Source organism: Cervus canadensis, chromosome 10, assembly GCF_019320065.1.
Source record: "Cervus canadensis isolate Bull #8, Minnesota chromosome 10, ASM1932006v1, whole genome shotgun sequence".
In the NCBI taxonomy this organism is placed as follows: Eukaryota; Metazoa; Chordata; class Mammalia; order Artiodactyla; family Cervidae; genus Cervus; species Cervus canadensis.
Window position 1 is genome coordinate 37,586,773 of NC_057395.1, and position 225,252 is coordinate 37,812,024.

At 44.2% G+C, this 225,252-nt stretch overlaps 2 protein-coding genes and 2 long non-coding RNA genes across 9 annotated transcripts; 1 reads left to right on the forward strand and 3 right to left on the reverse strand.

Annotated features, from left to right (window-relative positions):
• Positions 1-12,808: 12,808 nt before the first annotated feature.
• Positions 12,809-25,161, reverse strand: LOC122448842. The gene is made up of 7 exons (XR_006271784.1): positions 24,387-25,161; positions 24,110-24,261; positions 18,385-21,644; positions 15,360-15,485; positions 14,480-14,572; positions 13,287-13,403; positions 12,809-12,859 (listed from the first exon to the last, which is right to left on the reverse strand). It is a non-coding gene; the product is annotated as an uncharacterized LOC122448842 (long non-coding RNA).
• A 10,929-nt stretch (positions 25,162-36,090) lies between these two features.
• On the reverse strand, positions 36,091-146,124 carry LOC122448581. 6 transcript variants are annotated; one of them, XR_006271677.1, is made up of 7 exons: positions 145,315-146,124; positions 125,484-125,574; positions 81,103-81,142; positions 78,388-78,569; positions 75,488-75,638; positions 42,124-42,231; positions 38,693-40,375 (listed from the first exon to the last, which is right to left on the reverse strand). It is a non-coding gene; the product is annotated as an uncharacterized LOC122448581 (long non-coding RNA). The 6 variants fall into 6 exon arrangements; XR_006271675.1 differs by having other exon boundaries at positions 145,268-146,124; XR_006271674.1 differs by lacking the exons at positions 81,103-81,142; positions 125,484-125,574; positions 145,315-146,124 and adding exons at positions 36,091-36,240; positions 79,700-79,998 and having other exon boundaries at positions 40,221-40,375.
• Positions 146,125-173,492: 27,368 nt separating this feature from the next.
• On the reverse strand, positions 173,493-180,070 carry BAMBI (BMP and activin membrane bound inhibitor). Its single transcript, XM_043479655.1, has 3 exons — positions 179,941-180,070; positions 176,237-176,524; positions 173,493-175,458 (listed from the first exon to the last, which is right to left on the reverse strand). Exons 1-3 carry the CDS (start codon positions 180,014-180,016, stop codon positions 175,040-175,042), a joined length of 783 nt encoding a protein of 260 aa, XP_043335590.1. The 5' UTR covers positions 180,017-180,070; the 3' UTR covers positions 173,493-175,039.
• Positions 180,071-189,523: 9,453 nt separating this feature from the next.
• LOC122448889 (MLV-related proviral Env polyprotein-like) lies at positions 189,524-191,562 on the forward strand. Its single transcript, XM_043480554.1, is given in 1 exon segment — positions 189,524-191,562. A coding segment is annotated over 1 exon segment (1,821 nt). The 3' UTR covers positions 191,345-191,562.
• The last annotated feature ends 33,690 nt before the right edge of the window (positions 191,563-225,252 follow it).

The window sequence follows — 225,252 nt, forward strand, 5'->3', positions numbered from 1 at the left end:
AAGATAACCTGTAATCTCCATCCACTCTTGATATTTATCAGTCACCTCTTTGTACAGCAGTGTACCATGCTGAAGGGATAGAGTCAGAAAGTTTTCTCAAGGAGTCTGTGTTTTTTAATGGAAAACAAGACAGACATAATAGGTATATAGTGACACATAGATGAATGACATTCACTGCATACACAGAAAACCCACCAGTTCCTAGAGCCCCAGATTATAACAACTCTCAAGGAACTTATAATATTGCTCAAAAAATAAAACAGATATATGAGATAACTATCTTTGCAATTACTATCAGTATATCAGAATCTCAGCATCTTAGAGGCAGGCGAAAAATTAGAAAAGATCGATAAACTAACTACTTAATAGATGAAGAAACAAAGATATGGAGGAAAAAAAAGTAGAAAACTGATAGTCTACACTGAAGTGGATAACAATACAATATCTTACATACATTGTGTGTGTCCTCAGTCGTGTCTGACTCTTTGCAACTCCATGGAGTGTAGCCTGCCAGGCTCCTCTGTGGATGGAATTCTCCAGGCAAGAACACTGGAGTGGGTTGCCATTTCCTCCTTTAGGCCATCTTCCCAACCCAGAGATCAAACCCATGTCTCTTGTGTAAGTGGTAAAGAACCTGCGTGACCTGGGAAGTTATCGTCCAGATACTCATGACAGTTCTGTGAGGTTCACATATTCCTCACCTTTGGTTACCCATTCCAGTAACCTTGCCTGGAGAGTTCCATGGACAGAGGAGCCTGGCCGGCTACAGTCCATGGAGTCACAAAGAGTCAGACACAACTGATTGACTAACATTTTCACTCTTCACTTCAGTGCAGATTCCAGCTTCCTTGGGAAGACTTCCTAGATTTACCTTCCCTAGGCTCAAACATGAAAGTCACTCATGTCATTACTGGGCACTTGGACCAGGCTCTTAATTAATCTGTCCTGCATGGTTTGGGGGGAGTTCAGCAACGGGCAAGGGAACCTGGGTCTGCTCCCTGACCCCACATCTTGGCTCTGTGACCTCACTTCAACCCTCATTCTATCTCTTTCATAGTAAAAGGTGGGGAATACATGAACCTCATGGAACTGCCATGAGTAACCAGATGATAGCTTCCCAGGTGGCGCAGGTTCTTTACCACTGACACAAGAGACATGGATTTGATCCCTGGGTTGGAAAGATTCCTGGATTAAGATGTAAGAAAAATACAAACCAGAAAATGTATTAAGAATCAAGTTAGTAGTAGCCGAGATGGCCTCTACCTTCATGCTTGTCTGACTCCCCAGTAAAAGCATGAACTTCTCAAGGGCCCAGCCCGGTTTTATCTCCTCGGCACCTTCAGAGCCTAGCACAGTATCTGGATCACAGTACACTCAAGAAATGTGTGCTGAACCCAAAAATGCAGAGAAATCTGGCTATGATACAGAGAACCTGATGTGAATTAGCTGAGAAAGAGAAGGGCAGATTTTATCTAAATGAAAAGTTAGGAAACTGGAAATGTGAAAATTTGACAGATTTATCCAATTACAGTGTCCTTTCGCCTGCTGCCTTTTATCCCACATGGGCAGCCAACCTCTGACCTTGGCTAGAGGAGTGTCCTCTGTCTTCTGTGACCTCTGGTGAGCAAAGGGCACATCATCAGCTTCCTCCTTCCAACATCCAAGAAACCAGAGTACAGGAGGACCCAGGACTTCAAGCTCCACCAGAAAAAATACCACTGATCCACTAATGACCAACAAACTTGTCAACAGCAAATTTTTGGCTGGTGAAATTCTTGCGGGAGGGGTGCAGAAAGCAGAAAGATGCTTATAATCAATTTTAATTTGGGCAAATGCTGGATGCCGTCACATTAACAAGTGTGGGACAGAAAGTTAGTTAAGGAACATTTTTAAGAACATTGAGACACAATCTGTTGCAAGCAGGAGACGTCTAGATCTCAGCACTAGGAATTAAGAACACAAAAGGCTCTTTCACAAGAGCCCTCACTCAAGTAAAAGGAGACATGAAAGAAAGCTGTCCCTCCAACACGGCTGAAATGGTGGGCATTTGCGCTACAGTCAGATCCCACCCAGTGGGTTCTTTTTCTGAAGTTGGGAGAGGAGAAAAGGTCTGGACAAGAGAAGACAGTGACAAATCCAGGGATGGAGCTGTCTTTTTGTGATCTCCAAAGCTAGATCCAAGAAGTCTCAGAAAAGCAGGTTTGGGCTCAATAGAAGGAATTATTTACCCTAAGTAATAAGTGTCAGTTGTTCAGTCATGTCTGACTCTTTGCAACCCCGTGGACTATAGCCCTCCAGGCTCCTCTGTCCATGGGATTCTCCAGACAAGGATACTGGAGTGGCTAGCCATTCTCTTCTCTAGGGGATCTTCCAGACACAGGGATTGAACCTGGATCTCCTGCATTGCAGGCAGATTCTTTACTGTCTAAGCCACCAGGGAAACCCTATTTATACTAAAGACAGAGATAAAATGGGCTTCCTGAGAGGAGACTGAGATTTCCTGGTTGAAGAGATTTGAAAAACTATTAACAGCATCTTGAGCTTCTTTATTTTCCGGTCTCAACTCTTGTTATTTCCACTGTTGACTCCCACAGGCAAAGTTCCTCCAGGCCATTTGCCTTCCCTACTTCATTCGTTCTTCAGTCCAAATGCCTCTTCCTTCATATCATCTTCCTTCATCTCTTCAGCAGAGAGAAGAGTGCTCCCCACTCTGCTCAGTCTATAAATGTATCCCCTTTATACCATCCTATCACTTCCCTTGTGGCTCAGCTGGTGAAGAATTTGCCTGCAATGCGGGAGACGTGGGTTCAATCCCTGGGTTGGGAAGATCCCCTGGAGAAGGGAAAGGCTACCCACTCTAGTATTCTGGCCTGGAGAATTCCATGGACTGTATAGTCCCTGGGGTCACAAAAAAACACAGCTGAGCGACTTTCACTCACTCACAATCACTTGCCATGTCCCCAACTGCTCATTCTTCTTTTCATATAATACCCATAGATGTGCAAATACTACTCTGTGCAAATATACTTCCCAGAACTTTCACTTTGACAACTAAGTAATATATTCTAATATATGTGACTGGTCAATCCCTCTTGCTGAGATAGTTAGGAAAGGAGACACTGGGTGTGGGGAATGATGAAGAGACCAAGTAGATGAAATCTAAGAAGGAATCAGAAAGCAGACAGGAGTGGACTCCAACTCACCCGGGGGGATTGAAGGAAGTAAAAATGCGCCTAGTAGGACTATCTGTATCTGGAACAGAATTATGGTGGTTATTGATGAGTGGGTTAATCTTTTTTCTATTCAAACATCTACCACTTTGTTTTCTTCATAAGTGGTAAACAAGAAATCTAAAGTATTAACCACAGAAACTATTAAACATTTTATGGAAGGAAAGTCAGGAAGACCTGCCCATCTAACAAGCAAAATCTGCTGTAAAAAAACTGAACATTTTCTAGTAGGTGAGTGAATAAAAATGGAAAATATCAATGGAACAGTGCAAGTTCTAATTTATTTAGTTTTAAATTTTGCAGTTTTTCTTTATGTCTTAAATTTTAAATGTTTAGTAGTGTAATATTTTTAAAATTCAGGAAAAAAACATGAACTTATCCACTGGTTCTAAGAAACATTCTCCTTAACTGAATTTTGGCTTCAGTTACCTTTTTCTTTTTTAAGAAATAAAACATCTAGTGATAGCTGAAACACCCACTTCACTTCTCAACCTCCATCACCAGAGATGAAAAATAACTTGACTGTGTCTTATATTTTACATAGACGCAAAATTTTAAGCAATGTTTGTGTGCACTCAGTAGCTCAGTCACATACAACTCTTTGTGACTCCACAGATTGCAGTCTGTCAAGCTCTTCTGTCCATGGAATTTTCCAGGCAAGAATACTAGAGTGGGTTGCCATTTCCTTCTCCAGGAGATCTTCCTGACCCAGGGATCAAACCTGAGTCTCCTGAATCTCCTGCACTGGCAGACGAATTCTTTGCCACTGAGCCACTTGAGAAGTCCAACAGTAATGTCTGCATATCTTTAGATGTTCAAATGTGGTAAATTACATTAAAAGACTTCCTAATGCAAGTCATCCTGCAACAGAGATAAACAATCATTGGGCAAAAAAGTCTTTGAAAAGTACTTCAATGGATTTAGTTTGCTAATATTTTATTTTCGATCACTGCCTTCATATTCATAGTTGTCAGTGCCTTACAGTTTTGCTTTGTCTTACCTTACTCATTCAATTTTGTTATCAAGATTGTACATATGAAATGATGTGGAGAGTTGTCCTTTTTTTATTCTCTGAAAAAGCTTATTCAAGGACGTGCCTTTCTGTTCTTTGAAGATTTTGTAATCTTGGCTGAGTCTGGTTTGTTTTCTGGGGAGAGGACAGAGCTGGGGGGAAGCTGTAGATTATTAATTTGATTCACTTCTTTTGTGGTTTATAGGTAGGTTCCATTTTTTTGTGTCATCAGTTTTTGTAATTGACATTTTTCTAGGAAACTATCCAATTTCTTGAAGTTTCCAACATGTTCTCAAGAAGATATTCATAGTATTCTCTGATAAGCTTGGAAATCTCCTTCTATAGTTAAGTCCTGTTTCTCTTGCATGCCTTTCCTCCTCCTGTTTTTGGTCATTCTCACCAGAGACTGCTTTATCACTCTTTTCAAAGCACTAGCTTTGAGTTTGGTGGATTTTCTGTATTACTGCTTGTTTCTAGCCCATTAATTGCTACCCTTATCTTTATGATTTCCTTCCTTCTGCTTTCTTTCTGCTGGCTCTGCAGTTCTGTTTTTACTGTATTGCAGACAGTACTAGCTCATGAGTTTATAGTTTTTCTCATTTTCTAATGTATGCAATTAAGATGATAAATATTCATTTAAAGTAACATTCAACTGACACTCCACAGGGGTTTTTCCTGTTTAATGATTTCAAAATATATATTATTCTTTCTTTTTCTCTTATAGCTTTTAATTTTTAATGTGGAGAATTTCAAATATATACAGAAGTAAATTTTGAATCCTTCCGAAATGTTCCTAGCTCAACATGCAATGGCCTTTCTAATACAGGCTTTGGGGTTATAATGTATACAAGTATATTAATCACCCAGTGGGGTCCTACTCTTTGTGACCCCATGGGCTGCAGCCCCTACCAGGCTCCTCTATCCATGGGATTTCCCAGGCAAGAATACTGGAATGGGTAGTCATTTCCTTCTCCAGGGGATCTTCCTGACCCACAGATGGAATGGGGGTCTCCTGCATTGCAGACAGATTCTTTACCATCTGAGCCACCAGGGAAGCCCTGGGGTAATAATGTTCCCTGGTTATTCTTATAATAGAAATCCAAGTACATGTCTAATTTCTTTTCCATGAAGACAAAAGCTATACCTTTCTTAGCCTCCTGTCATGAATAGTAAGTGTTAGTTGCTCAGTCGTGTATGACTATTTGCGACCCCATGGACTGTAGCCCACCAGGCTCCTCCTTCCAAGGAATTCTCCAGGCAAGAATACTGGACTGGATAGCCAGTCCCTTCTCCAAGGGATCTTCCTGACCCAGAGATCGAACCCAGGTATCCTGAGTTGCAGGCAGATTCTTTACCGTCTGAGCCACCAGGGAAGCCGGTCATGCACAGTAAGTGCTCAACAAAATCTGGCGGAATTAATTCCTTTAATTCCATAGGTCCATTTTCAAAGCAATTTATTTTGTCAAACCCAGCCTGAGCGTCACAGATGGTTAAAAATACTTTGAAAATATATAATTAGCATTTTTATGAGCACAGTTCCCATATTTGAACTTCCACAAAAGTTCAAGAGAGTTGAACAAACACCATTTCAGGAGCTATAAATAAAGCGCCGCCCACGGAAAGCCGGCCCTGCTTTTTCCTCTGCTGCCGCCCCATGCCTGTCTTCCCGCACCGTTTCCAAAGGCTTCAGTGTGTGAGCTCCCGGGGAAGAAGTGAATCCAAGCCGCATCGGCCGCACTGCTGAGCCCAAGAAAAGCACCACTGAGCCTCCGCAGGAAAGAGAAGTGGTTGCCACACGGAGGAAAAGATTCCAGAGCTTTCAGCCTCCACCACCACTGGCTCAACTGTTTCTAAGAATAGCGTGAACTGTGGAAAAAAAAAAAAAAGAAAGAAAAACTACTGGCACCAGACACTGGTCTTTCATTGTCTCCAGGCTTTAAAATAGAAACAAGCTGAAACGGAACTGCCCCTGGAAACCGTCTCCAGGCCTCGCTCGGTGAGGACCAGGATGCTGGCTCCCGGGGATGCTAGCTGCCAGGCAACCTCTGCCTGGGACTGTCACCAGCCATACGCTTCCAGGACCGGATGGGTACCCCCACTGCCTGGACCCCAGACCGGGGCCGGTCTCCCAGCGCCCAGGCCTGTCCTCGGGGGTTCTCAGAGGTTCCCCCTGAGCCTCACCTAGGGAGGGCCACGGGTATATGAGGGGGCTCCCCCATCCAAAAGTTCAAGCTGTCTGTGGAATGATTTTCTTTCCATTTCATTTTCAGAACCCTAAATGCAGTGTATTGATTCATAAAAGAGATATTACAAATAGTTTCCCCTCCTCAAAACACAGCAGAGCGCTTGGCCTAGAGGAGCATGTCTAGGTGGACCCCCATTCAGAGGTTGGCTGGCCTCACACAGGTGTAGGTGGTTGGTTCCAGGACCCCCGCAGACACCGAAATCCAGGGATACTCAAGTTCCTTATATATAATGAAATAATATTTGACATAAGCACCCTGTATACTTTAAGTAGTCTCTACATTACTTATAATACCTAAAAACAGCGTAAAAACTGTATCAGTTCAGTCACTCAGTGGTGTCCAACTATTTGTGACCCCATGAACCGCAGCACGCCAGGCCTCCCTGTCCATCACCAACTCCCGGAGTTTACTCAAACCCATGTCCATCGAGTCAGTGATGCCATCCAGCCATCTCATCCTCTGTCGTCCCCTTCTCCTCCTGCCCCCAATCCATCCCAGCATCAGGGTCTTTTCCAGTGAATCAACTGTTCCCATGAGGTGGCCAAAGCACTGGAGTTTCAGCTTCAGCATCAGTCCTTCCAATGAACACCCAGGACTGATCTCCTTTAGGATGAACTGTTTGGATCTCCTTGCAGTTCAAGGGACTCTCAAGAGTCTTCTCCAACACCATAGTTCAGAAGCATGTATAAATAGTTACAAATGCAATGGCTCAGTGGGTAAAGAATCTCCCTGCAATGCAGGAGACATGGGTTCAGTCCCTGGATCGGGAAGAACCTCTGGAGAAGGAAATGGCAATCCACTCCAGTATTCTGGAAACTCCAACAGACAGAGGAGCCTGGCAGGCTACAGTCCATGGGTTTGCAAAGAGTTAGATACGACTGAGCACATAAACTTATTACTTACAATGTAAATGCTATGTAACTAATTGCTGGCCTGTGCCTAATTCAATTTTTGCTTTCTGGAACTTTCTAGAATTTATTTTTCAGAATATTTTTGATCTCAGGCAGATTGAATCCATGAATATGGATACAAAGGGCTGACTATACAGGGCTGAAGAGCATTACTCTTTACATGCAGCAGGCACTCACTTGTGGGGTTTTCCATAAGGAGGATGTGACATTAGCTTGAATATTAGATTTGTTACCAGAAACAAACTCCTATACTTTGGGGATGGCTCCTAAAAAAATCAGTGCTCTAGGCAAATAGTCCAAAATATTCAATTCTAATCTCTACACATCTACCTAGCTCTTCTATTACATTGATCATTTAGTGAAAATAAAGGATTTTTTGCCCTTTCAAAATTTCTAGTATTTATACAATTACACTTAGTTGGAAACATAAACCAACACTCAAGCTTCTTTTTTCCCACTTCCTAGATAAACACACTAGTGATGAAGTTAGTTGGAGTTGGGGCTCCCAGAACCCAGTGTCAATTTCTGATGGATTACTTCAGCTCCACTCCTTCCAAAGTGGTTAATTGTTGACCCAGTAAGAAAAAGAAGGAAAGAAAATGGGCCTCTTTCTTTCATGGGCTTAATACTCTATAATGTCTTAAAGTCAATGCCTGCTTCACAGGTGAGTGATTGAGGGGGAAGGTGCACAATCAAGTTAATGGAACTTCACTGTCAAGTCAAGAACTTGCTTGTCAAGTCCAACATGGCCCCAAAGTATAGCAGCATCTCCCTTCCATCCAGACTCTGGGTTAAGACCTCTGTTGAGTCAGGTCAACTGAAGGGAAAGAATTCTGCTTTGGAAACAACAGCAAAAAGGAAAGCTAGCACCAGGGGCAGACAGACATGAATGAGCCCACCCACACAGAACATTCAAACTGTGGTTCTCCCAGGGGCCCTGCCTTTGCTTACAATCATCAGCACAGGTAGAAATTGATCATCCCCTCTCCCTATCCCCTCATCACAGTTCTCACTCTGAGTCATCTGCCCAAATTAGGTTACTAAAACCAGAGCAGAGATTGATTGTCCCTGTTGCTGCATGTTAGGCTGTTCTCAACTCAGAGCACACTTAGTTGCAGTCTCAGGGACTCTACAAATGTTTGTTGACTTGAATGACATTCTTGTCTTTGGCTGGTGTCCACTACTCACCTGTTTCCTGATAGCCAATTGATCTCTAATATCAACAACCACCCATCACTCAAACTTCTCTTGCCCATGTTTGTCAATAAGGTTTATGTCTCAGGATCCCAGCTCAATTCTCCTTCCAGACCTTGAACTTGCCTGTTCTCCACTCCAACACCCCAGAGAGACCTGAGCTTTGACTCTAGGCTCAGCTGTCATCACCATCTGATACCTCCTGATGTAGTCTCAGTCACAAATACTCAGCTGTGACATTTACAAGTGGGCTCAAGGAGGGAAGGATGATGAAGCAAGAGGTAGGAACTAACATTTGTTTTCCCCAAGGTTGTGCCTGGCTCTGTGTGTAGCCCTGACACATGGGAGATCTTTCTGCTCTGTTTCTAAAGAACACCAGAGAGATAGGAAGTGACACTTCCGCTGCCTGATAACCAAGAGAACTTAGCCATTCCCTAAAAGGACTGATTTTCAACCTAAGAATGGATGAATATCCATAATGAAATGTTTACCCATCCACAACAAAATGAGAAAAACAAGAGCTATGAAATGTATTTTCCATAGGATGAAATATTCTATGTAAAGGATTATCCTTTGTTCCTGAGACCATAGTGGAATCATATCTTATGACATATAGTTAATTCACAATATTGTGCTAATTTCTGCTATACAGCAAAATGATTCATTTATACATATATATATACTTTCTTTTGAAGATTATTTTTATTTTTAAATACTAACAACAAACAGTTGAAAAATAAACGTTTAAAATATCATTTACATCCTCAAAAAATTAAACACAGAAGTACCATACGATCCAGAAATTCCACCTCTGGTATATAAACAAAAGCATTGGAAACAGGAATTCAAACATATATTTGTACATCAATCTTCAAAGCAGCATTAGTCATAATAGACCAAAGCTGAAAAGAATCTGAATGTCCATCGACAGAGGATTGGATAAATAATATGTGATACTATATACCACAAAATATGATTCAGCCTGGAAAGGGAATGACATTATGACACATGCCAGAATATGGATGGACATTAAAGACACCATGCTATAAGACTCAAAAGGGCAAATACTGTATGATTCCACATATAAGAGTTCCTTGGAAGAGTCAAATTCACCCAGACAGGAGGCAGAGACGCATCTGCCAGGAGCTGGGGGAGGCGATGGAGTGCTATTATTTGGTGGGTACAGAGCTTCCAAGTAGGATGGTGAAAAGTTCTGAAGTTGAATAGCAGTGATGGTTGCACAATGGTGTGGATGGACTTAATGCCACTGAACTGGACATTCAGAAATGGTTAAAATGGTGCATTTCCTATTATGTATATTGGATCACAATAAAAAAAAAAAATATATATATATATATATCATTTACAGAATCATCAACTGAGCTTCCCTGGCGGCTCAGTTGGTAAAGAGTCTGCCCACAATGCAGGAGACCTGGTTTCAACCCCTGGATTGGGAAGATCCCCTGGAGAAGGAAATGGCAACCCACTCCAGTATTCTTGCCTGGAGAATTCCATGGACAGAGGAGCCTGGTGGGCTGTCCAATCCATGGGGTTGCAGAGAGTCAGACATGACTGAGTGACTAACACACACACACGCACATGCACACACACACAAAATCATCAAATACCTAGGAACAAAATTAATGAAAGATGGGGACTTCCCCAGGGGTCCAGTGGTTAAGAATTCACCTTGCAATGCAGGGCACACAAGTTCAATCCCAAGGGGCAACTAAGCCCTCATACAGCAGCTACTGAGCCCCTGTGCCGCAACTAAAGATGCAATGAAAGATTCCGTACCACACAGAGACAACCCTGAGTACCACAACTAAGACCCAAGGTAGCTAAAGAAATATCTTTTTAAAAATTAATGAAAGATGTGCAAACCCTCCACCATGAATACTACAAGCATTCCTGAGTGAATTGTACAAAGACATGAAGAAATGGAAAGAAGTACCATGTTTATGAATAGAAAAACAATGTTATTAAAATGTCAAATCTGCCCATGTTGAGCTATTGATTCAATGCTAATCTTTGTCAAAACCCCTTGGTTTTTGTCTTTGATTTTCACATTTGCTTGGAGCTATTTTTTGTAACAACCTGATTATAAAATTTATACAAAATGCAAAAGATCCAAACAGCCAAAACAATCTTGAAGAAGGAAGGAAGAAGAGGAGGAAAAGGAGTAAGAAGATGAATTTAAAAAGAGAAGGATTTACACTGCCACATTTCAAAACATACTGCAAAGCTATAGTAATTAAGTGTGTGATTGGCATAAGAATAGACAAGTAGGTCAATGGAACAGAGTAGAAAGTCCAAAACCCACTCAATATAATCCCTTGATTTTTAACAAAGATACCAATAAAATTCAGCAAGAGAAAAAAAAAAAAACCCTTTTCAATTATAGTATGAGAATAATTGGATATCTTTATTACCCTACATTGACACACACCCTACTCTCAAAATTAGTTCTCAATAGACATGGACCTAATACTTAAATGTGAAAGCTAAAACTATAAAACGTTTTGGAGGAAATCACAGAATGATGTGTCTGGGAACTGTGGCAAAGATTTCTTAACTAAGATGCAAAAAGCACTGATTATAGAGTGAAAAAAACATGATAAAATAGACTACATCAAAATGTAAAACTTTTGCTCATCAAAATCATCAAGAGAGTGAAAAGGCAATCCACAGACTTGGAGGAAACATTCACAGTATACATATTTAACAAAGGATTTGTATGAACAATACATAAAGAATTCCTACAAATCAACAATGAAAAGATAGTCATAGGGAATTCCCTAGTGGTCCACTTATTAGGACTCTGCACTTCCACTGTAGAGGCTTCCATCCCTGGTCAGGGAACTAAAATTGCACACGCCTCATGGCGCAGCCAAAAATAAAAAAAAAAAATTTTTTAAAGATAGTCATTAAAAATGTAAGGATGGTTAATAAGTACATGAAAAATATTCAACATCACTCATCATCAGGGAAAGAAAGCTAAATCACAGTGAGATATCAGAAAATTCCCACCAGAATAACAAAATTTTAAAAGACTGGTGACACCAAGTGTTGGAGAGGGCATAGAGAAGCTGGAACTTTTATACACTGTTAGTGAGAGTGTAAAATGGTATAATGAGTTTTGAAAATTATTTTGCAACTGCTAATAAAGTTGATGACAGAGGATGAGATGGCTGGATGGCATCACTGACTCGATGGGCATGAGTTTGAGTAAACTCTGGGAGTTTGTGATGGACAGGGAGGCCTGGCATGCTGCGATTCATGGGGTCGCAAAGAGTCAGACACGACTGAGTGACTGAACTGAACTGAATAAAGTTGAACTTACACTCGTTACAATTTAACAATTCCATTCCTATGTGGCAAAGAGAAATTAGTCTATATGTCCACACACAAAAAAAATACAGAAATGTTTGCAGCAGCTTTATTCATAAACAAAAAAAATGGTAAGCTCACAAATGATCAACAGCAGAACAAATAATTATGATACAAGGGAACACACAGGAAGAAACCATTAGAACACAAGGAAGAATCTCAAATGCTTTCTAGTAAGTGACAGAAGTCAGTGTCAGAGGTTACATATGTGTGATTTGCAGGACATTTGGGGAAAAACAGCTCTCTAGGGACAGAGGACAGATTGCTGGTCTCCAGGGATTAGGAAGGGGGCGTTTGAGTTTGACGGGAGGTATGGGAGCTGCATTCTGACACTGGTGGTGGTCATGGGAACCCATGTATATGTTAAAACCCACAGGGAAAAAAATGATTTCATTTTTGTATGTACGTAGATTTAAAACCATTTACATCTAGAAAAAGAAGTCAGACACTTCTGCAAGAAAGCATACTGTACAATTCCTTTTATCGAAAGATGAAAAACAGACTACACATCACTGGTATAAAAACTCAAAATGGTGGTTAAACAAAATGAGAAAGGGAACTTTTCAGAGAGACAGAAGAGGTTCTCAGTCTTGATCTGTGTGGTGGTCACATGGCTGTCTACGTATATATGACGTCATTGAGTTCCATACTTAGACTTGTCCACTTTACCTCAGTAAGTGAAAGTGTGTTAATCACTCAGTTGTGTTCGACTCTGTGACTCCATGGACTGTAGCCTGCCAGGCTCCTCTGTCCTTGGGATTCTCCAGGCAAAAATTCTAGAGGTGTTGCCATGCCCTTCTCCAGGGGATCTTCCCAACCCAGGGGTCAAACTCAGGTCTTTCACATTGAGGGCAGATTCTTTAGCTCAGTAAAGAACTGTAAAAAAGAAAATGTTTCTCAGGGTGGGCACATATTATGAAGAGAAGCCTTAAACATTCCTCCTTGTTTTCCCACAAGTGAACTTTAATCAATACATTTAAATCCCCAAATTTCTGAGCTTTAAGCTTTCTCCTTGGCAGGAAATTAGGTACCTAAAGGAGCTTCTTAATTCTGTCAAATATTAAGTACAGAAGCCAAAACTGGCTACAGATTTCTAACCTCTGATTACTAAAAACAGCCTTAGGGGCCCGGGAACCTGGGCTTCCCTGCACTTTTATGAGGCTTTCCTTCATCTTAGCTGAAATAACTCAAAATCAGTATGTGACTCATTCAAAGTGTTACTAATCCAAGAGGCAGACGTTTGCTTTCTGGGTTAAAGGCTCAAGAAAAATCCTATAATAGTTAAGGTTAAAAAAAAACAAACCTTAAATCTCCCATGAAAGGTGTACAAATTCCTCTTTCAGTTTTACAAAGCAAAAAATGTCTTAAACCTTGATTTTAAAAGAATTCAAAGCAACACTTCACTGTTGGTGTGCAAAACCTAGAAAACAATATGGTAGGAAAGCATTAGCCATCAAATTAGCTATTAAATAGACGACTTCCTTTCACCCTCTCAATTCACAGCCCCCATGGGAGAGTTTATTAACTTCAGGGACTGAGTTCACATTAATTAAGCTTAACTACCCTTGACCACTTAAACAGCTAATCTGGGGGTAGGGGGAACAGGGAGCAGGGGAAAGCAGCTGCTTTTGGAGGTATAGAAATATGTATCTATCTGAGATCCATCTATTTATAGATATATATGTATGGATACAAGTGTATACATAGATATGTAATTATCAACAATTTTTTAATTTCTGTTGCTTCAACCAGACTGGATTACAAGCATGTATCATTTGTGGATAAACTCCTAACGATAAAGCATTATCACTCACAGGCACAGTCTTTCTCATATGGAAGAAAATTGAAAGAAAACTGCTGCATCAGCCCTGTGAGTTTAAAACTCCCCTGAGCAGTGGAATCCCCAGCCTTCAAATGCTAAGTAGGGTCAAGTGGAGTGTCCAGTGCCGACCATGAGTGAGATGGCTGGACACAAAGAAACATCAGTGTCCATCACTGTCTCGTGCCCACCTGGACCTCCCACTTTATTATTTTCCCCGCAGCCACCTCAAGCCCAACACTCCTACTGCATCACTGTGGTAACCTTCCCCCGACTCAATGAGATGACTGCCTCCCCTCTGGGCTTTCTTTCTTCCACTGTTTAACCAACAACAGGGCAGCTGGGAGTAAGCCTGGGATGAGCAATGCTACGCGCCCCCTCCAACTCCCACCCCAACCCTCCCCTACGCTGGCCCTCAGGAGCTTCACTCATCTTGCCCCCCACCCAACTCTCTCTCCCCAGGGAGCCCATGATGGGAATGCTACGGCCATAAGGGAGCTCTGCACAGCAACCACTCACTCTAAGGAGGCAGCACCGGGCCAGATCCTCCAGGAAAGGATGTCCTAGCAGTCTGAGTCACAGTAAGGACAGGGCTCCTTCTTTTAATAACCTCAGAGCGCTCCATCTGCCTTCACCTCCCACAGCCCTGTGGTCCCCAAGATGCAAAGGGAAGTCACCTTCAGAACACGTTTCCTTGGTTGGATGTGAGGCTTTTCCACTCTTCATTCACAACAGCTGGCCTTTCAGATCCTTAAACAAGGGATTGAGAGCTGGTGTTTTAAGCCCAAGAGAAAGAACTGACATCAGTATCTGTGACCTGAAACAGCCACAGCCAAGCTGGGCAGGCTGTGGTCCTGGGGGAGGCCAAGGTCGAGCCCCCCAGGCCCCCCAACTAGGAGGAGAGGGGACTGAGAGGTTTCACAGCATCCCATCCCCACTATGCTACCTATAGTCAGTGGTCGAGGGACATTCCTCTCTGTGGTCCCTAACTGGACACAGACGCTGCCACGGACACTGCGGGGATAGTCATCGTCACAGGCAGGGGAACACTGGGGTCTGAGTCTGCACCCGTTTCACTTCCATCTTCCTCAGAACACAGAGCATTAAAGAAACAGAGGGGCTTTCACACTATTTATCCATACTGATCGTATTTTCCTTTTCCTGTAAGTCAGCTGATGCAGAGAATCACTGATCCTTCTCTCCTTCCCGCTAAGGGATGAACCAGTGCTGGACAGAGAAAAATTGTGGGCACAGTGTCATCATGTCTCCCCAGTCATGTAGAAGCACACAGACAGATTTTCCTGGAGTTGGTGATGGGGGTGCTGAGTCCAGAGGGTAAAGGGGATACCCGGCCCCAGAGTCTGTCCAGTCTCAGCAAGGATGATTGCTTACATGACAGCAACAGACACACAAGTGCCAATCCTCCAGGGCAGGCCATCTCTCCCCCATGTCTGCTCAGCCATGGGACAGGCCTTATTGAGCAGCGTTGGTTTGAATCATAACTTGTCACCCTCCCCAGCCTCAGGACCTTTGTCCTGGCCTCCCTCTAAGGCTCACCAGTCACCTCCGCAGGGAGTAGGAAAAAAGACATCTGGGAGCTTGGTCTGGAGAAGCAGACACCACACTCAGAAACAGTTTCTTCAAAATGTCCAGGGGCACATCTGTTCTCAATTAGAAACATATCTGGAAGACAGAGATTTCAATTTCCAACAGATAGAGTGGTACAAAAAGAACTTTTAGCACTGATACATAATAAGGGATATAAGGTATTGTTAGAACAAATGACTGTTAAGAATATATATAAAATGTACTAGGTATGAAGTGAAGTGAAAATAGGTCAGTCGTGTCCAACTCTTTGCGACCCCGTGGACTATACAGTTCATGGAATTCTCCAGGCAAGAATACTGGAGTGGGTAGCCTTTCCCTTCTCCAGCGGATCTTCCCAACCCAGGAATCGGGGTCTCCTGCATTGCAGGTGGATTCTTTACCAGATGAGCTATATGGGAAGCCCTATTTATCCTATATAACCTCAAAAAAATACAAGTTTCCGTTACATATTCATTTTCTTAAAAGAGCTTTAAAACCATCACAATAAAATGATAGGAAATCAAAATTTCTGCTGACCCTTAGGAGCAGTGCAGCAAAATCATGCAGGGGCATTTGTAATACCATCTAACAAAAAATGAGGGAGAAGCAATGAGACCACAATTTGGAATGATCCTGGTCTTTCTACAGGTTTTCTCTCAAATTCTTTCAAATTCTCTTCAAGCTTGTACCTCTGGACTGTCTTCTGCTAAATAGTAAATAAGCATTGTTTTGTAACATTTATGAGATATTCACAAGAAATGGGGACTTTGGGATCCATTTTTCCTGTCCATTGAATGTGGGTTTGTTTCCATGACAATAGCAGCTGCTCAGTCACATCTTCGCCCCTCCTCCTCCCCAGCTGCTAGGACCCACAAGAAGCCATCGTTCAATTTTTAAATAGAAGACCATTTAAAAAGAAATCTTTGGGGGGATGATTCTGCTGTCTAGATGTGTCTAGTATTTAAATAACTGGAGAATGAGATTTCCTCTACATTTTGTAGTTTAATGGCAGAGGGTGAGGGAAGTCATTCTGAAGCTTGGGAGTCATTCCTGGTATCTTGGCATCATAGATTTGGTAGAGTTGGCTTCCTGGGGGTGGTTCCAGCTCATGTGACCTCCCATCCCCCAGCGTCCTCAAGGACACACAGACTTAGACACATTCACCACGGGAGAACATTCTTGAGGCTGTGTGGCAGCTAAAGCTTCATTTATTAAAGGTTAATCCAGGGCTACAGCAAAAATACTCCGTAAGAGGGTTATTAAATTTTCTTATGAAATGTCGTCAGGGAGCTTTGTTGTCTGGATGTCAGGTTAAAGCCACGACTGGGAAAAATTCTTCGGAAGACAAAAAAGCACAGTGTTAAGACTGTCATCATACATCAGCCTACTCTGTCACTTGACCTTGAGAGTCCTTTCGCCTTCATGAAAAGTATCGAGTGTTGAGAATGCATTTTACAGCTCAGAGTCATCAGCCAAGTGTTTCAGAAATGCCCTTTACAGCAAAGCCATTGATGGGGTGCAGGGGTTTGACAGGAGGGTAATCACGGGCAGTCAAGAATCACACAGATCATCTGTCCAGACCATTTATTTTATGAATTAGGACTTTGACACCCAGGAGAGGGAGATGGATTCTCACAATAAGGCTGAGCCCAAATCAGAAACCACACTCTCAAAGGCTTTTCTGCTGCAGGAAACAAAGAGGCACCTGGGCAGCAAAGGGGGTGATGCAGCCTTGGGGCAGAGAGGACCTCCAGCACCCAACACAGGGGCTGAGGGTGAACACATTGGAGCAGAGCACTGGGAGTGCTTCTGGGGCTGAACACACCCAGCAGGTGACAGAGGCGGCCAGGAAAGGAGACCAGTGGCATCCACCAAGAGGGAGAGGCCCAGGAGAGGGGAGCAGGTGCCCAACTGGCTCTGAGCCTTAGGAACGAGCCCAGGGATGCCAAGATGCAAACCAGGTGGCTTAAAGAACCAACATTTATTTCTCACAGTTCTAGAAGTTGGCAAGTCCACAATCAAAGTGCCAGCAGATTCAAGGTTTGGTGAGGGCCCTTTTTCTCGCTCATAGATGGCTGTTTTCTCAATGTGTCCTCAAGTGGCAGAAAGAGGTGAGAAAGCTCTCTCAGACCTCTTTTATCAGGGCACTAATCCCATCATGGGAGCACCACCCTCACAGCCTATGTTGTCATTCAGTCCCTAAGTTGTGTCTGACTCTTTGTGACCCCTTGGACTGCAGCACACCAGACTCCTCTGTCCTTCATGTCCATCTCCTGGAGTTTGCTCACATTCTCCTGGAGTTTGCTCAAATTCTCATCCCTTGATGCTATCTGACCTTCTAATCTTCCCCAAAAGACCCCACCTCCCCATAACATCACCTTGGCGTTAGGATTTCAGCACATGAATTGTGAGGAATACAAATATTCAGGCCATAACAATTCCAAATGTTGATTAGACTAATTTTCACATAAAGTGAAAGTGAAAGTCATTCAGTCATGTTTTACTCTTTGCAACCCCATGGACTATACAGTCCATGGAATTCTCCAGGCCAGAATACTGGAGCCTTTCCCTTCTCCAGGAGATCTTCCCAACCCAGGGATTGAACTCAGGTCTCCCACATTGCAAGTGGATTCTTTACCATCTGAGCCACAAGGAATCCCAAGAATACTGGAGTGGGTAGCCTATCCCTTCTCCAGCAGATCTTCCTGACCCAGGAATCGAACCAGGGTCTCCTGCATTGCAGGTGGATTCTTTACCAACTGAGTTATCAGGGAGCCCACTAATTTTCACAAAAAGTCTCATTCAAATACACACTTCCGCCGGCATATAGATTTATCTTAACATGGTATTGTTAAGAGGTGGGTGTAGAGGTTACATAGCTTTCTGAAGGGCCATCTTTCAGTACTTCTTGGTATCAGTAGGATGTTTTCAGCTGCGAATCACAGGAAATCACAACTAAAGGTAGTTTTAGCAATAAGCAAATGTGTTATCTCACGTAGCAAGAAGTCCCAAGATAGGGCACGTCCTGGGGTGATGTGAGAGCTCCCGTCCAGGCCTATGTAGTTCTCTCCATCAGGTCCCCCTCTGTGTCTCGGCATTGACCTCAGCTGGAGACAAGACGACCAAGATGGTGCCAGGGCTCATAGTAATTCCCATAATCCTAAAGTCTTGTTAAATATACAGAGTTCACGCAAAGAAAAAGCATCTAGAAAAGATAAATTATCTATTTCTTAAATGGTTTTATGGGATTTGGACTTTTTCCCTGAAATCTCCCACCTCCTCTCCCTCCTCCAGGCAACAGCTCTTCTTACCTGTTCACTCGATGCCAGCCCCTGGATGCCAGGTGTTGTACTGTACTAATGTACTTTTCAAGGTACTGTACTGTAATATTAAAAATATTTTCTTTATTTTTTGTGTTTGTTTCTTATGTATGTATTATTTGTAGGAAAAGTATTATAAACCTATGACAGGACAGTACTATGTAGCTGACTGTGTTAGCTGGGCACCAAGGCTAACTTTGTATGTCTTATGAACAAATTGGATTTATGAACACGCTCTCTAAGCAGAACTCATTTGTATGCAGGGGACTTGCTATGTAAGTAGCTGCACTTCTTCCATAATCTTAATTTCAAGCATTTCACTTGCTAAACACCAATTCCTATGTTGCCAAATCACCTCCCCTTTTGCCTTCCTCCCAGAACCCTTCTGCCCATGGGGGCCACAAGCCCACGGACCTGCTCTCTCGTATCCTCACGTGCCTCCTACAGCTTAGACTCCAAACCCAATCATTGTACATATTCCCCTGCAAATGTGCTCAGCGTATCTCCCCCTTCATCACACCCAACTGGAATAAAAACCAAATAAAGACTCACTGCTTAAATTTAACTTTCAGCCTTGTCTACACCTCTGCCCACAGAAGTGGGACATATGGAGAAAAACCAGTCCACCGTGGTCACTGGTCTCACTTCATTTCAGGACCGCACACTTCAAATGAGCCCTTAAAGCTGCCCATCCATCCCACCTCCATTCCGGTCTCTCAGGGCAACTGTTTCCAAGGTTCCCTCTTTTCAGACCTCCAGTTGCTCCCACCCTCGGCTCACATCAACCAACGTCCTCTCTGCACAGCACGGCGGGGCCTCAGCATCAGCTCAGCTGCTCTGGCTCCTATGTGTGCTGCCTTCCTCCTTGTTTCCGCTGGTCTCTGAAGCCCCTCCTCTTGGACTCAACATCTCCTTCAACTGTTCTCAGGTTCTTCTTCATTCATTACCCGCCTTGCAACTGTATCATCCCCATAAGCATGCAAGTGTGCTGTGATTTTTTTTTTTGCCATCTTGAAAAAACAATGAAGTCCCTTAACTTCAAACTCTTCCTAAGAACATCCTCATTTCTGTTCTCCTTTAAAACAAAACTGCTCTGAAACATTGTCTATATTCTCCTTTCTCAAGCTCTAACCTACTCCATTTCGACTTGCATGCCTCCCGCTCCCCAGGAACTGCCCTCATTGGGATCGGCAGTGGCCTCCACACTGACCTTCTCAGAATGTGGGTTGTATCAGCAGCGTTTGGCACAGTTGTCCCACCTGCCTTCCCTGAGCACTTCCTGCATTTGGCTTCCAAGACATCATTCTTCTTCATTTCTCTTTCTGTCTACTCGTCTCCTTTGAGGGTTCCCTTCCTCCTCCTCACTTCTGAAACAGGAGTTCTCAATCCCCACCTATACATTAGAACCACCTGGGAAGTACCTCTAACATGCTAATGCCCAGGTTATGTACCAGGTAACTGAGTCGGGAGCCCCAGGGAGGAGGCCCAGTTACCACTGTGTGTTTGACAGTCTTGAGGGTGATTCTACAGTGGAGCTGGGGAGAGGAACACTGCTCTATATCGGCATGTGGCCCACTGAGGTTCTCAAACTCCTCTGTCTTCTCCATCTAGACTCACCACTACATGGCTGATCCCCTGCTAAAGGTTCCCAAGTTAGCACCTCCACCTTACCTGTATCCCAAGCTCCATGCTCCCATATACCCCACTGCCTATTAGACAAAACCTCCTTACATGAAAAAATAATTCCCTCAAAGCTTTTCCAAGTAAGAATTCCCATTATTCTAAATGCTTTTTAAATACATGAAGCTCACACTCAATTTTTTGCCAGCTTTACCTGTTTTCAGTATATGTTCAATAAATGATGAAGTGACTTTTCTCATAGAAGCAACATAGGAATTCCCTCAGCTTGAAACACAAGGCAAAAAGAACCAGATAAATTCCACAGACAGAACACGAAATGGTGCCTAGACTTCAGAGAGTAAAATGAATGATAGAATAAAATGAAGAATTATGTTGAATTCATTCACCAGGAAATGTCAAAAAATAATGATGTGTTGTTTTGTAACCTGGAACTGAGCTAAGAATACTTATAATGCTCTAGGTTTTCTTCAAGAGCAACCTAAATAAAGCACAAGCATTTTTTTCAGTCATCAAAACACAGTGAGCACTGACCCAGGGTTCAGAAGAACTGCTCCTGGTCCCAGCAATTCCCAGATTTAGGCAAGTTAAGAGCTTGAATTTCTTTCATCTCCTGTGAAAAAGGAGCTTTGGTAATAGTCCTCTGAAGATTATTAAAAATGATATTACATTTTTATTATCATACAATCTAGGGCTATATTTAAGAACTAGTTATTTAAAATAGTCCTATGTTAACAATTCATCACAGAAACCTATAAAAAGAAATCTTACATTTTAAAATGTCTGATACTTGAGGGTTCAATTTTCCCCGTAATAATCACAACCATTTTATAATAAACCCATGTCCAAAATCATAAGGCTACCAAGAAATTTCTTAAAGTTAGTCAAACTCATTCTAAAGTATCTTCCTTCTGCTAACATGTTATTAATACATTATCATTATTATTACTATTTATTAGCATTTTCATTCTATGGACTTTTTAAAGTCCAATTAGGTAAAATTTCCTGCCTTACACCCACCAAATCATTACAAAAACTGCCCACTTACCAATTTTTTTAGCTTTTCAACTAATCTTTAAGATACACTTTTAATTCAAGATGTATGAAGACTTCACGACACTCATTTGGGGACCACCTCTCAGTCACACATTACCTGACTCCAGTGAGATTCCATGGTATCAATAGTTCCCACTTTTAGATTATACATCATGTAATTAACTTTATGCTCTGTTTCTGGGCCACAGCATTTATTCTTAAAATGAATTGCTTGACATTGCTCTGTATTCATCAGTTGTTTCTATGGGAAACACAAATTTGACACTGACCATATTTAAGAACTATCTGAATTTTTCAGCCATTGTATATATTTTAACAAACTTAAAAGGTGAAAAAACGTTTATTCTGTTTACTCAGCTACTATCATTTCTGTTGCTCTTCCTTCTCTTCTGGCATTCCAGGATCTCCTCTTCTATCATTTAAGAAATATCTGAATTTTTTAATAGGGAAAATAAAATATGTCCCTAACAATTTCTTGGAAACTCAATGTCTGTATATTCATACCTCCAAATAATCCTAACATTTTAACCTTGCACATGAGCCAGAATAATGAACCTTTCCTTCAACTATGTCCCACATCTTCATCAACTCAAGGTCTGGTTTTACAACAGAGACACTGAATACTTCTGTCTGTATCATGGTCCACAGGAGTCCCCACATTTCAAACATGTCTGACTTAGGGAACTTTTATTCTGGCTGCAATTTATTCTGGTGTCAGATTGACTCCAGCTTCAATAGCTTTGTCGTTCTTGTCTCAGACATCAGACCCTTTCAGTTTCTGGAGTGTGAGCCCAGGTTCCAAAATGCCTGAACAGAGCAGATCCGTATCACCTCAGTGTCATAATCCAGATTACACATTAGAAGCTACTCCTTTCCCCTTTTCATCCATGAAGCAATGGCAGCCTAATATTTTCAAATATTTTTATTTTTATCATCTCTAAGTCAACTGGAGAACAGATCTCCCCAGAACTTCCAAGGTCCAGGGCAGCCAGGACTTCATTATTTTGTTTTACTGTGGAGATCATTGCTTGGTGTCATGTTTTCATAATTTATCAAGAAATTCATCAGCAGGGAAAGAGCTTCACCAGGAAAGATCTCAACGATCTTCTCAGAGTCTGCAAATCTCAATAAGCCTTCAAGGCAACATCATCTATATCATTTTGTCACAAGAAAAGGGTAAAGTGACTTCTAGGTGACAAAAGAGTCACATACAAACAGCAATTTCATTTCTCCGATTCTGGATTTCTACTTTAAAAATCAACAGTCAGCGTTCTAGAGACTAGCAAAGGGTTGAACTGCCGCGCAGCACCTCCTCCTTTGACAGGGGTGCCCCTTTTGCACAGTGACTAGGATGACTCTATTGGAGTGTGACGTTCATCCTACTGAGGATGCAGAGTTTGAGCTCAGGGTACAGCAAGTTTTCCCTAAAGAGGACAGATGCTCCAGGACCATGTCTTGGCTATTGTAAATACTGCTGCTATGAATACAGGGGTGCATATATCTTTTTGAATTATAGTTTTCTACAGATACAGGCTTAGGGGTTGGATCTCTGGCTCTATTTTTCAGTTTTTTAAGGCTCCTCCCTACTGTCCTCCATAGTGGCTGTACCAATGTACATTCTCACCAATCACAGGTTCCCTTTTCTCCACACTCTCTCTAACAATTTATTATTTGTAGACTTTTTAATGGTAGTCATTCTGAATGGTGTGAGATGAAACCTCATTGTGGTTTTGGTTTGCATTTCTCCAACAACTAACCATGTTGAGCATCTTTTCATGTGCCTATTAGCCATCTGTGTATCTTCTTTGGGAACGTGTCTATTTAGGTCTTCTGCCCAGTTTTTGATTGGGGTGTTCTCTGAGATAAATTGAAATTTGGGGGTTTGCTGTTAGGAACAGGGTACAAAATGCAGTGGACACACAGAGAAAATGTATCTATGTCTGCCAAATTCAGGAAGATTCCCTACACTGAGCCTCATTCTCCATCCCATTATTCTGGGGGCAGAGATTGCTTTCTTTAGCTTAGGCCCAGCATCTGTGGCTATCACACACCCTACTGGTTATCCAGATTTGACTTCTATTAAAAATTAGCTGCCTTGAGTACACAGAGTCTTATTGCAAAGAAATGTTTTATCCCCACTCCCTTTCTCTACGTCTTTTTTCCTGCCTCTGCCTTGTTGCCCATTATTGTGAGTGGAGCAGGGTCCACCTCATGCACAAAGGAAATTAAAGCTACATATCAAGTGTGTCTCATGCTTGTCTCATTGTTTTGATTCATTTGAACTTTAATTTCCAGTAGGTGACCAACCACCTTAATTTTCTCAGGACTGAAGGGTTTTCTAAGACTCTAGACTTTCAGTTGTAAAACTGAGACAGTCCCAGGCAAAGGAAGACCAGTGGTGTCCCTAAGTCAATTGGGCAAGTGTGGGTTCTGACCATCTTGAGGCTTATGCCAGCTTTCTGTAAGGAAGCTCCCCTGAATTCATGATTTTAAAAGCAGTCATCTCAAATCACTACTTTCTGAAGCCAAGCTCTTAGCAACAAGAGGGCAAAACTGGAATCTTGTCTACTTTTCCTTGACCCCCATGTACTATTTTTAATTACACCCAAAGTGAAGAAAAAAAAACCATCCAACTTAATCTTACATCTAACCAGACCTAATTAAACCCCTCAAAAGATAACAATTAAAACAAAAGAACAGACATACCTTGGGCTGGGGGTGAAGGCAAGGGGAGTAAATATTACCAGTTATCCCCAGGACAATCTCCACCAAAAAGGGGCTTTGGGATAAACACAGCAGGTGCCTTAAGACCAGACCAGAGATCACCTCCTTCATGTTTAGTCCCTTGGGATTATTTCCTGTTTAAAATTAAGTATGAAACCATTCCCATGAGTTTTATCGTTTTAGTGCCCTAAAAGTCAGCCATTAGAATGAACTGATTGCCTGGTAAGAGTGAAAAGTCCTTTCACAGGAAAAGAAGTACCTCAAATGCTCAAAATGGCCAAGCTCTGAGTATGGGATGCAACTCTTTTCAGCTACTGGTTACCCTTGTTGGAGCAGGATTGTATCATCCAATGATCCAGTCCCTGGAAAGAAGTCACAGGTCCCCAGATTTTTTTGAGGTTATTGAGGAGGTCCAAACATAAAGCCTCAGGAAATCTTCAGGTTAGTCCATTATGTCATTTCAGATTGTCTGACTCTGAAGCCCCTACAGGGAGAGTAGACACGTGAGCAAAAGGGAGGGGAGGAAGCTCCAAGACCAAGTCCTGAGTGGTTTATCTCATCACAGCATCAGTTCCCTTTCAGCTTCTCACAGCATCATGGTTACCAGAGCCTGCAAGTCAGGGTAACTGGAAACACTGGAGCTTGCCATGAAGAGCATGGAAAACTCTGAACTTCAGAAGGGCACTAAATTGGGACCATTTCAGCCTAGAGAAAAAGCAAGAGGAGGAGACCCAAACTTAGTGAATTGTTACAGAAGAGCCGACCAGGGTAGAAAAAGTAGCCGAGTTGGAAAGAGACCAAAGATTGAAAGCCCCCAAACACACACACAACGGTGCCTGCATTCTGAATGCTCCATTCAGAAACATCTACATACATATTACAGAAAAATACACTTGTATTGTTGAATAAGGGTAAAAGAAGGTCACAGCTTGGTGGTCTTGCTTTTTTTATATTTTCCAAACCTTCTGCTACCCCCCAAAAATGATAGCCACTCTCAAGCACGCAGTACAAACAAATGCTCCCCCCAGGCTATCCGCCACGATGGGAGGGGCATTTGAAAAGAGAGGCCCCTGCCTGGTGCAGGGGCTAATTAGGACACATGGTCCTCAACGCTTCTGTGGTGTGGGTTGGCCTGTGGATGAATTTTCCATTTGATTTTTCTTTTTTTTCTCTTCACATTTTCCACCCTGCACTAAAATTACTCTCCAGAAAAGCATTTATCTTTCCTACTGCTGCTTCACAGCCTGTCCCCATTAGAGGATTTTCAGGAAGGACTAGCTGGTACCTGTAAAAAATATCCATTGGCTTTTACAAGTGGAACATGACAAGAAAATCCTATTTTCTTTTCTTCTCCTATTCCTTGCCGGCTACCTCCTCAACTCATAAACTGAGGAAGAGGATTTCATCTTTCTTCTCATTTTTTTTCTTCTACCTTTTTTTTTCTTGTTTGGGGAAAATTTATTTCAAGAAGTTTTACTTCCAGTACCTGTAGCCAACTTCCAGAAACAAATGAGAAAACTCATAGCAAGACACCCATCCTGTGTTGTTACATTACCCGTTTACCTGTGTGTGTGTCAAGGAACTATTTCCCACCAAGTTTTTTTTTAATTTTTACTATAAAAAAAAAAAAAACACACAAATTCATGATGGAATATTTGGAAATATCAAAACAGAAAAAAAAATGCTTTTACTAAACCAAAAGCTAGAGATTACCAATATTAATATTTCAGCATATTTTTCCACTGTCTTACATTCTGAAGCTATTGTTTTTACAAACTGCTTTAGATTTCTGTAGAGGTCCACCAACTCACTTCAAATACTTCCTTGCTGAGGAACCTTTCCTGAGCTTCTCTGGCCCCAGAGTTGGCTTCCCCCAGGATCATACCTATCACATCAAATGGTAAATATTCTCTGTGTACATAGGCGTGTCACTCACCAGACTGAGAGCTCCTGTCTGGCAGGGACTTTCTCTGATTCATCTTAGTTCCTCCAGAATCTGGCACACAGCAATACATATTTAGCAATCAAGGCAAACATTTGTTCTCACGACCTTTGTGTCAGGTGTCAGTAACCAGAGACTGAGTATCCATCATGGAACCAACAGAGCAGTAAGGAGGGGAGCAGCCACAGGTTGTGTGAGGAACAAGGGCAGGGACCAGACATTAGAAGGAGGGCTGGAAGAAAGGCCAAAGCTGGACCAGGTAGGTCCATGTGAGCTGTGCAATGGGGACCATTGAGGGTTTTATGCAGGCGTCACACTTTTCCTGGATGCTATGTAAGCACAGGTTAGAGCTGCCTTCTGCAAGTGGAAGCAGGGGACCACTCCCAGAGCTGGACCATGGTGAGAGGAGAAAGGGTAGAGCTAAGTGGATTGGCTCAAGATAGGTTTTGGAGATGGTTAGAAAGGAAGGTCTGACAAACTGACTCTGAGGTTGAGTGCAAAGAAGAGACAAGTACGTCATTTAGGTTTCTGGATGGAGTAACTGGTGGATGAAGGTGTGATTTATTGAGATGGGTAAGACGGGAGCACCATAGACTGAAGAGGCGGAATGAAGAGTTCATTCTGGGACATAGTAAATTTGAGATGCTTGTGAAACAGTTACGTGGGAATGTGGAGCAGGCAGCGGAATACAAAAGTCTGGAGTTCAGAGAACTGGTCTGAGCTCAGAGCTATAAATCCAAGAATCACCCACAAATAAATGTTATTTAAAGCTCTGGGTCAAGTTGAGACCACCCACAGAAAGGGTAGCATGAAAACCAAGACACCAGAATCGGAACCGGCCAGAGATGGGTTGGTAGATGCGGAGGAGCCGGGAGGCAGCCCAGACAAAGCGGTGAGTGGTGCAGAGGGAGGGGCCTGACAGGGGCGGGCGGAAACTGAGCCCTGAGTGTGCAAAGCGGAAGGCAGGGCTACTGCAGCCGAACAGCAGAGGGTGAAGCCTGGCAGATGTAGAGAAGAGTCGAGACAGCATGTCCAGACAGTTCTGGACTTTAGGCATAGAAAACGGAGATGTGGAATGGCAGCTAGAGAACCCTGAAAGAACCAAGAAGAACATGGGGAATGTTTGCAGGCTGATGGGAGTGACCCAGTAGAAAAGGAGGGCTTGATGTGGTTGAAGATGAAGCGGGGTGATAAAGACAGGAATCCTTGAGTGGGGGAGGGGTGATGTCCGGAACAGGAGCAGAGGAGACCACCTTGGATGGGGAAGGGACACTTTGGAATGGCATCTGGAGGAAAGCAAGAAGGGCAAGATCATTGGACCACAGATCTGGCAGGAAAGTGCAAGAGTTCCTGGTCCTTGGAGAAGTATGAAGTGAGGTATCAACTAAGAGTGAGCCTGGCCCAGGAGCACAAAGAAGCAACCTAGCTCAGCCTTGGGGACCCAGGACATCTGAATACACCAGGGAAGGAAGAGTGAAGTCTGGCAAAGACTAGCAGAGCCGAGAAAGAGGCCTGTGAGAGATGAGCCAGGCATGGAATGGCTGGGGCTGGGAAGGTCCAAGCTGCCCTAGTGTGGAGGGGGCTGCGGGGTGAGAGAGTTAAGTTGGGGCTTTGCAGCACAGGGTAAGAAACTTGACTTTATCCAGAAGGTGATGCGGGGATTCTGAAGGATGTTAAGCAGAGAGGTGATATAATCAGAGTGGAGTCCTAGAGAACGTTCTGGGTGAGCATGGGCAGCAGCTTGCAGGGGATGAAAAATACTGGCGTGAAAGAGACAAAGCCCGAGGGTGACGTGATGATCAAGGCGGGAGGGGTTGCAGGCCTGGCATGAACAGTGGAGACGTTGGACAGAAGTGGATGGATGGATTGAAGAAATACTTCAAAGGAGGCACCAACAAACTTTGAATCAAAAACATACCTACTTAAAATTTCCTTATACAACCAGTATTTGATTTTTAAGACACCACATATTACCAAATATATCAAATGCTGTGTCTTCTCTGAAGCAGGCCTCTATAAATGGTCGGGCTAAGCTGTCTTGGTGCTCCCCACCCCCTTTTCCTCACACTGCTTGGTGTCTAGCTTTGGTTAAGTAATTACTTCCAGCCAAGTTAAACTCCGCAGCAGTAGGAACCTACCGGCTCCATCCCAGCCCTGCAGGAGACGCTGATGGGCAGAGTTCACAAACCATGGTGGCCATGCAACTGGGTCACACGCAATAGTAAAACCTCAGTGCCCTGGGTGTGTATGTTTGTGTGTGTGCAGAGTGCTACAGTGTCATCACTGGCTATCGTTCTTGTTCAGTCGCTCAGTCGTGTCAGACTCTCTGCGACACGATGGACTGCAGCATGCCAGTCTTCCCTGTCCTTCACCATCTCCCGGAATATGCTCCCACTCATGTCCATTGAACCGGTGATGCCATCCAACCATCTCATTGTCTGTCATCCCCTTCTCCTCCTGCCCTCAAATCTTTCCCAGCATCAGGGTCTTTTCCAATGCGTACTTGATCATGTTCTGCCCAGAGAGAGAGGCAGAATAGGACTGATTAGTTCATGATGTAAAGACACTGAAAGCTTAGAGACACTAAGGGAACTTCCTAACTTCCCAAAGCAGAGCCCAGAGTGTTTTCTGGGGGCCTCGATGCCGTCCATTACTTTGCCTCAGACGTTGCAAGGAGAGAGTCTTTTCATTTTAGAGCCATACCCTTTAACATCTTCCCGCACAGTGAAAATGTCTGACTCTGTGGATTCTCAGCACATGTGTTCTCGCTTAAGAGCCCTCCAACCGTACAGCTGGAAGGGCCTCCAGACCTCAGTGGCTCCTGGCCGGCACCCACACCATCAGAAAGCATTTATTCAGTATCTTCCTGTGCCTTTTACTATCTTCCAACGGAAAGAATTTATTTTCGAGGGATGAACTGATCATTTTCCCTGACTTAGCCACTAGGTTGGGTCCATCAGGGGATTATTCTATAATTTTCATAGAATAATTTTCAGCCATGGCCTCCAAATCCAGCGTCTCTCATGCACACAGCTCACCCACGAAGAAATGACAAGCGCTCCCTCCAATCTAACAGTAGATTAATGGAATCATGAAAACACCAGGCCTCACAGACCTTCTCTCTCATCTCCAGTCCCTCTTGCTTTCATTGGAAAGCAAGCCTTGGGGCATCTCCCTGTTTCTCCTTCCCACTTTCCCTCTGAGAGTTGGTAGGGAAAGGCTAAAGGGAATCAGATTGGAGAAGGCAAAAAGTCAAAAAAGTGAGAAGCAATCAGGAGGGACCAGAAGACAGAGGCCTGGAATAAGGGGGTGCTCAGCCATGACAGCATTCACAACAAAGGACAGATGACTCCAAAGACAAGAGCTTTTGAACTTAAAATTGCCTTGAGATGGACTGGAGTAGATTGGTTTTTAAAATTTATGATTGTTTTCTGAAACAATGGCTTTAACAAGACAAAAGTGATGGCAGTGGAGTTTCAAGGATGATGGGAGTATCCATTCTGGAGAATCTTAAGGGGTAAAACCAGGTAGAATGATAGGGATAAAGGTGGGGGTGGGGGGTTCCCAGCCCAACGTCATGGATCAGAGTGCATGGAGCCAGCCAGCCTGGAGGGTAGGGCGTGAAAGACCACAACAGAGGGACCGAGAGCAGAGGAGGCAGGGAGCAGAGTCCTGTTCATCCTCTTGTTTCCTTTCATTCTTCAAATCATTTTAAATGTATCTCTGTTCATTTTTGTATTTTTCCTCTCTTGCTCTGAAATAGGTCACAACATACAAATTAGGCGGATTCTCCCACACCCACTCCATTTTTTTGTTATTGTAGCATGTTCATCTGCTTCGGGCTTCCCAGATGGCACTAGTGGTAGAGAACCCACCTGCCAGTGCAGGAGACATAAAGAGATACCAGTTCAGTTCCTGGGTCAGGAAGATTCCTTGGAGGAGGGCAGGGCAACCCACTCCAGTATTCTTGCCTGGAGAATCCCATGGACAGAAGATCCTGGCGGGCTGCAGTCCATGGGTTGCAAAGAGTTGGACATAACTGAGGGATTGAACATGCCTGCAGGCAGTAGATATTTCTAGAAGAAAAAAAAAAAAATATATATATATATATATATAGGTTTGATGATTTTAACTTTTCTGACCTGAAAACTAAGAAGGTTACAGCAAATGTTCAAAATATTTTTTAGAAATTTACTGGTCCATGAAGTCTAAACATTTGGAACAGCTTCTATATACTTGTAAAAATAAAAGACTATTTAGTCCCATTAGGATTTGGAGATTGAGGGTTAAAAGAGGCCTGGAGCCTAAAGGCTGCAAAATACAGATCCACTTAATACTCTGGACAGACCTCTATGGAATGTTCCCCGGCACTTTGTCTGCTAGAGTTTTAAGTGGCTCACAAAGTGGTGATTCCTGGGAAGGTTGAAACATTTCCTCTCTTGCTCTGAAATAGGTCACAACATACAAATCCAATTTAATCCTCACCCAATGCAACGATCACTATAATAGCTGAAAGGCAAAGTGAACAGTTTAGCCCAGAGCTAAAAGCTCTCTGATAGTGACCTCTTTATTGAAAGAAGAACAAACCCAGAAAGGAAACAGTGTGCGATGTAGTCATCCAGAAACTGCCTTAGAAAGAGTATCACTGAGCCACCTTATGAATGACTGATCCGTCCATCCAGTTGCACTTCATAGAACTTTGAAAACTTTTGCCTTCTCTTCCTGAGATGCAGATTTTATGACTATGAGCAAAAATTCTGAGTATGTTACTGTGAAACTTAAAGCTGACTTTTCAGACAATTCTGGTGTGAAGAATGAGAGAAGGTCACAAAGAATGAAAGCCAAATAACTTAGAAACACTTACTGAAATTTGACGATGTGTTTGGGCTGCCATAACAAAAATATCATAGACCGAGGGGCTTGTAAACAACATAAATTTATTTTTCACAGTTCTGAAGTCTGGGAAGTCCAAGATCAAGGTGCCGGCAGATTCAGAGTCTAGTGAGAACCATCTTCCTGGTTCATAGATGATGGATCTTCTTGCTGTGTTGTCATGTGGTGCAAATGAGGAGGGAGTTCTCTGGGGCCTCTTTCATGAGGACACTAATCCCATTCCTGAAGGCTTGCCCTCATGATCTAATTACCTCCCCAAGGTCCCACCTCCACATACCATCACTTTGGGGATTAGAGTTTAACACTATTTTTTTTTTTTTTTTTGGTGGGGGTGCAAATATTCAGTCCATGGCAGACAATACCAGGAACTAGGAACAAAAAGACAGAAAAGGATCCTAGAGGTGTGGGTTAGTGGGAAGATAAGTAAGCGGACACATACAACAGCTTGGTATAGATGATGTTTCCTTATATAAATTCTCATAGCTGTGTTCTAACTACAGGATGAACAGCAGCTAACACTTCAGCACAGGAGGAGTATTAGCTAGACTTTGACTCAGCACTCTGACTACTTACAGTATAGTTATTTGTTAACTTAAATAAATCCCTTAGTTCTGACAGCACACAAACGTCTACTGATTACAAAGAAGCCAAATTATTTCCCTCAGTCTACAAATGAATGGTGGTGATTTTCAAGCATATTCTTCATCACTCATCACAGGTGGGAAGGTAAGGGCGATGGAGTGGTTTGACTGTTGTGAAATAGTAGAAACTGACCAACTTTCCAGTTGCTTCTCTCAAGTACAAACATAATGCTCCTACCAAGTACAGGTCTCATGACACCTGTACAAACAAGCTCAAGGTAAGGAAGCATTCTGATAATGACCAAAGAAGGAGAAATCATTTGGAGACAGTTAGAATAGACCTTTAGGAGGGAATGAGTCTTAAGAAGGAAGCTGAAGATTGAAAAGCATGTTGGTAAATTAAGGAGGGCTGGCAAACAGGCTGGTCACCCTTAGCATTAGAGAAGATAGGGCAAGGATGTTGAAGTTGTTGGCTTGGCTGGAATGTAAGGTCTGAGGAAACATGTTAATAAAGGAAAAAGGAGGGGGACTTCCCTGACAGTCCAGTGGTTAAGACTTCTCCTTCCAGTGCAGGGGTTGCAGGTTCAATCCCTAGTTGGTAAGCTAAGATCCCACATGCCTCAAGGCCAAAAAACCAAAACATGAAACAGAATATTGTAACAAGTTCAATAAAGACTTTTAAAATAGTCCACGATTAAAAAAAAAAAAAAGAAAAAAGGAGAAGAGTGACAGACAAAGATGCAATAAATTTCAAAGTCCATGAACTGTGGTCTGAATGTCTGTGTCCCCCACAAAAAAATTCACATGTTGAAATCCTAGTGCCCAGTGTGATGGTTTTCAAAGGTGAGGCCTTAGGGAGATGACTGGGTTCTGAGGGTGGAGCCCTCATAAATGGGATTAGTGTCCTGATTAAAGAGGCCCCAGAGAGCTCCCTTACCCCTTCCACTATCTGAGGACACAACGGAGTCTGCTACCCTGAAGAGGGTCCTCACTCCACCCTGCTGGCACCCTAAGCTCAGACCTCCAGACACCACACTATGAGAAATAAATTTCTATTATTTATGAGCCACTCAGTCTGTGGCATTTTGTAATAGCAGTCTGAACAGATTAATACACCGTAGCTTAAAGACTTTGAAAAAGAAAATGGGTAACAGGAAGTCAACAAAAGGATCTGAGATAAAATATTACATTCTTTGTATAAAAGTAACTTGGGAAAACGATTTCATCTAGTCAGTAAGTGTCTGAGTGAAGAAAGAGAAAGAAGGGCTGCCCTCTCCCACCATTGTCTGGAGCATCATGAGGAGCCACGTGACATCTTCTGGGAGCTATTGTCAAGGACCTTGCATATAGAAAAGTGTGGCAGCCACTTTCCATGCCATTGTCTGAACCCACTGAATGTTTAAGACCGCAGTGTCACAAATAGTACTAGGCAGTCAGGAAAGCAAGAGAGGGTTGAAATGGAAAGCAAAGAGTTTATCCACTACCATCTTTAATTTGGGGTGACGATCAGTCCTCCGAGAGGAAGTAACTCAGCCACAGAAGGTGCTTCATCTAAAGGTGAGACCAGTTTGGTTTTGTTGCCTCTAAATTTAGCTGATTCAAAAATATATAAAGCAAATTCCATAACAAGCAGGGAAAGTGTGTGTGCAGTGCACGGAACACTGATCTAACTCTGTGTAGAGGAAGTGGGGCAGTGCTTACATTTCAAACAAAAATTTTACATCTATAATTAACTTAGATTTATCTTCAATTTAGTTTTCCTGTTCAACTTCCAGAATATTTTAACTGTAAAAGCCCCTGAATGAAAAAAAAAAAAAAACACAACTTGGTAATAAGAAAATCTGGTACTACTTTGTGAATCAGCTTTTTTAATGGGCATAAATATTTCCATGTGTACGCATGCTTCTGTCACCACTGACTGCATCGCACTGCCTTCATCTGGCTAAACAGACTACAACTGGCTGAGTAGAGCTTTGTATTGATGGGTCCCCAGGAAAACAGACAGTGAGGTTGAGTGAGAAGCGCAAGAGGTTGGAGGTGGGGGTGATGTTTGTGAAGAACATCCAAGGAGGAATGAAGACGATCCATGGTTCAGACCATGGTTCATATGTGGCACGTGTAAAAGGTGAGAGAGTAAGAAACAAGGTGGAGAAGGGATGGACTCAGATCTCAGCAGGGAGGGTGGGGGCTGGCTGATAAATTTTTGGCCAACCAGCTGGAACACCCTGGAGAAATGACCTACTAGACGGAGGATGCTCCATCATTGGCTGGATGCTGCCCAGGAAGTGTGGTCTTGGCTCAAAAGCTGAGGCAGAAAAAAAAAAAAAGAAAAAAAAAGCTGAGGCAGATCCTAAAGACACTGTGCTGGAGGCTGTCAGCTGACCTCATCCCTGCAGTGTGTTCTTTCTTGAATGGGTGTCTGAGTAGCACACCCCAATGACTGCCAAAGTGCATCTCTGCATTGCATGGATTTGCTTTTCCAAACATCTGTTAAGAGTGTCTCCTCCACAAGTCCAGTGGGGCTCTTTGTGAGCGGAAACATAGAAGTGGGAGCTTGTGGGTCCAACTGCAGCCCCAGTCACTGCTGTTGGCCTCAGGATGGTCACTGCTGTTCTTCCCTGCCTTTCATCATCCACCCTGAATCCCTTCACTCTCAGCTCTTACCTCCACTGATCCCGGTGGCTTTCCTCAGGCATACTCTCATTTCCTGAGGGATCTTTGGTGAACCCAGGATTCTCAGGCTGGCATCACTGCTCTTGTCCATTCACAGTCATGAGTGGTCTAAGAAGCACCAAGAGGCACCCAAGTCATTCTCCTGAGTTCCACACCTATTTCTTTCTACCACCGGTAGGGATCTGCCTTTTGATCAGACTCAGTTATCTCTGCCAAGATGGCGACTCCTTTTATCATCCAGGGAGCAACCGGAGCTCACAGTTTGTGAGAACACTATTGTGTCCCTAGTAAGAGACCTCTACCTCTGAAAGGCCCAGATTTCTGGGGATAAAAAGCACAAAGGAGCCCAGTGGGTCACTGTGAAAGACAACAAGGGGGGCCACTCCATCTACCCATCCCTCAGTTCCAGATCCCATGTATCCTTCCTGCTGGGGACACAATGCCAGAGAGAAGTCTCTGGTCCAGTAGGTCTTGGCATTCTCAGCGAGGAAGGCACCCCTCTTCCCAGGGCATGGTCTCCAGGCTCCAACTCCAGGCAGCAGCTCTGGACAGAGTGATGTGTACTGAGACCAGTGAATGGTGTGTCATAGGCCACTCCTGACCTCCTTTGCCGTGAAGGTGTTCCCTGATGGATGTGGAGTTGTGTGTGTGGGATTCCGTGCCTGCAGGTCAGCCATCTCATAACAGTGCTGCCTGAACCTTTATGAACAGGAAAAGCACCTCACACGTGAATACGTGACTGTTTTTGTAATAACAAATCATTGGCTCTTCTAAGAAGGAAGGAAGTTAAGATAGTCAACTTGTCACTAAGTGGTTGGCAAGTCTTCTTCAGGAATTGTGTCATACTGCAGGCTCAACAATGGTCTCTGCTGCTAGCAGAGACAGGAGTCACTAAGTCAGGTGTGGTGAGTGGAAGGCCATGGAGGTAGGCCTATGTACCTCTCTGTCTCGGTCACCATACCCACCCCATCCACGTGCCAATTGTGCCATTCTAGGCTGGCTAGTCACAAAGACAGGCTAATGTCAACTGGCGACATCATTTTGTCAGCTTAGTTGTTCCATGTCCCTTCCAGGGTGAATGCTTTCTGGTGGCCTTTAATATGTGGTACACAGCTCTTCAGACTTTATGCCCCTCTCCAATGCCCATCTACATGCTTTACCCCCAAGGCTTCCTTGTCTGACTCTCCAGTCTTTGTCTTTCTAGTCCTTTACTCATGAAACAGAATATAGTCTCACCTTAGGACACTTCCGCACAAAGTGGATAAATAAATACAGTGCTCAAAGCTCTGCCCATGAGCAGAATAAAGATTGTCTCTTGCCACTGTCTGTTTTCAGCTTGAACCCAACTGCCGAGCCAACCCATCCAGAAACCAAGCTTGCACTTCTTCCTTCAGTTGGTTATATAGGCCGTGTATTCATCAGAGTTCTCCAAAGACACAGAACCACCAGGATTCTGATGGTTGAGAGATGATAGACAGATGAGTGGTTGGATGGATGGATAGATACATAGATAAATGATAGATAGATAGATAGAGACAGATAAACAAACAGACACATACAGAGAGAAAGAGCATGAGTCTGACCACTGGAAGGTTAAAAACATCGCTGCAGTTGCAGGTCGCTAAATCTTGAAGGGTTTATCTCTTAGCCTCTGGAGCACATGTTTCTCACCAATCCTGGCATTCTAGTCCCCTCTTGTTCTCCTGCCAGTCAGCTTGATGTGTATATATATATATATACAATTTTATTTATTTATTTATTTATGGCTGTGCTCCAGAGGCTAAGAGATAGTTTCAGCAGCTCTGCCATGTCAAGGCCATGCCTGGTTGTGTGGTACCCACTCTGGGGAGATCACAGTAAGTGGATACTGGCCTGGAATGTGAGCACCTGACAGGAGATGGTTGGGCTCTGGATTGGTTGGTTTGTATTTGAGAATCGTTCTCACAAACACGTTGTGTATTGTCTTAGGAACCAGCAAACCCTTGGGAAGGGCCATCCCTCCAGGCTCCAAGATGTCAAAGCATCTGAATACAGAAAACAAAATCCATGATTAATATAATCCTGTGTGTGTGTGCTAAGTTGCTTCAATCATGTCAGACTTGTTCTTTATCACTAGCAACCCCTGGGAAGCCCTCAATATAATCCTAGGATACAATATTGTTTTCTTTTTACTATTTTGGCCCCAAAGAGTAATCTTGGCAACTTCCACTTGGCCTTCTCTACTATAACTAAAGATTAACCCAATGGCTGGGTTATTCCAGTGACCAAGTGTGTCGAGAATAATTGTACATTCAGAACCTGGAGAAATGATCACCAGGGACAGGAGGGGCATGAGCAACTATAAGCTGGACTTTGACCAGAACTCCATTTATTACCTGTGTCCCCTACACCATCCTTCTAACTGTGGGGTCATAATAAAGCTTCAAGCCTCCAACGTACCAATGCCTGTTCAGAATCTATATCCAATAATCATTCAGATGTTTGAGGGTTTCCTCCCCAGAGTAGAGTCATTTGAATAAACAGTCTTTGGAGAAGGGCTAAGGGGTTACTCAACTGCAGATCTGCTGTGGTTTCTGAGTCCTTCCTCCTGGGAACCTGGCCTCCTTTCTGATCAATGGGTCCCACATTTAAACTGCCTGGAGTGCCAAAATTAGACAAGGGATCGCAAATGTGTGACAGGGTCACCACCCTGGGCGTCCATTCTTGCTTTCTTTTGATTATACACATTAAGAAGTGTTCTCACCAGATTCCCATCATCACTGCTGCCCACGGATTCAGTTCAGTGACTGCCCTTCCCATCCCTCATGGTCAGCAGAGGGGAGTCACTATTGAATTTCCCGATGCCTGGTCTGCCCCACAATGTAATCTTGGGTGGGTCTTCCACTCAGGTGTATCCCCTCCAGAATATCCACTCCCCTGAGCCTTTCCCCCCCTCCCTGCACTCTCTGCCACTACATTTTAGACTTTTCAATTCTGCTCAGCATGGGCCTCTCTCCGGTCTTTTAAGAACCAGCCAACAGCAAGTTTCCACCATTGTCTGAGGTCTTTGCCAACATCCTGTGAAAGTGCTCCCAAACTCATAAATTTTCCTTAACTCAATCTAGTGTTCCAGTCCCCTTGATCAACACACTCAAAATCCAGTCCCAGTCCCTGCCAGTGTATGCTGGCTAATTTTTGCAGTTCAAAGGGACAGTGGTATCATCTCTTTCTAAATTATTGGGCTCACCAGACCGTTCCTGGCTTGGTTACAGTGTGACTTAGCTCCTGGCAACCAGAAAAGGATGTGGAGGTTCTACAGAGGCTTTCTTACCTTGTGAGGACAGGAGTCTAGACCATAATAAGCAAAGGTGAGCCACCTCCATAAGCCTTGAGAGTTCAGAGGGCCCTGGGGAGCCATAATATTTGGAGGTGTCTACCCAGGTATCCCATATTTTCCCAACCAGGGCCCTGACTTTGGCAGAATTTTTCAATTATCTTTAAAGCTGGGCAAGTCCTTTAATACTGAATTTGGTCTTCTACTTTTTCTACCCTGACTGCAGTAACAGGCCTCTGCAAGAGGCCCTCTGGCCTTTATATCTAGTTTTCAACTGTTCCCCTAATTGCCCCCAGCTTCCCCTCAGCCCACCATTGGGCATCAATGCCACTCAGTAACAACCAGCTGACTCCATGGTCCTTATGTGCCCTGCATCTCCTCACTTTCCCAAACACCTGAATCCTCTCTCCAGACAGGGATACTCCCTCTGCTGGAACCTTCTCCCAATTCACCATCAGTGAGAGTTCTAGCAGTTGGGTTACCACCTTATGCCAGGTATCATCCATGCCCTGAGTAAAACTGGGATGGGGATCCACTTCCAAAGGCCATCTTACTACCTCCTCCCTGGACCTCACTGAGTACCACCTGGATCCTTCAGGAAGCAGACACCATGAAGTTTAGAGTGCAGGAAGTTTATTGGGGGGGGTGGCCGGGGGGCAGAGACGCAAGGCAGGGGAACACTTGTTAAAGACTGCTGCTGTTGTTCAGTCGCTAAGTCATGTCCGACTCTTTGCAACCCCATGGACTGCAGCATGCCAGGCTTCCCTGTCCTTCACTGCCTCCCAGAATTTGCTCAAACTCACGTCCATTGAGTCAGTGATGCCATCCAGCCATCTCATCCTCTGTCACCTCCTTCTCCTCCTGCCCTCAATCTTTCCTAGCATCAGGGTCTTTTCCAATGAGCTGGCTCTTCACATCAGGTGGCCAAATTATTGGAGCTACAGCATCAGTCCTTCCAATGAATATTCAGGGTTGATTTCCTTTAGGATTGATTGGTTTGTTCTCCTTGCTTCCAGAGGATTCTGAAGAGTCTCCTCCAGCACCACAACTCGAAAGCACCAATTCTTTGGCACTCAAGCCTTCTTCATGGTCCAAGTCTCACATCCATACATGACTACTGGAAAAACTATAGCTTTGACTATATGGAGATTTGATATCTTGACCTTTGTTAGCAAAATGATGTCTGCCTTTTAATATGCTGTCTAGGTTTGTTATAGCTTTTCTTCCAAGGAGTAAGCGTCTTTTAATTTTGTGGTTGCAGTCACCATCTTTAGTGATTTTGTGAAAGACAGTGTCTGAACAGATGTAGGCAGCAAAAACCTTCAGATCATGATGTAAACCTGATGTCTGTGACAGCAGAGGGGACCAGGATGGGGCAGGAGGCACCCAGCCCACAATGCAGAGCTGATAAAGTCTCAGTCAAACACGGCCCGTTAGAGGCCCTGATGTGGTACCCAGGGCTGCACCCTAGAATCCCTATAAGCTCAGCCATCACCTGCCTGCTGCCCAGGAAATGCGTGGCCACAGCCGGAAAGCTGAAGATGCTGAAGGCTCTAAGAGCTCTTTTCAATTTACGTCCACAAGGCTCTCAGATCTTTGCAGGTGGAGCTCGCTCGGCACGTTTCCCCCTCCAGAGTTGGAATCCGGGTCACCTAGTCACCAAGTCCACAGACCTGCATCCAGCCCCTTCACTTGCCAGTCATGCTCTGGGTGTTTGCAGCGCCTCCATGAACAAAAGAGGCCAAGATCCCTGCAGTGGCCCCTTGCGGAGTCTATTCTCAGACAGGGGTGGGGAAGGATTCAAAATAAACCCATAAAATACAAAGCACTTAGACTGTAAGAGACCCCGGGAGGAAGAAAAGAAAGTCACTGGAGAAGGAGGTCAGGAGGGGGAGCAGGGCCAATGGGCAGAGGTCAGGTCATCAAATGAAAGTGGGCAGTCAGAATGGACCTCATCAAGAAGGTGACATGTGAGCAAAGACTTCAAGAATTGAGGGAGTATGTCAAATACATATGGGAGGAAGGTGAGAGAACTCCGGGCAGAAGAAGCAGCTGAAAGACCCATAGGCAGGAGTGGGCCTGGTATATTAGAGTCAGCACAGAGTTGGGGGTCGGGGGGCTCCAGGAGGGGTTGGCAGAGGAGGGGAATCACAGCTTCCAGTATCAGCAAAAGAAAGCACTGTAGGGCTGTCAATAAAGGGGCAACCTGACAGTACTTGAACTTGCAAGTCCCCAGGTGGCCATGCGGAGGACACAGTGAGGATGCTGAGGATGGTGACCAGTGAGAAGACTGCCCTGGTCCAGGCAGGAGGCACCGGGGCTCCTGGCAGGGTGACAACTGGGGGAGGGGAGAAGTGGTCATGGTCGGGTGTAGTTTTCAACCACGTGAGCCAAGCTGATTTCCTGACTGCCTGATCGAGATGGACTAGGAATGGAGAAACAGGGTGCCTCCAGAGTTTGTTAAGCTGTGGAAGGGTGAACCTCCAGCCACAGAACTCTGAACTAAGCGCCCCTCTCCTCACACATTTGTGACCCCCCAGGAGATGACACCTTTATTTCATCAATGAGACATGTCTTGTGGATCTTTTCTTCAGCACCTTAAAAATATATATCAAATGACGACTGTTTTCATTTACTAGAGCCGCCCTCGTGAAGTACCGCAGACAAAGGGCTTAGACAACAGGGACTTACTTTCGCACAGATGTGCAGGCTGAAAGTCTGTGATCAAGGTGTTGGTGGGCTTGATTTCTTCTGAGGCCTCTCTTCTTAGCTAGTAGACGCCATCTTCTTGCTGTGTCCTCACACAGTCTTCCCTCTGCCTGTATCTGTGTCCTCACCTCCTTCTCCTGAAAGGACACCAGCCCTATTGGATGAAGCCCACCCTAATGACTTCATTTCAACTTGACTGCCCTCCTTAAAGACCCATCTCCAACCCAGTCACATTTGAGTTCACTGGGGGTTAGGACTTTTTCAGAAATGAAATTGATGGGGCACAAAATCAGCCCACAGTCACAACTAAATGGGGTTAATCAAGAAATTTTAGAGACACAAAGAAAAGTCCAGTGAAGGAAACTAAGATGGAAAATTAAGAAATAAGAGTAGAATTGAGAGGTCAATGTCACAAAAGCCAAGAAGGAAGAAGTGGTGCCCCGTGGCCAGTGCTGCAGAGAATTCAGGCGAAAGGAAGTGTCAGATGCTTCTCCAGGTGAAGATGCTACTCCCGTTATGAGGTCAGTACCCTTCATATCCCTGAACTGTACAAATGAGAAGAAATACCCTTTCCTGTGAAATACTAGCCAGGATCTTTGTGGGTAATCTGAAATCATAACTGGGGAAAGAGAATACTTCAATGTCAGGGAGGTTTGAAAATGTCAGAAATTGTCCTAAATAGAGACAGACTAAATCCCCTCCAGAATATCTTTCAATCTATTTTTTGAATCTAACAAATTTCACTCAATTATTCTGAGGTTATGGGTTTACTCAAGTAGTAAAATACACCAGATCAGATTCCCAGACCAGGAGCGCTGAGTCTTGGATCTGAAAAGATTTCTGGAGAGATAGTCTACTCCTCATAACATTAACTACAGTAAGACATAGCTCGCTGTACAAAAGGAAGATGCTGTAAGAAGCCAAGAATTATAACTGTTTCATGTCCCCTTGGTATTCCTCAAAAAGCTTGTAAAGTTGCAAGTTTATAAAAAAAATAAATAAATAAATCACATTCGCTCAAGGGGAAATGCAAAAATAAAACCATTTTTCTTTACCCTGATGGGAAATGTATTTTAAATGTTCTAATGCTGACTTTGCAAGTCAGTATATAAGCATTATTGGAAAGTCCCATATTGCTTGAGTTTTATAGCTCCTGGCTCTTTCAGGAGCTCTCTCCATTTAGATCAGAGGACAGTTTTATCTAATCCTTTGAACTAACACAGATTTTGATAACATTGATTGAAAGTCTGGATTGCAAAAGCATTGCTATTGATCCTTATCTGATAACAACGTTTTCCTCAATAATTCATCGATCCCTGACAAAATGATTAAAAGCCAACATTTATTGAGACCTCACGACATTGCAGACACCAGGCTAAGTGCTTTGCATCCCTGCCCTTTCTTTCTGTCTCCCAGGATACCGTACCCTCCACCCCATAGTCCAGTAACCACAAGATTTTCCCATCTAGTCCCAACTCCTGAAACCCTTCCACTGCATCTCCTGGAATTCGTGGACCATTCACAGCAAAATTCCCTATATCCCAAATCAAATCCCCAGATACTCCTTGCTCCTTTTTGTTCTGACAAAAACTGGTGCTTCCCTGAGAATGCTGTGCCGTTTCCCCCTTCACATGATGGCCGTTTGTCATTCAAAGTCATCACACACTAGATCTGGAGGTGGTGGAGACACCCTGCTCCTCCCCCTTTCAGATCCTTCTCCTTCCCTTTTGCCTTAAATTATGTCATTGTACGTCACCCCTGCCACTCATGGTTCCCCACCTTTCTCAGCAACAGCAGCTCCTGGCTCTTTAGCACCCTCTCTAACACATCTCCTGTCTCTCCCTAGCATTTTCATACAAGGGTAATAATCTCTCCAAGGCCCCACCTTCTCACCCCATTCAGTCATGCTCACTCAGTTACTTCAACCTCTTTCCTCGCGTGAAGAGCCACCCAATTTCTTGGTAAAAAGAGATTCCCACCGCTGGGAATGGATCTGAAAAAAAATGAAAACATTAATTCGAAAAGATTCATGCACCCCAAATAGTTCATAGCAGCACTATTTTCAATAGCCAAGACATGGAAGCAACCTAAATGTCCATCCATAAATGGATACAGAAGACGTGGCTTATATATACAATGGACTATTACTCAGCCTTAGAAAAGAACAAAATTTTGCTATCTGCAGCAATGTGGATAGACTTAGAAGGCATTATGCTAAGTGAAATAAGTCAGACGAGACAAACACTATATGATATTACATATGTGTGTGTGTGTGTGTTAGTCGTTCAGTCATATTCAACTCTTTGTGAGTCCATGGACTATAGTCCACCAGACTCCTCTATCCGTGGGATTCTCCAGGCAAGAATACTGGAGTGGGTTGCTATGACCTTCTCCAGAGGATCTTCCCGACCCAGGGATCGAACCTAGGTCTCTCACATTGCAGGCAGATTCTTCATCATTTGAGCTACCCGGGAAGCCAAATATCACTTATCCATGGAACCTAAAAAGTACAACAGACTAATGAATACAACAAAAAAGAAGCAGATTCACAGATACGGAGAACAAACTAGTGGTTACCAGGGGGAGGGGAGGAGGGGCAATATGGGGGTAGGGGGTTAAGAGGTACAAACTATTATGTATTAAATAAACTATGAGGATATATTAAAAATACAAGGAATGTGGCAAGGAGTTCATAATAATTAAAAATGGAGTATCACCTTTAAAAATTGTGAATCACTATATTACACAACTCTACTTCAATTTAAAAAATTTAATTAAAATATAAAAACTGAAGCCAACCATTAACAACAATCTGTTTTTATGATTTCTAGATGAGTTGTGGTAGTTGGCCTGTCTTTTAATGTGAATCAGATTTTTCCCTAAATTGGGAGGTTGGGGTTAGCAGATGCCAACTATTATATGTGGGATGGATAAACAACAAGGTCCTACTGTGTAGCAGAGGGAACTATATAGAATATGAAAAAGAGTATATATGTATAACTGAGTTACTTTGTTGTATAGCAGAAATTAAGACAACATTTTACTGATATACTTCATAAAATTTTAAAAAGAGAAGAAAAAAATCTCTCCCTAAAACATGAACAACCTATTCTGGAAATATAGGAGACATCCATTCTGGAAATACATTTTCAAGCCTTAAGTGTTTTGTTTTGTTTTTAACTTAGGAAAACAATACTAATGTGATTTTTTAAAGTTTTGTCTAATATTTTCCCAATAATGATAAACACTCTGTAAGTTGGCCTAATAATTTGATTCATATGCATATAGAAAATTTTGCACATACAATTCATTTTAAATCAAATATTTCTACTTCCTGATGCCAGACGTAATACCTAATGGGCTAATGAAGCAAGTGCTTATTTTAGAATATTTCAGTGTTAGCAAACACAAAGCACGGTCACTTTTTCATCCACTGGTGCCTCTTCACAGCAAATGACACCACCATGCACTTAAGCTGGGATAGGGAAGGACCCCTCCCCCAACAGGTTACAGAATAAGAGGTAAATGGAAGTAGTACAAAAGTTTAATAATTCCCCTTAAGCTTTTCAGAAATCCCCTCCATTAATATCAGTGTCTAGTTTTCTTTGAGGCTTTCATCTGAAGGAATGTATTATCAGCAATTGTGAGCAAAAATGTTTCAGTTTATACACAGCCATCTCCAGACTGTGCATATATCTGCTTTGACTCACCTCAGAAATTCAAGCAAAACAAAGTTATGATCAGTATATAACAAGCAGGTCACAGGGTTAATGTCTGATTCTAACACTGACATCTTATTTTAACTGCTCAAATAGCGTGCAAAGGCGGCAGAAGGTACCACCCAGAAACAACAAAAGATTAAACACCCACCTACCTACCCACAATAGATGTGGAGCTTCCAAGAGATGAAAAATATTTAATATTAAAGCAAAAAATACAAAGTAAACCAGTAAATGACCTCAATTTTAACCCAATGAACTATCCAAGGCCCCGTGTAAGGTGCCAGAGACATTCAACCCAATTTTTGAAAGAAAGAGTTTAAGTATCACTTTAAAACTCGTTTTATGGAACAAAAATCATCTCTTGACAGACCTGTATTAAAATCTTTTTTGTTAATGTATTAAGAATCTGTCAGGTCTTCCCTTGTGGTCCAGTGGTTAAGAATTTACCTTGCAATGCAAAGGACACAGGTTCCATCCGTGGTCCAGGAGGATCCTACATCCCACAGGGCAACTAGGCCTGTGTGTCACAACTACTGACCCGCGCATTGCAACTACTGAAGCCCGAGTGCCCATGCCCCGCAACACGAGAAGCCAACACAGTGAGAAGCCCGTGCACCACAACTAGAGAGAGCCTGCACACAGCAACAAAGACTCAGGGCAGATAAAAAATTTTTAGCTAATAAATACATTTTTTTTAAAAAAAAGGAATCTATCAGAAGATGGTAGCTATCAAATCCACTCACCTTTCAGAATAAATCTCACATGAATTCATCATGCATGTTATGGCAGAATTTTTTTTTTAAATATTGATATTTGAGGGGAGGGAACATTGGTCAGGACCTATAGTCTGTCCTACCTCTCCCATCTCAAGGCGGGGCTCCCTGGGGGGCAAGGTGCCCTCCCCGGAGCCCACAGCTCAGAGAAAGGGCTCGGAGAGTCTTGCATGGACTCTGAATTAAGCAGGCAAGTAAAGGTCGAAACTTCAACTCTTACCAAGGATAATTGGGAGTGCCTTCTCTACTTCTCTAAGCTTTTCTTTTTTTTTTTAAACTAATTTATTTTTTACTGAAGGATAATTGCTTTACAGAATTTTGCTGTTTTCTGTCAAACCTTTCAAGTCAAAACTCCCCCATCACTCCCCCGTCAGAGGACCGGGAAAGTCATTTTACACAGCAGGGCTGTGGTTACCGCATTCCACAGACACCAAGGGTGGTACAAATCCATCTCAGCCCAGAATCATTTGAGAAACTTTGATTCTAGGATGAAAGAGAACGGTTCCCCACCTCTTCATTTGGGAAGAGAAACAGAGAAGAACTTGCACCAAGAAAGAGGCTCACAGGGACATAGCCCAGCAGACTGCACTGGAGCAGCCCCAGACTGAGTGCACGTGGCTCCCAAGGCCCCAGGTGCCAGCACTGAGCCATCAGGGACTCCACATTTCCCCAAGAAGCTCTGCTCTCAGATAAGGGCGGCTCTTATCAGGACGCGCGTGTGTGCCCAGTGCTGTTTACTTTGGCAGCGGCTCCCTTTCTCCTCTCTAATTAACTGAGGCTGATGAGCCCTCAGCAGCCTGGAGATCAGAGGAGACTGCGTGATCTCGGGCCCTTTCCCTCCTCGGCTCCCCCGGCTTGGCCTTCCTAGGCAATTTTTTCATCAATGTGGAGAGTAAATTTCACCCACATCCTGGCCCAGCATCAAATTCCAAATCAGTGTTTTACTCTCAGAGCCCCTCTGTCAGCAAAAGTATCTTCACTTCTCATCAGACACAAGCAATGGTTTCCCTGTGGCCTCCACACGGATGAGAGACCCTTGCCCCAGCTCTCCTGCTGCCTCTAGAAGAGCCTCCACCGCATATTCCAACCCGGCCTCCAGAACATACGGCTAAACACTCCATAATGCATGTGTGTGTGCACCGTCACTCAGTCATGTCTGACTCTTTGCGACACCATGGACTGTAGCCCACCAGGCTTCTCGGTCCATGAGATTTACCAGCAAAAATAGTAGCATGGGTTGCCATTCCTTTCTCCAGGGATTCTTCCCGACCCAGGGATAGAACCCAAATTTTCTGCATCTCCTGCATTGCAGGTGGATTCTGCTGAACCATGAGGGAATCCCTCCATAATAATCAACCTCAACTCCATCAGAGGAAATGGTCTCAGTGAGTCCCTGGTACCACTGTCAGAGAGAAGGCAATCAACAAGCCCACCGCTGATCACCTATCTTCTACACTGACATGAGCTAAGTGGCAGAGGACAGAGGCCACCACCCATGCACATGATTCACTCAGTACTTAGGTAGTCAGTTATTCTGGTACCTCAAAATTACTTTTCACCCTGATATTTTTTTAATTTTTATTTCTATTGTGTGAGTGTGTACCTACCAACCAGGTCTTGCTTCAGATCTTCTAATTCAAAACACAACCTTCATATTATTAATTTTTTCACTTTAGTACTAGGCTCAACTAAAGGGCACACTGCCAGAAACTCAAACGCTGTACCACATTTCATTTAAAAGGGTAGATTTCCCCAAAACTTCCTTAAGACTAGTTCATAGGTTAAAAACAGTTCTGATCTAAAATAACCAGAGATTGGGGTTATCCATGACATGTTTCCATAGATTCCTTATAAATAGCTATCAGATAACAGGCATCATCCCAGCTGGGAATTTCCCAGCTTCTTCCTGACAATGAGAATCATTTCTATTACTGTAAAATAATCTGATGAAACCAACATGCATTGGCAGCTGCCCACATTCATAGTATTTCCTATCTGGTTCGGTAAAGTATATTCAAACACATGGTCTCCCTCAGATAGAATCCATCATTTCCTCCTTATGCTCTTCACCTGGGACTTAAATCCTTTCTTTCAAGTGTCTGCCTCTTCTGAGAAACTTAGACTCAAGAGTGCTTCATTCCTACAGCGCACCTAAGTTTCAACAAAACTCTTTATCAAAATGGAATAAATCTTCTCCTTTGATCCTTGCAACAGCCCTGGCTGGTGGGCAGAGGAGGAGCCTGGAGCTGGGAGGAGTTGTAACTGCTAAGACTGGGACACAAGGTAAGTGACAGAAGACAGAGGCCACCACCCATGCACCTGATTTACTTAGGACTTCACTAATCAGTGGTTCTGAGACCTCAAAATTAATTTGCACCCTGATTTTTTTAATATTTATATTTAGTACATTAATTTACTCATAAAAATTATAAAAATGTACACTTTTTTCCTTTTTAACTAAATGCAATAAAACATAAAACCTCCCCAAATAGAGTACTTTACACACACAAAGTCAAACTAGCAGAATATTAAATATTTACAAAACTATATGTTTTAAAAATATAAAGTTACATCCAGTTTTGTAGAACTGACATAAAAGAATGGCTCAAAAATGGGAGAATTTTTCATCATCCCTAAAAAGAAGAATCTTCACACCCTGATATGTTTTATGTCTCCAAGTATGTTGTCATTTCTCTGGGGGCAGAACAAGTTACATTAATAGCACACATTGTCCACTTGAGTTGATCTTAACACAGTTTGGAATCCTTACTCATTACAAGGAGTATGAAAAATCATACTTAATAACATTAACATAAATCATAATTTGTAATTTTGTCCAGGGCCACTAAGAGAAATGACCATTGGGATCCACGGGGAGAGAAACCTGGACCTCGCATTCCTTCTGGCCACCAACTCCCTGGCTTTTCTCCCTCATTCTGTCTTTCTAAGATTATTGGCTTCCAAGCTTGAGACCAACAGAAGCCTAAATCAGGCTGATAGTTCAATATTCCAATTTCCTCTCTGGAAATCCTCGGTGGTGGTGGTTTAGTTGCTAAGTTGTGTTTGACTCTTGCAACCCCATGCACTATAGCCCACCAGGCTCCTCTGTCCATGAGGTTTTCCAGACAAGAATACTAGAGTGGGTTGTCATTTCCTTCCTCAGGGGATCTTTCTGACCCAGGGATCAATTTCATCCTAAAACCCAAGACTAGACTCAATCTCCCCATGGTTCCCAGTCCTAGGAGAAGAGTTCCAAGCTGAGATGGATCCATCCCAGCATGAGATTCATGTCACAATGGCAACCAGGCACCTGTTATTTCACTACTGAACTTCAAACTTCTAAGGGGAGATTATGTAAAATTCAATCTGTAATTCCAATTGTAAGAATGAAACTTTACTTCTATGATTGATGTCTTCCAAGGTCAATAGCTGAACTTCTAGGCATCATTCATTATCATCCTTGTAGTGTTTTTATTTTGATCCACCAGCTATGTGCTTTGCTTCTATCAAATTCCTGTCATAGTCCACTTGATTGACAGATTGTCCTTCACTTACATGGTTTAAGTTGAGTTCAGTTCAGTTGCTCAGTCGTATCCGACTCTTTGCGACCCCATGAATTGCAGCACGCCAGGCCTCCCTATCCATCACCAACTCCCGGAGTTTACTCAAACTCATGTCCATCAAGTTGGTGATGCCATCCAGCCATCCTCTGTCATCCCCTTCTCCTCCTGCCCCCAATCCCTGCCAGCATCAGGGTCTTTTCCAATGAGTCAACTGTTCGAATGAGGTGGCCAAAGCACTGGAGTTTCAGCTTCAGCATCAGTCCTTCCAATGAACACCCAGGACTGATCTCCTTTAGGATGGACTGGTTGGATCTCCTTGCAGTCCAAGGGACTCTCAAGAGTCTTCTCCAACACCATAGTTACATGGTTTAGCCGGTAGCAAGTGTTTCTCATGTCTTTCCCATAGGCCCCTTCTGTCTTTTCCCTCTAAGTGGTAAATAACTTGAAGGCGAGAGGGCTGCACCCTTTTCTTGTGACTCCTTTACAACATCCAACTTGGAACTTTGTATGAAATGGGTGTTCAAGAAAGGCTGCTTAACTAGATTATTTTCTAGAATATGGCAGAACTTATACAGAGATTTTTAAAAAGTGCCTTACACGTTCCATAGAATGGAAGAGAGATATTCCCTCTTGAGACACTGAGCTCTGGATGAGTAAGTGCTAAGTCGCTTCAGCCATGTCCAACTCTTTGTGACACTATGGACTTGTAGCTCACCAGGCTCCTCTGTTCACAGGATTCTCCAGGTGAGAATGCTGGAGTGGGTTGCCATGCCTTTCTCCAGGGGGTCTTCCTGACAAATTCCATCACTCTTCTAAGTCTTCATTTCTTTAAAAGTGTGGAGATAAAGTATACACAGAACAGCTTTCTTGTCAATAGCCACCAGACTGGACCCTTAAAATGTACCCAGGACAGTCAACAAAACAAATCAAGACACCAGCCATTACATTCTAAATTACACCAGGATTTAGGCATGCTAAGTCGCTTCAGTCTTGTCCAACTCTTTGCAACCCTGTGGACCATAGCCTACCAGGCTTCCCTGTTCATGGGATTCTCCAGGCAAGAGTACTGGAGTGGGTAGTCACTCCTTTCTCCAGGGCACCTTCCCTACCAAGAGATCGAACCTAGGTCTCCCACATTGTGGGCAGATTCTTTACTTCCCTGGGGAAGCCCAAGATTTAGGATGGGCAGGTAAAAACGCATCACTGGACTTTATAATTAAAAACAAATCACACTCAAATGTGTTTGAGAACTAATCTGATGGCCCCTGAAACTTAAGTTCTTGTTTGCACAGTGCAATCCTTTCCAGGTACATGTCCTCTTTAATGAAACTGACACTGGAGCCTGCATCTGTCCAGTGTCACATGTCCAAACATTCCGTCCCAGAAGGGCCCGCCATCAAGAAAGCAATGAAACCAGAAGTCTGCACTTGAAACATTAATATATGTCCGAGATTAAAAATATGTCGTCTATTTTGCCAACTCTGTTGCCATACTGAAACGGCTTGTGTAGTTTTTTCCCTGTGTGATCACCATCATCCTGTCATGTCACATCTCAAAACTGGAAATGTCAGAAACTTATCATCAAAATTTTCAATCTAATTTTCTATCATTCACTCAGTTTTCTGTGTGGGCTACAGGCAGCAGCACATGGCTTTGCAGAATTATTCACTAGATTAAATATACTATATGGTAAATAAACACTCAACACCTTTAGCAGTAGGAACAAGAAACTCATTTTAACCTCATTTTAGCCAATAGCTTCCTAACTGTCCTTTATTTGTCTTCAAGCGGTACACAAGGACCAGGCAGACTTGCATAACTTACAGCAGGGCAGCAGTAGAGCCCAGAACCTGAGTTTGGCGCCCTTCCCAGTGGGCATCTACACCACATGAGGATATTAAGTCAGGCAAAAAGACCTTGGCACTAGCTTGGTCCTGTGCTTGATGACTGCAGAAGTCCAGTTTTCCTTCCCATTCATCAGCCATCTTTTAATTTGATTCTAGCCCATCTATTAGCAAACAATCAATTTGGGAAAGTTTCACGCTTGTGGTTGTGAAAACTCTGGAGTGTTAAGGAGTTGCTGGTGTTTTGATAATTGTTTGTACGGCATGTTTGGGCATACCGCATAATTTCCTTCATAAACATCCCAATGTGAACTTAATTAAGTTCTGGTGAGAAGCAACAACACTCTCAAGAAATAGATTATTAAGAAAACTGCAACCAAGTTGGTTCTTGGCTCTGGCAAAACTGAAATTTAGATGACTATAAATATACTCAATTGCGCATACTGCCAAATACTATATTTCAGTGTTTGTTCATAAAATGTAATTTGAAATGCATGTAGGATGATACAGCCTTTTTTTTTGTAAAAGGAAGTTATTATCTGTGATAAAAGCAGTTGTTGACATTAGAAATGCAGACGCAGAGATCCAGACGGGAAATTTAATAAAAAGAAAACAACTGTAGCAGGGAAAAGGGGGGTTAACAATACAGCAAAGCAAAGCCAGATGTGACTGCAAATATCCACCCACAGGCAAAACCCAGACTCATACCTTTCAGATGTGCCATCAGCAGCCATGAGAAGCAAAAGATAGCCCTGGATTTAGAAAAGAAAAATGGACCATTCAATGCATCACCGCTCACTGTGCGGGACTCCTGTGAGTAGACAGATGCATTTGTTCATTCCTCAGCACCGCTTCCTTTGGTGTCTAATGTTAATTGTCTGTGGAGTTCCATCTTGCCAGAGCCCCTCATCCAGCATCCTCCACTGGCCCCACCCAGTAGTCTCATGAACTGGCTTTAATTATATTCCCCAAAGAGTTGCAAAGATCTGAGACCATGCCGTAGGAACTGTATTTCAACATGTTTTACTAGGCTCAGATAATCTGTTAAATGTTAGCTTATTTAAATAAAACCCACTGGAAAGTTCTCCTCTCTCCACATCCCTGCAGCTTTCATCCTGGAAATCATTATCATGAATCGCCAGCATCCTGGGAGACTCCAAGTGTGTCTTCCCATGCTCACCAAAGCGAGTTATCACAGTGGACGCAGTCCCTGATGTGGGTTCCATTTGGGGGCTAATATTTTTTGTATTTCCTATAAGACAAATGTGTTTTTCAGCTAGTGTTTCACCCAGGATGTCTATGGTGCTGCTTTTTCCTTAATGTCCAAAATAATTCCATGCTTCTGAAAATAACTGAAAATTCATAGATCTTCCAAAAGGTGTTTGGGAGGCACCAATTAGATTTATCATTGACTCCAAGCATTGCTTGAGTTTGGCTTTTAGGTTAGGGATTCGTTCTAAGACCCAGAAAGTGTATACTAAAAGCATCAAAGGAAAGTCAACTTTTCTGAGATATTATAGTACAAGGGCAACCCTTTCAAGATGGAAGTTTTAGATAGTATTCCAACATTGAGCATAAGTTCTCAACCACCCAACAAGAACACCCTTTCCAGTTTGGGAATTCCTACTACTCAAGACAGCCCATAATCTTGAATATTGCAGAGCCCCTGTCTTTTCCTTTTCTCTTCCCAAGTAGATTGCTGGAAGACTCCAATTAATGGAACTAATGAGCATGAAACCTGTGGGTGGTGTGGAAACACTTGGTCCTGCCTCAAACCCACAAAAATTCCAGGAAGAAGGCAGCACCCAAGGGTGTGCACAGGACATCTTCAAAAAGGACAGATCTTGAGATCCACGATGATTTGCTAAATTTCCTGAATCTATGTGTCCAACAGCCCAGAAAAGTGTCTAATAACACATTCTCAGTAAGAATCGAACATTTCACAAGTCTTGCCATGAACGTATTTGAAAACAATAACCACATTCATAGAAATCAGATCTGGAAAGACCTATCCAGGATGTTGTAAGAATATCCAGGTTAGGGAGTTTAAGAGAGTTTAGCAGACCTTTAAACAAAGCCTTCTAAGCAATGTTTGACAGCACGCGATTGCTAATTGAGGGACTTGCCTGCCGGTCCAGTGGTTAAGACTCTGCACTTCCAATCCAAGGGTGGGGGATGTGGGTATCGAGACCAGCAGCACTGGGGGGAGTCAGTCCTGGTGGAAATTTTCAGTCCTAAGGGCCATTTTCACCCTCTGGGTAGAAATCCAGAGCTGGATCTTTGGGTTTGTAGCTGGCTCCCAATCCTCTCTCTGCTGACATAGCTTGGTAGTCCCACAAGAGCAAGCATATGTGGGGTCAGCTAGTTAAATTTTGGCCAAATAGTAACCTTAAAGTGGGTGCTTTTCGAAGCTGGGTCTGAACACATAATCATTTCAAGTTTTCTAACCTGTAGGGTATTGTCAAAAAGGTATTTAAGATTTTTAAAAAGCAGATCTGAATATGAACCTCAATTTCAAAAACATTCAATAACCCCATTTGTGATCATGTTGTGCTGGTTATGATACAAAACAAGATGGTTATGTAGATATACTAGTCTTTCATTTTTTTTCCCACGTACTGATCTTTTTTTACAGGCTTATTGAACACTGTATATGTATAAACTGTTATTAGGAGATAAAAAAATACCAGTGCTGGACTACTACTACACGGGAGTAGTCTTTCATTTTAATCCTAAATATTTGTAAATTTTCTTATTGCAACAAGAGTGCATGAACATGATATAAAATTTTAGGAAATACCTGTATGCAAAAAGGAAAACACTATTGTCACCCCTAACCTTAGCACAGAGAGGTAACCAGTATTAGGATCCTGGTTCAGGTCACTCATTCCTTTATTTCTTTATTACTCATTTATTTATTTAGCACTAATTAAGGGCCAGGGACTACATATATCCTTTCTGTTCTTTATAAATATGCGTATCTTTAAAACATGAAATTATATTCCACATAGGACTTTAACCGTATTTGTATTAAATAATATATCAAGAACGTTTTATTTCATCTTCTATTTTACATAATATTAATAGTGATGTGCTTTTCCACTAAATGTATAGCTGGGCCATAGCTTATTTAAACAAACCATGATTGTCAAGCATATGCCTTTTATGTAATTATACAAAGTACTGCACTAAATGGAAATTTGTACACACATCTATGATGGTTTTGTGATCATAAGTTCTCATAGGTAGACCTACTACATCAAAGAACCCCCCTTTTCAGGACTTTTCAAACTTATGATAGAACTAGCCACCATTTACATTTTGCATTCCCACCAATAATATGTGATTCCTCATATACTTTCAATGATCCTTTTTCAAATGTTGTCAATTTTCTTGGTAAAAAGCAAGAAAAAATGTAACAGGTTTATAATACTTTTCAAGCAAATAATACATAGAAACAAACACAAAATATAAAGAAAATATTTTCACTCTGCCAGTACAGTACCTTGAAAAGTACAGTAGTACAGTACAATAGCTGGCATCCAGAGGCTGGCATCAAGTGAACAGGCAAGAAGAGTTACTGACTGGAGGAGGCAGATGGTAGAGCTGAAGTATCGTCAGCAATAGGAGATGGAGGGCAAGATGCCATTTCACTCACACCTGATACTGATGGAATGCACTTTCACATCTTTGAAAGTTTGTAACTTGGAGGTTCAAATATAGGGGATTTACTCTATGTACATGTTAAAGAACTATACTTTAAAAAATAATGAATCAGGGAATTTGCTGTGGTTCAATGGCTAAGAATCTGCCTGCCAATGCAGAGGATATGGGTCCAGTCCCTGGTCCAGGAAGATGCCACATGCCATGGACAACTAAGCCCACCTGCCTCAACTACTGAGCCCGCACACCCTAAAACACATGCTCTGAAACAAGAGAAGCCGTCACAAAGAGAAGCCTGTGCACCCAAACTAAAGAGCAGCCCCTGCTCACAGCAAATAAAGTGCAACCATAAATAAGTAAATTTTTAAATTAAAATAAATAAATGAATGAATCAAATGCCCATGTACCCATTACCCAGCTTAAGAAACAAATATACCTGATTACCCAGAGGCCCTGGGAATGCCTCACCTTCCCCTTCTGAGTTTTGTATAAATCACCCCTTGATTTTCCTTCCAAATTTTCCAGATGTGAGGGCATCCCTAAACAGCACACTGTTGAGTTTTGCCTGGTTTTCATTTGTGTATAAGTTCTTCCATTCTTTACTATTTTGTTTGTTTTGTCCTATTTTGGCTTTTGCATACACTGTGTCTGACCTGATCTGTGTTTAGTATTCATCATTTCCACATATCTAAAGTCTTCCATTACTCAACATACCCCGTATGCTCATCCCCCATGCAGTCATTGGATGTGGAGGTTTAGGGCGTTTTATTTCAGAGCTGTCATAAGCAATGTTGCCATGAATCATCCTATATGTGTCTCCCATTCAAAAAGTGCAAGTGTAAAAAAAAAAAAAAAGTGCAAGTGTTCCTTGAGGCGATGACTTAGATCTAGCCACACGAAATGGTCACTTTTGAAAATCAAAAGTAGGCAAGTGATTGGCTTGCAGGATATTTATGTGTTTGACCTAATTCCTAATAAATTGTTTTCTAAAATAGTTTCACTGGCTTGCACAGGCACAGCAGTGTTTGAAAGTTCCTTTGGATCCACCCTCCCACCAACGTTCCCTGTCCTTTGTGTTAGTTGCTCACTTGTGTCCGACCGGATTGACTGTAACCTGCGCCAGGCTCCTCTGTCCGTGGGATTCTCCAGGCAAGAATACTGGAGTAGATTGCCATTTCCTCCTCCAGGGGATCTTCCCAACCCAGGGACTGAACCCAGGTCTCCTGCATTGCAGGCAGATTCTTTACCATCTGAGCCACCAGGGAAGCCCTTTGCTGTCCTGAGACATTTTAATTTGGACCATTCTGGAGGGTGTCTGGTAGCATCTCATTGCCAACTGTCCCAGTAACTAACGAGGCTGAACACTTTCCATATGTTCATTAGTTACTCAGACCTCTTCTGTGTCTCACCCATTCATATTTTCTGCCTCTTTTATCATTAGTTTGCTTATCAGTTCCTTATTAATTTGTAAACAATTGTGCATACCTTCAGAATACTAATCCTTGTCAGCTATGTGTTGAAATATCCCAGATTATGACTTGCTTTCTCACTCACTCATTGATGTCTTCTGAAGGACAGAGGATCTTCATGTTATTGTGGTTGAATTTATTCATTTTTCTTTTATGGTTTATGCCCTTTGTACTTGTTCAGGAATCCTGCTCTAGTCCCAGAGTCATAAAGATATTCTTCAATATTCTCTTCTAAGTCTGTTAAAATTTTACCTTTTACATCTTAGATTTTAATCCACTTTGCCCTCTGGCTTCAGAATTGCCATTTGAATGTAGACTATAAGACAGTTTTTATGGTTTTCCCCCAAGCATAACCAAGCCCAGCATACTTGCTGAATCATCTCCACACTGACCTACAATTGTGAGCTTAGCCATTTATGAGATTTCTGCTTGATTTGCCTCTTTCTAGGCTATTTTATTCCTTTGATCTCACTGTGCTGATAGTGTCTTGATTGCTAAAACCTTATAAGACTTGATATGTTATAGAGTTACATATCCTGGTTCCTCTTAAGACTGTCTTGCTTATTCTCATCAATTACTCTTCCATTAAAATTTAGAATCTGTGAATCAAGTCCTGCAAAAATATCCTGTTGGAATTTTTATTAAAATTGTTTTCAATCTCTCATCATGTGAGGAAGAACTGACATTTTTTATAAGTCTGTCATGAATATGGCTCTTTCTCCATTTTAGCTTCCCTTATTACAGTTGAATAAGTCATATGTGTCTACATAAAGGAACCTCACAACCCTTGTTAGATGTTTGCTAGGCATCCTCTCTTTGCCCTCACCACTGTTCCCACCATGCCCTCTAGATATGGAGACAAACTCTGTAGACTGTATCAGGGACTCCCTGTGTCCTGGCTCCCAGGAAAGTCAGAAATAGGAAGCTACGGTGAGGAGACCAGAGGACAGGAAGAAAGTAAAATGGGGTGTTGTACCCCACTCCCTGCCCTTCTTGCAGCCAATCAGCAGGGCTGTGCTCTTCTCCTGAAACAAACATTCCCCTCCCACTTTCAGAAGTTGCCTACAGCTGTCCACTCCCTCTCCAGGTTCACTCCTCTCTCCTCCTCTCCCTCCTCTCACTCCTCCCCTCTGACCCCACACTCCTCCCCTCCTCTCCCTCCTCTCACTCCTCCCCTCTGACCCCACACTCCTCCCCTCCTCTCCCTCCTCTCACTCCTCCCCTCTGACCCCACAAACATGAGGGTCCTCAGTGTTACTTACCACAGGGGTTGACCATCTTTACTGGCTCCCCTTCACCCTGCCTATATCTGTCTAGTCATCAAAGGCTACCTGATGGATGCTACCTGATTCCTGTAGAGACCCCAGCTGGATACAGCTCTGTGGGTGATATTTCCCATAATTTGTAGATTTGCTTTTCCTATATGGCAAATCATAGCCCACCAGACCCCTCTGTCCATGGGATTATCCAGGCAAGAATATTGGAGTGGATTGCCATTTCCTTCTCCAGGGAATCTTCCCAACCCAAGGATAGAACCCAGGTCTCCTGCACTGCAGGCAGATTATCATCTCAGCCACCAGGGAAGCTGATGTATATGGAAAATTATATCATCTACAAACAGTGATAGTTTATTTTTTTTCTTTCTGACCCTTGCACTTTGCTGGTTTGACTGTGCTGGCTTGCACTCCAGAGCAACATTGATTAGCAGAGGTAACAGCAGTCACAGTCCTTGTTTCATCCTTGATGTCAAAGGCATGGCTTTTCATGATTTTCCATTAAAAAGATATTTAGTGTAAATAAAGGAAGTTCCATGTCCTGGTGGCTCAGTTGGTAAAGAGTCTGCCTGCAAGGTGGGAGACCCAGGTTCAATCCCTGGGTCAGGAAGATCCCCTGGAGAAGAAAATGGCAACCCAGTCCAGTATTCATGCCTGGCGAATCCCATGGACAGAGGAGCCTGGCAGTCTACAGTCCATGGGGTCATAGAGTCAAATACAACTTAGCAACTAAACCACCACCACCACACCATTCTAAACTTAGCTTGCTAAGGTTTTATGATGAATGCTTGATGAATTTCATCAAATGTTTATCTGAATCTATTATGATCACAAGTTTCCTCCTTTAAACTATAAATATGATGATTTACATGACACATTTTATAATATTAAATCAATCATTCCAGAAATAAATACTACTTGATTATTGCTAGCTCTTGTCTGTGAATAGTTTATTTAGGATTCTTGCATCTAGGTTCACGGCCAGATTGGTCTGTGATTTCCCTTCCCACTAAATATCCTCGTCAACTTTTGGAATCAAGGTTGTATTAGTCTTATGGGTGAGAAGTGTTTTCTCTTTTTCTATTCTTTGCAAAGAGTTTGTCTAAGCCTGAAACTATCTGTTCCTTGAATATATAGTAGAAACAACCCATAAAAACATCTGGAACTGGTGTTTATTTTGGGAAGGATTTTTAACTACTGACTCTAATTATTTCAAAATGACAGGAGCCTTCAGGTATTTATTACTTCTTAAGTCAACTTTAATAATTTGTACTTTTCTAGGAATTTTTCAGCTCCATAGGCATTTATAAGTATTTGACATCAGCTTGATCATAATATTCCTTTAAAATCTAATCTCTGCTACTTCAGTACTTACGAGCTTTATTCATCCTGAAACTGGGACTTCTCTTTTTTCTTGCTCTGTCAGAAGTTTGTCATTCTAAGCAAATTTGGCCTTGATAATTTTGTGGTTTTATTTCTCATTTCATTTATTTCTCCATTATGTATTATGGACATAATCAATTACTTTTCTTTTTTCTATCTTCTAAAGATGGACACATAGCTAATTTCTTGTCAGCCTTTCTTCTTTTCTAACAAGCAATTAAAGCCACAAATGTCACTCAGATACGCTTTAGCCATGCTTGCTGGGTTTCTATAGCTAGTATTCCTGATCCATTATCATTTAACTTAAACTACTTTCAGTTTTCATAATGAATTCTTCTTTGAGTTGTAGGCCCTTTTTTGTTGTTAATTTCCAAGAATATGAGATTATTTTTTTAAAGTTTATCTTTTGGTTGTTAATTTCTAGGGTTTTTTGGGTTTTTTTTTTGTATTGTGGCTAGGGACTCTTGAAATTTGTCAGCTTGGTTTATGACTATGAAGTAATAAACTTTTTAATTAGTCCATATGTGCTTAAAAGGATTGTGTAATTTCCAGTAGCCAGGTACAGAGGACACATACACGTATATACACACGTGTATGTTTATGTCTCAGTAAGTAAACATAATTGTGCTGTTCAAATCATCTACGTTCTTGATGATACTTTTACTGAATCTATCAATTCAGTAAATTGAGAGGCATATTTTAAACTATTATCAAACTTCTCCTGAAAGCAATTTTTGCTTTTTGTATTATTGTGGTGGTGGTGGTGTTGTTGTTGTTTAGTTGCTCAGTCGTGTCCCACTCTTCTGTGATCCCATGGACTAGCCTGCCGGACTCCTCTGTCCATGGGATTTCCCAGGCATGAATACTAGAGTGGGTTGCCATTTCCTTCTCCAGGGAATCTTCCCAACCCAGAGCTCGAACTCACATCTCCTACACTGGCAGGTGGATTCTTTACCACTGAGACACCAGGGAAGCCTTAGGTCTCTACAAATTTAAAATCAGAACTTCCTGTTTGATTGAAACTTCTACCAATACACTGAAACACTTATAAATTATTTTTGCACTTAAGGATAGTTTGTACTGATCTGGCCCCATCCACGTGATCACTAAGGACTCCAAGTTAAGGACCAAGTTAAGTAATAAAATTAACTCAAAGCCACCTATCAGGCAGACAGCATCTAAAGCTTGATCACAATCTCCACCAACTTTGAAGGGTGAAATGCCACTTTTTTTTTTTTCAGCTTCCCCCTTATCTCCATGCTCTGTAATTTGCTTTTATTTTTTATTCGCTCTCCATTACTTAAGTGCCTCTTAGGTTAAGTTGTTGGGCACAGGCTAATCACTGGCCAGCTTGAGACCCAAAATAAACTTCTTGGAGCCACACGTAGTTCTCTGATCTTGGTTAAAACACTATTGAAAGGGCTTCTTCACTCAACATATTTTCAGGCTAATCAAAGACACAGAAATGTAAAAAAATTCTCCAAGATGTCAACAAGACAGCTGATGTAGGGTTCTTGCCATTCTGTAACCTTGAAAATCACATCCCCCTGATGTTGGGGGAAAACTTATTCCAGGGGACAAATGAACCCACTGCAGTCTCTTCCTAAAGGTATGAATTGTAATGCTGTTGGGCCTCTGGGAAGAAACCAAAAGACAGAAAGATAACTGATCTCTGTGCAGAAACTCAATTTCCTGCCACAAGTGTTAAAGAGAAACTGGCCTTTTGTGGTTGGGGTTGAGGATGACCATTAGCTTGTGTCAGCCCCTCATCAGAGGGAGGAGGGAAAAGAGGAAGATAAGAAGAAGGACATTTGCTAAAGCAAAGAAATTTAAGTCAAATTCATTTCAACTCCTTTTAAAACTTTTATTCAAGGATGCCTAGTTTTCTCCACGGTCCATCTCTCACCCACATAGATGTATGTTAGCTCCTTCTCACCTGAAGCTTTTAGGATGTGCTTTTTCTCCTGCAAAGAGGCCTCCTGCCCCGCCCTTTAAATTAACATCCCACTCCCCACTCAGGGTCACATCAACTTCTTTTATTGTCTTCATCGCACATCTAAAACCATCCTGTTCATTCATTTTGTGACTATTTTATTTGTCTCACTGATAAGGAGACACTCCATGTGATTGGGGACCTCTCTTTATCACAGAGCTTACCCTTCATAGTAGCTAAGTAAATTATTGTTTAAACAGCCTGTGAATGGGTGGAAGAATCCAGCCAGCCAGCCAAGCTGACTGCCCAAATGGACAGACACCCAGTTATAATAGCTTTTAGTGAGGAAAGAAAACTATGTAGTCCTACTGTGGCTTTATATTTTTCTTTTTCACCCTGGAACAAAACCATGAGGTTATAACCTAGAAAAGCAGAACCAAGAGAATGTATCCCATTCGTCTATTCCATTGAAGAAGCATCTTGTCCTGCCTTTGAAAAAAATGGTGATTTTAAGGAGACACATTAGCACTCTTGCTTAAGGAAAGCGTTTGGATGAGATGATATTTGGATGGAGCTGTCAGGGACTCATCAGGGAAGAAAAAAGTTATATATGCTGCCTGTGGTTGAAAATCAAAACAAAAGGAATCAAATGTTTTATTACTTACAATACATGTTTGAGAGGACACAGCAGAAGATAGAAATTGAAATGACATGAAAATTTTTCATCTCTCTTTCATCAGATTAGTTTGCTGTCTGCAAATTTCAGAGATAAAATAATCTGGGTATTCAGATTTTGCGATTTATAGGGAAGAGGGATGGAAGGAGAATCGAAGACTAAAGGAGGAAAGGAAAAAATAGAAGGAACTAGAGACAGAGAGGGAAAGAAGGAGAGAGAGAGAGGAGATTAGGAAATACAGACAGATTGGGATGGAGAGATTGTTAAGAAACGTGCTTCTGGCCAGCATGAGGAGGAAAGGGGAGGAAACCGCATATCTTCAAGGTCTGTTTGTCTCTTTTAAAGTCCTGGGAAGAATAGATAAGGAGGTAAGAGGGGAACCGGAAGAGGAGAGACCAGAGGAAAGTCATACCACATTTTAAATACATTGAGTGGAGGGAGGATCCAGTTCTCTGCTGAGAGTTTTTCCCTTGATTGAGACCAGCTCCCTCTTAAAGGGGCACAGCGCCGCCCACGTCCCCTCCTCTCCCTGCGACAACTCTCCACGTCATTCGCAGGCTCTGTGAGCCTGAATGCAGACAGGCACTCGCTGGTGCTCACACACTCCAGCCCTGAGACCTCTGTCTGGTGGGCCTTCTACCTCTACAGTATCAGGAAGCAGATGGAAATAACCCTTGCTTCAAGCAGAGAAAAGCAAAAGCTGCCATTTCGCCGGAAGCTGGAGACACATTTCCAGACCCAGCAGTCATCACAGGCATCCGGCAGCACTTAATTTACCCTAAACATGCATGCATCTCGGGCCACTCTCCCCGAGGCAGACTTCTCTCAGGCTTATCTCTGAAGGCACAGCCTCTCCACCCCACCAGGCTCAGGAGAGAAGAGCCAAGCCTGACTCCTCCAGAGCCTGATGAAACAGGGTCCTGTCCATAAAAGGACTCCGTAAACCGAGACTGGAATTGAAGCTGGGGCCAAGCAGGTCTCACAAGTCATGATGGGCAAAACTGGTGCTCGCTCTATCTGCCCCCAGCCCTCACTCAAAGCCTAGCTGTCTTTCCTTCACCCGGGTGGCAGAATGTTCACTAGTGTTTCTTCACATTCAAATGACTCCCTATTTTGCAATGCGCCCAAGTATTCCTCTCTGATCTCTCTCTCCCAAATCCATAACTTGCAGTGTCTCCAAACTATCACTAAGCTTATAAAACATTTTTTAAAAAGTCACCTCCTGAATTAGACTCTTTGATGTTGCAAGGGTAAGACACACTGATTGTCTTTAGTGATAGGACTTGACTTTAAGAATGGAGGCACTGGGAACTCAGCCAACTTGTAAGCACTCTCAGCAGCTATAGAAGCGTGGGAATTACAGTGCCTCCAAGTCTGAGATGCTCCTCAGGCTTTAAGGACAGCTGAGGCAGGGCTCACTCAGTGCTGCTCAGAATGCCCTGAGCTCTGGACCTATGTCACTGATTTTCCCCACCCAAGAGAAGTCCGTTGAGGCCAGTTTGTCTCCATTCAGTAAGGAGCCATCTTGTTGGGCAGAATTCCTTACTTGACAGGTCTCCCTCATGTCGATCCTTTGGTTCAGTCCCTGAATCCTGGATAATCACTTGGTACCTGGAAAGCGGGTGTGACATTGTATTTACCTTTCTATTCATCCATCCCTCCATCCATTCATCTACCCACTCGTCTATCCCCTCAAGCATCCATCATCCACCCATCTTATTCATTCATCTATCCTTCCTTCCTTCCATCCCCCAACCTGCCCATGCATCATCTATCCATCCATCCATCCACCCACCCATCCATCCATCATCCATCCATCATCTATCCATCCATCCATCTTTCCTTCCCTTCATCCACCCACTCACCCGTCCATCATTTATCCTTCCACTTATCCAGCTCCCCATCCTTTCATCATCCATCTATCCAACCTTCCTTCCTCCCCTCCAGCCACCTATGCATCTCCTGCCTCTGCTTTCTTCTGTAGTGACGTCATTCTCAGGCAGATTCTACCCACATGGCCAGAAAACTGGCCCCAAGCAGCTCTGAAAGTTTCTTCCCCTGCAGAGACCATTCATTCTCAGCATCCATGTGAGTCTCTAAAAAAGACTACTGTCTGGCCTGACTGGTCACATGTCACCCTGTGGTAGGAGTGGTGTTGCAAGCACTAAATTGACTGAACCACCAAAACGGGGCTTCCCAGGTATTGCTGTGATAAAGAATCTGCCTGCCAATGCAGGAGACTTGGGGGAGGCAGGTTCGATCCCTGGGTGGGGAAGATCCTCTGGAGTAGGAAATGGAAACCCACTCAGTATTCTTGCCTGGAAAACTCCATGGACAAAGGAGCCTGGTGGCTACGTCCATGAGGTTGCAGGGTCAAACACAATTGAGCACACATGCACCAAAACAGTTCAGAGTCAAGAGTAAGTCTGAAAAGGGAGGGACAATCAGACAAAAGAGCAAGAGATAATCCGCTGACAGATCTTCAGTCTAATATAATGAAAATGGTTTCCTCTGTGATATGCAATTGGCATCATAATATATCTGTACACAAATGGCCTCAAACTATGACAGCTATTTCAGTGCGTTTAAAGGAAGTTTCCCATTACACAGAGAGAGAGAGAGAGACTCCAGAAAAAGTATTAACTTAAAATTTTATTTGAAGGGATGTTGGAAAAACATTTTCCCAGGGATGTAAATCAAGTGTGACTTTATTGGATCTCAGAGCAGATCATTCTGATTTTTAATGACTGCATATAAATTGTAAGAGAAACACTCCTCAGGCTGGCAGAAGGGATGGGCATTGGTTTCCGTGCTGTCCTGCCCAAGGGCTAATTTTCAGACACTATATTCTTTTACTGCTTAGAACAGAAAAGTAAGGTTTGCATAGCATGAATGAAACCCAAATGAATTTCCCAAAGAGGGGGGAAAATAAAAGAGCCTCTGGATTTTGATATACAGTGTGGAGAGTACAGGTCAGGGGGGAAAAAAAGAGGGTCATTCAAACAGAGATACCCAAGAGGCCTACAAATGTGTCTTGTTTTTTCAGCATTACACATTGTAAGGAGGGGGAGCTTTGTCGGATATTGATTTATGCACCAGACCACCAAGTGTAACTTTTTGTGACATTTTTTTTGCTTGTTTATGGAGAATTAAATCCAACTAACCCGCTTTCAATCACATAAGAACTAACTGTCCTGGTGTGAGTTGCCCAAACTCTTTTCCCCATTGACCACTTTGTACAATGACATCAACCCGAAAAGAGCACAGTAGAGGAAAGAATGTGAGACTTTAAAATAACAGCTTGGATAGTGAGGAAGTAACTCCACCAGCTAAGTGGAGTTATGGGCAGACGGTCTGAAACTGCTCGAGCCCTTGATCTTCCATTACTTCAGAGACTGTGCACAGCATCTCCTGGGAAGAGCCTCCCTGCTTAGAAAGGAGAATGGCCCTGGGGTAGTGAGGGAGGGGGACCAGAGGTTGTGACATTGAAAGGAAATAAATTCTTCCAGAAAAGAGGGTAAAAATGACTCCATTTACTCTGAGAACTAAGAACTCCTGAGGCCCTTTCTGTTGCTGAAGTAAGTTTGGGTAAAATGTCTCCTTTCTGAAAAGCACACCAGCTAAAATATTTTTAAATTTTTAAAACAATGTTTAATAACTAAGAATGAATATATTCCTTTAAATGTTCGTACAGTACAGAATTACAGGCATACCTCCCTTTATTGCACTTTGACGGCATTTTGCAAATGTTATGTCTTTTACTAACTGAATGTTGATGGCAAGCAAGTCTAAAAGCGCCATTTTTCCAGGAGCCTTTGCTCAGTTCATGACTCTGTGTCACATTTTTGGAATTCTTGCAATCCTTTGAACTTTTTCATTGTTATTACACTTAGTATGGTGACTGACTCACTGAGGTTCAGGTGATGGTTAGCACTTTCCCCAGTACCAGGGTCTTTTCTAATGAGTCAGCTCTTCTCATCAGGTAGCCAAAGTATTGGAGTTTCAGCTTCAACATCAGTCCTTCCAATGAATATTCAGGGCTATTCTCCTTTAGGATGGACTGGTTGGATCTCCTTGCTGTCCAAGGGACTCTCAAGAGTCTTCTCCAACACCACAGTTCAAAAGCATCAATTATTTGGTGTTCAGCTTTCTTTATAGTCCAACTCTCATAACCACACATGACTACTGGAAAAACCATAGCTTTGACTAAATCGACCTTTATTGGCAAAGTAATGTTTCTCCTTTTTAATATGCTGTCTAAGTTGGTCATAGCTTTTCTTTCATAACTTTTTCCTTCCAAGGTCATAGCTTTTCTTCCAAGCATCTTTTAATTTCATGGCTGCAGTCACCATCTACAGTGATTTTGGAGCCCAAGAAAATAAAGTCTGTCACTGTTTCCATTGTTTCCCATCTATTTGCCATGAAGTGATGGGACTGGATGTCATGATCTTCGTTTTTTAAATGTTGGATTTTAAGCCAGCTTTTTCATTTTCCTTTTTCACTTTCATCAAGAGGCTCTTTACTTTCTCTTCGCTTTCTGCCATAAGGTTGGTGTCATCTGCATATCTGGGGTTATTGATATTTCTCCCGGCAATCTTGATTCCAGCTTGTGCTTCATCCAGTCCGGCATTTCACATGATGTACTCTGTGAAATGTACTCTAATAAGTTAAATGAGCAGGGGGACAATATACAGCCTTGACGTACTCCTTTCCCAATTTGGAACCAGTCCATTGTTCCATGTCTGGTTCTAACTGATGCTTCTTAATCTGCATACAGATTTCTCAGGAGGCAGGTCAGGTGTCTGGTATTCCTATCTCTTGAAGAATTTTCCACAGTTTTTTGTGATCCACACAGTCAAAGGCTTTGGTATAGTCAATAAAGCAGAAGTATATGTTTTTCTGGAACTCTCTTGCTTTTTCGATGATCCAACGGATGTTGGCAATTTGATCTCTGGTTCCTCTTCCTTTTCTCAATCCAGCTTGAACATCTGGAAGTTCATGGTTCACGTCCTGTTGAAGCCTGGCTTGGAGAATTTTGAGTATTACTTTGCTAGTGTGTGAGATGAGTACAATTGTGCAGTAGTTGGAACATTCTTTGGCATTGTCTTTCTTTGGGATTGGAATGAACTGACCTTTTCCAGTCCTGTGGCCACTGCTGAGTTTTCCAAATTACCTGATGCTGGGAAAGGTTGAAGGCAGGAGGAGAAGGGGACGACAGAGGATGAGATGGTTGGATGGCATCACCGACTCAATGGACATGAGTTTGAGCCAGCTCCGGGAGTTGGTGATGGACAGGGAAGCCTGGCATGCTGCAGTCCATGGGGTCACAAAGAGTCAGACACAACTGAGTGATTCAACTGAACTGAACTAGCATTTTTCAGCAATAAATTATTTTTAATTAAGGTACGTGGGCTTCTCTGGTGGTTCAGTGGTGAAGAATCTGTCTGCCTGGGTCGGGAAGATCCCCTGGAGAAGAAAATGGCAACCCACTCCAGTATTCTTGCCTGGGAAATTCCATGGACAGGAGATCCTGGTGGGCTACAGTCCATGGGGTCACAAAAGAGTCAGACACAACTTAGCAACTAAACAACAACAATTAAAATATATACCTTGATTTTATACACATAATGTATTACACACTTAACAAACTACAGTATAGACTAAACAAATTTCCTACACAGTGGGAAACCAAAAAGTTTTGTGACTCACTTTATTGTGATATCGGTTCTATTGGAACTGAATCCACAGCATCTCCAGGGTCTATTTGAACACAGGAGTGAATTCCATGTATTGTTCCATCTATATTTTTTCACATAGACATTTATCTTATAACTCTTCCCACGTGAGCCCTGTAAGTCTACCCTATTCTCTTTTACTTCATCATTTTATTCTGTAATATTGGATGAATCACAGTTTATTTCCCTGATTATAGATGTTTAAATGGTTTCTAATTTTTTGCCATTATAAGCAGTGCTACACTGAAAATTCTAACCGATGCTTCTCTGTACACATGTAGAAAGAACCACTTGGACAGAAACAGGGAAATAGAAGTGATAGTTCAAAGAATATGGACACTTTTACTTTTGATATATACTTTCAAATTGACCTCCAAAAGACTATACCATTTTATACTCCCTCAACATTGAAAGCAATAGAGTTTTTAAAAATTTTCAGTCTCATAGGTAAAGCATGATCTACCATCATTACTTTGATCTTTGTTCATTATTTACTCATTAAGCATCTTTCCATATGTAAATTGGTCATTTTTATTTAGATCAGTGACTAGACTGTTTATAATTTTGCCTATCTTTCCACTTTTTTCTTATTTATTTGTATGAACTCTTTATATATTATGAATTCTAATCTTTATTATGTAGCTTGAAAATATTTTATTCTAGACTGTTGCTCATGTTTTTATACTTCTCTGGTGGCTCAGAGCTTAAAGCATCTGCCTCCAATGTGGGAGACCCGGTTTCGATCCCTGGGTTGGGAAGATCCCCTGGAGAAGGAAATGGTAACCCACTCCAGTATTCTTGCCTTGAGAATCCCATGGACAGAGGAGCCTGGTAGGCTACAGTCCACGGGGGTCGCAAAGAGCCGGACACAACTGAGAGACTTCACTTTCACTTTCTTTCATATTAAAGCTTAAGATATTTAATGTGGCCTTAAAAAAACTGTATCCTATGTGGTTTCTGGGTTTTACATCTTGCTTAAAAAAGACATTACTTATCTAAGAATTACAAAATTTCTATTTTAGTTTTAGTACTTTTATAGTTTTTCTCTAAATTTAGCTCTTTAATTTATACAAATTACATTTTTGTATTTATGGTGAGATTGAAATTTTCTTTTCTTCTTATCCTGTTTTATTTTTATTTTTTTTTTTCTTCTTACACTGTTTTTTAAATAGGTCCTTGCTTAGTCATAATTCGAAGTGTTACTTTTGGTGTTACTTTTTTAAAGTGTTACTTTTAAGTCTTAAAGACTTAAGACTTTTGTCTTAATACTAAATTCCAATGCAAACATACATAGATGTATTTACAGATTCTGTTCCATTGATCTATTTCTTTATTCTTATGTTAAGAACACACTGTTTTAACTATTACCATTTTAAAGTATGTTTTGATATAAAGTAGGATAAATCTCCTATCAGTGTTCACCCTTTTTCAATAACCTTTCATTAATCTGTGCATTTTCTCATCTATATAAAGTTGCCGAGCAGCTTGTCAAGTTTCATAAAATAACCCTTTGCAATTTTTCTTATTCAAGTTTCCTTTGGTCCTTCAATAAAATGTTACAGTTTTCTTCACATTAGGTTTATTTCTAGATTTTTTTTTTACTGTTTTAATTAAAATATTTTCATGGCATCCTCTGATTGTTTATTGATAGCACATTGGATTACTAATTTCTCATCCATTCATCCAGCAAGTATTTGTTAAATGCTCACTAAGGGGGGCACCCTGCAATCCTAACTCTACTGTAGGTATACAAATTGTTGATTTTTGTATTGTTAAAAGATAAACTGCCCTGGAGAAGAAACCGGCAACCCGTTTCAGTATTCTTGCCTGGGAAATCCCATGGGCAGAGGGGCTTGGAGGGCTACAGCCCATGGGGTCTCAAAGAGTCGGGCACAACTGAGTGACTAACGCGCACGAGATATGTAATAGTATTTAAACACCAGTTTTCGAACTAATGTTGTGAAATACATACAGCTTTAAAAAATGAAACAGAATTAAGTGAGATATAGTAGAATAGGAAATATCAGACTGCACCTACTATAGAAAAGGTGAAAGTGAAGTTGTGTCCGACTCTTTGTGACCCCATGGACTGCAACCCGCTAGGCTCTGCCATCCATGGGATTCTCCAGGCAAGAATACTGGAGTGGGTTGCCATTTCCACTGTTTTCTAAGACCTTGTATTTATATATAGTGAGATATAAGTATGCATATCTCCATGTCAGTACATGTGTGTTTACTATATGTGTGCATGTGTGTTAATTGCAGCAAAATGTTTGAAAGCCATAGCATTGCGAATTATACACTATGAAATAAACTAGAAAAGACAATAAATAAATAAACTGGAGCATATCAAAACTCTTTAGAGATTATTCAAGCAAAAATCAATTATAATAGGGTGGCCAAACCAGCAGGGGTTTGGAGCACTCCACTAACCGCGAGCCAGAAGACTTATACAAAGATGGTGCGGCAAAGGTAACAAGAGTATGTGATTGGCCAGAGCAGTGCGCTTGCCTCATTCAGAAAATCCTATTGGCTGCTGGCGTTGGTGGTCCGTAGCCAACAGTTTCTCCGCCTCAGGCATCCCTGGCTTAAGGCATCGGTTTACCTCCTGAGTCTCCTGGCCTCCCTGTTGAATTAACTTATCAGCATTGTTCACCTCTGTAGGAAAAGCTCCAGAATGAAATATCAATGGATAAATTTTAATAACCAAAGCAAGTGGATACATAGGCCAGAAAGTTTAAAGGAAAAGCAAAATGGTTAGAAAGCCTCCTTGACAGCATTTTCAACCCCAGTTTTAGAGTCTTCTATACAAAGTTACACAGGAAAAGCTTCTTCATTCCTGGGGATAGGAAAGGCCCTGCTGGCCCATTTCCTCATAAGAAACCAGAATTACGCCCCGCATCTTCCTCCCACTGGCTTTTTTTCTGCATTTCTTGCCAGAAAGTTCAGAGTTAATTTACTCAGTCAGCCACAGCGACTTCCTTGCTCTGATTCTTTTCTCCCCACGTACCTGACGCAGAGTTTGCTCTTTATGTTTCTAATTTGTATTTGCTATAAATGACTTGATCTCTTGAGAAACCAGGCACAGATAGAAGAGGAGGAAGTGTTTCTAAAGCATCTAGGACACCAGCTGGTGGAAAACAGACTTGAAAAGGACTTTTCCTTTGAACTCCTGAGACTCCCAAGGGCAAGGTCACTCAGCTCAGTTCCGCCCCTTCCACCCGCCCCCATCCGGGGTTCGGGGAGACGGAGCAGCCTCTGTGCAGACGACCAGCCTCTCTGTTGTGAGCTGTTCCTCGTCCCCTTCTCTGCCAGCAGCTAGATTGTTATCAAGCCACAAAGGGCAGACGGGGTCCTGAAATCTTTCATCACAAAGACAGCATCTCCTGGAGCTTCTTTTTTTTATTTTTCTGAATGTTTGTAAGGAGAAAAGGGAGGAACCCTGTCTCAAAGACTCAAAACAGTTTTAAAGTTGCGTGCTCCGGGCAAACGGCTACTCTTGTTCTGTTTATATGTTTTGGCCCCACAATTTTGAGTGACTCAGACGTCGAGCGACGTCTCAGTTGCGGAGGAGGGTCCCCCCGGGCGGGGTTGTTGCTCTGATTTAGGGGCTCTTCAAGTTGTGAGGCTCCAATGATACAAAATGCCAAAAGCAGCTGGGAACCCACTTGAACTTAAACTACAGTTTTGCATTTTTTCCATTTCTCTGCCTTCCCTACCCAGTCGCCAGCCCCACCATCCACACCCAATACCCTCCCAAGTAGGCTTTTCTATTGCAAATGATCAGACACAGGATTTGAATAAGAAGCCCAGCTATTTGCTCTGCTCCCAGACCTGCAGACAGCAGCATCCTACTTAGAGACACTCTGCACACTTATTACCACCAACGGTGAAATAAATAAGCTTACCTGATGTGTGTAACTTGAGTAAAAGAAAATTGCAAAATAATAGATAAAAATAAAGAGGTTCATTGTTGTGCATTTGTGAAGGACGTCGCTAGATGAATAACTGGTTTTTAGATTTTTATATCATTGGGCTTGAACAAGAGAACAATAACAAAGGATTTACCCGCCTCCCAGAAAAAGTGATCAGGCCAGCCTCTGCAAGAGATTTTTGACCCTTGAGTAATTCAGAACCTGCAGTCTACTAGATCTAAATTCCATAGGAAAGAGACAGAAGTGGTTCTTTCACTACAAAAATTTCTAAAAGAATTAACTCTCAAATTTTCAACTCAAGTAGGTAAAGGAGAATGTTTCCATGGGGTTTATTGAATGCTGTGCATTATTACTTAAAACCTCCTGTGTTTGGTTCTGATTGCTGCATGGGTATGCTTTTCTCTCTCTCTCTTTTTTTTTTTTTTTACAGCTGATGACAGGACCAAAGTGGCTTGAGAAGGGAGAATGACCTCCTAGTCATGTTCGTCCTCTCACCATAATAAAGTCCTTTTTCCCTTTAGCATCTTCATTCTTCAAGAGCATTTCACTTGACTACAAAAGTAATGTACACACACCATTTTGGAAAACATTGAAAGTTACAAGGAAAAGAAATTTAAATCATTTCTCATTTTCAGCAGCCATCAGTAACCACTACTGGGCTTCTCTAGTGGCTCAGTGGTAAAGAATCTGCCTGCGAGTGCAGAGGACATGAGTTCGATCCCTGGTCCAGGAAAATCACACACACTGCAGAGCGACTAAGTCCATGTGCCACAACTGCTGAGCCTGCACTCCATAGAGTCTGCAAGCTGCAACGACAGAGCCCACACGCTGCAACTACTGAAGCCCACATGCCCTAGAGCCTGTGTTCCATAACAAGAGGCGCCACCGAGATGAGAAGCCCTCGCACCACAACTAGAGAAAAGCCGATGCAGCAAGGAAGACCCAGCACAACCAAAAATACATTAATTAATTAAAATAAATAAAATGCTACTAAAAAAATAACCACTGGTAAGATTTCAGTGTTGAGTCTTCTATCCCATACTTCTCAACATATATATTTATTCTTGTTCTTCACAACAACGAGAACATGCCACTTTTACTTCTCCATAAACCATTAAAAACCTTCACCATCATAGATGCAATTAGATCCCATCCCTTGATGCCCCATAATTTTTCAGCCCATCCCCCTTTACAGAGCATTTGAATTTTGCTTGGTGGTTCTTTTAAGCATGGAATGCATGGTGAAAGATGTGAACAAAATATGTAAAGTATATCTTAACTCATCTCCAAGCTTAACACAACCAGCTCTGTGACCAAGAATCCTCCTGGAACACAGATCTGATGGAGAAAAATGACAGGAATATACTTAATACACTTTGGGGGGAGTTGACTAAATTAGGAGCAGTGCAGTTATTAAAATGTCAATAGCTGATTGGCTACAAAGATCGGGAAACAATCCACCTAAAGAGGGAAAAATTCTCTCCTGAGCCCTCAACTTACATATTCACTATGAAAGTACTCTTGTCTCTTCTTTCTAAAAAAAAAAAAAAGTGCAAGGCAAGATCATCCTTTTTAAATACAAAGACCTTCAATATTGGAATGTTCCCTTCCAATATCAGCTCCCCCAGAACACCCCCGCCTGGGTCATGTCTGAGCCAGGGTTCCCCTCCTCACTGGGTCTCCTCTGGTTTGTGACAATTCCAGTATCTGCTGTGATTTTTAAACAACCCTTTATCCCTGCTCGCTGTCTCCTTCCCACAAGGGCCCCTGTCTGATTCAGTTTGGTAGCTCCACGCAGTGGGCACCCAATAAATATTTGTGGAGTGATTCTTTCAAGGCACCTCGGTGAGGGTCCCCCCCCGACAATGTGCTTTTTCTGCGTTTAGGTCTCTCACAGGCTGGAGGCCACAGTTTAACAAAGCCGGGGCGAGGTCAGGGGGGCCGGGGAAGGCAGCTTTCAAGTTGAGTAATGAAAGGCGATGTTAATTACTGACATGGGCCATTTAGAAGGAAGAAAAATGCTATCTCTTATTAATTTTGCTGAAATGGACACACTCTTGTCAGTGGCTAATGGTTAACAAAGCCGTTCTTTTCTGAACACAGAGAAGGAAAATCTCAGCAGAGGACCTGGGGGCCACAGGGCAGAAACCCCGACTTCCTGCCCCCACATCCCCGTCGGCCTGAGATAACGTGTCCTGCTTTTGTTTGGGCTTTTTGTTTCTGTACAAAGTTAGACAGAAAGCCGTCCACGAGAGGTTAAAAGGTTCACTCGTACCAAGATGGTTAGGACGGGCTCCTGCTAAGGACACAGGCATCAAATTTACATTTTAGTGTGGGGAGAGGGGAGGTAGAAAGAGAAAAGGAATCAACTTGTGGACTGGCAGGCCTTGTCCTCTGAGTGGGGAAATGCTTATTTAATCAAGAGGAAAGGGTTTGAGGACCCAGCACTTTCCCCAGGATTACAGTCTCCTGGATAATCTCGGGTGGACGTGCCTAACTGCTCCTATGGTGCCCCTTGCTTTCCATCTGAACGCCCGCTTTGGCAGTTGTGAACTTCAAGTGGACCTATTTAAGCTGATCAGAGGAAACAGGCTGACAGTGAGCTGATTAGGAACCTCTTACAGACCCTCCTATAAAGAGGGAAGGAGGCGTTCTTAGCTTTTTTCCATCAGCTTTGCAGAGGGCCAGGAGGCGGCCATAAAAGAGAGGGTGGGATGGGGGCGGGGAAAGGAAAGGGTCCATTTTCCTCCACGAAGAAAAACAACCTCCCTGCCAGACCTTTGCCAACCTTCCTGTTCTTGTCAAGCTCAGCTCTGAGGGAATGTTTGAAGATAACAAGAAAGGAAATCATGAAACGATACGGCGAGGCCGAGCTAGACTTGAAGAGACAAGTGCAAGCTGTTTCCTTGACCCGGGCTTATCTCCAGGCGGCCAAAAAGGAACCATCTATCAGACCCAGAAATAGGCTAGGAACCTCGGAGTAAAATGCTGCTCTTAACAAGAAAATGATGATATCTGAGTTTGCTTAGAAAGCAACGTTTCAGCCATCATTGGGCGGCCTTTTCCATGCTCTGCACAGACGTGTTTTTTTATCTCCAGGGGTAGAAAAGGTGCGGTGAACCCTTTCAAAAAGCTGAATGTTTGTTAGGAGTGTGGAGTTCCATTTGAGAAATGTTATAAACACATTAACGATCAGAGGGAACATTTCAAAACCTCTCTGGGAAAATAGGAGTTGCTGACAACAACTCCAAGCAAGAAAAGATTCCACTGCAAATTCTAAAGAAATGAGTAAGTTGCCTCTTTGCCATCCACACAGCCCTTATCAGCAGCAAAAAGTCCAGGTTAAGGATTTGCTTTCCAAGCTGATAGACCCCAGGTTGACCTAAAATCGAGCAGACAGTTGGGGGCTGGGGGAGACCGGGGCGCGTGGGAAGAAGCCAGCAAAGCCGACCCCCTTTGAAATGCTCACAGAGTCTGTGTTACCGCCTGGAAGAGCAGAATAACCGTTTAGGTTCCAGACCTTAAACTGAAAATGAAGTTTACAAATTAGCTCTAAATAAATATTATCCTTCCCGTGAAGAGCTGCAGTCCCAAGGGAAGCTGAATTCGTAAAAGACACAATTCAGCTCCTACACACACAGAACCAAACTAAGCTGACCTAAAACTGGCCTATTTCTCTCTCTTTCAAAATAGCATGGTGATGTCATGCTTTTCATCTCCCCCACCCCCTTGCCAAAGCAACCACTTCTCCTTCCTGAAAATAGCTTGATACAGTTCTAAGGGAGAAAGAAAGGGGGGAGTCAAAATATAAAGAAAAACAAATTTAAGTTTAAACCAGCAAGTAATAAAAGTCAATCTTTTCTTTCCTGTTTACTCACTTCCCTGACTGTGTGTGTGTGTGTTACTCCCAAGATCCTTCTGAAAATTGTTAAGAAGGGAAAATTGTCTCCAAAATAATTTATGTAGTCTTATTTCTGAAACTTTCTCATTTTTGTGAATTTCCCCTTTGTTCTTCACTAGTGAATACCCTAGAGTTGGGATGAACCAGATTCTTGTCTTAGAGCCCTGGGGGTGGGGGGGGGATATAAATGTATTTGAAGGAAAGAGGAACAGATTCGGAACTTGTAATAAATATTCTTGGGCCTGGGTCAATGATCGTCGGTGCTATTTGAGCCTCAAGACACCTGCTTTAAACTACAGATGTATAGGACTCACTGGGGACTTGTTAAATCGCCTGAGAAAGGGCCCAGGTGTCTGCAACCTTCCAAAGGAGCCCAGGCGACTCAGAGACACAGTCAGCTCTGAGGACGGCTTATGAGACTGAATGAAGAGACCACGTACCACAGAGCAGTCTCATGTCCCTCCCTCCCACACCTGGGAGCTGAGTCCTGCCTCAGTTCTTACAGCAGAGACCAGATCTTCCCACATATTCACCTCTTCAGATCCCTCTTCCCTTAAAATGACTTCGCATCCTCGCCTACTTCCTTTGTTTCCCATAAATTGCTATAAATTAGCTTTGATCTCAGAGGAGAGTTCCCCATAAAAAAGAGGCACAGTAATCGAGATGGAGAAAACTCCAGTAAGATGCGTTAGAAGGACCCCTGACAGAGATGGAGAATTTAGGTCAATGAGTCTTGACTGGGGACAAGCAGTGGAAAAGGAGGGGGGACACAGTGTGAAATGACACTCGAAACCCAGCTTACCCTTCAGTTACAAGACTGTCACATACCTGAGAGTTAAGCCAGAGAAAAACCCAAGTCAAAAGAAGAGTGATTTCCAATAATAAAAAGGATCTCTCTTTTGGCCAGACTGCTTAACTTTGTCAAGTATTGATAGCTCTCCTTCTCTGTTTTTACAACAAATTCCATAAATAGCTAAACAGTCACACAGATCTGTTAAGCAAGCAAATGTTAAGATTACTTTCATTTCCAGGCTTGATTAAGAGAAACATAGGAAAGTTTTCATGGGATTATAAAATTGATTTCTAAATACAAGTATGTTTTTCATTTACTTTTTAAATTTTCACTCTCTCAAGTCAAATATCTGTCTGACATTTTAAAAGCTTTAAGTCTTCGGGCTACAATGAACCATGAGAGTGGGGCATGTTTTCTGATTTCTGCCTTTGGTCCAACCTCAGGTTGCAGCATTCTCACGAGCCTGAAAGGCACCCGCCATGGAGGAAATTTCCCTGCCTCCATGGGCATACCGTGTCTATCTACCCTCAACCATGGACATGCAGATGGATACTTCATCATAAACTTAGATTCTTGTGAAGTTACCTTCTACTTTTTCTCCTTCAAATGAAGTGTCTCTGCTTCTTCTAAGCCAGCCCCTTCACCTGGGTCTCCAGCTTCATATCACCCTCTTGGGTTCCTCTGACACCGTCCAAGTTCTATCTGGCTCCTCCAGGAGGGCTGTGAACTGCCCAGGCTAGAAAGAAAAAGGGCAGACAGTGTCATGCAGACTAAGGATGACTTGAAAAGTCAGAGGAAGGTGCATTCCCTTGCCACAAACCCACCAGGGAGCCCTCAGTGAAGGAGGCAAGTCCTGATCTGGGGCTCAAAAGGCAGATTAGGATGGGGGAAGAGAAGACATCGGTTTTGTATAAGAAGTCTTCCAGGTCTGCCACACAAAAGCCTAACCCAGAGCAAATGTGGGATGGCGGTGGGTGGTGGGGTGGTGGGGTGTCACAGCAAGGAACAGAACAATTAAAAGACTCTCTCACTGGAAAGATGGATCTATAGGAGACTCCTAGAGATAAAGCTGGAAGGAAAGGATGGCTGAAAACCCAGCGAAGCTGAATGCTAAGCTGAGGGCTTTCGACACCTTCAGAACAGCAATGGAGAGGCCACTCTTGGATTTTACAGAAGAGAGTGACATTGAAGACATCTGAGCTGGCAGCGGTGTCTCTAAAGATGTCGATGATGAGCTGGGGTGAGTGCCACAGCAATCTGGGGGTGAGGCGAAGGGCCCTCCACTGAGGCTTATTGATAAGCATGTTGCCCAAGACAGAGTCCAATGTCTCGTTAAAGCCAAGTTGGATGAGGTCTGTTCATGGCCTGGAACCCAGCAGGCCAGTCTAGGTCTCCAGGAAGACAGGTAACCCACCTGGCCGGGTCTTGTTTATACAGCCAAGTAAGTCCTATCTTCTCTCTCAGAACTTGAAAGCATGTGGATCCTCCTCCCAACAAAACCACCTAAAACTATGAGAATCATGCAATGTTAGAGCTCAGCCTTGGGAACTGGGTGACTCCTGTGACATCCCAGCATGTCGCTTCGTCCCTGGATCTGTATGAATCAAAAGGAAGGAGGCAGGAGGTAGATGGACCCCCCAGGGGTAAGCAATTTGAGTTCATTCCCTGTAGACTGAAACTCTAAAATATCAGTAACAGGACAATCAAGAGAGGAGACTGGGCTCTGCTCAGATAAGAGACCACATACTTCTGATTCTCAAAGTCAAGGAAACCTTCCCAACAAGAAAACTCCTTGGAGGTCAAAGAGGGAGGGGGCACCTACCCCAAAGTAAGTGATGTCATCCTACCCATAGCCCTCTTCACTGGGAACCATCTTGGCTGAGAGATGCACGTACACATGGAAGGACCCTGAGATATACCAAACACGGACTCAGAACCAGGCAGGTCAAAATGATTGGCTGAAGGAAACCAGGAAGAAATGTCCCTTATAAGTGATTTAAACTAGAGCGCAACTCTCTAAGTCCAGCCGTGTGTCTAGCCGCAGATGCTTTATCCTCCTAACAAACACTTTGTTTCACTACTTCCCATCTTTGTGGGGATTCTTTTCTGCAATGCTGACGGGTCAGGGCCTTATCACTCATCACCAGTTGAGTGGCTAGGATTCGGCTCCCTTACTGCTGCAACCCCACCTCGATCTCTGGCCGGAACCGAAACCCTGCTTCACACCACTGCAGGCTGAGACCTCCCAAGATCAGCACCTCCCCACCAAACACACCAGCTAGTTCAACTCTTTTACTTTACAGATGGACAAACCAGATGCAGAGACATTACCTGACATGTCCACCACCATACAGATGTTACAGAGCCAGGTTAAAGATGCTGGCAGATGACATATGCAAGGAGATTTCATTTTTATATACACAAAATGGAGAGACTGTACACATATAATCTCCCTGTCTACTTGTTCTGTGCATGTATATCAATGCTAAGTTGCTTCAGTTGTGTCCAACTCTTTGCCACCCCATGGACCGTAGTCCGCCAGGCACCTCTGTCCATGGAATTCTCCAGGCAAGAATACTGGAATGGGTTGCCATTTCCTCCTCCAGGGGATCTTCCCAACCCAGGGACTGAACCTTCATCTCTTCTGTCTCCTGCATTGGCAGGTGGGTTCTTTACTGCTAGTGACACCTAGGAAGCCTGTGTACATAACATACATGTGTATATAGGCAAAAGACTCTGTGGTAGCTGAGATGATCAGGGTTCATAAATATATTTAGATACAACCTAATTAAGCATCCCTGGTGGCTCAGAGGGTAAAGCGTCTGCCTGCAATGCAGGAAACCCGGGTTTGATTCCTGGGTCGGGAAGATCCCCTGGAGAAGGAAATAGCAACCCACTCCAGTACCCTTGCCTGGAAAATCCCATGGACAGAGAAGCCTGGTAGGCTACAGTCCATGGGGTTGCAAAGAGTCAGACACTACTGAGCGACTTCACTTTCTTTCACTTTCAATTAGGCATCCAGACAATACAGATAAGGAAGCTTCCCTTTGATTCAGTGATTTACAGAAAAAATATGAATGATCTTATCTCAGGACTTCCCAAGGAGAGACAGCCTGGGAGCAGAAGTTGGGGGTGGGGGGCACTTGAAGCAGCCCCCTCATTTGTTAGCACTCTGTGCTGCTCCCCCCACCCCCACCCCCAGCACAACTCTCGACAAAGCATCCACTCTCAGGATTCACATTCACATCCTGGAGTGTTTACCCTTCAAACAGGCAGGAACTGGTTGCGTTCGGCAGCCCTGCTGAGTTAGGCCTGGTGGTCCATGTCCACCGCACAGCCTCCAAGCCTCTGCATTCACAGGAGGCCTGTCTGGCTTTATCTGTCTGCGAGGACTCGGGCCCTGCCAACTGAACTCCCTGCCCCCAGAATAATGAGAAGATTTGAAATGCCATTTAGTCATAACTCAATCAACCAATTTTCCTCACCAGTGGGCCTCAGTGAAATCGCCTTAATTTCTCCCCTGGGTGGGGGGTGTGTGGCCAACAGGGACGCCAGTGACATCTGAGTGGCAGGACGTGCTGGGCAGGGCCTGCAGCCGGCGGAGCTCAGCCAGGGGCCCTGGAGGCCGAGGGAAACAGCTTTGTTTTAGCTGCGAGTCAGACCAAACCTAGAGGTGAAAAGACAATCACATCACAGCCACAATGTTGAGACTCCTGAAATGGAAACCAGCTGTCTCTTGAAGGAAATTCCCGCTGCCCCTCGGTACCATGGGCGGCCAAGGATTAGCGCCAGGCAAGAGACAGAGAGAGACACATGGGGAGACGGGGAGACACAGGGTGGTTAACCAGGCTCCCTGGGAGGAGAGCAAAGGTGGACTGAGCAAGAGTAAAGAAAAGAAACAAAGAAAGAAGAAAGCAATTCTGGAGAAGAAACATTCAAATTTGCTTACAAGGGAACCTCTCTAGCTCTGTGAAAGAATGGTCTGGAACCTGGTGGTGGTGATCCCTGAATGATTCTGGGTCGGATCAGTGTAATTCCAGCCAGATTCTAAAGAAGTTTCGTCAGGTACAAAACAAAAGGAGGCGGGGAGGGCGGGGGGCGGGGGGCAGGGGTGTCTTTGGCAGTGTGAGGCCAGCTGGAGGCATGCTCAACTGAAAGTCATATGGTTTGGATGACTTTCAGCTGAAATGAAAATTTTAGGCTTTCAAGGTCTACTTAAGAGAATTTTTTTAACCATCCCAAAATATAGCTTAAAGAGTAGAAAAACAATTGCACCAGAGGGGGGGAAAAACAGAGGAGGGTTAAGAGAGAGATGGGGAAATAGAATACTATGGTAAGCTTGAGTGAGACTATAAAATTTTCCCCAGGGAAGCCCTGGGTTTCAATTTTAATATTTGATAAATCTTTCTATATCAGAAGAGCTCTGATAAATTAGAAATTGGGGATTAACATATACACACTACTGTACATAAAAAAAATTAACAACAAGGACCTACTGTATAACACAGGGAACTATATTCAAGATCTTGGAATAATCTACAATGGAAAAGAATCTGAAAAAGAAGATATATATGTGGGTATACAACTAATCACTTTGCTGTACACTTGAAACTAACATGACATTGTAAATTAACTACACTTCAATTATTTTTTAATTAAATTTAATTTTTTTTTAAATGAAAGTATACACACAGAGGAGAAAAAGAGCTCTGAGTGCAAAAAATTTACAGAAACAGAGCTCAAGAGTTGGAGAATGTCAGCTCCAGAGTGGTTCTAATCTTAGACAAGAGAGGTTACCTGGTGGACACACAGGATAAAGCCCCACGTTCACCTCCAATCCCAGGGGCAAACTGGGAGCCTGAGCTGGTAACACAGTCACCAAGCCGCATCCAGGCCCAGAAGGAGATGTGTGCACACACAGCCAAGGCTGCTGCCCATGATCTCCGAGGACAAGGGGGAACAGGAAGCCTTTGTCCTTTTGTGACAGAGGGTCACAGAAACGAGGAGCCAGGGGTGAAGAAGGAATGGAGGAAAATTATATGTTTGAAGGCAGAAGATGGAGAGACAGCAAAGATGAACAGTAAAAGACAGAGAGGGGGAAGAATACAGATCTCAAATTTCTAAATTACCCTTGGCTCAAAGGTCTGGTTTACCACTGAAACAGTATAATTATAAACTTGGCTTAAAACAGACCCAGGATCTAGTTACTAATTTCTTACTAGCAATAGCATCAAAACCCTTTCTGCTGGTAGCTGGTCTTTTGACAAAAACCGTGTGTCTCATACACGATGTGACCTATAGAGAGAACTGGTTTTAATCAGGCAGATCTATAAAATGGTATGCAATTGTGGTCTCCCTTCTCAGATGTCAACCCAAGCAGAGGAGAAAGTGAGGCTTGGAATTGTCAGAGTAAGTTGTGTGTGTGTGTTGGGGGCGGGGGGTAGACATTTTACATAAACGCTCCCTTGTCCTACAGTATATAGGCTAAGTGTGTCAGAAAACTCAGGGGGAACCCTCTGGTGGATTTGAGAAAAATGACCAGAAACATTCTTGTTGTGTTCATGTTTTTGGACTGGATTCTGCTTGGCCTTAGAAAGGAAATTCTGGCCTGGTTACAGCCTTAAATGGGTGCTCATTCCCTTGAACATTCATTGCAGCAATGCTTTTATTCTTACCCCCGTTTAGTTAATAAGAACACAGGCATCAAAGGCACCTAGACCTTGACTCCTGTTTACCTTGGCAACTACAGAGCCAGTGTTCAAAGGAAGACTTGTTTATTTCTAAGACACAGAATTCCCATTGGTAAAAAAGTCTGTCTAGAATTTATACATGGTAGGCACCTTTTTCCCTTTAACTATTACTTTTGTTTCCTTGGGAAAATGTCAAATTGCAAATGTGGATTGAAAAAAAAACATGGTAGGCCTTTCAGAATAGAGATCCCAAACTCTTTCCCAATATAAGTAATGAATCCGTCAATGATTCCTCACAATTAACAATCTCTGGTGGGAGGATTGTCACTGAACCCCAAGAACTGGGGGGTAGGTAGAGGGAGGTTGGGGGAAAGCCAGCAGAAAGGTGATCTGTGGACAGCACAGGGAGGCTGAGGCCTCTGGAGAGGAGGCCCTAGAAGAAAGAGACCTTCCTTCCATCTTTCTGAGACCTTAAGTGAGGCTGAGAAATTGTAAATAACCTTGTCTCACCTTTGTATTAGGGATATGATTGTCCTAGTATTCCAGATTCCTAGAACAGAGATCAGAAAATAGACAGAAAACCCTCAGTGAGTCAGTGAGCCATTCCCATGAAATAATATGTAATTAAATATTATCTATTCATTTTTTTCAACAGATACACGCCCACCGTATGAGGAACCATCCTAGATATCAATGAGAAAAAAATGATTTTTATGCCATACCAATCATACTATTAGGACACTAGTATAAACAAAGTGTATAAATAAGGTCATAATGGGGAGATCAGAATTCATAATTCTAGGAGTGATGGTTGAGCTAGGACTTCAAAGTGTTAGTCGTTCAACCATGTCCAACACCATAGACTGTACCCCACCTGGCTCCTCTGTCCATGGGATTCTCCAGGCAAGAATACTGGAGTGGGTTGCCATGCCCTCCTCCAGGGGATCTTCCCAATCCAGGGATGGAACCTGCATCTTCTGCATTGCAGGCAGATTCTTTACCATCTGAACCACAGGGAAGCCCTCAAGGATAACCATAGTTTTGCTGAACTAAAGAGCTGATTGTGGCAGAGTGCTGGCTGATCTGAAAATCCACCATCTGCTTCATCCTCAGACACAGCTGGACTACATTTCCCAGTCTCCCTTGCAAATGAAGTGTGGCCATGTAACTGAGTTCCCGCCAATAGGATGAGAGTGGGAGGGACCTGGGTCACTTTCAATCTTATTCATAAACATCTTCACTTCCTACCCAAGGTTCTCTTCCACCTTTCCTCAGGTAGGTTGGAGATGATCCCCAGCCCATCTTGGAAGTTGTCTATCAAGACAGAGCGAATTCAAATTATGAGCAAGTCCATGGTTAGTCTAGAATCTGAAGGACTGACAGGTGGAAGGCTGCTTCAGCAGCATGTCCAACCCCACAGTGGGTTACGTGAGCAGAAATAAATTTCTCATGTTTGAGTGGATGTGCCCTGTCTGTCTGTTGTGGAAGTCAGGCTTCCTTGCTGCTAAGATGCTGAAGACGCAGCAAGTGAGAAGTTGCACAGGTGCTAAGGGACCGGCTCGTCCAAGGATGCTCAGGCCAGGCAGTAAGGCAGCAACAGAGGAAGCAGAGCCCAGATCACACCCGCACTCAGGTTTGACTTTCCCCCAGGCTGGTGGTTCTCTACCAGGGGCAGTTTTGCACACCACCCCTGACTCCCAGGGAACATATGACAATGTCTGGAGACACTTTGGGTTGCTACACTAAGGTCGAAGGAGAAGGTGCCACTGACATATGTAGGTAGAGGTCAGGGATGCTGCCAACATCCTACAATGCACAGGACAGTGTCCTTCAATAAAGAATTATCTGGGTCAAAGGGACTGAGATGGAGAAACCCAGCTATGTCAACGGGGCGTCAGCAAAATTTCTTAAGAAGAGAGGACCATGATCATATTAGTGTTTCAGAGAGATTTCTGGTAACAACCTAGGGGAGTCATCAGACATAAGAAAAGTAATTCCATCCTTTGTTTCAGTTCAGTTCAGTTCAGCCACTCAGTCATGTCTGACTCTTTGCTTCCCCATGGACTGCAACATGCCAGGCTTCCCTGTCCCTTCCCACTCCTGGAGCTTGCTCAAATACACGTCCATCGAGTTGGTGATGCCATCCAACCATCTCATCCTCTGTCATCCCCTTCTCCTCCTTTGTTTATCACATACCTACCATACGTCAGACACCAGAGATACAAAGATCAGTAAGTAATAGTCCAGCTAGTCTCATAATAATGACTTTTATGAGACTTGGGGAAATTTGACCTCTAGCCTCAGGGCTCTGCCTCACATAGCAGCAGTATCTGTGGCCTTTTGTTATCAGTGAAGAGTCAACTAAAGTAAAACCAGAGAAGGTCCTGATCTAGATCTGTGGTTGAGGAGATGGAAAAGAGGAACGTATTAGAGAAATGTTTCAGAAATGAAATAAACCAGACTAGGTGTCAGAGTGGATGGAAAAGTTGACAGAAGTGGAAGCCAGTTCTGAGTAGATGGTGATGTTGACCAGAACATTAGAAGAACTGAATAGAGGCTGTGACGTGTACTCTTTCGGAGAGCTGTGAAAATCAGATTCCGCACAGAACGACTTACATAAGAAATAATAAGCATTTTAAAAGATGTTTAACTTCACTAATAAACACAGACAAGAAAGTGAAAGTTGCTCAGTTGTGTCTGACTCTTTGTGACCCCATGGACTCTACAGTCCATGAAATTCTCCAGGCCAGAATACTGGAGTGGGTAGCCTTTCCCTTCTCCAGGGGATCTTCCCAACCCAGGGATCGAACCTAGGTCTCCCGCATTGCAGGCAGATTCTTTACCAGCTGAGTCACAAGGGAAGTTCAATAAGCACAAAAATGGATAGTAAATCAAAATGCTCTTTTGAATCTTTCAGATTGGCAAAATATTTTAATCATTAATATCCCATGTTAGCCCTGATATGATGAAACAGGAATTCTCACACTCCTTTGGGAGACTGCATAAATCTATTAAACCTTACAAATGGAAAATTGACTGACACTTGAAAAAATATACATATTTCACTTCTAGGAATAAATTCTAATGAAATAATCAAATGAGTATAAAAAATGTATACATGCACCAAATTTTAACATAGTACTATTTATAGTGCACTGGAAACAAATGTCCATAAACAGGGGACTGGTTAAATAAATCCCAGTACTTTTTGAACTAATGAAAAACTACGCAGCTACTAAAAATAACATTCATTGACTGGAAAGATATTCACTGTTAATTATATTAACAAATTAGTAAAATTAATGTGACTAAAACTCAGCTTACTAAACAGCTTGTATAGTAGGTTCCCTTTTATGTTAAAAGTTAGATCATCTAATAATTTATATGGGTAGATTTTAAAAGGTAAAAATAGTTGCCTGTGGGCAATGAGGTTTTATGTGATTTTTCACTTTTTGATGAATACACACTTTTTGGTTATACATTTTATTGTCTGATCGTTTCATGAAAATTTTTCTTCAATGCAGCAGAAATAGCACAAGTCCTTTAAAAGGTAGGTTAAGAACCTTCAGCCTCTCTAAAGAAACAAAACCAAAAGACAATGGCCTATTTAATTGTTTGTGTTCAGACTGTTAGCCGTGAAGGCAAGTTCAAAGGACGGGTAACTGTATGCGCTGGTCCTGGGTTATGCCTGCCGTCCTGGCATAGCTATGAAATTGCTATATGATCATTCTAATCAAAGGAGAAATCTACAACTGTGTCACCACCTGATTTTTATCCTAAGAAACAGTTTTGCCAGTCTCCCAAAAGTTCTGTTTGCATCCCCAGACCTCTCAACCTTGCTACTCCAACCATTTCATATATTATTTACAGAGAAGGAGACCCAGCTAATATATCCTGCCCTTTGATTTCCTCTAGCCAGCCGCTGAAGGAATTTATCTTAGCCTTTACCAAAGACTAAATTGTATCATTAAGGCTTTCATCTAAATCCTGTTATTTTGACTTTTTGACTCACTTGGCACCCTCTGATATATAAAGTAGCAACAATTTCTACAATGAGCAACTCTATTTGTTCACCAGAAATTCTTTATATCCCTCAGACTTCTTCCCAGTTTCTTAATGGTTATATATTTGAAAATTTTAAAAATTGCCTGGCACGGTTTGAGTTTAACGGGAGCATTTAAACAGACCTTCCCTACAAAGCTTATCAGTTAGTTACTTAACCTCTATGAATAGGTTAAATATTTTCCACAGTATTTATATAAATATGATACCTGGTTTCAAGTTAAACCTAATAAAAAGGAAGTTATTCTTTACCTAAATTACTCCTGCTTCTTTTGGTTTCTATCTTCCCCTTCTTTATGACCACTTACTTGTCTAAGAAAGAAATTCACAAGGCAGATGTGGAAGTGTTGCCTTATAAATACAAGATGCCGCCAGTACACTGCTGTTGTCCTTGTTTTAGGGAAAGAAAAGGTGACTATTCCTTCAGGATGTATGCTTTGGCCGTGAAATTGAGGTCTCATATGAAGTCAAAGGACGATGTCAAGTTTAAAAACAACCTGGAAATAAAACAATCTATGTGCTGAATTCAGAGTGATGATGCGGAGGCTTGTGTGATACACAGAAAGCATCTCAGCGTGTTCTCAGCTCTCAACAAAGCCTGCCTTGTTCCCCTCATCTCCCAAAGGCTCCAAGCATACATACACTACAAACTCTTTGCCAACTGAGAATCGCGCCGCTAAGTGCTACATTCATTCCCACAGGCTATATTTATTCATTTTTCAACAAAAAGTGGCATATTGAATATGTATTCCTGGAAATTCCTGAAATCCATTCATTAGGTTTTCAGTCAGTTTCTCAGACACCTCCACATCCCAGGAGCCAACCCCAGCCAAGTCAAGCCCCAGATGCTCCATAATCAAATGCCTTTAGATCCAGCAGCCCGGCAAGAAAAAGGCGTTTAGGCCAAGATTGTGTGATGGTCCGTCATCACCTAGCCCTGCATGTCACCTTTTAGCTCACGATAAACCCAGTCCCCTAACTATGACACCACCCAAATTGTTGCTTCGTCCACGCGTCCTACGTCTTCTGCCTTCTATTTGTTTCCTAAACCCAGAATGGATGCCAATTAGACCAGGTTATGGCTGACTCACTCCTGTGATCTGGATCAGCCCTTGAAAGTAGGCAGGTGGGAGGGAGAAGTCTTAGGCCAGCAGGTCACCCATTGGTGACAGCTCACCCTTGACCATCTCCTCCAGCACACAGAACAGTGCATTATTTAGAGGATATTCAGCAAAGACCTTGACAGCTCAAAGGCCATTGCATACCCAGCACATTTTCCATATCTCAGTAAACAGGGAAAGAAACTCCCCTTGAAATGCATCTAAAATTGGGCAATTTCTCAGAATCATGGATGTAGTGAACAGGCTGGTGGCTGCCAGGGGTATTGAGGGAGGGTTGAAGTGGGAGGTTGGGATTAGCAGATGCCAACTATTGTATCTTGGATGGATAAACAACAAGGTCCTACTGTATAGCACAGGGAGCTATATTCAGGATCCTATGATAAACCATGATGGAAAAGAATATTTTTTTAAAAAAAGAATGAATATATATATATATGTGTGTGTGTGTAGAACTGAATCACTTTGGTGTACAGCAGTAATACAACATTGTATATCAATTATACTTCACTAAGTAAATAAATAAATCGGGCAGTTTCTAATAGAAGTAGAACAAAAAAACTAAACATTTCTTTTTTAAATCACATATCCTCATTGTAAAAAGTTCTATTCAGGGAAGACTACAGTTCCAGTGCTTTAACTTACCTATAAAACCATAAACACCACTAAATATAGAAAATAACATGTGACATTTCAAAGATCTCAGAGCTAATGTCTGGAAAAGCAATAGACACGTAGGGAATATTCCTTAAAAAAAAAAAAATTAGAGATAAATGAATTATCCAATGAACAAAAACAAGAGGGGGCAATCGAAATGTCATTATATGAATGGCCCACAGGGAAAGCACTGGGTTGGGAGTTAGGGGTCCTAGGTTTCAAGTCCTGCTCTGGGACCTGTATATGACCTTGAACAAGTAATTTAATTCCTATGGGTTTTATGTCCAATTAGACACTAGATTTGATTATTTCTAAAATCTCCCTTCTGCTTGAAGTTTACATTGTTCTATAAAAGACTGGATTTTACATTGAAACCCCTGTAACATCACAAAGAACTGCAAAGGATACCTTTCCCCTTCCTTCTAACCTGAAGCCCACAGGCTGTTTCTTAGATTAGCGAAGTGCCCAGGTGTTTGGCTGTTCTGGAAAATGCCTGAAACTTAGAGGCAGGGCTGCTCTAGAGCTGAGGAAACAAGGGTACAAATACTAACATGAAATGCTGCAACTCTCACTGAAAACTGCCATCTCCCAACAAAAGGAGAATTCACGCTTTCTCCTTAGCTTAGAGATCTTTCCCGGAAAAGAAAAATCGCCAGCAAAACAACAGCCGCTAATCAGTAGGCTCTAAACCAAATCTTTTTACAGCAGTGAGGGAGGTTCAGAGAAGCCTGGGCCTCACTCCGGTGGCCCCCAACCCCCCAGCATCCAGCACTTGCTCCAGGGGCTGTGAGGGACAGAGGCCAGCCCCCACAGCCTCCCCGCTCCCCAGTGTGGCTTCACATCATGGAGAAAGAGAAGGATTCTCCCTCTGCTCAAACCATAGCTCCTCTGACTCCAGCTCTTAAATCCAGTCTCATTCAGAAGCAACTAGAAAATGTAGTTGATACAGAGATTGATTCCAGACAAGAGACCCAGGTGAGGGTGGTGACCTTCTGTGAACCCAGAGCAAAGCAATGCCTTAAGCTATAACAGAAAGCGTGTCCTGGCTCAGTTGCTAAGTTGTGTCTGACTCTTTGCAACCCCATGAACCATAGCCCGCCAGGCTCCTCTGTCCATGGCATTTCCCAGGCAAGAACACTGGAGTGGGTTGCCGTTTCCTTCTCCACCAGAGGATCTTCCCAATCCTGGGATCGAACCTGAGTCTTCTCCATGGCAGGCGGATTCTTTACCACTGAGCCACCTGGGAAGCCCTCAACAGAAAGCGCTTGGGTTCAATAAAATGGCTATGCTTTGTAAGAACGGACATTATGGAACCATGGATTGGGCGAGTCTCAGAAGGTCTTGTGGATTTGGGTCGATCTGCCTCTGTCAGGAGGGATTTGAGAGCTTCTAATCACCAAATCCCAGCCCATGAATGGGGAAGCACCAACAGCTAGAAGACTTGCAGCCCCCAGCCCTACAGAGACAAGGAGGAGAAAGTCCACGCCTCTTTCTGCATCTCAGCTCAGTCAGGTGAGGTCCCTCCCACAGACAGGAGGGAGCCTGCATCTTTGGAGACCTGAGCATCCATTCTTCTCAAGGGCAGCCGACTTCTCGGGGGTGAGCCAGGAATAGGGTCTCACACTTCAGAGACAGAAGCTGCTGAGAACAGATATTCACTTTCCCTTCCACACCTGGTAGATGCAGAAACCAACCAACCTGCTCTTGAGCCAGAACCCTGGGCAAGGGGAGGAGGGATGCTGCCAGGTCATTGCACCAGGAACAGCTGAGACACAGGGGACAAACAGGCTGTTCTGATTATAAAATACTTACATGTCTTCCTGCTTCTTGGGTCTTTGAAGCATCTGTGAGTTCATTTCTAAGGATCGCTCTCTTGGTCTCTGTGATCTTTGTTCCCTGCTGTTTCCTACTCCCCCACCATCCACGACCACATCTTCCATGAAGTCCCCTATGGCTTCTGTCAATTAGAATCTTGCTCTGTGGCTGAAGCTCAGAGCCTGGTAGGGGGATGCCCGTGGGTATCTCATTGGTATTCTGCTGGGTAAAAGGCATACATCATTAGACTCAAGCTTTCCGAAGGGAGTCACTGAAAAATAAACTACCAGAGAAAGTGGCGTTTCCACGTGATGGGTAAACAACCAGATGTAGAAAGCAAAGAATCCATTCATAAATAAATAGTGGGAAAGGTCTGAGAGCCTAACCTCAGAACTCAGCTCTTTTCTCAGTTAACTGTAACACCAGCAAATACAACTAATATTTACTGAGCTCTTGCCACATGCTAGGCTCTATTCTAAGGTCCCCTTGCTTTAGTTCATTCAATTCTTTAATTCATTTAGCTCATAAGGGCAGTTACTGTGAATACCCCCATTGCACAGATGAGACAGTTGAAGCCCAGAGACCCTCACCTACCTCCCAAGATCCCACAGTTGGTAAATGATTGACTCAAAATCCAAACCCAGGCAACTTGACTCTAATTCCATTTACTTAGTCTTAAACTCCTACCCTACACAGCTCTAAAGCTGAAAGCTTGTAGACAGTCAGGGCCATGAGTTCAATGTTATCTGAAAATAAAGCATATTTTAATTTAAGCAGCTCCGATAATAGTTGACAATTGCATTGACATAAGGACAAATCCAGGTGGCACAGTAGTAAAGAATCCTCCTGTCAATGCAGGAGACGCAAGAGATGTGAGTTTGATCCTTGGGTCGGGAACATCCCCTGGGTTAGGAAATGGTAACCCACTCCAGTTTTCTTGCCTGAAAAATTCCATGCAACTGCGGGTTGCAGTCCCCGGGGTCGCAAAGAGTTGGACACAACTGAGCATGCACATTCTTCATTCTAAGGACAAATATATTACTATATATTTGTTATATATATATATAATATAATATACATATTACTATATATATATACTAAACATTTTCTTTGGCCTAAAAGTTCTTTTTTTTTTCCTTCTGACTTTAAAAGAAATGCAAACATTGTCACAGGCCCCTAAAAGTACAGTGGACTTCGGGCACTCTGCCTACCAGTGAAGAAGTCGGCCTTGGTGGCTGGTTGAAAATGGGGTCAATTTGTGGGGGGGAGGGGGTTACATCATTTCCTTACTTTAAGAGAAACTTAATTACAGAAACAGTGGAAATCCTGACCTTGTTTTATTATGCTTCACTTTATTGTACCTAGAATATACTGAATTTTCTACAAATTGAAGGATGGTGGCAATTCTGCCTCAAACAAGTCAGTTGGCACCATTTTTCCAACAGCATTTGCTCACTCATGTCTCTCTCACATTTTGATAATTCTTGCCACATTTCAAACTTTTTCATTATTGTTATATGTTATGGGGATTATGATCAGTGAGCTTATGTTATTACTGCAAAACAGATTATGACTGCCTGAAGGTTCAGGTGATGGTCAACATTTCTTAACAATAAAATAATTGTAATTAAGGCACACCCATTAGTTTTTTGGACATACTACTAATGCACACTTAACAGACTACAGTATAGTCCAAACCTAACTTTTATGTACACTGGGAAACCAAAAAATTCAAGTGACTCCTTTATTGCAGTATCCACTTTATTCTGGTGGCCCAGAACCAAAGTGGAAACACCTCCAAGATCTGGCTGGATACTCCTGGGGAGCGGTTGGTGGCAAAGAGAGAGAACAAACCCAAGCATTATAACTATTGATAATATTCACATGCCTTGACACATGCTTTGATGATGCCTTAAGAAAATGCCTCTGTATCTGTGATGACCCAAATGGTGACAAATGGCCTGATGAGTTCTGTGGAATTCTGATGCCATCATCCAGCCATGGGTAAAATTCACTCATCTCTCTTGATAGCTCAGTTGGTAAAGAATCCACCTGCAACGCAGGAGACCCTGGTTCAATTCCTGGGTTGGGAAGATCCACTGGAAAAGGGATAGGCTACCCATGCCAGGATTCTTGGGCTTCCCTTGTGGCTTAACTGGCAAAGAATCTGCCTGCAATACAGGAGACCTAGGTTCGATCCCTGGGTTGGGAAGATCCCCTGGAGAAGGGAAAGGCTACGACTGCAGTATTATGGCCCGGAGAATTCACAGAGTAGGATACAACTGAGTGACTTTCACTTTTCTTTCTCTGGTTCCTCAGTTGTCAAATGACATGATCAGTTCAGTCAGTTCAGTTCAGTCACTCAGTCGTGTCCAACTCTTTGAGACCCCATGGACTGCAGCATGTCAGGCCTCCCTGTCCATCACCAACTCCCGGAGTTTACTCAAACTCACGTCCATTGAGTAGGTGATGCCATCCAACCATCTCATCCTCTGTCGTCTCCTTCTCCTCCCACCTTCAATCTTTCCCAGCATCAGGGTCTTTTCAAATGAGTCCGTTCTTTGCATCAGGTGGCCAAAGTATTAGAGTGACATGTAAAAGTCTGTAATTCAGAAGACTGCCGTGGGGACCAAATGAAGTAACGCAAGTGGAGCCTCACATGTCCTCTGCACATTAACACGGGACAAACGTCAGCTGTAACGGTCAGGGCCGCCATGTTACTCTCACCACTTCTCCACAGCCCCTGTCACCACGGCCACCCACTGGAGGCCACAGAGGAACTATTCTGATTTGGAACTTACCTGGCTGGGTAAGAGGTCTGTGACCACACCTGTATACATCTCAGGTGAGAAGTTTAAGGCCAATTCTAAACATCTGACTCCTATATATCATAATTCATAAAACAACCAACAGATGATAGAAGTGATAAGAACACACAAAAACCATTTTAAAAAATAATAAAGGAAGAAAGGACTTCCCTGGTGGTCCAGTGGTAAGACTCCATGCTCTTAATGCAGGGGACCTGGGTTCAATCCCTGGTTAGGGAGCTAGATCCCACATGCCACAACTAAGACCCAGCACAGCCAAATAAGGAATAAAAAAATCAAATAAACACTTTTTAAAAAATAAAGAGAAGCCCATAGAATAGAGCCACGTATTAAAGCAGCCATGGCCTAAGGAGGAAACAACCTCTGGGGAAAACATATATGTGTATGTGAGGGTACTCACATGCTCAAAACTAAGTTACACAAACCAGGACTAGATACAACCCAATGAGACTGCAATCCCACTAAGTACAACTGAACAAGAGCCACTCACAGCTCCAGAGGCAACGACAATTTTTTATCAAGTAGAATCACAGGGGAAGAAAGGGAAAAGTAGAAAATTTAGTCTGTTGTCACAGATATTTGAAGTTTTAGAAAACACATCCTAACCCCAAGGAGTAACTCACTATTCAAGAGGTAATTCAAGAAACTGCCAGAGTGTTTGAGAAAGAAGTAAAGTAAAAGGGCAGGAATTCTACCCTGGGAACAGCCAGGAAATCTTGAAACAACGTATTCATGTCCTGAGGGGAGAAACTACCCCTTAATTTGAAAGAGGCGCTTGCAGAGAAAGGAGAGCTAACAGATAAGGGTGGGGGTGAGGCTGGGATGAAAGGGTCCGAGTCAGCGAGAGCACTGACACAATTGTCTGTTGGGAGGCAGGCCTGTTCCCACAAGAAGGGACGTTGTCATGGCACCAGCACAGGATAAGACACGACTCAGCGCTGCCCAGGTACCCCTGCTCCTGCCCTCTGTTACCCCTGAAACCGGAGCCGTGTTCTGTAGGAAACAACAGAAATGGGGTGAAAAGTGTGAAGCTTGAGCCGCCTGGCACTCTGGGCAATTGGAAGAGAGTGGAGCTGGCAGATGCGGTAAGATGATCTGGGGGAAATACTTGTTTTTTTATTTAATTTTTATTTTATATTAGAATATAATTGACTTACAATGTTGTGTCAGTTTCAGGTGTATAGCAAAGTAATCCAGTTATATAATACATGAATGTGTATATTAAATATGCATTCTTTTTCAGATTCTTTTCCCACAGAAGTTATTATAGAATATTAAGTAGAGTTCCCTATGCTAAACAATGGGTCCTTGTTGGTTATTTATTTTATGTATAGTATGTAGTGTGTGTATACTAATCCCAAACTCCTAATTTCTCCCTCCCCCCGACCTTTCCCATTTGGTAACCCTAAATTAGTTTTCTATGTGTGTGAGTCTGTTTTGTAAAATAAGTTCATTAGTAAAATAAGTTCATTTGTATCATTTTTTTTTTTAGATTCCACATATAAGTGATATCATATGATATTTGTCAATGCTTATTTTAAAAAGAAAAGGAGATTCTTTGATCCCAACGTATCCCAGTGTGAAGCCCAAGCCGGGGTGGGAGGGCTGGGAGTTGCCCCTGGAGGCCCCCACCAGCTGGAGGGAGAACCTGTCAGGCCCTTAGGAAAGGGATTTGCAGTGTTCCAAGGCCAGACGGAGGGGGCTGAAACCTAATGGCACCTTTCCCCACTGATAACTCGCACCCCAAGGGGACGAGACAATGTCCTGTGGGGCTGGTGGGAAGAAAAGACAGAAAGGAAGCACCAGCCCTTCATCCAGCCGAGCTGTTGAGACACACTTGACATCATGCCACCACCCTGGTCCTGCCCTCACGATTTCTCCCTGGACCGTGATGGTGATGGCCTTCTTCAACACATCCTCCGCACCACGACTTAAGCCTCCTCCCACTTGCAGTCTCTCTGCCACCCTACCTGCCACCAGGCACTCCTGCCAAGGCTCCCATCTGAACTCCCAGCTTTCCTGCTTCAGAATCTCCAATGACTCCCGTGGTCTACGCGGTCAGCAAGCTATGCGGACCCAACCCGGCCTGTAAGTTATGAATGGTTTCTAACTTTCATGTTTAAAGATCTGTAGAAGAAAAAAAATAATAACATGTGACAGAGATGTCTGTTGCCTGCCAAGCCTGAAATACTTACTCTCTGGCCCTTCTCAAGATTTGTCATCCCTTATAACTTTGGTGATGAACAAAAAAAGTCTGCATGTGCACGAGATCGTCCACGATCAGATGCTAACTCATTGGTCAAGCTTCACTCACAGGCTGAAAGCCCTCTGAGGCCAGCCATTGACTTGCTCAGGGACACACTCTCTAGAACCAGGTTGCTTCATCCAACCTCTTGCCTGCCCTGTGTAGCTACATCTCTGAGGGCCAGCTCCCCTGGACAGTAGACTGTGGCTACTGGCTTTGCAGCCCCAGGCCTGACATATTGTCCACACACCACAGGTATTTCCCTTGTACAGCAAGTCCCCTTGGGTTCAATCGCTGAGTTGGGAAGATCCCTGGAGGAGGGCATGGCAACCTACTCCAGTATTCTTGCCTGGAGAATCCCCATAGACAGAGGAGCCTGGTGGGCTGCAGTCCATGGGGTCGCAAAGAGTCAGACACAGCTGAATAAGCATAACACAGCAAGTCCCCTACATACATACAAGTTCCTTTCCAAGGGAGTGTTGTAAGTCCAGTTTGTTTGTAAGTCCAACAAAATTAGCCTAGGTACCCAACTAATACAATCAGCTATATAGTACTGTACTGTTATACTTTTCACACAAATAATATGCAAAAAAAAAAACAAACACAAAGAATAAAACAGTTTTAATCCTTGAAAAGTACAGTACAGCAGTTGGCATACGGGAACACATTCGCATCTTTGAAAGTTCACAGCTTGTAGAGGACTGTCTGCATTTGTTACCAAAGAGGAATTCATCTCATGTATGTCAATCTCTATTTTCTCATCTTTAAAAGAATTTTGAACTCAATGATTTTTAAGCCCTCGTGGCTCTGAAGTGACATGATCCTATAAGAAATAGATTTTAAGCTAAATGTGAACTAGAAAAAAATGTCTTGCCTGTGTCTCCTCAGAGAATTTCAGAAACTAGTGTTATGATTTACAATAGCCAACACATGGAAGCAACCTAAATATATATGAACAGCTGAATGGATAAAGATAATGGTACATATATACAAGGGAATACTACTCAGCCATAAAAAATGAAATAATGCCATTTGTAGCAACATGGATTGATCTAGAGATGAGTGAAGTAAGTGAAGTTAGACAAAGACAAATATAATATCAGTTATGCATGCATGCTAAGTCACTTCAGTCTTGTCCAACTCTTTGAGACACTAATGAGTATAGCCCACCAGGCTCCTCTGTCCATGGGATTCTTCAGGCAAGAATACTGGAGTGGGTTGCCATGCCCTCCTCCAGAGGATCTTCCTGACCCAGGGATCAAAACTTTTTATGTCTCCTGCACTGGCAGACAGGTTCTTTACAGGAGTGCCACCTGGGAAGCCCCATAATATCTGTTATATGTGGAATCTAAAAAAAACATCATACAAATGAACTTATTTGCGAAACAGAAAGAGACTCTCAGACTGTGTGCTTTCTCTCAATCCTGCCCACAGCCATCTGCAAGGCTCACGCTTACCACACTGGGGGGTGCCCATGGAGTGCCAACCATGGGGTAAGGGTGTGCAGGGTGAGATGAGTGCAGTGTTTGGGGTGCCCATGGGCCAGTTGGGAGGATCTGCAGTCAAGGTGTCCCTGATAGCTCCAGAGTGGGCTTCCTGATGGGAGTCAAAAGAGAAGTTCATGAGGTTCTCCTACCCCAAGCCAGCCTGCTGTCCTCCCAGCACCCCCCGCAGTGGTACACGCTCATCAGCATCGGCGATGGTGGGGGAGAGAAGTAGGCGGTGCCCCTTGGAGCTGGGGAAACCTGGTGCTCACTGACAAGGTCCTCTGGGCTCTGGGCTGTACCACCTCGTGGGGGAGGGGTCACAGGTGACATGGGGCTTCCTCCTGAGACAGGCTGTGACCTGGGACCCTTTGCTGCAGTGCTTGCACCTGGACAGAGGAGATATTTGTCTCCTCCAGCAACAAAATACAAAGAAACTTAAAAGGGACTAAAAATCACCGCGTGCATGTGCAATGAATGAAAAGACACACACAGACCAAAAAGAGCCCAACTGCCACTTCAGAGGAGGCAGGAGCCACAGCAGGGTGTCGGGAGCTGAAGCAGGGTACGGCACACATGCCCCTTGCACGCAACACCGCCAAAGGGGTGGGCAAAACACCTAAGCCACCTCTCCAGGCTGAGCCCTGAATCCACCCCGCCCTCACCTCGTATAAGGGACACACTTGCCCCACCTAAGGGACCAAGGAAGGGCACCTGTTACTGGTTCTTACCGCCCTCCACCCCGCCCACCTTAATTCCTTATCTGACCTTTCATCAATTTCTGTTGATGAAGGAGGCCAAGCATTTTGGTCAATAACACTCTTAGCCCCTTCAGTGCATCCGATCTCACGCGGGATCTTCTCCATTGCCCTCATCAGACCCCAACAAAGGCCCCCTCGTCTGTGGGTGATGGTCAACATCAGTATTCTTTGAAAGATGGGAGAAAACTCCTATTCCATCATTTTGATGGTGCCCTTGTCTGTAAGTGACATTTACATGTCATCTAGGACCTTCTTTCACCTGACACTTGCCTGACCCAATGCCCACAAAGGCTCAAGAGTACCAAGCCTAGGTTTTCTTCCATCCTGTTTTTACTTCCATCATAAAGACACATCTTTGGGGCTTATTGGCAACATGCCAAGGAAAGTCACTTCAATGTTTTAACCTGTCACCGTACCTCTACACAAGGATCCCTCCTTGAACTAGAGAACGTGGCCCAGGGGAACCAGGGCCACAGCAGCACCTGCCACTGGCAGCCTCTGCCTTCTAGAAACAGTCCTAGGCATGTCTTCCTGGGGGCAGCCGCTCCTGTCCAGGTTACAAAGCCCTGAAAGGTCAGCCAGCGTCCCTCAGTCATCACCCCCTGCCAGAGAGGGCACTGAGCTTGTGCTCTGTGCTGGCCTAGCACCCTCTCTACGTGGTATGCCCCAAGGGCTTCCCCAAAGCAAGAAAATAATTCCCCAAATTTAAAAGGGAGAAGGACCAGCTTTTTAAAAAAATCTTGACTCTTGCTGACCTAGATACTAGAGTGAGCTATGAAAGAAATAGAAATTTAAAGTTGTGATTTAAAAAAAAAAAAACATTTCTGGGAAATACAAAGATAATGTGGTACATATGAGGTGTCTAAGAAAAAAAAACTAATTCACATCTGTTTCATGATCAGGAAACTAAGCTTAGGGAGGAAGGTTAGGGACTTATTAAAGGGCATATGTTATCCAGGATGGAAATTGTATTTTTATATAATGTAAATATATACACATAATGATATATATTTATTCACATATAAATATAGTATATTTTATACATACAAACATAATTATATATTTATATATAAATATAGAACTGTGTTTACACATGCAAATATATACATATAATTACATATTTTATAGAGAGATAATAAATATGTATTTTATATATTACATATATAATTCCCAAGCTAGTGTTTACATAATGTGAAAGTCACTCAGTCATGTCCAACTCTTTGCGACTGCATGAACTGTATAGTCCATGGAATTCTCCAGGCCAGAATACCAGAAAGGGTAGCTTTTCCCTTCTCCAGGGGATCCCCCCAACCCAGGTCTCCCATATTGCAAGCGGATCCTTTACCATCTGAGCCGCAAGGGAAGCCCCTGTTTATACAATGCTAGGCTATCTTTAGGTTTTCCCAGGTGGCACTAGTGGTAAAGAACCTGCCTGCTTATGCAGGAAATGTAAGAGATGTGGGTGGAGTCCCTGGTGTGGGAAGATCCCCTGGAGAAGGAAATAGCAACCCACTCCAGTATTCTGGCCTGGAAAAGTACAATGGGCAGGGGAGCCTGGCAAGCTACAGTCCATTGGGGTTGCAAAGAGTCGGACAGAACTGAGCATAGTACACAGCAGGCTATCTTTATAGACAGAGTCATGGATTGGTTTTCCCTAGTTGGTCTGTTGATAAAACTTGATGAAGACACTGCACATTCTGTCTCTGAGAAGCTTAACTTGAATGAGACAGACAATTTAAACAAGGTCCAAGGTGGGTGATGGATGATCCTTGATAAACACGTGAATATATAGACATCTCTCATTATCCATTCCATGGGCAGATATGTCAGTCAGAAAAATTAAGAGCAACAAATGATGGAAAGGACAGGCCATATCTTTGGCTGAATGGCAGGAAAGTCATCCAACCCTAGCATCAGGGAGGGACCATTGGAATTCAGCTAGAAACTGGGGAGGTTCCCCGTGGCCAGTGCTCAGGATAGTTACCTCCAGCTGAGGACTCAACAGTGAAGTACTTCTGTGGTTTGTATTCCAAATCATCCCAGTCCTCCACATACAAAAATGTTTGGAAAAAAAAAAAAGTCAAAAATCAAAGTTAATTTACACAACACAGAGAAAACCCAAATGTACCGAAACTGTATAACATTTTCTTTTATGAAGAAAGACCGCTTCAAGAGACAGATTCTGCAGTAATCCGTTCTGACTGCTAAGACGATTAAACAGGCGGGAGTGCTGTGCAGAGGAAGGGCTGTGGACCGGATCCTCTCCCAGGGAGAGGGAGAAATCACAGAGATGTTCCATAAATCTCTTCTCGTAATTTGAAAACCAGAAGGAGATAACTGAGTGACAGCCCCAACCATGCCTGTCTAGGCGGTGACTAAGCCACGGCCACCGTCTCGCCAATCAGAGGGAGGGAGGCTCCCTTCTCTTTCCATGAGGTTATAGTCATTTATCCCCCGAATATTATCACCTGATCTGGTATCATCAGATGATTCTGCTCCTGGCTAAAACAAGGAGCGATGGGTCTTGCTCTGCCCCAGAAAGACACCCCCACTGCTTCCATGGTGAACTAAACCAAACAGGCTTGGACGCCACCCCAGACACCAACTTTCAGCCAGGGATGCTCCGCCAGCCCTTGCAACCAAGACCAGTTTTCTTCACTGTGTACTGATGTCTGCAAGCAGATCCAGGCACGAGGAGGCAGATGGTGCTTTCAGATGCTCTTCTCAGGGGTCCACCTGTCTGCCCTCAGAGAATGTCCTCTGTAACTGCAGCCCAAGTGATGGACAATAACCCTCTCCAAGACCCAAGCCCCAAAGCCAAGCTTCGCTGATTATTTGACTCTCTCGTCACTAATGTGTTCTGTCTCGGCCTTTCTGCCTCAACACGAAAAGATGAGGGCTGTCCCTGTCCTATTCCAGCTCATCCCCTCAGAGTCTTCCAGAGTCAGAAGGATTTTCCACTTTCAGAGAGCCAACTCAATCTGTTGACAGAGTTTTCAAAGATAGCAGAAATTTTTTCTTTTTTTGACCCAGAGCCACTATCAGTCACAATTGTTAAACTTGAGATTACTTTAGAGTTTTCACTGCCACCTAAAAAAAAAAAAAAAAAATCACAGTACAAGTACCCATGCTTGAAAAAATGGAATTTGCTCTTCCAAGAGTTACTTGCCTAGATAGTTTTCAACCATGACTGATTTTCTCAACTCCTCGCTAGATTTCAAGCATTCTGTGTTCATTTCCTCATCTTCATGCCTTTCCAGCACCATTTCTCCTGCTAAATGGGGGAGATTTTTTCATACAATCCCACCTGATCTTCAAGAGACCCCTGACTCTCTCAGCATGTTGTCGATACCCTGGTGTACACTTCACCTGCATCTCTCATCTTTCCTCAGATTCTACCTAGACTGTGCCTGGCTTTTCATGTGACATGAGGATCTATCTTATCTAAAATTAGGTTATAAATTCCTTGAGGACAAAAATGTTCGTTTGTCACCTCTTTCATATGCAAGTCCCTGCCTCCTACTGATGACCATGTACCCTCACATGTGAAAAATTATGTTTAATTTTTTTTGGACTGCACCACACAGTATGTGGGAACCCTCATACCCTGCATTGGAAGTGTGCAGTTCTAACCAGTGGGTCACCAGGGAAGTCCCTACATTTCTTTTTAAACTTGAAATTACTCCAAACAAGAAAACAACAAAAACAAGAGAGTGCTGGTGATCCTTGTCAGTTTATACTTCATTCCAAGGAAATTGATTTAAAGCCACTCTTTTATTTTTTTTCTGCTGGTCCAGCATTTAGGGAAATTTTTATGCAAAGCATGAGATCCAGAGACTGGGGAAAATGATTCACTTCCCAAGCAGCTGATATTCTAACCTCGTCTCTCTCATACCTGATCAGTGCTCAGAAAGGTGTGCTTTTATCATCAGAATAGTAAATGTTTCATTGACTCATCACTATGTACCCAGTACTAGGTACCATGCTAAAGAAATTTACGTGCATGAATTCACTGAATCCTCACCACAATCCAAGATAGGAAATGTGATCACCCTCATGTTACAAATGAACCAACCCTGAGATATGAAAATTGAATACCTTGTCCAAGCTCATGCAGACCTGCACTGGATACAGCAAAAATGCAAACCCTAGATTTGTCTACACCATTGCTACTCACCGCCGTCCCTTGACTGGCAGCCTATTGCACACGTTAGAATGCAAATTCTCACTCCCGCCCTAGACTCACTGAATCAGAAGCCTTAGAGTGGGGCCCCACAATATGGGCTTTAGTAAAGTCTCAGGTCATTCAGATAGGGAGTTAGCAAACTTTTTCCTATAGGTCTAGATGGTAAACATTTTGGAACTGCATGCCATAAGAGTCATAGAGGAGACATAAACAAAGGGATGTGACAGGGTTCCAGTAAAAGTTTATTCAGAAAATCAGATGGCCAGCCATGGGGCTGCAGTCTGACTACCCCAGTAATTCTCGTATAAGAGGTGTTCTGAGGATAGTTGAGCAAAACGTTACCTTATTAAAGTGAAGTCGCTCAGTCGTGTCCAACTCTTTGTGACCCCGCGGGCTGTAGCCCACCAGGCTCCTCCATCCAAGGGATTCTCCAGGCAGGAATACTGGAGTGGGTTGCCATTTCCTTCTCCAGGGGATCTTCCCGACCCAGGGATCAAACCCAGGCCTCCCACATTGCAGGCAGACGCTTTAACCTCTGAGCCACCAGGGAAGCCCAATTACCTTGTTAAAGATGGGTCATATTAGAATTGATCTACAATGTCATGTAAGTTTCAGGTGTACACCACAGTGATTCAGTAATACACGGACATGTACATCTACTATTTTTTGGATTCTCTTCTCTTACAGATTATTACAAAATTGAGTATAGTTCCCTACGCTATACAGTAGGCCCTTGTTCATTATCTTATATATACATATATAAGATATATATATATATATAAAAGTGAAAGTTGCTCAGTCGTGTCCTGACTTTTTGCAACCCCATGGACTATACAGACCATGGAATTCTCCAGGCCAGAATACTGAAGTGGGTAGTCTTTCCCTTCTCCAGGGGATCTTCCCAACCCAGGGATCGAACCCAGGTCTCCTGCACTGAAGGTGGATTCTTTACCAGCTGAGCCACAAGGGAAGCCCAGGAATACTAGAGTGGGTAAGCTTTTCCCTTCTCCAGTGGATCTTCCCGACCCAAGAATTGAACGGGGGTCTCCTGCATTGCAGAAGGATTCTTTACCAAATGAGCTATATATACATATACATATATATATATATACATATACAATATATATATATTAGTGTGTATGTGTTAATACTAACCTTCTAGCTTATCCCCTGCCCCCTTACCCTGTTGGTAACTGTAAGTTCATTCTCCTAAATCTGGGAGTATGTTTCTGTTTTATAAATAGGTTAATTTGTATCTTTTTTTTTTTTTAGATTCCACATATAAGTGACATTATATGATATTTGTCTTTGTCTGGCTATCTTTATCTCTAATCTCTAGGTCCATCCATGTTGTTGCAAATGGCATTTTTATGGCTGAATAATATTCCACTGTATATATGTACTGTGTCTTTTTTATCTATTAATCTGTCAGTGGATACTTAGGCTGTTTCCATGTCTTGGTTAACTGTCAATAGGGTGCATGTATCTTTTTGAACTACAGTTTTCTCTGGGTAATATGCCCAGGGTCCTTCAGCAACTCTATTTTTAGTTTTTTAAGGAACCCTACAGTGGCTGCACAGGGAAGGAAATGGCAACCTGCTCCAGTGTTCTTGCCTGGAGAATCCCAGGGACGGCGGAGCCTGGTGGGCTGCCGTCTATGAGGTCGAACAGAGTCGGACACGACTGAAGCGACTTAGCAGCAGCAGCACAGTGGCTGCACACATTTACATTCCTACCAACATTTTAAAAGTTTTAATGAACAAAGTTTAGAGTCATTCAGAAAAACATTTTATAAAATTATGTCAATCTTCTTTTCAATTAACTTTCCCAGTGAAAAAGTGTAAGAATGTTTTTGGCAAGTTGAATGTACTACAGATGACAGATTAAAGCTTTTTTGTTGTTGTTTAATAGACTTTAAGCTTCAAGTTCATTTAATAAAGTCTCTAGCCCTAAATGCATTTTCAATAGAAGTTTTAATAGAACTATTTTGTAAATTAAGGGAATACTTGTGTGTGATTTTAAAAAAATTCAAGCTATAAAGAAAGAAATTAAAGTTTAATTAACTCACCTTCCTTATGTCTATCCTCACATCCATTCACCAGAAGTGACAGTTGTGACACAGTGTCTATGAAGTACAATAAAACAAAGTCTCAGTGTGTGTGTGTGTGTGTGTGCATGCTCAGTCATGTCCAACTCTCTTCGACCCCATGGACTGTAGCCCTCCAGGCTCCTTTGTTCATAGGATTTTCCAGGCAAGAATACCAGATTGGGTTGCCATTTCCTTCTCCAGGGTATCTTCTCAACCCAGGAATCATCTGCCTGTATTTAAATATTATTCCAGGAATACTTAAATAATATGACTGAACCCACAGAAAAGGAAAAGTAACTGATTCTATGTCATAAACCATGGCCACTTTAAGGAGAATGTTCCAAACTCCCAGGTCATGCTCAGCTTCTGCTGTTTCTTCTACTTCATCTCACACTCACTTACTCCTTTTTTGTTTTTCCTCAAGCAAAACTTCTTCAGTATTTTTTTTTTCCATTTGGGTACCTGGTTATGAAACTTTCTGAGATTTTGCTTGCCTGAGAATGTCTTTATTTTGCCCTCATCTTTGGTTGATAGTCTAGCTAGGTATAGAATTCTATGTTCAAAATCAGGTGTTGGCAAACTATGGCCCACTGGTCAAACCCACCCTTTACTTGTGTTGGTAAATGAAGGTTTGCAGAAACACAGCCATGCTCATTTCTTTACAGACATTATGGCTGCTTTTGTGCTACACTGGCAGAGCTGAATAGTTACAAAAAAGACCACCCAACCCACAAATGTGAAATATTGACTGTCTTTCCCCTTAAAGGAAAAGTGTGTCTACCCTTATTTAAAATCATTATAACTCAGGATGTTGAGATTCTGCTTCATTGTTTCTTGCTGATGAGAACTCTGAGGGCTCTGAGTTATTGTCTTATGTTGTTGATGTCAGTATGATTATTAAGCAGCTTGCTTTTTTCTCTTTGGAGGCTCTTTAGGCTTTCTCTTTATCTTTGTATATACCTCAAGTATCACCAGGCTTTATTTTTAATTTATCCTTTTTAGTACTTAGTGGAAGTTTTCCAATTAAATATTCATGTCTTCCTTTACATAAGATGATTTTCCTCTACTTTTTTTTTTTTTAATCCCCTTCATTTTCTCTGTTAGCTTTTCTTTTCCTATGAGAAGGTTATTGAACATCTGGTCCTATGCTCATACTTGTTAATTCTTCATTTATCATTTTTGTCTTTTTGCTCTCCATGCTGAAAAATTTCTTTTATTTTTCTTCCAAGATATTTCTTTAGTCATGTCCAACATATTTTTCAATCCGGTTGTTGATTTATAATTTTAGCAACCTTATTTATTTTTTTTTTTTAATTTGCAACCTTTTATTTTAGACTAGAGCCAGTTAACAACGTTGTAACAGTTTTGGGTGCACAGCAAAGCTGCTCAGCCATACATCTACATGCATCTATTCTCCTCAAAGCTCCTCTCCTATCCAGGCTGCCACATAACATTGAGTAGAGTTCCCTGTGCTATACGGTAGGTTTTTGTTGGTTATCCACTTTAAATATAGTCATGTGTACATGTTGATCTAATATCTCTTATATCCCTTCCCTCCTGGTAACTACTAGTTCATTCTCTAAGTCTGTGAGTCTGTCTCTGTTTCGTAAACACACTTATTTTAATTATCAGAAGCCCTTCTGATTTTCTGATTTCTCTTGTGTCAACAATTCATTCTTATTTTAAGGATTAGGATCATCCTGAATTACTCTAAGAATGGTGAAAATAATTTTTAAAGTTCTTTTTAGCTTTCTGAGTTCTGTTTTCTTCTACTGGTTACTCTATATGTTCATATTAATCCTTCTCTTTCATGAACTCAGTATTGTCTAATATCCGGTGTTATACCTATGGCTGAAGGACAAAACTGACCAGCACAAAAATATTGTTCCTCAGAACTCTGTTAAATGAGGGAGTTCTGTGAAGACACTGGGTGAATAGAAGTATTGATGGGCAGGATTCCCTATTGTATGAAGCAAGCAATCAGAGACCTCCCCACCCAGAATTGCTCAGGGCATGAAAAACTTAAGCAGAGATGTCTGGGCAAAATGTCCTTATCCCAGTAATTGCTACTGAAACCCAGCTTTTTGCTTTTTGCTTTTTTCTCCAGCTTTTTTCTTTAGGCCAAGTACCCACACACCTCTACGGTTCAGTCTTTAGAGGTTATTTGATTTTATCCACGCAACACAATTTGTCCATGTTTGTTCTGAAACTGAGGAGTGGAAGAAGGAAGAGCAGGGAGGAAGTTCTAGTTGAAGAAGGGTATCCCAAAGATCTGAATTCAGACTGTTAAATAAACACTCTAACAAGCATCCTCCCCCACTCCCCATGCATTCTTGTCCTTCGTGTCTGATAGCTCCAAGCTTGGAGCTTCTCCAGCCCACTCTTATCTCTGGAATCCCCCTCTCGGTTTTTTTCTTTTGTTTGCTTTTCATATAAGTCCATCTGCTTTCTATCTACTAGCATTTATTCACACCCTGTGGTTCCTTTATTGATGTCCAGATTGTTGTGGTTTCACTAGATAGAATTATGGATGGACAAACAGACAATGGCCAGTTAACCATTTAGTCTGTCAATGGGACCTTGAGAAAGGGTGTAGTCTGATTCATATGCTCTTAAACAAGACATTCAGCAAAGTTTAAAGCATATAAAGTTGTTTAGGGGGGACCATCTTTACCTTTCCCTCCTTCCACCCTGTCCAAGCATATTTTCAGGAAATTATAGGATAAATACACATATGATGAATATATTATCTAAGAAATACTTCTTTCAAACATTAAACACATGCACACAGAAAGATAATGGGAAATTTTAGAAGCTAAATTTTTTTTTCTATTTTTTGAATTTTTAATTGGAGGATAATTGCTTTACAATGTTGTGTTGGTTTCTGCCATATAGCCACATGAATCAGCCATCAGTTCAGTTCAGTTCAGTCGCTCAGTCATGTCCAACTGTTTGCCACCCCATGAATCGCAGCATGCCAGGCCTCCCTGTCCATCACCAACTCCCAGAGTCTACTCAAATTCATGTCCATCGAGTCAGTGATGCCATCCAGCCATCTCATCCTCTGTCATCCCCTTCTCCTCCTGCCCCCAATCCCTCCCAGCATCAGGGTCTTTTCAAATGAGTCAACTCTTCACATGAGGTGGCCAAAGTGTCGGAGTTTCAGCTTCAGCATCAGTCCTTCCAATGAACACCCAGGACTGATCTCCTTTAGGATGGATTGGTTGGATCTCCTTGCAGTCCAAGGGACTCTCAAGAGTCTCCTCCAACACCACAGTTCAAAAGCATCAATTTTTCGGCGCTCAGCTTTCTTCTCAGTCCAACTCTCACATCCATACATGATCACTGGAAAAACCATAGCCTTGATCAGATGGACCTTTGTTGGCAAAGTAATGTCTCTGTTTTTTAACATGCTATCTAGGTTGGTCATAACTTTCCTTCCAAGGAGTAAGCGTCTTTTAATTTCATGGCTGCAATCACCATCTGCAGTGATTTTTGAGCCCCCCAAAATAAAGTCTGACACTGTTTCCACTGTCTCCCCATCTATTTCCCATGAAGTGATGGGATCAGATGCCACGATTTTAGTTTTCTGAATGTTGAGCTTTAAGCCAACTTTTTCACTCTCCTCTTTCACTTTCAGCAAGAGGCTCTTTAGTTCCTCTTCACTTTCTGCCATAAGGGTGGTGTCATCTGCATATCTGAGGTTATTGATATTTCTCCCAGCAATCTTGATTCCAGCTTGTGCTTCTTCCAGCCCAGCATTTCTCATGATGTACTCTGCATATAAGTTAAATAAGCAGGGTAACAATATACAGCCTTGACGTATTCCTTTTCCTATTTGGAACCAGTCTGTTGTTCCATGTCCAGTTCTAACTATTGCTTCCTGCCATAGGTATACGTATATCCCCTCCCTCTTATGTTGAAGCTGAAACTCCAATACTTTGGCTACCTGATGCGAAGAGCTGACTCATTTGAAAAGACCTTGATGCTGGGAAAGATTGAGGGCAGGAGGAGAAGGGGACAGCAGAGGATGAGATGGTTGGATGGCATCACCGACTCAATGGAGATGAATTTGGGTAGGCTCCGGGAGTTGGTGATGGACAGGGAGGCCTGGCATGCTACAGTTCATGGGGTCGCAAAGAGTCGGACATGACTGAGCAACTGAACTGAACTGAACCTCCCTCTTAAGTCTCCCTCCCACCCACCCCCAATCCAACCTCTCTATGTCATCACAGAGCACTGGGCTGGGCTCCCTGTGTTATACAGCAGTAGAAGCTAAAATTTAATACAAACAAAAGCCTTAAAAAAAATGAGTTATCATTTGAGAAGTTTAGGCATCAAGAAAGTACAAACATTCAAACATTTTATGGAAATTTTCCTTTTATGGTGACTTATTGACTTAGATCAATGAGGTTTCATTCTGAACATCCCTGAATCCTGATACGTCTATCAATCAGATGTACTAAGGACTTTTGGTGATATTTATGATCAGCTGAGGAAGCAAGGTGGTATTTTAAGAAAGTCCATAGACCAGACCAAACTAACCACATCAAGGTAATTCTACACATTTTTCAAAATGTCTGATACTACAGGAATGTTTAAAGTGCACAGAAAAGAAACAGTGATAAATCTACATATATTTCCAACAAACTTCAAAACCAAATATTTTGCATCATCATAAATAATACCTTATCCAGATGTGAAAAAGCCAGAACCAGAATACAGAGTTAGAATTGGAAAAGATAAAGATGGTTAACAGATGTAAACAAGCAATTCTAGGGTAACGGCAGAAAGAAAAATCAAGTTTGGATTTTGAGCTCTTTTGTTCTGAATAGAAAAGAAAACACATAAGTTAACAGTAGCAGTTGAATCTTGGTTGTTTCATCCATCATTCAAAATACCCTTGATTTTATTGTAACAGATGTATATTATAATGCATCCGTGTAAGTTACTCTAAATGGTAACTGTAGACTGATTAAGGTATAGTAACCTTTTTTTTTAAGTTGGCAGTTGACAACATTCTTTGGTCCCTTTGCTTCGCAAAGAAATAGAAAAGTAATTTTTTAGCTCTCAAACCCTCTTAAATGCTGAATCTTTTTGACATTGATGCTGTTCTCATCTCTTTTTTCTGCCTGTGGAGGCACACACACACACACCCCTTTTCGTATCAATGGCTGGGTGGACAAAGCCTATGGCCAGATTCAGTCACACTTGCAGTTATCAAGCATGACAGAGATGGAAGGAAAACATCTGGTTGAAGGCTTTTGCTTTCCTTTGTAGCGGAGAGTTTCCTTTGATCTCCAGCTCGAGTTCTCTATCGAGTCTAGCAGATCAATTAGTTAATAGACCTTTCCCACTAGTAGACCCACTAGCTGACTACCGAGGATGGAAGTAAGTTCTATTTACCAGTCCTTCGTTTCCCCTTTTACTTGAGGCAAAGCCTTTTTCCCCCTTGAAATGACATAATTATTAAACCACTTCAGTCACTGCCATGATTAATGAGTCCCTGCTTTCCTTGGTTCTGCTCTCATGCTGAAACCAGCACTAGGGCTTGATGGCTACAGTTTCATTCTGCAATACAATTAAGGATAGGAACAGCTTGAAACACTATTATCAAAACCAACCTCTTGTCCAGGTTTCCCCGGTTCCTTTGGGGAATTGGAATTATCATTTTAGTATCTATTTCTCCAAAAATTCAGGGAAGCCGTATTACATTTTCACCTGGATTTCATTCTAACAAGCTTGGTTCATTTTCCTTATATTACAAAGAGTGGTTCTAAGAATTTCAATATATATTATCTTTCCCTAAGAAATTATCTATCCTGTTTACAACATAACTATTTGTGCTATTCAGGAAAGAATAATTACCTTCAGGAAACCAAAATGAACTATTTTGAGGTCTCACATATAGAATTTCAATCAGCTACAATGATTTTAGGAGGGTCAAAACATTATATCTGAACTGTATTTTTCACCTGAACACAAAGCCATTATCATGTGTGTGTGTGTGTGTGTGTGTGTGTGTGTGTGTGTTCTGTCACTCAGTGGGGTCTGACTCTTTGCAACCCCATGGACTGCAATACATCAGGCTTCTGTGTCCTTCACTATCTCCCAGAGTTTGCTCAAATTCATGTCCAAGTGATGCTATCTAACCATCTCATCCTCTGCCACCTCCCTCACTAAAAACAATGAAAGTGAAAATGGCGCAGTTGTGTCCGACTCCTTTTGACCCCATGGGCTATAGAGTCCATGGAACTCTCCAGGCCAGAATACTGGAGTGGGTAGTCTTTCCCTTCTCTAGGAGATCTTCCCACCCAGGGATTGAGCCCAGGTCTCCCACATTGCAGGCAGATTCTTAACCAGCTAAGCCATCAGGGAAGCCCAAGAATACTGGAGTGCGTAGCCTATCCCTTCTCCAGCGGATCTTCCCGACCCAAGAGTCGAACCAGTACCTTTTCTTAAAAAACAAGATTAGACAATTGGCTGTTACTTTTCAGACACAATTATGCCAGTCTTGCCCTGTAGATAGTCAGAAACACGATGTCGCAGTGAGCTGGTGTTTGCTACTGCACTCTATGCATTTTACTGTAAGAGAACCTAGTCTGAGACTCTAGTCTGATCTCTATGCTGGGACCAAAATAAAGCCATGCGGTGCTCACAGTGGCCACAATAATATGAACCTAGGAATAAAACACAGCTCCCCAGCGCACAGTAACACGCAGGCAGTACAGAGCACTGCCCCCAGATGAAATTGCAAAGGGAATTTCAGGAGGCAGAATGTAATTATCCCCTTTGGAGTTTGGCATGGACGGGAGGATTGAACAGTGCTGTCCTTTGTCCCCAGAAGAAAGCGTGCCAACAGATATATGACAGACACAGCCAGAAACACGAGGAAGGAGACTAGAGTCTTGTTTGTTTTCAGTGCCCCATTTTTCACCTCCTTAGATAACCATTCCTATGTCCTCAGAAAATTGGAACAGTTCTCAACATGGTCCCTTTTATGTCACGTTACCACCACTTTGAATGCCCTTTCGAAGAGGCTTATTAAATGCTCAATAAAGTCCTGTGAGCCGCCGTCTCTGAGCACCCGTCTCCCAGCTCTGCCTCGCAGAGAGCTCTACGCCAGGCATTAATTTGAAGCCTTCCATGAGCCATCTTGGATGGTGACTACCAATGCCATGATTCTCAAAAATAGAAATAAAGCGACTGCAGACTCCAAAGGCTATCTGATAGCTCATTCCCATAATCTTTATAATAATTAATACTTGTACTTGAGGTTGTAGGAAATTAACTGCTGAGCATAGGTCCTGATGGGACTACCACTAGATAGCTTCAGAAATTATTAAATGTCAGTTGGTTACTTATTTATACCAAAGTGCTGCTCCAGGGCAGCAAGGCCAGGACAACACAGAAGCTGCCTTGGACTCTTACATGCTCTGCCCTCCCTCTGTGTTTATTAATGTTCTCATTCTTGTTCAAGACAGCCTTGACATGACTCCCGTCCCGCTCTCTCCTTCCGGTTGGCTCTTTCAAGGTCATCAACCTAAATGATTTCATGCCAGGATCTGACATTCACTCCTTCTGACGTCTTTTGACCTTGGTCCCACTAGTACCCGAGTGACAACATACCCAAAGTCCATGGCCCTGACCCCAGGCACAACTTGCAGATGAAAGCTAAGAAACAGAATTCTAGAAATCGCCAATTTGCTCCAAGCAATGCCTAAAACCTGACATTCAAATCCATTTGTTTCCAAAAAGAATAGTCTTCCAAAAAGAAAAGGTTTCTCAATCATTGTTTGTCCTGAACCACCTAAGACATTATAGCTGATCGGGTGAAAGAGACATCAAACATGGACTCAGGTCTCTATGGTAATATACCTTCCTTTAGAGTTTGTTCTAGATAACAAAGATCCTCCTGAGATGGAGGTCGTGAATTCCTCTTTCCCAAGACCCACACTTCATCAAGTGGCCCGGGTCAAATTTTATGACGTGCAAACTCGGTGGGGAATAAACATCATTAGGAGTCAGCACTTTTCTTACTCAAGCAATTTTGTCACCTCTGGTAAAAATGTTTCAAGTTACTTCCCTACAAGAAGAGTTCAAATTGTGACTCTGAGTTAGTCCTGAATAAGTAAGGTCTCACTTTCTGGTCTTGTAGGTCGGCATTTTGCTGCTCCATTTTGCTGAACCCTTTTTTTTTTTTTTTCCCAGCAAAAATCTTTGATTTTTAATTCCAAAAATAATACGCTCAAAACAGGCAACAGGTAGAATGTCTTCTATGCAATGGCCCCAAATCTGTGTGATTTCAAAACCGGACATCTTCCCTCTCCACCTCCCAATCAACTGCTGTAGGAAATGCTTCTGAATTTGGAAGGTGATGAGGAAGATTTTACTACTTCCTATAAACAAGAAAAGAGCGAGGTACCAGAAGTTTTAAATGACTCGCTGGACTCACAAAGTGAATAAGAAACAGCTGTGCCCCCATCCTCTGTGTCTGTAAGGTCATGATCAGATGGAGCTCTTTGGGGAGGCTGAGGATAAGCCAGACAGGTGCCCAGAACATTCCACCCTGATGGAACTAAGGAAGCCCCAGACCAGACACTTTATGTCCCTGAATTGTTTCCTGAAGTCCCATCTCCCCTGGTTCCATCGTCTCTGGGAGTTTGTCTCTAGTTGGTCTGCATTTCTGAACTTTCTCATTTCCTGTGTCTTGGGACCATTCTGTGTGATGCTCACCCAGCCTCTGTTGAGATACTCTCCAAGCGCTGGGTTTCATTACACATGCAGCAGCTGAGATGCCTGCTTAGCAAACTCCTCTGGCTTATGCCTCTGAAAAGCCCTCTGTGAAACCAGCTAGGCTCGAATGAGGCTCCTGCTTCCTGCTCTGGCCAAAACCAGGTTCCCTGTTTTCTACCTCCAGTTCATGATGGGTTAATCTTCTTTTTCAGACTTGCTCAGCTTGTCTGATGTTGAAGGAGGACCTGTGAGTTGATGACATGTAATCTAAGTAAACACACTCAACTCTAATTAGGGGAGACTCTGAATTTAAAACAAGCTTTAAAGAAAGACTAGATGGTCCTCCACATCCTTAGGTTTGGCTCAGAGGCTCCGTGACCCACAGTTCTAGAGTCCAGCCTCTGAGGGGCCCCAAATGGACCTCCCAGGGACCAGGGCTATCAGGACGTTACATTAACCCAGGATGAACATGCACCTCTACTCTGGCTGGACAGATGGGCTTCTTCCAGCAGTGTTTTCTGAAATCAGATAAGTATTCCCTGAAAAACAACATCCAAACAAGGTTCAAAGGTCAAATAGCTTTCCTTCAGGGCCTCTCTCCCAGTGGTCTCAATTTTAATGGAAACATACAACTTAATTTCTGTCTGATACTTTATTTTATACCCATCAACCATTAACAACTTTTCAGTCTGGGGTCATACACTGTGGGAATGCCTGGGGTACCCGGGAAACCCTGACTTCTAGACTCAACCATGATGCTGACTATACAAGCATCCTTGGGAAATGACACAACCAACTGGGACTTCAGTTTACCTGTAAAAGAAGCCCTTCATCAGGCTGATCTCCTCGGTCCCATAGAGAAATTGACCTGCTCTGAGCCAGCCTTAGCATCTGCTGCCCCAAGCCCTATGCAAAGCTTTGTGAAAGGAGCCACTGAAAAGGCAGGGGCACGCCCGGGAGTGAGTCCTTATGTAGCCTCTTCATTTCTCTCTCCATCAAGAGACGGTGACAATCCCTTTGGAACAACGCTACCAAGCCCAGAAATGAGGGAATTTGGAAGACTGCTCCGTAAACAAAAACATCCACATGTAAAAAGCCTGCCTTGGAAAAATTAAGGTAAACATCTTTTGGACTTGCTGCTGTTGACAACATGTTTTCAATTTGCATCGCAAATTCATCGGAAGCCTTTCTGCCAGGGAACCGGATGGCCCAGGGAACTGGTAATTGGTAATGAGTCGTGCAGCCTTTCAGGTCTCTGATACCATTCTGAATGGAGCCAAGCTAACAGTGAATTACCTGATGCTGCTGGAAACCTTTGCAACACGAGCCAGACCCCTGGATTCAATCCCCGGCTTACAACCTGAGTTCAGAGAATGGTCTGGTGGGGCACTTATAAGGAGAGTCAGGAGAGACCACGGCACAGGGACAAAAGTGGACAATGAGGGAATGAACTAGGTGTTTCTGCCTTCAATTCTGATGTTTTTCCCCCAAGATATTCCAGAGGAAATTTCCAAGGAATGTCAGACCTAGAGAAATGGAATGAACATTCACCTCCCATTCTTAAATGGTCAAAAATTCCAGTCTTGCAGTTTTCATTTCTTCCTAATCACTGTCCCAGTTCAGAGGGTCAAATTATTTATGTAGCAGTTTTTGAGGTGAAATAGATTCTACCCCTTCTTATTTGGTCTATGAGCTCAACTTTTCTTTAAAAAAACAAAAGAAATGTATCACTAGAGCTTTACAAACCAGCCAAAACCATGAATCTTCTTTTCCAAGACTTACCAAAACGAGTTTCCACCTTATGATCTGGGGTACAGAATTTTATTTTCAGTGTTTTGCAGTCATCCTAGAGGAACCATCTAGAAGAAAAACAGAACTCTTTTTTCTTTTTAAGGCCGTGCTATACAGCATGTGGGAACTTAGAATCCCTTCCCCCTGAATTGGGAGCGCAGAGTCTTAACCACTGGACCACTGGAAGTTTCTTTAAAAAAAAAAAAACAGAACTTTTGCATCACTAGCTTCCCCTGGCTATTCCAACTCCATGTTTATATCACTACTTTTCCTTTACACTCTTTGGTTTATAGTAGCAATAATTTCCCCTCCTATATAGCCCAACGAACAACCAATTAGCAAATGCCCAGAGCAGTAAGCATTCTTGGCTGTCCTGAATGGTCAGTCATTAATTTGATGAAGGAAGGACTAACAAACTCATAAAGAGGAACTTGAATTTTAGAAGTTAGTTCAATTTTACATTATTAAAAAGGAAAATGTAGTAAAAATAATAAGAGCTTTGCCAAAACTCTACAGCAAAGTCAATTAGCCTCACAAAGAGCCTGGGAGTCTACAATCTGAACTTGCATTTGGAACCACTTAGCCTATTAAAACAACTCCAAGCTTCATCTCTCGCAAATCATATTTCAATGCTCACGGCTGGATCCTAATGAGTAAAATTCTTTCTCCCTCCTTGATGCAACACAATTAAAAGTATTCCTTGTGTCTGCATATTCCAAATATACACATGTGACTTCATATGCACGTACTTCCATATCTATATATGCACATACCTATGATAAAAATTTCATATGCCAAGTATAGTCTTATACAACATATAGTAAAATACATTCTGCATTATATATTGCTATACTATATACTTTTAAGAGGCTTTTAAAAGAAAATTAATTTCAAACAGAAAAATAGCAACACTGACATTACAAGTCTACAGCAAAAATAAAATGCATTTTATTCAGAAGACAAATCACTTTTACAATTTTCATAGTTCAAGCATAAGAGATTGTTGTTCCTTTAATTAAGACAACTTGGTAATCAACTAAAGACATGTCATTTGATTTTCAGTATGCCGCTAACTATGGGCAATAAATATTTTGTTTTGCTCTGATTGATCAATGAGGACAAGTTAAAATACCAAGTAAGATTATTTTCATAGATAATTCTTGCAAAGTAGTGTTTTCCAACCAATTAGATTAACTAAGTGGTAAACATTTTAAATATATATATTCTATTTCATTAAAACCTAAATAAAATCTTCCATATTCCTAAAATGAAACTTAAGTTGCATCTTTTCAAACCCATACCTCCCAACTCTTAGCCACTATAAAAATTCCAAGCAATTTCTATAGGTTTTCCAAGGAAGACTAGACTCTAATTAACTACAGTCTTGTCCATATTTTGTTTTTCTCCTACATTGAAAGAATAGCAGGGGGTTAGCCCTGCAGAAAAGAAGATTATTAAAACTTTAATAACCTGAGCCTTTGAACCTTTCCAAATTCTTTACAATTTTCCCACATTTCCAGCCCAGATGTCTACGTAGAGTTATAGTGAGGCAACATGAGCTTCTTGTTTACAATTTCATTCACCTTATTTATCACCTCCTTAAAAAAAAAAGAAGAACACACAGTAATTTTACAGCTCTTCCAAGCAAAAGGATTTAGTTATTCTGAAAAACAAATTTGCAAGAATGATATTTTAAATCCATTTTTAAGTTAGATATTTCCAACAACACAACTATTTCTTCCCTGCTGCTAGAGGTAAATTGTTAGGCAGCCTAGCAACGGTGGCAGGCTGGATCACAACATTCTTTTCAATCAAGCTACAAAGCTTCGAGCTACTGAAAAGAGAGTTCAACTCTGAAACTTGAACTCTTGATATTGTTACAAAAGAAAGACTAAAAAGGAGGCATCCTTTAAGATAATTAATGGCTTGCTGTTTCACCAAAGATAGGGATATTTGCATACCACAAAAGCCCTCATAGAATTGCCTTTCATAGACTGCAATATGGCAGTTGTGTTATCCCTACTTAAGATACTTGTAGTCCCCAGTAGCCACTTATGACTTTCCTTTTAATAAGAGAACCCAGATTATTCTAATGAACCCATTGCCACCTAACTAAATGATTGCATTTCACAAGCATCTTTCCTTTGTAATCAAATGCTAGCATGTGAAATGTGAAGTAGATGTGTTGAAGGGTACTTCCAAGAAGTTTCCTAAAAGGGAGCCAGTGGACCATCTTCTTCCCTTCCTCTTTCTGCTGAATGGAATGTTAATGTGATGGCTGGAACTTGAGCAGCCACCTTGGACAATAAGTCCAAGGGGGAAAAAAACTACAAAAGACAACACTGAGACAGCCAAAGCTCAGGTCTCTGGTAATCATAGAGCTACATTTCCAGCTATGCAAGACCTACTTCCAGAGCTATTTTATATATGAAAGAGAGAAAAACATCTTTATCATTTAAGCCACTGTTATTTGGGGATGTTGGCTTTGTTTCCTGTGACAAAACCTAGCCCTAACTCACATATCACCTGATTGAAAGTTAAGCTCTACATGTAGCTGTAATACATTCTGCAAGTTGAGAAAAGGAAAAGCAGGCCCTGATATCTAGGAGCTGGCCTGGCACTGTCAGCCAGGACTTGATGTTGCTAGAAGATGCTCCAGGATTCACAATTAGGTCTATTTTTTAAATTATTTATTTATTCATTTTTCATTTATTTTTGGCTGTCCTTGGTCTTCACTGCTGCACATGGGCTTCATTGCTGCCCATGGGCTTTCTCTAGTTGTGGCAATTGAAGGCTGCTCTTCATTGCAGTGCATAGGGCTGCTCATTGCAGTGGCTTCTCTCACAGAACATGAGCTCTAGGCCCTTGAGCATCAGTAGTTGTGGTGCATGGGCTTAGCTGCCCTGCAGCATGTGAGATCTTCCCAGACCAGAGACTGAACCTGTGTCCCCAGCATTGGCAGGTGGATTCTTAACCTCTGGACCACTAGGGAAGCCCCACAGTTTGGTCGTGCTGAAATTAACATAAGCAATTTCACAAAAGTTCAACCTCAGCCTAGGCCATCTGTGACCATGAAGTAAGACGGAGTAAGACCACTCTACTTAATGTCAGAGTACAGACCTTAGGTGTCATATCTAAGAATCCATTACCAAATTAAAGTCAGAAAGACTTACCTCTATATTTTCTTCTGACAGTTATAGTTTTGACTCATATTTAGGTCCTGAACCCATTTTGAGTTAATTTTTATATATGATGTGAGCTAGGGCTCCAAATGGTGGCTCAGATGGTAAAGAGCCTGCCTGCAATGAAGGAGACCGGGATTCAATCCTCGGGTCAGGAAGATCCCCTGAAAAAGGGAATGGCAACCCACTTCAGTATTCTTGCCTGGAGAATTCCATGGACAGAGGAGCCTGGTGGACTACAGTCCATAAGGCCACAGAGAGTTGGACATGACTGAACAAATAACACTATAACTTTTTCACGAGCACTACTTATAGGAGATTAATCTTTCTCCATCGAATGCTCTTGGCACACTTGTTGGAAATCAATAAGCCACATACTTTAGGGTTTATGTCTAGACTCTTCAGTTCTATTCCATTGGTCTCAATGTCTATCTTTATGCCAGAACTACACTATTTTGATTACAGAAGTCCCTCCCTCTCTTGGACTTCCCAGGTGGCACTAGTGGTCAGAAACCCACCTGCCAATGCAGGTAGACATAAGAGATTCAGGTTCAATCCCTGGGTTGGGAAGATCCCCTGGAGATGGGAATCACAACCCTATCCAGTATTCTTGCCTGGAGAATCCCATGAAGAGAGGAGCCTGGTGGGCTATAGTCCATGGGATGGCAAAGAGTTGGACATGACTGAGTGACTAACATTACATTACTATTACTAAGAAATTAACAAAAATAACTAATAATAAAATAGAACAATTAAATAATATACTATAATGAAAATTATGTCAATGTGTTCTCTCTCAGTATCTTATTGTACACATTTAATGTTCTTTCCATCTTAACTAAACATCACATACTAAGGTTATAACTTTTGCAGCTTGAGATGTGATAGCAAAACTAGCCCAAATTTCTTTGTCCTTCTTCACTATTTCACAGATAGATTTGCTCTTACTGTAGATCTTAGCAACCTTAGCAGACAATTTTTTCTCCTTCCCTTACTATATCAAGAACTTTCAACTTTTCACCAAAAAGAAGCATTTTACGGCTTCCCTTTGGCACATCCAAATTGCGGCATCATTACTCTTGCACTATGGGTCATTATTAAGTAAAACTAGGATTACTTGATGGAGAAGGCAATGGCAACCCACTCCAGTACTTTTGCCTAGAAAATCCCATGGACGGAGGAGACTGGTAGACTGCCGTCTACGGGGTTGCACAGAGTCGGACACGACTGACGTGACTTAGCAACAGCAGGATTACTTAAACACAAGCTCTATGGCTGGGACAGTTGATTGATAACCAAGAAGATTACTAATGGGAGGATGAGCTGGACAAAGGAATGATTTGTGTCCTGGACAGGATTGAGCTGGACTTTGCAAGATTTCATCATGCTACTCAGAATAACGTGCAATTTAAAACTTATGAATTGCTTATTTCTGGAATTTTCCATTTAATGTTTTCAGACCTCCGTTGGCCATGGGTAACTAAAACCATGGAAGGCAAAACTGTGGATAAGGGGGGCTACTATGCTATAACTTTGCAGCAAGATTTGAAATAGGCAAGTGTGAGTCTTCAAATCTGTTCTTCTGTTTCAAGAGTCTTTGGGCTATTCAAGGTCTCTCACAATTCCATATGAATTTGAGAATTGGCTTTTCCATTTCTGGGGAAAAAAAGCCATTAGAATTTTTGTACGTATTACAATGGATAGCCAGATTTCTTTGAATGGTATTGCCCTCTTAAAATATTAAGTCTTCCAACCCATGAATCTAGGGTGACTTTCCATTTATTTAGGTCTTCTTAAACTTTTTTGAGGAACATGTTATACTTTTCCAGTGTACAAGTCACTCTCTTCCTTAGACTCTTAAGCATTTCTTTACCACTACGCCACCTGGAAAACCCTTATTCATTTGTATAGTATTGTAATGAATTTTTTTTTTTTTACTTCCCTTTTTGGATTGTTCATTGCTGAATTTAGAAACAACTCATTTTTGTGTATAAATCTTGGACTATGTGATTTTGTTGAACTTATTTGTAAGCTCCAGTAGGTTTTTGTTGTTGCATCTTTGGGATTTTCTGTACTTAAGATTTTTTATATTTGTCATTGGCAAATAAAGATAATTTTACTTCCTTTCTGATTTGGATGTCTCCCTTTTTCTTGCCAAACTTCTCTGGCTAGAACTTTGAGTGCAATGTTGAATTACAAAGATGAAAGCAGGCAACCTTCTCTTGTTTCTGATTTTAGAGGTAAAACTTTCAGGCTTTCACCATGAGTATGATGTTAACTGCTAGTTTTTTATAAACACTCTTTATCAAGTTGAGGAAGTCCCCTTCTATAGGAAGTTCCCTTTTGAGTGTTTTTATCATGCAAATGTGTTGTATTTTGACAAATGCTTTTTACATTGATTGGAATGATCATGTGAGGTCTTCCTTCAATCTATTCATGTGGTGTATTACATAGATTGATTTTTCTGTGTTGAATGGGACTTGAATTCCTAGAATAAATTCCATCTGGTCATGGTAAATAATTTTTTTTAATATGCTACTGAATTTGGTTTGCTAGTATTTTCTTGAGTGTTTTTTAATCTATATTCATAGAGGATGTTGGTCTATAGTATTCTTGTGATATCTTTGCTTGGATTTTATATCAGTTGGCTATAGAATGAGCTAGGAAGTATTTCCTCTTCTTCAATCATTTTTTTTTAAAGAGCTTAAAAAGATTGTTAATTATTCTTCAAATGTTTAGTATAATTCATCAGTGAAGGACTTTTTTTGTCGACAAGTTTATGGTTACTGATTCAGTCTCTGCTTGTTACTGCTCAGTTCAGATTTTCTCTTTCTTTATGAGTTTTGATAATTTTTATGTTTCGAGAAATTTGTCTATTTCATCTAGGTTATTTCACTTTTTGGCAAACAGTTATTCATAGTAATCTCTCTTCTTTTTTTTAATTTATATAAGGTAAATTATATGCTCCTCTTTTGCTTCTGATTTCAGTTATTTGCATCTTCTCTCTTTTACTTTAGACTAGCTAAAGCCTTGTCAATTTCATTGATCTTTTCAAAGAATCAACTTTTAGATCCATTGATTCTATCATTTTTCTGTTCTCTGTTTTGTTTATCTCTAATCTTTATTATTGTCACCCTGTTTATTTAACTTATATGCAGAGTACATCATGAGAAATGCTGGGCTGGAAGAAGCACAAGCTGGAATCAAGATTGCTGGGAGAAATATCAATAACCTCAGATATGCAGATGACAACACCCTTATGGCAGAAAGTGAAGAGGAACTAAAGAGCCTCTTGAGAAAAGTGAAAGAGGAGAGTGAAAAAGTTGGCTTAAAACTTAACATTCAGAAAACTAAGATCATGGCATCTGGTCCCATCACCTCATGGGAAATAGATGGGGAGACAGTGGAAACAGTGTCAGACTTTATTTTGGGGGGCTCAAAAATCACTGCAGATGGTGATTGCAGCCATGAAATTAAAAGACGCTTACTCCTTGGAAGGAAAGTTATGACCAACCTAGATAACATATTAAAAAGCAGAGACATTACTTTGCCAACAAAGGTCCATCTGATCAAGGCTATGGTTTTTCCAGTGATCATGTATGGATGTGAGAGTTGGACTGTGAAGAAAGCTGAGTTCCGAAAAATTGATGCTCTTGAACTGTGGTGTTGGAGAAGACTCTTGAGAGTCCCTTGGACTGCAAGGAGATCCAACCAATCCATCCTAAAGGAGATCAGTCTTGGGTGTTCATTGGAAGGACTGATGCTGAAGCTGAAACTCCAGTACTTTGGCCACCTCATGTGAAGAGTTGACTCATTTGAAAAGACCCTGATGCTGGGAGGGATTGGGGGCAGGAGGAGAAGGGGACGACAGAGGATGAGATAGTTGGATGGCATCACTGACTCAATGGACATGGGTTTGAGTAGACTCTGGGAGTTGGTGATGGACAGGGAGGCCTGGCGTGCTGTGATTCATGGGGTTGCAAAGAGTCAGACACGACTGAGTGACTGAACTGAATTGAACTGAGTCTTTATTATTTCATTCCTTTTGGTAGCTTTGGGTTAGTTTGTTTCTTTTCCAGTTTTGAGAACTATGGGAAGAAAATACTGTCTTTTTATTTACTATACATTTACTTACCAGAGAACTTATTTATCTACATGGGTTCAAGTTGGTGTTCAGCATCCTCTTATTTCAACCTGAAGGACTCCCTAAAGCATTTCTTGTATGACAGGGCTGGTAGCAGTAAAATCCTTCAGCTTTAATCTGGGAATGTATCAATTCCCCTTTCATTCTTTAAGGACAATGGTATAAAATTCTTTTTTAAAAAATATTTATTTTTTATTTTTATTTTTGGTTGGGCCAGTCTTTGTTGTTATATGGGGGTGCTTTTTCTAGTTGCAGAGAATAGGAGCTACTCTCTAATTGTGGTGTGCAGGCTTCTCATTGCACTGGCTTCTCTTGTTGTGGAACATGGGCTCTGTGGTGCTTGGGTTTCAGTAGTTGCAACTTAAGGGCTCCAGAGCACAGGCTCAGTACTTGTGGCACTCAGGCTTAGTTGCCTCGCAGCATGTGTGATCTTTTCAGACCAGGGATCAAGTCTGTGTCCCTTGCGTTGCAAAGCAGATTGTTAACTACTAGACCACCAGGGAAGCCCTGGTATAAAATTCTTGACTGACATTCTTTTTCTCTGAATATTTTCACTGTGTCATGTCACTATCTTCTGGTCTTATGGGCTCTGATGAGAAATTGGGTGTTAATCTTATAGAGAACCCCCTGCATGTTATGAGTTGCTTCTCTCTTATTGCTTGTAAGAGTCTCTCTTTACTTGGAATTGACAGTTTGATTACAACAATCTTGCTGTGGATCTCTTTCAGTTTATCCTATCTGGAGTTCACTAATCTTGGATGTGTAGTGTCATTTCTTTCTCCAAACTTGTGAAGTTTTTGGCCATTATGACTTCAAACATTCATCTTGCCCCTTTTTTTTTCTCCTTCTGGGAATACCATAATGTGCATGATAGTGTCCCAGAGGCTGTTGATCATTTTTCTTCATTTTTTTTCCCTTCTCTTCTGACTGTATAATTCCGATTGTCTTATCTTCAGGTTTTCTAATGATTTATTCTGGCAATTAAATCTCCTGTTAAACTCTTCTAGTGAATTTTCATTCCAGCTATTGTACTTTTCAGCTTCAGAATCTCTACTTAGTTCTGTTTTATAATTTTCATCTCTTTATTGATATTCTCTATTTGTTCATATATTCTCCTGTCTTCTTCAGATTTTTGGTCCTATTTAAGAGAGTTTAGTTAGAATCGTCTAGTAAGTCCAATATTTGGGCTTTCTCAATGAAGGCATCTGTCAATTTTTTTTTTCCTGTGAATGGGCCATACTTTCTTGTTTCTTTGTACAATTTGTAATTTTTTTTTGAAAACTGGACATTTTTAATAATATAATGTGATAACTCTGGAAATCTGATTCTCTCTCTCCCTGAGATTTGCTGTTATTAATTGCTGATAGCTGCAATTATCCATTTGTTTGGTGACTTTTCCAAACTAGTATTAAAAAGATTGTATTCCTTGTCATATGCTGTCACTGAAGTCTCTGTTTCATTATCCCAAAGATCAATCAGTAACATGACAGAGATTTCCTTAAATACTTGGAGCCAAAAAGAAAGAGTAGACTTCTCTAGTCTTTGCAGTGTGGCCTGAGTCATTCCTTCAACACTAAGTCAGGCGGTCTATATTTCTTCCTTAACCTTCACCTCTTGATTGCTTATACCCCACAGATCCACCACAGGTGCAAGAATAGGGTCCTCTCAGATCTTTTCTGAGCACTACCCATTCCTACGCACATACATTTCACCCCAGCTTCCCCAGTTGTATATGAGACTCTTTCCAAGACCTTACTCTCCCAAGAAATTTCCTTCCCAGTCTCCTCTTTTCTAGGCTTTTGTGTCTATCTGGTGCTTGCTGCATCCACCATCCCTTAATTCAGGTGACCATAGGTAGCATATGTCATTTAAACTTTTTTTTAACTAAACACTGCAAAATTCACTCATGCTGCTGCATGTAGCCAGAGTTGAATTTTTGAACAAATCCTGCTGCTGTCCAGAAAACCACTCCAGCCCAAGCTGGACAAAACAAAGGCCAGCCTCTGTGCCAGTCCATCAGAGAACTACCAGACAGGTTTTTCACACAACCATACTATTGTAAGAACAAAATCTGCATTAGGTCCCTGGCACCAGCAAGTCATACCGAGAACAATAGACACTGCCCACATGGCTGCCACCATGCTGGGAAATGGAGGATGTTAGGCAGATGAGCAAAAACAGGACAGCACTTTCTTACCAAAATCCAGCTGCTTTGTTCTTCATTAAACACTCCCTTGGTTGCTATAAATCTTTATTAGATCCTCAGCTCTGAAAAATGTTTTCATATGCATAAATATCATACTTTTTTTAAAATAATAGCTTGCTAAAGTAACAAACAAAACATTGACATCTCTCTTGGAGCCTCTTTATGCTAATACAGATCACTTGGCTTTCCTGAGCACATGTCTATAGAAATTTTTTAAGTGTGATTTCTTGAATCTCCACCACCCACATCATTCTATGCGATTATCTCAAACATATGACTTTCTTCTTCAGGCAAAATAAGGATCTTCCAAAGATATGGAGCATTCTGGACATTCCAGGCTTTCTAGTCATGGAAAAAATAAGATATTGTTATCAGACTTGGGGGTAAACAATCATAGTGAAAGATGACTCCTTAATCACTTTAGAGCACATGAGTTGCTATAAACAAGTGGATTCACCTATATCTATGCACAAACATGGCTGATTTTGGAACCAAGTTGTAGGTTCTTATACTACAAAATTCCAATCAACAAGCTTAACCCAAATAATGATGACAGTTCAGACAGTGGGGTTATATTTATCATTATAACTTCTAGCCAAGCATGCATCAACTGTGTATTCATTTGAACAAAAACCATATTGCACTTAGGAAGATGTCAGCCTTATGGGTGTAGGCATCATAGCCTAAAAGTTATCACAGGAACGGCTCAGGACCTGTTCTGCTGTAAAGTGTGATGACAGAACCATTGCAGGGATACAGAAAGTTATTTAGGGATAAAGCATCTGCTTCTGCCCATTGTCTCCAGAATGCTGAGCTACAGGAGGACACGGAGGAGGAAGCAGCAGGACCAGATGGCTTTCAAAGATGAGCCACCAGGCACAAGCTCATCCTGCCCTTGTCTGACTCTCTTTATGCCTTCAGATGTTTGCTCTCACCCATCTGAACTATATGACTCATCTGGAAGTAGAATGAGTGAAGAACATTGGGGAGGGTTTGTTTAACTCTTGCTTCTCGAGGTCTCAATTTCTAAAGTGATTCACCCAAGGGTTTTCTCACCTAGAGTCAGCTCTTCTCATGAGAATCTAAAAGAGACATAGAGAAATCTGCCAGTTCCAAATCAGGCCAATCCAAGCTTCACTTAGGCTTTTGTCACATTGTCATTCTCTGTCAAATTTCAAGGTGACTGAACACCTGCTTTTCCTTAGCTGAAGCCAGACCTCAGCCACACCCTGACTTCCTGATTAAGGATAATCCACGAAGACCCCCTTCCTGTTGGGCAAAGTCCACTGCAGTGAATGGCCTGTGATAGACAAAAGCTGTCTGTAGTAGATCGTAGATATTACCAATAGAATTGGAAAGAACCCACAGACCAATTTCCATCAATAACACAGTAGTGTCTCCAGGAAACAAGGTTTCCTGAAGTCATTACTTGTATCAAGCCCCTTGCAATAGTCAAGGTGCCCCTGGGAACCACCCGACATTCTCTTAGCCTCACCTGTTTCTTTTGCAACCACTGCTACTGGGACCAGTTCTGTGTAGAATCTGATCAGCAGGTGCAATCAGCCAGAATCCAGGCTAAGGATCCCACTGCCAGCCCCAGCATGGTGGGTGTCAAGTGAGAATCAGCTTGGCATTTGTACATGTATAAATTATATAATTAATGCCCTATGGGGCAAACCTTTGACCATGGAGGGGACAGAACTGATGGATGAATGTGTCCCCTCCTTTCTTCCTTTAGGCTGATGGTCCTAAGAGACACATCCCAGGCAGCCTGGTAACAGGGCTGTGCCCAGGTCAACAGCACGCCTTTGTAACTGACTCTCCTCCTTTGCATCACATCCCTAACCTTCACTTCTGTTCCTGGATCACACTCCCCCAGCAAAGCATGTGCCCCTGAGCCTTGACTATGCTGCCATATCTGCTTTTTTGGAAAACCTGGGCTAAGACTCTAGTCTATTAGCCATCTCCTTGTATCACTGCCTGAATTTTCATTTTGTCACATTCTGGAAGAGAGAGACCTGATCAAAGGTTCTATGTTCTCAAGATCCTGAAGAATAGCAACCCTCATCTTTTGGATAGAAAGAAAGAAGGAAGAATGCAAAGGAATAAGTGAGTGAGAGAGGGAAGAGAAGGAAAAAGAAAAGAGAGAAAGAGGGGCCGGGAGATGGGAGGAGAAGGTTGAAGGACGGAGGGAGGGAGGGAAGAAGAAGGAGGGCAGAGGAAGTAAGGACAGGAGACTCTAGATCTCTCCTTTTTACTCTGGAGACAGCAGCCTGGCTCCCCTGATGGGCGGGCTGCTTCTTTAGGCACGTCCTGCCCAGGCAGTGTAGTTTCACCTCATCTACATCTTTATACAGAGTGTTGGGCCCTGTTTTATCCTGTAAATTCACTTTCTCCCTTTTAGGACCTTGCAGGGTGCACGACACCCTCAAGTTCTTGCCAATAACAAGAATAGCCATGCACATTTAATAAATTCTGGCTTATTGCTAATGAGACGCTGAGTAAATGCCACATTGATTTCTCAATCTTTGCATATTTTAAATGATGGAAACAGAAACTCGACTAATTTTCTCAAATACCAATGTCATCACGTCATTTGCCTGCACAGCAGCGTGCACCTCCCCCACCATCATTTCAAATCCTAAGCCTCTCCATCTCTAAATTCATTAGCCTCTGAGATTCCCCTGGTGTTATACTCAGGGCTTCCCATTTCTCTTCTTTCCTGTCTTTCTCCAACTCTGCCCCTCCCCTGGATCCAAGCTACCTGGTCATCACAACACAAATAATGGTGCCAATTCTGACCTCAGATCTTCCTTCACTCACTGCACCTACAGTGGAGCCATCTGATCAGCCCTTACTCCACCTCCTGTCAACAGCTACACATGAACCTCATTACAGAGAAAGGAAGAAACTACCTAACTCTTATTTCACTCTACTGCTGAACAATTATAAAAAGAAAAGGGATATCCTTTGGGACTTCGAATTTTTCATGTAATACATACTTGGAATGTTATTTACCATCGTGGTAGACTACCGGCATAATCATTTGTATGGGATAGTCTGACACTTTGCGACTCCATGGACTGTAGCCTGCCAGGCTCCTCTGTCCTTGGGATTCTCCAGGCAAGAATACTGGACTGGGTTGCCATTCCCCTCTCCAGGAGATCCTCCTGGCCCTGGGATTGAACCCAGGTCTCTTGCATTGCAGGCAGATTCTTTAAAGAATGCAATGCAAGAGACCTGGGTTCAATCCCTGGGTTGGAAGGATCCCCTGGAGAAAGGAAAGGCTACCCACTCCAGTGATTCTGGCCTGGAGAATTCCATGGACTGTATATGGGGTTGCAAAGAGTCGGACACAACTGAGTGACTTTCACTTCACTTCACTTCTTTACCATCTAAGCCACCAGGGAATTTAACAATTGGGAAACCTGTTTTTGTTTTCTGTGTATCTTGTGTCCCTATGCACAATCTAAATAGAACTTTCTTTTTCCTGCTCTTATGCACCCACATTCTCAGTTCATCCCCCCACATCTAGATCACACACCACACCAAGTAAATGCTCACCCAGTATGTCAAAATGTACATACAAAGGGTCCATTCACATCCCAGGGCAGAGAGGCTGAACTCTGGTCCCTCTTCCAACCATTTCTCTAGGATTCAGTGTTCATCTTGTGTCACCTGTGGAGACAAATACGTGTTATTAGGAAGAAGCTACACCTCTGACTTTTAAAGCAGAGAAAACTGTCAACTTTAAAAAAAAAAAAAAAAAAAAGCACAGTGTGAGAGTTGCAAGTTAAGCTTTATTTGGGGCAAAATGAGGACTGCAGTCTGGGAGACAGCATTTCATATAGCTCTGGGAAATAGCTCCAAAGAGGTGGTGGGGAAGGACAGTATCTATGTGATTTTGGTGAAGGGGAAATACATGCAATCAGGCACATATTTTTTTGCTAAAGGTTTTTGCTGGTCAAAGGGAGCAGTTTTCACCATAAAGGATTTTAGTGCTTTTCTAGATATGAGGAGATACAAGAATTGGGCTTATAACATTGCCTCCTGAAAATAAACTATCTGAAGATCAGTCCTGTCAGTGTTCTTCATACCCTTCCCCCAGCACAGAGTGCCTCAGTTCTGCTCTCCACTCTAAACTCCTTTCAGCAGGTGTTGAAGGTCAGTAGTTGCAGCAGCACATGATTTAATCCTTGCAGAAGTAGATGCTTCCCTGGTGGTTCATATGGTAAAGAATCCACCTGCAATGCAGGAGACCTGGGTTTAATCCCTGGGTTGGGAAGATCTCCTGGAGAAGGGAAAGGTTACCTGTTCCAATATTCTTGTCTGAAGAATTCCGTGGACAGAAGAGCCAGGCGGGCTACAGTCCATGGGGTCTCAAAGAATCAGACATGACTGAGCGACTAAGCACAGAGGTAGATGGCAAGTGCCAATTTGTAGCTGACAAAATGTTTTCTAGATACAAATGTATGCTTGTATGTACACATGGATGCATCTGTGTATGTATCTTTCCCCCAGTTTGCTGAGGGTAAGGCTAGTGCTTAGGGATTAAGTCCCCACTGAAGCCATTGAACTTTAGCTGGGAATTTCATAAAACCACCTCATTGATGTCATCACATCCATCTCATTCCACTCATCTGCTTCCTGCTAGGTGGAAGTTGCCTGCTCTCCTCCAATTGCTCAAACCCAAACCTGGAGTCAATGCAGGAGACATGGGTTTGATCCCTGGGTTAGGAAGATCCCCTGGAGAAGGGCAAGACAACCCACTCCAGTATTTTTGCCTGGGAAATCCCATAGACAGAGGAACATGGTGGGCTGCCCTGTGGTCCATGGGGCTGCAAAGAGTCAGACACGACAGCGACTAAACAACAAAAACCTGGAGTTACCCTCAGCTCTTCTTTCTTTCACATGGTGTTCCTTCAGCAAATTCTGTTAGCTCCACCTTCCAACCATGACACATCTCGCCACCCTGGTCCACACCACCATTGTCATTCCACTGAACTCTATTTTGAAAGTGAAAGTCCTTGAGTCATATCCGACTCTTTGCAACCCCATGGACTATACAGTCCATGGGATTCTCCAGGCCAGAATACTGGAGTGGGTAGCCTTTCCCTTATCCAGAGGATCTTGGATCAAACCCAGGTCTCCCACATTGCAGGTGGAGTCTTTTTTTTTTAATTGGAGGCTAATTACTTTACAATATTGTAGTGGTTTTTGCCATACATTGACCTGAATCAGCCATGGGTGCACATGTGTCCCCATCCTGAACCCCCCTCCCACCTCGCTCCCCATCCCATCCCTCAGGGTCATCCCAGTGCAGCAGCCCTGAGCACCCTGTCTCATGCATTGAACCTGGACTGGCGATCTATTTCACATGTGGTAATGTAGATGTTTCAATGCTATTCTCTCAAATCATCCCACACTTGCCTTCTCCCAAAGAGTCCAAAAGTCTCTTCTTTATATCTGTGTTTCTTTTGCTGTCTCGTATATAGGGTCATCATTACCATCTTTCTAAATTCCATATATATGCATTAGTATACTGTATTGGTGTTTTTCTTTCTGACTTACTTCACTCTGTATAATAGGCTCCAATTTCATCCACATCATTAGAACTGATTCAAATGCATTCTTTTTAATAGCTGAGTAATATTCCATTGTGTATATGTACCCCAGCTTTCTTATCTATTCATCTGACAATGGACATCTAGGTTGCTTCCATGTCCTGGCTATTGTAAACAGTGCTACAATGAACATTGGGGTACATGTGTCTCTTTCAATTCTGGTTTCCTCATGATGTATGCCCAGAAGTGGGATTGCTGGGTCATATGGCAGTTCTATTTCCAGTTTTTTAAGGAATCTCCACACTGTTCTCCATAGTGGCTGTACCAGTTTGCATTCCCACCAACAGGGTAAGAGGGTTCCCTTGTCTCCTCACTCTCTCCAGCATTTATTGTTTGTAGACTTTTTAATAACAGCCATTCTGACTGGCGTGAGATGGTACCTTACTGTGGTTTTGATTTGCATTTCTCTGATAATGAGTGATGTTGAGCATCTTTTCATGTGTTTGTTAGCCATCTGTATGTCTTCTTTGGAGAAATGTCTGTCTAGTTCTTTGGGCTATTTTTTGATTGGGTCATTTATTTTTCTGGAATTGAGCTACAGGAGCTGCTTGTATATTTTTGAGATTAATTCTTTGTTGGTTGTTTCATTTGCTATTATTTTATCCCATTCTGAAGGCTGTTTTTTCACCTTGCTTATAGTTTCCTTCATTGTGCAAAAGCTTTTAAGTTTAATTAGGTCCCATTTGTTTATTTTTGCTTTTATTTCCATTATTCTGGGAGCTGGGTCATAGAGGATCCTGCTGTGATTTATGTCAGAGAGTGTTTTGCCTATGTTTTCCTCTAGGAGTTTTATAGTTTCTGGTCTTACATTTAGATCTTTAATCCATTTTGAGTTTATTTTTGTGTATGGTGTTAGAAAGTGTTCTAGTTTCATTCTTTTACAAGTGGTTGACTAGTTTTCCCAGCACCACTTGTTAAAGAGATTGTCTTTTCTCCATTGTATATTCTTGCCTCCTTTGTCGAAGATAAGGTGCCCATAGGTGTGTGGATTTATCTCTGGGCTTTCTATTTCATTCCATTGATCTATATTTCTGTCTTTGTGCCAGTATCATACTGTCTTGATGACTTTAGCTTTGTGGTATAGTCTGAAGTCAGGCAGGTTGATTCCTCCAGTTCCATTCTTTCTCAAGATTGCTTTGGCTATTTGAGGTTTTTTGTATTTCCATGCAAATTGTGAAATTATTTGTTCTTGTTCTCTGAAAAATACCATTGGTAACTTGATAGGGAGTGCGTTGAATCTATAGATTGCTTTGATTAGTATACTCTTTTTCACTATATTGATTCTTCTGATCCGTGAACATGGTATATTTCTCCATCTATTTGTCCTCTTTGATTTCTTTCATCAGTTTTTTATAGTTTTCTATATATAGGTCTTTTGTTTCTTTTGGTAGATTTATTCCTAAGTATTTTATTATTTTCATTGCAATAGTGAATGGAGTTGTTTCCTTAATTTCTCTTTCTGTTTTCTCATTGTTAGTGTATAGGAATGGAAGGGATTTCTGTGTGTTAGTTTTATATCCTGCAGGCGGATTCCTTGCCAACTGAGCTATCGGGGAAGTCCTAACTCTATTTTAACAGCCTGCAAACATCCTCATCACTTGTACCCTCCCTCGCCCTTAGCCTATCCTCCACAGAGCAGCCTGTATTGTAGTCTCATTAAAACATAGTTCAGATCATGTCACTCCTCTGCTCAAAAGCCTTCCACGGACCCCAGTTCACATGGAACAAAAGCCAAAATCCACAAAAATGACCCTCGGTCTGTCCAGTCATGGGGGCACACTCCAGACCACCCTCAGGTTGGGTGATTTGTTAGAAGGACTCACGGAACCCACTGACAGCTGTTATGTTCACCTTTACAATTTATGACAGCGATTTTATCAGCTTCAACACAGATTAAATCAGCCAAGAGAAGAGGGGAAGGGAGAGAGGTGAAGACAATTAAATGCACAAAGCTGCCACTTATCCCTCCCAGTGGAGTTGCGGACAGTGTGACCTCACAGATCGAGTACTGTCACCCAGGGAAGCTCACTCAAAGCTTGGGGTCCTGATTTGTTATTGGTGCTCAACCACATAGACATGATTGACTGTCCACATAGCTGGGTTTAGTCACCACCCCCTCAGGAAATGAAGCTGCCATCCTAAGTTACATTTTTGGACCATTGGTGTGACCAAGACCAAGGTCTGAAAACACATTCAACCTAGATCATCAGCTCCCCGGATTCAACAGCAAAGCCAGATCCCTCTTTGGGTAAGGTTAATACAGCGTCTTTGATGTCAGGCTCTCTTCAGGCACAAAGACCTTCCCTGCCACTGATCTCCCCTTCCTCCTGTGTTTCCAGCCACATGTGGTGAATGTCCAGCAGGCTCAGGGCCATTCACCTGCTGTTGCCTCTGCTACTCCCTCTATTTGAACTGCTCTCGGGTTTGTTCTCTCCATCCTTCAGGTCTCCACTCAGAATGTCCCCCTACTAGTCAGCCCCTCCCCCATCTTATTTAAGGAGCAGCCCCACCCATTCTCTGTGCACACCACCCTCCCCAGCCACCTCCAACATCACTTTCTCCAGCACCACATTTGGGGCCAACAGAGGATGAGATGGTTGGATGGCATCACCAACTCAATGGGCATGAGTTTGTGCAAGCTCCAGGAGATAGTGAAGGACAGGGAAGCCTGGAGTGCTGTAGCCCATTGGGTCACAAATAGTCAGACACAACTGAGCGACTGAACAATACTGTTGGAGAAGCGTTTGCTACTGTCTCACCCTGTAGACTCCACACTCCTTGCTGACCAGGATCCTCACTGCTTGTCACATGCACCACTGTGACAGTATCTAGACTGGAGCCTGGTATGGAGCAGGTGCTCAGTTCAGTGACTGAATGATTCTATACGGCCCTGAAGCCCAAATGCAGAACCAGCCAGTCACGTGGGGTAAGGAATGACCTCCAGGAGTTGATGTTGCCTCTTTCAGACTTTAATCTGATATAATCTTTAAAAAACTTATTTATTTTTAACTGACAGATAATTGCTTTACAATATTATGATGATTTCTGCCATCACATCATCAACATGAATCATCCATAGGTATACATGTCCCCTCCCTCTTGAACCTCCCTCCCACCTCCTACCCCGTCCCATCTCTCTTTTCTAAGTGGTGAAGAAAGGACTACTGTCAAAACCTGATTTTACACTGAACTTACCTCCTGTCACAGTCTGCCCACTCTCAGAGTCTGGGAGTCTCTGGTTTATTTTATTTCATTCTTTTTTGTTTTTACTCTTTCATTTACCTGCTGGTGATTTTCCAAGGAATTACCAATGATGCCAGCATTTGATAGATGGGAGAGCTGGGTGGGATGATCCGTCAGGTCCTGGCCAGCTCTTATAGTCCAGGCTCAGGTTCATGACCTTTTCCTCTTGTACCTTTCCTTCTGGCCACGGTTGCTGTGTGGTCTTCCCTCCCTTCCTATCCTGGCAGCCAAGGTCCCCAGTGACACAGTGGCCCTGTCTAAGAGGTGGGAGGAGGGGAACCGTGCCTGACCTTAGCATCAAGTGTCAGCTTTCCCTTCCTGGGCCCTGGGCATCTCTGAGTTGGACGCACAGTTTGATAACTGTGGCCCCATGAGAAACTCACAAGGTCTCAGAGTTGTTCTACAAGGCCCCCCTGCTGGCTGCGTCTCCTCCACACACCCTGGTGCCACCTACCTGTTCCTGCAGCAGCCCATCCACCTCCATCCTGACAAGAAATCACCCCCCTCCACAACCCCTAAATCATCTATCAGAGCAGCTCATCTCAACCAGTAATTAGGCCACAAGGCATGAATCAAACACACCCACACACAGCTGGGGTCACAGTGCCCAGAGGTTTCTGCTTGTTAAGAGCCCAGAGGAACTGTCTGGAACTCAGTGATTTTCCACTCACACTGCACATCAGAGTCACTGGGGCAGGTTTTCTAAAACTCTGATGCCTAGGCCTGTCCCAGACCACAGACTCACAGTTCAGGGACAGGAGGGATGTGGTGGGGCACGGGGGGTACCCAGGGTGGTCAGGGTTCCTCGGGAGCCAGTGTGCAGCCAGCAAGGATCCCCCTGACTACATTGACCACAGGCTCTCAGGAGTTTCCTGCGGATATGACCTCAACCCACCAAGTCTTGACCCCAGAGTGAACCCTTCACCCATCAAATGGGCTCAGCTCTGCATCCTGGCAGCTCTGCTAGTGGACCAAGGAGTGATTTGGAGGGAAAGGGGCTCCTTTCAGACAGTGGCCGTGACTCAAGGCCAGGAGACTGCTTGCTGCTCTGTTCCTTTCCTGGCCCCTCAGAAACCCCCCAGCTGCCACCACACCCTGCCTCACCCAGGAGAATGTGAGCCCACAACATTGGCTGTCAAACAATCCGGAAAACCATCTCCCAGCAGTGACACCAGGGAACAATGGTGTGTCTGCCTAGACATCGGCAGCATCTTCTCGGGTGCACCAGGAGGTGCTGTCAGCTGGGCAGGCCCATGTCCAGCCAGGCTGCCATAGGACATTGAAAATTAAAGTCAGAATGACTCTCAGAACTGGTACAGACTGGTAATTTGGGGTCGAAGCCCCCAAATTAGCAAAGAGCCCTATAGCAGAAAGGGAGACCATGTTTTGTAGCCAAATAGCTTTGGTCCATCCATTAGGACTTGTAGAGTTCTCTGCAGCCTGGGTCTGACTCCTGGGGTCTTCCAATGGGCCCCAGGACTGAGTATGCAGGAGAGAGGAGCAGCGAGCAGAAAGACAGCCCAAGACTGACTCTCTCTTTTCCATTAGACCAGTCCTATGATGTGTAATAGATGCTGACTGTCAAGTGCATCTGTTGAACCATCAGGCACAGACTTAATCTCCAGCCCCCACATCTGCCACGTACCTGCATCTGTGCTCATCCTCCCATTCCATTGACTAATCCCACTTGACCTCTGTGTGGCGTTTGGCATCAGTGACTGTTTGCTTCTTGGAATTTGCTCCCCTCTTGGTTTCTATGAGGTGTACTCTTCCCTGACTCTCCCCTGAGCTCTCTGGTGGTTCAGACTCAGTCCTCTGCCTCCCCTTGCCATGCTGACGCTCTTCGTATTCTGTCTTGAGCCCTTTTCTACTCACACCACGAAGGCCTTCACCTACACCCATGGCTTCACACAGCATCTCTGCTGATAAGTCTCTCCTGCCTCCCTGAGCACCAGAACAGGGTGCCCCCCACCCAAAGACAACATGCCGCCAAATTGAATGCACCTCTTCCTGGGTCTTCAAGCTCAGCCAAGAGCTCTCCCTCTGTCCTGTCACCTGGGGCTCCTCTATCATCTATTTAGGACCAACACCTCATCAGGGACCTGGCCCTGCCTCTTTTAGCCCCTTAATGTCTTTCAGGTTCATCCATCCTTGACATCTGCACTGCAGCTCCCTGACTGCCAGCCTCATCGCCTGTCTCTGGACTCTTACAATTGTCTTCAGACAAGGTCTATCTCCTCTAGACTCAGCGTCTACCACCTTCTCCACTGTTATCAAAGCAGTAATTCCAAGGAGCAAACTCCATGTGCCCTTCCTCACCTTGCTTGGAAGCTCTGGACCAGGAAATAAAGCTTGGGTCTGTCATAATTCATAAATGACATCTGTCATAATGTCATAAATCTTGTTGAAAGTGAGCAGGAGGGGGAGTGGTGGATCAGTCCGGGTCCAACCAAGAACATGGAAAGTATTCTAGACATTTCAAACTGAGGGTTTAATACAGAGAAGTGCTTACACAACTGTTGGAGGGTCTGGGGATCCAGAAGATAGTGAGGCAAGCAAGGGGTTGGTGAGAAGGAGGTGATGTGATGAGAGCCCAGAATCTGGGGCCACCTGGCAGAAGGGACATTCACAGGTGGGAGCCTGGAAGAGATGATACCTGCTGGAGGTGCCACCTGGAGTAGAGGAAGAACAGAAAATATCCTGGTTTTTCTCAGCTCCTTCCTTCCAAACCCATGCCAGTGCCTCCTATTGGCCACACCGGCTGGATGTCACCTAAGGAAACCTGGAAAATGCAGCTCCCTGTAATACAGAGCACAGTAAGAGAGTAGAAAATAGATGTGACTCTTTTTTTATATAATTTTATTTATTCATTCTTGGCTGTGTTTGTCTTCATTGTTGTGTGGCCTTTTCTCTAGTTGTGACGAGCAGGGGCTACTCTCTACTTGCAGTGTGCAGGCTTCTTACTGCGATGGATTCTCTTGTTGCAGAGCACGAGCTCTAGCAGTGGCGGCTCCCAGGCTCTGGACCACAGGCTCAGTAGTTGTGGTGCACGGGCTTAGTTCCTCCACAGAATGTGGAATCTTCCCGAACCAGGGATCAAACCCATATCTCCTGCACTGGCAGAAGAATTTACCACTGAGCTACCAGGGAAAGCCTGGATGTGACTCTTTAAACTAGATGACAAACATAGAAATGTAGTGCATTTATACCTCTGTAGGTTTTTTGTTTTTGGTTTTTTTCTGGAAAGAAAGCTCAATTCTAGGACTGATTCCACACAGGACCTTGGGAAACCTGCCTCTTCAGCAGCCATGGCTTGAACAAACATACCTTTTCAAAACCTCTTCAAACCAGTCAGCTCACATGTTTGTCCCTTAGAGATGGAATGACTATGCACTGGCTCACATCCTCTCCTCCTGCCTGGAATAACATGCTTACTTTCTCCTCTTGGGGTTTCCCTGGTGGCTTGGATGGTAAAGAATCTGCCTGCAATGCAGGAGACCCAGGTTCGATCTCTGGGTCAGGAAGATCCCCTGGAGAAGGGAATGGCTACCCACTCCAGTATTCTTGCCTGGAGAATTCCATGGACAGAGGAGGCTGGTGGGCTATAGCCCACGGTGTCGAAAAGAGTCAGACACAACTGAGCAACTAACACTTTCACTCTCTCTTCTTACTTAAATCCAACACATCTTTGAAATCCAGGTTTGCTTCCTATCTCTTCTGCCAGCATTTCCGGACCACAACCATCAGGATAGGGTAGACACATACTATCAATTCTAGCTGAACATGATATGGCTGAAAAGTTGAAGGATATACAATTAAAGTAGATTAGAATCTACCTGCAGTAGCCTTCGAGGGACTTCCACTGTTTCCTCCCACGTGAAAAGACTTTCATGTGATTTCTGGCCTCTCTCCACCTCTTACCCTCTCTGTCCAAGAGAAGGTGTAGTGACTTCTGAGAAGAACAATGCTAGGTACGCTTGGCTCAGCATCACCCTTTTCTCCCCCAGAAGTGACCTGGACTGCAGGTACCAGCATCCCTGCTCCTCCACACTCTCACCTGGTTCTTGCCCACACGACTGTAAGAATGTAAGAATGTGGAATTTGGGGGATTACTTTTCAGGTCCATTTACTTCTCTTGATGATCCACGACTTCTAACTTAGTGTTTAATATAGGTCTAGTGAGGCCCCATCTGCTACTCCAAGTGTCTCAGTGGTTTCAGGTTAGAGGCGTGCTTGAGCAGGTTAGAGGGGTGCTTTTTCTCAGTCCTCCTGTGAAACACTTACCTATGACTTGATCACAGGCTCCTAGCCATAGATTCCTTGATATCCATGTTGTGTTTTTTAATAAAATAAATCTCAAATTCTGCCCTACTACTTTCTGGACTTGGGCTATGACCTGGCATTTTTCTGGTTTGAAATGTCAGCAAGGTAGACCTTTGTCTCTCCCTCTGCTCTGATTACTCTCCGCCAGAATTCAGGTCTTGCTTCCTTTCTCTTTATGGGAGCAACCAACCCCACTGGGACAAGTCACATCCAGTCCATGGTGATGTCTGGCTCTTCTGAGTCCTCGGTGAGGCATCACAGCGTGGTTGCTAAGAACATGGTCTCTGGAGCCAAACTGCCTGGGTCTGAATGGCTTCCCAACGTAACAGCTGTCTAGCCCAGGGCAAGATACTGAAACTCCCTATATTATGACATTACATAATAATTATTCTTCATAAAGATGATGTGAATCACCAAGCAAAATCCAAAATCTGTTCAGCGTGCTTTGTTTAAGAAGGTAGAAAACACAATCTAGAGATATTTATATCTATAATGGTTTTCAAATTGTTGGTGCTTAAATGGCTAAACTTTGACTATCTTCAAAAACAATTTAGAAAGGATTCAACATTTCCTGGCACAATTACATAAATAAAGGGGAAAAACTGAAAATTTTGAACAGGTAACTTAGTACAGTGTAAGAGGTCTAGACTCAAAGGCAGATCTGAAATTGAATCCCGTCTCTGTGAAAAGTCAGGTAAGGTATTTTACCTTACTGAGCATCTGAGTTTGTACATAAAATGGGGATAGAAATCAAGTGTTTAGTAGCTCAGTCCAATCTGACTCTTTGCAACCCCATGGACTGTAGCCCACCAGACTCCTCTGTCCATGAGATTTCCCAGCAAGGATACTGGAATGGGCTGCCATTTCCTTCTCCAGAGAATTTTTCTCACCCAGAGATCAAACCAAAGTCTCCTATATTGCAGGAGAATTTGTTACCACTGAGACATCTGGGAAGCCCTGAGGATAGAAATTACTACCTTGCAAAATTGTCTTGAAGCTTAAATGAAATAATGTAGGTGCAAGATGTATGGGCACTGCCTATGGGTGGGGGCGAGTGGGAGCCACACCCCCAATTCATTGGGACTTGGGCTGTTGAGTGTCCCGTAAGTGTTGGGTGGTGTCAGACAGAATTCTTCTGTCCATCTACCTATTTGCCCCATAGAAATCGGGAGACTCCTTGAAGGAAAATAGATCTCTTCCCTTTATGCTTTGAAACCATTCAAGTATGACTGATGGCCTTGAAAGCACCAACCAACGCCTGATAACAGAGAGTACAGGATAACAGTGTCTCCGAGGATGCTTCAGGAGGGTCAGAGGAAATGAATCACAAATGAGCCTCCGTCTCTTATCAATGGCTGAGATTCACCCTGGGTCTGTGAGGCTTCAGCACCATCCTGACCCAGCACCATGGTGACAGGCTAATGTCTAGACAAGAGGCCATGGAGTGAATCTAAAGACCTTTCATGAAGCCATCAGAAACCCACAGAGCATGTGCAAAGCAGGGCTCAGAGGGAAACGTATAGCCTCAAATACAAGGGGGAAAAAATGATTAAAGCATAAAACTCAGGGGAAAACAGACAAAAGGAATTAGTAAAGATAAAGTAAGAAATAAATTTAAAAGGAAAAAAAAATCATTGACCAGCTATGGAAAAAATTCCCTTTTTTCTATGCCTGTTGGGTATGAATGGATTGCATATTTAAAACTTAAATTATTATGATATCAAGAGAGATAGGTAGGTAGATGATAGTGAGTGAAAGTTGCTCAGTCATGTCTGACTTTTTGTGACCCCATGTACTATAGAGTTCATGGAATTCTCCAGACCAGAAGACTGGAGTGGGTAGCCGTTCCTGTCTCCAGGGGATCTTCCCAACCCAAGGATTGAACCCAGGTCTCCTGCATTGCAGGTGGATTCTTTACCAGCTGAGCTACCAGGGAAGCCCTAGATAGAGACAGATGAGATAGGTAGATAGATAGACAGATAGTTGATAGATGATAGGATAGGATAGGATAGTTGTAGAACTGGGACCCCAGCCTGTCTTAGCTCCCTTGAAGTAGGCCCATAATAAGAGAAGAGACAGTCCTATCTTATTCTTAAACACCATGCTGTTATCACTTCAGCTTACCAGCAGAAACCTGTTACGGCGATGGTCTCCTGAGGCCCCATTGCATGGGGTGGCCAGCCCAGCTTATATCCACTTCTTTCTTTCTCTCACACCAATATCCAATCCATCAGGAAATCATTTCTTTTCTACCTTCAGAATATATGAGAATCCGACCACTTCCCACCACCTCCATCACAGCCCTGCTGGACCACCATCTTCATCTCTTAACCTGGATGATTGTCATCCTAACCAGTCTCTCTATTTGCAACATCCACTTCCTGTTAAGTAAGTATATTATATATATCAGGGTCCTCCAGAAAAACAAATAAAATATAAATAGGTTCATAGAAAGAGATTTACTATAAGGGATTTGGTCAGGCCCATAGGGAACTTGGGAAGCCTCGGGATCTTCCGTCTACACTCTGGAGGCCCAGGAAAGCAACTATAGTAGTTTCAGTCCAAACCCAGAGAGCTTCTGAGAGCCAAGGAGATGGATGTCTCAGCTCAAGCAGGGAGTCAGTTCGCCCTTCCTCCGTCCTTCTGTTCTATTCAGGCCCTCCATGGATGGGGTGAGGCCCACCCACATTGGTGAGAACAATCTTCTTTACTCAGTCTTCAGATTAAAACGCTAATCTCTTCTGCAAACACTCTCACAGACACACCCAGCTCTCTGGGCGTCCCTTAGCCCAGTCAAACTGACAAATAAAATTCACACCAACCCCAAGTGAGTAGTAATCATAATGTATGTTTCCCACAGTAGTAGATGCGAAGGAAAATCATCTCTAGTATAACAAGACAACATGACAAAAGGGCAAATGTCTTTTGGCCTGGTTACATTTGAACTATCTTTATAAGCTGATGTCAGATATGGCCTTTGTGGCCAGTAGAGGCAGAATCATCTATCCTGTCTCTGCTACCAGATTCTGAACAGCTTGGAAAAATGCATCAAATCTCAGAACTTGTGCAAAACTCTAGGATTCTACGTTAAAGTGTCAGTCGCTCAATTGTGTCTGACTCTTTGTGACCTCATGGACTGTAGCCTGCCAGGCTCCCCTGTCCATAGGATTCTCCAGGCAAGAATACTAGAGAGGGTTGCCATCACCTTTAGGGGATCTTCCTGACCCAGGGATCAACCCTGGGTCTCCTGCATTACAGGCAGATTCTTTACCGTCTGAGCCACCAGGGAAGTCCAGGATTCAGCATGGGGCCCAGCAAATCACAGGAGACTCATTCACAGTCTCCAGCATTTCTCTGGATTTAAAGATGGATTGGCTTTTCTCTGAAATCTGTTCACAGATTTCTTGCTGTAGGAGATCCCACAAGCCATACAAGAGTTACAGCCACACAGTGTTTATACAAATTTCTGGGGTTTTCTGATGTTAAAAGTCACTCAAGAAATACGGGTTCCTGCCTCCAGAACTTTGAGGAATAAATTTTGCTGTTTAAACTGAGAAAAAGGAAGGAAGGAAGGAAAGGAATACAGGTTCCACTGGCTCCTACATGCTAATAATCTATCCGCTCTCTCCACCCACGTTAAATACAACAGAATAATCCAGATCCCATGCAAAGTTCTCATCCTTTAAGAAGAGTCTTTAAAGGCAATAAGAGGCTTGTTGTTGTTGTTCAGTCACTAAGTCATGTCCAACTCTTTGCAACCCCATGAACTGCAGCACACCAGGCCTCCCTGTCCCTCACTATCTCCTGGAGTTTGCTCAGTCTCATGTCCACTGAGTCGGGGATGCCATCCAACCATCTTATCCTCTGTCGCCCCCTTCTCCTCTTGCCCTCAGTCTTTCCCAGCATCAGGGTCTTTTCCAAAGAGTCAGCTCTTTGCATCAGGTGGCCAAAGTATTGGAGCTTCAGCATCAGTCCTTCCAATGAATATTCAGGGAAATTTCCTTTAGGAAATTAAGGTTGGATCTCCTTGCTGTCCAAGGGACTCTCAAGAGTCTTCTCCAACACCACAGTTCAAAATAAGAGGCTAGAAGATTTTGAATCGACTTTCAAGTCTACAGAGTAACAATCAGTTTAACCATTTGGTTTTATTCTGTCTGATTCAGCTGCATATTTGAACTCTGACCACAGGAACAGACAACCAGAGTCCCTCCTTACCGCTCCCGTCCACCCCCACCCCGCCCCACCTCTTCCCAGTATCCTAGCACCTCCCCCAGACCCAGACAATAATAAGGCACAACCCAGCTGGGAGGCCCTGCACTAGCTCAGTTCACACCCCAGGACAACATCCATTGTTCTCTTTAGAGGAGAAAGTCATGCAAACTGGAGGGAACCTGGCCTTCGGAGGCTTTAGGCAGTCAACGCTTCAGAAACAATTATCTCCCACACTGTGGAGGCACCTTTTTCTTTCTGCTCTTTGGCAAGACAGTCTTTAAGAAAAGTGACTTGCTCTTGCCTAACAGGATTAAATTCTTAACTGAAGCATTTTTGCCTAATCCATCCACTACATTCTAATCCCTTGTGAGTCAGAATGTAAGGAAAAGTTTCTATTTTGACTCAAAACCCACATTCTTAGAAGTCCCCTACAATCTGGCATGCTTCAGGCCCTCCTTACTGAACAGGGCGACCCCCTCAGGCTCTCAGCTGGCAGCCTGGGGACCACTCACCAGGGGCCAGGCTCCCAAACCCCGCCCTCTGCTCTCCGTCACCACCAGCCTTGCCTTGGGCCTCTCTTTTCTTTTCTTTTCTTGGGCTATTCTCTTTCCTTTTCTTCTTCTTTTGTTTTTTATACACACATACATTAGAGATGTTCTTTCTTGAGGCAGATAACATTCTGGAGGTTCTTTAAAGGAAAAGCCCTCCCCCCCACCCCGCCGGGAGAAGCATCCTTGTAGGCTGACTCCATGTTTCATTCTATGATAAAGATTTTTTTTTAATTTGGCTGCACTGGGTCTTAGTTGCAGCATGCAGGATCTTAGTAGCGTGTAATACAGATTTTATTTTTGAAGGTCTTTATTGTTGTTCTTGCTGTTCTTATTGTTCAGCTACCAAGTTATGACCAACTCTTTGTGACCTCATGGACTGCAGCATGCCAGGCTCCTCTGTCCTCCACTGCCTCCCAGAGTTTGCTCAAACTGGTCTTAACCGGAAACAGAGCAAAACCAATTCATTCAAAATTTTCCCTATTATTAGAAATGTAGTCAAAATTGTGTTGAAGTCATAATTGAGATACCTTGATTTGTGAGCCCATTTCTCCTACCTACCAGCTGAGTCACTTAATATTTCTGAACCTTGGTTTTCTCAGCCAACAGAAGGGATTAATTACACCCACCCAGAAATCATCACAGATGGGGAAGACGGTCACACAAGGTTTTGTGTATAAAAATATCTCATAGGCTGCAGTGCTTTTTTTCAAATACAAGGTATTCGAATGTTCCATTCTGAATTTTGCTCTTGTTTAAATTGTGTAGCGTCCCCTTTGTTGTAAACACAGACTGTTGTTCTAATGTGATCTTCTGCAGAGTCTGCCCACCCACCAAATCCCTGTTATCATGGGTCCTCTGGACTATCCCACTGGACTCCAAAAAAAATAATATTATGTTATTTAATCCTGGATTATCAGGAGTTTTCTGTTTGGCAGGTGTTACTGCTATGTTGGCATAAGGTTAGACTATTGGGCAAGGTAAATTTTTAAAGAAGTATTTATTTTTCTAGCAGAGCAGAAATTTGCATAGTTAATTCACTGAAAAGATTCACATGGATTTACACTAGGACAAGATTCTTCTCCTTGAAATGCTGCCCTGGCTAGCAAAAAATGTAAAATCGAGGACTTCCCTGGTGGTCCAGTGGTTAAGAAACTGGCTGCCAATGCAGAGGACACAGGTTTGATCCCTAATCCAAGAAGATTCCACATACCAAGGAGCAACTCAGCCCGAGCACCGGCCACTTAGCCAGAATTCTAGAGCCCGTGTGCCCTAGAACCGGTGCTCCACAACAAGAGAAGCCACCCCAATGAGAAGCCCACGCACTGCAACTAGAGAGCAGCCCCTGCTTGCCACAACTAGAGAAAGCCTGAGCATATAGCAATGAAGACCCAGCACAGCCAAAAATACATAAATTAATAAATTCAATTTTTTTTAAAGTAAAATGGATTGTTATTAATTGAGAAGCATTTTGGAGTCCCATTGAGGCAAGGGGAGGGAAGAGAGGTTTGTTCAGAGTTTCACAAGTGTTGCTAGAAATAGAGTTCCCACCTTCTGTGTGCTTTGCTGAGAGCTTATATTTCACAGGCAGTGGCCTCGTGGTCCCCAGCCTCAAACTGAAAGCACATAAGCCTGTGTGTGTTTCTGTAACAACTTTCCACCAAGGCACTTAATTGCTTGAGAATAAGAACAAGCACAATGACAAATGGCCACTAGGCCAGCAAGTGATGTATCCTGAGATGTCAAGGCCTAGGCACTCCTTCCCTCCTCTCGCTGATTGGGTCATAGAACATGCCTGGCTGACTTTTGGATGCATTTATCAAAGCACAAGATCCAGAACATCCCAGCCACATTCATCATCCTCGTCCTCCTCAATAGTGGGTAGAAAGGCTGGCAAACTGTCCCCCTAACAGGTGGAGATCTGTGTCCAGCACATGTCTGGCTGAAGCGATTGATCTGCTTGTGGAAAGAAAGTCCTTCCCCTTCTCTCCTGAACCAGACAGCAGAGCCAGTGTCCTTGGTCATCTTTATGAAAATATCTCTTCAAATAGTTTTCTCCCACTTGTGACCTTTATGAAAGATGAATGAGTAGCGGGGGGAATGTTTGATAATGCAGACGCTCTGGAGAACAGTTATTCAATACGAAAGGCACAGCTCTCATCCCCTTTCTAGAACCTCCTGTAGGTTAATAAAAAGTTGCTCCGTCGAGGCCTGCGGGAAACCCGTTCTGATGTCAAGGTGATACAAATTACACGCAGTCTCGCCATCCTGTATCCATGTTTGGTGTTTCTCAAAACCTGTGTGTATGTGTCCTCTTTGATCACCTTCCCCTCCATGACCGGCAACTCATCCGATTTCTTAGCAAAGGCTGTCAAATATGCAAACGTCAGCTTCAGCCCCACGTCTTTTCAACCTGATTCATCCCCAAATCTGGCTTTGGGAGGTTTAAATTAATGAGGCATTATCATCTTCCAACCAGTGAGTGCCAGGAACCCGACCCATGTGCAGAGTATTTACGGATGGACAGTAAAACGCCACATGAATCACTGATCTATATGTCCTGAGGCCTGTTCTACTCTGTAGGCTACATGAAATTACTAATCCTTACATCTTCTAATGGCATAAAATTTAAAACCCACAGATTATTAATACCAGATTCTTGCTTATTGTTTCATTATTTCTGAAACTGCTCTGCGGTCAAGATTTCCACATATCTTCTTTGTAAGATTGTGCTGCCCTGGGAAGAGAAAACAAAAGTGAACTGGTCCCCTCACGACAATATGTGGCACCAGAAGAGTCATTTCCCGTGGAAGCAGCCCCTGTAACGATTATTCCCCAGTTCCTGACTGCAGACCTGGTAACCGGCTAACCATCTTTGCTGGCATTTTCTTTGCTCGGGTGCCAAAATCCTGCAAACGGTTACAGTTTACAGACTTTCCTTCTGAACTACTTTCTATGATGGTTTTACCTGAGCCCATTTTTACCACAATATATTCTGTTTCCTTATGCAAAAAAGATGCCAAAGTCCTGTGGCTCTTTCTGCTTAGGGGCAGGGGAAGGGAGAGGGAGGGGTCAGTCTTGTCCCCTCTAAAATATGCAGATGAGGATAAAAGCCAGTCCCAGAAAGCAGGGGCAAGAACTTTTTTTCTTGACTCAAAGTCTACAATAAAACAGAAGGAACATGCTTCTCCATATAGGACCAGAACAGGTGACACAGCGTCTTTTGGTCTGTTTTGTAGAATTCTCAAATGTCCAAAGTCCCAAACTCCCAACCTAATGTCTTAAACTATCTTTTTCTTGAAAATGTGACTCACTCAGTTGCGTCCGACTCTTTGAGATCCCATGGACTATAGCCCACCAGTCTCCTCTGTCCATGGAATTCTCCAGGCAAGAATACTGGAGTGGCTTGCCATTTCTTTCTCCAGGGAATCTTCCCAACCCAGGGATTGAACTCCAGTCTCCTACATTGCAGGTAGACTCTTTACCAACTGAGTCTCTAGGGAAGATGCCCTTTTTCTATCATGTAAAAGCAATTTTGTTGTTCATTTTGTTTTGGACAAGGAGGAGAGAAAAAGAGTTGTACTCTATTGGTCTTAAAATCAAACATAGACATCAAATTCAGTTTCAAATTTTCTACTGTCTAGTAATCCAGACAAATTCCTTTGTTTAAATTTCTGCCTCAGGATCTCCCTGGTAGTCCAGTGGTTAAGACTCCACACTTCCAACACAGGGGGTGTGGGTTTGGTTCCATGCAGCTGCACAGCCAAAAAATAAAAATAAATAAGAATAATAAAATAATTTTTAAAAAATAAAATAAATTTCTGCCTCATCACAGGAGATAAAGCTACTATCGTCTAAGCTTAACTTTCTCTTCTGCCAACTATTTAATGATCTAATACACAGCACTGCAAAATTCTTTCTTGGCTAAAACCTGTACCCAGCATTATATGTGTCTTTGACAGACTGTCAGTGTTCATCGACAAGAACTGTATGAAAAGGTGCTACAGGTCTCAGAAATCATTCAGGTTCTGGCTTGTGTCTAGATTGGCAACACAGGCCGGTGGAGATACTAGATTCGATCAACCGGTAGTTTTGAACCTCACTTCAAACACCCAAACAATCTCGCCAATCTCTTGCATAAACTGGACAAAACAACTTTTTAAAAAGATTAATGAGGAAGATAGGAGATTAAAATATTAAATATGACTTCTTCTTGAAACTCATGATACCACTCAACTACCAAAAGCATTATTCTTCATGGAGAAAAGTGGAAGGATTCACGTATTGTGTCATCTATGTTGAGAATAAAAATGAATATTGCATGGAGTTCGTTGTACCTTATAAAGAGAGCATATCACTCATGTGGGTTTTAAGTTTGCTAGGTCAAAATATACCCTTTAAGGGCTTCCCTGGTGGTCCAGTGGTTAAGACTCCAGCTGCCAATGACCGGGAAATGGGTTCAGTCCCTAGTCGGGGAGAATCCCACATGCTTTGGAGCAACTGAGGCCATATGCCACAATGACTGACCCCGAACTGCAACAAGAGAAACCGTGGCAATGAGAAGCCCACGCACCACAACTAGAGAGTAGCCCCCACTTGCGGCAAATAGAGAAAGCCCACATGCAGTGATGAGAACCCAGCACAGCCGTAAATAAATAAATCTTCCAAAAAAATTCCCCTTAAGAGAGACAGTTAGGGGAGAATGGATACGTGTATATGTATGGATGGTGTCCACCTGAAACAATCACAACATGGTCAATGGGCTACACACCAATATAAAATAAAAAGTTTAAAAATATTCCCCTTGATAATTAATTAATTAATAACATATGAAGTTGCTTTACATGGAAAGAAATTAATTTTCCAAGCATCAAAGGGAAATCTATAGATTTAGTTGAAACGTGGCCAAGTGTATCAACTTGAAAAATTAATTCTCTGGCCAGATTGTATTGACTTCATCTGTACCCCTCCAGGAGGAGTTAGAGACATTAAAGATTTTGCAACTAAGGAACCAGTCTAGCCTTTTAGTCATCAAGACGTGGGGGCCTTTCAAGCCACCAGAGTAAAGAGATTTCAACACCCTGAAAAATCCCCCAGCATTTAGAGGGAGAATTGGAAGGTCATTTTGGCCTGAGTCGAAGGAAAAGAAAGATATTTTTTAATTAAGAAGTCAAAGTAAGGACGAAATGCCTTCGGTCTAATTTCTCTTCCAGTCGCTAAGAGACGCCAGGAAATGTGTGAGGGCTAAGCTATCTTTAATAATAACCCAGATTCTTCAGGGAGCCCCTCCTGGGTGGGCTTGTCTATAGACCCTCCCCCCAGAAGAGGCTCCTCTGCAGGGGTGAACGTTGACCCTAAGCGGGGTAGCCTAGAGCAGTCATTACAGCCGGGGGTGGAGCGGGAGCTCCGAGCATCCAATACCTGGCGCCAGAGTGGGCGGCGTGGAAGAGGGGCTTGGAAGGACGCACCTGGGGGAGGGATGCGCTTGGTCGTGCTGTTGGGCAGAAGCCTGGCGCTGTTCCCTTGTCACATTTCGGAGGCATCACGCCCTCCCCAGCCCCCACACCGCCTTCCTGCAGCCAGGATGGGGGCGGGACGAGGCGGGACGTCACCCAGGGTGGGGGGGACACAGGGGTTGCGCCCCGAAAGGGGCGGCCCCGCTGTGCCTTCCAGACGCCGGGCCAGTTCTATTTGGAGACCTTCTGCTCAGAGGCTGGGTTTGCCACATCAGTGACGACCAGTCCCAGCCCGGAGAGTTGCTTTCTAAAATAGCCTTCCCCGGTGCTCAGAATGAAGTTGAACCCATTAATTCCAAACACAGCTCGGTCCGGGCAGAAGCAGCCTGGCCTTGGAAGCCCGGGCGGCTTCGAGCGCTGACCCCCTGTTAGGAGTTTGTCTAAACAGCTCTCAGGAGCGGCTGTCATTACAGGGAGGGCCCCACGCAAACACAACCCTTTCCTCTACACACGGCAATTTGGGATCATCTGTTGCTCTCTGCTCCTTTTTGTAATCATTTGGACTGTAAAGTAATTAGAGGGATAGACATTCCAAAAATAAAAAAAGATCTCCAGCCGAGCTTTCTAATTCTAACGTAAGCACACGTATCATTTCAGGCTATCCGGCGAACTCTAGGCAGGTACGATTTCAATAATCAAAGCGTTTTACAGACGTTTTCTGAGGCTCACTCGGGCCCCTGAATTTTTTTGAACTTCAGAGCGCCCTGGTGCCACAAAGGGTGGGCTCCATCCCCCACCCCACCTCCTGGCAGCTTCTCTCCTCACTTACTTCCCCAGCCTTCCCCACCCCCGACACAACCGTAGTGTATTCTATCCCGCCGCCCCCCCCCCCCAAAGTACTGCCTGAGCAAAGAAAAATAGTGTTTTGGGGGGAAGAGTAAGGAGTGGTAATTATATTCCTAATCACATGTAATTTAAGAGAAAATGAGTAGCTGTGAGGGGCCATTGAGCTCCTGACTCAGTGTAATTCCACAGTCTGGGACCACAGGCACCCACTGTCACCTGGGTCTTCCAAAGTCACCCGCAGCTCAGCAGCCAATCGGTTAATTACAAGACAGACACTGCTTCCAGCATCAGCAGCCCTGACTTGGGAAACTGTCATTAGACAACAATGGAGATCTTCCTCCTCCCCCTGGGGACAGCACCAGTGGAAGCACAGCAAACAGGATGCAGCCCTCACCCTAAGCTCAGAGCTTGTTCTAGGTACTTTAGCTGTGAAACTCGATAATTCACACAATTCACTCAATGAGCACAGGAATGATGCACCAAGCACCTACTTACCTGGCAGCACCCTGCAAGGCAGTCACTGGTGTCAGTTCACCTGGGAAACAAGCCTGTCCCCGGTCAGGGCTGCGGGAAGACCAGATGGGAGCATGCCTGCAAGGCTGGACCACTGCCCACACAGAGAGCCCCAGTAAATATTCAGTGTTAACACGTAAGCATCAGCGACTCTAAGCTACTCCAGTGCCTTCTGCTTAGTATCTTATTTAGTATTTGCAACAATATTATGAAGAAGATTCTCTTCTTGTTCACATTTTACAGAAAAGAAAATTGAGACTTAGATTTGAAAATGTGCCAACATCCACTTGGAAATGGAAATAGAACTCAGGAAATTCGGCTCAGCGATCTGCTATTAAAGCAAAACATTATTGCCAACTAGTATCTATAGGATGGATACACAACAAGGTCCTACTGTATAGCACAGGGAACTTTATTCAATATCCTGGGATGAACCATAATGGGAAAGAATATATATGTATAACTGAATCAGTTTGCTGTACATCAGCATTGTAGATCAACTACACTTGAATCGAATAAAATAATTAAATCTTTCTCTCACTCCCTGATCCTGCTTCTTTCTTATCTTCTATATATAAATATATGTATAATGTTATGCATCTTTAAATGAAAAGCCTCATACAAACAACACTGCTGTTATTAGACCTAAGAACTATTTCTTTCCCTCAAAGAAACTTCCTTCTCGGAACTCATGGAGTTTTTAATATATCTCACATAACATATATATACATACACACACAGATATGTGTATGTCTATATGCATATAGATAGATTTACATAGCTATGTCATACACAGATTTTAATAACAAATTATACTTTATTTGTATGTCTTAATCTCCAAAATCATAGTAGAGAGTAGCCCCTGCTTGCTGCAACTAGAGACAGCCTTCGCACAGCAACAAAAACCGAGTGCAAAAACAAAAATAAACAAATAAAATTTCTTTTTAAGTCTTTGTTAAAAAAAATTTTTTTTAATAAAGAGAGCTTCCCAGCATTTTTAATAATTAGAACCAGTGCTAGAAACCCTCAAATAAATGTCCTCATTTTTTACTTACATGATGGTAATCTTTTAGATCTGGGGGGGTGCTAAGATATGGAGGGAGTCCAATAACTTCAGTCACAAATATTTACCAAAATTTGCACTCAAGGCTGTGCACACTAAGTGAAATGTGAATAGTCCATTGACTTCCATGGAGAAAAAAGCAGAAAGAGCTGAAAGTGGGGAGCGCTAGGCACTTGGTACTGCCCTCGTATGTTCTGGTGGCTGAAAATAAAGGTAAACTAGAGAAGGAAATGGCAAGCCACTCCAGTATTCTTGCCTGGGAAATCCCATGGACAGAGGAGCCTGGTGGATTATAGTCTGTAAAGTGTTGGACAAGACTTAGTGACTAAACAACAACACACCAATAATCGTAAAAGGAAGGACCTAGGTATTTAATGCATGTGTATCGATCATTAACTGTGTGTTCCACATTGAAGGGGGTACAGAGACTTTTAAGGCACAATTCCCATGTTTACAAAGCCCTTTCATATTTATTATCTGACTTCCATACAAGAGTAAGCTGACCTCTCCAGTATGAACGTGGCGGTGTGAACACCATATGCTTCCAAGGAATATCTGAATCTGACACTGATGGTGATTTACTCCTTGGCCATCTTCTGGCACGGAAGTCAAAGCAGGCTGTGTGTTATCACTAGAGTCCAGTGGTCTAGAATCCTTCCCTCAAGATATAGATTGAAGGAAGCCCACACAATGTCCTCTATGCATTAATTAGACAAACTCTTTTGAGCGTCCACTAAGGCAGCTATGACATCTGAAGGTGGGGACACAGCAAGAATAAGACACCTTCATCTGCTCCAGGAGCTGAGTCCTACGGCAGAGACAAACGCAAAACAGACAATGACAACACAACGTGGTTGGTTGACAGATGGGACAGAGTGCCCTGAAAGTCCAGGAGAGGAGCCCCTGTGCAGTAAGAAGCTTGGCAGTGGAGGGGAAATTTCAGTAGGGTCTTTTTTAATACTCAGTAATTTGTTTGGCTGTGTTGGGTCTTAGTTGTGACACTTGGGATCTTGCTTGCATCACGTGGGATCTTCCACCGTAGCGCATGGATTCTCTAGTTACCACATGCTGGCTTAGTTGCTCAATAGTGTATGTGGGATCTTAGTTTCCCAACCAGGGATCAAACCCACATCCCCTGCATTGCAAGGTCGATTCTTAACCACTGGACCACCAGGGAAATCCCTTCATAGGGTCTTAAAGGCTCAAGAAGAGCTGGCCTGGTAGAGCAGGAGAGAAGAGCATTCCAGACAGAGACAACAGCATAAACACAAAGTGAGAATAATGCTGACAAAGCACCCTCATGTTGATCATGTTTTTGAGCAACTGGGAAGGTAGGAAGAACAAACATTACTATCCTCACTTTACAAAGTCAGAAGTGGAGGGCCAAAGCACTTTATTTTCCTAAAAATAGCAACAGGCCAATAACAGTAAGTGTATGAGCCTCTCTCTCTTTTTTTTTTAACTTTCTTTTGACCCCCTCGCTGTGATAGGCTTTGACAAAAGGAGAAACAATAAGGATAAACCATTTTAAAAAGATAGATGTGAGCCTCTGAGAAAAAGGAGGAAACATTCCAGAGAGGACCACCTTAAATGTTTTGAAGTTGGAACCTGTCCATGGTGGAGGGACAGAGAGTGTTCATAATTTAATGGCATTTAATCATGTTATGGCTACAGGTGGGGAAAAGAGTCTCAGGGAAGACAGCTGCCTGACCTCGAAAGCCAGGTTTCATAAATGAAAGGAGGACTACTTCATCAGCCAGGTTTTTGGAGTCCCCAGAAGAGGCTACCCTTTGAAACAAAAGGTGGTTTTTTTAAGTCAACGCCTTTCTTGGTTTTGGCCCAGCCAATAACCAGCTGACTTGATATTACTCACCCCTTACTTGCTCCTCAGCACCAACAGGCGCTTCTTCATTTCATCATTCATCAGTCGTCCTCCTTCAAGAGCTGGATAGATAGACACAGGGCACATTTTTGTATCAATCAATGCAAACATGAATTAAGCCCTTTATCAGCTGTGACGTGAACAATTTTTAAAACAAATGTGGCCCATGCCAGTGACTCTGGAGTGGGTTTGATTTGGATCCCACTAAATCAAAAGTAACTTGTTAAAATAATCCTTTGGCTGCCTAGCAGTGATTCATCATTATGAAAATAGCTCGATTAAAAAAAAAAAAAAGTTCTTCTCAGTTGATACCTTTGAAGGAAAAGTCCATTACTCTTTCTCAAATTCCTACTAACTAAAATTTTACTTTCTGGGTGTCAGAATATGATAGTTAGGGTTTCTTTCATTTTCGATTTACTGAACTGTGACACTTGCTCCAAGGCTAAATTTTGCCATTAAAATATGCCATTGTGAAAACTGGACCATAAAGAAGGCTGAGCACTGAAGAATTGATGCTTTTGAATTTGGTGCTGGAGAAGACTCTTGAGAGTCCCTTGGACAGCAAGGAGATCAAACCAGTCAATCTTAAAGGAAATCAACCCTGAATATTCATTGGAAAGACTGACGCTGAAGCTAAAGCTCCAATACTTTGGCCACCTGATGTGAAGAGCTGACTCATTGGAAAAGACCCTGATGCTGTGAAAGATTGAGGGCAGGAGGAGAAGGGGATGACAGAGAATGAGATGGTTGGATGGCATCATAAGCTTGATAGACATGAGTTTGAGCAAACTCCAGGGGATAGTGAAGGACAGGGAAGCCTGGCGTGCTACAGTCAGTCCATGGTGTTGCAAAGAGTTGGACGCAACTTAGTGACTGAACAACATTTTTTGGAGGGAACCTGTCACACAGACTTCTATCTGTGATCCAACCAAACATCACCAGACAGAGTCTAAGAGCTTGCGACTAAGATTAGAGAATGAGTTGAAATAAAAATTTTAAGTTGTTCACCAACTAGTGAACCCATTGTCTTGCAATAGGCAAAACAACCCATTTATTTCAGACGTGGAAAACCAGTACTGTGGTCCACATGCTTCCAAGTTGTACTTCCTGCCTGGGAATTTAAAAAAAGCAACTCTTGCATTCTTCTAAAGAAGGGTAACATCAAGTTCATACAGCAGCTAGAAACGTGATAAATCCGCCAGGGCCACAGCGATTCCTGCCTAAACTAACAATTCATTTCATTGCTACAGTTCACTGCTGTTGTCATCACTTTCATGCCTCTAATTACCTTCCATCTGTTTCATGTTTGAAGTTTACGACACTTGCCCACTTTGGCTGTGCTAGTTTACATCTAACACCAAACACATGTTTATGTTTACCACATACCAGTTCTGCATTCTTGGACTTAAAATTATATCAATTTATAATCCCATTAATGGAAAACTTATGAGAAGGATCCGGCTCCTTTAATAAAACTAGAAAGAACAACCATTTGGATGCTGTTAAGTGGCCCATACCACAGGCTAAATGCTTCAGTTAGGTGCTCCCCACTCAGATAAGTGGGCTTCGAGAAACACTGTCTCAGCTGCTATGTCCAGAGTCTTGGACTGGAGAATCCTGACGGCCCAGGAGTCCACACTCAAGCTCCCATTTTCAGTGGCAAGGTAAAGAATGATCAAAGTCAACCTGGTGTGCTTTGTTGAGAAATAGATACCATTTGAATTGGCATCCTTGGACTTGGCATTGTTAAGGTCAAGTCTGTGAACCAAAAAAGTTTTCAACTTGGAGAATGAAAGAGGAGCCAGAGGAGAGGTGGGTGTTACCAGCTGGCAGCAGCTTCCCCATATATAGCTCCCTAAGACGGGGCTGAATGCATGTTTGGACATCTGTATCTACTGCTGAATGATTTCCAAAGAAAACTACAGATAAGAATATTATTTGGATCTTGGACCATTTCTGAAGGGCTTCAGTGCTAATAAAAAATTTAAAAAAAAAAGACTTTGGGAACTGTAAGGGATTAAATTCTGCTTCATTCCACTTAAAGGAGAAACTACCCTTTCCCTTCAAGCTACTCAGTGAATTTCAATCCTTTTTGTGGTGTACTGGGAGTCCTGCTCTCTTTTAGACCCCACATCTAGGAACAGGAAACTCAATCTCCAAAACCAGTAAATAAACAAGAGGTCTGATGACCTTTTGATGATCTTTCTGAATAGCATTCCTTTGAAACAAAAAATAGCCTTCTGTCTAGAATAAACTACTGGGCAATTGCTGGTCTGGAAATCTGAGTGATAAGAGCAGTGGAAACTTGAGCGAAACACACTTTGCAGGCTGAAGATGAATAAGAATTGAATCTTCTGTCACCTCCTAGTCTGAAAGGGCACTGGACTTGAGAGAGCTTTCCCCAGGGGCATAAGGATTTTACATTAAAAATCACAGACATCAAATGAGATCAGAGTTTGTCCACTCTCATTATTCTAGAAACTATTGACTGAAAAGGCACTCTGTGTCTATCTGAAGCTTATGATCAGAGGCCTTTTCCTTTCACCCGGTGGTCCATTCTGCCAACACAGAATCTGAGCAGCATCCTCACCCCTGGGGATTGATGATGGTCCTGCCCATCTCCCCACTTGGTGTGGACTCTGCAATTCCTCTAACATGGGGAAGCAGGCTTGCTGGGTCCTGTTCACCTGCCGACCCACATAGAACCAGCTCCCAATCAGTCCAGAATGAAGATGCCCTGGGAAGCACAGGACAGGATGAACCTGGCCGCTCCTTCTTCATTGCAGTCAGCAGCCTGAGCCCTGGAAGGGACATCAAGGTTCTTACTTCATGCTTGCAAAGCAACTTCAGTTCCTTCCATCTGGGATCCTTGTCTGATCCCTCAGGTTTTTAACTGGGAACCAAAAGTTCCTTCAGGAGCCTCTAGCCCTCTTGGAAATTCTGCTTCGACCTAAGAGACTCTCCTAATTGAACTGAGATGGGATCATGTTGTCTTGGGCTGTGGACTACTCAGCAGAATTCCAGTTCAGTTCAGGTTCAAGACTCACAATACTTTATGAGAGGTGACAGGAACCCCTGCTAAGCACTTCAAAAGCAATTTTTTTTCTAATTTTCTTCTTTCTATGTATCTGTAATGTCTAATGTTGTTCAAATGCTCATGTAATACCTTTGTAATAAGAAAAAAAATTCTCTTAGCTATTGAGAAATGTCCCTAGCATGGAATTTGGGGCCAGCCAAATGCTTCAGGTTGGAGCTGTTTACAGGCACCTTGAGATTTTTAGAGTTTGCAAAAATTTCACTGTTGATGCCAGCTAAAGCGTCATCCCATGACACTTAAAGGAAAGTGGAACACAGCACCCACTAGGTAGCCTTAAAATTTCTCATTTGAGACTCCCAAAAGATCTACTTCTGGAAACCGATTTTTCAGTGGAGGGGGCTCCCTCATTTCTCATAAAGAAACGTTGCTGGAGGCATCTTCATGCTCACATCAAGCAGAAAGCCTCCCCACTCACCCCCAGGATGCCAGGGCCCTTCCCTTCCATGTCCCAAATGACAAAAATCGCCACTCGAGTCAGGGACCTGGGTATGGAGCTTGGCTTCTTCCATAAGGATTCACTCACTGTGGGCTCTGCGATTACCTTCAGGATGTCTTTCAATAAAAAGAATGAGTGACAGCATTAGCAAAGAGGAGTTCTGAGCCCCCTGGAGCCCCCATCTAAGCTGATGGGCTTGAGGACTCTTTAGGGATAGAACCAAGCTCTTTGATGGTCTCCAGCTCAAGATCAAGCTCAGAAATTCCCATCATTAGGGTCATCCTTCCTGACAAGTAAAGGACTCCAGAAAGAGGGCCAAGGCTATCCACTTTGTTCATCCACTCATCCAAGGAGCCTCCTCCCATCTGGACACCTTCTATCACTAGCACCAGAGCCTTGACACCAGCTCTGCCCTCCCCTCCCACTCTGTACTTCCTAGATCTAGAGCTGCTACTATTGCTCTGTCTGAACTCCCCTAGGTCTATCTCTTTCCCCTTCTCAGAATTCCAGCTCTCAAGTAACTTATAAAAAAAAAAACAATAAACTTGTTCATCCTGAAATTGCTAATGGCCATGCAGGTTCATGGGTACATGGTCTAGGGAACTTGCTCTGGGAGGGAGAAGAAAAATGGGGAACTAGAAAGGGCCAGTGGCTTCCCTGGGAGCTCAGCTGGTAAAGGGTCCGCCTGCAATGCAGGAGACCTGGGTCTGATTCCTGGGTTGGGCAGATCCTCTGGAGAAGGGATAGGCTACCCATTCCAGTATTCTTGGGCTTCTCTGGTAGCTCTGATGGTAAAGAATCTGCCTGCAATGTGGGAGACCTGGGTTCAATCCCTGGGTTGGGAAGATCCTCTGGAGGAGGGCATGGCAACCCACTCCAGTATTCTTGCCTGGAGAATCCCCATGGACAGAGAAGCCTGGTGGGTTACAGTCCACGGGGTCACAAAGAGTTGGACATGACTGAGTGCCTAAGCACAGCACAGCACACAAGAGGGCCAAGCCTAACCCTGAGGAAGGAGTGGCTGAGGTTGTGCCTATGGGCGTCTTGGGTGGGTAGAGGAAACACTTGCATGCCTGTGTGGTCCAGGAACCTTGAAGGCAAACCATAGCGGAACCCTAACCTCTAGGTGTCCTGCCCTGGACACGGTCACTTCAGACACTTGCTGAAAAGCCAGGTGCCTGGGAGGACGATGATGGCCCTTCCCACGGCCAGGAGCTATGGCACACTTAGCCAGTCTTTCTCCGACCACTTCAGGGGGATCGCATGGTGGAGGGAAAAACACCAGGTTGGAGGCAGATGCCAGCTGCTCACCCACCCCTGCACCAACTAGGGAGCGACCAAGGAAAGCGCGATGGCCTTGACCTTAGACCCTTCACCCCAAAAATGGAGGGTTGATGCTAAACTCCTGACCCCCAGACTCTTGGCTTTTACAGCAAAATTTTAAAAAGGAAGGTTTTTTGGAAAATGTTTTATCTCAAAAAAGATACTTTTAAAATATCATCTAAGAAAAGAAGTAATTTATACCAGAAAAGGAAAAAAGAACAAAATCTCAGAGTCCAGAGATTTTGGACTCTGAGATTTTGTTCTTTGAGTTGAATAAACGTAGTTGCTTGGGAAAACCCACTGCAGCCTGAATTTTTCTCTTTATTATAGTTGGGAGCCATAGACACTCTGGCCTGGAATGACCCCCAGAGGCCCTTCTGGCTTTGTGTCCTAGAGAAAGGAAAATGACAAAGAGAAAAGTGAACCTTTAGGGCAGCATCAGAGCAGTACCTTCAAAGGAGCATGCCTTAGAACTTGAGAAAATTTCAGGCTCTCCATCTCAGCAAAAGCTCTGCGATCCAGTAAGACTTTAAGAGGAAGGATTTAAGCATCCATCTGTTTGCCTTAAGGGCTCGGAGCCAGAGTGCAGTTTCAGGCTGATGGGCCCGTGATATTATAACATATTCATTAGGCAATAAAGGATAAACTGGATGACTGTATGTTTGAGGGTTGCTCCAGCCTCTCATTTATACAGCTTTTAGGAAACTCGCTTAATGTGCCCTCAGCTGGCTGGCTCCTCCAAAGCCATCCCCCAGATTGAATAATTGTTCATTAAATGTCTTCAGGGAGGTTTCCATCTGTAGTCACGAACTCCACGAACATTTGTGGGAAAATATCCCTGCTCTTTCATTATGTCTAAAATGTGATCACCTGATATGAAAACACAAAGAACGGTTACGTTTTAAAGGTGAACTACAAACCCTAAATTGAGAGTTGACTTAATCCCACTTTTATGGGCTGATTAATGTCCCGAGTAACCAGGCTGGGGAAGAAAGTTAATGCCTGTTTCCTTTCATGGAGTGTACCATGCTTCTCGGCTTTTATCATGACAGCGCATCACTGCCACTCTGAGTTTGATACAAACAAGATCCAAGGCCATTGTCAGAACTTTCCTTGTGCCAAATGGACCCCGAATGATTCACTCACCTAAATTCCTAGCAGTCAGAGCTTCAGTCCTTAAGGGGAAATAAAAAGCAGAATCCATGAGAGATGTGATATCTTTGAGAGAAGCTAAAGAAGCAAGTTGGCTAATGGTTTCTATTTGTGAGAGCTTGAAATCTGAATTATGGTGAAAAGACATACAAATCCTGCCTCCATAGTAATAATAATAACTGCTTTCCAGTAGCTACTCTGTCCAAGGAACTGTGCCAAGTGCTGTGTGTGTGTGTGTTTTCATGTAACCTTCTGAGATGGCAGGTATGAGCCCTGAGGAGGGTAAGCAATGAGTCCTTGGAGCAGAACCAGGCCTGCTGGATGCAGGAGGCCACCCAGGTCCCCTCCTGCTGCCCCTGTCCCGCACTGTGCTGGCTCCACCCACCTGGGTCAGCTTAGCTCACCTGCCGTTGATCAACAGGCTTCCCTGGTAGCTTAGCTCGTAAAGAATCCACCGGCAATGCAGGAGACCCCAGTTCGATTCCTGGGTTGGGAAGATGCCCTGGAAAAGGGATAGGCTACCCACTCCAGTATTCTTCGGCTTCCCTGGTGGCTCAGCTGGTAAAGAATCAACCTGCAATGCAGGAGACCCCAGTTCGATTCCTGGGTTGGGAAGATCCCTAGGAGAAGGGAACGGCTACCCACTCCAGTATTCTTGCCTGGAGAATTCCACGGACTATGTACAGTCCATGGGGATGCGAAGAGTCAGACGCAACTTCCACTTTTTCACTTTTCAAAGAGACATCCTTTCACTCCTTCATTGGTTCATCAGCGAAGAAGTAGAATTCTTCAGAGCTCCTTCCAGAAGCAACATGGCCAAAAGCAACTTTCCTCCCCACCCTCACCCCATGCTCCCAAAGCCCGAAACACGGGGCTATTTTATTCCTTATGCCTTGAGGAGGTATATCTGTAACCAACAGGCCACACTCACGCCTGCTATGAAAAGTTATCAACAGAGTATCACCAAAACGTTTTTAGTGTGCTTTACACATCCAAGAACTCTCTCCCAGGACTTCCCTGGTGGTCCAGTGGCTAAGATTTCATGCTTTCAATGCAGGAAGCCCAGGTTCAATCCCTGGTCAGGGAACTAGATCCCACATGCCACAACTAAGCACCTAGTGCGACCAAGTAAATAAATTAAAAAAAAAAAAAGAACTCTTCCCTTAAATCATTTCATTTGATAAATTACCTTGAGCAGAAGTAAAAGGAAATGAATTATTCAGCTTAGGGTTAGGATTTGTGTGCGGGGCACTTACAGAGAGTACCTGGGCCTACAAGGTGTAGGAATGGCTCAGCCGGTTGTTAAGGAATTCAGTTTGGTGACAGGTTACTGCCACTTGATTGTACAGTGTGTTGGTCTCCAGAAGCTCCTACATTAGGCTAAACCGGGGAGGAAGCATTATCTTCCAACACATCTGCCCTTGAACTCTGACCTTTCTTCTCCCCATTTCAGTATCTCCAATATCCATCCCACCCCGGCTCCTTCTTCTACCCTCTGCTCCCCTTAAAACTCACTTTCAAGAAAGAAGAGAACCTGGACCTACCTGGTGGCCAATTGGTTGGGAATCTGCCTGCTAATTCAGGGGACATGGGTTCAACCCCTAGTCCAGGAAGATTCCACAGGAATCTTCTTATATTTGCACAGGAAGAGCCTATGTGCCGCAACTACTGAAGCCCCCTCGCCTACAGCCCGTGCTCCACAACAAGAGAAGGCACGGCAATGAGAAGCCCACACACCACAACTAGAGACTAGCCTCCACTTGGCACAACCAGAGAAAACCCACGCGCCGCAATGAAGACCAAACACAGCCAAAATGAAAAAAGGAGAGAACATATTTGCACTAAAGTCAAATAACTGGCAATAGACTAAAATGTTTTCTCTGGCCCCAGTTTGTTTATTAACAGAAATTCAATGTCTTATCTAATGGAGTGGTTTCCAAAGACCCACAGCCAGGAGGGTAGGGGGAATGGAGGGGAGACAGCGGCAGAGCTCCAGCAGTTACCAAACACACAGCTGCTGACGGCACGTTCCAGCACCAGCCGGGGCTCTGCCTCCAATCCTGGGAAGCACACCTCCCCCCAGATTCAACCTGGCTGCCACGCGGAACCTCCAGTGGAGACCTGGCCAGGAGCCAGTCCATAGGCGCCGTCCACATTTCTACTGCCCTGTAGCTGAAGGGGTCCAGAGAACCAGGACTGCTTCAGGCTCACAGTGACCCAGCATCCCTGTTGTCCAGGATTTGGGGCAAAAGAGGACTCAGACCACTGGTGCTACCTGCCATTTCCATCCCCATTGATTCTTTTACATCACTGGCACTCAAAAGAGGTTACATCAGCCCTTTTTTTTTTTTTTAAATGAATGGTACCCTTAAAAAGAAGAATCATCCATAATATCTAACATGAATTTAACACTTACTGTATGCTGGGCATTGTTCTAGGGCTTCCCTGCAGGCTCAGCCGGTAAAAGAATCTTCCTGCAATGCAGGAGACTGCCTCTCAATGCAGGAGATTTAAGAGACTTGGGTTCCATCCGTGGGTCAGGAAGATTCCCCTGGAAAAGGAAATGGCAACCCACTCCAGTGTTTCTTGCCTGGAATATCCCATGAACGGAGGAGCCTGGCGGGCTACAATCCATGGAGTCAAAAGAGTAGGACACCACTTAGGGACTAAATGACCACCACTGCCCAAGCATTGTTCTAAGCATGTGCTAATTCATTTAGTCCTCTCAAGAGCCCTTTGGTGTAGGTGTTATCATTACCCACATTTTACAGATGATAAACAAAGGCTCAGTTAGATGACTTTCCCAAAGACACACAGAAAGTGACAGCTGAGGTTCAAAGGAAACAGAATTGAGTTCCAGTCCCAGCAATCCCACTAAGTAGCTGTGTGACCGTGGGCCAGTCATTTAACCTCTTTGGGCCTATGAGAAAAGGGTATCGGACCAGTTTACCTCTCACCATACTTAGCTCTACAATTTGATGAATCTAAGATCCTTGGAGATGTCCTTCACACCACTCCTGAGAGCTGGAAGGTAATTCATTCTCCTGGTAAGAGGTGTGAACCAGATCCTCCTGTTTTAAAGCTCGGTGGAATCCCAGAGCTGTAGATGAAATGCCATCTATAAACATCCAGTTGTTATTGCCAAGCCTACTGCTTTAATGAGAAATATCAGCACTAATTTCCCTGCCCCCTGCAGCATCTTTTCATTTCCCTGGTTCCTTTCTCATTCACCACGTAGATGGCACCAAAGCCAAAGATGTTACTATTTACATTGAGCTTCTGACTTTGTGCTCTCTTCCCACCTCAGACAACCTCCACCTGTCAGCTCCAGTAATGGACGATTTATTTCCACACTGACAGCTTTTTCGATTCCATGCTTGTCAAGAAGGAAGACAGCATCATTCCCTTCAAGCACACACTCAACCAGCTGATTCATTTTCTCTTTTTGAGTTTTTCTTCTTTTTCAAGCAGTTTCTCTACTTGAAGAGTTGTACCCTTTGGCCATCTGTGAAGATCCCATGCCCCAATGTTCCTTTTATTTTTATATAATCCAGATGATTTGGGGTACACCAAAACTGAATGTCACAAGTTCTGGATTTGTCCCCCTGAGTTCTCTCTGCTGACCTCCTGCCATTTCTGTACCAAGTCTGACCAGAATGAGGCCCCTTCAGGAGCCCTATCCAGCAGCAGCTAGAATCTGGAATTTATTTTGCCCTCAGTTCAGTCAGTTCAGTCACTCAGCTGTGTCTGACTCATTGCAACCCCGGACTGCAGCACACCAGGCTTCCCTGTCCATCAACTCCCAGAGCTTGCTCAAACTCATGTCCATCGAGCTGGTGATGCCATCCAACCATCTCATCCTCTGTCATCCCCTTCTCCTCCTGCCTTCAATCTTTCCCAGCATCAGGGTCTTTCCCAAGGAGTCAGTTCTTCACATCAGGTGGCCAAATTATTGGAGCTTCAGCTTTGGCATCAGTCCTTCCAATGAATATTCAGGACTGATTTCCTTTAGGATTGACTGGTTGGATCTCCTTGCAGTGAAAGGGATGCTCAAGAGTCTCCTCCAACACCACAGCTCAAAAGCATCAATTCTTCAGCCTTCACCTTTCTTTATGGTGCAACTCTAACATCCATACATGACTACTGGAAAAACAATAGCTTTAACTATATGGACCTTTGTCGGCAAAGTAATGTCTCTGCTTTTTAATATGCTGTCTAGGTTGGTCATAGCTTTTCTTCTAAGGAGCAAGCGTCTTTTAATTGCATGGCTGCAGTCACCACCTGAAGTGATTCAGGAGCCCAAGAAAATAAAGTTAGCCACTGTTTCCATTGTTTCCCCATCTATTTGCCATGAAGTGATGGGACGGAGAAGGCAATGGCACCCCACTCCAGTACTCTTGCCTGGAAAATCCCATGGACAGAGGAGCCTGGTAGGCTGCAGTCCACGGGGTCTCCAAGAGTCAGACATGACTGAGCGACTTCACTTTCACTTTTCACTTTTATGCGTTGGAGAAGGAAATGGCAACCCACTCCAGTCTTCTTGCCTGGAGAATCCCAGGGATGTGGTCGCACAGAGTCGGACACGACTGAAGTGACTTAGCAGTAGCAGCAGATGGGACTGGATGCCCTGATCTTAGTTTTTTGAATGTTGAGTTTTAAGCCAGCTTAGTCACTCTCCTCTTTCACTTTCATCAAGAGGCTCTTTATTTCCTCTTCACTTTCTGCCATAAGGGTGGTGTCATCTGCATATCTGAGGTTATTGATATTTGTTCTGGCAATCTTGATACCAGCTGGTGTTTCATTCACCCCGGCATTTTGCATGGTGTACTCTGCATAGAAGTTAAATAAGCAGGGTGACAGTATGCAGCCTCAACATACTCCTTTCCCAATTTGGAACCAGTCTGTTGTTCCATGTGCAGTTCTAACTGTTGCTTCTTGATCTGCATACAGATTTCTCAGGGGGCAGGTAAGGTGGTCTGGTATTCCCATCTCTTTAAGAATTTTCCAGTTTGTTGTGATCTACACAGTCAAAGGCTTTGGCATAGTCAGTGAAGCAGAAATAGATGTTTTTCTGGAATTCTCTTGCTTTTTCTATGATCCAACAGATGTTTGCAATTTGATCTCTGGTTCCTCTGCCTTTTCTAAATCTAGTTTGAACATCTGAAGGTTCTCGGTTCACATACTATTGAAGCCTAGAATTTATTTTGCCCTTGCGATGGTTAATTGTATATGTCAGTTTCATTGTGTCACAGGGTGTCCAGATTAGCATTTGAACTGGTAGACTGAGTAAAGTTGATCACCTTCCTCAATGGGGGTGGGTCGGCATCACCCAATCCACCGAGGGTCTGAGTCGAACAAAAAGGTATAAAGAAGGTGAATTTTTCTCTCTCTGCCTGCCTGCTGAGCGGGAATGTTGGTCCTCTCCTGCCTTTGGACTGGGGCTCACACCATCAGTGATTCTGGTTCTCTGGCTGACAGATGGCAGATAGCAGGACTATGACATCTAAAAAGTTATGAAAAAATTTAAAAACTAAGTTCATTGGAGTAAAGTTACGGCCATCATCGCGAATGGGGTTTGGAAGAATCTTTGCTCACAGTTTGTTCTTGATTTTCATGGATTTGAGAAGATGGATGAGAAGTCCAAAGAGGTCACTAGCAACTTAGTGACCCTCGGCGAGAAGCTGGAGCTAGGTCTACAAGAGGACAACTTCATTGAACTCCTCACTGGGCAAACAGGAGGAGCTTACTAATTAAGACATGATGGAACTGGGGGCCCAGAGAAAGGACAAAGAGAGACAAGAGGAAGAAGAAGTAACTGAAGAACCGAAGAGATTCATGAGCAGGAAATGGCAAGGGAATTTTCCTTCCTTGAGAGGCATTGTTAGTTTTTGAGGCTTAGGGTTCCAGTGTAGACCTATACACAAACGCTGCAGCAGCCGTTCAGAATGCAATTCTGTGCTACTGTGTCATCTATGATGAAAAAAGAAGAGCTACTATCCAGACATCACTGGATCAGTTTTTCAAGAAAGTAGACAGAACTGAATTCAGCAAGGAACCGGAACCTGTGCCATCAACGTCAGGTGTGAGTGAAATAGCAGCTGGCCCTCTGTCTCCTTTTGTTGACCATCCTTGTGCCTAGCACAAGGTTGCTAAGTTGCTTTAGTCATGTCCCACCCTTTGCAACCTACGTATGGACTGTAGCCCACCTGGCTCCTCTGTGCATGGAATTTCCCACGCAAGAATACTGGAGTGGGTTGCCATATCCTTCTCCAGGGGATCTTCCCCACCCAGGGATCAAACCTGCGTCTCTTAGGTCTCCTGCATTGTCAAGCGGGTTCTGACGACCCTTCAGCTCTACCATTTCCCACTCCCCTCCCTCCTCCAGTCAATAACTCTTCTTCCCTGTTCACTGGATGCCAGTCCCTGTGTGCCAGCTGTTGAACTGTACTACTGTACTTTTCAAGGTGCTGTACTATAATATTTTAAATGTTTTCTTTATATTTTGTGCTTGTTTTTTTATGTCTCATTTGTGTTAAAAGTATCATAAACCTATTACTATATAGCACTATACAGCTGATGGTGTTAGTTGGGTACAAAGGCTAACTTTGTTGGACTTATGAACAAACTGGACTTATGAACACACTCTCAGAACAGAACTCGTTGGTATGTAGGGAACTTGCTCTACAAACCCTGGGGAGAGAAGGGTTGGCATTTTGTTGGCACTCCCATGTCTCTTTACACCAAGGTCTGATCTCTCAAAGTTGTAGACACCAGATTTAATTGCTGCCTGGGAGGCCACGTGTGACCCTGGGGCTTATTTTATTAAATGTTAATCTGTCCCTTTTGTTTCCCTTTTCCACACCCAAGAAAAAATTTAATTTCCTCCTCATCTTCTAATATTCCTGTATGTTTTCTTTCTTGCCCCTCATTCTTTTTGTTTGTTTGTTTACATTTCATCTCTCTCTCCCTCTCTGGATGTATTTGCAACAGTGTAAGATAGAAAACCAAGACAAGGCGTCTCTTCGTCCTTCTCATTCTCTGCCCAGGGCACCTTTGAAAGCTTTGATATAATCAACCAAGAATTTTCTCTCTCTTTCTCAGACATTTAATTTAAACAAAACTTGGAAAAGTTAAACATTGACCTTTTATATGCTAGTCATGCTACTGACCCTTTGTCAGCTAGACTCCATGTAACCTAATGTCTTAACTTTCTGATTCTAGCATGTTACCAGCACCTGACAATTCCTATCGTACTGCCCAACTTAAGTTCTGAAATATCAAATATTCATCTTTCCCTGAGAGGCTAAACGTTACTCAACATTTTGATTATTCTGGAATAGAAGGCTACTCTTCCATGAGTTCAGTGGTGTAAAAAGTTACCTATGTTGTGATCACTGACTGCAATCTGAAAGGAAATTCTTATCAGATAGTGTCATAAGGAAAATGAATGAAGATATCAAAGCATGGCCGTGAAGAAAGCTGTTTGTGACTCTTGCTGAAAAAGAAACGGTTCAGATATAATTACAGTGTCCAAGTAGTATTGAGGCTTTAGAAATACAATTTACATGAAATCTGACATATTACAACTTTGCAAAATATGTTCAGATACTTTTTACAGAAATCGTACCAGAAACTCCCGGTTCTTAACAAAGAATTAAAAATCAAGACGAGTAAGAGGGTAAATTCAACCCATCATTTTTCTCTACATCTATGCTTCCAAGGGAAAAATCACTCTCTTTCTCAAACAGAGATCTTTCAGAAAGGTTCATTCATAGAAACCACAAAAGGTCACACAAATCAATTGGTTTCTGCTCCTTTTAGCTAGAAGGGTGGTTTGCAAGAAGGTAAGAGGCAACCAGAAGTAAGAGAGCAGATGAGACTGTATTTTCACTCCCTCTCTCTGCCTCAGCCAAAGGCCACAAAAAGGCAAGTGAGGAACGGCCTCTCCTTCTTTCCATCGTCAGGCAGTCATCAGAGAAAAGAATGAAAATTTTTCCCCACTGCTGCCAGAACAACATATAAAACATGGGCTTTCCCCTGAGGAAATAAACCTGGAAAGAAGAGAAGAAATTTCTTCTCAACCTCCACCCACCCCGACCCCTACAAGCACCAGAAATCAGCTAGGCAGACAATTCCTTCCTGGCCCCACTAGGAGGAATGAGGTGAGACTTGGCAGAAAGAGTGTGTTTGGGTTTAACGTGGTTTCGCCCTCCTGAAAGGTAGAGACCCAATTTCAGACAAAGTGCCATTGTCCAGTTTCCATTCAGAAATAAAACGTTGTGAACTTGATTTTATTTTTCTCACAAGCTTTCAGTCTCTATTAGGAGGATGTGGCCCAGGAATGTAGTCTGAGGCAGAAATCCCTGTTCACACCGTTGCCTCAGGCAAGTCACTTAGCCAGTTCCTTCCCACTGTGGAGTAGGCAGAAAAAGGCCCCCATTTGCAATATTTAAATATTAAACACAAGGCGTAGGTGAACAAGAAACATAAATATTTCATCTTGATGCTCTAACCATGACACAGTCTACCAATCTTAACATTTCAGCTAATGTAGAAATTTTTCAAAACCAAAAAAACCATTTCATCACTATATAATATTTGTCTTAAGGAGTGAAAAAGTACAAAGGTTAAGGTCATTTTAAAGCAGAATTCTAAGGTCTTTAATTTTGCTGTGTCATTTTCTTTATCTTTCTTTCCTTCTTTTTTTCTTTTGTTGTTGTTATTGTTGAACTTGATGTTTTCTTTTGCTTCATTTTCATTCAGGACATTAAGAAAACTCAGCATGTTTGTTTTCAACAACATTCAACAGTGTTCCTGCCAATTTTCTTTTAGAAGTCAATTCATTTTTTTTTTTAATATTTATTTATTTGGCTCTGCCAGGTATTAGTCAAGGTACTCAGGATCTTTAGTTGAGGAATTCAGGATCTAATTCCCTGCCCGGGAGTTGAACTCTGACCCCCTGCATTGGGAGCAGAGAATCCTCACCACTGGACCACCAGGGAAGTCCACACTACTTTTGATAATCATACTCTTTGGACTTTTCTCTCTTCTCTCTCTACCCACCCTGGCCCAAATTCTAAGCCTGAGATTTTTTTTTTGTGAATGTAAATTCAATTTTAAACACTATCCCAAACAGGTAATGCTTATATTGGTAGGAGAAAAGGAAGGATGGCCTTAACCTTGTAACTGCAGTGTAAACCATGTTGTGCCTTCATAAAGCAAGCTTTATAGTTTCATTATAAACAATTGGGCTTCCAAGGTGGCTCAGTGGTAAAAACTCTGCCTGCCAAGCAGGAGACTCAGGAGATGCAGGTTCTATTCCTGGGTCAGAAAGACCCCCTGGGGGAGGAAATGGCAACCCAGTATTCTCCAGTATTCTTGCCTGGAGAATCCCATGGAAAAAGGATCCTGGTGGGCTACAGTCTACAGGGTTGCAAAGAGATGGAACACAACTTAGCAACTAAACCACTACAAACATTAGGGAGAAGAGAAATGAATCAAAACTGAGACTGAAAGAGTAACAGAACAAAAAGTACAAAGGAAATAAAAATACAGAACCACAAGAAACAGCTTGTCCTTACTTCAAAATAGTATCTTCACCATAACTTTTATTTCTCACTGCCTTTCCAGGGAGCTCAGAGGACCCTGCTAGCAGCACAGACTTCCCATAGTTCAATTTTGAGCTGGGAGGAAAACAGTGTTGCTGTGACTCTCATTTTACAAATGAAAAACATGAAGATGAAAGATGGCACGATTAACTCAGTCTCATTAGTCAGTATGGAATCTTTGAACAAATGGCTTCTTTTTCAAACACTGAAAACTGACTTCGGATTTGCCTGATGGTGCAGTGGTTGCCGGCCAATGCAGAGGAGTCGAGAACTGGCCAGAACGTGCAGGAAGGCTCTGCAACTCTTCTCCATGTGCAACCAAGGCTGTGACGCATCCTCAACCAACCAGAGACCAACACTGCCCCCCACCCCCCGCCTTGGCTCAGGCCATCAGGATGTCTGCCTTGCAAGTCCACTGGGCTTTCTAGGGGTTGCACATCCCCACTTGGCCTGGCCAGGGAGGCGTTGACCCTCTCTGACAGCCTGGGTTGAGCCCCTCGCTCACCTCCTGCCACGTGAGCAAGTGGCTGTCAGCCCTGACCAGTTGCCTTCGTGGGCCAACCGTTTGGTCAGAAAAACCTGTAACATCTCATCCCACCAGACCCAGCTAGTCATTCATGGGCCCATGAATTCAGAGCAGCCTTGAAGTTGCAAAGAGTCAAACACGATGACTGAAGCAGCTGAGCGCTTCTGTTATCAAAACTGCAGTGTGGTCTTGGACCAACAGATTTCGTAGAAACGGATTTTTCACATTGATGTATGGCAGAAGCCAACACAATACTGTAAAGCAACTATCCTCCAATTAAAAATAAATAAATTAAAAAAAAAAAAAACATGGATTCTCATGAGAACACTCCTTACTCAATTTACAGAATCCAGGTATGTTCCAGTACAACATTTTAACTTGCTTCTTGCCTTCCGTTGGGGGTGACCCTCACCAGCCTGGCACATGGACTTCCAAGTGGCAAGACAGGGGCTTGGGCCACGTGTTTGAGTTACCTGGGCTTGAAGCGGTGAACTGTGGCTGGTCACCCGTCAACAGGTCAGCCGGGCAAAGTCGCACAGTCGACAGGTGTGTATTCATTAACAGAATGCAAATGCAAAAACAGGCATTTGTTGTCCAAGGGAGCAGATAACATGCCCTTCCTGACTGTGGGGAGTGTTCTCACAATCTGCTCTGGGCTAATGCGGACATCACAGTGGTTCCTAATAAGTCACCTTTTCCTACCAAGGATATTGTAGTTTCAATATTTTTACATCGAAATGAGGTTGCTTTCCTACTCTTTTTAATTATTTATTTTTTTATTTTTATTTTTTTGGTGCATTGGGACTTCTTTGCTACGTTTGGGCTTTCTCTCGTTGTGGTGAGCAAGGGCTACTCCCCAGATGAAGTGCATGGGCTTCTCACTGCAGTGGCCGGAGCACCAGTGGACCACCAGGAAAAGGGAAGTCCCTTTCCTACTGTCTCGAGCAAACTATAAACACGGAAGGCTAACTTGGATAAATTAAAAACACTCAGTAATAAAAATGATTAAATATCACTAGATCTGTGAATTCATCCAGTCTGGCTCCTGGTCTGTAGAGTAGGCGTGGGGTTCCCCGGGGCACTCTAATCTTTGAGAGGGTTTGTGAAGGAACAATACCTTGCAGTAATGGCTAACATTTACAACTCTGCAAGGCATGGAGCTAAATCTTTCTTTATCTTAGTTAATCCTCCCAACAACCCAGTCTCAATCTATATAAGATAACATTATCATCCTCATTGTGTCAGTGAGGAAACAGAGCTCATGGCTAGGCTGAGGCCACGCCACAGGTGACAAGCCAGGTCCCTCGAGCCCAAACCATACTCACCATGGCCCCTGTGTGTGTGTACGCTCAGGCCTTCAGCCGTGTCCCACTCTATGCGACACTATGACTGTAGCCCGCCAGGCTCCTAGGTCCATAAGGACTGTTAACACCTGACGATGAGCACTCTGAACCTCTGACTAAAACAAGTTCCTACACAGACCCTCCTGGAGAGAGACTTCTGGCAGACCTTCACCAAGCCCAGGAAGGACGGACCTTTTCCCAGAACAAGTGTGGAGAGGAGGCCAAAGGAAATGGCCAATTTATTTTTTTTCCAGATGAGATATTTGTGTGGTAGATATTCTGAAGACAGGAGCTTTTCCCCTTTCCATTGCTTGCTGCCCCCACCTGAAAGCCAGTGCCTTTCCAGGGGCCCCTCTGTCCAGGTCAGTCCCCAGGGCCAGCAGACCTTCTGCTCCTGATGGCCAGTTTGAGTGAATGAAGATGCCAAGGGTCCCGCTGGACTTAATTCACTGCTGAGAGCCAGGAAAAACAGCCCCATAAATCTTCCCCCACCGAGAAAAGGCCGGGCTTCCCACGAGGAGATAAACAAATTGAACATTTCAAAGCCACCTGTTAGGTACTCACCCCAATTTGCATACAAATGCCAACTGACAGCCTCCTGTGGTTAAACAAGATGGCTAAGGATGAGGGGGTTTATGGTCCACCCCTAGTGCTTGTCACAAACCAGCTCCAGGAAAAGATGACCTCCGAACCTGCTTCACAATCAAGTGTCAGGCCTGGGAAATGACCCTTGACATTAGCATCCCAGAGGGACAGACTATCTGCCTTCAGGCAGCCTCCGACAGCAGCGCCCCCTCCGCACTTTCGACCAGAAGAGTCCCGGGAGAGTCCAGCGGGTTGGCGGCCACACCAGGTTTGCAGAGAAGTTTGCCTTTGAAAATGTTGACGGACAACAGTGCTGCTTTTGGAGAAATGGGGTTTCTCCTTTCCATACTTTATCTGTATTTTTAGCAAACACTAGTGGAAGCAGGTTGACTTTGGTTTGAGCCAGGTCTCATGGAAAATGTAAATACGTGTACATACAAAATATTGCTGAATATATAAAGAGACTATAGGAAACTAGAAATAACACAAGGATTGGAAAGGCACAAATGATCACCCTCTACCCAAACATACATTTTCTTTTAATTTACCTTTGGTTATTTAAGTTATCTATACCTAACTTAGTTTCTTAAGAAAAATAATATATATAATAATATAATAAATGATATAATAATAAAATAATAATATAATATAGAATTGTTTTTTTACAGATTTCCTGGTGGCTAAAGACAGTAAAGAATCTGTCTGCAGTTCAGGAGATCCAAGTTCAGTCCCTGGGAGAGGAAGATCCCCTGGAGAAGGGAATGGCAAGCGATTCCAGTATTCTTGCCTGGAGAATCCCATGGACAGAGGAGCCTGGTGGGCTACAGTCCATGGGGTCACAAAGAGTCAGACACGATTGAGTGACTAACACACACACATAGAATATTTTTGGCTATACTCGGTATATATAAATTATATTCTATATTATGGTATTATATTAATATGATCAATTATTGGTATATTTATATATAAATTATAAATATAAATAAGTTATTGATATATGTAGAAATACATAAACAATATCAATAAATTAATGCTATTGATGTTCTACCAATTTTATCATATGGGTTCAATCCCTGGGTCAGGAAGATCCCCTGGAGAAGGAAATGGCAACCCATTCCAGTAACCTTGCCTGGGAAATCTCATGGACAGAGGAGCATAGTGGGCTATATATAGTCCATGGGGTCACAAAAGAGTCAGACACAACTTAAGTGACTGAACACGCACATTATGATATTATATTAATTACATCATAATAGTGATATAATATATAACATATTAAAATAATATAAACTATATAATAATACAATAAAAGAAAGCCCTGCAAAAGTCTAAATTATAAAAGTGTAAATGGATGCACCAGAACCACTTGAGTTTTGAAGTGAAAGCATTTTCAAATGAAAATGCTAAATGTTTGAGGGGGGCAGGGGATTTATTTATAACTTTTGGTGTGCCCTTGAATGAAAGACTCAGCAAACTATACACTGCTTTCATTACAGCCTCTGGTCAGAGGCTCATTTCCAAGAAAAGAAAAAAGCGCTTGCTAAACTTGCCCCAGTGGGACTGAGACGAACCATTAAAGATGAAATGGTGTGTCTGCCCGCACATTCCGAATCCTTGAGCTTTGTGACGACCACAGCTCTCAGGGGCTTGTTCTTAGTTCCTTAGAGAAACCGTGTTTGATGAAACTTTGAATATTTTATTTTTTTTTATTTTTTTTTTTTGTGGAAACTTTGAATATTTTAAAATAATAAGATGAAACTACAACTCTTGGATTCATGGGCAGTGAGGACGTACTTCTTGGTGAGTCCGTTTCCTTCAATGAACTTGGAGGCTGCGCTAACTTTACCGGCTGGCCACACCTCAAACCCTTCATAAGTAATTCGTTTTCCTTTAGGCAGCCAGTAGAAACAATAGTTTGGGGTAAAGAAGCAAACAGAAAGACAATGTTTATTTACTGACAATCTAAACTCAGGCACCTGTTGACAAGAAGCCTTGATTTTTCCTTCATCTCATTCTCCCCTTGAATTTTGGAAACCTACAAAGGTGACTAATCCTAGATCCTCCCCGCTGGGAGTTCACAGTTTAAGCCTTAAGTCCAGGTGAGAAATACCCCATTCACCAAGGCAACAAACGGTGAGTTAAAATCTGTGGTATCAAAGCAAGTATCCTTCAATTAAAAATAAATATTTTTTTTTTTAAATCACATCCACTACATTTAGTAAAACATGTTTCCACCTGAACTTCTAACACTTGAAAAGAGAGAAACTGCTTGAAGTGTGGTGTTTCTCCACTGTTCTCATCAGACCCAGGGAAGTTCCAAGAGGGAGAGACTCAGGATAAGGAGCTTCATGCATTTCTCTTGGTTTTCACTGCTTAAACAATTTTTGTTCCACTACGTTTGTAATGCGAGATCTTTCACAGTAAATCCACATAACAGCCTCCAAATTGATTAATTCATCACAACTAACCTAGTCTTCACATGTCTAAAAACAAACCGCTGACAAATTCCAACATCTACTTACACCCTGTCTTGAAATTTGTTAAATATAAAATCATTCCAGGATTACTAAGAGCCTTTGGCTTGCATGGCCTTTGTTTATACATATAGTGTGCGATAAATAATAATAGTTATCAACTCATCTTCTCAGGCTTCTACTCAGGCTTAGTCCAATATCAATCTAATCTGCAAGATACAGGCAGCTAAATACAAATTTGAAATAGCCCCAGAGAGGCCATCTAGCCACTGGCTACCAGGAAGAATGAATCTCCTTAAAGTCTTGACGAATCTCCTTAAATGCCTTGAGACATTATCTAACTGCTTATCCAAAGAATCTTCCAAGATTGCTCATCAATGCCTATCTGGTTACCACCATTCATATTCATATAAAGGGGAAAGTTTGCAGCCGAATGGTTGGTAGCCCTCTCTTAGTAACAAATACTTGTAAACTCTACAAAGCAGAACCATTGGAAAATTGCTGCCTTGTTGAAAGTAAACCCCTATCTGGTTAAACTCAGTCCTTCCCCCTTCTCAGTTCCATCTCCAAACTTCTGGAATGGTAGACCAGGGAACGACACCACCACACCACAGAACTGTTAGCAGTGTTAGCAAATTAACAAGGGTGTGTTTAAAGTCTAAAACTGTACTTCCAGTAAAGAGATGTCAAAACTTCAAAGTGTTTCATTATTTCATTGGATCTCTAATTCTCAGATCAATGATCTGATTTTTTTAAGTCAGGGCAACATGCACTGAATGGTTGTGGGGGTGGTGGGGGAGGGAGAATATGGGTGTTGGAACAATTTTTTTTTTCATGATGACTGTGACCCACAGAGTAACTAAATTAATTTCATCCAGGGAAATTAGATTGCTCACTAAGTAGGGTGCCCCCCCCAAATTCACAAAGTTCCCCAAACCAGTGGAACCATTGGATTTTGTTGGGACTACCTATGAGGCCAATTGTACTTGAATGCATCAATCAGACACACACTGTTCAAGCAGTTCTGACACCTTCTTTCACCTAACCTGGCTCCCGTGATCTTCTCAATGGATTAACCACCTGGAGCAGCTGAAACCCTAAGAGAACTTCATTCTGTCAAATATGGAAAAACAGAGTAGGTACACACAATGGAAAGGTTCTTATCAGTAGCCATTTAGATTATTCCAAAAGGAAATAGTTACAAACCAACATAATTTGCACCTAGGAGAGAATTTGTTGTTCAGTCACTCAGTCGAGTCCAACCCTTTATGACCGACCCCATGAACTATTGCACGCCAGGCTTCCCTTTCCTTCACTATCTCCCAGAGTTTGCTCAAACTGATGCCCATTGAGTCCGTGATGCCATTCAATAAAAGCAGTCAATTGAAAGCAAATTTTTAAAAAGTTAAATCCAGTCTGCAGGTGACTGAAGGACTTGCAAACCTCAAATACGTTATCTGAAATACTAAAAAGTCAAGTAAAAATATTCACTGTATAAGTAGTAGGGACAAACAAAAACTTGTAAGGACAATTTTGAGGATTTGGGGGCCACTTGAGTTCATCCAAGACTCTTGTATTGGTAGGAATACCTACTCCTATACCTCCCCACAATGGTCATACAAAGTGTAATTACTGCCCCCATGGTGTGGGGAACCAAACTTGAGTAGCCAAAGAGCCTGAGTAAAGTGCCCAAGTTCACACAGCTGATGGGAATGGAGTCTACATAGGAATCCAGGCTGCGAGACTCCCAAGCACACTTGAATGCTCCCTTGGCTAAGTTCAACCTCATCACACCATGTAGCTTTTGAAGGATTAAAGTTATGTGGGCGAAGAGACACAGAAGAGGACCAATTAAAGGCTTTAAAGAAAAAAGCTGTCCTGGCCCCAAAAAGGCTACTTCCAGACTCGATACTAGATGCCACTGCTTTCAAGCTTTTAGTCTATAATCAAGCCATATTGAAAACAGATTTACAAGCTCTTCAGAAGAGACCTTTGTGAGTTTCTAAAGCAGACATGTTTGGTATTTTAGGAGGGAGGTCAAACCCCCTATGGTGCAGTGTTTTTAATAAAATCAGTTCAGCAGAAATTAGAGACACACCAGTCAATTTCTAGGAAGCCTTGGAGCCATTCAAAATAAGGGATGGGGCTGGGTTGTGGGGGAGGGAATAACATAAAAGATACAACCACGGACAGAGCAGTTTTTTCAAAAGGGGCAGAATGTTTAAGGGGTGCAGATACAGAAACATCATGGCAACCATTTGTCTCTGGTTTGGGCAAATTTCCGCTTAAAAAGGGAAAATCACTTTTGGGGGGAGTTCTATGTCCACATTAAACAAGGACTGTTCCTGATCAGCCCAGCCATGCAGTGACACCTCAAAGGAACGGCAAACATCTCTACAAGGGAAAAACAAATAAACCCGTCATCATCCTTACATCACTGAATCAGGTAGGTCGCTATTTCATGAAGGGTCCTTTATCTCCATTCTTGGCAACCTCTACACTCTCATAGGGAACCAAAAGTAGACTCTATATTTAGTTCTTAGAAAAATCAAAGTGGAGAAACCTACAATATTTTTGCTGAAAGGCCAAGTTATGTGCAGATCTGACTTTAAAACTGGTGGCAGGAATACACAAATATTAAAGAAGGAGACAGCAAAAGGAGACGATTTGTTAGGACAAGAGACAGGGCCCACCTATTACATGGCTACAACTGGAACCCCACTCTGGGCACAGAGCCAGCATCCTACCCAACAGGGAAGTGTGAACAGCCTTGCAGATTTAAGCTCAGCCCAAAAGAACCAGGTGGAGGCTTTTCTATTCATCTATTAAAGGTCTGTGATCTTAGCACCCACACAGCCCCAGGCCTTCCCTGGGTCTTCTCTGGAGGAAGTTCCTGGAACTTCCCTGGAGTTCACTGCTGTCAAATTGTCTCAAGGAGAATGAATTTCAATCCTTCATGGTTTCATTTCCTAATGAACTCCTGAGCTCCTAGTTAACTGGTATTGGGAAGAAATGTGATGAATAAGAAACAGCAGGGTGAGCAAGGAGAGACCACTTTAGAATCCATGGTACTTGCACGATGCACTCATGACATGAGAACACAAGAGACCAGAAGCCTTTTAATCTTCAAGCCCCAAAACTACTGTAATTTGATCTAAAGCCTGAAAGAGGTGGTGAAGGCAAAAATTTCACCAACTGGCCATTTTGATTCCTTCTCTTCTCTTAGGTTTGGAGAGTTAGGCCCCAAAATTCTTTAACTCTCTCAAAAATGGATGCACATAAAATGTAACACTTTATGAACTGTAAGTCACACATGCAAGAATTCTCAGTCTCAAAAAGCACAATATGAATGTTGTCATTTATTAAAATGCATATTTATTCCATAGCCTTATTTGGGGCTGTGGCTTATTAGTTATTAAATAACCTAGGTATTCATTTTTAGACTACTCATTTCAACTCAGATTCTTCCATCAACTGGGTGATGGCACCTGTCTTAAGGGACCCAAATTATGCTGGTCATAAAATATCCCCGAATATATGCAAAAAATCCCTTTTAACATTCATAAAAGGAAACCCCACAGGTACTCAAATATGCAGGCTATAGGTTAATTTTTAAGCAAAAGTTTCAAATATACAAAAGAATCAAGAAAAGAACCTACAAATTATTCTCATATTTAAGATAATAAAGACCCATTTTAGAGGAAAAGTACACATGTGGCATAGCTTTAAATTCAGGCTGGGCTTTATTGCCAAAGTCCTCCAGGAGTGGAAACACTATTATTTAGTGTGTTAGTGGCTAAAATCAACAGTCTATTTGATTATATTAATAAAAGAATCATTTGGGGAAGAAATTATTATTTAAATCTTAATTGACATATAATGTTCACTATTGAAAATCTAAGATTCAGAAGTAAAAAAAATTATTGTTATAACACTGTGTTGAAGGAAGGTTTAAAAACTATGAGCATGAGACGATGTTTGGCTAATTTGGGGCGCAAAATATTTAATTAAGCCCAGACTAAACTGATGAATTAATTAACAGTAAAAGTAGACAGTGATTAACTTTGAAAAAAAGATTCATTTAGTAGGTTTTTTTTCCTTTTCTGATTGGAGGTAGAGACACATTTAAAAACATATTCCAGAGCACCTGGACCAAGCTGATAAGTATCACCTTTTGCTAAGGCAACTTTGGAAACTGATCAATGATACATGACTCCGGTATAAATAAGTTTCCAATTTCTCTTAGATGAAAGCTAAAACCAGCATTATCCTAACAAAAAACTGTGGGTAAGACACTGAATGATGGGCAGTACACATTTAGAAATTCTCCACGCTGTAAGAAAATGACACATGGGCCATGGAAGAACAAACAAGATCTTGGTCTTGTTAAAAAAAAAAAGTCAAGCCAAAATCTATAGTTGAGATCCGACACTGAGCAATCATAGGTCTTCACTTCTATAATTAACATGTAGTTCCTTGCCCTTCCAGCTTAGTTTTTAATTTATGACAAGACACCACTAAATTTCAGACAAAATATATATATATATATATTTTAAATCTTTACAATAAATCAGGATGTAGGAGCTTACAGAGAGCACATTTGTTTATTTAGGTACTCAATTCCAGCTCCCTCTGAATGCAAATAACCCTGGTAACAGTGTACAGAGTCCTCTCTTTGCTTTTTAATAATTTTAAAGGAAATAATACATTTTGACTGTATTTAAGTCTGTGCAAATAATCCTTCAGAAGAAATAGCCAAGATTCCGTTTGCAGAGCTCATTCCGTCTCTCGCAGATGATGACGCGAGTTAGTTTTCTCTTCAGATAAAGTGCTCCCGCCCAGCAGAACTCAAGAGGGTCCCAGACGTCCAGTTCCACGAGGCCCCGTCATACGAACTCCAGCTTCCCGTGCCCGCTGTACATGCCCCAGTGCACCAGCGACAGGATGCGGTCGTGGCTGAGGTCGGCCTGTCTCATCTTGTCGCAGGTCAGACAGCAGTTCTCGTGGCCGCTCACGGGCACCATGCATTCCAAGTCCAGCTTCGCCACCTGCCCCTTTTTGGAGTGCTGCCCGTGGAAGCTGTAGTGCAAACGCGAGAGCATTTGCTGCCGCTGCTCCTGCAGCCTCCGGTTCTCGCTCCGCAGCATCCTCAGGGCCAGCATAATGAGCAACACCAGGATCAGCCCCCCGGCGATGGGAACTGCGATCACCGCCGCCCGGAACCACAGCTCTTTGGAGGACGTCAGCTCCTGCACTTTGGTGATGAGGTTTCTGCTACCATCGTGCTGATGCCTGTTCCCTTGTCCTACGGGGGGCACAAGCAAACCCATCAAACACGGTCACCCCTTCCTGGAGCTATGAGAGAGCATCTCTCCTTTTAAACGTGGTATCCCCCCCTCCCCCACCAAAGGAGATCAAACCAGTCAATCCGAAAGGAAATCAACCCTGAATATTCACTGGAAGGACTGATGCTGAAGCTGAAGCTCCAATACTTTGGCCACCTGATGCAAACAGCCGACTCACTGGGAAAGACCCTGATGCTGGGAAGGATTGAGGGCAGGAGAAGGGGATGACAAAGGAGGAGATGGTTGGATGGCATCCCTGACTCAATGGACATGAGTTTGAGCAAACTCCGGGAGATGGTGAAGGACAGGGAAGCTGGGCGTGCTGCAGTCCATGGGGTCACAAACTGTCAGACACAACTGAGTGACTGAACAACAGCCATCCCCTTAAACAGAGGCTTCCGATTCAATCAACATTTAGAACAGAAATGCTGCCCAACGAGGCAGAGCAGCTTCCAAAAACATTTGTTTACGGACTGTCATTACTGATTAGTAATGGCCTTTTAATGGCTTCAAAATGTTGGATAAAAACAGGCAAAACCTATTATGTAGACAGATATCTAGGGCTCAGGCAGACATGAAAGTCACTCAATAGAGATGCATCTTTGCACCCAGCCTGGCTTCTCCCTCAGCCGTCTCTAATTACATCAACAACAAAATCAATAGCAGACAGACAAAGCCGTGGCTGTCACAAGCCTAGAGGCCAAGCAAGGGTTTGGTCAGAGGGGGTGCCGCTCCTACCTGAGGCCTCCCCCTTGGGTGGGGTGAGGACGTCCTGTAGCCCCCTATAGTTGCACATGTCTTCGTGACAGCACTCCAAGGAGGGCGAGGGACTGCCGGAGTGGTTGCGAGCCTGTCTGGCTTGGCAGATGTCCGCTGTGCTTGCTAGGGAGTCCAGGCAGCCATGGGTGAGCGGGGAATTGGTGTTCTGAGGATCCAGAAGTCTGGAGAAGCAGGCGCTCAGCTCAGATTTACACATATAACCAGTAGCCACGCAGTGGGCTGCATCACAGTAACATCTGATTTCACCTGAAAATGATGGGCAATTGCATCAAACAGCTTCAGAGACCAGATAAAGCACCAGCTTCAACAACTGTACTAAGTCACTCAGTCATGTCCAACCCTTTGAGTCCCCATGGACTGTAGCGCACCAGGCTCCTCTGTCCATGGGATTCTCCAGGCAAGAATACTGGAGTGGGTAGCCATGCCCTCCCCCAAGGGATCTTCCCGACCCAGGGACTGAACCTGTGTCTCTAAAGTCTCTTGCATTGACAGGTGGGTTCTTTACCGCTAGCACCACCAGACCCCAAATTTCAAAGACATTCACTTTAGGGAAAATTCAGCTGAGGGCTTAGAAGGGCTGACCACATGGATCCCTGGAGCCCCTTGTGCAAATCAGTGCTCGAATCCCAAGTCAGGTAAATATCATTTTAGAAATGTATTAATCCACATAGCAGAGTAGGAAAAGCTAGCAAGTAATTAAAAATAAGTTTTGTCTTTGAAGCAAAAGATTTCTCCTACCGTAAGGAGAGAAATTACAAAAATTACATTATTGACTTGTTTTAATCCTACATGACCATACAACATAAAATGCTAGGCTTTTTGATTTTGTCAGTATAAATATTTGATCGGAACTGCTGAATTGTTTACTACCTCGAAGGGCTGTGCCAAGGTTTAAGAGCTTTCGCTAACACCTTATAAAGTTATTAACTAGAAACACAACAATCTAGAAATTGCTCCGGTCAGGAGGTTTTAAAACTATGAAACTGGGCAGCTATTTGCAACCTCTCTAGAAAAGGCAAACTTTGCCTATAAAGATCTGTTCATGCAGGGGAGCTTTTAGTCAGATATTGTAAAACAGGAACTAGGCAGTTTACAATTAGTGGTTTGCTTGCCAAAGTCAATTTCTTTCAGCCCAAATGGAAAGTCATAAAACTGGGGGCAGGGAGGAGGGGGTGAAACTGCAAGGCTCCCTCCTCCCCCCACCCCTCAACTCCCCACTTTTATGTGTAATTCAACATGGGATCTAAAACGGGAAACATTGGAACTGAAAATCCTCTGCTGGTTGAATGAAAAATCCTTAAGGAAACCTCAAATTTTTCTACAGGAAGTGATTAAAAGTTTCCTTTATAAAACTTAGTTTGTGAGTTGCAAGCGGGTTAACATTCTGCCACAAGATCTGAGACTTCCATGTCAATTTCTGGTTGAAACAATCTGGGGCTGGGAGTGATCACTCACATGATACCTGACCCGGTGGACCTCAGCCACTGTCACAGGCCACGGCTACGGCTGTAGCCTGCTGTGAACTGAACTCAGGTACATGCCTCTCCCCAGCTTCTCCATCTGAAGTGCTGTCTTAGTTACAGAAACCAAAGCTCTGAAATTAAACACCAACACCGGGCACTGCTGCTCTACAAATCTCCCAGCCTCACCTTTCTTCTTTCTCCTCCTCTCGTGAATGCCTGAGTAAGATGTCTCATTTAATTATGTGTCCAAATTCCAGGCCACCGTAAGGCTGCTAGTGCTTAAAAACCCCAGCCAACTAAACACAGATCTTTGGCAACCTGAGTTTCACCGTGCAAAGCCAGAGGTCCTCCTCCTGTCCTGGGTCTGGGCCCGGGTCCCTTCCCTTCTCCAGTAAATAAGACCTTCCAGTTAGAATTCCGCTTTGCACAAGTTCTTTACTCCTCTCTCCAAGCTTACTCGCTTTTTCGCAGAAAGCTCACTCACTGATCTTAAGTGGGTGATGACTGAATATCCCTAAGTCTGACAAATTCCACATATAGACTGAAAGAAGAAATAAAACAGATTAAAAGTCCATGTTGATCCCATGCACTTCAGACCTCATGTAGAAAAAAAGAAAGCTGAATACAAGCAAAACGCTGCTTAAATGTTTATGAGAGCCTATTTTAAAGACTATATTTTCAATGACCTAAAACAGTCTAATAAAAATTTGACAGGTAACTAGTCAAGTTCTAACAACTTTTTTTTTTTTAATTGGAGCCACATTGGAGCAAGTTGAATAGACTTTTGTGTTACTGTATTAAAACTATATTTCTGCCGTTTCATAAAGTTTCTTCCTGTGGCATGCGAAAAGGCCAGGAGGGGACTGGTATTTTGAAGCAGGGAACAATGCTCTTCTGTCTGCCCCCCTTTCTGGTTACTGTACGTGGTGATTAAACAAAAATGTCTGCTTCAGTCAGGACGGCTACAGGAGAGGCTGCTGGCTTCTTTTAAAGCTTTTGAAGTCCGCAGCAGTCAGAAACCTCTGATCCCCTAATTATATCATTATCAGGCGCATAGTTTCGGTATCTGTGACTTATGTCAGCCGCGGTCCGGCCCCGTTCGGCCGGTCTTTGATAGACCGGGAGGCTTCCCTCTGCAGGCTGCTACGAGGGCTGTTATTTAGGGTTAATTACAGCCTTTCTTCCAAAATAAATAAATACTGTAGCACATCATCTCTGCTGGCCCGGCTGATCCTTCAACCTCATGCCTGCTACATGGCAATTAGAGAAAAGGGGGAGGGGGAGTGGTGCAAAAGCTAAAAATGCCTCCTATTTTTAAGAAAAATTATCTGTTCACAGTAGTCAGAGTTCGTGGCAGGGGAGGTGGAGGGCCCTTGAAACTCAAGAGAGTTGTCTGGGTTATTTCCACCTAAAAGGTGAAAGCCTGCAGCGGGAGAAAAAAAAGAAACTGACCGCTACTTTTTTTTTTTTTTTTTTTGAGTAGTGTTTATAAAATATGAGGTGAGTGGGAAAAGGGACCGCTGACGGAGTCCACACCTCCCAGCCCCCAAGCAGTAGCGCTGACCACACCGCTGCACGCGGACACACACCTGGGACACCTACACGCGGGGAGGCACCACTCGCGGGCTCACAAAAACACTCAGACACACACACGGACACTCACGGACAGAGAACACGGCGACACTCAACAAGGGAAGATGCTCCAATACAGAGAGATACACGACAGACACACAAGTGCACTCAAGTACAAAAACACTCAAATACAGACACACGTTCACAGCAGAGGCACATTCAAATACAGAGTCGCGCACACAAACCGAGACATTCGGACTCAAACTGGGACACACACAACGAAACACGCGGGCACGGTCCAAGGCGGGGCGGGAGACTGCGGTCCCTCCCGGCCGCTCCCGCCCCACGCCGCGGCTGCAAACGCTCAGAAGTTCACGACCAACAGATTCGCACAAACATTTTGACAACCACTCGTCCCGAGGTCTCACTCCACCTCCACGCGCCCGGCTCCGGGACACCGGGGTGGGCGGGTGGCCCCGAAGCCACCGCCGCGACTTCTAAGAACAGACAACTTGTCGCGACCTGCTGGCTCCGCGCGGGAGGCCGCCTCTCCCGCCGACAACAAAGCCCCGGGACCCCGCGGCCCTCCCCGGGGAACGCGCGCCCCGCCAGCCGGCGGGCACCCACCTTTGGTGAGCAGTACCGCCATGGCGCAGAGTTCAAGCTGCAGCCAGATGAAGATGTAGCTGGAGTGGCGATCCATGGACGCCCCCCTCCACGGCCCCGGCGCCCCCGCCGGCTCCCGGAGCCGCGGCACAGCTGCAGCCTACGGCTCCCGGCGCGCGTAGTGCATGGGTAATGCCCGGGGCGCGGGGCCGGGCCGCGGCCGGAGCATGGAGAGCGGCTGGAGGGGCGCGAGGGGCACAGTCCGGTTCCGCAGTCCCGGCTCCCTCCTCTCGGCCCGGCAGCTGGGTGGGCTTCAGGCTCTGCTTCCTTCAGTCGGCCACTCGGCAACAGGAACCAGCAACCCAGCGAGCAGACACTGGCCGCCGCGAGCTCACGCCTGCGCCCGCCTGGGTCCCACCGGCTCGGCGCTGTAAATAGCGACCCGCGCTGGGAGCCGGCTGGCCCCGCCCCTCTCCGGCCCCGCCCGGGCCCCGCCCCCGGCGCCGTGCGATTGGCCGCGGGGCTCCAGCCGCTCCGCCGGGGGGCGGGCCGGGCGCGGGCGAAGAGCTCTGCCCCGCGGCTCAGAGCGGCGCCGGCGTCTGGGCTGCGGGCGGCGCCGGCCGTCTCCCGCGCTCCCCCTCGCGGAGGCCGGGCGTCCGTGACCTTAGGGGAGTTGCGGGTCGAGCTCGGCCTCGGGCCCTGCCTCTGCTATCCTCCCCACCCGGCCTCGGGCCGGCGCGCCCCAGCATGTGGCTTCCTCTTCGTTTCCCCAAAACTCGCGAGGGACCCGCGTGGCCGCCTTCGGACCCGTCCCGCCGCGCGGCTGCCTCGGGAGCCGGGGGAAAGACGACCCTAGAGTGAGCCCTGCCGGCCCGCGTGCGCCCGGGGAGGGAGGCCGGGCGCGGGGCGCTTGCCGCCTTTCTCCCCCTCCCCTCTGCGCATCCGCCTCGCTCGCCCGCCCTGTGATCAATAAAGCCCAGACAGACAGACTGTTGATCAGCAGGAGCCGCCGAGTTCTCCAGGGTAGACGGGACGAGTAGCTGGCTACAGACACTTAACGAAAATTAGCAAATCCAAAAGCACCCGGCGCCAGCGAGACGACACAGGCCGAGACTGACACTCAATTAACCACCACCCCCCCCCCCCCAACAGTCGCCGGCAAACACAGCGGCTGACCCTGATCAATATCAGCCCGGCGGTGATCTCCTTTCTGAGACGCTAATTCATTTATTAGAACTTGGGGGGCTGCCCGCCCCAACGTACCCAAAGGCGGTTGGGGGAGTGGCGGGATGCTGTTTTTTATTTTTGTGGAAGTGAAATTCAGTTTAAAACTCGTATCTGAGGGAAGCTCTTTTCTCCTCTCTCCCCAAAACCTGGGATTAACAAAAGTCAACTATTTGCAAAATTTCCTTTTAGGATCAGCAGCATTTTGCGACCTGATAACAAGGTCAAGGAGTGGGGCAGGGAAGAAAGGCGCATTTAAAGTTAAGGCAGGAGGAGCAGTCAAACCTTGAGGACTAGAGTGCAGAAATGAGCTTTAAGACTAAGAAGAAAAGCTATGTATATTTATGTAGATACGTCTTTAGGACTGAAAATCCAGGCGAACCTTGAAAAGTTGCTGGAAGTCCACAGAGCTTCAGGATGTAGTTAATGAAATTGCCTTTGAAAAATAATGTCTATATGTAGAAAAATAAAATAATTTCATAAACTGATGTTCTGCCCATTACTTCACTAGATCAAAACTGCATCTAAAAGAGGGGAGGGCTGGCCCAGCGGAAGGTCAAAGAGGAAATTAAACCGGTTAGGGCACCAGGTAAACAGCAGGCGTTTCTTTAGTTGGGGGGGATGGTTGAGGCGGGGAGCTGCCCAGCAGTCCTGAGGAGGGGTTTGATTAGCACTTCCTGACATCTAATTCCTTGACAAGTTAACAGTTCTAAGGGGTTTATGCAGACAATACTGTTCTTGTAATGACACACTCCCTTTTAACTCTAGAGTCAATTATTAGCTAACAGGAAACTTAGAGTATATTCATTCAACTTTTGGACCACCCATTGTAGTTCAGGCTCACAGTTTGTGCAGTTAAAAGTCAGAAACTAAAAAGTAAATCACAAACAATGGAACTGGCAGATAATAGAGATTAGGAGCACAGTGGTGATGCATAAAGAAAGCAGAGGGAACCAGCCCAGGAAGAGAAACAAGTCCAGAAGGTCTACTGGAAGCAGTGACATGCACCATGACTCCTAACCACTGAAAGAATTGGGAGGGGACCATTACAAGCACAGGGGACTCCAGGAACTTGGGGATGATATTCATTGATCGCACTGGAGCTTGTGGGTGGTCAGGAGGGGGTGGGTGGATGGGAGGACAAGCAATTCTTTATTGCTGGAGCATGAAACGTGGAGCAAGGAGTGGACAGAGATGCACCAGGAAATAACCATATTTACCTGTGATACAGATAAAAATAACTTTAACGGAAGAGAGTGTAGGGGGATGTGTTGATGAAAGTCATATTGTAGTAAACACTTTCTGAGTGCCTTCCCAGCCCTGTTCAGAGACTGTCCATTTTCTCTGGAGTGGGCTTGGCCGCCAGCCTAGGGCCATCTGGCCGTCTGCGCCTCTGACGATAGCTTGTCACATGACCCCAGTTGGACAAATTAGTTTCCCTCTTCTGGGTCTTTAGACTGAGATGCTAGTCAATCTCTAGAGGTCACTTCATGGAAGACAAATTCAGAGTCCATCTGTGTGCAAAGCAAGAGAGAAAAAAAATGACAGAGATATGTAAGGTGGCACAGATGTTAACTCCAAATGGATTCCCAGTCCTTGGCTTAACTTCCAGTCTTTAAGTTTCATCTCAGGGTTAACTCGGCTCTTAGATAAGGTCCTCTTGTTACTTAAGCTCCTTTACTCTCAACCCAAAGGGTTCAAACATTGATGTTTATATTTTGCTGAATTTATATCAATTATTGTTATTCCAGGATGTATACTTTTTTGGTTCCGAGTACAATTCAGAATGAGTATGTCATGATCAGGCAATGATTCTACTTCTTTTGCTTTCATTATTAGCTTAATGGGCAAGATTTTTAAATGGCTAAAAATTAGTTTTAAGAGAAACAAGTCTGCACTTTAATGGTTTTGGAGCAGACATGGACTTTTCAACTAAATGAACTAGTGTTTGAATCAATATGGAAAATCAAAATCATAATATGTCAATTATGAGGCCATATCAATAGTTGAGAGTGAAAGGTCGGGGCATGCCCCCGGGAAAGTGCTACAAGGCAAATTCCGGAGGCTGGCTAAACTTTCAGGGGCTGGCCCCCTGCAGCCTGGTCCAATCAGGTACCAACAGAGAGCCCTCGGACACTGACCACCGCTGTAGCCCGCGCTTTCTTCCTTATATGAAAAGACCTGGCCTGGACGCCCTGCCCGGACTATAAAACCCCTCCCCACCCCTCATACCTTGCAGACTCCCTTTGTCTCCTCACTCACCAGCCCCCCGGGAGTTCTGCCCGAGAGCGAGAGCGACGCTTAATAAAAAGGCCTTTACCACCGGTCCTTAGAGGCGGCTTTTTCTTTCTCCCGCGGCGTTTTCTAACATCTGGCGCCCAACGTGGGGCTCGGGTTGAGGGGCCCCCGGCACTCGCCGTTGGGGACCCCCTCGAGCTCCACCGCCTCGGTAGCCCTGGACCCAGGCGGCTGACCAACCCCCCGGACGGCAGGATACGGGGTAAGTCCCTTCGGCTTTGGGGCCTGCCTTCCCTGGCGACCACCTCCTAGGGCTCCGTAACCAGTGCGCACTTACTGGGCCCTCCCAGTCACCAGCCGGTGGGGAGACGTCCCCAGCGGCTGAGTAGACCTCCGGCTTCGGCCTTTCCGGGTCCCTGCGGCCGTGAGGAAGACGTTCCCCGCGACTACACGGACCTCCGGCTCCCCTCGACTCGTCCGAAGACGTTCGGACAGCGGGGGTTGCCTCCACGCCCCGTGGTCGCCATGGGATCGACAGCCTCCAAACCCGATCCCCAATACTCCACCCCCTTAGAGTGCCTGCTAGCTAACCTGCGGACTCTAGGGCTAAAGAGAGATATCCGTCCCAAGCAGCTCACTTTTCTGTGCTCACTGGCCTGGCCTCAGTATTCCCTAGATAATGGCTCACAATGGCCAGCCACAGGGACACTAGACTTTGACGTCCTCCGTGATTTGGATAATTACTGCCGGAGAACGGGAAAATGGTCTGAGGTCCCCTATGTTCAGGCCTTTTGGGCTTTGCGCTCTCGCCCCACCCTGTGCACTACGTGTGCTCCTAGCCAGATCCTACTCACCATGGCCCCCCAGACTCCACCCTCCCGAGCTAAGCCAACCCCTCCCGCTTCTGAGTCCTCTGCTTTCTCTGTTCCCCCAGAAGATCTGGTGGCCCCCCCTCCCTACGCCTCTCCCACGGCCCCCTCCCCTTCCTCTCCGGTTCCTACTCCCTCCCCTTCCACTCCGGCCCCTCCTACCTCTTCCCCCTCCTCTCCGGCCCCTCCTAACCCCCCCCCCTCTAACCCTACTCCGGCCTCTTTTGCTCCTGTTCCCGCCCCTGAGGCTTCACCGCCGGCCCCAGATTCTCCGGCCATTAGCCCTATCTTGTATCCTCCCCTTCCCCCCGTCACTCCCTACTCGTCTCCGGTTAGCTCCCACACTCGCTCCCATAGCAACCCTCCAGGGGCCTCCCCGCCCCCTCCCCCAGCCCCGCTACTCCCTCTGCGGCAAGTGGCCGGAGCCGATGGCCTGGCCCAGGTCCACGTCCCCTTCTCTCTCCAGGACTTAGCACAGATTGAGGCCAAGCTGGGATCCTTTTCCTCCAACCCCACTCAGTACATTAAGCAGTTTACTGGTCTGACCCGCGCCTATGCCTTAACATGGCAGGACATATATGTCATCCTGGGATCTACCACCACCCCCGAGGAGAGGCAGGCCATTTGGACGGCAGCCAGGGCTAAGGCCGACCAGCGGCATAGTGCCAACCCCTCCCCCGAGCGCCCCCCGGGAGCTCAGGCAGTTCCTGACACCGACCCTGATTGGAACTACCAGGAAGGGGGTGGTGGCCAGCTGCGGGTACGCTATATGATAGAGTGTCTCCTTGATGGGATGGAAACGTCCTCTCATAAAGTGGTAAACCTCCTCAAACTAGATGCGGTGACTCAGGGGCCCGATGAAAACCCAGCCATGTTTCTTAATCGGCTGACTGAGGCCCTTGTTCAATACACCAGACTGTCCCCTGAGTCCCCCATGGGGGCAGCTACCTTGGCCAATCGTTTTATCTCCCAATCCGCACCTGACATCCGAAAAAAACTGGCCAAGGCTGAGGATGGCCCTCAGACCCCTATTCGAGACCTGGTAAAAATGGCCTTTAAAGTTTATAACGCCCGTGAAGAAACTGCTGAGGCCAGCCGAAAGGCAAGGCTCAAACAAAAGGCCGAATTTCAGGCAAGCCTCCTAAACCAGCAAACCCAGGCCTTGGTAGCAGCCCTCCGGCCGGCGGCGGGCTCAGGGCCCCAAAACCCCCCTCCGGGGGCCTGCTTCAAGTGCGGCCAAGAAGGACACTGGGCCAAGATGTGCCCCAATCCGCGGCCTCCTTCCAAGCCATGCCCGTTGTGCAAACAACGAGGACACTGGGCTAGTGACTGTCCCCGGGCCTCTCGGGCTCCGACCTCTAGGGGCCGGAGACCAGAGCGCCCCAGGGAGACCTCCTGCCCTCCTCCGGCCTCGGAACTGCTGAGCTTCAATGATGACTGATGCCGCCCAGACTCGGGGACCCCAATAACCCAAGCCGAGCCTAGGGTAACGCTCCAGGTAGCGGGTAAGTCCATCAACTTTCTAGTTGATACGGGGGCTACCTATTCGGTCCTTTCCTCTTTCGGGGGCACTTTACGTCCTTCCCAGGTTTCGGTTATGGGCATTGACGGCCAACCCTCGTGTCCACTCCAAACCCAACCACTGTTCTGCCAATTAGATTCCTGCCTATTTACCCACTCCTTTTTGGTCATCCCCTCCTGCCCTACTCCTCTCTTGGGAAGAGATATACTCGCTAAGCTGAAGGCCACTCTTCACCTGACTCCAGGATCGGCTCCCACGTCAGGGGCCTTCCTAATGTTACTTGTTGACCCCCCAACTTCTTCTGTTAATCCTGAGGTCTGGGACACCCGAGTCCCGGTGGTGGCTCGGCACCACCCTCCAGTCCTCATCCGGCTAAGAGACCCCACCTGCTTCCCAGCCAGGCCCCAGTTTCCTTTGTCTACTCATAACCTCAGGGGACTAAAGCCCATCATCAACCGTCTCAGAGGACAGGGTCTTTTGATCCCCACGACTTCCCCCTGTAACACACCCATCCTTCCTGTTCGAAAGGCTTCAGGAGACTACCGGCTAGTGCAGGATCTCCGCCTGATCAACGCGGCGGTGGTCCCTGCCCATCCACTTGTCCCTAACCCCTACACTCTCCTTTCTTCCATACCTCCCAAAACCTCTCATTTTACCGTCATTGACCTCAAAGATGCCTTTTTTACCATCCCACTCCACCCCGACTGCCAATTCCTCTTTGCTTTTACCTGGACTGACCCCTACACTCAGCTTACCACCCAGCTCACATGGACTGTACTCCCTCAGGGGTTCAGAGACAGTCCCCATTACTTCGGACAGGCTCTGTCCCGAGACCTGGCCAGATGCTCGCTCCGCCCTAGCACCCTCCTCCAATATGTAGACGACCTGCTCCTTTGCAGCCCCTCAGAAAAAACCTCCCGACAACATTCTGCAACTCTTCTTAATTTCCTTGGCTCCCAGGGTTACAGAGCCTCACAATCCAAGGCCCAACTGACTCAGACTTCTGTTGTCTATCTAGGCCTCAAAATCACCCCTACCACTAAGGCCCTGACGGCAGATCGGTGTATCCTCCTCAGGTCCATCTGTCCTCCGGCCAACGGAGACCAGATATTGTCCTTCCTAGGACTGATGGGGTTCTTCCGACACTGGGTCCCAAACTACGCCACCCTGGCCAAACCCCTATATGCCGCTGCTAAAGAGACTCCCACAGCACCACTGTCTTCCCCCACTGAAGTGACTAAGGCCTTCCACGCTTTACGCTCAACCCTATTGGCTGCACCCCCTCTCTTTCTCCCAAATCCCAACTATCCACACCATCTATACACTGATGAAAAGGGAGGGATAGCCTTTGGAGCCCTGGTGCAACCGATTGGCCCCGAACTGCTGCCTGTTGCTTACATATCCAAACAACTTGACCCCACAGCCAGGGGATGGTTCCCCTGCCTGCGGGCACTAGCGGCAGCAGCAACATTGTACGCTGATGCTAAAAAGCTGATTCATGGTCAGCCCCTGACCATCTTCTCACCTCATCGCCTTGGCGATCTTTTAGCCTCTAGATTTCTCTCTGACCTCAGCGAATCCAGGCTCCAGCAGTTTCACCTGGTATTTTTGGACAATCCGCAAGTTTCCGTGAGTCGTTCTCCACAATTAAACCCGCTTTCTTCGTTGCCCTCCCTCCCCCTCTCCTCAGAACCCCCAGCCCACTTATGCTCAGAGGTCCTTGAGTCCCTTATGCAACCACCTCACAACCTGTTTTCCGAACCTCTACCAGATCCAGAGCTAACTTTGTTCGTCGATGGGAGCTCAAAGCGAGATCCTGATGGAAGCCGAAGGGCGGCTTATGCTGTGGTAACCACCCGAGAAGTCCTGGAGGCTCAGCCCTTGCCACCCGGGACGACCTCTCAAAAGGCTGAACTAACAGCCCTAACTAGAGCCTTACACCTAGCAAAAGGAAAAAGGGCCAATATTTACACAGACTCCAAATATGCCTTCTTGATTGCCCATTCTCACGCGGCAATCTGGAAAGAGCGGGGCTTCCTGACCACTAAAGGATCCCCCATCTGTAATGCCCCCCACATTATTCGACTGTTAGATGCCTTATCTCTGCCCAAAGAGGTCGCTATCATACACTGCAAGGGACACCAAAATACTCATGACAGTGTCGCTCTGGGTAATAATATGGCAGATCAAGTGGCTCGACAAATCACCTTACAACAAGCCCCCGAGCCCTTGCTGACTTTGAGATCCACCCTCAACCCAGATTATTCCAGCGAAGAAGCCAGAGCCTTGCTGGCACAGGAAGGGGCTCAGAGGCACCCGTCGGGATGGATACTACTCCATAATAAACCAGTGCTTCCTGAGCGCCAGGCTAAGGCCATAATATCCCAAATCCACAATACCCTCCACATCGGGCCAAGGGCTCTCTTTTCCTTTCTCAGCCCTGTCTTTTCTCCCCTACATCTCAGACAGACCATATATGCGGTCCACCGCTCCTGCCTAACATGTGCTTCCACCTCTCCTCAAGGAGGACTCCGACCCCCACAGGAGACTCACCAGCTAAGGGGACATATGCCCGGACAAGATTGGCAGATAGACTTCACCCACATGCCCAGACATCGAACCTACCGCTATCTGCTGGTCTTGGTGGATACCTTTTCAGGATGGGTCGAGGCCTTCCCCACCGCCCGAGAGACGGCAGCGGCGGTGACAGAAGTCTTGACGACCCATCTCATTCCCAGATTTGGGTTGCCAAACTCCCTCCAGTCTGACAATGGGCCTGCATTTATCTCACAGATCTCCCAGCAGGTGGCTATGGCTCTGGGCATCGACTGGCATCTCCACATCCCCTATCGGCCCCAATCGTCAGGCAAAGTAGAACGGGTGAACGGCATCATCAAGACGCACCTGACCAAGCTTGCCTCAGAACTGCGGCTGTCTTGGGTCGACCTCCTTCCTCTGGCGCTCACTCGCATTCGCACCACACCACACTCCAAAACAGGTTTGACCCCTTTTGAACTGCTCTACGGCAGGCCCTATCTCCTGACTCACCTCCCAGAGGGAGAGGCTCCCCCACTTGCGGGGTACCTCCCCCTCTTCTCCCTCCTACGATCCTTGCTGAGAGAACACGCAAACCGGGTCCTGCCACAACCGACAGACGACGAGGGGCCAACTCAGCCTCTGGCCCCGGGAGATCAGGTACTGCTAAAAACCTTGAGTCCCCGCCTGCTACAACCTCGCTGGACGGGGCCCCATACTGTAATCCTCACCACTCCCACGGCAGCCAAACTGCTGGGACACGAGCCCTGGTATCACCTGACCCGGCTCAAACGAGCTCCCCCGGGTCTCCCAGAGACAGGGGCGGCCCCGGCCCAGGCCCCTCCTCCCAATTACTCCTACCACTCCACCCTCACGGGGCCGACCAAACTGACCATCACCCGAACCCCTCTGTCGTCAATCCCAAAATAATTGGGGGACCACATCCTGATATCCGATGCTGACCTGGCATCACCCGCTGTGGCTGCTAACAATCACAGCTCTGGCCATACTTTTTGCCATTAGATTAGCGGCCGCGGCCCCCCGCAATTGGTCCTCCATTCTTCGACTGTCCCTGGCCCTCACATACCTAGCCATCTGCTTCCTACTCCTGGGGTGCTATTCCCTTGGGACACCCTGACCTGGTTACCGGCTCCATCCCTACGAGACCCACGAGGCTGGTTGTCCGCCCCACCCCCTTCACCCCAACCTCAGAACAATGCGGGACTCTCTACTCTGGGTTACTCTGGGGGTACTGGGGGTCCTGGAAAAAGGGGGGCACACCTACCAAAACCCCCACCAGCCTTTTCAAGTCACATGGATCTTAAAAAATGGAGAGACCTACGAAGAGCTAAACCGGACCACAGCCACCCAACCGAAAGATAAGTGGTGGCCGGACTTATATTTTAACCTTACAAAATTAATCGAACAATCAGGATACTCCAAGTGTAGGGTCAGGTCTCTCGGGTTTTATGCCTGCCCGGGACATCAGCGAGAAAACATAAAAACCTGTGGGGGAATGGTGAGCCGCTACTGTAAATCCTGGGGCTGTGTTACTTCCAATGATGGGTATCGGAAGTGGTCGGTGACCAGGCCAGACCTGATCAATATGTCCTTCACGGGTCCTCTTCCAAAATCAGATTGGCAGGGACGACCCTCCAACCCAGGGCAATGCAGCGACCAGATCCGACTATCATTCACACAGCAGGGACGGACTGAAAATAGATGGATTTCCGGGCTGTCCTGGGGGGTAGTGATATATGATACCTACGGTACGGGAAGCAATAGTGCAACATTGTATGTTCAGCAAGTCCTACAACCCGCCCAGACCCATGTTATGGGGCCCAACCAGATTATTACACCCCCCCGCCCCTCACCACAAGGGACAAATGCCGCAAATGTTGTGACCTCGCCTACCCCTACCCCCTCTCTTCAGCTAACCCAGACAGACCCACCAGAAACCCAAGAACCCCTGTGGGCCTTGATCAAAGAAACCTACGGGGCCCTTAACCACTCCAATCCTAATGCGACTCAATCCTGCTGGCTTTGCTACACCTCACACCCACCTTACTACGAGGCCGTGGGTTTAAATGCCACCTACAACTTATCCACTCTCTCTAACCCACCACAGTGCTCTTGGGGAGACCGCAAGGTGGGCCTTACCATGAAACAAGTATGGGGTTCGGGGACCTGCTTAGGCACGGTTCCTACAGATAAACAAACCCTGTGTGCCCAGACTGACAATGACACCAACTTCACCGATAAGACCTACGTCATTCCCGAAATCGGGGGGTGGTGGATATGCTCACGGACTGGGCTGACGCCCTGTCTCCATTTGGCTGTCTTCGACCAGAGCAGAGAATTCTGTGTCATGGTAGTAGTAGTACCCAAGATTACATACCACCCAGAAGAGGTCCTCTACAACTTTTGGGACCAAGATACCCCAGCTCCCAGACATAAGAGGGAGCCCGTTACAGCTATTACTCTAGCAACACTGTTCGCCCTGGGGGCGGCCGGAACGGGCACGGGCATTGCTTCCCTGACTACACAACATCAGGGCCTAATCACCCTGAGAGTCGCCATTGATGAAGACATTGCACGAATAGAAAAGTCTATGATGGCCTTGGAAAAATCCCTAACCTCTTTGTCAGAAGTGGTGTTACAGAACAGACGAGGCCTAGACCTGATTTTTTTACAACAAGGGGGCCTCTGTGCAGCCCTCAAAGAAGAGTGTTGCTTTTAAGCAGACCATACAGGGGTAGTGAGAGAGTCCATGGCCAAAGTAAGAGAAGGACTAGAGCGCAGAAAGAGGGAACGGGAAGCCCAGCAAGGTTGGTTCGAATCATGGTTCCAAAACTCCCCCTGGCTGACCACCCTGCTCTCGACCTTAATGGGACCACTCATAATCCTCTTATTGCTCTTAACTTTCGGGCCCTGTCTCTTAAATAAGCTCTTGGCCTTCGTCAAACAGCGGCTCAACACGGTTCAGCTGATGGTATTGCGACAGCAGTACCAAGGGCTTCCAACGGACACTCTGTGACAAAATTAACGGCAGACGCTCCCTGTCATCCCGGCCACACCCTACCCCTCGCCACCCCCGTTCAGCAGGAAGAAGCCAGAGAGAACCGGCGCCCCTTGTCCTATAACTAAAAGGCCGGGATGAAAGGTCGGGGCATGCCCCCGGGAAAGTGCTACAAGGCAAATTCCGGAGGCTGGCTAAACTTTCAGGGGCTGGCCCCCTGCAGCCTGGTCCAATCAGGTACCTACACAGAGCCCTCGGACACTGACCACCGCTGTAGCCCGCGCTTTCTTCCTTATATGAAAAGACCTGGCCTGGACGCCCTGCCCGGACTATAAAACCCCTCCCCACCCCTCATACCTTGCAGACTCCCTTTGTCTCCTCACTCACCAGCCCCCCGGGAGTTCTGCCCGAGAGCGAGAGCGACGCTTAATAAAAAGGCCTTTACCACCGGTCCTTAGAGGCGGCTTTTTCTTTCTCCAGCGGCGTTTTCTAACAGAGAGGATAAACAACAATTTTAATTCAATTTAAGGCTCAAGAAAAATTGCTTCTCTACAGAATTTTACTTGTTTTGTATATAATTTGGTTATTACTTTCCCACATGTAGGTTGATAAGGAGAAAATAGTCAACTCTAATGGACTTTTTCTTTTATTTAAATCAGCAGATGAAATCAGTGACCAAAATTCTTTTTACCCTTATGAAGAGAATTCTGAAAATATAAGCTGGGAACCAGCTATCCATACCCAGGAACAGAAAGCTGATTTGAGATGTAAAACTTGCACTAATTAAACATTATGATAGTTTTGCACTTTCTAACAGTGTTCTACATGTGATATATATGAACCATATACTATATAATCACAATATGCCACTATGATACACTTCCATGGTTGTCCTACACCACAGAAAAACACTAAAAATTTTTTCCTTATGTTAAATAGGAAAAAAAAAAATCTCAAGGGTTTTTATGTCCGAACTCATTTTAACAAAGATGTAAATACCCTTGCAATCTCTGCTTACACAAACAATGCCACTGTTTTCCAAAATTATACGAGATCCCCCATTTCAGCAATGTCTCTCTGCAAGATGCAGATGAAAAATAACTTGGTACATTTTGTTCAGAAGCAGTTGTGTTTAAGTTCCTGGATAGCACGCAAACTATTGCAGTCTAGAGATAGAATCTAACATTTCTGCTTGTTATACAAATCTCCTACCAACCAACAATACACAGAGGTTAGATAACACTTTGAATTCCCAGTAGCAGGGTTTTTTGAAGTCATTTGTTCTCAGAAGTTAGGAGGGCAAAGCTAAAATTTACTTTCTTTGGAATATGGTCAAAGGTGAGAGATTAGTCCAGCTCAAAGGAATGACTGTCTAGTGTAAAGTTTTTCTTTTCTTTCTTTCAAAATGGAAAAGGAGATAAAGAACAGAGTGCAGAGTCCAGAAGGTAGTGTGATAGGGCCTAGACAAAAAGAAGAAGATTCCCAAATGTCCATTCTCCCACAAACTAGCAAAAATGCTATCGAGTCTTACAAACACCGTAAATCTAACAGATACTGTAGAACAGTATTCCCCAGCCTTTTTGGCACCAGAGACTGGTTTCGTGGAAGACAGTTTTTCCACAGGCCGGGGCAGGGATGGTTTCAGGAAGATTCAAGTGCATTCCATTTACTGTGTATTTTATTTCTATAAAGTATCCATGGAGTATCTGTTGAGTTGAGGTTTTCTTTACAAAATTTAAGGCAACTAAGTTTAGAATACAGTAAGTAACAGGGACTTCCTTGGTCGTAGAGTGGTTGAGACTTCTTCCAGTGCAGAGGGTGAGGGTTCCATGCCTGGTTGGGGAGCTGAGATCCCACATGCCTCAAGACCAAACAATCAAAACATAAAACAGAAGCAGTATTGTAACAAATTCAATAAAGACTTATAAGAAAGAATACAGTGAGAAACAGATTAAAAGAACATTATGAATTTAACAGTGGACATCGTTTATAATCAAATAGTATCAAATATATTCTGTGTGATCCTTGATACAGTCTTTGTTCTATTGACTTATATTAATATAGTCTCCAATTCAGCCAGTAGAACTTCTGGAAATTATTCAATAATTTCTACTAGTTTTGCCTACCTGATGCCAAATAATCAGATTGACTCCTTTTGTTCTTTTAACTAAAATGGTAAATTAATCTTTTAAAGCAGAGAAATTACCTTAAATTCTGCTTAAAGGAACATCCTTGACCCAGAACGCTGTTGAAATTCATTCAGTGAATAGTATTTGGGGTTCTATGTTCTCAACTGGCAATACTTCATTTGCCTTTTTTGGTTTTTTTTTTTTTTTCTTTTTACTGTTCATGTACAAAACATTGAGGGCTTATCTGTTGGCTCAGTCAGTAAGGAATCCTCCTGCAATGTAGGAGACCCAGGTTCAGTCCCTGAGTCAGGAAGATTCCCTGGAGAAGGAAATGGCAACCCACTCCAGTATTCTCACCTGGGAAATCCCATGGACAGAAAAGCCTGGTGCACTACAGTCCATGGGGTCACAAAAGGGTCAGACGTGACTGAGCAACTAAATAACAACAGCGAAACACTGAAATTCAAAGCTTTGATATTTTGATTAGAAAATCCAACGTTTAGACTCTTTCTTGACATTTGGCATCCTTGCCTACTCTCCAAAACCTGCCTGTATTTCCACGGTTCTACATTTTTTCAAGCTTATACATGGGGTATAGCTTCCAAGACTTTCAGTGAATGCCTGAAACCTTAAATAGTACCAAACTCAATATAGACTATGGGGATTTTTTCCTCTTCATACATACCTAGAAAAGAGTTTAATGTATAATTTAGGCACAGTAAGAGAATATCTGAATTGCCAGCATCACTCTCGTTGCACTTTGGGGCCATTTTTAAGAGTAAGCATCACTTGAACACAAGTGCTGGGACCATGACAGTCCACTTGATAATTGAGAGGGGCTGTGTGTATGTGTGTGTGCTCAGTCACTGAACTGTGTACAACTTTTTGCAACCCCATGGACTGCAGACTGCCAGGCTTTTCTGTTCATGGAATTTTCCAGGCAAGAATACTAGAATGGGTTGCCATTTTCTACTCCAAGGGATCTTCCTGACCCAGGAATTGAACCCACGTCTCCAGCATTGGCAGGCAGATTCTTCACTACTGTGCCACTTGAGAAAGCCGTGAAAGGGCTACTAAGTAACTAACAGACAGGACACCCTGAACTAGAGGATAGTTCACAGGAATGATCCCAGGGTGAGACGGACAGCAGGAGATTTCATTCCACTGCTCAGAATGGCATGCAAGGTAAAACTTTTGAATTGTTTATTTCTGGAGTTTTCCATTTAATATTTTTGGACAATTTAGCAGGTAACTAAAACCTTGGGTGGATATCAGAATTGCAGACAAGGGGAGGACTGCAGTAATGACTTCTCTCCTCCGGTTATTCTCCTCTAATGTTGGATCTTCCAAACTGAAATCTCATTGCCAGAACAAAATGATGTCTTTTGCCGTGGAACTTTGAAATGACTAATATTTGCCATTAAGTTTCTGTTCCTGCCGCTGTTCTTATTTCATAACAATTTCCAAGGAAATAATGAGTTATACAGCATTTGTTTTGCCATTTACAAAGTATTAAGATACACATTAAATGTGATGTATGCCTTCAACCTGTGAAATGAAATGCCATCCAGATGAACATATCTTCTAATATTTAATGCACTTCAGGGAAATGTACCCAATGGGCAGAGGTTGTGAAGAGAGCCCTGAGCTGCCCTGAGAACATCACTGAACAATTCTTGCTCACATCCTTGATATCAGGGGAAGAACTTACAATGCGTTTTCCCCCATATTCAATAATCTTCCTTTGTTCCCCTTGGTCACCTAACGCATCAGCTCCTATTCTGCTGTGCATTTGTTTAAACACAAGTAAGTCCCCCCAGCACTGGCCCATTCATAGTTTGGTGTCACTTGCTTAGATTTTTAGCCTACAATTTCAAAGATGTCATTTAAAATGTGCACATTTATGATTCAGTCAAATTTGTTTAATTAGAAGAATAAGAGACACACTTAAAGATGAGTTCTTTTAGGAGGGGTTTCTTGGGAAGACACAATAGGCTTATTGTAAGCATATGGCTAGCCAGTCATTTATAAGCATTACTTATCTTCCCTGGAAGCCAGTAACGCTGAAACCGGAAACTAGAACACTTTGGGTCTCTTTTTCCCAAGGTTCTCCTTGCTTCTTGCCTCTCTAACAGACAGCTGGCATCCTTCCCTCATTTCTAGTTTTTGCTTTTCATAACTTCTGCTTGCTTTTATACAATCAGAAGCCCCCATTAGAGAGATTGCTGTTCAGTTTATGGAGAGACAATTTCAAAATGCTCAGTTTATGGTACAATCAGCTAGGACAGGGTCCTGGCTAATATCAAGCACAGCTAAAAAAAAAAAAAAGAAAAAAAAATCCACAGCTGCTGCCCCTCATCAAGGTCATGGACCAGGAAGACTATAGGGTATATCACATACATATGCCATATTATGCCTTATGGTGCTGGCCTCCCATATGGCATATGTATATGTGATGCACAGATACAAATGAGGTTATCATTTAACCATCCTTTTTATTTTTATTTTGTTGCTGTTAGAATTAGGCTTGAAAAAAGATTCATACACTGTAATTGATCGATATGTCCTTAAAACTCTTTAGGTTATCATTTGCACCCCCCACCCTTCTTTGCTAGTTACTTATTGAAACAATCAAATCACATGTTCTATAGAGTTCTCTGTGATCTGGAATCTGCTTCTCCATGAGAGTGCATCTCCATGGTGTCACTTAACATGTTCCCCTTTCATGCTGTTATTTCCTGTGAATTGGTTGTTAGATCAAAAGGCTTGATCAGATTTAGACTCAATTGGCAAGACTATTTCCTAGGTGATGATATGTATGTCTCTCAGAAGTTCACTCTGTTTGTTTCTATTTCTGTGATATGAAGTTATTGATAATCATTGCCTAGATTCACTGTTTCATTGGGGGATGCAAAACAATGATATTCTATTGTTTTCGCTTCATTTATTGGCTGGAACACTTCTGTAAAGAGAAACTTTCCCCTCATGTTTAACTCACCTTTTAAATAAGAAAAGTATGAGTGAGTGGAATTAAGATTATTCCTTTAAATTATTAATTTGTGAATTTATCACTTGAGTGTTAGCTGCCATCAAGATCTTAGTTCCCTGGCCAAAAATGAAACCCCAGCCCCAGCAGTGAAAGAGCCAAGCCCTAACCACTGAACTGCCAGGGAACTCCTTCATCAAAAAGAAACTTAAGGGACTTCCTTGCAGTCCAGTGGTTAAAACTCCTCACTTCCATTGCAAGGGGCACGGTTTCAATCCCTGCTCAGAGCGCTAAGATCCCACATGCCACACAGCACAGCCAAAAAAAAAGAACAGAGCCTCAGTGCCCCTGTGGTTTCTGTCAAGCTGTCTAACATACATGTAACCAAAATTCCAGGAGAGGGGCTCAGAGAAACTAATTAAAGAAATAAAAGTTGAAAAATGTCCAAATTTCAAAAATTTAAAAAAAAAAAAAACTTACATAACCAAATAAAGGTGGCCCATCTTATGTGAACTAAAGACGCAGAATATTTCCAGAATCCAGGACTGAAAAAACACTTTGAACTTGGATTATTTTTAATAGACAGCGATCTGGACTCTCCCGTCTTTTCAGTTGACTATGGCAACTAATGGAGAAAGAAATGGCAACCCACTCCAGTATTCTTACCTGGAGAATCTCATGGACAGAGGAGCCTGGCAGACTATGGTCCATAGTGTTACAGGGAGTCAGACATGACTGATGTGACTTAGCACGCATACACATGGCAACTGAAAGAGCTTTTCTATCCAGTAGCCTGAGAAAGATGAGTATTCGGGGTGAACAGTCATCTGGCTTTTTCCACACATGTAGTTTGAATACTGGAGACCAAGGTGCCTGCCAGTCTGTATGTAACACACAAGCCAAAACCATCAACTTTACAACCCAGAAGCCAAAGGAGTCACTGGCTTCCTCACAGTTCCACCCTCTCTGCCCCACCCCATACCACTTAGCTGTTCCTCATAAAATCACAGGAGTACGAAGAGAGTTCTCTGAAAAAGCAGCATTGTTTGCATCATTACTAAATTTTCCTTTTCTATCAGGCTCCCCAAGGAGATTGTAAACCCTGAAGGACCAGAAATCCTTTCTATCCCTTGCTTATTCCCTTGGACGCCTGCACACTGTGGTCCTGAATACGTCTTATTTTTAATAAGTGAACGTGAACAAGAGTGTTTCCAGTGGAAACGAGGTAACCTTGCAGATGAGGGAGCTGCACTAACCAGGAGACAGAAGACCTGAATTGTAACCCCCCCTCCATCACTCAGCATGTGACCAGGAGAGATGAATTGTCCCCTTTGTATCTCACCACCCCTTCCCCACAAGGGACAGCTGCGGTAGGTGACCAGGCTGCCTCTGATATTCCTATGAGAGGAACATGAGACCGTCTTATAAAGTTTTAAGTGTGACACTCTATAGAAGTGTTACATGATTTTCCTTAAAATCACAGGCTTCATGTGAATCAAATCCATTTTTTTATCATCTAGATGCACTGATGATAGCTTCAGGGCTGTCTGAGTGGTTTTAGGATTTTCTTCTCCTGAGAGCTGAGGATCCGGGGGCACAAATGAGGCCGCCCGCAGCCAAGACAGGCTGGCAGGGTGATGCTGTCTCCCTAAAAACAGCAAGAATCTTGCCACAGAGCTTACCTCCCGTGACTGGTGATAGTCCAAGAATCAGCCGAGACAAATTGGTCAGCTAACTTATCATTACGCAAGAGATTTAGCTGCTCCCAGGAGCCATAATTCATGCCTCTGGTCTTCTGGGAAAAACAAGAAGAATCTTCCACCCTGGAATAGGATTCCTTTGGAGTGTGTGTGTGTCTGTGTGTGTGTTCAATCAAAAAAGTTTTTTTAATTAATGCATGGGGGACATCAGGTGGGCTTTCTTCAATCTATGTCTTGAGTGGAGGTTTCTAGACCCCTGGACTCTAGTCATAATATTCAGCCTGTTTTGCCTTCTGAGCCAGAAGATGGCCAAGGAGCAAATCACCATCAGGGTCAGATTCAAGGCTTCCTTGGAAGCCACCATGTTCATGCTGCTCATGAAAAGGTCAACTTATTCTTGTATGGAAGTGAGATAATAAATGTGAAAGGCTTTGTACACATGAGGTTCATGTTTTAAACGTCTTTGCACCCCCTTCGATGTGGAAGACAGAGCTGATGACTGATACACATGCGTTGAGTATGTAGGCCCTTCCTTTTACCATTATTGGTGTTTAGTCACTTAGTCATGTCTGACTCTTGGCAACCCCATGGACTATAGCCCCATCAGACCCCTCTGTCCATGGGATTTCCCAGGCAAGAATACTGGAGTGGGTTGCCAGTTCCTACTCCAGGGGCTCTTCCCAACCCAGGGATTGAACCTGTGTCTCCTGCATTGGCAGGCAGATAGATTCTTTACCACTGAGCCACCCCCTCCTTTGGATTACCCATCTCCAATTCAGCAGCAGTTTTCAAAAAAGTCTGATACTGCTTATCCACTGTTAGAAGGAAGCATTTCCCAATAAAACCCTGATTGATTATGGATACACTTGCCATGAACAGCTCATGAGCCACACTCTCTTACATGGATGATCAATAAATTTCCTGAAGAGCCTCCTGCCCTCAAAAGGCTTACAACCCTGCCATCCTTCTTTTTGGTGACTGTCTAACTTCATTTTATTTTAATTGAAGTATAGTTGCTTTACAATGTTCTGTAAGTTTCTGCTATACGGCAAAGTAAATCAGTTATACATATACATTTATCCCCTCTATTTTGAATTTCTTTCCCATTTAGGTCACCGCAGAGCATTAAGTAGAGTTCCTTTCTCATGCTACAGGGCATGTTCTCATTAGTTATCTATTTCATTCCCCTGTGTATACACAGGGGCTTTCCTGGTGGCTTAGATGGTGAAGAATCTGCCTGCAATGTGGGAGATCTGGGTTCGATCTCTGGGTTGGGAAGCTCCCCTGGAGAAGGAAACGGCTACCCACTCCAGTATTCTTGCCAGGCAAATTCCACGGACAGAGGAGCCTGGCGGGCTACAGTTAAGGGGCTTGCAAAGAGTCAGACATGATTGAACGACTAACACACACACACAAGGATACATAGGTGACTGTCTAATTTTAACAAAAGTTTGTAGAAACTGGGAGCAGGGAGGGTGCTGACATTACTTTTCCCTAATCTTTCAAGTCACCCCCCTGCGAAGCCCAGCAGTCTTTCTGGAAATAGGTGAATTCGGCCCCTGACAGATGTAGATAAGGCAGAGAAAAAGAGCCTAGGTTTCCATATTTTTGCCTGGAGGTGTAATCAAAGCCTTTTCAGATCTAAAATCTTTTTGTTTCCATCACACTCAAAGAGTTCAGCAAGAGAAGGGAGATAAAGAGATGGGGCGGGGCGGAGGGCGGGGCGGGGAGGAGCGTCTTTCATCCCGGCAGATCCAGGAAGTCTGGGAAAGTTAACCCCGGACTCCACACAGGCGTGCGGTTCCCGGTTTACTGCAAGCAGAGAAGTGTACCTGGAGATAAGCGTTTTGGTAGAAAATAAATGCTAGTGCAGGTTTCTCTGAGTTTCCGTTGCAAATAGAAAAAAATAGCAGCAGCGTCTTTTGGGCCCTTCGATGGGAAATCAGAGGGGCCTCGGGCCGGAGAGGGTCAGACAGGCAAAGATCAAAGGAAGAGAGGAGGGCCAGGCCGAGAGGATGGGCCGACCCAAAAAAGGGAGAGGCGGGGAGGGAGGCTGGGAGGCGGGAGCGGGCGAAGTCCTGGGGAACCGAGCGCGGCGAGACGCCCAGTTATTCTAACTGCAGATAACGGTGCCCCGGCACGAAGCATCCCGGCGCATCGCACCCGCCGGGGTCCTCCGGCGTCGTGCCGCGCAGCCTCAAGGTCAGGACCCCTGGGCCCCCGCTGCCCACTCACCTGCCCCGCTCACCTGCTCACCTGCCTGCTCCTCCCCGCTGTTCTCTGCCACCTCGCCTCCTCCCCGACTTTGTCCAAAATAAACGGGGGTGCAGACCCATCCGGTCTGCTCAGAGCCACCCCCCCCCACCCCAGGCTAGAGGCTGCAGGAAGTGGAGACGCGACCCGTGTGTCGCCGCGTACCCATCGGGCTGGAGATCTCAGTCTTACATCCCCCCAGAACCTCCTTCCCTTTTCCCCTTTGCACGCTGGGGTCTTCAAAACAAGCCACCGAACTTGTGGAGCAGGGGAGTGAGGGAAGGTGGTGAATGGGATGAGAAAGTGCTTTATTGTTGTCTAACTTCCGACCAAAATGGGGATCGGAAATTATATATTATAATCATTCATGATAAGCAGTCAAGGGTGATGGAATAGAGGGTCCCGACTGGCCCCCTGCAGGTGTACAGACAGGCCAGGAGAGGTTAGGGGTGGAGAGTGAGGTGTGTTTGGAAAAACCACAGTTACATTTATATAAATATAATATAAATGTAAAATATATATATTTTTCCTGGTTGCAAAAGTTGTGCATCCTTGTAGAAAACTTGGAACATGCGGCAAAGCAGTGTGAAGTGTCTGTGGCTGCGACAGGTGGCAGGGGGCACGGCCCCTGGGGCTCGGGTGGGACTCAGCCCAGCAGGGTGTCATGTTGGCCAAACATGGAGACATATCCCACACCTGTTTCTATAAACAGGTAGGACCTACCTTATATATACAGGTAGGACCAGTAGAGTGATCTCTAAGATCATCTCCAGATTCTGTGGAAGAGCCTCAAAAGTGAAATCTAGATCCAGTGCGAGGGCTACCTTCTCTATCCGGTTGTAGGGTGGAATTACTACTTTTCAAGAAATGCTTTAAAAAAAAGAAAGAAAGAAATGCTTTAAGAAGGCCTCCAAAAAGTAGCCATCTAACCTCATCCTTTAGAAGCACTGTCCCTTACAAACAGGTGCAAGCCTTCCCTAGTGGTCCAGTGAATAAGAAGCCGCCTGTGAATGCAGGGGACACAGGTTCAATCCCTGGTTCTGGAAGATTCCACATGCTGTGGAGCAACTAAGCCCATGTACCACAACTACTGAGCCCAAGCTCTAGAGCCCTTGAGCTGCAACGACTGGAGCTCGTGTGCCTGGAACCTGTGCTCTGCAACAAAAGAAGCCACTGCAATAAGAAGCCTAGCAAGCAAACCTTAAAAAAAAAAGATGCAGAGGGACTTGCCTGGTGGTCTAGTGGTTAAGACTTCTTCCAAAGCAGGGGGTGAGGGTTCAGTCCGTGATTAGGAAGCTAAGATCCCACAGGCCTTGTGGCCAAAACAAATCAAAACATAAAACAGAAACAATATTCTAACAAATGCAATAAAGACTTTAAAAATGGTCCACATCAATAAATAAATAAATAAACAAAGATCTTTAAGAAAAAAACAAACAAAAAGACCAGTGCAGATAATATCAGACATATTTGACAAGGCAACTTGACGCCAATGCAGGTTAAAAAAAAGTCCTGCACCAAACAATGCCTGTCTTATTGGAAACTGATCAGACCTTTCAAGAATATGACCCTAATGCAGATGGAGCACCTTAAAAGGTCTCTGATGAAAGAGTGATCAAGTTGATACGGGCACTCAATGTTACGCTTAACAATAAAAGTGAAGGGAAAATTTTCAATGGTAAAAAAGGAGACTTGCTAGTATAATGGCAGGGGTGCACCAAGGACCAGTAGAAGCCAGCTGCAAGCTGTCAGGAAAGCTTAAAAATAAGGAAGACCTTCCTAGCATGATTGCTGTCAGGAGCCTAGAAGGGCTGTGATTCCTGGGCACTTAAAGGGAAGACCAGTGAAGGATGAGTGAGCTAATGGTTGGAGCAGGTGACCCTTTAAAATCTCTTTCAACACGAAGATGCTGTAGTTTCAGCCACAGGTTCTAGTTATGGATGAAATGTGTCATTTTCCAAAAGTAGGGGAAATGCTGGGCCCTGGAACTCATCTGAAAGGACTCAGGACCTAAGAATCAACTCAGACTGTCCCAGGCTGCTCCAGACCAAGGACACTCGCTGAAGGGCTGAGTGAGGGCTGAAGTTCAGTTCCCACTCTCAGAACCACCGTGCACCCTGGGCGGGCCCTGACTGCTTGAGAGTTTTTCTAATTCACACACAAAAGCAGAGTACAGCCCAACCCTCACTAACCTGGCAGGTCTGGTTCATTGGCAGAGAATTACAGTGTGGACTGCAAACAGCAGATGGCCCACAGGAAGACAGCTGATAACTGGGCTCTCAAGTCAAGTTTGCGATCCATACAAAACCAAGGAGAAAATCTCAGAACCATTTTAAATTCTCCCAAACCTGAATCTGTTTCTGTCCTGATGGAATTCATCTTCTTCCACTCACCACCTGGACAGATTTAACTTTCTGTGGGAATAAAGACTCAGCAGACTCTGTAAAGCTTCCTCGGAGATAATTTCACATCCATATCATAATTCCATACCAAAAAAAAAAAAGCAGAGGAGGGTGGAGGGAGAGAGCCTCCATCTTTCTTCCTGGTGTCATTCTAGTTTGTTTTCCCGACTTCTGCTAACATGTTATTTTATTTTCTCCACTTTTAAAAAATTGATTTACAATGTTGTGTTAGATTCTGTTACACAGTAAAGGGATTCAGTTATACATATATATATATATATATATACATTCTTTTTAATATTCTTTCCCTTATGGTTTATCACAGGATATTGAATATAATTCCCCATACTAAACAGTAGGACCTTGTTTTTTAATCCATGCTATATGTAACAGTTTGCATCTGCTAATCCCAAACTCCCAGTCCATCTCCCTTCCCTGCATCCTCCTACCCGCCCCCCTTCCACAACCACAGTCTCTGTTCACTATGTCTGTAAGTCTGTTTCTGTTTCATAGATAAGTTCATTTGTAACACGTTATTTTAAATTCTTGAAAAGTCTCCCTTGAGATATTTCTGGGACCAGACCCTCCAGAAACCGGAATGGAACCAGCTTGCATCTTGGGGCCCTGGGGCCAGAGTGTCAGAGCTGCGAATAGGGCCTTTGCCCCAAATCACCAGCCACTCCTTTATCACACATTTGATTCTTACACGTGCATCATACAAGTTATTTAAAATAATGTCTTCACTCTTTAGAGAATGGAAAAAAAAAATGTTTTTTAAAAAAAAATTAAAAAAAAAAAACCACACCAGGGTGACCCTTTTCCCCAACCCAGCACTGGAACTTGCACAACCGTTGTCACGTTTGTTTTTCAGAGAGTTAAATGGCTCTGTTGTGCAGCTTTCCCCTCTCGGAGGGGATGCCCTCTCTGGCCGGAGAGAACGGGCCTGGGCCTGGGCCTGGGTCTCTCTCGCCCTCTAGTGGCGAGAGGGAAGCAGCGCGCCCACCTGGGAAGATGGGCTGCGCTTTGCTACTGACACCGGAAGCGAGATCATTCTAGGGGAAGTTGAGACTCAGTATTTCAACGACCCTGTTTCACTATCACGCGGTGACCTCAGTAAGAGGGCTGTGAGCCCTGTTCCAGGAATTAATCAAACAGTTCCTCTGTGTCCTAAGAGCTCTATGAGGCCTTGTCAGCTACCTTTAAAGTTAATTGTGAAAATGATCACTCCAGTTTCTGACATTAGAGTTGAGGAAACTGAGAGGAAGTACGATGCCCGCCCACCACCCACCCCAGGGCCAAGCTTCATAGGGCTTCAGACAATAACGAATAAACTCCTTTGTGCATGAGACCAGGGAAGGTGATGGTAGCAGCAGATCCAGGTGCGATGAGGACCATGTCCAGAACCTGGTTCTCAAATTCCTCCGAGAGCCTGTGTCGCCCGCCAGCAAGCCAGGGCGCTTCCTGAGGAGGAGTTCATATTCTGGGTGACCCTGGTTCATTTCTTGCTTTTTCATACTTTTGATGGAAATGTGTTTACCGAACAGAATCCAGGAGAGGCATCGCCCCAAACCTCTAAGTTCTAAATGCGTGCATTGTTCCTGCAAACCCACAAGCTGTTTTGGCCAGCTTCAGCTTTCAAAAGCAAACAGAAAACCTCCAAGCAGATGAATTAAACAAAGCCATCCTCCATTCCTGATTCATGTAACACCAAAGGAAGGTGACTGACCATTCTGATTCTGTTCTGAGGGTGGAAGTGTTGGAGGAAGGGCTGGCGGGGGCTACACCCCCTCACGTGACCTGGCAACCTGACTCTCATTTGGGTCGAGATCAAAGCCAAGAAACTAACAGGGTAATTCACCCTCCAACTCCACGGTGAGTCGCCAGTCTAGACTGATCGAATTAATCAAACAGTTCCTCTGTGTCCTAAGAGCTCTATGAGGCCTTGTCAGCTACCTTTAAAGTTAATTGTGAAAATGATCACTCCAGTTTCTGACATTAGAGTTGAGGAAACTGAGAGGAAGTACGATGCCCGCCCACCACCCACCCCAGGGCCAAGCAGAAACTCTGGGCTCAGGGCATTACCGTAGGGCTGTCTCAAAGCTAGAAAGTTATTCCCAGACATTGCAGTCACTGTTAAATCGTGGTAGACTTCTCTTTGAAACAGGGTGTGGGATGAAATTGTTGGTGTTCTGTGATTCCATAGGAACATTTTGGCATTATTAAGAGGTCGAATTACCTCTGGACCAAAGAAGCAATTTGAGGGAGAGGGGGGAAAGGAAAAGAGATAACTTTTGCTCCTGAGAATCAGGCTGTTTATGAGTTAATTGAATCACCATCACTCTCAGATTTCCCTTACTTCCTAGGAGCCTGAAGTAAGGATTTCTGGGAAGTTTTTAGGTCATTCTAGGATTTCAACTTTCATTGCAGGAACCAGCCAGCCTAGGTAGCTGGCAGTGACTGTTTTCTCTGATGCTGGGTTTTATTTGCAATCTTCCTCTGCTCTGTCTGACCTTGGCCTTCTGGAGAAAATGTTTCCTGACCCTGACCCTGATCTTGGCATCATTCCATACATAAACAGCAGCAGCGAGAACCACAGCCTTCACACTCACACCAGCCAGGATGCCCATACCCACAAGGAAAGTGGCCTCCAGGGAAGGGGCCCCTCAGGGCTCTGACCAAGGTCCACACCCGATTCCATCTTCAGGAGAATGGAAGGACCCTCCCCCCACACAATCACTCCTGGAGATGACATCATCTTCCAGGCCATCAAGGAACACAGCCCAGATCTCCCCACGGGCCCTGCCCTCCAGAGACCCAGCTTCCCTCCTCCTCTGAGCAGCAAATGCATGGAACTTGGTGATGTGGATGCAGGAGAGACAGTGAGGGAGGAGCCCTGGGCTGAGCATCACCTTGATCCCAGCTCTGGGTCTGGGTTTGGTCGGCTCTCACTGAGCCCCTTGGGGTTGCAGAACCTCAGTTACAGAATGAGCCAACCTGAAAACTGGCTTCTGGAGTCCCTCGAGGCTCTAGAATTCCACAAACCTTCCTTGTGATGCCCGCTCGTGTTGTGGAGGGCCGGTAACAGGCTGGCAAGGCGGGGAGGGCAGGCCTTCAGAGAGAGAGAGACAAATAGCACAGGCTCCACTCATAAGTGGAATAAAATGATATAAATGAACTTATTTACAAAACAGAAATAGACTCACAGATTTCAAAAACAAACTTCTGGTTACTAAAGGGGAAAAGTAGGGAGAAGTAAATTAGGAGCTTCGGATTAACATATACATACTACTATATACAACCAACAAGGACCTACCATATGGCACAGGGAACTCTTCTCAGTATTCTGTGATAACCTGTATGAGAAAAGAATCTTAAAAGAGTGCATATATGTACATGCATAGCTGAATCGTTCAGCCAACACCTGCAATTAACACAACATTGTAAATCAACTAATACTTCAGTATACTTTTTTTTTTAAAGGTGGGGCTCTTGTTCTTGGTTTCTACAGAGGCTCCAAAATCGAGTCCATGGTTCCCAAACATGAACAAGTGTGGAAATTATCTGGAGGGCTAGTTAAAACAGATTAATGGGTTTCTGATTCAGTAGGTCAGAGATGGGGCCTGAGAATCTGCATTTCTAGTTAGTTCCCAGGTAGCGCTGATGCTGCCGATTGGGGACCACACTTTCAGAACCTTTGGCCTTGAGCTTCAAAGAGATAGCAAGTACCCCCCCCCTGTCCTCAGGAGATGCATTGAGAGATGGCTGAGGGATTGTACACCTGCTCTACCGGCAAGACGGGGGCTCCTCCAGATAGATGCCAAGACCTACACCTGCCAACAGGTTTCCAAATGACCTACAACCTGTCTCCTGGGGTTAGCCTCAGAGGAGAATATAGTGATAACTAATACAGTGGTTTCCAGTTTTTGAAGAGCGCTGCTGTGCTTTTTTTCATCCTGACTACCCTGTGATGCATAAAAGGGAGATATTATTATCCCTATTTTCGGAAAAGGAAACTGCAGTTTCTGCTGATCCCATCTTTGATCATATCAAAAAGCTGAGAGGCAGTAGAGCAGGGACTCATGACCCACCCCGGGGAAATCATGGTAAAGAATCCCCCTGCCAAGGCAGGAGACGCAAAGAGACACAAGCTCAATCCCTGGGTTAGGAAGATCCCTTGGAGGAGGGCCTGGCAACCCACTCCTGTATTCTTACCTAGAGAATCCCATGGACAGAGGAACCTGGTGGGTTATAGTCCACAGGGTCACAAAAGGTCATACACAACTTAAACACCTTAGCACACACATGTATCTATGTATAACTGATTCATTTTGCAGTACACCTGAAGCTAACACAACATTGTAAATCTACTACACTCAAATAAAAAAATTTTTTTAAATAATAAAAATACTTGATCATCAATACCATAAAAAAATCCTTGCCCCTTCATCCCAGGGTTCTCACCTGTCACAGGGCCCTGTATCCCTGATTAGCAATGCTGTGAGGCTGGTGCGGGGTGGTGCGGGGTGGGGTGGGGTGGGGTGGGGTGGGGTTCTGATTGGTACCACGAGAGTTGAGCAATCAGTCTGACCATCAAACTCCTGTCCCAGCAAGCCTGAGGCCCCGTGACAAGATTCTAAGGGCAAAGGGGAGGACAGATATCAATGACTTCCCGGCCAACCTGAAAGTTGGATCACCGGCCTCCCAGTCCCAGTAGGCAAGAGACAGGCCGGGCCTAGAAGGACTGCAGTGGCCAAGCAGAGAAGGGCAAAGGCTGATTGGTGTGTGGACTGGGGTGCAAACAGCCATAGGGAAAGGAGAAAAAAATTATTAAAATAAGTGTTTAACAAAAATGTACTAAGGTTTTGGCAAAATGATTTCTAGCAAACAGAGAGCCATCCAGAGTCACAGCAGGTCTCTGTCTTGATGTCTCCTTGGCTTGGGGTTCACACACTCAACCAGCAACCTTCTCACCTAAATCTGGCAGCACCTACACCTCTTCTTCAACTACTGCATTGGTTTGAAATGCAAATCGCTGGCTTTTGAGTTAACGGTCCAACAGGGATGCTTTTCTGCCTATAAACCTCCTGGCCCTACATCCACCCGAAGCATTTCTCCCACAGGGTTCGGGGGCTGTGGACCAGGTGCATCTGGACTCAAAATGCCACCTGCATCCTGGCAACACCTCACTGGGGTCATGATTCCTCCAGTTTTTTTTTTTTTTTTTTTAATAAAGATGGATTTAATGGAGCTGTTTGTTTGTCATACGCTTGGTGGAAGTCTTCACGTCTTCCTGAGCCTTTTTTTTTTTTATTTTAAAAATGAGAATAGAATAGCTATTTTATAAGGTTATTGAGAGGAAGAATGAGGCATTGTGTGCCAAGCACCTGAAACAATGCCCCATCGTGGAAGATGCATCTGGCTTCCTTGCTCTGTTGCCCTTGCCTGGTGAGGGCGGCCCTGGGACTCTGACGGCTCCGGGCAGGGGCTCTGTGCTGCCCGGGCCATGTGATCTGAGACGTGAGACCAAGTTGTGTTTCCTGCTTCAGGGTCTCCCTCCGTTGTCTTGTTGATCAAACAGAGGTCATGATGATAATTCCTGCCGCCTGGGAACATCACGAAAATTAACTAAATATCACCCAAGAGGCTGTGTCATAAGCCATAAAGATCAGTTACTATATCCTAAGGGGTTGACAACCCTAGACAGTGAGTTAAAAAGCAAAGACATCACTTTGCGAACAAAGGTCACTATAGTCAAAGCTATGGTCTTCCCTGTAGTCACAGACAGTTGTGAGAGCTGGACCATAAAGAAGGCAGAGTGAGGAAGAGTTGATGCTTTTCAAACTGTGGTGCTGAAGAAGACTCCTAAGAGTCCCTTGGACTACAAGGAGATCAAACCAGTCAATCTTAGAGGAAATCAACCCTGAATACTCATTGGAAGAACTGATGTTGAAGTTGAAGCTCCAATACTTTGGCCATCTGATGTGAAGAGCTGACTCACTGGAAAAGACCCTGATGCTGGGAAAGACTGAAGGCAGGAAGAGAAGGGGGCGACAGAGGACAAGATGGTTGGATGGCATCATCAACTCAATGGACATGAGTTGGAACAAATTCCTGGAGATAGTGATGGACAGGGAAGCCAGGCGTGCTGCAGTCCATGGGGTCACAAATAGTCGGACATGACTGGGCAACTGAACAACAAGGGGCTGACGTTTGAGGACAGACCATGACCAGGAGGATGAGGATGAAGGAAGAAGAACCAGAAAGATGCTGTCACAGGCTTCTCCCATTCTTAATTATGCCCAAAGGCTACCTGCTATCTTTGAAAAGTCCAGCTTCCCAAACACAGTGGTGTTACTGGGACTGGTTCATTCAAAAGGCAATAGTTTACTGTCAGTCTTTGAACTAAGACTCACCGTGCGTGTTCCCGGGTCAACAGCATGCAGAGATAATGCCAGATGCTACAGTCTCCGGGATGTGTGTCCTCTAGGCTACAGGACCACCCAACCCACCGCAAGTCAGCCAGCGCTGCAGAGATGGGGTGGCCAGGGCAGGGGCCAGGGGGACTGCAGTTTTCCCTTAGGCACTTCTGCTCCACCAGCTGAGGCCCACCGAGCAAACAGCAAAGTATACGGACACTTGCTGTCCAGCCAGGACTGACCTTTGAACAGGCGAGAAAATAAATAAACACAGAAGAGTTAGGTTATCACAAGGTTCATTTTCTTCTAAAGTAACAAAAGTCACGACCAGTGTGTTGAAGTCTGATACCCCCTCTCTCCCTTCCCCTGCTACAGGGTCCTCAGTAATAACATTACGAGCTCAGGCTGGAATGTCAACTTGAACTTTAACATTTGTGGCACAATCAACCATAACTCCATTTAAGGTCTTTTTTTTTTTTTTTAAACTTGATTGAGTGTTCCAATTTACCCTGCACTTCCTGAGGCCCTTGGGTTAAAACAACATGATCTAATGCAGTGAAAACCAGCAAGAAAATATATTCCTTACTTCCAGTAGCACCAGGCCAATTGAATCCACCCAAAGCACACTTCAATGGTGTTAATCAGCCTAAAGACCAAATGGTTTTCTCTCCTTTCTTTATGTCCACACAGTCAACTCAGAAGCCGACCCTGCCTCACCCCAACTTAGCCTTTTGTTGGCATATAAACATTCACAGTTTCAGGAACAACCAAGCGTCTCTTGGAGCTATAAGTGTCACTGGGTAGTTGTGAGGCTGATTAGACCAGGTGGTGCTAGTGGTAAAGAACCCGCCTGCCAGTGCAGGAGACATAAGAGATGTGGGTTCGACCCTTGGGTTGGGAAGATCCCCTGGAGGAGGGCATGGCAACCCACTCCAGTATTCTTGCCAAAGAATCCCATGGACAGAGGAGCCTGGCGGGTTACCATGAGGGCGCAAAGAGTCAGACACAACTGAAGCTACTAAGCACATATGCAGAGACCAAGAGGAAAGAAAAAAAGTTCAGGTTTCCGTATTTGATTCTAATTCTGCAACTCCTGCCAGGAGCGGGGGTGGGGGGGGGGGTGGCGTAAGAACTGTATAATACTCTTGAGAACATAAAACCAGGAAAAGGACCAGGGAGAAGTTGGTACTGACTTGGGCTTTAAAGCAAAGACAGGACTTGGTAGATGAAAAAGAGAAAAGAGGACAAGCTAGTGAATGGAGTCACACAATGAAGGTGGGTACACATGGGTGAGCCTGGCACTCAACAAGTATTAACAGGGCAGGGACCATATGCCAGGAACTGGACCAGATCTTGGAGACACAGAGGAACTCAAATATCTCTTGGAACTTGCATCCTCATGAAGGCAGACTGACAGCAAAACATAGCTGACTAACATAAGGAGATGCCAGGTGGTAACAAGTAATCAGGTGGAAGAACAGAGTGGGGAGGGAAGCAGGGAGCCATGAGCCATTGTCAAGAGTAACCAAGGGATGCTGTGCTGCTTAGTCACTCCGTGTCTGACTCTGCGACCCCTTGGACTATAGCCACACCCTGCCCCCAGGCTTCTCTGTCCATGGGATTCTCTAGGCAAGAATACTGGAGTGGGTTGCCATGCCCTCCTCCAGGGGACCTTCCCAACCCAGGGATCCAACCCAGGTCTCCTACATTGCAGGTGATTCTTTACCATCTGAGCCACCAGGGAAGCCCAAGAATACTGGAGTGGGTAGCCTATCCCTTCTCCAGCAGATCTTCCCAACCCAGGAATCAAACTGGGGTCTCCTGCATTGCAGGTGGATTCTTTACCAGCTGAGCCACCAGGGAAGCCCGACCAAGGGGTGCCTCTCTATAAATGAGCATCTTAGTAAGGCCTGGGGGAGGTGAAGGAGTGAGCTGGGCAGCTCAATGGGGAAGAGCCAGAGAGGAGACCTCTTGTATATTCTGAGTGCTTCTGAGCAGTAAATCCTTCCTCAACAAGGGAGAAGCTCTCACCAAATGACTGAAGGTCTGGAAGCTTATCACAGAGTCCTACCCCCAACTCTCCCGAACCCAAATTTCTTCAGGCAAGCTGCTCGGACTACGGGAGAACTCAGAGCAGATGGCAACCCTCCAATACTGTAAATGCAGGCTGGCTTTAATACAAATTTCTGGAAGCTTGGTGCATGAAGGCCACAAAATACAGGAGGTTTCTGCAAAGTCCGAGAACTTGCAGCATCACCGCCCCAAATAAACTCTGAGGGAGGAGATGCCACAAGAAGGCTCCGGACACTGGGGAGGTTTTCCCAGCTCCAGTCTAGATACGTCCCCATCTTCTGGTTGTATGCCCAACCCCAATTCAGTTTTCTACAAAAATAAACCCTCCCAGCCCTGATCCTGCAACGTTGCTGAGGGCAGACCTCATCTCGCATCAGCAGAAGGCTTCCAGAGTTCATGCTGAATCAGGTACCTACGAGCCCCTGGAAGAAATATCAGGCCCCATCCACAGTCCTCTCAGGTGGCATGACAGTAACTGTTCAAGGCTCAGAGAGTGTCTAATTACACCATCATCACAGAACTCGGATTTCTCACTCCTCTTTTGAGTCAGAAAGTGTCAGCATTGACTCTCAAGCTGCTGCCTTGCACACTTTGCACACACTCATGTCTCAGCTGTCTGCTGAGGGTTCTCCCTCCCCCGAACCCAGTTCTTTGTGAACTCAGATCCCAGACCCTCCCCAGGCTGGAGGAGAGCTCCGCACTCCCACCATGTCTTTCCCACCCCCACCCCAGGAGTCCCCATGCCCTTCGGCAGCCCTCCCAAGGCTCAGAGACCCTCCCAGCTGGGAAGTCTTCCTTTGCCAAACCTACACACTCGACAGAAATGCCCGGTCTCGTCTCCACTGGGAGCATCCTTAGTTGAGTCACGGGGACGGTTTAGCACCATCCCTCTGGTGATGTCCCTCCCCCTGCCTGGGGACCACAGGAAGTCACGGCCTGAACCTGTCCTTACCTGAGTCATTCCAGGTCCTCTCCAGGGCTCGGTCCTGCCTGGCACAGCCCCGGCTTGCAGAGCCCAGGGCTGGACACCACGTGGCCTGGTGAGGGTCTGGCAGGGACAGAACAGCTGTCCCCCAGCTGGACTATAGCCCCACCTGCCCACCCACCCTAGTCACAGAGCTGATGGCAGAGGTGGGAGGCGGGCATCCTGGAACAGCGAAGTCTCTGTGTGGTGAGACACACGAGTCCATCCCTGTCACATCTGGGGGCCCCGGGGGTGTGAGAAGGCCTCCGCGTGAGCACACAAGAGCAGATGCCCAGGCCGGGGCTTCCGGTGTGGAACCCCAACACCGTGTCCACCTAGAGGCTACCCTTCTCCCCACAGGACAGGCACTCAGGCAGCTCCCCGAGGCAGAGACCACAGCCTCATGGTCCCCGCGGAGCCTCCAGGACCCCCTGAGCAGGAGGCACAGAGCCAGCGACCACACCCACCTCTGCCAGCCTTCCCCCATGGCCTCTCGGCCCTGACAAGGAGAACCCACTGTCCGGCACCCCCAGCCCTTGGCGAAGGGCCTTCACCCACCACCCCACACATCAGGGAGCACCCAGGACCAAGAAAGGGGCCCCCTTCTGCAGAAAGAAAATTGTTCCTCCCAAATATTTATTTGGCACCTGGCAGAGCAGCTGGGGTGGGGGGGCGGGTGAAGGTTCAACATAGCTTCCAGCACCTTCTATAAACCTGGGTTATGACAGTGTGGTCAGACTTCACACCTTAGCACTGCCGGCTGGCCCAGTGCTCCCCATGGAGAGGAGGTGAAAGGAGTTTATTAACCAGAGGAGGAGGAGGGGGAGGAGGAGGGGGAGGCGGAGGAGTGGTGGGGGAGGAGGAGGAGGGGTCCGTTGGGTCTGGGGATGGGGGGAAGGGGGGAAGGGAAGGGAAGGGGAGGGGGCAGAACAGGGGCCCTGACTTCTATGTGCTCCCTGGCTTCCCTTCTACCTGCCTTTTTCAATGGGCCTCTAGAAGCTTCCATACATAGAAGTTGTGTGTGACTCCCCCCTCCTCCACGGCTCCCACAGAAGAGGCCTTTCTTTCCTGGAGTCCCATCTCCTTACCACCCCACCCCCGACCCCTGAGGCCCCCCAACCCTCTGACCAGGCGGGGTTGGTTCCTCCTGGGAAACAGTCAGCTGGTTGGACTCTGTTCAGTGATTGGAGCAGAAGCAAAGAAAAACACAGACTTGGTCTCTTCACCTGAATGATGAAATCCGCTTTCATTCAGCCCTTCTTCCAGCTGTCGGCGGGCCAGGGAATGCCTGTCTGATGGCCTTACAACCCACTTCCCACTCCGGAGGGGCTCCAAGAGTGAGGGTCAGGGTCACCGGAGGTGCCAAGACAGTGGACGTGAGCTGCACGGCCCCAGGCCTGTGGTCTGAGCGCTGGCCGAGCCTCCGATGGGCCAGGGGAGCTCCGGCCCAGGGCACAGAGAGGGACAGTCAGTATCGGAGGAGGCACAGCGCCGTCTGCCCTGCCTCCTCTGACCACATGGCCGCCAGCCTACCTGCTGTTGGGGTCTGACCGCCAGGGGTCCATAAAGGGCTCACAAAGCAAAGTGAAGTCGCTCAGTCATGTCCAACTCTTTGCGACCCCATGGACTGTAGCCTACCAGGCTCCTCCGTCCATGGGATTTTCCAGGCAAGAATACTGGAATGGGTTGCCATTTCCTTCTCCAGGAGATCTTCCCAACCCAGGGATTGAACCCAGGCCTCCCACATTGTAGGCAGATGCTTAACCATCTGAGCCATAGGGAAGCCCATGAGACAAAGGTGGGCTTTTCTGGTGTGTGACCTCGTTTGACATGTTCGGCAGGTCCATGGGGCTTCTTTGTGTCCTTCCCCCACTGGGGTCCCTCCACCCCCAGAGGCCCCAGGCCCTAAAGAGGCTGCACCCATGGTCACACCCCTGCCCTTGCCTGCCCAAGACAGAAACCCCTCCCTGGCACCTCCCCTGGCCTTTCCTAGAGGACCCACCCATGAGGCCAACATCGCTGCTCCTCTGAGCCACCTGAGGGCCGCAAGGACTGAGTGGGGGAAAAGGGGTCCTTCCACCAATCACAGTGGCCAGCACTGCAGGCGCCCACAGTGACCCTGCATTGTCCACAGCCAGAAACCTCCCCCTCACACTCCTTGGTTCTTCCCAGAATCCTGGGGCCACCCTGACCACCCCCCCACACTGTCATCCAGTCCATCAGGCATCTCGGCTGGCCACCTTCCTGGTCCTCCCAGAGCGTGTGTCCTGTCTCTGCCAAGCCCTTAGCACCTCGAGCCTGGACCACTGCAGTAGCTCCCAAGAGCCATGCTTCTCCTGCTACACCACCTCCATTCAGACTGTTCTCGACACACAGCCCTTGAAGATGGCAACATGATCTGCTCTGACCAAAACCCTCCTGTAGACCTGTTTCACTCGGAATTAAAGTCAAAGTCCTCACGAGGCCTCCCAGCCACTCTGTGGTCTGGATCTGGCCACCCACCCAACCTCGTCTCCTGCCAATCTCCCCTGCTGATCACTCTACCCACTACACCCAGGCCTGCTCTACCAGTGGGCCTTCGCCACAGCTATTACTCTTCTTGATGCCCCCCAGATGTGGCCAATTCATTCATCCTCCAAATCTCGACTCTGTGTCACCTGCCAACCGTGCTGACCTCCACCACGCTATTCAAAATGGCAATAACAGGGGACTTACCTGGCAGTTCACTGGTTAAGACTCGGAGCTTCCACTGCAGGAGCCATGGGCTCAAATTCACGTCCATTGAGTCAGTGATGCCATCCAACCATCTCATCCCCTGTTGCCCCATTCTTCTGCTGCCCTCAATCTTTCCCAGCATCAGGGTCTTTTCTGGTGAGTCAGCTCTTTGCATCAGGTGGCCAAACCTGAGTTTGAGTTTCCCTGCATGGGAAACTAAGACCCCACATGCCTCTTGGCCCCTCAAAATTTTTTTAATTAAAAAAATCTTTTTAATGGCACTACGTCCCTGCACCGCCCATCCATCTGGATGTTCTTACCCTGCTCTGCTTTTGCTTTATTCCTACCACTAATCACCTTCTAACTCACTGAGTAATTTACTTAAGTATCATTGGGAGGACTGATGCTGAAGCTGAAGCTCCAATACTTTGGCCACCTGATGTGAAGAGCTGACTCATTTGAAAAGACCCTGATGCTGGGAAAGATTGAAGGCAGCTGAAGAAGCGGGCAACAGAGGATGAGATGGTTCGATGGCATCACCGACTTGATGGACATGAGTTTGAGCAAACTCTGGGAGATAGTGAAGGACCGGGAAGTCTGGTGTGCTGTAGTCCATCAGGTCACAAAGAGTCGGACACAATTCTAGCAATAGAACAACAACAATGATGTTTACCATTTAGTGTCTGTTTCCCAGTGGAAGTGCGCATGTTCCACAGGTCAGGGAATTTTGAGTTCAGTGATGTGTCCCAAATACCTGGGTCTTTTTCTGGCATACAAGAAGGAGCTCAATATTTCCTCATGAATGGGCAAGAAGAATGTCACCCTTTACCAACAGACGTCACAGCTTGTATGTGGGCCCTGAAGCCATCCTTGCTGGTGCTGCCGGACCTTCCAGAGCCCACCGTGAGAACACTCCTTTCTGCTAACTCGTAGGTATGTCTGACTCTCAGCAGTGCTGCACAACTGGGATTAAACTGGTATCACCGGTTTGAGCCAAAGATGGAAGAAAATATGAAAAAGGGCAGGAGGGCTGCTGAAGGCAGCCTCTTCGATGTAGTTTCATGTCAGGGAAAGTGAAGAGTATGAGGCATTCTGGTCTCACGCACAGACCTGGTCTAACCCCCAATCACACACCACTACCTGGGCAGGTGAATGACATGAGACACGCAATGCCCAGAGCAGTCACTTATGCAAGAATAACTAGCTGAGTTTGCCAATCCCCATCATGCTTTCTCTTGACAGGATGGCAAAAATGAAGACCTGACTGAGAAGGAAACAAATGCACACATTCCTGGTTTGAATGGAAACTCCAAGCTGAGTCTCAGCTTGTCCACAATATCTTCTCAGAACGCAGCCACCTTAGTTTCTTCATCTTCCAATCCAGACCCTATTGAGAACAGGAAGCCTAGCCCTAAACCACACTGTGAGTTTCTTGCAAGCCAGGACCCTTGTGCCCCTGGTCTAAGGCATTAAGTGTTCATGATTGCTGAGCTAGACTCTGGTGCCCTTGCCTGTGATCTAGCCATTATTCCTAGTTCATCTGGGCTCCCATCCCCAAGGACCGGTCCTGCCATCAGCCCCTGCCTGGCATCTTTCTGTGTAAAGGGATCACTCTCCACTTTGGGCTGCTGTCCTCCTGGACTCCTGACCTGCCCCACCCACTTACTGGCACTCTCATCAAATGACCCCTTTTCCCCTCCCTCTCCTTCTCCTGTTTCCAGTTAACACAGTTTCTTTCTCCTCCAAACCAGTCTCCAGCCCAGGGGCACTGGCACATTTGACAGTCAAGCTCATTTTTGTGATTAGAGTGAGTGGTAGGTGAATAGAACCTGAACCCTGCCAGCCACAGCCTTTGGATTTATCGGGATAGATAGAGGGGGTAGGCAGACGGCTTCTGGCAACAGCACATCCTTCCTGCAGGTTCCATGTTGCTCAGATAAATTTTCTCCTTTGTTCCCAGGCTCTATCCCAATCTTCTCATCTCCAAGCGAACAGCTAAGTGGTTTGTCCATAGGAGCACCAGAATAGTGCCTCGAGGGTGTTTTCCAGCTCTGAAAACTCCAACCCTATGATTTAAACACCAAACAGTAAACTTACAGTCAAAGAAATAGCCCAAAACAACAAAGGAACTGCTGTACATAACGCAAGCATCTCAATGGCGGCAAATTTGAGCTATTGTTGTGGGCACTGTTTACCATTCCAACAGGTCCAGACCCATCAGATCCAATGGGAGGAAGAGAGCTCAGATAAGGGCGAGAGAATTTACCATATCTCTGATTGCTTCCAGCTAAGAGGTGGAGGGTTCACTCATTCGATCAATCTTTATTAAGCACTTACATGCCAGGTCCTATTCTAGGGACTGGGGACCCTGCAGGAAACAGACACACACAAGCCCTGCCTTTGTGGCGTTTATCCCTCAAGCTGAGGGAATGAGGCCACAAATACACAAAAACTCAATCTTTCTGGGGTTGTGCAGTCCTTCTCTGAACACATGGTTTTGGATCACGGACTTCTCATCTCACTGTCTTCTCTCATTGTGGAGCACAGGCTCTAGATTGCAGGCTCAGGAGTTGAGGCCCACAGAATTTGTTGCCCTGCGGCACGTGGCATCTTCCCCGACCGGGGATCAAATCTGTGTCCCCTGCACTGACAGGCAATTCTTAACCACTGGACCACCAGGGAAGTCCGAGAGCCTGGATTTGAATTCAGTAAGACTCCCAGGGAGTGCTCACCCAATATCCTCCCAGAAGAAGTGTGTTCATTAAAATAAGTTCCTGTCTCTTCAGTGCCCGCTCACAGTTCTAGCAGCTATTTGAAAGCATAAACGATCTTCTCTCTCACCCCAGCCCTGAAGTCTGGGGAGCTTCTTGCCTGCTTGGCTGATCTGCCTGAATGTAGCCCAACACTGCCACCTGGCGTCACCAGCAGGGCAGCCCAGCCCGCAGCTCACTGGGATCTACTAGTACTGCTGCGGGCTTTCCTGGTGGCTCAGATGGCAGAGAATCCACCTGCAGTGCGGAAACCTAGGTTTGATCCCTGGGTTGGGAAGATCCCTTGGAGAAGGGCATGGCAACCCTCTTCAGTATTCTCGCCTGGAGAATCTTCATGGACAGAGGAGTCTGGTGGGGTCCCAAAGTGTCAGACACAACTGAATGTCTAAGAACATCCTAAATCCTGCTGCAGTTTCCCTCCCGTAACCGTTTCTGTGGTGGCTCAGATGGTCAAGAATCTGCCTGCAATGCAAGAGACCTGGGTTCGGTCCCTGGGTCAGGAAGATCCCCTGGAGAAGGGAATGGCAATCCACTCCAGTATTCTCGCCTGGAGAATTTCATGGACTGAGGAGCCTGGTGGGCTACAGCCCAATCCATGGGGTCCCAAAGAGTCCTACATGGCTGAGCGACTGACACTATCATTGTGATTACAAAAGAAGATGCTTGTAAAACTTTCAAGTATGCTTGTAGAGAACGATTCTGAAAACCGACTTCTACAGGGAAAAGCCAAAGGGGCCCTGATTTGACCCCCATATGGATATTTCTCTAATTTTCCTTTGCTCCCAAACTCCACCACATTGTATCTGTTCTTGTGATACAGTGTTATCCAGTTATGTAAGATAATATCCTTATTCCTGGAGGAGTGTGTAAAGGAGTGCTACAATGTCTACTACTGTCAGATGGTTTGGGGGGAAGGAGGGGACAGGGCGGTGACGTTGTGAGTGATTAACTCCGGAAGGCAGCACACAGGTGTTCAGTGAACAGTTCTCTTCATGTTTCATAAGTTTGCTATTTTTAAAACTAAAAAGTCATAAGCATTACTGGGATGTGCGAGGAGAGGGGCCAAGCATGGTCCCAGTGTCAATATTCAGACTCAGCCCTTCACTGCTCACCTGAAACTATCACAATAGTGTTCATCGGCTATTCCCTGATAGAAAATAGTTTACAACAGCAAAAAAGCCAGGTGGTCAGCCATCTTGTACTACCTGAATGAGAAACAGTCCATAGAGATCCTGAAGTCACACACAGAGGGAGCAGGACTTCAGATGACTTTATGAAGCTGACTGTCTTACTGCATGCTAAGCTGCTCCCGTCGTGTCTGACTTTTTGTGACCCCACGGACTGTAGCCCAACCAGGCTCCTCTGTCCGTTGCATTCTCCAGGCAAGAATACTGGAGTGGGTTGCCATGTCCTTCTCCAGGGATCTTCCTGACCCAGGGATTGAACCCATGTCTCTTATGTCTCCTGCATTGGCAGGTGGGTTCTTTACCACTAGCGCCACCTGGGAAGTCCCAACTGTCTTATTAGCTCACACTTTTATGTGTCAGATAATTTATTTTCCTTTTTTGAAATTTCTCTTACGATTGGTCTCTGTCACAGTCAGTTGACATCATATCCTAATTTATCTGTTCCCAATGATGACATCTGGAATTCAATAATAAAAATACAGGTATATGTTGTATTAAAAAAAAATATCCAGACTCAGGAACGTGGACCGTGTGTGTCCTTGTATGGGTCTCCTCGGGGCCTGCGTGCTGCTTGTGGACAATCAGATCCTGGGGTCTGGATTCCAGCCAGTTTAAGTGAGTGACTTTACCTGCTGGATAAGCTTGGTGGCTCCAACTCAACAGAATATGGTAAGCCTTACCTGGCATTACACGCAGCGGTGAGGGACATGAGTGAGGGTTGGGAAGCAGAGAGGATGCAGGGGGAGGACCCCGCTGGGAAGCACCCGCCTGGCTGGAGCCCAGGTTCCCTCTTTCTTGTTGTTACATGTGTGTTGCTTCATGCCCTCCAAATGCTCACTTTCCCTTCTCCATTCAGATGACATTCCTCTTCTGTTTCACACGAGAGCAGGAGAGGAGTCAGAAACAACACGGAAAGTAACAACAGGGACACTGGGAAGGGCCCCAAAGTGGAGGCTGAGCCCTTCTCCCGTGGCGCTGGGGGCACAGGGGATGTGCACGTGGGGGGTGGAGAATCCTCCCAGCGCCTGATGGGAACACGTGAGCTGGAGGCTGTGTCACCCCTGAAGTTGATCACTCGCATGACCCAAACATTCTTTCTGTGGACAAACACTGAGCTGAAGTAAATGGTTTAAAAAAAAAAAAAAAGCAACTCTGCATAATTAATTGGAAGCAGCATCGAGGGGGGACACAAAGGCAGTGAAAGCATGGAGGCCTAACCCCTGGGCTGCCAGGGAATAGTTCTAGAGGGCTTTATAAGCAAACCTCTATGTCCCAATCCACATCCCTTTTCCCGAGGCTTGCTTTTGTTGTTTAATTGCTCGGTTGTGTCTGGCTCATTGCCACCTATAGCCTGCCAGGCTCCTCTGTCCATGGGATTTCCCAGGCAAGAACACTGGAGTGGGTTGCCATTCCTTCTCCAGGAGATTTTCCAGACCTAGGGATTGAACCCTTATCTCCTGCACTGGCAGCCAGATTCTTTACCACTGAGCCCACTGGTAACCTAAGGTCACTGATGGAGACTGTGAAAGCCCTCAAATTGAGTGCAGCCCCTCTCTTCCTTGCGTGGCTGGTCCTGGTTGAGAGAGGGTCCGGTGGGGCTGCCTGCCCACTGCCCTCCTTCTGGTGTGTCCAGGGCGGGGGTGACTGGCCAGATTTGTCCATGTATTTACTAACTGGACATCGTGAAAACTCTGTGAAAACTCTGCTCTGAAGCAGGGGAAGTGGGGAAGTGGGGTTTCTCCCACCCTGCTCGGTTGGCATCTTAGTCAGGGGACTCATGTTTCCCTGGGCAGGAGCTGCCCATCTGAGCATCCTCCTGGGTCTCTGCCTTGCTGCTTCCTCTAGTCAGGCCTGCCTTGGTTTATCCTCCACCAGTTCCACATTCCTGCCTTTGGAAATACCCAGGGTGACTTCTGACTGGACCCTAAGTAAGGGGTGACTAGATGTGCTGACCTCCACCAACATTTTCTATCTTCATTTCTCTCCAGCCATCACCTTTCAAAGATTATAAGACAGGTTTGTGCTTTGTTCATTGTTTTGATGTTTGTGGAGGAATATTTTGGCTCTTCAAATACTTTGGTTAAGCACTGGGGGATATTTTATCAGCTATCTTATCCTATAATTCCATCATCATGTATTTTATGTAGTATCTTTGGCACACTTGTGCTTGTGAAACAGGTTAAGAGACATGGGTGGAGCCGGAGACTCTGTATTCGCATTTTACAACTTAGAGCTTCTCTAACCACAGAAGTGCCTTCTGCTTATCACTTCAACAGTTTTAGCTCATAAACATGATAAATGTCAAGGTATCAAAGTGGAAAAATAAAAAACAAACAGTGAAATTTAAGGAAGTGGCTTGTTGACTTGATATTTCAGAATGACTGCTAAATCTCTTTAATCACAATTTTTTTTTAAAAAAATGCATTAAGCTTACATGTTAAATACAAATTTGAGCAATCCTAGAAAGCAAATATGTAAGTTGTATATTTCATTCATTCATGTAAAAATACTTGAGCACATTCTAGGTGCTGATTTTTCTAGGTGACGGGAATACATAATACAAAAAACCTTGTTCTTGCATCTTGCCTTTTTCACTAAGGTAAAAACCCTAAACTACCTAAATAGGAAGAGAAAATTTACAGTCTTCACACACCCACATATACTGGTCAAATGGGGCAATTAAACAGTAGGCACATTACAACAGGAAAAGATGCCCGTTTATGGAGTTCAGTTCAGTTCAGTCCCTCAGTCACGTCTGACTCTTTGTGACCCCATAGACTGCAGCACGCCAGGCTTCTCTGCCCATCACCAACTCCTGGAGTTGGAGTTATGAAGTACGTGCATGCTACTTCACATCAGTCATGTCTGACTCTGTGACCTTATGGAGGAGCCTGCCAGGCTCCTCTGTCCATGGAATTCTCCAGGCAGGAATACTGGAGTGGGTTGCCATGTCCTCCTCCAGGGGATCTTCCCCACCCAGGGATGGAACCCGTATCTCCTGCAGTGGCAGGTGTGCTCTTTACCACTATCACCACCTGGGAAGCCCTTATGAAGTACACCCAGTCACAAAAGCAGGGAATTCTCACATCCCAGTTGTTTCCCTCTAGGATTGTTGTTCAGCTGCTAAGTCTGACTCTTTACAACCTGTGGACTGCAGCACACCAGGCTTCCCTGTCCTTCACAATCTCCCGAAGTTTGCTCAGACTCCTATTTTATGAATCGGTGATGCTATCCAACCATCTCATCCTCTATTGTCTCCTCCTCTTACCCTCAATCCTTCCCAGCATCAGGGTCCTCTAGGATAGACATTTTTCTACCAGTGACACATCTCAGAACATAGTAGGTCTACACCCATCCTAAAAGTCAGAAGCATCTAGGTGGAAGTCAAGGCATCATCTAAACCAAAATGGACCCATCAAGGCTTCCTACCTTGTGAAACCTGGACCCAGTCCCCAACCCCATCAGTCATGCAGTCATGCCCTGCAGCAGAGACAGTTCCTGCCAGTCCATCTCTCTGTGCTTATCACATCAGAAACGGCACCTTGCTTCTCAGGGGATTTTTTTACTCCTCAAATGTATTTACAGGAGGCTCTGATTTTACTGATTCAGTTGACTGATCATTTGAGAGAGACATTTCATAACACTAGCAATTAAGATGGGTTTGGAGTTAGGTCTTGATAACCAAGTCAATAGTGATTTCTTAGAAAAGAAAAAAAGCTAGTTGCTGGTCTTGTCTCTCAAGGTGAAGTTCAAAATCACAACTTGAAGAAAAAAAACTCAGTAATCTTGTCTTCTTAAACTCACCCTTGTCCATAGCCCTTTAACACTCTTAATTCATTCAACAAATAATGTATGGAGTGCTTTACTCTGTATATAAGACACTCTCGAAGAAAACAACATGCAGGCTTAGGGATACTGATTTGGATGGGGGGGTGGGAGGTGGTCAGGACAGGCCTCTGAGATGAGATTGACTGGGCGGCCAGCTATACTGACCTCCGGGGTCAGGGCTTCGTGGACAGAGGAAGAGAAAACCACGGGGGCGGGGGTGGGGGGAAAGGGGCACTGCAGCCAACCAGGGAGAAACAGCAGAGAAACCTGACATGAGATCATGGTGATATTCTGGGGTTTGAACATGTAAGCCAAAGGAGTTTTGGATTTTGTTCTGTGACAGCCTGTGCGTGTGTGTGTGTGCGTGTGCATGTGCGTGTGTGTGTGTGTCCGGCATTAGAAGCAAGATGAAAAGGCAGGAGGGTGCGGTGGCCTCTGGCTTAGAGGACTGAGGACTGGGCTAGAGTGGGAAGCCTCGGGGTAGGGAGCTCTCAGGGATCAAGCACACTGTGAAGGCAGACCTTGTGGTTCTTGGTGATGGGTAAGCACATGCTATTAGGGCAAAAATACTTGGATCTTGACCAACTGGGGAAACCATGCTGTCAGCTATGAGAATGGGAAGAGTGGAGGATGAAAGATCCCCTCTCCCCCACCCTGTCTTTTAAGAAAATTTGCCATGTTAAGGCAAGAATTAAACTCACTTGTTGGGAGCTCAAGAAGAGCCAAGGGCCGGAGATAATCTGGGTGAAATCGACCAAAGAGTAGGATTCTCTAGGTGGACTGCATTTTGAGGGCACGCCCCAAGTTCAGAATCAGGAAATAGGGTACAGCAAATCAGAACAGGATCTAAAGAATCCCAACTTTAAGCCAAATTTTTCATTAAAATAATGTGATTAAGAAATTATATGAAACATGACTGGAACACAACCACTATTAAAAATTTTGTAGTAACCTGGTATTTTAAGTATTTTTCCTCAAGTGCGTAATTTATGCACTTAGACTTTCAAAACAGACTGTTCTGAAATAACTGCACAATATAGTCAAAACATATTTATTACTTTTCAGTGTCATTTTGTACACTCCAGTACAAATACAAGAATATAGCCATATTTACAGTTATTGAAAAGAAATCCGTATATTCAAACCCCACATCTAAATACAGTAGCTTTAAGTCCTGAACTACAATAGTTCTGGTTTGCAGTGAATGACTTCGCCCCCTGCCCCCTCCCCTTTGAAATAATCCCTTAAAGGTCGTGTTTAAAGAGAACAGATTATTTCTGACATGGGTTAACAATTAATTCTTTGCAAAGTGTTAAGCACCTCCTTTCCAAGATTTTACAATTATGAAGCAGATATATAAAATCTGGAAGATAAAAATCACTCATTTGGGCTATTAAAAGCAGCATAATGTCTTTAAAAAAAGGCTGACACAGAGTTTTCAGTGTGCTTAAAGTCTGGCGGTACAGCCCAAGTTATCAAATTAAAGGTTAGTCAAATTAGTTAAGCAGAAAATAAAGGGAAAAACAGGAGGCTGGCTCTTCAAGGCTAAGACTTTCTAACAGACCCACCCTCACAGAATATTTTATTACATCACTTTTTAAGATTTGAATGTAACACTACTAATGTCCCTTTTAAAATAAAATCCTGAGGTTTCCTAGGGGCAATTTGTATCTCTCTTCTCAAATTCTCTGAACCGCGGTGTCCACAAAATGAGATACATGCTCAAAGCCATGCCAACAGGACAACTAAAGAATATTCTGGGGGGTATAACATCTATTTTAATAAATATCCCCTGGTTACCTCAAGAAGGTTAGTAGCTGGACACCGAGTCTGTATTAGTATTAAAGTGCAGTATTTAAAATAATTCACTACAGAATAAGTGAATCAAATATTGTAAAAATATTTCCACAAAATTTTTGTTTAAAAATTCACTGGGAAATTTCAAATTAGGCCATCTTCTCATATATATATATACATATATCTGTATATGTATATATATATATATATGAGCAATTCCTAATTTAGGGATAAAAATACTTTTTAAAAGTCCAAAGAATAAGGTGATACAGATCAATAAACAATTAGCAAATTAAATTCAAAGTTACTTAAACCACAAGTCAAGCTGCCATCTGATGGGGAAATATCTGCCTACCCCATCATCTTTCCAGAAAAGACACAGGACTACATCAGTAAGGGTTCTAACTTAACAGAGCTCTTCCGAGTTTCATGTACATGCACTAATCAAGCCCAGCAAATATTAACAATCTCACAGGTATTAACATTTCATGACGATATAATTTATGACATTTGTCTTTTCTTACATTTTATCCTCAAGTTACAATTTAAAAAAAGTCAGTTTCCAGTATGATCGTAATTCTTAATTACACTGGAATATTTTTGTATTTAGAAAATATCAACCATACTATCACAGTTTACCTTTTTAAATGTATTGAGAAGTCTGAGCATTATCTTCTATACTTTAAATATGCTTAAAGCACAAGA

Excerpts from the sequence above, each read along its gene's own strand:
- BAMBI (XM_043479655.1), bottom strand. The coding sequence starts at position 180,016 with ATGGATCGCCACTCCAGCTACATCTTCATCTGGCTGCAGCTTGAACTC. Across the intron at positions 176,525-179,940 it reads GGCGGTACTGCTCACCAAAG|GTGAAATCAGATGTTACTGT; the intron begins GTGGGTGCCCGC and ends CATCATTTTCAG. Across the intron at positions 175,459-176,236 it reads ACCCAAGGGGGAGGCCTCAG|GACAAGGGAACAGGCATCAG; the intron begins GTAGGAGCGGCA and ends TGCCCCCCGTAG.